Raw genomic sequence first — 283,087 nt, forward strand, 5'->3', positions numbered from 1 at the left:
CCCAACAAATCCCCTCTGACCACAAGCGCATGGTTCGATCCGGTTTCCCTCTTTTTTAGTTGTTTTATTTCAAATATAGATTAAGGCTCCCTTTCTTTTGACGTAAAATGGGAGTAAAACAAATTCTACACCCATTTGTAAGTGTAAAATTGGGTGTAAAATTTGTTTTACCCATTTTAAGCATAAAGAAACGGAGCATAAAAGAAAAATAAGAAGCTAATTTTTAGGAGAAAGTCTTTCTCCTTCTGTATTCACAACATTGTTGTGTTCTAAACAAGCTCATTTTATTCTCTCTTTTTTGGTGATTATTAATCGATCACTATTAGAATAAGCAATTATAAAGATGGTGTTTGCTATTGGAACCATGTCACTAATCTCCAATTTGTAATATTAAATCACTAATTTTGGAAAAAAAAACTCATCGTCGGAATTCGATGGCCAATAGAATGGTGAGATGGGAAATGGGAGAGGGCAAACATATATTAGATCACCTAAGAAAAGAAGAATAAGTGCATGATAGAAAAATCTTCAATGAGCTACTAACTCTGCTCCTAATAATAATGGTGATAACGATCATGATAGTGATGATTATCATTATAAAAATGGGAAAACGATATGGTAGCGAAGAATATGACTGATGGGAGAAACCAACGATAAGAATGCACCATATGTATAGATAATTACCTTTTTGGCGAGTTTCCGAAACCAAAGGAAGACTTGTTAACATGTGATGTGGTCTGTTTCCTACTTGCTTGTAAAACAGGTCTCCCTAGCATTCTCAACTCAACTCAACTAAGCCTTTGTCCCAAACTAGTTGGGGTCGGCTAGCATTACTCTCATAAATGTTTACAAAAGTTCACCAAATTTGGTAGAGAAAACTTAATCAAATTATTCTAGTTTCTTGACCCATCAAGCCTTAATTAGGGTTCCGCAAAAAAAAGAAGAAAAAAGAAGCTAATGTTTTGATATTTGTAGTCCTTTTATCTTATGCATTGGATCCTCGCCTTGACCAAGACCATGTGTGTTGCCTTATGATGTTCAACAAGATCAATGGTCTCGCTTGCACATACATGTCTAGGGTGCGGCCAAAGAAATGATCACTACCATCGATTTTTTTTTCTTAAACTCGGGCCGCTTGAATGACTTTTTTCCTCTAACTATAGGTCAGAGGCAAAACCATGTTCTCCCGATATTCAAAGTCAACCAAACAAGTTTCTTAAGACATGGATTTAAAAATAAAACTTAACTTTGAACCATACACGTATGGAATGGAATCTCTCTACAAATCTATGAATAAAATATAAATAGACAAACAAACATACACCAGAAGAATCACCATATCTAATAGAAAAAGGAGAAGAAAACATAAGTTTGAGTCCTCTCGATTCACCATAAATTTAATGTAAGCTCGTTGTTAGTGGTTGTATCTAACCTACACTGATCGATACTCGACATATATCGACATAGATTGATTAAAGAGAGGAGAGACAAAAGCTTGAAATCTTTTTATGCTCCCAAATCTAATAAAACCGAGTCAGTAACAGTGTAACATCCTCATTATCCTTACACTGATCTATACTCGATACGATCCTTACACCATCAGAATCAAGACTTTTTACGTGGCAGTCCGGGAATGAAGAAAGATCTTCTTAGAAGATCCATGCCATTTGATAAATTAAGGTATATATATGGCTTTGAATGTATGGATATTGTAGAGGGCAAGGTGGCTCTAGACAGACCCATGCAATATAATATGTGGTACGTTTTCCGCGAAGGTGCATGTTTTTTAAATTTGGATTAGCTCTATTCTACTCACACTAATGTATGGATATTGTAGAGGGGGAGATAATACAATGAAATGTCCTCATCACTAGCTGGCTTCATCAATGTACTTTCTTTACACAAACAAACATCTCTCTACATATAGGAAAAATGATATCCTCACTTGTTTAATTAATGAACCCCTCCCTTGACTACTTCTAATTATGTCTAAAAGGTTAATCAATATCTAATAGGAAAAATCAGAGCCATTATCGAAACAAAGGATCAGTGCTATATATGGATTTTCATCATGAAGCTAAATCAGTGTCTATACCAGGAGAATAGTGTCATGATCCTGGGTGAATAAGTACAAAATACGGCGAGGCCGTAGGATCTCGCCACGTGTCACTCTATCATACTCAATATCTTAACCATAATCGCCCGTCATAATGAGGAGTATAAGATAAGGCATAAGACGCCAGATCACGCCACATGGCACCCTCCAGCCACCCAAAGCATGAGCCATGATCATTCATCATTACGATTATGGAAATGATTAAACTCAAGATTAGCAAGCCATGCATACCGCCGATTCCCTACCACGACCAGAGTACCACTCAATCGAAGGAAGGAAAGCCTTTTTTACTTCATGATTGAAAAGAACCACGTGGCACACGACAGAGAGGAATTGCATGCAAAGAAAAAGGATAAATACGTGATCAAGCCTCCTAAAGGGGGATCCAATCTCTTCTGGCCTGGGAGAAAAGAAAAACCTAACCAAACAAGAGGGCATCATTAAAGGCTAGCTTTAATTGCCCATTAAAATGACCATATCCAAAAGGAGGTGTGAGAAAAGGGTGCTGGACACCTGCCCCCTCCACTCCCCAGATCACTTAGCCAACTCGACCACCCCAATAACGAAAATAGCCTATGTTTAATTCTGGTAACCTAGTCACCCCCTCCATTAATCTTGTTGTTCATTTATACGATTGAGCTGGAATTTGACTTGGGTGTCGAAGTGGTCGTTCGGGACCCACCCCGGACCTCCGGACCCCTTTGTTTGTGATTGTAGATACTGGATGGAGGCTTTCTACCCACCGCACGATCACAGACCCGGATTTCGGCACCACTGGGGACCTCTGATATTTTTTTTAAAAGATTATGCTTCCTTTTATTTTCTTTTATTTTTTTTTCTTTTTTTGAATTATCTTGTCTAATCTTTATATCCATGATAAATATACCAATTCTCTTTACAACGCGTTAGAAGAGAAATTCACCAAATTTCAATTGTTTACATGCTATTAGACTTACGACTAGGTTTTCCAACTCCTTTTATCCCTACCCTCTGTCACGCCCCAAACCGGGATCCTGCCCAAGCACGTAACAACGCCACATATTCACAATCAAGGCCATGAACATGTAAGGCATTCCGCCAAAGCATGCAATAACAGAGCATAACTAAACTAACTAATTTCATAATTATAATTGGCTAACTGTCAGAGTATAAAGTAAATTGTGGAAGCAACTAAAATGTCCAATGGACTACATAAATAATAAATGAAATACTAAATGTCAGCTACTATCTGAATAACTAATCAACTGAAATAATAAGAATAAATCCTAGATCCTCGACTTCCTCATTCCCCGGTCCTGGGAGACGAAATCTCCTCCTTCTTAGCATCTGTAATGTAAATTATAAACAGTGAGCTAAAGTCCAATGAATAGACAAGTTCTATAAATAGTAACATGAATATCAAGCATGATAATCTTTGATAATTAAAGCAATACTGCTAACTAGCAAATCCACGCAATAACTCTACAACTGAAATATCATGTCTGACACGAAACTAATGCCAAACTGGCATAATAAACATTCCAGCATCATGAAACTGGCTCAATGGTCTACATAGTTAAGGCACGCCTCCACAAAATCTGCGGTAAGCCAAGTCCTCACTAAACCCGTGGGAGACCCAATCCCCACCAAACCTGTGGGTGATCATGCCCTCACAATACTTGTGACAAACTTGATTCTCACTAAACCCGTGAGCGTTCTCATCCCCACATTACCTACAAAAGATAATTGTCTACAAACCTGTGATGAGCCTGTTCTCGCAATACATGCGCTAGACAACTGCCTGCTAGCGCGCGAGTCATCTCGTCCTCGCAATACCTGCGAGAGACCTATAACTGAGGCTTGTGCCAAGACACGACATAGACCAAAGGAAAATCCTGATGCAACTGTGATTATCCATCCAGATCAATGATTGGCACAAAGGTCATATTGTTTTCTGTTTAACATGGACATACCCATGTTCTTTGCCTCAGCCACATCCTCATCTTCAAAACCCACGAAGATTTTGAAACCCACTTTGATTTCCCTTTCAATTCTCAAATCAGCCACCATCTACCACATTCACCACCTTTTTAAATTCCCATCACCTCCATTTTTTCCGTCAAAGACCCATTTTCTCTGATTACCTCCACCTATAGCCACCACTTCTATACCCTTTGCCTCCATTATAGCTACCCACTCCACCGATCGGATCCCCATTTCCTTTCATCCCAGATCTGAAATTGGGTGGGATTAACATAAGAAGAAGAAGGGGGTTTGTAGTATATAGCCCATTCATCATTACCAATCTCAGCCGATTGCACCACGGATTGCCGACGGTCATTCAGGAATCACTCAATACAGGTTACTCTCGGAGAGATACTATAAGTAGGAGCCGTGAGGGCTATACCCGCCTTCTAGTGCCACCGCACCATTAGTATCTCAACACCTGGACACCTTGTGTGTAAAACGAACATAGTTCGTATGCTGGGCGATAGTCACAGCATACAAGTAACTATGCACCCGGCCAGGTGGACCTCACGACATTAAATCTGGTCGCCATCTACAAAAGGATTCTCGTACAAGGATAATTTTGCAGGGAGAGGGATCTTCTTCTCATCTGTATCCTCTACCTCTTCTTCTTCAGCTCCTTCAGATTCGGTGTCTTCCTCCATCTCGGTCTCCGCGTGGGTTTCCGATCCAGAATCCGGTGGATTCTCACGGCTCGGTGGTCGGCACATTTTGCAGAGTGGAGGAGGATTCCGTGACAATTATGATCTCAGTCGGGGTGAGAGGTGTTGGGGGATCGCCCTAGATGGGCCAGTGGGGCGAACTTGATCCCTCTTGGGGTCCGGCGGATCAACCCCGAAGCAGGCCTTTTGGGCGATTCTGTAGGAGGTTGGAAGAAGTTTGGCTCTGAGCCGGCAGTTGGGCAGAGAAATTGGCCTCACCGATCTGAAGATGAGGAGTGGCTACCCATCCGAAGCAAGAAGGGAAGACGAATGGAGAGTGCCTTCCACAAAAGAAAGAATAGAGAACTGGGAGATTGGAGATGTTGCAGATGTGCTTTCAGGAATTTTCGAAGGAGGGTTAGATGTTGGAAGTGTCATAAAGTCTGGTCCAATTCGGACTTCAATTTTCCAGGGCACCAAGAACAGTCAGCGGATCCGGTGGCGAGGAGGCGGCTTGTTCCTAAACCAACAGCGCCTCAAGCAGAGAATGTTAGAATGGAGTCGTTGCTTCCTGCAACTTCGGAAGGTGTAGCTTTCAACCTTGAAGTAGTCCCCCTTAAGTCTATTAGTAATGCAGACTTAGGCTTATGGGGGAAGATGAAGGAAGGGTGGGATGGTGATCTGGATGCGCTGGAAGACTGGCTCTCTCGCAATAGCAGTCAAGAGACTGAAGCTGTGGTGTATAAAATTGCTCCTTTAGAAATCCAAATTTCCATCCCAGCGGGCGCTAATCGATCTCACTTAATCAGAGATTGGTGCTCTCCATCCCATTCTCCTCTGGAAGATCTACAGAAGTGGGATACAAAATTTCCTAAGGCGGGGAAGCCTTCCTGGTGGAAAATAGAAGGACTTCCGCCTGAAGCATGGTGCGCCGATAATTTTCAGCGTATAGGGAGGAAAATAGGCCAAGTGGTGGAGGTAGATTTGTCGTGTTATGCGGGTTTCGGATATGAAGTGGGTAGGATGCTGATCAGGTCTGAAGGACGCCCCGGAAGTGAACTATCTATCCAAAGCTCTATCGATGGCACAATTCGTTGGATTCTAGCCTCCCGGGAAAGAGTTGACGACGACCCGAACTCTGCAAAAATCTCCTCTCCTTCTCCGGCTGGGCAGATGGTTTCCGAAGAAGAGTTGGGTATTCCTTTAAATACTCCTACTGAAGGGGTAAGTGAAGCTGAAGTAGTTCACCATCCCATAACTGCAATCCATGATGTCATCAATGCCATCAATGAAGCCTCAGCATTGCTGTCTGTGCCGGAGATAAATGCTGGGGTCGTCGGGTTGGTGGAGTCGGAGATTCCTTCACATTCAGCCTATTGTGCGCAGAAAGCGGCACCGGTTAGCAGCATCTCACCTGGCAAAAATGTTGAATTTCAAAAAGGGGGTCCCCCACATGCATACAGGTGGTCCAGTGTAGCTGGTCCTATTCAAGACTCATCAGCAACAGCTACTCCTTACTCTAAGGTCAACAGCTTTGAAGATATTATCTCAGCCTTATCCCCTCCGCACCACAGAGACTCTCCTCGAGTAGATGTAATCTACGTGCCCGATTCGGGTCCAATGGAATTTTCTGAAAGAGAAGTTGCTTCAGAGGACCTTTGGGCTTCTCCACTGGTGAGCCCTGGGAACCAGGAGGAGAGCCTCCTCCACGACTCAAGCACAATGGGCGCTACTCGCACGTATTCTGAGACTGAGGAGGAGCTCGGTGACAACCGAGTGTGGGGGTATAGTCTGCAACGTCACAAGAGTAGGTGTATCCTTATCTCTCGTGATGACCGTTTCTTCATTCAGTGCCGGGTGGGGCAAAGGAAGGTGATCATTGATTATAGTGGTTTGGGAGGTATGAAGCATTTATTCTCTGGTGAAGTTAGGGAGTGGTCCTTTCGCTCGCTCGTCAGGGTATCGCTTGGAAGTTTCTCCCATCTTTGTCCACTGAGATGGTGTAGCAAGGCGGATTTTCAGCTCCTGCCTTGTGCCTCAGAACTCTCTTATGTCCCTCCACGGAATGACTCGGGCTTGGTTTCTTCCCAACAGGTGCTTGAATTGATGGTGGATCATACCATGCACATTAGTTCTCATCTGGGTCTAATATTTTCGGGTCCCGTTGAGGAATATAGGTCTAGCATAAAGGCGGCAGAACTACGGGAGGTCGCTAGAGTGTCATCCCCAGTCTCCATATCCGAAGTAAACCTGAAACGCACGGAGCGCGAATTGGTGAGACTTCAATCGGATATCAATTATGATTCTGGATCGCATAGCAAAGGTCTCACATCCCAGAAAAAAGGAAGAAAGTCTGGTATCAGGGCGGGGAGGAATTCATCGGAATACAGTTGTTAATGAAGATTTTATCCTGGAATATAAACGGCTTGGGCTCTCGGGAGAAAAGAATTCAAATCAAAGCATTAGTTAAACATCAGCGCCCTGAGGTTGTTTGTCTTCAGGAAACAAAGATGGAGCAAATCCGTAACATAGATATGAGAAGCATGGGGTTCAATAATGACTGGAATTTTGCTTTCTTAGCATCCAGAGGAGCTTCAGGGGGCATCTTGGTGGCTTGGGATTCAGTCTTGTGGGACAGCACGGATGTTTGGCGTGGAGTTTTCTCTCTCTCCGTTGCTTTCCGAAAATGCAATGATAATTCAGTCTGGTTCTTCTCAGGCGTCTATGGTCCTTTGTCATCCTCTGAGAAGTGTCTTTTTTGGGAAGAATTAAATCAGACGCGACGCCTATGTTCCGCTCCTTGGTGTATCGGGGGGGATTTCAATGAAGTTCTAGGATCAAGAGATCGACTTGGGGGTCAGCGAGTCACTGCGGGCATGAGATCTTTCGCTGATTTCATCGCAATCAATGAGCTCGCAGATTTACCTTTGGGTGGCTCCTCTTTCACCTGGGCCAGAGGTTCGAACCGGAGTCGGCTTGACCGATTTCTTCTCTCGGGTGACTGGTTGGCAATTCTTTCTGAAGTCTATCAGCAGGCTTTACCCCATTCAGTTTCCGACCATTGCCCTCTCCTTTTGTCTCCTAAAATGGAGTTCTGGGGCCCGCCCCCCTTCAGATTTGAATTAGCTTGGCTGGAAAATCCCCAAATGGAGGCTCTCTTAGTCCGATGGTGGTCTGAAAGCGTCTTTGAAGGTCCAGGGGACGTAGTTATAGGCAAAAAATTACGCTTCATTAAGGGGAAATTAAAAGAGTGGGATAAGGAGCAGAAAGAAGTGGACCAAGGCAGGAAGAGGATTCTTGAGGAGAGATTGATGGAGATAAATACATTGGCAGAGAGTGGTTTGGCCTCGGCGGAGGATTATGAGCAACAAGGAAGATTAATTCAAGAGCATAAAGAGTTGTTGATGCTTAAAGAAATCTCTTGGCGCCAAAGATCTCGAGTCAAGTGGTTGTTGGAGGGAGATAAAAACACAGCCTTCTTCCATGCCATGGCTAGTGCTCGCAGAAGAAGGAACAGAATTGAATCCTTAGAAGTGGAGGGGGAGATTGTATCTGACAAGGAGCGAATTATTGAAGAAATTATTGAATTCTACAGATCTTTATACTCAGCTGATGGGATGTTACGCCCAATTCCTCAAGACATTTGTTTTGCTAGCTTAAGCCTGGAAGACTCAGCCGGATTGGAAATCCCTTTCTCTGAGGTGGAAATCCGATCAGCACTATTTTCTCTGGCAAAAGATAAAGCCCCTGGACCCGATGGTTTTTGTTTGGCTTTCTTTCAAACTTGCTGGGAAACAGTAAAATCGGACATTCTTCGATTCTTCATAGAATTTTTTGAGGGAGCCATCCTTGACAAAGGGACAGGTGCAACTTTTCTCGTCCTCATTCCAAAAATTGAAGGAGCAACAAAAAGCTCGGATTTTCGCCCGATTAGCTTGGTGGGCAGCCTTTACAAAGTCCTCGCAAAGGTTCTGGCGGATCGTATCAAAGTGGTTCTTCCTTCAATTATATCGGTCTGTCAAAGTGCCTTTATAAGCAACCGGCAAATTCTTGATTGTTCTTTAACAGCCAATGAAGCCATTGACTATTATCGGAGGAAGGGGGAAGGTGGCATTCTATGCAAGCTTGACATGGAGAAGGCATATGACAGAGTGGATTGGGCAGCATTAGATTTTCTCATGGGTCGTATGGGCTTTGGGGGTCGGTGGAGAGGGTGGATCCGGAACTGCTTATCGTCCGCCTGGTTTTCTGTCCTCATCAACGGATCAGCAAAAGGATTCTTCAAATCTTCTAGAGGATTGCGGCAGGGCGATCCTCTCTCTCCTTTTCTTTTCCTGATTGTGGGCGAATCACTGTGCAGACTGCTGAAAAAAGGAAGTGAGTTGGGGCTATATCAAGGGTTCCTTATTGGCGAGAGTAAGGTGGAAGTATCGCTTCTTCAGTTTGCGGATGACACTCTTCTGTTCTGTTCTCCGGTCATATCCCAGATTCTTAACCTTAAAGCTATGCTTCGTTGTTATGAGATGGTTTCGGGTCAAAGATCTAATTTCGCAAAATCTCGGTTGTTCGCAATCAACGTTTCTGAGAGCGATGCATCATTTTTTGCCGGAATTATGGGGTGTGGTTTAGATGTCTTTCCAGCAACTTATCTGGGTCTTCCTCTTGGTGTGGGTCGACCGAAACACAACCTATGGGCTCCTATTATTCAAAGGATTGAGCGACGTTTGGCCACCTGGAAGCGCCGGTTGGTTTCCAAAGGAGGTAGATTAGTGCTTATAAAGGCCGTTCTATCCAATATGCCGATATATTTTCTATCTCTTTTTCAATGTCCTGCCTCGGTTGCTAAACGCATCGAACAAATTCAGAGACGCTTCCTGTGGGGCGGATCAGGGTCTTCCAAGGGGGTCTCCCTGATTAAATGGAGTATGGTCTGCTTGCCTACTAAAAATGGAGGTTTGGGTATCAGGAGGGTTCAGAGTTTTAACCAGGCCCTTATGGGCAAGTGGCTGTGGAGATTTGGCGAAGAACAATCCTCTTTGTGGGTCCGGGTCATTGGAAGTAAGTATGGTTCAGATCATGGGCATTGGGACTCTGTTGATAATTTTAAACTCAAAGGTCTCACGGTTTGGAGGGACATCTTGAAGTTGAAGTCGTTATTTGCTCCTGGCGTCCGATTCAAAGTATATAGGGGGACCGGATTCGGTTCTGGCAGGATCCTTGGTGTTCGGACGTTCCTCTTCAAGTGATGTTTCCTGACTTATTCATCGTTTCATCTCAGAAAGAGGCCTGGGTATCGGAATGTTTTGCAAGGGAACATGGGAAGGTGGCTTGGTATCCTAAGTTTCGCAGAGACTTCTTTGTTAGGGAGTTAAACTCTTACAGCGCCCTCCTCTCCTTATTGGATTCTTGCTTCATCAAGTCTTCGGGCGTAGATCGTCGGATTTGGATTTGGAATCCATCGGGGATATTTTCAGTCAAATCTTTTTATAACCATCTGATCCCTTCTTTAGTGGAGCATGTGTCCTCCTCGGTTTGGAGACAATCTTGCCCTCCGAGAGTTGCTTTCTTTGGGTGGTCGGTTAGCTGGGGCCGCATTCAAACTATGGATTTTTTGAGGAAACGAGGAATGTGGTTGGTAGATCACTGTCCTCTATGTTTATCCGCTGGGGAATCCATTGACTACATTTTCATACATTGTAAGGTCGCTCGCCATATTTGGGGTCTTATTTTTTCTCGTTTTGGAATCAGTTGGGTCCCCTCCAACTCTATGGCTGAATTCATTCAGAGTTGGGCCTGGACTCCTTGGAAAAGGAAAGGCAGAACGCTGTGGAAGATGTGTCTCCTGGCCTCATGGTGGTTCTTGTGGAAAGAAAGGAATGCTCGTATCTTTGAAGGGAAGGCTAGATCTCCCTATTGGATTTATATTCAGTTGATAGCTGCGGTCATATCCTGGGCTCGAAGCCTTCCCCTGTTTCGTTTTGTTTCAGCTTTCGACCTCTGGGAAGGATGGTCAATCATATGCTTGGAATCGGCTACCAAAGTAAAAATCCTTCCCTCCTGGATTCCTCCTCCTCCGGGGTCCCTGAAACTTAACTTTGACGGATCGTCTATCGGCAATCCAGGAATGGCAGGAGTAGGGGGGTTATGTAGAAACCACAAAGGGGAAGTCCTCTGGGCCTACTCGGGGCCTATCGAAGAGGCAGACTCAAACGAGGCAGAGGTCCGAGCCGTTCATAGCGGGCTTCTCTCGATGCCTCGTCTAGAGTGCGACAAAATTATCGTCGAAGGGGATTCCTTAAATGTTATTTGCTGGCTTTCTGGTAACGCTTCTCCCCCTTGGCGATTTTTGCCTCTCTTAGAGGAAATAGAGGACAGAGCTAAGGGCTCCTCAATAGTTTTTCGCCATGTCAGGAGATCAGCCAATGCGGAAGCAGACACCCTTGCCAAGAAAGGAGTCTTTCGGGCCGCGTTTGAGTGCTTTGACTATCTACCTCCTTGAATTATTGTACTGCTATCTTTGTATTATCTTTGTTCCTTCAGGACCACCTCGGTTCTGTTTTTACATATATATATATATATATATATATGTATATATTCTGTTGCCCTTTTCAAAAAAAAACACTGGCATAAATATGCAAATATGATAATTCTACTCTTAGAGTTATTTTAACAAGTACTGGTAGACAACACAACGAGTCCTGCAAAATAGTTCAATCATCAACACACCATCAAGAAGATCATATAACATGTAAAATTTGCACAAACAACAAGAAATATAATATGTCTACTCACAGTAACGTCGATTGAGAATTCCGTCACGCACAAGACCTCAACTAGAGTTTTCGAATCCACTATGAAAGTCACATAAAACCCATATTGTATTGAATTAGGATCCAAGTAATGATTATAGGGTGTTAAGGAGGTTTAAATAGACCTCAAAAGGATCTTAGAGGACCGAAAAACCAAGCTGGAGGAGACGAACTGGGCAAACCTCCAGGGGTCCAGTCGGTTGACCAACCCCTAATCGGTCAAGTCTCTCGGTCGACCGGGGTCAATCGACCAGTACCCTGCTCAGTCGTCCGTGTACGGTTCGACGGGCCTAGGGGGTACAAGTTGATTCTCTTTTTGCACGATTTCCCTCCGAAAAAACGTGTTTTAAACCCCAAAACACTTGAAATATTTTGATTAAATAACCCCTTGATCTTTACTTCAATTAGGGTCCTTTAAATATGAAAAGAACATGAAATCTTTGTGAATCCCAAGAGGCATGGGTTTTATAAAAATTTTGGAAAAACTAAAGCCCTTGTTAACAATTAGTAGATATAAAATGAAAAGAGTAAAGGGAGAGATGTTACCAAGCACCAAGATAGAGAGAGAGAGAAGGTACACACGATTTTTATAGTGGTTCGGGAAAACCCTACATCCACTCTTCTTATGTATCTCTCCTTGAGGAATCCACTAAGTTCGATCCTCCTTGATGGCCGGATCCAAGCCGATTACAACTGAGTTTCAAAGCTCCAAGGGGTTTGACTTGGGTGTCCTTTCCACCACTTACAATTGTTGAAGAGGAAGGAAGAATATTACAAGCTTGCTTGCCTCTTTTAGGCTAATTGAATAATGAAGAACAAATGCAAACTCTCTCAAAGATTACAAAGCTTTACTGTAAAACAAACTCCCAAAATACTTCTCAAGTTCAAGGCATACTAAGGGTTTGGAAAGAGAGATTTTTAATGCTTGGGAATTTTCTCGGGGTTCTCTTGTATTTACAGTCTTGGTTGAGAGACAAGGAAAGGGTTGCGGGTTTGTGGGTTTGGGTTTAATTCATTGTAATCCTTGTATATTGTTTTTCTCATAGTGGAAGATCGTTTTTCTTGCCCGTGGATGTAGGCCTGGCCGAACCACATAAAGCTTGGTATTCATCTTGTGGCTTGGTATCTTGTTTTACCTTTCCGTTAATTTGCATGTGAATGATCGAATCGGAGTTGCCCAGCAGATTTTCTCAACAAGTGGTATCAGAGCTGTGGTTGGAGCAATCATCGAGGCCAGGTGGAGTGAACGTGGGTGTTGTTGTTGGATCAAGGCTAGAGCGATTTTTGAGAGTATAAAGATTGTCCAAGAAAGATTCTCGTTCGAGGTAGAGCGCTACACCGAGAAGTGCGAAGTAATCTACATATAAATGATGAGTTCTCAACAGAGATAAGACAGTCTGTAAGTGTTGTAAATGATCTTCCCATGATTTACTAAATACCAAGATATCATCAAAGAATACAAGCACAATCTTTCTCAAATATGGCCTAAACATGTCGTTCGTCAAAGATTGAAAGGTGGTGGGTAAATTGGTTAGCCCAAATGGCGCAAATGGCGTTCTCTCATGAGGGGCTGCTACATACTCTTAAGGGATTGAATTCAGTTGAACCATAAGTAGTCAGTGATTGTGATGTGCAAAGAGAACTAAGAAAAGCAAAATCAAGTTCTACTTAATTCAACATCGGCAAGTTTGACGGAAATGGCAATTTCACCCTATGGTAGATGAGGGTGAAGGACATCCTAGTTCAATAGGGATTGGATAAGGCATTAAAGGGGAACGATGGGAAGGCGGAGAAGATGATGAATGCTTAGTGGGAAGACATTGAGTCAAAGGCAGTCAGCGCACAATTCGACTATGTTTGGCATATAACTTTATGTTTAATGTTATGGAAGAAGAAGATGATCCTAAGTTATGTGAAAAGTTGGAAAAGCTTTACATGTCAAAAATCTTGGCCAACCAATTATATCCAAAGCAACAATTGTACGAGCTGAAGATGTAAGAAGGCAGAAATCTTCTGGAACACATTACGGTATTCATCGGGCTTATGCATCAACTCCACAAAGTTGATGAAAAGTTGAAGGAAGAGGGCAAGGGCCTTTTGCTTCTTACTTTACTTCCTAATTCGTATGACAACCTGGTTACAACGATATTGTATGGTAAGGATACAGTAAAATTAGAGGAAGTCACAGCGTTGCTCTCATCGAATGAGATGCGGAAGAAACATGTTGTTGGTGGAAGTGAAGAGCATGGGTTGGTTGTTCATGGTGGTAATCAAAGAGAAAGGTTGTCTGACAAGGGATCAAAAAAGGCAGGTCAAGATCCAGGGTTACTGGAAAGGGTCTGCAATGTTATCGTTGCAAGGTAGGGCCACAAGAAGAGGGATTGTCCGAAGCGAGCCGACCGGGCAGACAATGGTGTCAAGATCTAGGGTTATTGGAAAGGATGTGCAATGTTATCGTTGCAAGGTATGGCCACATGAAGAGGGATTGTCCCAAGCGAGCTGACCGGGCAGACAATGGTGCTACGAATACAGTGGTAGCGGTAATGAATGAGCAGAGCGAAGAGTTTGGAGACGTTTTCACAATCTCCACATGTAATCACACTTCTCCTCATAATGTGTGGATTCTAGATTCAGGGTGCTCTGTTCATGTATGCTCCAGGAGGGAATATTTTGATATGTTCCAAGAGACAAGGGCAGCTGTAGTGTCCTTGGTGACTGGTTTACTTGCGACTTCACGGGAGTTAGGACGGTGAAGATCAAGATGTTTAATGGAGTGGTTCGGACTTTGGGTCGTGTGGCGTATGTCCCAAAGATATGAAAGAATCTAGTGTCTCTTGGCCGGTTGGACTCCAAGGGTTGTAGGTTTTCAGCTGCAGGAGAATCCATAAAAATCACACCCGGCCATACGATTCCGATGAAAGGAGAGAAGTGTGGTGGATTATATCGTCTGATCAGGGATGATGAGTGTTCCTAAGATCTCAATGGCTAGTTGGAAACATATATGGTAATGGTGTGCGCACACATAGGGTCTCTTTCGTAGTGTGTTGGGGAGGATGGATCAAGATCCCTCTCCAAGGTTGACTAGGTGAGTCAACGGGTTGGCAGTTACATATGTACATTGGCCGTGTCGATCAAATCAGGAGGAGTCCGAACCAGGATGATTCGAGGGTGTGTAGCTGGTACTTCGGAAGGTAAATGGCTGTTTGCGGTGACTGTGGATCAGTGGAGACATTAACAAAAGATCTTCAGGTGGCTGGGAAACAAGCCAAAGTGGAGATTGCTGGGAAAGTTTCCTTGTTTCCCATAGTCGGTGGGAAGCAAAGTTAAAAACTTTGTTTTAAGGTTTTAGAGAAAACCTAAGTATAAATCCCTCTTCCTCATATGATAAGACTGTGAGGTAAGTGTGCGGCTACACAAGAGGCTTGGGGTGTGTCGGCTACCCTAAGGAGAGAGAGAGAGAGAGAGAGAGAGAGAGAGAGAGAGAGAGAGGGTTTCTTCCACGGGTTTTCTTCTCGGGTTCCTCCTCAGGTATCTTCTTGGGTTTTCTCTTGGAAATTTTCTCGGGATTCTCTTGTGTGTACCGTCTTGGTTGAGAGGACAAGAAAAGGGTTGCAGGTTTGTAGGTGTGGGATTAATTCATTATAATCCTTGTATATTGTTTTTCTCAAAGTGGAAGATTGTGTTTCTCGGCCGTGGATGTAGGCTTGGCCGAACCACATAAATTGTTTTGTTAATCTTGTGGCTTGGTATCTTGTTTTACTTTTCCGTTAATTTGCCTGTTCACGAACGAATCGGATTTGCCCGATGGATTTTCTCAACACAATTGACTATGAGAAACATGTCATCTATAGGTAGAATTGTAATCCATGAAGCCTTGATGTCTTTGATGGTGAGCTGTATATAGACATATAAGGTAGGCCATTTTTTCAAACAATTTGGCAGCTAGGGTGTTCAATTTCTTTCGGGGAGTGATAAATCGACTCCCAAATATCTTAAATCGACCCCCATGTGTCTTTCTCTGGGTCGATTTAAGATACATGGGGTTCGATTTATCACTGCTCCTTTCTTTCTTTCTTTTCAAAGTGATCTTCCTTGTACGAGCAGGTGACTTTCGTGAGCTACCAATCTGGAATCCACAAGCTTTCTTTCGTACCTTGCTTTGCAGTGAGTCATCATCTTTTACTATCATCATAAAAGCTTAAACATGGTGAAATAGTATATTGGTAAGAGATTTTTTTTTTTGCTACCCCATTTTCTGTTTCTGTTGGAGTGTTGGTGTAAAAGTTAAGATAAAGCGCAAATACTTCTGCTTGGGTTACAACTAAAATGCAACCAATGTAGAGTAATTTCAAATACTAAAATAATTATATTTGAGTCAATGACTTGAAAGCCAGCAATGCTATGTTGTGTGTGGTTGTAGAAAATCTCTCTCTCTCTCTCTCAAAAAAAAATAAAAAAAATAATTATATATATATATATATATATATATATATATATATATATATATATATATATGTGGGGACTGATATCCGCGCAACCATGTTTTGATAATGGGGCCATGTCATCTTGTTTTACATTGGTTAACGAGCTGTGCGCGCGCGGGCGCGTGCGTTCGTGTGTGTATGTGGGGGTAGAGGGGATGATGATATTTTTATATAAAAGTATTACAATTGTATTACAATATTAGAGTTATACTCTAATAAGTAAGTAGTATTTGTTATGAATGAAGCCATACTTAAAATACTTACCAATTGGGTCAATGACTTGAAGCCAGCAATGCTCTCATCCATGTGTGGTAGTAGCTCTCTCTCTCTCTCTCTCTCTCTCTCTCTCTCTATATATATATATATATATATATATATATAGAGAGAGAGAGAGAGAGAGAGGAAAAGGAGTGTGCGGTCGACCGCACTAAGCTAAGGTGCGGTCGAGGGCCCCAAACTCATGTGGGTCCACTTTGTTAGGATGATCCAAAGCATTCACTTGAAAGGCCCTTACATAGATGGGGTATGTACAAAAAATCAGCTCCATAGGATCATCCTAACCCATCCAAAAGTGGATGGCAAAATGGACAAACACCGTTTGCCCACAAATCTGCCCATTTTTGCCCTCCACTTTTAGAGGGATTAGGATGATCCAATGGACCTGTTTTTTTGTACACACCCTATCTATGATGGGGCCTTGCAAAAGAATGGTTTTGATCAGTACAAAAAATGTGGGACCCATGTGTTTGGGCCCTCAACCGCACCTAAGCTTAGGTGCATATATATATATATATATATATATATATATATATATATATATATATATTGGCATTACATGATTTTTATTACTGGGGAGATCCCTCGAAGATCACGTGGGTGTTATTCAAATCTCTTCATGCTTCACAACCAATGATATAGTGTTTTTAGTTGGTCTTTTTAGAGACACTTAAAAAGGAACCCACGTAGGGAAGAACTATGCAATTGTCAATGGGCCCATCTTACTATTCAAAAGAATAAAATCTTCCTGTCTGGTGGAGAACCGGGTTTTGATATTTGTCACTCTTTGTATAGGACGAGAATCCTCAAGGATAACTTATTCCTTGTTCTTTCTCCTTTTTTCTATGATGCAACCTCTTAATGGCGCTTCTTCTCTACTCACATGGGCTTTTATGTTGCATCCTTTTTTTTCTCTTTTAATTTTTCCTCTTCTTCCTTTTCTTTTACTATTTTTTATTCTCAAGATCAGTTTGGTGAAACCTCCACCACAAACCCAATCCTTTGTAGAAACCATTAAATCTTATGCACATGTACTACATAAATAAAATATATATCTGTGGAGATAGATACAAAATATATTCATATTTTCATTAGCTTTGTGCTTGCCACACCCTGAACCTACTATGTAAATATTGTCTGATTCTGAGCTTTCCCACCCTCCTCGGCTTTGTTTTACAACAGCACTAACCATGCCCGACCCACTCCGTTAGACTCGTGGAGATGCTAAAAATGCGTCTACACAGAGAGAATGAGAGTTTACATATATAGCCCAGGAACTCTCTCTCTCTCCGATCTTACAATCTCCCTAGGGCCCAGCATCCTTGTTGGCAAATCATACTGCGGAAGGTACAGCTCTAATACCATTTTGCCATGCCCCAGCCCCACTGTGCAAATATTGTCCAGTTCTGGGTTTTCCTACCCTCACCGGTTTTGTTTTCCAGCAACACTAACATGCCCGACTCACTCTGCGGGGCCCGCCCTTTGGAGATGCTGAAAATGCGTCTACACAGGGAGGAGAGTTCACATATATAGCCCAGGAACTTTCTCTCCCTTTCTGATGTGGGATCTTACACTGCTTATGAATTTCTTTTATAGAAAACCCTCTTTCTGATTTGGTACTTGTGGTAAAACCCTAAGAACCCATGTGGGTATGTTCTTAAAGCCTTAAAAGTGTTGAAAAACTTGCTTCTTGGACTAACTACAAGTGTGGACCAGCATATCTCCACCCAAGCTTCTCTTTTGTGTCAACATTTGTTGGCCAATCAAAACCATGTTATTGTGTAAGATGGTAAGTTTTGACTTTTCAAACAGCACTTGATGTCATTTCACTCGGCTGAATATATTCTCCCATACATTTCTATCGGTAGGGATTTAGGTTTCCAGCAGCATTTCAGTGTTGATTAATGATGGGTTTGATAAGTCATAGGTTGAGAAGTGGGGCCCTTTGTTAAAAGATAGCAGAGCAAATGGACAAGTGAAAGTAAGTAAATGTAAGATGAAAGCCTATTAACAAACAATGGTCTTGCAGAAAATAGAAAAACTAACAAATCAAGATCTTAACACCCATCTGATCAACCACCGTATTTGATTCAGATTTCATGGAGATTGGAATAAAGAAAGGCATCAATGAATGACAAGTGATCACAGCTGTATCAACAGATAAAGTCTCTTTTTTGTAAAGGAAAGCTTTGCATTGCTTACACCATGCAAACCAATCATTGGTTTCTTTTTGAGGGAAAATTTTATCAAGTCCCAGCAAAATAATGAGACCTTTGAGAGTGAGCCTTCTTATATATATGTGGGTTCTTTGACATGGTATTCTTCATCAGTTCTCTTCACCTTTTCTAATTCTTCATTCTTTTAGGCTTCCCCCTCTATAACAAATTTTTCAGAAGTTTCTATAAAAGAACTGACTATGGCTGTTGAGGTTGAGATACCTAGCGTTGGGCTGTCATCTATTACAGTTTCTGAAAAACATGGGGAAAACTCCCCTTACTTTGCAGGATGGAAAGCATATGATGAAGACCCCTATGACGCTGTGAAGAACCCTTCTGGAGTCATTCAGATGGGATTAGCAGAAAACCAAGTAAGTACCATCAGACTTCAGAAAAACTAATGAAAAAGGAGGAAGATTCTGGTTAAGATTTTTAGTGACAGTTCATAACAGTTAAGATTCTGCTCCTTAATTAGATTTTAGTCTTATGTATTTATCTTTGGACAGGTTTCATTTGATTTGCTAGAGGAGTATTTAGACCAGCACCCAGAAGCATCAGGTTGGGGAAGTGGGCTCTCTAGCTTTAGAGAGAATGCCTTGTTCCAAGACTACCATGGACTCAAAGTTTTCAGAAAGGTATTAATTTCCTTTGATCCTTTGAAATTATTTCTACCAAGAGGCTAACATCTCCTGTAATTGGCCTTTCTAGTTTTAATTGATACAAACTTCTGTAGGTTGAAAAGATAAATCAAAACCCACCTTGCATTAGAAAGCTTGCTAACTTTCGCAATGAAATACAAGGAAAAGTGAATACAATCCTAACCTTATTCTGAAACATTTGTATATTTTCAGGCAATGGCAAGTTTCATGGAGCAAATAAGAGGTGGAAGAGCGAAATTCGATCCTGATAGGATCGTTCTTACCGCTGGCGCAACAGCGGCAAATGAGCTATTAACATTTGTATTAGCAGACCCAGGAGAAGCCTTGCTGGTTCCAACTCCATATTATCCAGGGTGAGAATTATCTCCATATAGGCTCTAATAGTTTGAGCTTTGGAGTTTTTATTTTCAATGAATACTACATTCACTCCTTAAGTTAAATCGATTTTCTATTTGGGTGTTTGCATATATCTATCTGTCAATTAATGTTCTAAATAAAAATCTTCCACAGATTCGACAGAGATCTACGATGGAGAACTGGAGTTAAGATCATACCAGTCCACTGCAATAGCTCAAACAATTTCCAAATTACTCTGGAAGCTCTACAAAAGGCATACAATGAAGCAAATGCCATGAACATCAAAGTGAGGGGACTACTTATAACAAACCCGTCAAACCCACTAGGCATGGCGATCCAACGATCAGTTCTCGAAGAAATTCTCGACTTTGTCACGCGGAAAAACATCCATCTTATATCAGATGAGATCTATTCAGGCTCCGTCTTCTTCCCGTCCGACTTCACAAGCATCGCGGAAATACTCGAGGCCCGAAATTACGAAAATTCGGAAAGAGTTCACATTGTTTATAGTTTATCTAAAGATCTTGGGCTCCCTGGCTTTAGAGTTGGGACAATATATTCATACAATGATAAGGTGGTGACTACTGCAAGAAGGATGTCAAGTTTCACCTTAGTCTCATCTCAAACTCAACATCTCTTGGCTTCCATGCTTTCAGATGTTGAGTTCACAAAGAAATACATAGAGACAAATAGAGAGAGATTAAGGAAGAGACATGCAACAATAATTGAAGGTTTGAAGATTGCTGGGATTGAATGTTTGAAAGGCAATGCTGGGCTATTTTGCTGGATGAATTTGAGCCCATTGCTTGAAAACCCAACAAGAGAAGGAGAAGTAACTCTATGGAATTCCATATTACATGAAGTGAAGTTAAATATATCACCAGGTTCTTCATGCCATTGTTCTGAAGCTGGTTGGTTTAGGGTTTGTTTTGCCAACATGAGCGAACAGACACTAGATGTTGCACTTAAGAGAATTCAAAATTTCATGGAACAAAGAAAGATAAAGAGAAGTCACAGCTATCTGTAATCTTCTTATTTTGTTTTGATTTTTCTGTTAGGGCCCATTTGGATGCCGAGAAGATTTTGATTTGGAATTCTCACATTTGCAGCCCATTTTGCATTGACATTTGGATCCCGATCAAATCCTTGAATTTCCAATTCAGCGACTGATAGTGAAAAAAATCAGATTTCCAAATAAGCTGTGGAAGTAAGAAATTGGAAATTCACAGTTCTGGCAGTTTCCTACATCCTCTTGGCTCTCAACCTCTCCCCTGCAGCAGGAATTACCCCCTTCCCTCTCTGTCTCCCTCAACATGAGCTGGCAGATCTATTCATTTTGTACTGAAAACTCAATTCCAAATCCAAATACAAAATCTGAGGTATCCAAACTTGCCCTTATTGTCTAGACTAGAACACCCATTTAATGATGGGATATTCTCAAAATACTGTAAATCAATGTAATTTTAGATATTTTGAACCATCAATAGTTATATTTCTTTTTATTCATCAAGCTTCATGGAAACTCCTTTTGTATGAATAGCTTTATGTCAAAAGAGGAAGTTGGACCACCACCATTATACAAATTCTAAAAGAAAAAAGTACACACCAGAAAATTGGGCTCCCAGCTAGAGCACATGACCAGATTTTGGAAGGTAGGTGTTATGGAAACACCCCTAGGCAACATTTAATTACAGAAAACCCCTACATTTGACATTTGCAAGGGAAATGATATTCTCACTCCCTTGTTACTTTACACTTCTTAAATTAGTTGTTGCGAACATTTTGGAAATTGTAACAACCTTTAACAGCTAATTAGAAAAGTGTAAAGGTTGTGTTGCTATTATTGAATAAGAGTGTGGGAATATCGTTTCCATTTCTTGAAAACAATACGAAGACACAGTTATAGGTTTGTCCCCACCAGCTATCTGGGTGAGTCTTGGATTAGAATTGAATAAAAACCCCACCGAGCATTCAATGCTTTGGAGATTGTGTATATATAGATATTTATTACTACAATCAGATGTACATATGCCTTAGGATTAGGCAAGGAGCCCACTTAGGAAAGAGTCATAATAAAGGGAAATACAAAGACATGAATGAGGATACCCTCGATGTTGCGATCCTCAGCCAGGTACAGCCACCCAGCCCCGTCACTCCCTCAAGTGTGGGGATGGCACTCGGCGGGCCAGCCGAGTGTCTAACCCCAGCCAAGGAAGGAAACCATCGCCATCATCCAATGGATCATTTGTCAGACCACTAGCACGACGTCACCTTAGAACTCGCCTGATCTCCATCAACCACCAGTACCCTGTTGTACGGTATCCCCCAGAACCATACAGAACCTCTCATTGCCTGCCGACTCACTAGCGCCCACCGCTTCCTAGGGGACATGTCGCATCCGTCACCTGCCCAAGGAAATGACATTACCAGGACCTTCTAATCGCCCCCATTCCTTCTGCCGGTCACTGCCATTGCCCGTAGCACATTCCAAAAGTCTCCAATCCCCTCCATCCCCTAGCGGTTGTACAATGCCAAGTGTTGGCACCATTTTGCCAACGATTGATACGGCGCCACGTAGCCATCACATCGTACCCAGGAATATAAAACCTCTGTCTATAAAAGGGAACTCTCCACTCCATGCCTGAGGAAATGCACAAACTTCGGTGCTAAATTCTCATTCTGTTTGTGACGCAAGGAGCGTGAGAGGCAACTCCAAGATAGAGATCCACACAAGAAACAGCTAAAATAATCTCGTGGGAGTTTGAAAACCCATGGCACGGTTTGGAGGAAAAATCCAATATAACGCGTGAAAGGAGCCAAGCTGCTTCACCCGCGTGAAAGAGCCAATGCTCTCTTCACAAGAGATGTCACAAAAATAAACTTTATTCAATTCTCCCTTTCTTTCATCATGCCAATACATAATATAGAGACCCAAAACCCATGAATTGCAACCCTAAATACTTGCGTAACAATTATTCTCCATTTTCTATCTAAAGCAATAGAAATTAAAGCAAGAAATATTATTAGATAATCCTAAAATAGTAATCCCCTAATAGACACTTACCATATCCTAAAATTGCCTATAACTTAGCCAAATCAAGTCCAAATCGTGTAATCTTGGGCTCTTTAGATAGGTAATCGAAAAACCTTTCTAAAAATACCAAAATCATGTTAAATAGACAAGTTTAACGCCCCAAAAAAATACTACAAATAAAATGACGAAAATAGGAAATAAAAAATAAAAGATTTGATCAATGCCATGCGTTCTGCATCAGTTTGCCTCCTGTGACTTGAGTTTCGAAGGGTTCCCCAGAGTTCCAAACTCCGAGTGTCCGTAACCATTGTCTATAAGCGTAGGTCATAAACCATTGTAACCTTGTTGCTGTCGAGATTAGATAGAGGGCGGGACCCAAGGTATCTTAGCCCTTCTTGTGCTTTGCCGGATTTGAGTAGCAACAGATTGGCGCCCACCGTGGGGCCTACAAGGCTTTCCTGGTAAAAGAGAGCTTAGCGCCATGCCTACAAACACTAATTCAAGCACCCAACGCAATCAACCAATCCAGAACTCTCGCTAGGCACCGGACGCGCAGGTGAGAGAGGATTCCCCTCCCCTTCCTCAACCAACCGCTGGTTGAAACTCAGACGTCGGTCAGTCGAGCTTAGTGAGTTTGGCCGATATCATCGTTGAATGCACCATCCTTGACGAGCCGACTAGGAGACAAGACACGGCACCCAGACTTCATGACAATGTCTGGTCCCTCTATGTCGACGGCTCGTCCAACCCCAATCCAAGAGGGGTTGGCCTTGTCCTTCTTGGACCCGACAAATTCACTCAAGAATATGCATTGTGGTTCAACTTTCGAGCCTCCAATAACGAAACCCTCCTCGTCGAAATGCGCATAGCGCTAGCTGCTATAGCGCGCCGCTTAAAGGTGTACATCGACTCCCACTTAGTGGTCGGCCAAGTTACTGGTGAATGCTAAGCTAGGGAGCTCAAAATGATCAAATATCTAGAAATCATGAGGGAAACTGCAGCCAAATTTGCCAAGTTTGAGAAAACTCAAATCCTGAGGACTGAAAACCCGCATGCCAATGCACTTTCCTAGGTGGCCTCCTCGAGTTGTTTGGAGCTCGGTCCAGTATACATCGAGGCAATACCATGGTCTAGCATTAAAGCTACAGACCCCTTCATGCAAATCGAAATTGAGCCCAGCTGGATAGACCTCATACTGAACTATCTGCGTGATGTTACCCTCCCGAAGGACCACTGGGAAGCCTAGAAACTTGTCACCCAATCCATGTGGTAGACAATTATTGACAAGAAGCTATATCGAAAATCCTTCACTTGGACTTACCTCAAGTGTCTTCGCCCATAAGAGGCATATTATGCCCTCAGGAGGTACACGAAGGCATTTGCGGTGAACACTTGGGGGGCAGGGGATTCTTTTGGCCGACTATCCAAGTTGATGTGCAGCACCTTGCCAAGAGATGCGAGCACTACCAGAAGTTCTCCTCAGTTCCTCGCCGGCCTGTGACTCTGCTTACACTAATACACTGCCCTATCCCGTTCGTGATGTGGGGCATGAATATCTTGGGGTCATTGAAACTAGCTCTCCATCAAAAGAAGTTCCTACTCGTAGACATCGAGTATTTCACCAAGTAGATCGAAGCCGAACCCCTAATCAAGATACGAAGGAATGGGTGAAAACCTTCTTTAAAAGGGCAATCGTCTACCGTTGTGGTGTCCCCAGATAAAAGGACAATCGTCTACGGATAATGGGACGCAGTTTGCTGGAAAAGCCCTCAAGGATTTCTGAAAAAATCTCTCCAGACAATAGAGGTTTAACTCAGTCGTCCATCCACAGACAAACGGCCAAATCGAGGTCACTAATTGCAAGTTGCTCCAAGCCCTAAAGAAGCAACTGGATGACTCCAAGGGAAAGTGGGTCGAAGAGCTACTAGGCGCCCTATGGGCCTATCGAACGTCCCGTTAGGCTTCCATAGAAACACTATTCAACCTCGTGTATGACACTGAGGTCGTAATTCCTGTTGAAATCAGCCTCCCTCTTATCGCATGGAGCACTATGACAAAAAGGAAAATGATGAAGGACTGCAGGAGAACCTCGACTTGTTGGAAGAAACATGGGAGCTCATGCAAATTTTTATGTCATTCTAACATCATAGGGTCGTGAGTGTTAGGCCTAAAATCGGTAACAGATATGACAGTGACGTAAGAGCTGAGCTGGGGGACTCGAGGAGCCGAAGTGAAGGGAATGAGTCTTGTGGAACTGAGTTAGGCCGCGTTCTGCACATAAGCAAACGAGGTCAGAATGACCAACCGGAGTGTTACTCCGGACAGGCCCTTCGACACTCAAGTCAGTTTGAGCAAGAGTGCAAAGCTAGTTTTTTTAGTGGTGGGTGAAGAAGTTATTACCCTGTTTATGAGCTTTAGGAGCCCTTTTATAGAGGAAAAATGGGGTAGTTGGGGGAGTTAATGCTCCAAGACAGGTGCCGACCAACTATAGGTTCAAGCTCACCTACTCTGCTGTAATTACCAAACTACCCCGGCTGACGCGGGGTCTGCGGTGGGCCCCTTCGAGACACGTGTCGACAGCTAATAGGCTGGTCTGTGGTGTCTGTGGCGGGCCCTCCCCGAGACATGTGTCGGCAGCTGATAGGCTGGTCTTTTTACACCCCATCAGTTGCCCCCAGTTCTCCAAGTTATTATGATGACTTGGGGAAATGTGGTGAGTACATCTCTGATTGGTGGTGGTCCGGAAACTATCAGTCCGGAGGCTGGAGCAGTCCGGAAATTGCCAGTCCGGAGATCGGAGCAGTCCGGAAATCATCAGTCCGGAGATTGGAGCAGTCCGGAGATTGGAGCAGTCCGAAGGCTGGAGCAGTCCGGAAATTGGAGCAGTCCGGAGATCGGAGCAGCCCGGAGATTGGAGCAGTCCGAAAATTATCAGTCCGAAATTATCAGTCCGGAAATTGGAGCAGTCCGGAAATTACCAGTCCGGAAATCGGAGCAGTCCGGAAATTGGAGCAGTCCGAAAATTACCAGTCCGGAAATTGGAGCAGTCCGGAAATTATCAGTCCGGAAATTGGAGCAGTCCGGAAATTACCAATCCGGAAATTGTCAGTCCGGCTTGGGCCAGACTGCTTTTTGTCGCGTAGCAAGACGCGTCATATCCAGTCCAGCTTGGGCCGGACTGTTTTTTGTCGTTTAGCGAGACGCGTCATATCCAGTCCGGCTTGGGCCGGACTGCTTTTTGTCATTTAGCGAGACGAGTCATATACAGTCCGGCCTGCTTTTTGTCGCGTAGCGAGACGCGTCATATCCAGTCCGGCTTGGGCCGGACTGCTTTTTGTCGTGTAGCGAGACGTGTCATATCCGGTCCGGCTTGGGCCGGACTGCTTTTTGTCGTTTAGCGAGGCGCGTCATATCCAGTCCGGCTTGGGCCGGACTGCTTTTTGTCGGTTAGCAAGACGCATCATATCCAGTCCGGCTTGGGCCGGACTGCTTTTTGTCGCGTAGCGAGACGCGTCATATCCAGTCCGGCTTGGGCCGGACTGCTTTTTGTCGGTTAGCAAGACGCGTCATATCCAGTCCGGCTTGAGCCGGACTGCTTTTTGTCGCGTAGCGAGACGCGTCATATCCAGTCCGGTTTGGGTCAGACTGCTTTTTGTCGCGTAGCGAGAGGCGTCATATCCAGTCCGGCTTGGGCCGGACTACTTTTTATCGCGTAGCGAGACGCGTCATATCCAGTCCGGCTTGGGCCAGACTGCTTTTTGTCGCGTAGCGAGACGCGTCATATACAGTCCGGCTTGGGCCGAACTGCTTTTTGTCACGTAGCGAGACGTGTCATATCCAGTCCGGCTTGGGCCGGATTGCTTTTTGTTGTTTAGCGAGGCGCATCATATCCAGTCCGGCTTGGGCCGGACTGCTTTTTGTCGTTTAGCGAGGTGCGTCATATCCAGTCCGGCTTGGACCAGACTGCTTTTTGTCGGTTAGCAAGACGCGTCATATCCAGTCCGGCTTGGGCCGGACTACTTTTTGTCGCATAGCGAGACGCGTCATATCCGTCCGGCTTGGGCCGGATTGCTTTTTGTCGCGTAGCGAGACGCGTCATATCCAGTCCGGCTTGGGCCATACTGCTTTTTGTCGCGTAGCGAGACGCGTCATATCCAGTCCGGCTTGGGCTGGACTGCTTTTTGTCGGTTAGCAAGACGCGTCATATCCAGTCCGGCTTGGGCCAGACTGCTTTTTGTCGCGTAGCGAGACGCGTCATATCTAGCAGACGCGTCATATCCAGTCCGGCTTGGGCCGGACTGCTTTTTGTCGCCGGACTCAAATCTGTTTTGAGAGTTATCCTCCACAGTGAAAGACATGTGGCACCGTCATCAGTGAAAGACACGTGGCATCGTTAAACGCCCTCGAAATGCGTGCCCTTCATTTTATGCACACCGCCTTAGATAAACCTATAAGAAGGAGGTTTTCACCCTTCACTTTTTTTACTTTTTACTTCTCCTCCTCCTCCTTTTCTCTGTCTTTAGCTCTGCTAGTTCGGCTAAGGCCAGTTCAGCTCGTATAGTTTGTGGTTGTGAACGCCGGTGGATTCGGGAGTCTTCAGTTCAGTACCGTGGGATTTCAGTTCTGACCGGTAATTTTCTTGAGCGCGTCTCATTCGTTTATTTTCCTGCTTTCATGTCAAGTAGTAGCTCTAGTTCCGAATCCAGTTCGGGGGAGTCGTCTTCTAGTAGTCCAGGGTCTAGATCGTCGATTAGGACCCAGGATAGGCCGACCTGGTCACCCGCCCCGAAAATGGCAAGTCCAGATGTCAGTGTGGATATCATAGGTAGCGATGAGGAAGTGGTGGAGGACGAAGTGATATTGGACTTGAACACCATTCCGCTTCCGACGGATAGTTGTGTCCCAGTGGAGGGGAGTGTTGGTAGTGACGCCGGCGAGGCGTCCACAACGTTTCTCCGTGGCTAGGCCGTTGAGGTCGTGGCGAGGGCCCGGATGGACGCCAATCCTAAATACAACATACAGGCTCTCAACGAGGAGAATTACCTGGGTGAGTCCACGATGGCGGTGATTAGGGATAAATACTGCATTCCATCCAGGTTTGGGCTGAGGGAGGCGACGGAGGGAGATAGGGCTTGTAATGAAAGCTCTGATGTTTGCATATACGATGAGTCGTTGAGGGCCGGACTCAGGTTTCCTCTGCACCCGTTCTTCGCCTCGGTGCTTCGACACTACGGGCTGGCCCCAGCTCAAGTTGCCCCGAACTCGTGGAGGTTACTGACTGGATTTGTGTACCTCGTCCAGGGCCAGCTTCAGAGGAACTTGTCAGTGCCGTTATTCCGCGCGTGTGCGCAGCTGAAGAGGCACAAGGGCGGGGGTTGGATTTACATTAGCCAACGCCCGGAGGTGAAAATGATCACTGGCATTCCTTCCTCGATACACTTGTGGAGAAACAGGTTCTTTTATGTCGAGGACAGGGAGTCTAGCGAGCCCTGGCCGGTTCCTTTGGAATGGGGTACCCCGGATACGGTCGCGATGGGTCGCAAGCCGTTTCTTGAGGGTGAAGATGCGAGGACGCTTGCTTTACTTCGGGAGGTGCTGGACCGTGAGGGACCTATTGATTGTTCGGACTTCCAAGGGGAAGAGGTTCTGGTTGGGTTGCGCCTTAGTACTGCAACCCGGGCACGTACGTTGCTAGTGTTGTGCAAAACTTATTTTTCCTCCTGTCCTTGTTTCTGACTGGTTTTGTTTGTCTATCATCTTTCAGAGATGCAGCAGCAGTCCTTGGTGGATAAAATGAGGAAGGGGGCCTTTGGGAAAGTCCAGCAGGGCCAAAAAAGAAAGGCCCCCGAGACAGCCAGCCCGGCCCCAACCCAGGACATGCCGCCGCCTCCCAAAGCAAAAGGTACAGTGAAAGTGGTAGGCGCCTATGGCCGGGGCTCGGTGTCCTCGAAGTCGGCGGGGACATCAGCTGGGACCATGCCTCCCCCGGCGAGGTCCGGAGACAGCGTCTTTCGACCCAATTGGGCCGTTCAAAAGAATGACACCGGCCTTGGTGAGAGCCGGGTAGCTAAAGAGCTTCTCAGCAAAGTCCTCCTTAGCAATGACAAACTCCAGGTCCTTAACGAACTGCCAGCTGCGGCCGATGAGGCCATCTTTTCGTCCGCTTACCAGGTGAGATGGACCTCGAGTTTTTGTTTATTCTTCAGCTCTTGCCTCGCTTTCCTGTGTTAACGTTGTTCGGTCTGCAGATTTTGCTGTACTATAACGACATCCGGGAAAAGAGCCGGAAATTTTCTGATGCTATAACAAAGTCCGAGGAGGCGAACGGGAGATTGACACTGGAGGTGAAAGAGCTCAAGAAGTCCGCTGAGAAGACAGCCGCAGAAAACAAGCGGTTCAAGGAGGATTTTGCCGCTCAGTTGGCCGCTCAGAAGGAGAAGGTAGCAAAGGCCCTCAACGCTCAGAGAGAGAGAGAGCCCGAGAGAGGCAGGACGCGGCCGTTCAGGCAAAGGAGGACAAACTCCTTACGCTGTCCAGTGAGGCCTACAAGATCGGGTTCTTTGACTGCCTTGGGCAGGTTAAGGAATCCAATCCGGCGGTGGTTTTGACCGGAATGGTTCTCCCTGATCCACCGACGATTGGGGGTGACAAGCTGGCCACCACGGAAGCACCCGTGGTCCCGGAGATTGATTTAGCGCCGGAGGGTAGCAAGGAGGCGCCTTGATCTCCCCTTCTTCCTTCTATTTTGAGCGATTTCTTTTTGTAATGGCCCCTTGGAGGCCCAACTTTTTGTAACAGCCTTTTGAGGCATTAATCTTGTAATGGTCCTTCGAGGCCTTAACTCATGAATGGAAAGTAAACTTTTATTGTCTACCTCCTCTTCGCTTGTCTGTCTCTGTTTTATACTGTTTGGCCGTATACTGTGTTGATATTGCTCCAGACAGGCGCCATGGCTTTAGGTTGATCCAAGGAGCTTTGGTTTTTGCATCCGGGCTGGTTCCGGACCAGGAGTGGGCTCCCGGTCTTTGCGGAGACGAGCCGTGGCGAACCAAGCGTCAAGTACCCTAGTTTTAGTGAACTGGGTTTCCAATGAGCTTTGGTTTTTGCATCCGGGCTGGTTCCGGACCAGGAGTGGGCTCCCGGTCTTTGCGGAGACGAGCCGTGGCGAACCAAGTGTCAAGTACCCTAGTTTTAGTGAACTGGGTTTCCAATGAGCTTTGGTTTTTGCATCCGGGCTGGTTCCGGACCAAGAGTGGGCTCCCGGTCTTTGCGGAGACGAGCCGTGGCGAACCAGGCGTCAAGTACCCTAGTTTTAGTGAACTGGGTTTCCAATTTGATGAGTACGAAGAGATTTGCAAAAGAGCTTCTTTCATTCACATTCAGTATATATTTAAAAAGTCATTTTTGCGCCGAGTAGCTCGCTACTGGTGGTATTTGCGAAGGTTCTTTGAATTCCATGCGTGGGGTAGTAGCTGTTCCCCGAGTGTTTCCAGTTTATAACTCCCCGGACGAACCACCTCTTTTACTCGGTAGGGCCCCTCCCAGGTTGGGGAGAGTTTTCCGACCTTCTTGGGTTGGGAGATAGCAGCTTTCCTTAAGACCAAATCCCCTACTCGGAATTCTCTGGGGCATACTCTGGAGTCATGATAGCGGGACACTTTCTGCTTGTAGGCGGCGACTCTTATTCGGGATTCTTCTTTGGCTTCCTCCAATAAGTCGAGATTTGCGCGGAGCCCGTCACCATTGAGCTGTTCATTGAAGTTGGTGACTCTGGGGGACGGGGTGCCTACATCGACCGGTATTACTGCCTCTGTTCCAAAGGACAAGTTGAATGGTGATTCACCCATTGGTACGCGCGGGGTGATGTGATACGCCCATAGGACGTGATAAAGCTCATCTGCCCATCGGCCGGCTTTCTCGTCCAGCCTTTTCTTTATCCCTTGCAGCAAGATTCGGTTCGTCACTTCCGTCTGTCCATTGGTCTGTGGGTGTGCCACTGAGGTGAACCTCTGCTCAATTTTCAAGTCGGAGCAAAACTTTCGAAAGTTCCGGCAGTCGAACTGTTTACCATTATCTGTTATCAAGACACGAGGGATCCCGAATCTGCAGACCACTGACTTCCAAAAGAAGTTCTGCACGTTCTGCTCGGTGATCTGGGCTAGAGGTTCAGCCTCCACCCACTTGGTAAAATAATCGATGGCCACTACTACGAAGGTGCGCCTTCCGGAGGCCGGTGGGAAGGGGCCCAAGATGTCCATCCCCCAAATCGCGAAGGGTAGTGGGCTGATGATTGGAGCCATAGATACAGCGGGCTGATGAATGATGGGGGAAATTTTTTGGCATCTCTCACACTTCTTGACCAGGGTCAATGCGTCTTGTCTCAATGTCGGCCAGTACAGACCTCTCAGCAAAACTTTGAACGCCAGGGCCTTGCCCCCCAGATGTTCCCCACAAATACCTTCATGAGTCTCTTGCAGGGCGTACGCGGCATCGCTGGGCCGGAGACACTTCAAGTATGGGAGGGTCTAGGACCTTTTGTACAGGTTCTCACCGTCGAGTGAAAACCGGGCTGCTCTTTGCGTCACTTTGCGGGCTTCTTTCTTGGCCTCGGGCAGTTTTCCACTATGCAGGTAGTCGATGATCTCGTCCATCCAGCAGGACTCGTGCTCCACCTGCATGACTTCAGCGGCCTTTCTTTCGATACTGGATTTCTGTAGAAACTCCATACATATGTTTCCGAGAGTCGTGTACCCGGATGCGGCTAGCTTAGACAGCACATCTGCTTTCGTGTTTCCAGTTCTGGGGATTCTGACGCCTCAAAACTTTTGAACTTGGTGGATAACTGCCGGAAGTGGGAGAGGTATTTGATCATACCCTCGTCGTGGGCTTCGTATATTCCTTGAATCTGGTTTGCAACCAACTAGGAATCACAGTAGGCTTTCAATCTTTGGGCGCCAGTTTGGACTGCAAGATTCATTCCGGCGAGGAGGGCTTCATATTCAGCCTCATTGTTAGATGCGTGGAATCCGAACCTCAAGGCGTAGTCTAGAGTGAAGCTGTCCGACCCGGTTAGAATCAGACCGGCTCCTCAGCCAACTTTGTTGGAAGATCCGTCCACGTGCACTTCCCAGAGCGGTTCGGCGGTTGAAGGACCCTGCTCCGCTGGTGGTATGGGGATGATTTCTGTTCCAGCTCCATCTTCTGCTAGCTCCTCAGCTGCAATTGCCTTTTTTGCCGCCAGGGCTTGGGCGCCTTCAGGCTCGGTGATTTGCTGGGGGATGGTGCATTCAGCCACGAAATCTGCTAGTACCTGAGCCTTGATTGCGGGCCTTGGCATGTATCGGATGTCGAACTCACTCAGTTCCACGGCCCATTTCACGAGTCGTCCTGAGGTGTCCGGCTTATGGAGAACTTGCCTGAGAGGCTGGTCAGTCAGGACCTTTATCGTGTGAGCTTGAAAATACGGTCTCAACTTCCTTGCTGCCATAATCAGGGCGTAGGCCAACTTCTCGACCCGCTGGTACCTGACTTCCGTATCGTGCAGGACTTTTCTAACATAGTAGACTGGTTTTTGCCGGCTGTGCTCTTCGCGACCTAAGACTGCTGCCAGAGCCAGGGGGCTTACGGACAGATACAAGAGTAGCTCTTCACCAGGCTCCGGCTTCGTCAGTAGCGGTGGAGAGGATAAGTATTGTTTTAACTCTTCGAAGGCGGCCTGGCATTCCTGTGTCCAGGGCGCGGTCTTGAGACCTTTGACTGCGTTGAAGAAGGGGAGGCACCTCTCTGCAGATTTTGAGATGAAGCGCCCCAGCGCTGCTACCATCCCCGTCAGTCGCTGCACTTCTCTGATGGTTTTTGGAGGAGTGAGCTCCACTACGGCCTTGACTTTTTCTGGGTTGGCCTCTATCCCTCTTTGGCTAATCATAAACCCTAGGAACTTTCCCGAGCTGACGCCGAAAGTGCACTTGGTGGGATTGAGCTTCATCTTATGGTCTCTCAGGACTTGAAATGTTTCTTTCAAGTCGGAGACGTGATCTCACGCGCTTCGGCTTTTGACCAGCATGTCGTTGACATAGACTTCCATGTTGCGGCCAATCTGATTCCGGAAGAGCTTGTTTACAAGCCTCTGATATGTGGCTCCGGCGTTTTTCAGGCCGAAGGGCATGACACGGTAGCAGTAGGTCCCCTGGTCTATTACAAAGGAAGTCTTCGGTATATCTGACTCACACATTCTGATATGATTATATCCGGAGAAGGCGTCCATGAAGCTCAACAACTCGTGACCTGCAGTTGCGTCGATGAGCTGATCAATCTTTGGGAGCGGGTAGCTGTCCTTGGGACAGGCTTTATTCAGATCAGTGAAGTCAACACAGGTTCTCCATTTCCCACTTGCCTTTTTCACCAAGACCACGTTTGCCAACCAGTCCGGGTATTGGATTTCTCGAATGAAGTCAGCCCTCAGGAGCCTCTCCACTTCTTCTTTGATCGCCTGCCGCCTCTCGGGGGTGAAGTGTCTTCTTTTCTGCTTCACCGGCCTGCAGGTTGGGTCAACACCGAGTTTGTGCGTACTGACCTCCGGGTCTATACCGGCCATGTCCGCGGGGGCCCATGCAAAGACATTTGCGTTGTCCTGAAGGAATTGGGTGAGGCTGTGCCGAGTGTCGTCGCCCAGAGAGGAGCCGATCTGAACTACTTTTTCATCATCATTTTTGCACAAGGGGATGGAGATGAGGTCCTCGGCTGGCCGAGTTCCCTGGGCTTCATCCCTAAGGTCGAGTAACTCAATTGGCAACGACTCCACCGCATTTTTGCCCTTTAGAGCCATCGCATAACACTCCCTAGATTGCGGCTGGTCCCCTCTCACTTCCCCAACGCCGTTTGGCGTAATAAACTTCATCTTCTGGTGATAAGCTGACGCGACGGCGCAGATCAGGTTCTGGCCAGGCCGTCCTAAAATTGCATTATAGACCGAAGTGGCCCTTACTACTAGGAAGTTGATCATGGTGAAAGCTTAGCAGGGTGGCTCTCCGACGAGGACAGGAAGTTCGATTTGTCCCTCTACCTTGACGACCTCTCCGGAGAAGCCGAAAAGATCTGAATTCGCCGGCCTTAAGCGGCCGTCACCTATCATCATCCTTTCGAATGCGTGATAGTACAAAATGTTGGCTGAGCTCCCATTGTCTACCAGGATTTTCTTCAGCTCCCAGTTTGCGACGAGCATGATGAGAACCAAGGCGTCGTCATATGGTAATATCAGGTTGTCAAGGTCCGCGTCCGAGAAGGAGATCTCATTCTCCGTCTTCGCCTTCTTGCTGCATGTGTGCACGGCATTGACTCGGCGTGCGTATGCTTTTCGAGCAGCGGACGAGGTGCCCCCAGCGCCGGGCCACCCATAATTGTGCCAATGACTCCCCTTGGTTGGGAGCAGTGTGCCTCTAGTTGTGGACTGGGTGGCAGAGGAGATTGACCCCGGGCGGGGGGCGGTTGTGACCGCCGAGGGCTCCAGCCCTAGGGACCTTTCTCCTTGTGCTCACTTCGGCGGGCGTCGCTTCGGATGTATTTTTTCAAATAACCCCTGCCAATCAACTGTTCTATTTCCTCCTTCAGCTGCCAGCATTCATCCGTGTCGTGGCCGTGGTCCCTGTGGAAACGACAGTACTTCGACTTGTCCCTCCTGTTTCCTTTGGAGATCATCGGGGTTGGCCACTTTATGAACTCTTCCCCGCTGATAGCTGCCAGGATATTTCTTCGGGAAGTGTTGAGAGGGGTGAAGTTCTCCTCCCTCCTCTGGGGGGATTTTTCTCTTCTGACGGCCTTGTCATCCCTACCCTGTTTAGCAGGGTTCTTATCTTCAGAGATTCTCCTCCGATTCGAGTCCAGGACAGCCAGGGTCTCCTCTACTGATATATACTCCTCCGCCCCGGCCATTAGATCCGCTAGGGAGTGAGGATTCCGGCGAACCACTGCTCGGCGGAAATCATTAGATCTAGCACCTGCGAGAAGTGCATTTGTAGCGGCTGAGGGGTCTAGATTTGGCACTTGGAGTGCCTCCCTGTTGAAGCGGCTGACGAAGGCTTTGAGAGGTTCATTATCCTCCTGCCGCAAGGCCATCATGGATGCTGTTGTTTTCCTTGGCCTGCGGCTGCTCATGAAGTGGCGGACTAGATCTTCCCCGAAGTCGTCGAAGTTGCTGATAGAGTTCGGCCTGATCCTTGAGTACCAGTCCCTTGCTGCACCGGTCAGGGTCGTTGGGAATGCTCGGCAGAGGAAGTCGTCCGATGCACCGTGGAGGAGCATCATCGTCCTGAACGTCTCCAGGTGGTCCACTGGGTCAGTGGTCCCATCATACTGCGGGACAGTTGGCATTTTAAATCCTCTGGGAGCTGGGGCACCCATGACGTCATCGGTTAATGGCGTTCTGCTTGAGAACGCCCTAGAAACGGGCCAGCTTTGGTCCTTAGTCAGTTCTTCTATCCTGTGATCCATCTCCTCTATTCTCTGCAGCATCGGGTCAGCTCTACGGTCTGGTGACCTGTTTCTTTCCACCGATCGGCTGGTCGCGGAGCCGGAGTGGATTTCCGGACTCCAATGACAAGACCGGGATTTGGCTTGTGGTGCGCGCTCTTTGTGAGCTTGGTGCCTTTGGGCAGAGCGAGACCGCGACCTCCGACGGCGGTGAGGCTCTGTCTGTGCATGCCTGGCTGGGGGGGTGACGGACTCATCTGGTGGAGTGATGAGTCCGGTCCTCACCGTGGCGCGATGACTCTCCCCTGTGGATATCTGGCCTTTCTTGGACAGGTCGTGGAGCTTCCGGAGGAGGTTGGGGAGGCGCCTGGAGTAGCTACTGGTACTGACCAACGAGAGTTGTCGTTTGCTGAAAGAGAGCTTGGACTTGCTCCGGAGTGGGCACGGGGTTGAGGTGTTCGGAACGAGGTTGGCTCTGTTCGGCCGTAGCAGAAGCTGCCACCACCAGCGAGGTGATTCGCTCACTCTGAGTCCTGCGGGGCAGCACGGCTCGGGTAGTCCGCGCGGTTGGCACCTACGCACTCCTGCGCCCTGTCATTTTTGTAAAGTGATTGGAACAGCCTTTAGTTCGGGGTCCCACGGATGGCGCCAATCTGTTAGGCCTAAAATCGGTAACAGATATGACAGTGGCGTAAGAGCTGAGCTGGGGGACTCGAGGAGCCGAAGTGAAGGGAATGAGTCTTGTGGAACTGAGTTCGGCCGCGTTCTGCACAGAAGCAAACGAGGTCAGAATGACCAACCGGAGTGTTACTCCGAACAGGCCCTTCGACACTCAAGTCAGTTTGAGCAAGAGTGCAAAGCTAGTTTTTTTAGTGGTGGGTGAAGAAGTTATTACCCTGTTTATGAGCTTTAGGAGCCCTTTTATAGAGGAAAAATGGGGTAGTTGGAGGAGTTAATGCTCCAAGACAGGTGCCGACCAGCTATAGGTTCAAGCTCACCTACTCTGCTGTAATTACCAAACTACCCCGGCTGACGCGGGGTCTGCGGTGGGCCCCTTCGAGACACGTGTCGACAGCTAATAGGCTGGTCTGTGGTGTCTGTGGCGGGCCCTCCCCGAGACACGTGTCAGCAGCTGATAGGCTGGTCTTTTTACACCCCATCAGTGAGATATCACAGCTCCCACGCAAAGGAGAGAAGCTTCTAAATTGGCAATTTCGTCCTCCATTGGACCCAAGTCTCAGACCCAAGGAATGCGAAGAAACTCGAACCAACATGGGAAGGTCCTTTTCGAGTAAAGGAGGTCGTTCGCTTGGGAACATATAAGCCGGAGACCGTCGAAGGAAAACAGATCCCCCGAACATGGAACACCAACAACTTGAAGAAGTATTATGTGGGATAACGCCTAGACCACTCACACAAAATAGTGCCCATGCGCGCTTAATGTAAGCAGTGCCTCACACACTAGTTTACAAAGCCTACCGGTGGTAAAATATCTAACCTTCCTACCATAAAAAGACCTAAGGATAAAATTTCAGGCAAGCAGTGCGTGACTCCTGAGTTACAACCTCGACGCGAGCCCATGGCCCTTGTAAGTGTTTTCAGAGTAACAACCTCTCAAGAGCCCATGGCTCGGGTGAGTGTTTTCGAAGTTTCAGGGTTGCAACCTACCCGCAAGCTTGTGGCCCGCTTTAGCGTTTTCAGAGTTTCAGAGTTTCGGAGTTACAACCTACCCGCAAGCTTGTGGCATGGGTGAGTGTTTTCGGAGTTACAACCTCCCCACGAGTCAATAGCCCGAGTGAGTGTTTTCGGAGTTACAACCTCCCTGAGAGCCCATGTCTTGGGAGAGTGTTTACGAAGTTACAATCTCCTTGCGAGATCATGGCCCGAGTGAGTGTTTTCAGAGTTACAACCTCCCCGTGAGCCCATGGCTCGGGTGAGTGGTTTCGGAGTCACAACCACCCCGTGAGCCCCTGGCCCATGTGAGTGTTATTGGAATCACTTCCTCCCTACAAGGTGCAATATTACTCGTGCGTAAAAGATATGCATAGAAAAAAAGAGATACATATGTCATTTTCCCGCGGAAGGTCTCGCTTTCGAAGGGCAAATCTGTAATTGACTGATGTCGAAGTTCGAATCAAGAGCCTTCACTTGTGCCGTAACAAACCTGAAGCATGAGGCCTAGCAGCATACGGCCTCACAATCCACGAATCTCTTGAATTCTTCGGACTGCCTGAACCCTTCGATGGTCTTCGTCCTAACCTCAACAAGTGAGCGCTTGGTGACAGTCTCAACCTTCTTCAACATTGCCTCAGCCTCCTCCCTCTGCTCCCTCGACTTCCACTCCAGCTCCTCGATATGGGTTGTCATGCGAGTGACCTCCCTCCTTTGTCGCGGCAAGGTTTTTGGCAGCTTTGGCCCTCTCTTCAGCCTTGAGAACCTTTTTATCAGAGTCTGTCCCCTTGGCCACAGCTTCCTTTAGCTTTTTCTATGCAACAGCCAATTTACCCTTCACCTGCTCGACCTTGTTTCATGCATGTTCAGCCTCCAAGACGGCTTCTTGGGATTCCCGATAGACATCTCGAGCCTTATCCTCCGCCGCCTGAATTTGCTCCATGACCTAATCTAGCTCTACACATTGCTCCTCGAGGGAAGCAGACATGGTAAGAAGGCAGGAGATGCACCCGACACTAACAAGAAACGCCTGAGAAGGAAAAAGCGGTCAGCAAGAGCCAACACTTAAGGATTATGCGAAACTAAAATGCCTCAGAAGAAACCGTATCTTCGCGCCAAACCATCATCCGCGAGCTATGTGATCTTCTCCCTATCCCTCGGAAGAGATCCACGCACTAGCATCTCTCCAAAAAGGCCAGGATCCACCAGTACAGAATCACTAATGGCGAGTCTCTAAACTGGAATAAACTGCTCCCTGGAAGGACTAATGTCCTCCGAGCGCTCCCCATCCCATTAATTTTGTTGTCGCAGGGGAGATGGTTGTCCACACGACGAACCGTCCACGTCTGGAATCACGTCCGCATCGCTAAGTACCTCGGATGCTACCTATGGGCGAACATCAGGGTTGAAGAAGCATCAACGACAGGAGGACCTCCTTCCATCCTCGCCACCTTCGGTATCCTCTCATCCGGATCAGTTGAATCCTCTGTTCCATTCTCTCGAGCCTCTGCCACCTCTATGGTCACGCCTTTCTCTACTACCTTTGCAACTGGCTCTCCACCTGCCGACTCTGCAACAAACTCCCTCTCGACCTCCCGTGAGACTTCTACATCTATAGCCACCTCCGCGACCTTCCCCCATGCTTCTTTCTCCTTGTCCATCACCTCCTCGAAGAGGGCACCAAATCGTCCATCGCCTGCAAAATGACACCCGGTCAGTGCACGGCTGTGGACGACAGATAAACAACGATAGGAATAGGCTAAAGTAAAGGCATTACCTAGTGAACCTTCATTCGAATTGATGGTTCCCACGTCGGCAATGGCATTTGATGGGGTGTAAAAACTCAAGCCTATCACAGGCCGACACCTGTCCTGGAGTAGGTAAACTCAAGCCTATCACAGGCCGACACCTGTCCTGGCGTAGGTCATCCCACGTCATCGAGTTTCCCTCTATAAAAGGGGGTTCAAAGCTCAAACCAAAAGGTAATGGACAACCTCTCCAAAACTCTTAAACTAGCTCTGCACTCCTGCTCATATACTGACTTGAGTGTCGAAGGGCCTGTCCGGAGTAACACCCGGGTTGGTCTTCTGACCTCGTTTGCTTCTCTGCAGAACACAGTTCCTTCATTTCAGTCTAGCTGAACTTAGCTCCCTCACTTCGATTTCTCGGGACTCAGCTCCTCGGGTCATTCAGCTCAGCTCTTACGTCACTGTCGTACCTGTTACCAATTTTCGGTCTAACAGATTGGCGCCATCCGTGGGACCCCAGAACTAAAAGTTGTTCAGATCTCTTATAAAAATGGCAGGGCGCAAGAGTGCGTGGCTACCAACTACACGGACTGATCGAGCCGTGCTGCCTCGCAGGACTCGAAGTGAGCGAATCGCCTCGCTGATGGTGGCAGCCTCTGCTACAGCTGAACAGAGCCCTGCTCGCTCAGAGCACCTCAATCCTGCACCTACTCCGGATCAAGTTCAAGCCCTTTTTCAGCAGATGACGGCCCTCGTCGGTCAGTACCAGCAACTGCTTCAGGCGCCTCCCCAACCTCCTCCAGAAGCTCCACGACCTATACGGGAAAGGTCGAATTTCCACGAGGGAGAGTCGGCACGCCAAGGAGAAGACCGAACTCACCACTCGAGGCATGTCCATCCCCCCAGAGCCAGGCATGCTCATACAGAGCCACACCGGTGCCAGAGGCTGCGGTCCCGCTCTGCACAAAGGCACCGAGCTCACGAAGGGCGCACACCACAAGAGAAGTTCCGGCCTCGTCGAAGGAGTCCAGACAGTCAGTCCGGCTCTGCGACGAGCCTGTCAGTGGAGAGAAACAGGCCGCTGGACCAACCGGACCGCTCCAATGCTTCGAAGGAAGGAAGAAATGGATCACCGCATAGAAGAACTGGCAAGAGATCAAAGCCGGCCTACTGTGCGGGCGTTCTCAAGCAGAACTCCATTTACCGACGACGTCATGGGGGCCCCAGCACCCAGAGGGTTTAAAATGCCTACCATCTCGCAATATGATGGAACCACTGATCCAGTGGACCACTTAGAGACATTCAGAGCGATGATGCTCCTCCACGGCGCATCCGATGGCTTCCTCTGCACGGCGTTCCCGATCACACTGACCGGTGCGGCCCGGGACTGGTACTCCAGAATCAAACCAAACTCCGTCAGCAACTTAGAAGACTTCGGCGACGACCTGGTCCGTCACTTCATGAGCAGCCGCAGGCTAAGAAAAACAACAGCATCCTTGATGGCCTTGCGACGGGAGGATAATGAACCTCTCAAGGTGTTCGTCCGCCGCTTCAACAGGGAGGCACTCCAAGTACCGAATTTGGACCCCTCAGCGGCAATGAGCGCGCTCCTCGCGGGCACCAGATCTAATGACTTCCGCCGCTCAGTGGCTCGCCAAAATCCGCACTCACTGGTGGATCTAATGGCCGGAGCTGAGGAGTATATATCAGTGGAAGAAACGCTGGTAGCCCTAGACTTGACTCGAAGGAGAACCTCTGAGGACAAGAACCCTACCAAGCAGTGTAGGGAGGATAGAGCCGCCAGAAGAGAGAAGTCCCCCCAGAGGAGAGAAGAGAAGAGAACTTCACGCCTCTCAACACCTCCCGGAAGCACATATTGGCCGCTATCAGCGGAGAAGAATTCGTGAGGTGGCCAGCTAGAATGATCTCCAAGGGAAATAAGAGAGACCAATCAAAATACTGTCGGTTCCACAGGGACCACGGCCACAACACGGACGAATGCTGGCAGCTCAAGGAAGAAATCGAGCAGTTGATTGGCCGGGGCTATTTGAAAAAATACGTCCAGAGTGACGGCCGCAGGCTAGACAGAAGAGAGAAGAGTCCTCCGGGCCGCAGCCCTCGACTGTCGCAGCCGCCTGTAGACACCTCCATTTTGCTCCGCTTTAATCAACAAAGAAGTTAGTGTTTCGCTGTCAGTTTTTCAGTGTTTTCCATTCTCATGTCCGCCTCGTATGTTTTATTGATCTTTTTCGGTCATTTCTGTCGTGTTTCACATGTTTTCGCTGAGTGTTGAGAAGGGTTATTCAGAAGAATCCAAACCATAGGAGAATTTGGACCCATTCGGTGGGCCCGCATTGAACATTTGTTTAAGGTTTGGATCAAACAGGGGGTCCACATATTGTTTTAATTAAAAATGAGTTTGAACCTACTTCGATCCAGTGCATAAAGATGCCCATTAAGGGAATAGTCAAGATTTCAGGGAGGTTATTTTAATAACCAGTTTTGTTGCGATCATCAAGTTAAATTATTCGGATAATTCTCGGAATTAATCTTGGGGCATAACTTTATGAATTGGTGGTGTGGATCATCCCTTGGGGATGATATTTGGAAGATACAAGTTGTCCATGCCATGGCCTGTCAAAGTGAACGGATCAAATCAGCCTATGGAGATGTTCTGGCAGATGCAGCCAATTCAAGTCATGGCCCACAAAGTGAACTCTTTGGATCGCCACATAATGCGAATTCTTATTTTTTGGGTATATAGTGGGGCCCATCATTGGTAGTCCACTAACTCCACCCGAGTCAATGTGTATACACTATAAGGGTAGTTTTGTCCTTTGTTAAAAATCCATAGTGGGTATTGTTGCAAAATTCACTCAGCTGTTTGATCTCTCTCATCCATCAACTTGTATCAACATGGAATGATCCAGACCACCCATTTGATATACCTTTCCTATCGATTTTTTTTTCTTCTTGCATGCGGTTGTGGGAAGGTCTCATTGAAGTGATTTTATTCAAAGTAGGGGGAAGCCAAATTTTTGATTTCCCTCTTTAAAAAAGAGGTGGTCTTTGAGCAGACGTGAAAAAAAAAGGGATTTTTCGCAAGGCATTCTACTTTCAGGTCGCGATTTCCTTATTGGAGATTGAGGCAAACCAATCATGATAAAAGAAAAAAAGAAATAAACGAGGAAGAGAGAATCTGTTTTATGGAAGAAAGGCATAGTTCATGGAAAGAAAAAAAAATTTCGGCAACTCTCCCACAGCAGATTCTAAAAAGAAAAAAAAGAAGGAAAAGCTATAGATAGCAGCTCTCTCTCTCCCGAGAGAACGAGATAAAAAAGAAAAAAAGACCGCGAGCGGCTGGGGGGTTTTTTTCCTGTGTTTTCCCTCTCCCCTTGGTTTCTCGGTGCTTTCCCTCTCCTCTTGAGTTTTCTGTGTTTTCCCTCTCCCCTTGAGTCATCTGCGTTTCCCCCTTCCCTCTCTCTCTCTCTCTCTCTCTCTCTCTCTCTCTCTCTCTCTCTCTCTCTCTCTCTATATATATATATATATATATATATATATATATATATATATATATATATCCTTCTCTGTATCCCTCTCTGTCTCACTCCATCCCTCTCTCACTCTCTCCCTCTCTGTGCCTCACCTCCCATCCTCTCAACAGCAGACTGTTGTAGACACCCCATTTTGACCGTACCCTAAGCTTCCCAGGTTTGAGCAAAACCCTATCAAACCAATGCTTTAGGATCCCAAATTTCACCCCAAGTTAGGTTAGGATCCCAGCTAGGTCCCCATAAAATTTTGTCGAAATCGGAGTGCGTTTGCCTAGCAAACGAGCCGCGAAAAGACCATAGTATAAGTTCAGAAAAGGGGGGTGAATGTATCCTGAGAGGGGGGCGAAATTATCTTGGAGGAGGCCGATCAGAGAAATCGATAGAAAAGACAGAGTAAAATAGCAGATCTGAGAGAGAGAGAGAGAGAGAGAGAGAGAGAGAGATTTTGGAGTTCCGATGGAGTTTCTTCCTTTGTCCGATCATCGTCTCCATCATGTTAGTCGGAGCTCTGGTTAATTTCCGACGAAATCCCCTTCTCAGATGTTATGTTTCATAGTCTTCATTCCTTTCTTTTTTCTTTTTTTTCTCTTTTGATTTCAAGTTGAAAACCCAAACATTTTGTTTCTTCTCCGATCGGGATCTGAGAGATTTCCGATCAATCAGGTCAATTTTTCCGACTGGATTTGCACTCCGATTATGTTTCTCCTTGCTGTTACCTCCATTTCTATCATCTTTTCCCCCATTTTTCTTCTCAAACCCTAACTCCCCGGCTGGTCATCCTTTCCGATCTTCTCGGGGTAGGTCTACCGGAGCTCCGATCGATCTCCGGTCGAGCTTTTCTTCCTTCATTCACTAGCCTTTGATGCCGTTACTCCTTTCTTCCATAATTTTAGACTCAAGCTCCCTTTAAAACCCTACATTTTTCATCATTTAAACCTTAACTCCCGTCTTCAATCGATTCCTACTCATTTTCCAGCTAAATTTCAGCTGAGTTCTGGAAAAAACCTAGACACTTAGGGTGTTTTAGAGTTAGGAGTCTGTCCTGATTTGTTGATATGGTGTGTCCTGTCGTGTGAATGTCCTTAGAGTTAGGAGGCCTCAAGTCGATCGGTTAGACATTCAGTCGAACCGATGGCTAGACTAGGAAGCATATAGTCAGCCCATGGTTTTCCTTAGGTTGCACAGCCTAGTTACACATAGGATATAGGGCCCACCTGCATTAGTTTAAGGCTAATCAACTTGCATTAGTTAGGGCATATAGAGAGTCCTAAAAATTATAATTCACATGAACTTAAGCAATTGTACAAAAAATCTTTAAAAATCGGTCGAGTCTAGTAGATCGAGTCTAGGATAGCGGTTCTAGATGGTTAGGCATAGTAGTTTAGAATAGGGCATCGAACTACGTTGACTCCGATTCTTCCCGAGGCCGGGATACGTAGAGCAGCTGGGATGGACGGCCATCTTGGTCCGAGTCAGGTCGCATTAGAGTTAGGACTCATTTTGTCCAGTCATGTATAGAATTGAATTGTGTTGTGTGTTTTGCTGTGTTTTCTTACTTTCATGTACAGATCTTATACCTTTAGCTGTAGCATGCATGTGTTTGCACACCAGAACTCAGACACCAATTAGGTATGACACTCATAACCTAGTTATTCTTAGGTGACACTTCTTTCATTTCTTTTTATGTATGCTTATTTTTCATCTCCGAGACATGCATGATTAGATAGACGTCTTCTCGGAGATATTCGTTCCTATTTCATATGACTTTCGCCCAAAACTCTTCAAAATCAATAATAAATGGCATAAGAGACCAGGTGCTTGCACTTGGGCGGATGAGGTGCTCTTTAGACCTTCTAAATTCGTAACCAGGCACTGTAGACACCCCATTTTTACTAAGCCCTAAACCTTCCCGGCTCGTGCCAAATCCGTCCAAATCTCAGCATTAGGGTCCCAAACTTCGCCCTAGGCTGGATTAGGGTCTCTTCTAACCCCTTGCAGAATTTCATCGAGATCGGGACTCGTTTGCCCAGCAATCGGGCTGAGAGGGTGTGTGTAGTGTAAATAGGGGGTGGCCCACTAGGTTTTTCATTTTACCCTAAAAACCTTGTATTTTAGGAAAAATTCAAGTTATCCAAAGACCCCAAATACCCATGAATACATTTTCAGAAGCCTTAGGATCTCAGAATTGTCTCGGCAAAATTTCAGAAAAATCCACCAAGAAAATTCGAAAAAGACAAGCGGAGTTAGTGCAGTTATCAAGCAGTAGGTGGTGAATCATCCGGTCAGGGTCGCACATTTGTGCGCTTATCAATGGTAGTGCAAATATCAATCACCAAATGCCTATAAATAGCACCTTAACCCTCATTTTAAAAAAAAAGAAGAGGAAAATCACTGTTCATTCTCGTTAAAAACCGAGAAAGAGAGAGAGAAAGAGAGAGAGAGCTTGGGTTTTTCCATCGCCGGCCATCTCCTCCGACCGATCGGCAACCTTCTCCGGCAGCCTTCCTCCACCATTCGATCCTTCTCCGATCGGAAAATCCGATCGGATCTTTACCTTCTTCGGCGACTTTCTCCTCCACCATCGCTCAGCCGCATCCGATCCACCTCCTCTCCGGTCATCTCTGCAAGTTCGGCCGACTCCACTCCTTCATCTCCGGCAATCACAATCTCCGGCAACGATCTTTCTCCGGCCAATCGATCCTCCTCCGGTCTATCTCCGTCACGGCTCTGATCCTCCTTTTTCTTCTCCGCCACTGCTCCGATCATTTCTTCATCTTCTCCGGCATCTTCTTCGGCCGATCCTCATTTTCCTTTGCCGGTCATCTTCTCTGGCAGTTTCCTTTTTCTCCGATCCCTCCGGTAATTTTTCCGGTCATTCCTTCACATCTTCAATCTTTTCTCCAATCTCCATTTTCCGGCGGATTTGAGCTCCGGGCTTCTTATTCTTCTCCGATCTCTATTTTCCGGCGGATCTGAGCTCCGGCGAGCTCATCTTCTCCGATCTGAGGAGTTTTTCTACCGAAACCCTAGCTCTTATTCCTTTTCTTCTCCAGTTTGCTCCGGTCAAGTTCCGAGCGCTTAGATCTGTTGCAAAGTCCTTAAGTTTTTTTTCTTAGATATAAGATATTAAAAGAGCTTCAAGATTTTGTGAAATAGAGCAAGAAGAAAATCACTAGAAGAAGAAGAAGAAGAGCATTTTATAATTTTCTCTGCTTGCTGGAATCCGGCAGAACCGTCGAAATTGTGACCTTCTTTGACGTCAATTCCGACATTTTTTTCATCTCTCGAAAACCTTTCTCAATTCAGGTAATTCAAAAACTCATTCTGTTTTGATAAAAATACAAGATCTGTAGGTTTTGTTTTGTTTTGATCCACATGATTTGATTTTGAATATTAAAAAAATCACATGTTTTTGTTTTTGTTTTACGTTTGGTGTTGATAATGGATCAGATTTACATGATTTGTTTTGTTAAGATTTGCATTTTTTGGTTTGAATTGTAGTGCAAAATTCACACGCATGATCTCTGTTTTGATCAAACATGAATAGTTTTTTTGGAAAAGTTATAAAATCTACATGTCTTATTTTAATGAGTTCACATTGTTTAGCTTCAATAAAGATATGAAATTTTACATATTTTATTTTGTTGGAATCTATATCATTCAGGCTTTGATAATGACACAATATTCACCTGTTGCTATTGGTATGTTTGGCTGCTATTCACTGATTGAGAGTTGTTTTAAATCAAATGTGGTCAATTATGTTTGTATAGTGGATTTTTCTATAACATTAGTCTTTTGTTCGTGAAGCTACTTCCTTTTTTGTATATTTGTTTGGAAGTTTCTGAAAAGAAAGCACAAGTTAAGAAAACTTGTGTGTTAATTTAAGGTTAGGCATTTGGCTGTATCATGAATATTTTATTCCTGGATAATCTCTATTATTATTTAGACTGTACTCTGTAGTATTTCCAGATTTATATTCCAAATATTGAGAATTTATTACTTTTCTTTTATCTTAAGTTTTGAGTTAGATTCTGAAAATAAATGGATTGTTCAGGTGAGATTATCTCAAAGCTTATGATACTCATTCCTTTTTATTTAAATAAATTGTTTAATAGGAAGAAGGAGATCAGATGACTACTCTATTCGATATTATCGACATGAGTACTGTCTGATCTCAAGGCGGGCTTAGAAATATTATCATGTGTATTTGATATCAGATGATTACTTTAGCATCATCTGATTTCATCCACATATTGGGGTGGTGTTTGTGGTTGGGCATAGAAGTGTTTGATATTGTTTTCTTTTACTTTATTAGGCTATCCAGCGGCTGGTCTGGACTAATTAATGTTGTCTATCATTTTATGATTACTATAGATTGTATATTTTTTTATTGAAAATTCTTCTTTGCTTAGCACTTGATTTATTTTTATAAGAATAGAATGGAATTTGCGATTATCTGGTAGCCTTTTCTTCTATCTTTGATGGACTAACACAGTCTTATAGATTTCTGTTAAATTTCTTTAGATACTAGAATCCCCTCTCATTGCAAGGGCGATGAAGGCAATAGCCCAAGCCCATCTTAAAGGGGAGAATTACTAAGTCTCAGTAATACCCTCTCCCTTCTCTTTCTTTCTATAGAGACTTCTTAGCCCTTTTCTTGTAGGGCGATGAAGGTGATAGCCCAAGCCCATCCTAGGAGACTTGCCCAGTCTTGCTAGCATTTTTCTCTATCTCATTCTCTTACTAAACCTCCTCTTTGTGCGTCGTTTGGTTTTGGGAAAACACCCTACTCGGCTTGGCATCATACCCCTACCCTTATGGGTATTGGGTTGCACATTTGTTGCATCCTAGGGCTAGGTAGCTGTCCGGCCCAGCTGGGTGTTTTACCTTTGCCAAATATGCACAAGGTCTCTTTTTCCTTATTACTTGTGAGCTTTATCTTAGTTTGATAGTCCACTAGCATAGGAATCCGGCCTTAGTCTAGAGAGTCAGTCCTCTTGTTCAGGAATCAAATTCTATCATCATAGGGGTTAGGATTTTATCCAACCTTTCATCAGATCATGTTCTTCTATCCGCTCTTGCAAGGTATAGGATGCTGTCCAACCCTTGCAGAGTCGTGTTTCTGTCTTTTTCCCCCGCAAAGCATAGGATGCTGTCCAACCTTTGCGGGATTTCAGGAGTCTGTCCTCCCCTTATGATGATAGGATTCAGTCCTCTCGTGTCAAAAACATCAAAAACATCTAAAAAACCAAAAATCTCAAAAATCTTGAGTCATTAGGAGAGTAGTTAGGAAAATCATTTCCGAACTACGTTGGCTTGATCCCTTTCCATAGGGTACGTAGTGCAGCTTGGGATTCACATCCCAAGTCCAGCCAAACCTTTAAAAATGAGCATTTCAAACCTTTCAAAATTATAAAAATATTCAAACCCTTTTCAAAAAGATCTTCCCCTAGAGTTAGGAGTTTGTCCTAGCTATTTAGGGTGTTTTAGAGTTAAGAGTCTGTCCTGATTTGTATTGATATGGTGTGTCCTGTCGTGTGAGTGTCCCTAGAGTTATGAGACCTCGAGTCGATCGTGTTGTGTGCTTTGCTTGTGTTTTCTTACTTTCATGTACAGATCCTATACCTTTAGCTGTAGCATGCATGTGTTTGTACACCAGAACTCAGACACCAATTAGGTATGACACTCATAACCTAGTTATTCTTAGGCGACACTTCTTTCATTTCTTTTATGTGTGCTTATTATTCATCTCCGAGACATGCATGATTAGATAGACGTCTTCTTGGAGATATTCGTTGCCATTTCATATGACTTTCGCCCAAAACTCTTCAAAATTATTAAATAAATGGCATAAGAGACCAGGTGTTTACACTTGGGCGGATGAGGTGCTCTTTAGACCTTCCAAATTCGTAACCAGGCACGAATCGAATGGCGACTCTTCTTTGTTTAAGGTACGCCTCGAATCTGGGCTAGTCCCCGAATCGAGAGGTATCTCACCTTTTATATCGCCACTCATGCTGTGAGAGGCACTTCTTTCGAGAGTTCCTTAGTAGAGCTCTCCATTCACGTGGATGATCCTGAGACTGTTAGCGCGTGGGGCACGTCCCCCGCCGCTCTCTCTCGGATCGGGGTCCACAGGCACGAACCCTCTTTTTATAATCTCTGGTTATCCGTTGCAAAAGAGCATAGTATGGGATCCTTGCCCCACTTCCTTGGATGGCGACTCTTCTTTGTTTAAGGTACGCCTCGAATCTGGGCTAGTCCCCGAATCGAGAGGTATCTCACCTTATATCGCCACTCATGATGTGAGAGGCATTCTTCTTTCGAGAGTTCCTTGATAGAGCTCTCCATTCACGTGGATGATCCTGAGACTGTTAGCGTGTGGGGGTCAGTTACCTCTCCGCGGCTCTCTTGGATCGGGAACTGAAAAAAGAAAAAAAAACAACAAAAAAGAGAAAAAAGCAGAAAAACAGAGTCTCGGTTTTTTCTTGAAAAACCGAGACATTTTTTTTTCTCTCCCTCTGTCTCTCCCACACTTTCTATATCCCTCTTACTATCACTCTCTCTGTCTCTCCCACTCTCCTACACTCTCTCTGTCACTCCCATGATCTCTGTCTTTTTTCACTCTCATACACTCTCTCTGTCACTCCCACACTCTCTCTGTCATTCCCACAATCTCTCTGTCCCTTTCACTCTCCCACAATCTCTCTGTCTCTCTTTCTCTATCTCTCTCGAATACTCTCCCTCCCTATCTCTCTCTCCCCATCGATTGTGAGAAAATTTAAAAAAAAAAAAAAAAGAGAAAGAAAGGAGGTCGGATCAAGCGTGGGCGGGATTTTCGAATTTTTCGGCTCTTGGGTTCGGCGAGGAACTCTATCACAGGTCGGTACCCTATTCTCGGATTTTTCCCGAATCATCTGGTATTTTTTATGTATTTTGCATGGTTTTTAGCATTTAAATGATTTTAATTGAATATTAAATATGTATGCTCAAAATCATGATCTGCATGGGTATTTCAATTCCGTTTCGTCCCAAAATTTAATACAACGGTCTATCTAAATAGAGTAAAATAACTGTCGGATTGGATCGGACATTGGATCAAAGGTTTTTTAGAATTTGAGTGAAGAATAAAATTTTATTTAAAATAATGGCTGAGTAATTGCGAAATTCGAAAAAATAGCCATCTCGGGATGATCTATTTTTAGGAATTTTAAATTTTTCTTGTGTTCATCACGTCAGAGCAAGTTTAAAGGACGTTTTCCGGAGTCGTAATTTTCTCGAAAATTGTGTTTTAAAAATAGAAAACTCTTCAAAAATATCTTTTCGACGAAGAAAAATAAAATATATAAAATTAATGAACTTTCGTGGGAAAATAATATGATACTGATACATTCTACCATGAATTTTTGAGAATTTTTGGAATCAATTTGGTATATTATTTTATGCTTTCTTTGAAAATTATCAGATTTTGGGAGAATTTTTATTGACATCAGATCGCAGATAAAATTCTCAAAATTGTTACAGTAGTCTTATATTCCATATTTCTTGTTGCTGTAAAATTTTCAAGTACTTTGAATCTTGTTTCATATGGGATGTAATGTTAATTCATAATCTAGGCTGAAAATTGAAAAATCCGAAATTGATAGTAAATAGTTTCTAAAATTCATGAAAATCTCATAGCATGCTATTTTTACTTATATCTTACTACTGTAGAAATTTCATCGAATTTAGATTTCTATTTCTAGTAGTTTCTGTGTTATTTTTGCAATCTGGTCCTATTATTGTTAATTCGAAATTAAATATGACCTTAATGTAAAAATCTCCAAAACTCTTCCAGTAAGCTACATTTCATCATATCTTGCTGCTGTAGAAGTTTCAACTCATTTCGAATTTGTTTCCAATGGTTTCATTTGTAAAATCACTCTTATGGTATAAAACTGATAAAATTCATTGAAAATCCGAAATTAATTGAAAATCATCTGAAAATCTCTAAAGAATCTTAAATCTCTGTCACACATTAACTCCTTAATCCATTAAAATGGAAATTTTAGGATCTTTAGACTTCCCTGGAAAAATGGCCAGTGCATCCATAATCGTATCCCAGTTGCAACCGATCTTTGACAATTTGAATACTTAAGCTATAGCATGTTGTTGGCTCTGAGGTTACTGTCCACGGAAATCCTGAGATATGCCAGGCAATAAGATGCTATAACCTAAGTATTAAATTGCACAAGGAAAGAGCGCACGATTCCCTTCCTTGGATGTCATTCTGGGCCGAAATTGGTGAACCCTAGAACCATTGGTATTCCTTAAATGTCTAGAAACCGAAAATCCTTGAAATCTAAAATTAATTAACTTCAAGAACTGAAATCGATTCATCTCGTGTCTCTCGGAACCGTTGGATTACGGTTTCCGTCATAAAAACCATTAGAGCCCAATTTAGGAACACTTACGTCAGGTCGTGTCCTAGGTTTTAGGGAGTCTTAGGTTTTAGGGAGTCCTAGAGTTAGGAGTCCAGCCTCATCACGGACGTTTGCTATGGATAGCAACCGTGCCATAGGTCTAGTTACACTAATCACCCAATTTTTTCCTAGGACAAGCCTAGTAAACTAGGATGTAGGCTAACCTGCATTAGTCTAAGGAACAATTTGCATTTAGATAGGATCATATAGCATCCTAGATGAAATCCTAAGATAATCAAATCCTCAACTTGAATTAAATAACTCCTCTTAAAACTGTTGAAACAGTCAAATCCCGTCTAGGTCGGTGTCTTAGTTGAGTTGGGCATAAGTAGCTTAGCTTAGGTGCACCGAACTACGTCGACTCTGATCCCAGTGAGGCTTGGGTACGTAGGCAGCTTGGATATCTGATGGCATACCAACCGCGAGTCGGCACCACAACAAATTGTGGTGTTTTGTATATTAATTTTCTTGTAAATGCTTAATGAAATCACTTAGGATTTTTCATAAAATTAGAATTTTAGGAGAACTGTCACTTAGATTGAATCCAGACAAATTAAGAAATCAAGATACACATTTAGGATTCACATTGAAATTAGATCATAGGATGCATGTCACATAGATAGCACATTAACTAAGAGTTGAATGAGCCATTTAAAATAAATTTAAAAGAGTTAGCTTTTGGAATTGAAGACCGATTATCGGGCAGGAATGGTGCATGTGGTGGATAACTCCCCATACCTTCCATTCTTGTAACCAGGTAGCGAGTCTAGATTAAAGGTTAATTATGGGTCCTAGATCCCACATCTAGGTAGCGACTCTGTCAGTCTCTTTTGTGTGGAATTCGGATTGCCTTAGTGATCCCAAGTTCACATAAAAGATGAATTAAAATCAATCATAAAATGCACACGCCAATCGCGTGGGTACGAGAGACCAAGAGAGTGCGTGGCGGCTCGCGCCCCACCCCCTCTCGCGGGATCGGGTCCCACACCGCCCCCTGTCCAGAACCAATCTCCTCTGCCACCTAGCTCACAACCAGAGGCGCCGTAATCCCAGCCAAGGGGGGTCATCGGTACAATTATGGGCGGACCGGCCGCTGGAGGCACATCCTCCGCTGCTCGCAAAGCATACGCCCGCCGGGTAAACGTTATGCACACATGCAGCAAGAAGACGAAGACGGAGAATGAAATCTCCTTTTCAGACGCAGACCTGGACAACCTGATACTGCCTCACGACGACGCCCTGGTTTTAACCATGCTCATCGCAAACTGGGAGGTAAAGAAAATTCTTGTCGACAATAGGAGTTCGGCGAATATCCTGTACTATCATGCCTTCCAGAAAATGATGATAGGCGACGACCGTTTGAAGCAGGCGAACTCGGATCCCTTCGGCTTCTCAGGAGAGGTCGTGAAAGTGGAGGGGCAGATTGAACTCCCAGTCCTCGTCGGAGAACCGCCCTGACAAGCGTTCACCATGGTCAATTTCCTGGTAGTGAGGGCCACTTCGGTATACAACGCTATCTTAGGATGACCTGGCCAGAACCTGATTCGTGTGGTGGCTTCGGCATATCACCAGAAGATGAAATTCATAACGCCAAACGGCGTGGATGAAGTTCGGGGAGACCAACCCCAATCCAGGGAGTGCTATGCAATGGCACTCAAAGGCAAAAATGCAGTGGAATCGCTACCGATTGAGCTACTTGATCTGAGGGACGAAATTCGAGGGACTCAGTCCGCTGAAGACCTCATTTCCGTCCCCCTGAGCCCAGACGATAATGATAAAGTCGTTCAGATCGGCTCCTCTCTAAGCAGCAGTATCCAGCACCATCTCACCGAGTTTCTTCAAGACAATGTGGATGTCTTTGCATGGGCTCCAGTTGACATGTCCGGCATTGACCCCGAGATCAGCACACACAGACTCGGTGTTGACTCAACTTGTAGGCCGGTGAAACAGAAAAGAAGGCATTTCGCTTTCGAAAGACGGCAGGCGATAAAAGAAGAAGTGGAGAGGCTTTTAAAGGCCGACTTCATTCGAGAAATCCAGTACCCGGACTGGTTGGCAAACGTAGTCTTGGTGAAGAAAACAAATGGGAAGTGGAGGACCTGCGTGGATTTCACTGATCTGAACAAGGCCTGTCCCAAGGACAGTTATCCGCTCCCAAAAATCGACCAGCTCATTGACGCCATCGCAGGTCACAAACTGCTGAGCTTCATGGATGCCTTCTCCGGGTCTAACCAGATCAGAATGTATGAGTCAGACATACCAAAGACTTCGTTTGTGACAGATCAGGGGACGTACTGCTACCGTGTCATGCCCTTCGGCCTCAAAAATGCCGGAGCCACTTATCAAAGGCTCATGAACAAACTCTTCCAGAAGCAGATTGGCCGTAACATGAAAGTCTATGTCGACGATATGCTGGTCAAGAGTCGAAGTGCACAGGATCATGTGTCCGATCTGAGAGAAACATTTCAGGTCCTGAAAAAGCACAGCATGAAGCTCAACCCCACCAAGTGCACTTTCGGCGTCAGCTCCGGAAAGTTCTTAGGATTTATGGTAAGCCAGAGAGGAATAGAGGCCAATCCAGAAAAGATCAGGGCCGTGGTGGAGCTCACTCCACCAAAAACTATCAGAGAAGTGCAACGGCTCACAGGAATGGTGGCCGCGTTGGGGCGCTTTATCTCAAAATCTGCAGAAAGGTGCCTACCCTTCTTCAACGCAGTCAAGGGACTCAGGACTGCGCCCTAGACAGAGGAATGCCAAACTGCATTCGAAGAATTAAAGCAGTACTTATCCTCTCCACCCCTGTTGACAAAGCCGGAGCCAGGTGAGGAGCTACTCCTGTACCTGTCCGTAAGCCCCACGGCTCTCCAACAAAAGCCTGTCTATTATGTCAGCAAAGTTCTCCATGACGCCGAAATTAGGTACCAGCGGGTCGAGAAATTGGCTTACGCACTGGTGATGGCAGCCAGGAAGTTGAGGCCGTATTTTCAAGCCCACACTATAAAAGTCCTGACCGATCAGCCGCTCAGGCAAGTTCTCCAATGACCAGACATCTCGGGACGGCTCGTGAAATGGGCCGTAGAGCTGAGCGAGTTTGATATCCAGTACATACCAAGACCAGCGATCAAGGCTCAAGTACTGGCAGATTTCGTGGCTGAGTGCACCATCCCCCAGCAGATCACCGAATCTGAAGTTGTTCAAACCTCAGTTGTGGAAAAGTCAATCACGACTGAGGAATGCACACCAGGGGGAACTGAAGTAGAAATCATCCCCTCACCAACAGAGCAGGGTCTATCAAGCACCGAACCACTCTGGGAAGTGTACGTGGACGGGTCTTCAAACAAGGGTGGCTGTGGAGCCGGTCTCATTCTCACCGGACCTGATAACTTCACTGCAGATTATGCCTTGAGGTTCAGATTCCGCGCGTCCAACAATGAGGCAGAGTATGAAGCCCTCCTCGCCGGAATGAATCTCGCAGTCCAGACCAGAGCCCAGAGGCTTAAAGCGTACTGCGACTCCCAGTTGGTTGCAAACCAGATTCAAGGAGTCTATGAGGCCCGCGACGAGCGTATGATCAAATACCTCTCCAAGGTCCGCCAGCTAGCAAGCAAGTTCAAAAGTTTCGAGGTCATCAGAATCCCCAGAACAGAGAATGCAAAAGCAGATGTGCTGTCCAAACTTGCCGCCTCCGGATACACTACTCTTGGGAGTATATGCATGGAGTTCTTACAGAAATCCAGTATCGAAAGTGAGGCCGGTGAAGTAATGCAGGTGGAGAATGAGTCGTGCTGGATGGACGAAATCATTGAATACCTGCACAGTGGTAAACCTCCTGAAGCCAAGAAAGAAGCCCGCAAAGTGATACAGAGAGCCGCCCGATTTTCCCTTAGTGGCAAGAGTCTGTACAAAAGATCGTACACCCTCCCGTACCTAAAGTGCCTCCGGCCCGGCGACGCCGCTTACGCCCTGCAAGAGACGCACGAAGGGATCTGTGGAGAACATCTGGGGGGCAAGGCCCTAGCAATCAAAGTGCTGCTCAGAGGGCTGTACTGGCCTACCTTAAGACAAGATGCACTGAGTCTGGTTAGAAGGTGCGAGAGATGCCAGAAATTCTCTCCCACCATCCACCAGCCTGCCGTGTCCATGGCCCCGATCATTAGCCCACTCCCCTTCGCAGTATGGGGGATGGACATCTTGGGCCCGTTTCCACCGGCCTCCGGAAGACGCACATTCGTTGTAGTGGCAATTGACTATTTTACCAAGTGGGTGGAGGCTGAACCTCTAGCCCAGATCACAGAGCAAAACGTGCAGAACTTCTTCTGGAAATCAGTAGTTTGCAGATTTGGAATTCCCCGTGTTTTGATAACGGACAACGGAAGACAGTTCGACTGCAAGAACTTCCGAAAATTCTGCTCTGACTTGAAGATCGAGCAGAGATTTACTTCAGTAGCGCACCCTCAGACAAATGGGCAAACAGAAGTGACGAATCGAATCCTTCTTCAGGGGATTAAAAAGAGGCTGGATGATAAGGCTGGCCGATGGGCAGATGAGCTTTATCATGTCCTGTGGGCGTATCGCACCACCCCGCACACATCAACGGGAGAGTCACCATTCAACTTGTCCTTTGGGACGAAGTCGGTAATACCCGTCGATGTGGGCACCCCGTCTCCTAGAGTCACCAACTTCAGTGAGCAGCTCAATGATGACGGGCTCCGTGCGAACCTCGACTTGCTGGAAGAAGCCCGGGAAGAATCTCGAATCAGGGTCGCCGCCTACAAGCAGAAAGTGTCCAACTATCATAATTCGAGGATACGTCCCCGAGAATTCCGAGTGGGAGATCTAGTCCTCAGGAAAGTAGCTATCTCCCAACCAAAGAAGGTCGGAAAACTCTCCCGACCTGGGAAGGGCCATATCGAGTAAAAGAGGTGATACGCCCGGGAAGTTATAAACTGGAAACACTGGAGGAGCACCTATTACCCCACGCTTGGAACTCCAAGAATCTCAGGAAATACTATCAGTAGCCAAACATCGAGCGTGAAAGGTATTATTGTAAATATAAATACATGTTAAATATGAATGATATGGAAACTCCTTTGCAGATCTCCACGCCTTCTGGAAACCCAGTTTGCTAAAACTCGGGTACTTATATCTGGAAACCCAGTTCATTAAAACTAGGGTACTCGCTGCTTGGTTCGCCACGGCTAGCCTCCGTAAAGACTGGGAGCTCACTCCTGGTCCGGAACCAGCCTGGACAGCAGTATATCTGGAAACCCAGTTCGCTAAAACTCGGGTACTTATATCTGGAAACCCAGTTCATTAAAACTAGGATACTCGCTGCTTGGTTTGCCACGGCTCGCCTCCGCAAAGACCGAGAGCTCACTCCTTGTCCGGAACCAGCCCGGACAGCAGTATATCTGGAAACCCAGTTCGCTAAAACTCAGGTACTTATATCTGGAAACCCAGTTCGCTAAAACTCGGGTACTTATATCTGGAAACCCAATTCATTAAAACTAGGGTACTCGCTGCTTGGTTCGCCACGGCTCGCCTCCGCAAAGACCGGGAGCTCACTCCTGGTCCGGAACCAGCCCGGACAGCAGTATATCTGGAAACCCAATTCGCTAAAACTCGGGTACTTATATCTGGAAACCCAGTTCGCTAAAACTCGGGTACTTATATCTGGAAACCCAGTTCGCTAAAACTCGGGTACTTATATCTGAAAACCCAGTTCATTAAAACTAGGGTACTCGCTGCTTGGTTCGCCACGGCTCGCCTCCGCAAAGACCGGGAGCTCACTCCTGATCCGGAACCAGCCCGGACAGCAGTATATCTGGAAACCCAGTTCGCTAAAACTCGGGTACTTATATCTGGAAACCCAGTTCGATAAAACTCGGGTACTTATATATGGAAACCCAGTTCATTAAAACTAGGGTACTCGCTGCTTGGTTCGCCACGCCTCGCCTCCGCAAAGACCGGGAGCTCACTCCTGGTCCGGAACCAGCCCGGACAGCAGTATATCCGGAAACCCAGTTCGCTAAAACTCGGGTACTTATATCTGGAAACCCAGTTCATTAAAACTAGGGTACTCGTTGCTTGGTTCGCCACGGCTCACCTCTGCAAAGACCGGGAGCTCACTCCTGGTCCGAAACCAGCCCGGACAGCGGTATATCTGGAAACCCAGTTCGCTAAAACTCGGGTACTTATATCTGGAAACCCAGTTCATTAGAGCTTAGACACTCGTCACTAGGAAACCTAATCGCTAAGGCAAGGGCACTCGGTGGCTAAAATACCACGGTTTGCCCCCACCAAGATCAGGTCCAACCTGAGCTCAAAACGCTTGTTTGGAGTGTTATTAACACCGCATAAAACCAGATAGTATTAACCAGAAACAAACAAGTGTAAAGGGGGCGGACAATAAAAATTACTTTACATTCATGAAGTAGGGCCTCGAAGGACCATTACAAAAATAATGCCTCAAAAGGCTGTTACAAAAGTTGGGCCTCCAAGGGACCATTACAAAAGAGATAGTCGAAAGAGACGGAAGAAGGGGAGCTCAAGGCACCCCCTGGCTACTATCCCGTACTGGATTTGTCTCCGGGGCCGCCGGTGCAACAGTAGTGGCCGGCTCGTCACCACCAATCGTCGGTGGGTCAGGGAGAACCATTCCCGTCAAAACCACGGCCGGATTGGATTCCTTAACCTGCTCAAGGCAGTCAAAGAACCCAATCTTGTACGCCTCACTAGACAGGGTAACGAGTTCGTCCTCCTTTTTCTGAACGGCCGCTACTTGCCTCTCTCGGGCTCTCTCCCTCTGGGTGTTGAGGGCTTCCACCGCCTTCTCCTTCTGTGCGGTCAACTGAGCGGCAAAATCTTCTTTGAGCCGCCTGTTTTCCTCAGCCGATTTTTTGATAGTTCTATGTAGCTCCTTTGCCTCCTGGATCAATTTCCCGTTCTCCTCCTCGGACTTTGTTATCGCCTCCGAAAACTTCTGGCTCTTCTCGCGGAGGTCATTATAATACAACAAAATCTACAGACCAGCCAGTGTTAGCACAGGAAAGCGAGGAATGAAGCGAAAATAAAACAAGCACTCGAGGGCCATCTCACCTGGTAAGCTGACGAAAATATGGCCTCTTCAGCTGCAGCTGGAGGTTCGTTGAGAACCTTGAGCTTGTCATTGTTGAGGAGAACTTTACTAAGGAGCTCCTTAGCCACCCGGGTCTCACCCAGGCCGCTGTCATTTTTCTGGACGGCCCAGTTGAGCCAAAAAACATTATCTCCAGTCCTCGCCGGGGGAGGACGGGCTCCAGCTGATGTCCCTCTCGACTTGGAAGGCTCCACGCCCCGGCCATGGGTGCCCACCAACCTCACTGTAGTCTTGGCTTTGGGAGGCGGTGGCGTGGCCTGGGATGGCGCCGGACTCACCATCTCTACGGCCTTTCTTTTCTGGCCCTGCTAGGCCTTCCCGAATGCCCCCTTTCTAATTTTGTCTACCAGGGACTGCTGTTTGTAGACACCCCATTTTGACCGTGCCCTAAACCCTTCCAATTTTATGCAAAACCCCATCAAACCAATGCTTTAGGACTCCAAATTTCTCCCCAAGGTAAGTTAGGGTCCCAGCTAGGTCCCCGCAAAATTTCGTCAAAATCCGAGTACGTTTGCCTAGCGAACGAGCAGAGAAAGGACCGTAGTGTAAACCAGAAAAGGGGGGTGAATTATCCTGGAACGGTGCAGAGCAGATTTTGAATAAGACACGATTGGATGGTGCGCCCATCAATTTTTCCGCCAATAGTGCGCCCATCAATATTGGTAGTGCCAATATCACCACCCTGTTTTTATAAAATAAAAAAATAATAATAAAAAAATAAAAATCGATTTTACAGAGAGAGAGGAGAATCGTCGGTTTCTTTTACATATATAAATATATATATATAATATAAAATAAAAACCCATCATGATTGTCCCCCCTTTTTTTCTTTTCTTGAGCCCACACCTCCCATTTGACGAAAAAAAATAAAAATAAAAAACCATCATCACTGTCCCCCCTCCCTTTCCTTTTTTTCTTCATTTCCCCCTCATTTTCTTCACCTACCACCCCTCTTTCGTCAAACCAGAATAATATAAAAAAAAAAAAAAAACCATTGGAGGAGTTCTTCTGGTCTCGAACCCTCTGCAGACAAAAAGAAAAATATACCACCTCCACCTTCTCTCGAACCATCGGCAGACCCATAAAAAAAAAAGGAAAAAAACCAGAGGGGAGAGGGAGAGAGAGAGAGATCTGCAGAGGGGAGAGAGAGAGAGAGGGAGGAGAGATCTGTAGAGAGAGAGAGGGAGAGAGAGAGAGAGAGAGAGAGAGTCTTCTCCTCCGGCAATCCAGCCGGAATCCGGCGAGGCCAAACCCATCTCCGACCGGCCATCCACCGATCACCTCCAGCGGGCCCCACCTCCAGCGGATCCCACATCAGCGGGTCCAACATCAGCGGGTCCCACATCAGCGGGTCCCACATCAGCGGGTCCCACAACAGCGGGTCCCACAACAGTGGGTCCCACATCAACGGGTCCCACATCAACGGGTCCCACATCAACGGGTCCCACAGCGGGTCCCAAAGCGGGTCCCACAGAGGGTCCCACATCCGTGGGTCACACAGCGGGTCCCACATCAGCGGGTCCCACAACGGGTCCCAAAGCGGGTCCCACAGAGGGTCCCACATCCGTGGGTCCCACATCAGCGGGTCCCACATCAGCGGGTCCCACAATGGGTCCCACAACGGGTCCCGCAGCGGGTCCCACAACAGCGGGTCTCACAACAGCGGGTCCCACATCAACGAGTCCTACTATGAATAGTAGTTTTGAATAGTACTTATAAATAGTAATTATGAATAGTAGTTTTGAATAGTACTTATAAATAGTAATTATGAATAGTAGTTTTGAATAGTACCTATAAATAGTAATTATGAATAGTATTTTTGAATAGTAATCTTGTATAGTAATTATAAATAGTAATTATAACAGTCTTCAGCACATGAGTCAGTCCTTCAGTCAGTCCAGGAGTTTTTCCTATCATCATAGGGGTTAGGATTCTGTCCATCCTCTCATCAAGTCGTGATCTTTACCCGCTCCTGCAAGGTATAGGATGCTGTCCAACCCTTGCCGAGTTATTTTCCTGTTCGTTCCCCCGCAAAGCATAGGATGCTATCCAACCTTTGCGGGATTCCAGAAGTCTCCCTACCCGTATGATGATAGGATTTTATTCTCTGGTGTCAAAAAAATAATAAAAACATTTCAAAAATACTTGAAAACAACAAAAACATTCCAAAAAACACTTGAAAATTCAAAACATCTCAAAAACAATTCAAAATCCAAAAACATTTTAAAAATCAAAATTTTAAAAAAAATCTTGAGTCATGTGCAGAGTAGTTAGGAATTCTGGTCCGAACTACGGATGGCTTGATCCCTAGCTGAGGGGTACGTAGGCAGCTCAGGCGTGCTGCTGGCACCCTGAGTTCAGTCACCATTTTTACACCCTTTCACCATTTTCAGTCACCATTTTTGTAAATATTTCTCACAACTTTCACAATTTTTCATAACTTCAAAACCTCCCAAAAATACAAAAAACTTCAAAACCTTTTCAAAAAGATCTTCCCCTAGAGTTAGGAGTCTGTCCTAGATATTTAGGGTGTTTTAGAGTTAGGAGTCGGTCTTGATTTGTATTGATGTGGTGTGTCCTGTCGTGTGAGTGTCCCTAGAGTTAGGAGGCCTCGAGTCGATCGGTCAGACACTTAGTCGAACCGATGGCTAGACTAGGAAGCATATAGTCAGCCCATGGTTTTCTTTATGTTGCACAGCCTAGATACACATAGGATGTAGGGCCCACCTGCATTAGCTTAAGGCTAAACAACCTGCATTAGTTAGGACATATAGAGAGTCGTAAAAATCACAATCCACTTGAATTTAAGCAATCGCACAAAAAGCTTTAAAAACTAGTCGAGTCTAGTTGATCGAGTCTAGGATAGCGGTCCTAGAGGTTTAGGCATTGTAGTTTAGCATAGGACACCGAACTACGTTGGCTCTGATTCTTCCCGAGGCCGGGATACGTAGTGCAGCTAGGATGGATGGCCATCCTGGTCCGAGTCAAGTCCTGCATTAGAATTTTAGGATTTGTCTTGTTGAGTCGTGTGTTGCGTATTTTGCTGTGTTTTCTTATTTTCATGTACAGATCCTATACCTTTAGCTGTAGCATGCATGTGCTTGTCCACCAGAACTTAGACACCAATTAGGCATGGCACTCATAACCTAGCTATTCTTAGGCGACATATCTTTCATTTCTTTTGCGTGTGCTTCTTATTCATCTCTGAGACATGCATGATTAGCTAGACGTTATCTCGGGGATATCCGTTCCCATTTCGCATGATTTTCTCCCAAAACTCTTCAAAATTAATAATAAATGGCATGAGAGACCAGGTGCTAGCACTTGGGCGAATTGGGGGCGCCTAATCCCTTCCCCATTCGTCATCAGGCACGAACCCTATTTTATATCTCTGGTTATCCGTTGCAACAGAGCACAGCATGGGATCCAGGGCCCACTTCCTTGGATGGCGACTCTTCTTTGCTCGAGATACGCCTCGAATCTGGGCTAGTCCCCGAATCGAGAGGTATCTCACTTTACATCGCCGCTCATGCTGTGAGGGGCACTCTTTCGAGAGTTCCTTGGTGGGGCTCTCCTTCACGTGGACGATCTAGAGAGACTCGTGCGGGGGCACGTCCCCTCACGCCCGTCCCGGATCTGGTTCCACAGACTGGCGACTCTGCTGGGGAATTCTTGGAACATTGCCTAACTCTGTAAAAATGCCATTTTTATTAATTTTGAAGAAATTTGGGTCAAAACCAAGTTAAATGGGAACTTTATCGTTAGAAATCCAGGGGCACCAAGTAGGCGCGTAAATAAAACAAGGGATTCACACATCGCACATCATACATTGTCATATTCTTTATTTCTTTCATCATTTTCATTATTGGCCTCAGGGAATAGATATGACGCGTACCAGATGGGAACCGTTGTATCTATTTCCGAGCTATGCGCCGGAGCTGCAGCCGTAGACACTGGGTGTGCTGGTGTTCTACAGCAGCCGATGAGCAATGAACATACTTTGTATAATGCTGGGTGTGCTGGCGTTATACATCAAGGGTATGGTCATAAGCATAGTACCCTGCAGAAATGCCCGGGCCCTACTTTTATTTCATTATATTATGTATATATATTAGTTTCTCCCTTTAGAACCAAAATTAGGGAACCCTTGCTAGGACACTATATATATGTACTCATATAGGACGAACATGTGCGACCAGCATATGTAAGCCTAGGATAGAAGTCAGCCTACCCATGTAGTGTAGAAGGGTAAGTCACACCGTGGTTACCCGCCGCGTTATCTAGTACACTCACAGACACTTCTGGGTCAAGATTTTCTTGGCTGCGCTAGATTAGACTAGGGTTGGTGCCCCTGGTTAGGATGTATATATATGTATATATTTATTATTAGATTAGGGCTTGCTTCTTAGTTAGGTTTCCTTCTAATCTAATCAATTTTTCCCCATCTATCCATTCTGTGGATTATCATCAGATTCTTGGCTCTTTTAGTCATGATCTGTTTTCCGTAAGCCTGATCATTTGATCGATCCTGATCAGATCACTCCACATGTCGATTGTGAGTCTATCTTGCCATTATCATTATCGGAGTGTGTGTTCTTGCTGAGAGCCCTGCTTTATCTTGATCATGACGGCATACTCTTCATGTTTAGTTGCTGAGACCCTCCTAGTATAGCCGTCATGCTGCTGATTCTTTTCAGAACCCTTGAACGTAATCATTATCCTTTTGGGTTCATTGACAAACTATGTGCTTACCTTACCACATCTCCTACTATAGCCGTTATGCTGTCGAATTTTCTCCAAATACCTTGAGTGTGATCATCATCCTTTTGGCTTGTTGACAAACCATGTACTTGCCGTACCACATCTTTATGTACAGTTGTTATGCTGTCGGATTTTACCCAACGGAAGGATGTATTGGTGCTACCTTTTGTCTCAACTTGCGCATTGCATTGCCATGTGATTAATTCTCATTGAGCTTAGTGTTTGTGGTGTCCATGAAAGGAGTCTTAGTCACTCGTCTGCCATCAACCCCAAAAGAGCTTTCATTTCTAAACTCGCTTGGTCTAGCCAGTCTGCTGTACCTTTTTCCTCTCACATTGCCCAGATGGCCGAGTACACTGAAAATCTCATCTTGACAGAAATGAGAGAGACGATGATGACATTCAAGACCTGATAGACAGGGATCCCCTCATTCTTCTTGAACTCAAGTGCTTCCAAGAACCCTACACCTAACCGTGTTGCACCTCCTACACCCACCATGGGAACCATTTCACCCATTCAACCCTTCATATATCTTACCACCTTTACCTGTACCACCTCTGGGCTGGAAAATGATTGGGAAGAGAAAAGAAAAATATCATACCAGAGAAAGCCTTGCCATTGTCAGGTGCCAAAGAACAATTTGAGCTGGGTCAACAGAAACCGAAGAGACCCTCCCTTCTGAGATTCTAACTCTAGGATTACTCTTTCCGATCATTATCGCCATTAATGAAGGCACGTTGTCCTTGAACTTTCAGCGCCAATCCGTTGCCTCCGATAAAGTGTCTCATCTTTGAAATTTGTTTTGAAGTGTGTATACCAACCCTCCTGTCAAAGTTGGTAAGTCTAACCATGTCAGTATCAATTCTAAGTATGTTGTGTTTACCGGTCTCTCTCATTGTGAGCCAATGTCCAATCTTTTGCTGAATTTGATGGAGAGCCTATCGTGGCGCATCAAAAATCATTGTATGTACTTCAAACATTCAATGAAAAGAACATTTGATTCCAGTGTCGTCAATATTCTTGTATATGTTCACTCTTGGATCTAATGTTAATAAACAAATTAAGACACCCTCCTCGAATGAGGATGCCGATGAAATTCTCCTCGAGATTTGAAAGATAATCAAACGAGAGGAAGAGCGTCGAGCAAAGCCACTTGAAGATGAAATTGATACCGTGGATAGTGGTATCGAAATCCGAAACTCGGGAAATAAGGATTGGCAAAATCTCCCGAAGAGTGCAAAGAATCGATAAACCTATTTAGAGGGTTCAAGGAAGTGTTGCTTGGTCCTATGAGGATAAATCAGAAGCGTGCCTTGGCACTGTTCAACGTGAGTCACCCTCAGCTTCAGACATCAGGTCGAAAGAAAAAAAAATTCAAATGAAGAATACCAGACATCAAATGCAATGAATGAAAAATTGAGAGAAGACTTTCAGACAACAAAGTCATGAGCATAGAGCATGAACCCCAAAAAGAATACTTGGGCTATACATTGCGATGGAATTTCAAGTTAAAACATTCCAGGTGTAGGGGCATTCCCCACATCCAAGCAAAAAAATTAAAATCAGAATGAACAAAGAAAAATAAGATAGAATCCAGAGAAGAAAGGAGAAGGGAGCATGCCCCACGTCAACTCCTCAAGAACGTCAGAATCGCAGGAAGCAGAGTCGATAAATGGATTGAAAATTTCAAAATCATCTTCAGCATTCATAGAAGACCCAGAGCCGTAGAATCCCGAATATCAGTGCGAGATCCCAAAGAAAAAGTGGGAATTCAATCAGTCTAGCTTGCACAGTGCAGATGAAGTCTTGCAAGGAAATGCCGCCAGACTCCTCAAAAAAAAAGAGAAAGAAAAAAAAGTTCAAAGCCATTGAACCTTAGCCATTCAAGAAGCTTGTATGCCAAAACATCAGAAGGCCATCCTTGGACGCCTGAGCCTTAAACGCCAAAAATCCCAAGTTCAAAAAAAATCCTTTTGCGAACACCTTCGAGCCTCAACAAAATCAAACATTCTTTTCAAACACCCGCAAACCAGGGGCATTTCGGCCCGAACTACGTCTGACCTGATCCCCAACTCTTCGGGGGTACGTAGGCAACCTGATCAATTCAGGTTCGGTCAACCTTTGGGATAAAAATCAAATTATTCCCTTTCAACCTTTGGGATAAAAGTCAAATTATTCCCTTTCAACCTTTGGGATAAAAATCAAATTATTCCCTTTCAACCTTTGGGATAAAAGTCAAATTATTCCCTTTCAACCTTTGGGATAAAAGTCAAATTATTCCCTTTCAACCTTTGGGATAAAAGTCAAATTATTCCCTTTCAACCTTTGAGCTTAAAAGCCAAATCATTCTGTTCCAAACCTCAGCGAACCACTCGAACCTGATCCTCCATTGTTGGGGTACTTAGGCAACCTGGCCAATCCAAGTCTAGTCGAAACTTTGAAATCCAAAAGAAATATCCAACCGTTTTGAACCCCAGCCCACCTAGAAAGTCCTTCTGGTGAACAAGCAGAGGTTCAAAGTCAAAAAAAAAAACGATGGAGTCTGAAGACCCGTTAGGCTGAAAACCCGAGAGGGCGGTCTAGGCAAAATTTAGGGTCATTCACCCGCTAAGTTGACAACTGAAAAGTCAGCTTAGGCAAAAGTTAGGGTATCGAGCCCGCTGGATTGAAAACCCGAAAGGGCGAACCAGGCAAAAGTTAGGGCAAGCGGTCCGTCAGATTGAAAACCTGAAAAGGCAATCTGGTCAATGGCAATGACTTCCAGCAAAAAGTGAATCATTGAGGTGGAGAAACAGTCTTCAACCAGGGTAAAATCTCGGAGTCCAAGTAGTGCCAGCAAGCTTACTTTAACATTCCTCTAAACTGAGGGCATCGAAACCGAGCAATCCAAAAGGGATAATAACCATGACATAAACACCGAAAAAGGAGAGTTGTGCATCTTGACACGGTCTTCGAAATACTCTAAGAGTGGCTAAGCCATACACTTAAAAAATGACACATCAGATCCAAGAGTGAGTCAAAAGCGAGTCGAGTCCTTGGAACAATGAGAATCTTCTTTGATTGAGTCCTTGGAAATCTGTTCCTCCTTCATATTTGTGTTCCCTCTCCTTGCGAAGTCCAAACTGTCAGATGCTGGAAGAATGGGAGCGTGTCATCCAAAATGCGAAGAAAATTCAGAGTAAATCCTGGTTTAGGTATCAGAAGGGGCGGGAGACATCTTGTTCAAACCTACCAGAGACCTTAAGCCTCCAAAAGTGAGCAATGCGAAAGAAGGGATTTTCAGACTCAGCCATCATGGTTATTGTCCTATTCTCTCCATACAAAAGAACTTTGCATCCTTGAGCCTTCATGAAATGAAGCATCTTTTCTTCAACCATCATTGTCCTGCCTCCTTAAAACTCCTGTCATGGAAACACAATATACTAGGGGCATCTTTTATGACTTGCGTCATAAAAGATATCAAGCACAAAAGGCAATCAGTGCCAATGTCTTCAGTAAGTTGAGATAAGAGATGTACGAGTATATCTCGAGCCAAACTTCAAACTTCTCAGACAAGTGCACTCTCTGAAAGGTCAACTTCCCCAGAAAATCAATTTCCTCAGTGGAGTCTAGAATTTGCTCGCGCAGCCTTCAATCCCCGGCAAAATTCAGTTCTCTCAGAAAAAATGGTCAATACTCAAAACCTCAGCAAGTTACCTGTGTCTGGTTCTCAACAGAGATCGCACACTCCTAACGTTCTCGGCAAGAGACGATCAATCTTGTAATGGACTCGATCACAATCTCGATTTCTTGAATCAAAATTGTTCCTTCTTGAGTTTCGTGTTCTTGGTTCCTAGAGTGGTTTGATCATGATGATTGTCTAATTATACCGCTTTGTTGATCTGCCTAGATGCTGTCTTCTCAGATCCCAATTTAGGTTTGATCATGATAACTGTCTAATCATTCCGCCGTGTTGATCTGTCAAGATGCTATCTTCCCAGATCCCAATTTAGGTTTGATCATGATAACTGTCTAATCATTCCGCCGTGGTGATCTGTCAAGATGCTATCTTCCCAGATCCCAATTTAGGTTTGATCATGATAACTGTCTAATCATTCCGCCGTGTTGATCTGTCAAGATGCTATCTTCCCAGATCCCAATTTAGGTTTGATCATGATAGCTGTCTAATCATTCCGCCGTGTTGATCTGTCAAGATGCTATCTTCCCAGATCCCAATTTAGGTTTGATCATGATAGCTGTCTAATCATTCCGCCGTGTTGATCTGTCAAGATGCTATCTTCCCAGATCCCAATTTAGGTTTGATCATGATAACTGTCTAATCATTCCGCCATGTTGATCTGTCAAGATGCTATCTTCCCAGATCCCAATTTCGGTTTGATCATGATAACTGTCTAATCATTCCGTCATGTTGATCTGTCAAGATGCTATCTTCCCAGATCCCAATTTAGGTTTGATCATGATAACTGTCTAATCATTCCCCCGTGTTGATCTGTCAAGATGCTATCTTCCCAGATCCCAATTTAGGTTTGATCATGATAACTGTCTAATCATTCCGCCCTGTTGATCTGTCAAGATGCTATCTTCCCAGATCCCAATTTAGGTTTGATCATGATAACTGTCTAATCATTCCGCCCTGATCATCTGCCAAGATGCTATCTTCTCAGATCCCAATTCAGGTTTGCATATCTTCGACCTTTCGGTTCATTCGCACCCAGGTCAATCCTTTGAGTTTTGACTCATTCGCAGTCTCGCTCATATCCTCGGCCTTTCGGTTCATTCGCAACCAGGTCATAGGTTTGATCATGATAACTGTCTAATCATTCCGCCCTGATCATCTGCCAAGATGCTATCTTCTCAGATCCAAATTCAGGTTTGCATATCTTCGACCTTTCGGTTCATTCGCAACCAGGTCAATCCTTTGAGTTTTGACTCATTCGCAGTCTCGCTCATATCCTCGACCTTTCGGTTCATTCGCAACCAGGTCATAGGTTTGATCATGATAACTGTCTAATCATTCCGCCCTGTTCATCTGCCAAGATGCTATCTTCTCAGATCCCAATTCAGGTTTGCTTATCTTCGACCTTTCGGTTCATTCGCAGCCAGGTCAATCCTTTGAGTCTTGACTCATTCGCAGTCTCGCTCATATCCTCGACCTTTCGGTTCATTCGCAACCAGGTCATAGGTTTGATCATGATAATTGTCTAATCATTCCGCCCTGTTCATCTGCCAAGATGCTATCTTCTCAGATCCCAATTCAGGTTTGCATATCTTCGACCTTTCGGTTCATTCGCAACCAGGTCAATCCTTTGAGTTTTGACTCATTCGCAGTCTAGCTCGTATTTTCGACCTTTTGGTTCATTCGCAACCAAGTCAAAATCTTAGGCTTCCAACTCATTCGCAGTCAGGTCTATTTTCTAAACTCTTGACTCATTCGCAGTCAAATTAATCTCTTTGACTTCAGTTCGTTCGCAACCAAGTCATCATTCCGGCCTTTTTGGTTCATTCGCAATCGGGTCCAAATCTTAGACTCTTCGGCATGTTCGCTGCCAAAGTTCTCGCTGATTTCTTGATTCATTCGCAATCAAGATAATCTCCCGGACTTCGACTCCTTCGCAGTCGAGTCAATCTTTCAATTCTTAACTCATTCACAGCTAAAACCAAATTCCAGCCTTTTGGTTCATTCGCAACCAAGCTAAAATCTTAGACTCTTCGGCTCATTCGCTGCCAAGTTTCTTGCTGATTTCTTGATTCATTCGCAATCAAGCTAATCTCCCTGACTCTGACTCATTCGCAGTCGAGTCAATCCCTCACTTTATAGTTCATTCGCAACTAGGCCAGTATCCCTGATTTTGGCTCCTTTGCAGTCAAGTCAACCCTTCGCTTTTCGGTTCGCTCGCAACCAAGCAAATTTTGACCTTCCGACTCATTCGCAGTCAAGTCAATTCTCGGCTTCTGGTTCAATCGCTACCAAACCAATATCTTTCCCGGCTCTCTCGCAGCCAAATCAATCCTTTAAAGTTTTGCAAGAGAGGCTATCTCATCCATATATCCACTATTGAGTTACGAGTTCAAGAGAGGCTATCTCACCAGCGTTTGTGGAGTCAGAGTCCGGTGAAAGGCTATTTCACCATGTTATCTTTGTGAGTATCATTTTCAAAAATCCAAAAAAAAAAAAACAAAAAACAAAAAATCCAAAATTAAAAAAAAAAAAAAAAAAACCCTCTGATTTTGGGCCAGTCAAAATGTGTTGTCTGTTCAGCTTTGACATTCGCGCGACAAGCACGCTCTGCCAAAGAGGGGCATCTGTAGACACCCCATTTTGACCGTGCCCTAAACCCTTCCAATTTTATGCAAAACCCCATCAAACCAATGCTTTAGGACTCCAAATTTCTCCCCAAGGTAAGTTAGGGTCCCAGCTAGGTCCCCGCAAAATTTCGTCAAAATCCGAGTACGTTTGCCTAGCGAACGAGCAGAGAAAGGACCGTAGTGTAAACCAGAAAAGGGGGGTGAATTATCCTGGAACGGTGCAGAGCAGATTTTGAATAAGACACGATTGGATGGTGCGCCCATCAATTTTTCCGCCAATAGTGCGCCCATCAATATTGGTAGTGCCAATATCACCACCCTGTTTTTATAAAATAAAAAAATAATAATAAAAAAATAAAAATCGATTTTACAGAGAGAGAGGAGAATCGTCGGTTTCTTTTACATATATAAATATATATATATAATATAAAATAAAAACCCATCATGATTGTCCCCCCTTTTTTTCTTTTCTTGAGCCCACACCTCCCATTTGACGAAAAAAAATAAAAATAAAAAACCATCATCACTGTCCCCCCTCCCTTTCCTTTTTTTCTTCATTTCCCCCTCATTTTCTTCACCTACCACCCCTCTTTCGTCAAACCAGAATAATATAAAAAAAAAAAAAAAACCATTGGAGGAGTTCTTCTGGTCTCGAACCCTCTGCAGACAAAAAGAAAAATATACCACCTCCACCTTCTCTCGAACCATCGGCAGACCCATAAAAAAAAAAGGAAAAAAACCAGAGGGGAGAGGGAGAGAGAGAGAGATCTGCAGAGGGGAGAGAGAGAGAGAGGGAGGAGAGATCTGTAGAGAGAGAGAGGGAGAGAGAGAGAGAGAGAGAGAGAGTCTTCTCCTCCGGCAATCCAGCCGGAATCCGGCGAGGCCAAACCCATCTCCGACCGGCCATCCACCGATCACCTCCAGCGGGCCCCACCTCCAGCGGATCCCACATCAGCGGGTCCAACATCAGCGGGTCCCACATCAGCGGGTCCCACATCAGCGGGTCCCACAACAGCGGGTCCCACAGCAGTGGGTCCCACATCAACGGGTCCCACATCAACGGGTCCCACATCAACGGGTCCCACAGCGGGTCCCAAAGCGGGTCCCACAGAGGGTCCCACATCCGTGGGTCACACAGCGGGTCCCACATCAGCGGGTCCCACAACGGGTCCCAAAGCGGGTCCCACAGAGGGTCCCACATCCGTGGGTCCCACATCAGCGGGTCCCACATCAGCGGGTCCCACAATGGGTCCCACAACGGGTCCCGCAGCGGGTCCCACAACAGCGGGTCTCACAACAGCGGGTCCCACATCAACGAGTCCTACTATGAATAGTAGTTTTGAATAGTACTTATAAATAGTAATTATGAATAGTAGTTTTGAATAGTACTTATAAATAGTAATTATGAATAGTAGTTTTGAATAGTACCTATAAATAGTAATTATGAATAGTATTTTTGAATAGTAATCTTGTATAGTAATTATAAATAGTAATTATAACAGTCTTCAGCACATGAGTCAGTCCTTCAGTCAGTCCAGGAGTTTTTCCTATCATCATAGGGGTTAGGATTCTGTCCATCCTCTCATCAAGTCGTGATCTTTACCCGCTCCTGCAAGGTATAGGATGCTGTCCAACCCTTGCCGAGTTATTTTCCTGTTCGTTCCCCCGCAAAGCATAGGATGCTATCCAACCTTTGCGGGATTCCAGAAGTCTCCCTACCCGTATGATGATAGGATTTTATTCTCTGGTGTCAAAAAAATAATAAAAACATTTCAAAAATACTTGAAAACAACAAAAACATTCCAAAAAACACTTGAAAATTCAAAACATCTCAAAAACAATTCAAAATCCAAAAACATTTTAAAAATCAAAATTTTAAAAAAAATCTTGAGTCATGTGCAGAGTAGTTAGGAATTCTGGTCCGAACTACGGATGGCTTGATCCCTAGCTGAGGGGTACGTAGGCAGCTCAGGCGTGCTGCTGGCACCCTGAGTTCAGTCACCATTTTTACACCCTTTCACCATTTTCAGTCACCATTTTTGTAAATATTTCTCACAACTTTCACAATTTTTCATAACTTCAAAACCTCCCAAAAATACAAAAAACTTCAAAACCTTTTCAAAAAGATCTTCCCCTAGAGTTAGGAGTCTGTCCTAGATATTTAGGGTGTTTTAGAGTTAGGAGTCGGTCTTGATTTGTATTGATGTGGTGTGTCCTGTCGTGTGAGTGTCCCTAGAGTTAGGAGGCCTCGAGTCGATCGGTCAGACACTTAGTCGAACCGATGGCTAGACTAGGAAGCATATAGTCAGCCCATGGTTTTCTTTATGTTGCACAGCCTAGATACACATAGGATGTAGGGCCCACCTGCATTAGCTTAAGGCTAAACAACCTGCATTAGTTAGGACATATAGAGAGTCGTAAAAATCACAATCCACTTGAATTTAAGCAATCGCACAAAAAGCTTTAAAAACTAGTCGAGTCTAGTTGATCGAGTCTAGGATAGCGGTCCTAGAGGTTTAGGCATTGTAGTTTAGCATAGGACACCGAACTACGTTGGCTCTGATTCTTCCCGAGGCCGGGATACGTAGTGCAGCTAGGATGGATGGCCATCCTGGTCCGAGTCAAGTCCTGCATTAGAATTTTAGGATTTGTCTTGTTGAGTCGTGTGTTGCGTATTTTGCTGTGTTTTCTTATTTTCATGTACAGATCCTATACCTTTAGCTGTAGCATGCATGTGCTTGTCCACCAGAACTTAGACACCAATTAGGCATGGCACTCATAACCTAGCTATTCTTAGGCGACATATCTTTCATTTCTTTTGCGTGTGCTTCTTATTCATCTCTGAGACATGCATGATTAGCTAGACGTTATCTCGGGGATATCCGTTCCCATTTCGCATGATTTTCTCCCAAAACTCTTCAAAATTAATAATAAATGGCATGAGAGACCAGGTGCTAGCACTTGGGCGAATTGGGGGCGCCTAATCCCTTCCCCATTCGTCATCAGGCACGAACCCTATTTTATATCTCTGGTTATCCGTTGCAACAGAGCACAGCATGGGATCCAGGGCCCACTTCCTTGGATGGCGACTCTTCTTTGCTCGAGATACGCCTCGAATCTGGGCTAGTCCCCGAATCGAGAGGTATCTCACTTTACATCGCCGCTCATGCTGTGAGGGGCACTCTTTCGAGAGTTCCTTGGTGGGGCTCTCCTTCACGTGGACGATCTAGAGAGACTCGTGCGGGGGCACGTCCCCTCACGCCCGTCCCGGATCTGGTTCCACACTGTTGCATCTCTGAAAATCAATATAGGCGAACAAAACCATTCAGTCAAAAAAAAAAGGAGGGTATTTTACAAGACTAGCCACCTACATGCCGGGGTCGCGCTACTAAGCCCAAGCCCAACCAGAATCTCTTCCCCATGGAAATCTGAACAATGAATGGGTCCCTCACGATCCAACTCCTCCCGGATTAGGGTAAACGTCCTCACATCCTCACCCTCAAGAAATGGCTTGCGACTCATGGAGACTGTATCCGGAGTGAACCATTTCAGAGGAATCGGCCAGGGCTCATTGGACTCCCTGTCCTCGACATAAAAGAACATGTTCCTCCATAAATGTATTGAAGAAGGGATGCCAGTAATCATTTTCACCTCCGGGCGCTGGCTAATGTAAATCCAACCCCCGTCCTTGTGCCTCTTCAATTGCGCACACGCTCGGAACAACGGCACAGACAAGTCCCTCTGAAGCCGGCCCTGGACGAGGTATACGAACCCCGTCAGCAGCCTCCATGAGTTTGGCGCAACCTGAGTTGGGGCCAACCCGTAGTGTCGAAGCACCGCGGCCAAGAATGGATGCAGGGGGGGACCTGAGTCCAGCTCTCAACGACTCATCGTACATACAAACATCGGAACTTTCGTTACAGGCTCTATCTCCCTCCGTCGCCTCCCTCAGCCCGAACCTGGAGGGGACACAGTACCTATCCCTAATGTCCACCATCATGAACTCATCAAGGTAGCTCTCCCCCTGAAGAGCCTGCACGTTGTATTTAGGATTGGCGTCCATCCGGACCCTCGCTACGACCTCAACGGCCCGGCCAGGGATAAACGTTGTGGACGCCTCGGCGGCGTCACTACCAACACTCCCCTCTGCTCTAATATAGCTATCCGTGGGGAGCGGAGTGGCGTTAAGATCCAAAATCGCTTCATCCCCAACCACCTCGTCATCACTATCTACGATATCAACACTCACATCGGGACTTGCCATCTGAGGGGCTGGTGTCCAGACCGGCCTATCCTAGGTCCTAATCGACGACCTAGACCCTGAACTACTAGAAGACGACCCCCCTGAACCGGACTCAGAACTAGAGCTAGAGCTACTACTTGACATAAAAGCAGGAAAAGAAACGAATGAAAGGCTCGCTCAAGAAGATTACCGGACAGAACTGAAATCCCCGGGTTCCGAACTTGTAGCTCCCGAATCCGTAGCCGTTCACAACCACGCACTACGCAGGCCGGACTGGCAGAAAGGATAAGAGAAGGCGAGAAGAAGAAAGTAAGAAGTGAAAAATGAAAAGTAAAAAACCTCCTTTTATAAACCTTGCTAAGGCGGTTCGCATTTAATGCAAGGCTCGCACTTTGAAGAAGCCCCTCTATAAAGGCCGCGTGTTTTTTCATTAAATGACGAGCACGCACTTCGAGGTGAAGGCGTAAACGAATACGCGCGTATATCCAAGAAGCTATGGGCATCAATCCGGCATCAGTCCGGCCCAAGCCGGACCAGGTATGACGCGTTCCGCAAAACGACAAAAATCAGTCCGGCCCAAGCCGGACTGGATATGACACGTTCCGCAAAACGACAAAAATCAGTCCGGCCCAAGCCGGACTGGATATGACGCATTTCGCAAAACGACAAAAATCAGTCCGGCCCAAGCCGAACTGGATAAGACGCGTTCTACAAAACGACAAAAATCAGTCCGGCCCAAGCCGGACTGGATATGACGCGTTCCGCAAAACGACAAAAATCAGTCCGGCCCATGCCGGACTGATGTCTCAGAGCCGGACTGCCAAATTTCCGGACTCATTTTCAGGCCGAACTGCCAAATTTCCGGACTCATTTCCAGGCCGGACTGCCAAATTTCCGGACTCATTTTCAGGCCGGACTGCCAAATTTCCGGACTCATTTCCAGGCCGGACTGCCAAATTTTCGGACTCATTTCCAGGCCGGACTGACAAATTTTCGGACTCATTACCAGGCCGGACTGACAAATTTCCGGACTCATTTCCAAGCCGGACTGCCAAATTTCCGGACTCATTTCCAGGCCGGACTGCCAAATTTTCGGAATTATTTTCAGGCCGGACTGACAAATTTCCGGACTCATTTCCAGCAAATTTCCGGACGGACGTCGCCCATCCAGGGATGCAATTCACCACACTTCCCCAAGTCACCACAACGACTTGGAGAACTGGGGGGCAACTGATGGGGTGTAAAAACTCAAGCCTATCACAGGCCGACACCTGTCCTGGAGTAGGTAAACTCAAGCCTATCATAGGCAGACACTTGTCCTGGAGTAGGTAAACTCAAGCCTATCACAGGCCGACACCTGTCCTGGCGTAGGTCATCCCATGTCATCGAGTTTCCCTCTATAAAAGGGGGTTCAAAGCTCAAACCAAAAGGTAAGGGACAACCTCTCCAAAACTCTTAAACTAGCTCTGCACTCCTGCTCATATACTGACTTGAGTGTCGAAGGGCCTGTCCGGGGTAACACCCGGGTTGGTCTTCTGACCTCGTTTGCTTCTGTGTAGAACACAGTTCCTTCATTTCAATCTAGCTGAACTTAGCTCTCTCACTTCGATTTCTCGGGACTCAGCTCCTCGGGTCATTCAACTCAGCTCTTACGTCACTGTCGTACCTGTTACCGATTTTCGGTCTAACAGCATTCTTGCCCCATGGAGGGAATAGGTAAACCTTCTCAGCATCAAGAACCTCGACATCAACGTTGAGGGGCCCTGTATCAGCAATTGTGGTTCTTGAGGGTTAGAATTCCTTCCCACCTGCCTTTCACTACTTTAGCTTTGGCCTGTGCTTCTTTAGACTCAACTATGGCCCCTCCACTTTCTGCTTCACTCCTTCCTATTTAAACTCTAACCCCTTGCGTAACCCGAACCTCTTCTAACTCAGACCGGCCGAAGCCAGATTCCTCTTGGCCTGAAACTCATCTCTTTCAACAGGACCATTCTCTATAAGATAGTCCATTATCCTCCAAAGTGTCGCCATAGTTTCTGGAATGCGGAACGAGAGACCATTCATCCTCTTTAGCTCCTCCGGGGACAACTTCTTCCACTTACCGTTGAAGTCCTACTTGGCATCCTCATCTAGGAGGTTGGAAAATGCAAACTTATCATTCCACTCATGGATAGAACTCGGCTCCTTCCCCATAATCCGCATCCCCGTGGACCACTTAGCAAAGGCAAACCATCCAGGCTACGAGCTTACCCTCATCTTGAAACACTCCTGAAAGACATCGATGGAAGTCTATCTCTTTAGCTTCCCAATGAGATAAACAAAATAAACCAGCGCCAGCCAATTGTTTGGTGCGATCTGCACCGGATTGACCTTATAAATGCTCAAGATCTCCAGAAAGAACTGATGAAGGTGAATCCAAAGTCCAGGTTTGAGCACATCCTCGTACATGGCCAGACCATAGCGTTCCACTCATGCTTTGAGCACATCCTCGTACACGGCTAGATCATAGGGTTCACGTTCGAGCAAACATTTGAGAGACTTTTATTATTAGCGATAGGGCATGACATATGATTAATAAGGTACGTAGCATTTTCCAAGGCATCTGCCTATAGGAAAGGGGAACGTGGGAATGTGCAAGCAATCTAGACCTGTTTCAACCATGTGTTGGTGCTTGTATTCTACCCAACCATTTTACTAGTGTAGACACCCAATTTTGTCAAGGTGAAACTAAAGATAGGTTGTCGCGAGGAAGAGTCTCATGACGATTCCTGGAGCCCATGTTCTCTTTCTCTCAATCTCTCTCTTTAGGTTATTGAAACGGGAAAGATTTCTCAAAAATGAATTTATCCCAGAGTTACAACAAAGCCAGTCTTTACACGGCACCTGCCTTTTACGGCACAGCCAAAAAGCCTGTTTTCACACAGCGTTTCAACCAAGAAGTTAACTTTGAGTCAAAAACATACGTTTTTACCCAAAAAACACTTCTCATCCCAAAAGCTTGCGATATTAGACTCGTTGGAATCTCCTTGGAACAAGGAATCCAACGAATCTGACCATGTATTATTCAGAGTCCAAACGAAGGAGTTACCCCCCCCCCCCGGAAACTTCCAAAAAACCCCGAAAAACAAGTTTTTGGGCCAGAATATCCCCTAGCCAAAAAAGGCAATTTTGCAATTTGCGAAATTCCTTGCCTGACATCTTATATCTGTCAGACCTGACATATGTCAGGTCAATTTCGTAAATTGCGAAATTAATTCGCAAATTACTAATTAATTCACAATTTGAGAAATTTCCCCCCAAAACTCTATAAATAGAGGGGGTAGAAGTAAAATCAAAATTCAACTTTACTGAATTCAAAGAGAATTTCACTAGAGAAGTTTTGGTTTTAGGTTTTTCTGGTTTAGAATTAGGTTTTTCAGTTATAGAAATTCTAGTTCTTTGCTTTTCAAATCCCTTTTGAAAGAAGGTTCTGTAAAAAAAAACCTTAGTTTCTTTACTTGAGAGAGAAAAGGTAAAGAAATTCTTAGGTAGCTCACACTCGGCGTCGGCATTCTGCCGAATTTTCGAAGACTCGGAGCGACATCCTTCAACTAGCTGTAGACACCCCATTTTGCTCTGCTGTAATCAACAAAGAAGTTAGTGTTCGTGTTATCAGTCTTTTTCAGTGTTTCCCCATTCCCGTGTCCGTCCCTTATGATTTCTCAATCTTTCCGATCATTTCCGCAATGTTCCGTATTTTTCTTTTCGCTAAGTGGTGAGAATGGTTATGCAGAAGAATCCAAGCGAGGGGAGAATTTGGAACCATTCGGTGGGCCCGCATTGAACATTTATTGAAATTAGGAACCATTTGGTGGGCCCACATTGAGCATTGGTTTAAATTTGGATCAACAGGAGGCCCGCATATTGTTTTAATGAAAAATGAGTATTGAGCCTACTTCGATCTAATGCCTAAAGATGACCATCAAGGGAACGGTCAAGATCTCAGAGAAGTCATTTTAACAACCAATTTTGCTGCGACCATCAAATTAAGCCATCCAGATAACCCCTGAGAACTATGCAAGGAGCACAGCGAATTTATATTAAGGTTCATTAAATGAGTGGCTCGGATTATCCCATGAAAATGGTTTGTAGGCCCAACCCATTTGCATTGCGGCCCACTAATTGGGCGGATTGGCTCATCCAATGGCTGATTTGTGGGGTAGGACCATCCATGTTGTGACCCATCAATTAGGTAGTTCGGATCGCCATATGGAGATAATTTCAAGGGTGCAACCCATTTATGTTGCGGCCAAATCAAATGGACGGTTTGGGTCATCTAATGAAGAAGACCTAGAGGGCGTGGTTAATCAATTGGATGGCTTGGATCAGCCCAGAGGATTGATTAGGGGAGTACAATTAATTCGCATTTGATGCTCGCAATTTGGATGATGCGGATCAGCCCAATGAATTGAATGGTTTAGATCATTTTCCATGTGTTGCTCGGTCCCACATATGGACCTTACATGTTGAAATTTCTTAAAAAAGAATTGGCTGAAGGAATGTCACGTGAGTATAGTGCAGTTACTAATTTAACAAATTATTTTTCTCACCTAAAGAGAGCTTAATCATATATTCTTCTAAAAACAGCAAGCTTCTGATATTTTTCTAAAAATCCGTGGCTCATTATCCGGGTAAAGAAAGCAAGCCCTTGATATTCTTTCCAATAAAAATCCGTGGGAGGATACTCGAAAAGAAAGTAAGGCATTCTTGCTATTAAAAAAAAAATTAATAAGATCTTCATTCTGCTAAAAAAAGGGAGGGCGGCTGAATTAGAAAGAAAAAAATGAAAAAACCGAGCAAGGGAGGAGGGCGGTTTGAAAGAAAAAGGGAAATATAGCTCTGTGAAAAAAAAAAAAAAAAAAGAAGAGGAGGAGAAGAAAAAGGATGGGCGGTTTTCGATCTGGGGCTCTCCCTCGGTGTCTTCAATCTCCCTCTCTCCTTCAATTTTTCGATTTTTTCTCTCTATCCCTCTGTTTTTCTACCTTCCCTCCCTCCCTCTCAAACTCTCTCACTCTCTAACTCCCTCTCTGTCTCTGTCTCTCTCACTCTCTAACTCCCTCACTCTCTGTCCATCTCACACTCTCCCTCTCTATCTCTCTTCCCATTCAATACCTTTTTTATAAAAAAATAAAATAAAATAAAAAACGTGAAAAAATAGAGCATTGCATGCTCTGTTTTTTCCACGTTCTATCACTCTTTTCTCAACTTCCACTCTCTCTCTCTTTCTCTCTCTATACCTCTCTCTCTCCATCTAACTCTCTCTCTCTCTCTCTATACCTCTCTTTCTACATCTCACTCCCTCTCTGTCTGTCGCTCTCACTTCCTCTCTATCTCTCTCACAAATGTTTTTTTACTCTTATTCTCTATCTCTCTATTGCTTTCGGTTTCACTCTCTCTCTATATTCTTCTGCATTTAATCTCACAAACTCTCTTTTCACACTCATTCTCTCACTCCCCTCTAGACCTCTCATAGGTCTCACACTCAACAGAGGAGCGACACTCTCACAGCAGTAAGAAAAACAAAGAGAAAAAAAAGAGAAGAAGGAAGCGGGTCGGATCGCAGCGTCGGCGGACTTTCTCGGACTTTTCGGCTCTCGGATTCGGCGGGGATCTCCACCAGAGGTAGGTACACTGTTCTCGAATTTTTCCCGAATTATTTGGTATTTTTTTAGATTTTTGCATGATTTTTAAGCATTCAATATTAAATGTGTGGGCTCAAAATTATGATCTGCATGAGTGTTTCAATTCCGTTTCGTCTCAAAATTTAATACAATTATCTATCTAAATAGAGTAAAATAACTATCAGATCGGATCGGACATTGGATCAACGGTTTTTTAGAATTTGAGTGGAAGAGTAGAATTTTATTTAAAATAATGGCTGAGAAATTACGAAATTCGAAAAAATAGCCATCTCAGGATGATCTATTTTTTGGAATTTTAAATTTTTCTTGTGTTCATCACATCAGACCAAGGTTGGAGGACTTTTTCCGGAGTCATAATTTTCTCGAAAATTATGTTTTAAAAATAGAAAACTCTTCAAAAATATCTTTTTGACGAAGAAACATAAATTATATGCTAAATGGATACCAAAATTAATGAAATTTCGTGGAAAAATAATATGATACTGGTAAATTCTACCATGAATTTTTGAGAATTTTTAGATTTGGTTTGTTATATTATTTTATGCCTTCTTTGAAAATTATCAGATTTTGGGAGAATTTTTACAGACATCAGATCACAGATAAAATTTTCAAAATTTTTACAGTAGTCTTATATGCCATATTTCTAGTTGTTGTAAAATATTCAAGTAATTTAGATCTTGTTTCATATGGGATGTAGTGTTAATTCATAATCTGGTCTGAAAATTGGAAAATCCGAAATTGGTAGTAAATAGTCTCTAAAATTCATTAAATTTTCAGAACTTGCTATTTTTACTCATATATTATTTCTGTAGAAATTTCAATGAATTTCGATTTCTATTTCTAGTAGTTTTTGTGTTATTTTTGCAATATGGTCACTTAATTGTTAAATCAAAATTAAATATGAGCTTAATGTAAAAATCTGCAAAACTCATCCAGTAAGCTACATATATTCTCATCTTGCTTCTGTATAAATTTCAACTCATTTTGAATTCATTTGCAACAATTTCACTTCTAAAATCACTCTTATGGTATAAAACTGATAAAATTCATTGAAAATCCGAAATTAATTAAAAATCATCACAAAGCTTCTAAAGAACCTTAAAATTCTGTCACATATTAATTCCTTAATCCATCGAAACAGAAATTTTAGGATTTTTAGATTTCCTTGGAAAAATGGCCAGCGCATCCATAATCGTATCCCAATTGCAACCGATCTTTGACAATTTGAATATTTAAGCTATAGCACGTTGTTGGCTCCGAGGTTACTGTCCACGAAAATCCTGAGATATGCCAGGCAATAAGGTGCTATAACCTAAGTATTAAATTGCACAAGGAAAGAGCGCACGATTCCCTTCCTTGGATGCTATTCTGGGCCGAAATTGGTGAACCCTAGAACCATTGATAATCCTTGAATGTCCAGAAACTGAAAATCCTTGAAATCTGAAATTCATTAACCTTCAAGAACTGAAATCGATTCATCTCGTGTCTCTCGGAATCATTGGATTATGGTTTCCGTCGTAAGAACCATTATAGCCCAATTTAGGAACACTGGTGTCAGGTCGTGTCCTAGGTTTAGGGAGTCTTAGGTTTTAGGGAGTCCTAGAGTTAGGAGTCCAGCCTCATCACATACGTTTGCTATGGATAGCAACCGTGCCCTAGGTCTAGTTACACTAGTCACCCAATCTTTTTCTAGGACAAGCCTAGTAAACTAGGATGTAGGCTAACCTGCATTAGTCTAAGGAACAACTTGCATTTAGATAAGAATCATATAGAATCTTAGATGAAATCTTAGGATAATAAAATCCTCAACTTGAATTAAATAACTCCTCTTAAAACTGTTGAAACAGTCAAATCCGTCTAGGTCGGTGTCTTAGTTGAGTTAGGCATATGTAGCTTAGCTTAGGTGCACCGAACTACGTCGACTCTGATCCCAGTGAGGCTTGGGTACGTAGGCAGCTTGGATGTCTGATGGCATACCAACCGCGAGTCGGCTCCACAACAAATTGTGGGGTTTTGTATATTAATTTTCTTGTAAATGCTTAATTAAATCACTTAGGATTTTCCATGAAATTAGAATTTTATGAGAACTTTCACTTAGATTGAATTCAAACCAATTAAGAAATCAAGATACACATCTAGGATTCACATTGAAATTAGATCATAGGATGCATGTCCCGTAGTTAGCACATTAACAGAGAGTTGAATGAGCCATTTAAAATAAATTTAAAAGAGTTAGCTTTTGGAATTGAAGACCGATTATCGGGCAGGAATGGTGCATATGGTGGATAAATCCCCATACCTTCCATTCTTGCAACCAGGTAGCGAGTCTAGATTTCTGATTAATTACGAGTCCTAGATCTCACATCTAGGTGGCGACTCTGTCAGTCTCTTTTGTGTGGAATTCGGATTGCCTCAGTGATCCCAAGTTCACATAAAAGATGAATTAAAATTAATAATTAAAATGCACACGCCAATCGTGTGGGTACGAGAGACCAAGAGAGAGCGTGGCGGCTCGCGCCCCACCCCTCTCGCAGGATCGGGTCCCACACTAGCGTCGTTGTTCTGCCGAATTTTCAGAGAACCCGAAGCCCCTTCATCCGAAAAGCGCAAGCCCCTTCGTCCAAATAGCGTCGTTGTTCTACCGGATTTTCGAAAACCTGAAGCCCCTCCGTCCAAATAGCGCCGTTGTGTTGTCGAATTTTTCGAGAACTCGAAGCCCCTTCGTCCGAATAACGCCATTGCTTGGCCGAATTTTCGGAGAACCCGAAGTCTCTTCGTCCGACTAGTGCAGTTGCGCTGCCAAATTTCAGAAAGCATACCCACTCCTCTGGTAAAATTACATTTATTTCCCGGGTTTCAGCACTTCTATTATAAAACCCGGTGCAAGGTAGTTACGGGATCTAGGGCTCCTTTTGCCCTGGATCCTGTAACGTAAACCCCTTACCCCTCTTTGTAAATAAGGTTGTGTTCCCTCTTCTTATCCCACCACTCTGTCTCCGGTCCCACCATAGACAAAATAGACAGAGATGAGAGCCCTGGTGTTCCACGGCATTGGACAAACGGAGGGAATTATAAACCCAGTGTTTCATTTCCCTTTTGTCTCATCATTTTCTGTTTATTTTAGTTATCCTGATTGAGGTCAACTTAGAGATCCTCCTGGGACTCAAAACATGCACTACACGACTTCAATTCTGATAACGCCAAAACTATTTTTTTCTTCTTTTCTTTGCAATTCCACTTTATTTTATGCACAAGAATTAAACATAACCGTAATAAAGGATAAAAAGTAAAGATTTTTTATAAATTTCTTCAAAACTGCCAAATCAAGTTAAGAGACAAGGTATACCCTGGGCATGAGGGGTGCCTAACACCTTCCCCGAATGTAACCATAACCCTTACTCAGATTGCTATAAGGACCAAGCCTTAACAAACAGAGCAAAATTATGGGTTATAGGCACCCGACCTAAAGTACAACTTCGGTTATTGTTCTTTCAATGAAACTCAGATTTCCATCCACGTTTCATTAAAAGAGTAGACATGGGTCCTAGGCCCTAACCTACGTGGGGACTCTAAAGCTCTCTTTCTTGTGAAATCCGAACCTCGATTTCGAGTTCACAAGAAACGCAGACAAACAAACACTCGCACTCTTTCAAAAAGAGCACCCGACGTGGTGATCCCACACCTCCCAGATGAGCGAGCAGCAGCGGGAAAAAACTGGCTCCCACAACTAGTGACTGTAAAGAAAAGAATTACGATAATCAATTCTGATGAATGCAGAAAATGTTCGAATTCCTTGTGCCCAACTAAAAAAAGAAACAGGAAGAGACTAACATCTGTGGGACCCGATCCCGCGAGAGGGGAATGGCCCGCGAGCCGCCTCCCTCTCTCTTGGTCTCTCGTACCCATGCGAATGGCGTGTGCTTTTTATTGTTGATCTTAATTACCCAACCAAGCAGCCAGCAACTAGGCCATAGGGTGCAAACAAACGTGCAACCCAGTACCCATAAGTGCAGGGGTAAGACGCCGAGCCTAGCAAGGTGTGATTTAATTCATCATTTTCGTGAACTTGGGATCACTAAGGCAATCTGAATTCCACGCAAAAGAGAATGACAGAGTCGCCACCTAGATGAGGGATCTATGAGCCATAATTGGCCAGAAATCTAGACTCGTTACCTGGTTACGAGAATTGAAGGTGTGGGGAGTTACCACCACATGCATCATTCTTGCCCGATAATCGGTCTTTAATTCCAAAAGTTAACTCTTTTGAATTTCTTTTAAATGGCTCACTTAACTCTACTTAATGTGCGAACTACGTGACATGCATCATAAAATCTAATTTCAATGTAATTCCTAAATGTGCATCTTGATTTCTCAATTTATTTGAATTCAATCTAAGTGAATGTTCTCCTAAAATCTAGTTTCATGGAAAATCCTAGGTATTTTAATTAATTTAGTTAAGAATTCATAAAAAAGGTAATATACAAAATCCCACCATTTGTGTGTGGGGCCGACTCGGGCTTGGTATGCCACTCAAGTATCCAAGTTGCCTACGTATTCCAGTCTCACTGGAATCAAAGTCGATCGTAGTTCGGTGCACCTAAACTAAGCTACTTATGCCTAACTCATCTAGGACACCGATCTAGACTGGATTGACTGTTTCAGCAGTTTTAAGAGAAATTATTTAGTTTAAGTTAAAGATTTTATTATCCTATGACTTCATCTAAGATGTTATATGGTCCTAGCTAAGTGCAAGACGTCCCTTAGACTAATGCAGGTTAACCTACATCCTAGGTAACTAGGCCTGTCTTATGGGAAAATTGGATTACTGGTGTAACTAGATCTATGGCGCGGTTGCTATCCATAGCAAACGGCCGTGATGAGGCTGGACTCCTGACTCTATGACTCCCTAAAACCTAGGACACAACATGACGTAAGTGTTCCTAAGGGCCCTAAAAGATACCTACGTAATCCAACAACTCCTAAGACTTTTATTAAGTTAATTCAATTTGTTGATATTGGTGATTTTTAGATTGACTGATTTTTTATTTTTAAGGATTTTCAATTCCTAAATATCTAAGGGATACCAAAGGTTCTATGGTTTGCCGGTTTCGGCCTCGAATCGCAACCATGGATGGGAATCGTGCCCTCAACCCTTGTATAATTTAGCACGTAAGTTATAGTATCTTACTGCCTGACATGTTTCTCAGGATTTTCGTGCACAATGGACCTCGGAGCCAATATCATACTATAATTTACGCACTCTAATTATGCAGGATTAATCGCAATTAGTATACGATTGTGGTTACGATCTCGGCAGTTAAACTATCGCGATATAGCGAATTTACATGGGAGATCTCTGAACCTTAAGGTTTCTGTTTCAAACAAGTTAGGGATTGAATTCACGATGAAAAGTTAAACTTTTTTGGAGATTTTTACTGACTTTTGTGTTGATTTGTCATTAAATTGTGCTTTATTGACATTAACACCAGATTGCTATGATTAAACAGTAACCCTAAGCAATCAAACTCCAAATTCATTAAAACATTTCCAATAACTAGATATGAATGAGTTTAGACTACTAGAAGCGTTTCATGAATTTAGAACAAGTTTTGCTATCAATTTCTGAATTTCTAAAAGTTAGGTTAGATTACAAATTAACAAAACAACTCATAGCATACAAATCTTAAATCAAGTAAAACTTTTACAGTATAGATAGAATCATGGTATTAGACTACTGTAAAACTTTTAAAGGTATTTATCAAGATTAGATGCCAATTACAATTCACATAAAATTCGGATAAAATCAATGAATCAATTAAAAAGTAGATTAAATGGTGCCCTAAAATCATGTCAAAATTCCAGTAGATATAAAATAGGTTATATGATATACTTTCAAAATTTCAAGACCTAAAAATTAATTATCCTCCATACAATCGATTTTTGAATAAAAAGAAGAATTCGTTTCCTAGAAATTAAAACCCGTTTTTTAAAAGAAAATTGTAAAATCATATTAAACCTTTGTAAAATATTTTGAAAATTTTTCACTAACTTTCTAATGTCCTAAACTACTGGTTTGTAGGAAAAAGATTTTAAATTTCATTAATTTAATATAAAAAAGAATTACGACACGTAAAACGAAGAAGCGATTAGAAAATGGATAAAAAAACATTTTTCTCCAAACTTGTTTCCATGAGAAATTCAATTTATTATTGAACATTAATTCTGAAGAGTTTCATCAATTTTTAAAACCTTTTGATATTTATTAAAAATGGCGGAAATCTAAAATAATTGAAAATCCGACTAAAAAGATTCAAAAAATTTCGAAAATTTTTGGGTCAACTTGAAATTCAAAAATCAGTTTGGGGTCAAAATTTCACTAACTTTGGACTTTATTTGACCCGTTTTCCATTTTATTCTTCAAAAAATAACCCTTTACTAGGTTACCATTCGAGAAATCGAGACGGTCAAACCATGGTCCAAGATCACGATTTTCAGTAGTTTTGGAATTTTTAAAACCCTAAAAATATTGGTTTTTGAAAATGATCATATTTTCAAACACTTGCTTTGTAAATCTCGTTTAAAACCATACCGAAAAGAAAAGAAAGAAAATCGATCTTTGAATGGAGGAAAACTAATTTTTGGGCGAAATTTTTTATTTTAAAAACTTATATTCTATGTTATATCATAGTGGAATTTTAAAAGAAAATTCATAGATTTGATGATCCAAAAAAATAAAACCCTAGCATATTTTTCTAATTCGCAAAGAAGAGAATTCTTACCGTTGATCGCGATTATTGTCTCTAGGGTTGGTGATCCTAGATATACGCTTTGTCCAACCCTTTTATACGCTCAAAAAGATCCAAAGAACACTCCAATAATCATTGATTGTGCGATGCCTTGGAGAAGAAGAAGAAATTTAAGAATCCCTTTTGTGAAGAACACTTGAAAGAGAGACGAACACTAAAGCAACAAAAGAGATGAATGAATTCCAAGGAAGAAGAGAGAATGAGATGAATTTTCTAGAGAGAAGCCAAAGGTTGTGCTTGCTTTTTTTTTATAGAAAAAGTTATGGTTAGATTGGATTTAGAAGTTTCCAATGTGAGAACTCCTACCTTTAGTTAGTTTCCAGTTCTCACCTATGGCTTGCTTTTCCCTTACCTTCTAAATTGAATTTACTTCTAATATTGATTTCTTGCAAGCCAAGCAATGTTAAATTACACAATAGAGATCCTTCAAGATCAATCTAGAAGCTTCTCACATAGGAAACTAGCTTTTGTGAATGATTTTCGTCCAAAAAGGGTTGTCCAATGTTTGACCTCATTTTTGACCTATTTAGAGGCTGATTCGGGAAAAGTCATACACTAAAAAGTTGTAGATCTTTTCAAAACGTTCGAAACAACTATAATTACAAATTTTTTGGAATAGAATATAAAAAGTTATGGTCATTTTACTAACTTGACCTTACAAGTCATTTCTAATTATAACTCTTCCTTTCTTTATTATTTTTTCAAAACAAATATGATGTCACCAACCACCATATCCCATGTTGGACGTTTTTGCATGTTGCCTCCACATGTAGGGCACCCACTTATGTAGCCGACCCACATGGGCGGGTCCACATGGACCCCGACCTTGTGGATTTTACCCCAATGGGCCTTCTCACATGGGTTTTAGGTTTTTTTCATAAAAATTTAATAAAACTCTTTTAAATTCAATATTTATGGATGGACCTAACCCATGTGACGTTTATAGTGCTTCCCTAACATATGGTTGAACCATCCCCTTTAAATAAACAAATTTTTTAGACCAAAACACCCATATTTGACCATTACCCACCAAAATGCGACCAAAATACTCTCAAATTGGTTCATTTTTAAAGGGGAAAGTTAAAAGTGGAAAGTTTTTGTAGTCAAACCTTATAAATAGAAAGTTTTTAAGTTTGTTTCTTTTGGTGGGTAATATCAAACAGGATCATTTGGCATTCCCTGAAAATGCCCAAAATGCCTTCAACACTCAAAATTTTCAAATCGAGCGAAACCCCTAAGATGTCTAAATTTAGCAGGCTTTTCAAAATTCATGAAATCACTCAAGATTTTTCAAACACAACTCGGGGGTCAAATGAAACACATTGAAAATTACTAAATTACTCCTGTGGTGCAAAAATTGATGAAATTAGGGAAAACCCTGAGAAATTTCAAAAATAGCAGGTTTTCTTACTTGATTGGAAACTTGAATTCTAATCTTCCGGAGACTAATGAAATTCCCTAGAGACTTTCGGGGTCGCGAATCAACTTCAAAACTCCTATAATGAGACGAAACTTATCCTAAAAATGCAAAAATGCAGAAGACCGACTCAAGACTCGATGACACTATCGAATCTTTTGCTTTTTAAAGTGTAGCAAAATGGGGGTGTGTACAGCATCACAGACATGTACAAACTAAAATGAGAAATAAGAAGAGAGTATGACCACAAACATTTGAAAGCATTAAAGAAAGAGGTTGAACTAACCATGAAGGAGTAGACATGAGTGGATGCCGATGGATTTTCTTAAGCTAACACGAGGGGCAAAAGCCGATAGACGAGACAATAGAGCCCGAAGTTGAGGATTATAAAGGAGGCTAAGGATGACACAAGAGGACAGGTGGCCTAGGCATAGATGCTATAAATCCATAGCGACATGTTCATCGAGAAAGGATTAGTTGCTAGATGAATGCGAATGAATGTGAAGTGTGAACTGGCAGAATTCAGCAGAGACCTCCTCTAGTTTTGCCTTGGAGAAGGACGGCTTCCGTTGCTTGGTCCAAGATACGACATAAATTAGGATGGAATTCAAAGAAGAAGTCATTATCATAACATAATTGGTGAACCAAAAGTAGATTTTTAGAGATATGGAGAACGCGGGGAAGATGTGATAAATGAAGATTATTAGGATAAATTAAAAAGATAGAAGAACCAACATGAGAGACAGATAACTCTGGCCATTTCTAACCTAGATCTGATTGGCATCGTAATAGTCAAAGGGAGAATAAAAATTAGATAGATCAAATGTCATATGTTGATGGATTTCGTATCCGTGTTCCAACAGGGATCAAAATATGGTGCTTGGCCTGTGTACAGTATTGCAAAGGGTGCGACTGATCAGGTGAAGGTCGAGAAGCAGCATTGGTGTAGCGAGAGCAGTTCAAGGCCACACATCCGGGCAGCCACACAATTGATAGATCACTCAATTAGGAGAGTGAGCAGGGCATGGAGAAGATCCATTGTGGAGGATGGTTTGCAGGCGTAGCAATGACTGTTGAACTCATGTTACTTATTGGTGCATGTGGGTTGCGAGGCAGAAGACGAGGATTCCTTGGATGCAACAGATGTGCTTCTTGTGGCGCAACATCGGAAAGGGATAGAGATTCTATCTCAAATCATACCTCATGACCATGAAGTAGGCCATGAAGACAATCAATGGAGATGGGATCTGGACAACTAAGCGCACTACAAGAAAATTGGGTTTTACCGGCGACCTAACCTATATTGGCGGTCATGACTGCTTGTAAAAGACATTTCTTAAAAGAATAACTAATTTTCTAGTTTAAATCGTAGTAGGTTCAGATGCAGATGCACAAAAGTATTAAAAGTTAGATGAAGAATACGAGGGAAAAACAAAAAAAAAAATGAAAGGAGGGAAACGAAGTAGATTAAAAAACAAAAAGTAAAAGGATTTGAAAACAAAAGGTAAACGGGTTTGAGAATAGTGTTAACAAGAAATTAGTAATCAGAGCCAAAGTTTGACAAGAAAACACATCAACATGTAGGATTTGAGAATAGGATGGCCAGAGGAGGCGGCTAGTTAATCGACAATCACTTCAAATATTGAAGGTAGTCCATCATGGACTTCAATCCTTTCCATGGTTCATCAGTTAAAGATGACCTCTAGACGGAGAAGCATGCGTCTTCTACAAAGCAAGGCACATCGCGCAAGAGGTGTCGAGACCATCAACACACGCAAGGGGTGCAATGAAGAGTGAGGAGACAAGCTCTCTCAAGATGAGTGGCAATGCCATACCTAGTTTCTAGCGTAGAGAGCATGGTAGGCCGGGCATGCATTACACCTGAGACAGAGTGCAAAAAGGTCGTGACCACAGTGAAAAGAACCAGGATCTCCAAAGTAGGTAGTTGGGTCCACCAAGCTTGATGGAGATGACATGGTTTAACGTTGCCAAATGACATAGTGGCGATGGAAGGAGGAAACAAGGCATGGAAATGGGAATGAGAGCTCCTTGGGTGAAGAAAACTAAAAGAAATGAAGGAGAAGCTTCACTCGACAGTATAGGCTTGGGAGATATTGATTGTGCATATATAGATACTGCCACAATAAGATGTAGACGTGCCTTAAGGAAACCATTTAGAGGAAAGAGTCCTAACTATAGGGACAAACAAACAAACAAGTAGCCAAGTAGGAAATAGCAATGTTAGGATTGGTTGCCGATTATTGGAGATATCTTCGAATTTTCCACGTTTTCATCACCTTGATATTGCCATATGTGCCAATGTAGGTTAGATTTGTCTTCTTATACTCAAAGTATGTTTGATAAAGTTGTCTTTGACACTTGGTGCAAAAGTTATGGCTGTTAGGGACCTTGCTCAAACCGGAGTGTCCTAAAATACATTCTTGAAAGTTGCAACCACTTGTTGCTCAACCCTTGACTGAGTTGACTCACTCAATCTAACTTGGCCCAATGGGCCATCTTGGTTTCTCCCAATTACTGACCCGGAATTTTAACAGGTTAGATTCACGTTTGAGTAGAAAAAAAACCTTTGAAATGCGACTCAGTTGTGCATTGCCATGAACATGGTTTTAAATTTCGTACGAAATCCGAAATTTCGGATTTCGGTGAAGACCGAAACCGAAATGAAACCAAAATTGGCGAAACGTACCAAATTTCGTCGAAATTTTCAAATTTTCATCAATTTCGGTGAAGTTTGAAAAAAAAAAATATTAATTTTTTAATTCCTTTTCCAAATTTCAGCCGAAATTACCGAAATTTTGGTAATTTCAGCCGACGGCCCAAAAAATCGACATTTCGTGCTTCTTTACCAAATTCGGCCAAAATTTTGGGATTTTGGCTGAAATTTCGGTTTCGGCTAGGTCCGAAATTTCAAACCATGGCCATGAACAGGTTTAGTCAGCCAAATTATGACGCTAAAAAAATACCATATTTCTTTTGTGGGGATTTGCTAGGCAATTTTGCAAAAAGCCATTTTGCGACTGACTTTTGCATGAGAGAACACCCACCTCGGATGAATTATCTAATAAGACAAAATTTAATAAAAAGTGAGGCTGTGTGGAAATTGCCTAGCAAATCAGTTCTTTGTGTGATTTCTCAATAGCACAGCGATAGATACACTTGTTGGGAGTACAATAATTGGATACGGCACTAATGTCAGTTTGTCTTATGTATAAAAAAAAGTGATATCAAATCAAATAGGATAATTTGATATAAAAGGAAATGCCTAAGTTTATTGCGGTCAAGTGGCTGCTGATTTCCTTTGTGTGCTATATACAGAAAAAATTACAATTCATAAACTTGAAAACATATTATGAATAGCAATATAGAATGCGGGTTATAATTGTGCTCCTTTTTTAACCATGGACACCCTTTTGAAATGTTTTTGTGACATCTTTGAAACCACTAGGAGGGGTGGCCTTAGTAAATAAAATGCGGAATTTATTTCCCATATAGAATTGTACAAAGGGAAGTGATATATTTGCCCCTTTATCTACATGGGACAGCCCCTCTAGTGTATTTATGAAGGGAGATGATTTTTTCGCCCCACTTTTAACCTGAATTGACTTAAAAAAGCCTTGAAGTCTGCCCACAATTCATGTTAAAAGCCGGGGGTGAAAAAATCATCTCTAAGGGCCTGTTTGGATACCTCACATTTTGTATTTGGATTTGGAATTGAGTTTTGAATACAAATTCAATAGATCCGCCAGCTCATGTTGAAGGAGGTAGAGAGGGAAGTGGGTACTTCCTAGTGGAGTGGAGAGGTTGAGGAGCGAAGAGGGTGAAGGAAACTACTAAAAGATACTTACTTTTGTAAGATCAAAATGGCTGCAAATGTGAGAAATCAAAATCAAAATCTTCTCAGCAAATGCTAAAAGATAGTTACTTTTGTATGATAAATATTTTCGAAAATACTAAAAGGAAGGTCACTTATGTTCTGCTTCTTAAAAGACACTTATTGTGCCCCACTTATGCCTCATTTACTTTATCAAATCCTTTGATGCGAAAGAACATAATTCCCAAGAAAGGTTTCAAATTTCGGTTTCGGAGTGCATTTCGTTTCTCTCTGAAATTTCAGCCGAGATTTCAAAATTTCGGATGACTCTGTAAGTAGTCATTCTCGAATAAATTTTACAAATAAACTAGCCTACTGATGTTGGCACTACCATGTTTTGATAATTGCACTAACTGAGCTTGGCTTTTTCTTTTTAAATGACTTCTAAGAACTTCTTCGGAACCGTAATAACCATTGACAGATGTTTGAATAATAAAAAAACAAGATGAGGTTGAGTGCCAATATCAGCTGCCATAAATTATCTTCTATGTTGACTCGGATAACTCGGGCTATTGACTCAATTCAAGGGTAGTATTGTAAAAAAATGATAATCTTCAGGTATTTTGACAACATCCCCATGCCTACCATGTTGTGGGGCCCCTAGTTTCCCGATAAGCATTTAGAAGTCAACTCGTCAGGCTTCACAGTTCACACAGTACAATTTCAAATACGAAAAAGGCAAACAACTCCCACAAATCTCGACCGTTCAATCTTTCAACGTGGCATACAGAGGTGATTGCATACAGAAGCATGTCACCTACTACCTAGATTCTACCTTGTGTTCGTTTGCTTTCTCCTTCTTTATCTCTTATATTTGAACCCCTTGTTTTTTATATGACCACCCTCATTCATTACTAGTTTCGGACCCATCTGTGTTTGAACGGTTGAACCATTTAAATTTTCACCGAAAAGGAAACATTAGAACCGAATGAGTACCAAAAACTAAAACCATATACATGGTAGGGACCCATATAATCGTAGAAGGCATTTTGCGGGCCGGATGTTGCATGAGAGTGCAGCCCCCCACCTCATATGTGTTAAATGAATAGGACAAAAATCTGTTAAACAGTGAGCCTATGTGGCTGCTCTCTCATGCAACGACTCGTGAAATGTAGTATGTAATAAATTATTGGTGACGTGCAACCAATGGGAATTGTGAAATGCCTTCTGCGATGGATGGTCCCTAGCAAATCCCTAATATATATGTATAATGTATGCATGACATTTCACATACGAGTATAATATACCGCTGAAAAAATGTAGTATGTAAATGGGAGATGATATTTTCACCCCCTCTGCAGTACGCATTCACCCCCCTTATAATGTGAACAGCGGGCAACTTTAACAATTTTTGATGTCAAATCACATTAAAGGAGGGCGAATGCGTACTGCAGAGAGTACAAGGAGAGTGAAAATATCATCGTCTTAAATTATTAGCTAGACATGCCTTTTTCACTAGGTATTCCATACGTTAAATTATTGTTGGCGATTTTGTGCTTATGAGAAGGTTTTTTTTAAGTGTGTACTTGTGCTTATTCTAGCACTTCATAAAGTTTAATCTTAAATGCTAATCATTCGCAAATGTTTCCATACATTTTCGTGATTTTACAAGATTTTAACATATTCTTATTTTCGTTCCAAAATCAGAGCGCATACGGAAACTGAAATCTATATAACCTTATCAGAGCGCATACGGAAACTGAAATCTATATAACCTTGTAATCTCTTATTTTTCTCTAAATATAGTTATCTTCCCTCAAACAAAACATAGCAAGCATGCAATACATGGGCGGGTCGTACACCATCTCGACTGCATTTGGTAGGGCGTACGGACAAAACGCCATGTAAACTTGACATGCGTAGATAAATGGACGGCTGAGATCCTTGAACCATCATCAGTCTAGAGGCCAGACAATGAACGACTAAGATCATTGAAAAGGAACGAGGGTAGACCCCACAAATATAATGAGAAGAAAGTCACAAGAAACAGAGAAGTTTGGCAGTAGACATTGACATGGGTAGGTTTTCAGTTGCTGACATATCAGAAGGAGCAGACGAGCAACAATGATGAGAGATGAGAAAGACACTTGTTCAGATGAGCAATGAAAGTGATCAAAGGGTTGAGATTGATAATGACAGACCCTCCCCCAGCTGGAATTGTTGATTATTGTGGCCAAGTAGTGGGGGTCACTTGCATTGTGAGCCAACATGTGGAAAGAGGAGTGTCAGAGAGGGGAAATTTTACTGGTCAGTAAGGATTAATCATATGACATGATGATATATGATTGGAGATGAAAACAACAAAGGCTATGGTGTGCACATTATACATATGTGTTAAGTTTGTGTCAATGAGAAAGAGGCCAGAAAAAAGTATGTCAGGAATCAGATGGAACATGGCAGAAAATTGTGGTACTGGGTTAGCATTGGAATTCAATATAAAGCCTTGGATGTAGACTTTTAAGGCCTTGGTTGTTTTGAATTTTAGAGAATTTATTTCGAGTCCAAAACTGATTATTGGACTCAGACTTAAAGGCAAGTTCGAGTCCAATAATGAGTCTTGGATTCGAAATTTAAAACATACAGGGCCAAAGTGTAAAGTATTTTGAGTCGAAGCTTTTAGATCACGGGCAAAACACTTAAATCTCATGTGGTCTCTGCAAGGGAAGTGATGTATTCGCCTCCTGGGCACCACCTCTAGTGCATTTATGATTCCTCTTTTCACAATGCCATTTTGCGGCTTATCTTTTCCAAGAGAGGAGCCATGTCATCATAGCTGAATCTGTCATATTTAGACTTCCATTATTATTAGATGAATTCTAGACTAAGGGAGCCCTTGCAAAAAAGAGGTGAAAGGGCTCTCCTATTGGCTACACATCACCCTCATGAGGGGTGATGTGTAGCCAATAGGGCTCTGAGGGGTGATGTGTAGCCAATAGGAGAGCCCTTTCACCTCTTTTTTGCAAGGGCTCCCTTCAGTTTAGACCACCTCGTGCAGCCTAATAGCATAGTGGGCCCACATGAATGAATGAACGAACTAAAAGATTCATTTTTTGGTCCCCACCTAGATAGGTTGTGACCTAAAATGGGACTCATATGATGATCCTAACCCTAGCTCAAATCGAAGAGTAGAATTATATAGTCTCATCCTCAATGGGCAGTATGAAATCTGATTTGTACTAGTTTGTTCCATTCTATTTCGTTTCGTTTAGTCTGAATTAAGATACCATTTTTGTTTCAATGGATTCTTTATTCATAGGCAGTGTCGCTACCATGTTGCCTAACAACCCTTATGTCAATATCATATATGAAAGCGTTATAAAACACATCATCTGCACGCATCCCTCGAATCACAAACTTCCTAATCAAGATCGAAGTTATTCTTCCTATCAAACTTTTCCAACTCAAACCTCGAAACTAATATATGAACATTTCCCCACAAATGTGAACCCTGGCCTCAATCTGATACTGATTTCTTGTGAAAATAACTGATCTAGGTTTTGATAAAATGCAAAAACACACACAAGAATGTGGACTGCTGCTATTTTCTTACGATCAATCGTGATCATCTCACAAGAGCCATAATTTCATGTGCTTCTCCTATAAGATTTATCGCAGCATCATTCCCCTGGACTTTAGCACGCAAACCCGCTTGCATTTTGGATGCAATTTTGTGAGTAAACAATGTTGTAAAAGATATGATGTGAGTTTGCACACACAAATTGGCCATAAGGATTATACTATCTAACATGAAAAATTATTTCATGGAATAGTTGTTGGGCCAGTTCTAAAAGATGAGCAGGTGAGGAACAGAATTGATAGTGTAGGGTGGGTGTGAAGGGATCATGAAAATCCTCAACGAGAAATGTTTTTCCTGCAGTCAAAACAGGGACTAAGAGTAGAGTTTCTAGAGTGGTGAAGCTATGGTTTAGAAGAGTACAGCTATAAAGCCATTTCAAAGCTAAAACCTTGTTCACAAAGTAGCAGCAATATCTAATAAAATGAAAAGGGGTTGCGTTTATCAAATCGGGAGCAAAAGAAAAAGAAAAGCCCGCAGATTATTGAGGCTAAAGATACTTTGTCCAGCTGAACTTAGCAGCATCAATTTTTTTTTAGCGGGAAACAAAATTTTGCATGTAGAATGAGGTCAGTGACTCAAAATCACCCCATCAAAAGCCACAACCACGCTCATACATAGTAGCCTGTAAATGTGAAACCTCTTCCCACAATCTCACCCGCACAGAACCACGCATAGCATTCCAGCCCGAACAGTGCGGCTATGCCAGCATTCTCCACCTTCAGTTCCTGCCTGTTCCTCCACAAATGCTTAACATAATCCACTTCTTTCCAGAACGACTCGCAACGTCCAGGAATGCTGCAAAAAGTAGGTAAATCAGCTCAATATGCACAAAAATCTGCTGTTTCAAAACTAAATTTGCCCCATCTCAGTCAAGATGAAAGAAGGCTTGAAATTTCATGTGGAACCTCAGTTTATTGTTGGGGGATGGATATAGCAATTTTAGGTGTAAGTTGCATGAAGCGATGATCTTAAAACAATTTAATTAACAGAGCACACATGGAGATCCACTAGAAGGGAGATAAAAACGGTAGAGATGGAATATAACCGCCAATTCCTGGAGAGGCAATGGAAACTATTCAAAGAGGCATCACCAACGCCTTCCCCCAATCTCTCTATCCCTTCACTCCCAGTTACTAATAATAGCTGTGACCGATTCAATCACTAATCAACTTTCTTTTCACTCTACAGAATAGTGGTATCGAGTTCATCGGATTCAGTATGTCTCGATCACTTGGTTCCTTCCCTTGCCTTCACTTCCCTTGGACGAGACAGCATTCCAGATATTAGTGATCCAGCTATTAGCCCAGATTGGGAATAATAGTAAGCCGAGATAAGTCATTAGGGACTTCCTGAAGAGGCAATGGAAACTATTCAAAGAGGCAACCATTAGGAGGCTGGAAGTCTTCTTTAGCATAAGAGGGTCGCACAATGTTAAAGAAGCCCATTCGCCTGTGCATAAGCACCCCTTTTTTAACAAGTACTTGGCGGACGAAAAGAATCTGAGGCTTCTACGATGGGAAGCAGATAAGGCCACTGGGATTCAGATGCTGGAGGTTATGATAAAACGGAAAAGGGCATGCACGGAAAAGGATCCAAATGATGAGGAGCTCTTGGCTATCGTATCAGATGAGGAGGTCTTTGCATCCGAGCGACTCTTGCTAGAATTACAAAAATGCTCATCCTAAAGGGGAGTTCATTCAAGATCCTCATTGGAAGATTGTACAGTATTTCGATATATCAGCGTGTCGCAAGGTTTTTCAGGGCTCTTGGAAAAGGGGTGTTTTGATTTTTGGGTGGTGGTAGTTTTAGAAGGTTCTAATTCGAAGGATGGGATGATTACGAAAGGACTAAAGGAAATTTTGGTTGTTCTTCTCTTATGCCCAAGTGGTGATCCCCTGGGTTCCATACGTTGTAAAGCATAGAGGGACTCCTGGTCCCTACCTTATGTAGTTTCTGCATGATTCATATATATTATGTCATTTTTCAAAAATAAAATAAAATAACCAGAGGCCAATTCAGGAAAACCATTACTAACATTCCAATTTCCATGACTTCTTGCATATTCCAACATGATAAAAAGAGCATCTTGATTCCTGCCCATCCGTATATTAGAAAATAGTCAAAATACTTTCAACCAAAGAGTGATTTAAAGAATATGGGGTCTTTTATGTCGGAAAAGAATAGCGAGGAAAAGAACAAAAAAAAGCCAAAAAAAATATAATAAGATTTCAAGGGAAGACGAAGCTAGTACGAAAGGTAGTACCAAATTGGAGAAGCGCGGCTTAATGACGACTGTTACAACCAAAGGCTTCTATTGAAAGAAGCACTCCGTTTCACTTGAACTGAACCAAAAACAGAAGGGAAAAAAATTACTTCTAAAAAAAGGAAGACGAGCCTTTAAAAGGAGGAAAATTCTTTACAAAGAAATCCCTCAAAACTCCGTTTCTTTTGACGTAAAAAGGCCTTAAAACAAATTTTACGCTTGTCGGGATCCGACACGGATTCAAGGTCTTGGATTCGGCAAGTCCCTAAAAGTAGGATTCGAATTCGGTAATTTTTAAATAAAATAAAATTTTCAAAATTAAAAATTTACATATATATATATATATGAGAAAACGGTTCCTACACATATGTGTAGAGAGTTATCTACACACTAGCTTAAAATACAGTGGGGGCCCACATTGTTTGGGTGATCCAAGCCATCCATTTTAAAGGCCCTCACATAGATAGGATGTCTACAAAAAATTAGATCCATAGGATCATCCCAACCCTACGATTTGTGGAGGTAAAATGGATGTCTTTAAACCTTCACAAATTAGTCCATTTTTTGCCTCCACAGTTCGAATGGTTAGGATGATCCTATGGATCTGATTCTTTGTGGACACCCTATCTATGTGAGGACCTTAAAAATGAATGGTTTGGATCACCCAAATAATGTGGCCCCCACTGTATTTTAAGCTAGTGTGTAGATAACTTATCTACACATGTGTAGGAACCGTTCTCTCTCTCTCTCTCTCTCTCTCTCTCTCTCTCTCTCTCTCTCTCTCTCTCTCTATATATATATATATATATATATATATATATATATATATATATATATAAAGAATTCAAGGGTAGAGGGTTGTTGCGAGTTTTGTATTAAGAGAGTCGAAGGAGGAAGGGGTCGATGTTCGAGGGTCGAGGCACTTGGGTTTTTATTAAAAGAGTATTTGATGTGCTTTCATATAAAAAAAAGTTAAGAAAACACATTTAAAGGTAAAATATACAAGATTCGCATTTTAGAAGAGAATGATGAATCGGATTTGCCCAAAAAAATAGGATTCGTGCGGAAAAGAGACAATGATGAATCGGATTCGCCCGAAAAAAACAGGATTCGTGCGGGAACAGCTACGCACATGAATCCATGTCCGATTCGCATGTGGAGACGTGTCGACACGGATTCGGCATAGGGGGGCAAAGAATCCATGCAACATAGACTACATGAAATAACAACATGTGCATCAACAAGCTTCTACCATATAGTTTCTTAATTTACTAATCAAAAGTTGGCAGTGTGCACTAACACGTGAGATTTGAAATGACCCATGCATGTGATGCCATCACATCTTAATGTTCAATTTCCCACAAGCATGATCATAAAACAAGGAAAAAAAAAATTGAAATTGTTTCTACCTTTTTGACGTTGGCCCATGAAATTATTTCTACCTTGATGTTCGTCGTTAGTCACCCAGATGACTTACACTTTTCTTCGAAGATCCGTCTATTTCGTTCTTTCCAGATATTCCATTCTAGACAATGGCCAAGGGGAAAGTGGACCAAAGTACCCGACCGGTATCACCGAAGGGGCCTCTCTGCCAGTTAGTCAGTAGTGAGCTAATTGAGCCAGGACAAACCCAGCACATACCAAACGCACCAAATGCTCTCGACCATAGTCGGTAAGAGTAAGGGAAGTGCAGCATCAGATGATCAAACGTTTCCTCTTCTTGTTGACAGAGAAAGCATATACTTGCTAAGCTAATATGTATTGTTTTCAGACAATCACAAGTATTGATCGTTATGTGCACCAGCGTCCAGCCAAAGGCAACCACCCTTGGAGGCACAAGTGATTTCCAAATGCGACGTTTAGCAGTAGTCTGTCCGTCATTTAAAATCTTAAAGAAGGATTTTGCCATAAACTCACCATTAGATTCAGGAGTCCATATTCTTTTGTCTGTATTGAAAACCGAACAGTATTTGGAATTCAACTGCGTTAGGAGTCTTTGAAAGTCCTGTATTTCTGGCTCTTTAAGGTCCCTCCGCATTCGAATGTCCCAAAAACCTTTCCCGGACGACCCTTGTCTGTGTAGGTAGTCCTCCACCGTTGCTTCTGGTTTTACTGCAATTTTTAAGTTTCGAGAATTCCACACTCGGCAATGTTTTGCCGCTCCTAAGATCTAGCCAGAATCACACATTTGTTCCTTTACCTGCTCCGTAGCAGCACTCTGTCAAATTCTTCTTTAGTCGAGCATGTCTATCTCCAACTGCCTGATCCCTTTCCAGATGTCAGAGTTTTTACATTCCAATCTCCCCACTCTGAGCCATATTTGGATCCCACCACTCGTTGCCAGAGTGCTCTCTTTTCATTCCCATACCTCCACAGCCATTTGCCTAATAAAGATTTGTTCCGTAGTCTCAGTTTTCCTATTCCCAATACCCCAGCTTCCTTTGCCTTTGTTAATGTCTTACCTTCTAGAAATTTCACCATAAGCATGGTGGGAAACATCTGACGTGGTTATTATTATTTGCAAAGAATTCACGTGCCATAGTTTATTCTGCTTATAATATACACATGTAATTTATACTTTACGATTATAAAAAAGGGCTGATCTCCACACTCCCTCCTTACCCACCATTCACTTATTTCTCTCCTTTCAAGCCTTAAAACTCTGTAAAAGGGTTTTATATGATATCCATATTCTGCCAACAGCGTCCGACAATGGGAAATGAGAAAGAGGACTGCCGCTATTACCTTAGCCTGCCTGGGTCCATGGTCCGAAATTTCGGATTTCGGTGGGGTCCGAAATCGGTACCGAAGCCGAAATTTAAAACCTTGCCTGGGTTCACAATCAAGATACCGACCATCATATGATTGTGGATTGACAGTGACGAAAAGAGATACCCAGTTCTTTAATGACCACATATATTTGGTGGGATCAGAATATCCTTCCTAGATCAAAGACCTGATTTCTAACTGCTTTTCAACATCAGCAACTTTTCTTTCTGTTTGCTCTTGTTTCCAAGCATGGTTTCATAGAAGATAAATTACTTGGGGAGAAGTCCATCTCATTGTGTAACTTAGGGTTGTTAGTTACCTTATCACCCTAGAGATGAAAATGTTGAAGGTCTCTCTCTCCCCACCGACCTTTAGTTGTTTACAACACCGAACACAAAAGGAACTGCTCTTTTTAGATAAGGTGTCTTCCCCTGTAGTAGGGCATGTCTGTATCACCAAGAAATTTATCACTAGCACTTGATTTAGGACCACCTGCAATTGCACCATTTTAGCACATCCATTGAGAGTAATCAGATGCATGTTTGTCATAACTTTCTTTTTAGAGTTTCTTTTAATGGATCAATAAGATCTCACTGGGACAGACTATACCCATCAAAAGAATGGTTTAACAAGTTCTCTTGTGATCAATCTCTTCTCACCACATCAGCTGTATTATATTCTTTTCATACCTCTTACCAAACAAATCTAGCGCACTGGCCATCTTTGATGATTCGAGTTGTCCATTAACTCTTCATTTTTCATGTCAACCTGTGACTTGCTCTGGTTATTCATTTCTGTACAGAAACTACTCTGGTTGATGCTTCATGCCTTATTATCAACCAATCTGCCTTATTATCAACCAATCTGGGTGGTCTAAGTCGTTGAACTGTCTGAAAGGGATTGAATCACATGATTTGGGCGATGTATCCAGGGCAAGTCCCGACAATTATGACTTCTATTTTGATATTAAATTGCATGATTGGCTCTTGCGGAAGATGGGGGTGACTTAGATTGGCACTTTTCAATATCTGAGCCTTCATAAGTCATATAAGTAATCTGATTTTGACAGAATCAAGAGAGTATTCAGTTTATGATTGTTCCAGCCATCGATACTTGCAATAGTTTCCGTACCTAAACCAACATCAGGCAACGAAAATATCAACTTGATTATAAGTGTCTTGCCCTTCCATCTTCAAAAATCTATCTTAATGAAACTATATAAGGCTTTTCGATTTGACAAACTGGAATATTTTGAGCAGCATACGAAGCATGTTTAATTTATCATATCAGTTGATCCCTTTTTTTTCTTTTTCTGTGCCGGGCGAATAGATCATTTCCCTTCATCTTTTGGAGAAGTTGTGGCCACAACAATTTTGTCGGAGATCTTTTTTTCACAAAACAAGCAGATTTGCCTTAAGTCACTTATTTGGTACCTCCCAAGGAGCGGGAACTGCCATTCTAACCCTTCTCGGGGGATTCCATCCACAAACGTAAAGTTGATGGCTTACCGATATAGTTCATCGTCATTTAGCTATTGCACTTTTTTCTCGTTGCTGGTCATATGTATAGAACTCACAGTATGAAAGATCTTTTAGAGGCAATACTCCTCCCAGTGGTCGATTGGGACGCGGACATGAGGGTCTTTATGACACAATCAAAAAAATTCGATCCATTTTCAATTAGGTCTTGCTCTAGCCTATTTAGGGGTTAGTGATGGTGAGAAGCCAAGGCACGAAGACAAGCAGAAGAAAGCAGCGAAGCCAAGGGTCCGAAGGAGGTGAACTAGAAAGAGATCACAGGCATGTGGTGAAGCATACCGAGAGAGAGAGCAATGAAATAAACCATATCGAGCACAGGTCTCACTCTACAAGTTCAGTTTGATGAGCTCCTAGCGGACCTGTGCCTACTATCTACTTAGTGTAAACACCAGCCAGCCAACCGCGAGTAATGACTTAAGCTAGTACTCTCATTATAAACGGGTATCCTTGCTCCTAGCGCGAGCAAGGGGAAAACAAAGGAAGCTAAGGAGAAGCAACGAGGAGTGCGAAACGCTCCTCTCCAACAGAACACTGGCTTGAAAGCCAAGCCCAAGAATCGGTTCAAATCCAAACAAATAGTCGTATAGTACAAGAACAATCATGAGAAGGAACGCGTACCACAAAAGCAGAAGTCATACGCAACTTGCCAACTTCCCTTACTAATAATATACTAATAGGGCGTGATAATATAGGGTGGGTGGGGGGGGGGGGGGGGCGCTTGCTTCAAAACCTTTACTAATAGGGCATCCCCCCCTAATAGCCCTTATTAGTATAGATTGTCAGGTGCGCAACGGCTTTTCAGCAGCCATCAAATTTGCAGGTGATCTTTAATTACAGATGATGGACAGACTTTGTGAGGCCTTTCCACGAGTGCCATACCACACCGGCAGGGGAGCCCTCAGGGGCAAGCTACGCTGATTTTTCGGTAGGGGAGTCCTCGGGGACGAGTTGCTCTAATTTTTTCTTTCGATGGGTGCCACACCGCATTGGCAAGGGAGCCCTCTGGGACGAGCTGTGCTGATTTTTCGGCAAAGAAGTCCTCTAGGGCGTGCTGCGCCGATTTTAGGCAGGGGAGTCCTCCAAGGCGAACTAAGCCACTATTAGTAGGGGAGTCCTCCAGGGCGAGCTGAGCCATTTTTCGGCAAGGGGAGCTAAAGAGCTAAAGGCATTTCTTGGGGCGAGCTATGCCCCTTTTCGGCAGGGAATTCCTCTGGAGTGAGCTGCGCCGATTTTTCAGTAGGGGAGTCCTCTGTCGCGAGCTGAGCTATTTTTCAGCAAGGGGAGCTTTTTCTTGGGGCGAACTGTGCCGCTTTTCGGTAGGGGATCCCATTCTTGGGGTTGAATTGTGCCTTTCTTTGGTAGGGGATCCCTTTCTCGGGGTTAACTGTGCCACACCTTTGGCTGGTGAAACCCTTCCAATGAGATTTGCAAATTTTATCATAACTTTGAGTCAAGCTTAAATCCTAGTTGATTTACTGTTTTTTCTTGATGATGCATAAACAATCCATGTTTGACACCCATTTTGTTTGTTTGTTTGTTTTTTTAAAGCATTGGTGGAGCTGAGCACAGGCATGTCAGATTGAATGGGCACACTCTTGAAGCATTTTTGTCTTAATGAATCCCGGGGACACCCTAACTACCAGATTTGACTTCAATTGTGCTTTTTGTCAACTAGAAAGAACGACGTCTTTAGAAAATCCCATTGGATGAATTAGTGATTCATGCCAATGTTTTGATTGGCCTTTGTTCCATAGTTGTTCTCTCTGCAAATTTTTCCTAAGTCGCCCTTTCAGGTTTTCAACTAAGCGGACAATAGCCCTAATTTTGCCTAGGCTACCCTTTCTGGTCTTCAGCCTAGCAGGCTTTTTTTTTAAGTTTTGACAAGTGCCTACTCTTATTTCGCTCAGTAGAGGAGATCTTTCTAGAGCTGGGTGTTGTGACATATAGTGTTTCATCCTTCACATGCCTTGTCGATCGAACAACCTTTGTTCTTCTGTCCAACACGAATCAAACTTGTCTTTGAAATTTCATATTTTCTATCTCCACCAAAAATGCACGACCTGTACTAGGTGCTAATTTGGTATCAAGAGCAACGAGAAAGTTACAGTTTTGTTCCCTTTTTCTCTCGTGCTGAAAATAGGCTCCTACATTCAACCAAACTGGAGTTCTGAAATTGTGTCAAACGCAGAGCTGACTTGAAGATTAGGAGTGATTGTTGAATTTAGAGATGATCACCGTTGAACTCATGTGGTGGCCTCCCGCTCGGGCCTTTATAAAGGAAAACGCATGGTAGCAAGAAGAATTCCCATCAGAAGTTCCATTTTCAATTGGTTGAAAACTTGTACCGATTGTGGAATTTTCACGTTGAAGAAAGCAGTAATAAGATGGAAGTGGTTCATGCGGCTAATTTGGCTAATTCATCGACTCGAGCGTTTGGCCCCAGGGTATTGTATTATGAAGGGATTACTTTATGTTTCCTTATGCACATTCAAAAGTTGGTTTATGATCAACTTTGGATCTTTCAAACACATGTAGAGATGCGCGTTTTATGTCCCTTACCAATAATGGTGAAGCAGTATGGGAATGCACCACTTTTTGGCATGCCACCGCTTACAGGACTCATTTTGTTCTCTTTTTGCAATATGCAATTTCTGCGGGCACAATAAATTTGTGAGAACACCTTTGATCTCACCAGACTAGAAATTTAAGGAATTATGGCGGATTTGGAAAATTGTCCTCCATGATGAAATATTTCCTGATCTCCGTATAATAGATTTTCTCTCACCGGATTTTGTGAAACGGAAGATCTAACATTCTAAACCTTCTCAACAAAATCCTCTTTCAGTGAGTCATTTAGAAGAGCCTTCTTAGCCATGTTACAAGTGAGTGAGCCCATGTATTGGCTATTCCTTGAAATTTCTATCTCTATTTCTTTGTTGGATTTGTTCTTTTTCTAGCACTTTGCATTCTTTTTTTTTTACAGCTTTGGTGTCTTGGAAGAAGTCATGTTGAAATATGATCTATCTCTATTGTGACAGTACTTGAGATATTCCAATCAAACTACTTCAAATGTTATCTTGTTCTCTCTTTTTTTCTTTTCGGATTGCGCAGGATGAGAATTCCTTGCAAAATAAGTAGATGAAATCTCCACATATTTTGGGCACATCAATTTTTCAAGAGTTGACAGCCCCACCATATTCGGCATTGTGCAAGTTTGCTCCACCATACGCGACACAACGAAGTTTGCCTCTCCATCTTAGGCCTTGTGAAGTTTTTTTTTACAATATGCGGCGTTGTGAAGTTTTCCCCACCATATGTCGCGTTGCGAAGTTATTCCCACATTACACGGAGTCGTAATGTTTTCTCCACAATATGCAATATTGTGAAGCTTTCTCCGCCATTATTCAATATTGTGAAGCTTTCTCCACCATTTGTGGCGTTGTGAAGTTTGCTCCATCCTTCGCGGCGTCGTGAAGTTTGCTCAACCCTTCGTGGAGTATTGAAGTTTGCCCCCACCATATGCAATATTGTGAAGTTTTTTTTTCCCGCCATATCTAGCATTCTGAAATTATTTTTATGCGGGTTGCATAGTTTGCGTTGATGATTCAAGGGATGTGATATAACCAGTTTTATGGATGTATAAAGAACTTTTAATTCGGGAACCTCTTTGACTTCAAGATGAGAGAAGTGTGTCCCACCGAGCATGCCAAAAATTTGTTCGCAAAAAATTTCACATGCATGAAAAAGAGAATCACACAGAAAAGATATTGGGATCAAATTTCCCTCTTGCAAGAAGAGGTTTTATTAATTTTGGTAGAGATCGCACACTTCCGGCTTTATTAGCCGTTAATTACATTTCTCAAAAAGATCTGATTTTTGTTTACAAATCTTTTCGGATGAAATTTCTTTATCTTTGGGGCTTCATCTTCCCAAACTTTCTTCAAATTTTTGGGGAGTCATCTTTTCTCCTAGAGGAAAAAGGTCATCTCCCTTTAGGGAGCCTCTGGGAAGAGATCCTAAAGAGACCTTTATAGAGTCTTTAAAAATAGATTCTAAAGGGATTTTCTTCTTTCTCCCGAAGGAGAAATGTCTTCTTTCATTTTGGAAACCGCCGTCTGTATCTTTTGGGAGGAAACCGCCGTCTGTATCTTTTGGGAGGAAACCGCCGTCTTTATCATCTTTCTCCCGGAAAAGAACGGTCTTCTCCCTTTAGGGAGTCTTTGGGAAGAGATCATAAAGGGACCTATAGAAAGTCCCTCGAATAGAGACTCTAAAGGGCTTTTCTTCATCCTTCTCATGAAAGATAAAGGTCTTCTTTCTTTTGGGGAAACCGTCGTCTTTATCTTTTACAGGGAAACTGCCATCTTTATCATATTTCTCTCGGAAGAGAAAGGTATTCTCCCTTTAGGGAGTCTCTAGGAATAGATCCTAAAGGGACCTTTAGAAAGTCATTGGAAGAGGCTCTAAAGGGATTTTCTTCATCCTTCTCATGAGAGAAATGTCTTCTTTCTTTTGGGGAAACCTCCATCTTTATCTTTTGGAGGGAAACCGCCGCCTTTATCATCTTTCTACCGGAAGAGATCCAAAATGGACCTTTAGAAAGTCCCTAGAAGAGGCTCTAAAGGGATTTTCTTCATCCTTCTCATGAAAGAGAAAGGTCTTCTTCCCCGAAGAAAATCTGCAAAAGAAAGAAGAAAAAACAGAAACTGTTAGCCAAATCTTTTCTCACATTTCTCCTTCTCTTTCTTCTGATTCTCCTTTCGCGTAGCTTTTTCTCCCCAGATGATCCGATCCATGTGCGTCGCTTTTTTCTCGCCAGGATTGGATCAGGATCCCTTCTCAAAAAGACCTTTCTTCTATTTATAGAGATCTCTTAGAGTAGTTGATTACTGACAACTCATCCCTTATATTTAATTTAACGATCTCCACTTTCTCTTTTTTGGAGCCGTTGCGAAAGCCACCTCACTCATATCTTTTGGTTCCATGATTTTAACTTACCTTTTTTATGAGAAGTTACATACCCTCTCTTTTTTTAACGTGGGTGATTCTCGCGAAAGTTTCAACTTTAGTGAATTTAGGAATTTTCTATTTTTTACTAAAAGTATATATTTTGTGAATATCCCTCTATTTTACGAACATAACATAACGTGTAGTCACTCTCTTCTCTTCTTTTTTTTTGTAAAATTTCGAGTTCAACAATAACACATGTCTATGGTTTGATACACCCTACATTGTGTTATAACAACATACTTCATCGTATAAAGTGGAACAGGTATGATAACGAGTGGCTATGGTTTGATGACAATGGCCAAACCCAGTCTTCCAAGGTCCCATGTTATAACATAACCGTTTGATTGTAACTGCCAACATCAACGTCATGTTACCAACATCTATTTGAGAGCAATGCACAACACGTGATTACGGTTTGATGCACTTAACGCCACGTTATTACAAAGACCATCGTGGTATAAAGTGGAAGAAGATAGGGTGTTACAAGACATGGATATGGTTTGATACACCCTACGTTGTGTTATAACAACATACTTCATTCGTATAAAGTGGAAGGGGTATTATAACACATGGCTATGGTTTGATAACACTTTATCGTATGAAGTGGAAGGGGCGCCTTACAAAAAAATATAAAGTGGTCATCGGGAGAAGGAATGATGTCGTCCTCTGACAACTTAACTTAAACTACTTGCTTTTGAGTAAGTGATCGAAGATATGCTCGGTCTTGCCAGTAGGGTAATCATTTGGCTTCTGTGGTCTACCCAAGTCCTCGCAAGTGTAAGGCATAGTATCAACTGGTTCAGCCACCATGATGTCAGTTTGAAACGGTCTGCCAGGACTTTAGCTAGCACCTTGTATAGGCATCCAACCAGGCTAATAGGGGTGAAGTCGGCTACGTTTGAGGCTGCTTTTCACTTCAGGGATCAAAGTTATAAAGGCTGCACCTGTTCCTTTATTTAACTCCAAACCTTCATAGAACTCTCTAAAGAATTTTAATATGACCTCCCTGACAAACTCCCAACAGCTTCGCAAGAATGCAAGCCAAAACCCATCGGGCCCGGGACCTTATCCCTTTCCAGAGAATGGTTTCTCTAAACTTCTGCTATCCTCCTCTCCCAGGCAACTAAACTCCACCTCCTCACGGATAGGACGAATGATCTGTTATGATGAATATAGCCTTCTATAAAACTCCACTATTTCTTTCGTTATTTCATCCTTATTATCCATGGTCGACCCATTCAACTGCAACATTCTAATCTGATTTCCTCGCCTCCTCGCACTTGTGAGACCGTGAAAGTACTCCGTATTTTTTTCACCCTCTTTTAACCATCTTACTCTTGATTTTTGCCTCATGAATCATGATAATTCCTTTTTTTTAATGGCCTCCGTGATATTTCTTCCCACAGCACCGACCGGTTAAACTCTTGTTTAGGCTCTACATCCCTTCCACTTCCTCCATACTAACCCTTCTTCCTCTGCCATAGCTATTTCCTTAATTCTTGATATCAACCGCATTTTCCTTTCTGTTTCCACCCTTTATCTTTCAAAATTCCATTCCTTTAACTTCTTAACAAACCGGAGCTTCGACCATATCACCACATCCACGGATCTAGACACCTTCAATTCTGACCACCACTCTCCCAATCTTTCCTCCATCTTGGGAGATTCCCCATGCAATCTTGAACCGGAACAACATGGGACCCCAGGACTCTAATCTACGATCAAGGAGGAGAAGACAATGATATGATAAAGTGTGAGGGAGAGCTTTCTGGCAAACCTCTGGAAGCACAGATAACCATTGAGGACATATAATGAACCAGTGGATCCTGCTTCGGCTAGAGTTCCTCACCCATGTGAATTTCACTCCCAGCAATGGCAAATCGATCAGCTCATGTCTACCAATGAAATCGACAAAGGCTATCATGTTTAGATTGGATCTTCTGCACCTTACCCTCTCCTCTATTGACATGATTTCAATGAAATCGCCCCCGATGCACCACGGGTTAGAACATGTACCTCTTACTTCCTCTAATTCCTCCCATAAGTGGCATCTTTCCTCACTGACTAATGGACCATATACAACTAAAAAAGTCCACTTTAAGTAACCGGCCAAATTTTTTATTGCTATCGACACCGAGAATCTTCCGATGAAAGTTTCAGACATCTCCAGCTTACCCCCCATGTTGTGTACCCTCTGTGTCCAATGTAACGAAATCCCATTTAGATCGAATGCCGAGTCCTTGAATATCGGCCCTATTCATATCTGTCATCTTTGTTTATTGGAGATATAGAATTTCCGGTTTGTGTTTCTTAACCAGCTCTTTGTTGTTGGCCTTTTTCTCCAGGGAGCTCAACCCATTTACGTTCCAAGATAGAATCTTCATGGAGACCGGCATTGACAAGAACCTCTCACCCTAGATCTGCTTCTTCTACCTAGTTCTTTTCCGTTCAATATGAGGTTTATTTGCATCGCCCCGCCATAATTGATCCCTGATTACAGCCTAACCAATTATCTTAACATCTTTCTAGTTGCCTCCAAGCTAGCTAAATTTGATTGCTCCTTCACGTGGCATTCCCTGAATTATGCCTGTCTCAACAGACCCCTGAGGCTCTCCTCTATATGCCCGTGTAGGCTAATGCCAAGATCATGTTGTTTACATCATGCGATTTACAAAAATTTCAATCAGATCTTTCGGGCCTTGTGACATGGGGCCATTTCGTCCAGTGCTGTTCGCATGGCCTATGGCCCATGACTTGGTCTATCAATGTAATAAGTAGGACTGTCAATCGGGATGGGCAAGCTCGAAGCCCGCCCGTTCGGCCCGCTTAATGCCCGCCCATAATTAAAACGAGAACAAGCCAAACCAAGCTTGGTCAAAAGTTGAAGCCCGAACTCTAATTTGGGCTGAGCTTGATCAATGGTCGTCCAGCCCATTATGGGCCCGGGCCCGATAATATATTTACTATATAATTTTTCAGGATTTTTTATGCCCTTAAAAATAACAGTAGATATTAATTAAATAGGTCCTTTCCTTAAACATTAACAGAATAGAGGTAGCCCAAGGATCACCCTTTAAGATGATCTTTAAATGAGTCCCAACGAATCATTTACAGTTGTTCATCTTCCAAAGCAGTTGCCTCTCTCTGGCTCTCTAGTTTAGTCATTCCCAAGCGACAAGCATGCAAGGCACAAATACACGGTTAATGCTATCAGTTCCAAGCGGCAAGCATGCTGGTACCTGGTCTCCTTACTCTGTGCATGCCTTATAGTCTTTTCTCGTGCAGAAAATAAGAGGTGATGGGCAAGCCCGAACTCGGCTCGAAGCCCGTTGTGGAGTTTGGGCTGAGTTTGGGCAAGCAAATTTTCTAATTTAGTCAAGCCCGAACTCGGCTCGTAGCCCGTTGTATAGACATGGGCTGAGCTTGAGCACCTCAGGCCCACCCAAGCTCGGCTCGATTGACAGTCCTAGTAATAAGTAGTAGTAGTGTCAATGTATATGTTGTATTAGGGACGCAGTTGGTATTTTGGGCCATCAATGTCATGTAAATTCTTCAAGGGTAGTAGGTAAGAGCACCTTTAGTGGGCACTCCTGGCTAAGTGAGTAGGTTGCTAAAGCTTTTTACCCTGAAAGCTTGGTTGGCCATCTAGTGGTGCATTGCTAGTGCATATCCTATCACAGATTCCATTCTAGTCAACGGATGATCGGGGCCCCTTAGGAGGTGTAGTCCTTTTGGCATAGTCCTATTGTTTGACCCTCACAACATTGCTAGGCTTACTTGCTTGTCGTGAGACAACGCAAGTGCCGCACGGACCTCGCCCCCAAACCAAAGGTCCGTGACAGTTGGTTTCAGAGTGTTAGTTTCTGTTCGCAATAGAAGCAAGCCACCCATGTGATGGGCAAAACTGGGGGACGCAGTACCTAGCCACTTCCTGCAGAATCAAGTCGGGTTCATGCAGAACTTAACTCTGTCAAAGAACCTACACCAGTACCCTCCACTAGGGAGCGGCTTACAAGAATCGAAGAAAGGTTAACAGAGGTAGAGCAACAACAGTTCATCGACACCGAGATGGCTGAAAGCCTTGGTGATGAGACCAGAGGCACGATAGAGTCTACAGGCGCAGGTTGAGACTCTCATTGTCCAAGTGAATCTACTCATGAAAGCCCTCGGTAACGGCACAGGGGGCCACAATGATAGAAACGGAAGCAATTTGCGAGTACCTGAACCCAAATGTTTCACAGGTGCCCATGATGCAAAGGAACTACAAACTTCTTATTCGACATGAAGCAATTCTTCAGAGCAACACGCACGCCTTGTTGAGGATGCCAAAGTCATTACTGCCGGTATGAACCTCAGCGACAAAGCCAATTGTGGTGGCGAACCCACTACAAAGATATTGAAGCAGGACGATGCACTATCAATAGTTGGGAAGACCTAAAGTGAGAACTTAAAGCCCAGTTTATGTACGCAAATGTAGAGCTTCTTGCTCGAAAGAAACTAAGACACCTCCAACAAACAGGGATAATTAGAGATTCAATAAAGCAATTTTCAGCTCTTATGCTCGATATAAAGAGCATGTCGGAGGAGGATAAGCTCTTTCAATTCCTACAAGGACTAAAACCCTGGGCTCAAACAGAGCTTCAGAGAAGGGGAGTTCAGAATTTTGTTGAAGCAATGACTGCAACAGAAAAACTACTAGATTGTGTGGAGGATGATGCCGCCAATAAGAGAAAGGAGACGATTGACAAGCCTCCCAACTACACGAACAAACCCTCTAACAGCTTTAAGAGGAAGAACCGATGGAGCGATAGGAGGCCTTATCCCATAGAAGGACCAAGAAGGTACAATGAGGCATCTAGCCCTACTGGCCCACCACCATACCCATGTTTCATATGCAAAGGGAACCATTGGGTAAGAGATTGCCCAAAGAAACAAGCTCTCAATGCTCTTTTAACCACGACGCCTTCACTACAAGTTCAAAGTGAAGGAGAGGAGACCAAGGAAGAAGAGGGTGAGGTAGAATCCCAGATGACTGTCCTAAGCCTGTGCAGTGCTATCAAGGGACAAAACACCGAGAACATTCCCTCCAAGGGATTGATGTACGTGGAGGCATGTGTCACTGGAAAGACGACTCGAGCTATGATCGACACAGGTACCACACACAACTTTGTCTCTGAGAGGGAGGCAAGGCGCTTAGAGTAAAAGCTTGAGAAAGATGGCAGCAAGTTGAAGAAGGTAAACTCCGCAGCACGTCTTGTCACTAGTGTGGCGAGGGACGCACCAATTAAATTGGGGCATTGGTCCGGAACGACCAATCTCATAGCAGCACCCTTGGACATCTTTCATGTTATATTGGGGATAGAATTCCTGAATCAGGCCACGGCACCAATGCCCTACCTCAATTCTTTGTGCATGTCTGGAGAGAAGGCCCTTGCATGGTTTCTACAGTTAGACAGGAGAAGCAAGGCGTCGAGCACTTACCAGCCCTTTAGTTGAAGAGGGGCCTTAAGAGAGGGCAAGTCACTTTCTTGGTAACCTTGAATATGGGAGACACACTGGCGGGGAGAGTCCCATTCCTAGCAGCACTCGACAAGTGCTGGGCGAATATGCAGATGTCATGCCAGAGAAACTGCCCAAAACATTGCCCCCGAGGAGGGCAGCTGACCACAAGATTGAGTTGGAACCTGGTATCATACCACCAGCTCGTGCCACTTATAGAATGGCTCCACCGGAGTTAACAAAACTCAAGAGCCAACTAGACCTCTTGAAGTGGGATTTCTCCGACCGTCAAAAGCACCCTATGGTGCCCCTGTGCTATTTCAGAAGAAGCACGACGGTAGTCTCAGGCAGTGCAAGCCCTCAACAAGCTAACTATTAAGGATAAATATCCCATCCCCCTTATTGCAGATATGTTCGACCAATTAGGAGGAGCAAGGTGGTTTTCTAAGCTAGACCTACGACCCGCCTATTACCAAGTGAGGATCACCGAGGGAGACGAGCCCAGAACAACTTGTGTGACAAGCATGGTTTGAAATTTCGGTTTCAGCATAAATTTCGGGCCTAGCCGAAACCAAAATTTCAGTCGAAATCAAGAAATTTTGGCCGAAATTCAGTAAAGACACTCGAAATGTCGATTTTTTGGGCCGAAATTTCGGTAATTTCGGCTGAAATTTGGAAAGGGAATAAAAAATTAATATATTTTTCCAAATTTCGCCGAAATTGACGAAATTTCCTTAGACAAGTTTGTGGTAGTATATCTTGATGACATCGTGGTGTACAATAACACCTTTGAAGAGCATGTTGGGCACTTGAAGAAAGTTTTTGATGTACTCCGAAGCAACCAGCTCTATGCGAAACTGGAGAAGTGTTCCTTTGCTCAAGAACGAATCATGTTTCTCGGTCATGATATTGGTGGGGGAGAAATTCGCATGGGCAGCATGAAAGTCCGTGCAATTGAAGACTGGCAAGTCCCAACCAAGGTGGGAGAACTTAGATCTTTTCTTGTGCTTGTCAACTATAATCGCGGGTTCATATCCGGGTATTATAGTCGAGCCTCGCCCTTGACAGATCTACTGAAGAAGGACCGCCCTTGGTCATGGTCCAAAAGGTGCGACAAAGCCTTTAAAGACTTGTAGAGTGTTGTAATGGAGGAACCAGTGTTTCAGTTGCCAAACCATGCCTTACCCTTTGAGGTCCATACTGATGCCCCCGATTATGCTATTGGGAGTGTTATCATGCAGGACAGGCACCCCATTGCTTATGAAAGCCGCAAACTCAATGATACAGAACGAAGGTACACTGTGCAAGAAAAGGAGATGACAGTTATAGTGCACTGCTTGCAGGTCTAGAGGCACTACCTTCTTGGCTCCAAGTTTGTGGTGAAGACAGACAATGTGGCCACAAGCTATTTCCATACCCAAAGAAAGCTATCACCAAGACAGCCCCGTTGGCAAAATTTCTTGGCAGAATTCGAAATGGTAGTGAGTACAAGCCATGCTGATCTAATCAAGTTGCAGACACCCTAAGACGAAAGGCAGAGTTGGCCACGATGAAACTAGAAGAACAAGCCTTTGTGTGCCAATTAAAAAGCAACCTACATGACTGCATTCGCGAAGGGCTTGAGAAAGACCCCTTTGCCCAAGCCTTAATGCCACTTGTGAAGGAAGGAAAAACGAGACGCTTCTCGGTCCAAGAGGGGCTCCTAATCACAAAGCGAAGTCGATTATACATCTCGCGCACGTGAGACCTAAGGAAGGAGCTTCTCGGGGAATGCCATGATACGATGTGGGCTGGGCATCCCGGAATTCACCGCACCCTTGCCTTGTTGGAACGCAACTATTACTGGCCCAGAATGAGTGATGATGTGGAATAATACGTCCGAACATGCCTCATATGCCAACAAGATAAGGTGGAAAGAGATAAGCCAATGGAACTCTTTAGTCGTGTCGTGAAACATTGTCAATGATAAAGCCTCAAGGTTTACATGCCGCTTGTGAGCCGAAGTTCTTAAGTTGTTGAGGACAAAATTGAACTTCTCTACCAGTCTACACCCTCAAGCAAATGGACAGACAGAAAGAATCAATGCCCTCCTTGAAGAGTATCTAAGGCAATTTGTTAGTGCTAATCAAAGGAATTGGGTCCACTTGCTTGATGTGGCCCAGTTTTGCTACAATTTGCAAAGAAGTTCTGCATCTCACCAGAGCCCATTCGAGCTAGCTACCGATCGACAACCTTTTACGCCTCATTCCATCACGGTTGGCTATACAGGGAGCAGCCCCCCTGCCTGCCATATGACCAAAGAGTGGCACACAAATGCAGACATTGCCAGAGCTTACTTGGAGAAAGCATCTAGAAGGATGAAGAAGTGGGCTGATCAAAATAGAAGGCCAGAGAACTTCAAAGTTGGCAACTTAGTGCTAGTCAAGCTCAACCCAAGCCAACTCAAATTCACCCACAAAGTACAAAGGGGCTTGGTTCACAAATATGAGGGCCCCCTTCCCAACCTTGGACGAGTTGGAAAATACTCCTTCCGGGTCCAACTCCCTTCCTGGCTAAGGATCCATCATGTACAGCACCAGAAACACATCAGTTCGTGAGGAACCGCATGCAACTTCCTTCACACGTGAAGTTGAGGGCATCATGGTTGAACGCATCATGCCACGGGGAAGTTCTCGAAGGCCAACAATGAAGTACCCGTCAAGTGGAAAGGCCTACCATAATCAGAAGCCAGCTGGGAACCCAAGGAAAAGCTCCACCTCACGGAAGATGAAGCACATGCCTACATGGACGCAATGTCTATAAGGGCATGGACGTAATTGGGTGAGGGAGTGTCACGGGGGCATTTCGTCCAGCGATGTTCACTTGGCATCATGGCCTATGGCCTGTGACTTGGTCTATCAATGTAATAAGCAGTAGTGTCAGTCTATCTGTTGTAGTAGTGACGCAGTTGGTATTTTAGGCCATCAATGTCATGTAAATTCTTCAGGAATAGTAGCTAAGAGCACCTTTGGTGGGCACTCCGGGCTAAGTGAGTAGGTTGCTAAAGCTCTTTACCCTGAAAGCTTGATTGGCCATTGAGCGGTGCATTGCTAGTACATATCCTAGCAGGGATTCCATTATAGTCAACGGGTGATCAAGGCCCCTTTGGAGTTGTAGTCCTTTTGGCATAGTGTTATTGTTTGCCCCTCGTAACGTTGTTAGGCATACTTGCTTGTCGTGAGACAACGCAAGTCCGGAACTCGCTCCCAAACCAAAGGTCCGTGACACTTGTCATGCCAACCGGGGCGGATTTCTTCCTCATCAGGCCCACCTCCATACTGCTATTAATGTCCCTTTTCTCCCCCTCCAAATCCTTACTCCCCTCCACCTCGATTCGAATTCTTAGTTCTGAATGCATGATCTCAAGCATAAAAGGGTTTGGATCCTTAATTTCTTTCTCTAAGAAATTGGATCTCTTCAATATTCAGGGTTTTGTCGCGACATGTACCCTGCATGTCACAAGAGAAAGAAGACAATCATTCAGAAAACCCAAAAGTAAATGCTGCATACCTAAGATATTCTCTGATCCCCGGATAACCAAGATGTTACATTTCTGCATTAGGATCTTGATTTCGACCCGGACATAGACTCTGACATATGTTCTCCTTTGAAAGTGGAATCGAGATGGAAGCCAAGTCTCCCACTGTCACCGATACTGTCGGTCCCCCTCAGCCATGTCCGGGATATTAAGAGCAATGGCCAGGCTCGTTACAGATAGATTCAATATGCGTGATCCTGATCTAGACACCAACCACACTCGTAGCTTTGGGGGGAACCTGGAGCCTGGCGATGTCTCTTTAAGTTGTTGTCTTCAAATAGATACCGCCACGTGTCTGTTGAGTGAAATCGGCACCTGCCCCACTCAAACCTGCAGCAAATGGCTCTTCATGTAGCAAGTGCTCTGCATGAAGGCCACCTATCATTATTGAGGACAGGTGCTAGAGGCGCATGATATCATTTCAGTTTGAATTTCAAAAGCATCACTGTCATGCGCCTCTCCGCTACTTTGCACTGTCATCATCTCCGGGCAGCTCCTTCTGCAATCCTCCCTGTTCCGAAATAGTCGCAGGGCCACCTCCTCGACCTCCCTTACTTCTGTTCGTGGTGGGATGGAGCACTCTTTCTGAACCAAGAACCAGTGCATTGTGTCATTAATGGAAACCGGAACTCGTCTCTACTGGCGCTTCCAAGGATGTCATGAGAAGGATTCTCCCTTCCGAGTACCCTCTCCCCGACTAGCAGGCGCCATCCGTAGAGCCAAAACCCTACCTATCTTACTTCCAATGACAAGAAAATTCTCCACAAACCATGCATGTGGCGGCAATCCTCTCAGAGACCACCACGAGGCAGACAAGGTTTTAAATTTCAGATTCGGTTTCAGTCAGCACGAAAACGGAAACATTTCGGTTTTGGTGGAAATCTTGTAAAATCACGGAAACATATGGAAACATAAAATCCTAGAATAAGAATAAGCACAAATACATATTTAGAAACCAACACATAAGCAAGTCATTTATAATGGCTTAATCACATCGAACGTCTGGTGACATGTGTTGGTCCTGTGCCGATATGACATCTCAAGCATATGATACAGTTACTTTGTTATGCAGTTCAATGATGTTGCCTACCAGATACATTATCTGCGTTAATGAAATGCAAATCATAACATTTTTGCATTTTTTTTGTCGTTCCGACCATTTCGGTTGTGAATTTCGGGAATTTGATGGAAATAATGACATGGAAGGAATTCATGTACATTTCGTTTCGATGGGGATGGAAATGGAAATATTCCGTTCATTTTGGGGAAATTTAAAACCATGGATGCGGATAACAGACCCATGAACTTCAAATACCGAATCTCCATCTCTATGAAGGGGGAACCTTCCATGTTAATCCTAACATTCTTGACATCCTCAACATTTGATTGTCTCGGAGGGATGATCAGGACTTCAAACCAATCAATATGGTGGACCAACACCCTTCCTTGACTCCCGGTCGATCTCCTTAGCCAAGATTCCAGCATGGATTGATTTCAAGTAAAGCCTCCTGCTAATGTCCCTCATGTGCCTCTATTAAAATCAGAGATGGACTTCAATACCGCAGATTTAAGCTACTGCTCCTCTGAGGGTGTATCTTGAGGATTTTTTATTCCTTCCTCTTGGGAATCGACCTCTTCTAGTTCCGGCACGGCTAGATCGATGTTTGGACTCCCCTTTCTCCTAACTTCCGGAACTGCCTGTGTACCTTTGTTCTGGTTTCAGTAACAGCTCCAGCAGAGTGAGAAATTACAATTTGTTTCTTGACATATACATGTCGAGGATGGGGTCTGACAGGAGAATGAACCCTCAAAGAGTGCAGCACAAGCTTACTATGAGATAAACATAAGATGTATTAGTACATAGCTACGGACTTGGACAATTTCTAAATTAAGTTGCAGTTCCCAGCAAGAAATTGGATAACTTATACTTCGTCGGATTAGACAAGAAACTGGCAGAGGATGATATATATCTTGAATGGCTAAATTAGGTTCTGAAGGGAATTGTAAATGACTACAGAATTAATTCACCAGTTTGTAGACCACATTAGAAGCACTCAGGTGCCAAGAATAAAAATTAAATGACCAAGGAGCAATTGCCAGGCTCTGTCACAAAAGTAGGGTATAATATACAGATAAAAAAAATTAGGGTATAATATACATATACGGAAGAAGCTTCTTTCAACAATACCTTGAAAACCAGATGCACACTCCACATCCATGCATTAAGGTACACAACAACTAATATTCTAGCTACCAACCTGAACCCTATCGACAGAACACTCACATTAACTAGAAATAAATGTTGCAACTATAGAAAATTCCAGGAGAAGTTAATCTGCAAACAACGAGTAGAAATAGATAAAAGAAATCATGGAACAATAGTAAAACCCTAACTTCCAAAATTTCAGTTGACAGCCATGAACGGCAAGTGGCATGACCAAAGAGGAAGATACGGACGTATCTCAGATCACGTGTTTGGCATTTCAGTTGACAGCCATGAACGGCAAGTGGCATGACCAAAGAGGAAGATACGGACGTAACTCAGATCACGTGTTTGGCGACCAATTAAATTTTATAGGGAATTGAGAAGATAAGAGTACCAAATATTCCTGAAACTGTAAATGGAGGAAAGAGGGAACTACAAAACATATCAGGCTATACTAAACCTACACTCGACACATCAAAATTGCAGTATGAAAACATAACTACCACAGAGAATGCAAACAGAAAGATACAAGATGTTCGGTTATGGGTGATGAGTCTAGTACAATCAGCCGTGAAAGCAAACCACTGCTTTGAAGGAAATACAAACCTGGCAAGACGAGTGTAAAATAGTTGCTTGGCCAATAGGTTGCATTTCTCAACAGTAGGTGGTTCCTGGATGTACTGCTTGTTCTGCTCTAACAACTGCTTATAGTAACCTGTTCCATGCTTAGCCACAAACTGCTTGGCTTGACCAGCCTTGGACTGCAGTTGTAGCAATCTTGATGCCATATGCCTACCTAAATTAAGTCCTACAATACAAAACCAAAAAAAAACTTATCGTCAGAAAAATCAACTTCTTCCTTTCTGGTGTAGGAAACGATGAGAGAGCTGCAACCTCAGTGAGAGGATGGTGGGCAATTTTCTATTTATATTAGCTTCCTATTGCTGTTACAATAATCTTGATGCCATCAACACACCAAAGTAAGTGTAGAACAATGTGAGTTGTGCCATTATCAAAATATGGTAGTGAATCATATTTAAGGATTCTTAGAGAATCTGGGTCTTGGATTTTATCGGTTGGACGGATGAGATTAAATGTATGTGATACATTGAGGACTTACACCATACTACGGTGTGTGCACTTGGGAGCATATACCATAGTAGTGGCATTTGGAATACATTTCTAGTCTAATCATAAAATACAGGTTTCTCCCGCTTCAGATCACAGATCACAGATCACCCACAAAAATTGCCAAAAATCGAATCCTACCATCCCAAAAACCTCAAATAAACCCAAAAATGACAGAAACCGGAATCGAGAGCACCAAAATCCAACACAAGGAAGACAAACCCTAACTCAATTATCCAAATTTACATGTGCCAAATAACCAAACGACACTGAGAAGGATAATCAAGATAAATCAAACGCAGAAAATCCATGAAAAATGGAAATAAGACAATAAGGCAAAAAAATTATTTGCCTGGAAACCTCAATATAAACCCTAAATCGTGCAAAAACAAAGCAGAATCTGCATAAACGAAGCAGATCATGGAATGGAGATTAAAAACCCTAATATCGATGAAATGATCTAAAACCCTAGAAATGAGAAATTTAAAAATCAAGGAAAAAAGTACGGCATTAAGAAATTGGAGATAGCGAAAATGAAAAATACCTTCGTTTGCTTTTGAGGGGGCGAAAAATGAAAAACCGCAGCGGAGAAGCTGAGACGAAGAAGAAGAGATTTGCGTCTGTCACCGCCCCCCTTCTTTCTTTGGGTTTTTGGAAGAGAAATTTCTTTCAGACTCCGTTGCCTATTATGTCTTTGCTATTTGATACTAGAGAAAGTCCTAGGAGTGTCATTTAGTTTAGCGGCAACAATAAATTCGCACCCACTGTAGGATAATCCGCACCACTTTGGCTTTGTTTTGGTTGCAAGTCAAAAAAAATTCCATTGAATTTTTGTGAAAGAAATTGAGGAGAAAAGAGAATGCACAAGCATTTATTAGACAAGGGTGTCATAATGAGTGGAGAGAGGGAAAAGAAAGAAAGAGAACACCATTCTCTCGAAAATTACATGGGAGACTTCCAAGGTAATGCTGATATCCACTTCCCTTTTTTCACAAAAATATTGGATTTTTGTTTTTTACTAGAAACCAAATGAAGCATAAGTGTGAATCAATTGACGTTAAAAAGCATTAAAGTCTAGGGGTGCAACTTGGGTTGGGTCAACCCGAACCCGACGGGTTCAACCCGATTTTTGGGGTGGGTTGGGTTGAACTTTTCCGGGTTGGGTTGGGTTTGGGTTCGGGTTCGGGTTTGGAATTGTCAACCCGACCGAAAATCGGGTGGGGTTGGGTTGGGTTGGGTTGGGTAGGGGTATGGGCAACCCGACCCGACCCAACCCGTAACCCAACTAATATAGTAATATATATTGATATTGTATGTTTTTTATGAGTTTTGCCGTTTTGGGGGTTTCTCAAATGTTGCCGAGTTGGAAACCACAATCTATAGTTGATTCATTAATTCATTTTGTATTGCATATTCATATTTGATAAATGTATTGTGTAAAAAAAAAGAGACAAAATAAATATAAACTTTGAAAATGAATGATGTATGGTCCCAGTAGAGTGGAACAATGATATGTTGTTTTGCTTTTCTAGGTAAGCATCTGTTCAGCGGGTCAACCCGACCCAACCCAACCTAACTTAGGAAATCGGGTCAGGTTCGGGTTGGGGAAAAACAAATCCGGGTTGGATCGGGTTAACCAGACCGGGTTAAGAGTCGGGTTGGCCTCAACCCGACCCGAGTTGCACCCTTATTAAAGTCTGGTCCGTACCCTCCGTTTAAGTGGTGCAAATTATCCTACAAGGGGTGCGAATTATCATCACCCTTTAGTTAATTGCAGAAATATCACATTTAGTTAACGAAAACACTTTCAAAACAGGATTCCGTTTGGAAAATAAAAAAGGGGAGTGACATCACCGTTGATTTGACCTTTTTAAGGGGTATTTATTGCTTTTATGAAAATTCCTTTTGTGAGAAAATTTTGTTGTTCACTTGGCCGAAAAAGGAAAAGAAAGTATGCAGGCAAAGTGGTTTTATCAGGAAAGTGATTTTCTCACCCTTTTGGTGAGAAAATTTAGAGGAAAAGTGCAAGAAAGTTCATTTTCCACGTCATTATTTATATTTTCTACCTGTGTAATTATGCTTTCCGATAAAACAAGTGAACGGCTGAAAATGCCAAATCATGTCTAATCACGGGAAAATTTGGCTTACTCTCTTCTCCTTTCCTTTCTCAAGAAGGCAAGTGAACAGAGCCTAATGGTTGACGCCCCTTTTTTTAACAAGATGGAATCCCATTTTCCTAGCAAATCTCGTCAGTTGAATCCTAGGGATGGTTTTTCTTGTCAACAATCACCGGCTTCATTTTATCCTGCGACTTGATATTCGCACTCGATTATTCCCGAAAAAGTTATGAAAAGTGTTCAAAGAACCCACTCAAAAGTTTTTAATAAATAGAAGAAGAGTGCCGTTATCGAATGGGAGTGCAATTATCTAACCTGTGAATGATTAGATTGGACCATTTTGCTTTCTCATGTGTTTTTTTGGAGATAATTTAGGGCTGTCAACGGCCCGGATCCACGCGCTAATCGGATCCATTGTGTCTGAGTTTTACGCCACAAGTATACTTAAGTCCGGCCCGCTAATACTTATTGGGATCTACTTCGAAGAAAGGCATAGCTTGCTTCCACGTACCCAACAATGAAAAAAGAAAAGCTTACTGCACATCTATTTATCTGCCATGTCGTCAGATCTTTTGATCCAGTTAGACACCATTAATCCAAACAATTGGTTTTAGTCCCACCGATTAGACGACTTTTGCCCTTTTTATTGGAAGTCATTCCATGGAAAATGAAACCTTCAGCATTTGGTACATATATTTTTCCATGGATTTCTTTTCCAAAATAAAATGGGCGATGATATTTTCACCCCCTTCGGTACGCATTCTCCCCCCTCCCTTTTAATGTGATTTAACGTCAAAAAGCGTTACAGTTGCCCACTGTTCACTTTAGAAGGGGGCGAATGCGTAGTGCATGGCTGAAAATATCATCTCCCAATATAATAACCTTTTTCTAATTTTTAAGGAAAATTCAACCCTACAAGACTCTTGAATTTTTTTACTCGAATATAATTTTCTATGAATTGTCTTTCATAATTTTTCTTCAGATCCAAACATTGCTATTGTGCTAAATCTATCGATAATTCTTTTTTTCTCTTCTTTAATATGTGTTTGTTCATTTTTTGGCATAAAATCCTAATAAATGTTTGATCTTCACTGTTCCAACTCTCGTAGCATTATAGGTGGACCCGTCATATGAGGACATAGCACCTGCCCTTGTATACCAAAAAGTATCAAAATATTTTCATTTGGAGCATACACGAACACATCATCCTGAATCTAGAATCCACTCATAATGAGAAGCGTGATTACCTGAAGAGACTGTAATAACATCTCCAGCCTCTTCACTCTGCTAATTCGTCACGACCAATGTCATATTTGTAGCATCATTCTCTGAATGGTCGGCTCACTTCGGACAATCCCACTTGATGCGGCATTATTCCTTGCAATGATGACATTGCATGCCCTTTCCGTTGATCCCGGATCTTAAGCTGTCTTTTCCCGGTCCCATCCATACGACCTTCATCTTTGATTCTCCCCACGAATAATCAACCCATGCTCTTGACCAGTATTTCAGTTATGCATCCTCCTAGTCTCATTTGATAATAGCGCTGTCATGACTTTTTCCATCGTCATGGTATCCTTACCGAATAATAACGTGGTCACCGGATTATCGTACGAGTCGGGAAATGGAGTTATAAGTAATAGGGCCTTGTCTTCTTCCTTTATCTTTCTCCAACTTGTGGAACTGATCCATAAGCCCACCGAACACAGTCATATATTCCCACCTTCCTGCAGCTTTAGCTCGTACAAGTGCTGCTTCAAATACAATCAGTTGGCCAAGCTTTTCGACGTATAAAGCTTTTCCAACTTCTCCCATATTTCAGGCATGGATTCTTCTTTCATAACGTTGAGCACATCCTTATCTACCAGACGTAGTCGAATCATGCCGACCGCCTTCAATTTAATGTCTTCCCACTTAGCATTTGTCATTTTGTCTACCTTCCATTCATTTTCCTTCAATGCTTTAGCTAGGCCCTGTTGAACCAGGATGTCCTTCAACCTTATCCGCCATAGGGTGAGACTGTCTTTTCCATCAAATTTGTCGATGTTAAACTGGGGAGAAATCGATTTTACAGCCATATTAAACTACTCCGCACTTCTCAGTATAGCGCTCCACCTCGAACGAGAATCTATCCGACAATCTTTCTACCATTTGACTATCACTGTAACCACAATCTAATCACAATACCCATGATCACCCCTCCCGACCTTGACGATCACTCCAACACGTGCTCTGATACCACATGTTGAGAAAAACCGACGAGCAAATCCAATCCAATCACGCACATATTAACGAAAAAGTAAAACAAGAAAACAAGCCAAAAAATAAACACAAATATTTTACGTGGTTCGGCCAAGCCTGCATCCTTGGGCGAGAAACACGATCTTCATTATAAGAAAATAATATACAAGGTTTACAATGGATTAAGCCCAAACCCACAAACCTACAAAACTTTTCTTTGCTTCTCTCACCCAGGGACCGTACACCGAGAGCAACCCCAGAGAAAACCCTGAGAAAATTCCCAAGAGAAAACCCGTGAAGAAACCATACGAGGAACCTAAGAAGAAACCCTATTTTTCATTCTCTCCCCCCCCCGCTTTCTTATCTCTCTCCCTCTCTTATCTTGACGCCACCCACTAAGTGAGAAAACTTTCTTTCATATCCTAGTAAATCATAAAACCTAAACAGCTATGTTTCTAATGTTGCCTCCAACCGGCATCCCACACCGCAGTGGGAAACAAGGTAACTTTCTCAAGAGTTGTGATGAAAAAGAAGAAGTGTGGCGGATCATATCGTCTAGTCAGGAATACGGTGATTAGTGCTCAGAAAACTTAAATAGCTATATGTCTAATTTTGCCTCCAACCGGCATCCCATACCGCTGTGGGAAACAAGGTAACTTTCTCAAGAGTTGTGATGAAAAAGAAGATGTGTGGCGGATCATATAGTCTAGTCAGGAGCACGGTGTCTAGTGTTCCTACGATCTTGATGACTAGTTGGAAAGATTGTGGTGGTCTATGCACACATAAAGTCTCTCTCAAAGTTGGTGCATAGGCGTGTTTCCAGGTTGCTAATGGACAGCGAAAAGGTAAGCAGGTAACAAGCATACTTATGATGGGGAGGATGGATTGAGATCCTTATCCAGGGTTGATTGGGCAATTCAACAGGTTAACAGCTATGCATGTGCATTGGCCGTGTTGATCGAAACAGGTGGAGGCGAATTGGTTTACGACGACATCAAAGGATAATCTTTTGGAGGCCATGCATATTAAGACTAGAGACTGGGTATTCCCTTTTCATTTTGGAAAAAGTAAATAGCATGCATGACCAGTTTTTTGTTTTTCCGTGTATTTCAGAAAAAAAGTTTAGACCCAAGAATAAAAAATCCCAAATGGGCGTAAAACAAATTTTATAAAGAAACAAAGTCAGGAAAAGTTTTTCTCTAGAAAATAAAATTTATACATTCCGATATTATAGTATTAAAATCGGACTTGGACGATTTTTACAGGAGTTTTGAGTATCAGACTCTGTTTTTCTTAATACGTTCTCATCTCTGTCTGTCTCTCTCCCCTTTTTTGTCCTTTTTTTCTTCTTTGTCTCTCCCTGTGCAACGTAGAGAAGAAAACCCTCATCATCCAAACCCTCTCTAACTCATGGAGGAATCAAAGACCTACATTTTCACATATTTCTCCATAGATTTGACCTCATGATCTTCCAATAATCCATAAAATCCCTCAATCTTTGATGCCACGCCTCATTTCCTCTTGATTTCGTCATTGATTTGGCCAGAGAATGAACGGAAGGGGAATAGAAGATCCTACACCTTCATCAAGCCCTCTGGAGTGGAAATTCTCTCAGGTTTTCGGAGAACGAACGGCTGGAGAGGAAGTTCAGGAAGGTATGACTTTTTTTCTTCTTTGCTCGATCCATATACTATTCAGTGTTTTTTTTACTCTTTTCGATTCTGATTAGGATCTGATGATGCTTTCTCCTTTTCATCTATTGATCTGTGTTCGGATCGTCTGTTGATTAGATTACGATTTTGTTATGCGGTATTTTTGGAAAAATGTGATTTTTTGTTTTGGAATTGGGAGGGAATTATTGATCTGGAGTTTTGTCTTTTACTTAGAGGTGAACAAATTGAAAGAATGGATAGTAGAAACGTTTATATAAAAAATATCGTTAGATTGAGGTGTCTTTATGTGGTTTTTTTGGCTGATTTTTGAAAAATATGATATTTTGTGTTGGAATCGGGAGGGAATTATTAATCTGGACTTTTATCTTGGACTTAAAGCTGAAGAAATTGAAAGAATGCATAGTAGAAACGTTTTTTTTTTCCTTTTTTGAAATGAATAGATTGTAGAAGCTTTAATATAAAAAAAACCCTCAATACCTTGTGATATGAACTTTTATTAACATATGTGAGCAGAGAATGTTGTCTCATTCGAAGTAAAGATAGACTCTAGCGCGAGTAGTTATAGCTAGAAATTGAAGATGGATTTAACGTGGTTTGATTTAGGGAAATGATATCAACACTCCACCGTTTAGTATTTAAAGGCTTACATTTCTCAAAAGCTCTTTCAAGCTCTTTAAATACTAAACAACAACATACTTCGCTCATGTTATTATAACAGTGGAATGCTGAGATCTTTTTCCTTGATTTAGGGTGTGTAAGTTTATTTGTATATACTTGAGAACATCAACAGGGTACATCTGCAACAGAGACACAAAATTGTAGACTGGGTTTCTAGTCATTTCTTTGAATGGTGGTTTACAGTCATTTTTGTTCTTATTATTTTTTTGAATGATGGTTTTTAGTCGTCATCATCATCATTATTATTATTATTATTATTATTATTTTTGATGAAAGAGGTTTCTAATCATTTATTGCTGTCACAGTTCGACTGTAACTTCCCAGGTAAATTGATTAGAAGAATGCTTACTGATTGGTAGCTGTTCCTCTAACATACATACTGAACTCCCTATAATCACTCATCACATGAAGATGAAATTGCGGGGATTTTTTTTCCATTGGCTCGGGACTCACTACTGCCACCAGGCCTCTGAAGTAGCTTTTGGCTTGCCAGTCTTTTCTTCCCAAACTTTGGGAAATGATATCCCCCCCTTCCCCCTCTGACGGATAAAATCCCCCCCTTTAATGTTATTTTGTTAAGTTTTAAAGGCAAAGAAAAATGTTAAGGGGGTGAATTTATCCTCAAGCAGTGAGCCATTCTCACAGAATCCGTTAAAGGGGGGATTTTATTCGTTTAGAGGGGGGGGAGGGGGGGGGGGGGGAATCATTTCCCCAAACTTTTTATATAGGTCTAGGGCATATGTACCTTTGCTGTGTCAGAAGTCAGAACTGGTTTATTACGCCCACATATGAACTAAATGCCACTAAGCATGTGGATGTTTGGGAGACTAGCAAGATACATACAATGTAACTAGGAAGGCTTGAGGATGGACATGGGGCTACATGTGTAAAGGATTGATATTGAATATAATTTCTGATTTGTCATTTCTTTGTCATATCTCTTGAAGTGCTTTGAGTACCATTAAAAAACGTGCTTTGAATCGGCTGTGATGTAACTCCATCAATCATGTAATCAAGCATATGCAATTACACGAGTCTCCTGGATATGGGAGAACCAGTAAAGCTAACTAGAGAAGGCTACGAATGTCATGCGGTGGGAGAAGATTCTTTTAGCAAATGATACGATGTGCCAGAGAGGCAGCCATGAACTGACCAAATGACATGGCCTGAATTTGATATTTTTAGATGAGTAATCATTGATTAGAGGATAATATAAATATTTGGAGCAGTATACGGCTGTACCATATAAAATCCCGTACATCTTTGAAATTTTCAGTGTTGGATTTCAGCAATATCATAAAGGGTATAATAAATGTTATTATCTGTAAGTATTTATAATAATATTATGTACAGTATCTGGCTATCTGCAACAATAATAATAATAATGAATAGAGAGGTGAAATAACATAGAAAATATTGCTAACAAGTCAAGTTAGGATTGAGCCCCTAGTTCAGTGGATGGTGGTGCTTTGTGTCCTAAACCTTGAGGTCATGGCTTTGATCCGAGCTTATCTAAAAAAACTTTGCCGAACTAAATTATATTGAATCAGCTGGCTTAATTACTCAGATCCTGATGGGCCTTGCATAGCCTGCACTAGTCATTGAATCACTGAACAACTTTTACTCAGAGCCTGGTGAGCCTCATATAGACCCCACTAGTCGTTGAATTACTAAACCACTTTTATGGCAAGTAAAAGTGTGGACTCATTAAGCTCCAGGGGTGACTTCCTGAAATCAGTAAAAAGTAAAAAATACCCATTGTATGGAATAAAAATCAAAATCTGTTCCTAACTGTCAATACTCAATAGGCATGTAATAATATGAGATTGCTGTAATCTTTCTTGCTTGGAGTTTGTCAATTTCATTTGTTTTGGTATTGATTTCAGTTATCAGTTTGACCACTGGATCTCTCTCTCTCTCTCTCTCTCCACACACACACACACACACACACACACACACACTGTATCTCGCTCTCTATTTTCTTTTGATAAAATTTTCCACTAGGTTGATGAGCTATTTTTCGTGCATTTTGATGTTGTGTTTGCTCTTCCACATTGTTGAAAACCGAGAGATCTCTAATCTTTCTAATCTTCCGCATTGTTGAAAAACGATGTGCAGCAAGCGTGAATGTAAGATGCAACAGTCATAAAAACAAGAAACACCAAATTTACGGGGGTCGGCAGTGGGCTTACGTCCATGGGAGACAAGTTTTCACTACTCAGTGTTACTAAACACCCTGTTTTCTTTCAGCCAAGAATGTGCCCCCAAAAGTCATCACTCGTAACCCTAATACGTGGCTTATATATTAATGCCATTACAATTATCAAAAAACCCATATAAAGTAAATTGAAGAATATATTTTCCTACCGGGGGGCTGCTTGTGTGTCATGCACATTAGTTCGTTAGGGTGCTGGATCACTGCCAGAATACAAGCCATCTACACAACACGCATGATCTTATTCAGTCATGGTTCTTTGGAACTTATCTTTGTTCTCATGGTACTGCATCTACTTGTTTTTGTTTCGATTAATTTCTTAAGCTTTTAGTGAAGTCTACATCTGTTGAGTTTAATCTGTATTGCAGATGCTGTATGCCAGAAGGATGTCAGCAATATCTTAAAGGGTATAATAAATGTTATTATCTGTTAAGTATTTATAATAATATTATGTATAGTGTCTGCAACCATAATAATAATGAATATAGAGGTGAAATAATATAGAAAATATTGCTAACATGTCAAGTTGGGATTGAGCCCCTAGTTCAGTGGATGGTGGTGCTCTCTCTCTCTCTCTCTCTCTCTCTCTCTCTCTCTCTCTCTCTCTCTCTCTCACACACACACACACACACACACACACACACACACACACACACACACAGTATCTCGCTCTCCATCTGCACAACACGCATGATCTTATTCAGTCGTGGTTCTTTGGAAGTTATCTTTGTTCTCATGGTACTGTATCTACTTGTTTTTTGTTTCGATTAATTTCTTAAGCTTTTAATGAAGTCTACATCTGTGGAGTTTAATCTGTATTGCAGACGCTGTATGCCAGAAGGATGCTAGCAGTGTGTCGGTTTTTTTTTTTCAGTATCTAGGCACGCAAGACCATCATGCGACTTGCTAATTTGCTTGTGGTCATTTTTGCAGTTGATATCATCTCAGCAATTGAGTTTGATAAAACTGGCGACCATCTTGCTACTGGAGACCGAGGAGGGCGTGTGGTTCTATTTGAAAGGACTGACACGAGGGATGTATGTTCATTAACTATGTGCTTTTTCTTCTGTTCTTGTTATATTTGATTTGATGTGCTGGCTTGATTTTTATTTTTCCACCATTTTCGCGTATTTTGAACACAATGAATGTGCAGCATGGCTATCAAAGGGATCCGGATTATCCAATTAGCAGGCATCCTGAATTTCGTTACAGAACAGAGTTTCAAAGCCACGAACCTGAGGTACCCATTGTTTTGGTTATTTCTGTTTGGAGCAAGTATCAGTCATCTTCTTGGTTGTGGGGATTGGGCCATGGAGTGTTTACTTTCTGTATAATGTGGCTAAATCTGTTCCAAAATTTCAGTTTGACTATCTCAAGAGCTTGGAAATAGAGGAGAAGATCAACAAGATCAGATGGTGTCAGACAGCAAATGGTGCTCTTTTTCTTCTCTCAACTAATGATAAAACAATTAAATTTTGGAAGGTAACAACACCACTTTCACCCTTTAGTTTCATTCTTTAAAACAGAATCTGTGATTATCATTTATTTTGATGTAACTGTAATATGATGACTTCGGTATTACCACCACTTTTTTTTTTTTTTTTTTTGAATGGTTAATTATCACTTTAAACCTTTTAGTTTCTGCTTTCTGCTCGGAACATGCAATTTTGTGCGTAGTTGTTTCATTTATTGTTGTAACTTTCTCATACCTGGGTAATTTAGTTTGTGGAGAAATATTGTGACTACTTTCCATCGTGAAAATCAATCATGGGTGATCATTGTTGAGGGTTTAGGGGAGAAGGGCTGTGCTTTCTTTTGTTGCCGAGTTGCTTGGTCATCCCACGAAACCAGTACCACCGGCAAGGGGTGTTGATTCCAATCGAGGTTAGTGAGATCGATATCTGCCCCCGCCTCAACCGTATTCGATTCTGAGCCTATTCTGAGGCACCAAACCAGACATGGAATATGAAACCTAAACCTGAGGGATGGTCGATTGAATCATTTATGGGGTGCGCATTCGTCAATCTCTAAGATATACAATAGGTCGGACTAAGAGACCTTGTCGATTGACGTATTGAACCGAGCCTTCCTTCAAATAAGGACTTGGCCCTGCCTGCCTGCCTGCCTGAGACTTGGACTTGGTAGTGAGCCATCTAATGCCGGTGAAGAGAGATCGCTGCTATGAGAAACCCCCGCAAATTCTGTTATGTCCAAGCCCGTCCCTCCCCAATCCTCGGTTTATAGAGATGCCTACTCAATTCTGATAGTAATAGGGGCAGATGCCGGAACATGCTTAGCTTACTTGTCGGTATGACTACTTCCCATGGGAGTGATTACCTGCAGAAATATTACTTGATCCTTCTTCCTAGCAACACAAAAGGATCTCATCCAAAGAAACCATATAAATCATGGACAATTTCTGCAAAAGAAAAAAAACCCACATATATCATGGAATAAAGTGAAAAACACACTTTCAGTTTTCTCCATGTAGTATAGGCTGCTATCCATCTTCATCCTCAACTCTCGGATGAAGGTAACTCTGGATCTGACCCTAGGGTTCTGATTTTGATTTGGATTTGGATCAAAACCGGCTCTAATACCATGTTATAAATCTAGAGCATAAACATGAAGTAGTGTAACACTAAATCCTAAGTAGGAAAGAGGAGAAAAACGGAAGAAGAAGAAAAAGAAGAGGGAAAACATAAGAGGGGAAGAACAGCTGTTTGTGTGGGTGAAAACCTAACCACACAAATTCACTTAAATCACTTTACAAAGAATTACAATAGTTGCCATTAGTGAGTGGGCCTTGAATAATAATTCACTTGTAGTTACTTGACCTTGAAACATGAAACATGAAACCCAGCTTAAACCCCTTTCCCATTCTTGTTATGGTATTCACTTATAATTCCCTTTTACCTTTTATTACTAAATGTTATGCTATTCTTGATTTATTTAGTTTTTGTCTTTCTTTTGTTCATCTTGTTTGATGTGTTGTATCCATGTCAAACACTGACAAGGATGACCTTTCCCTAGTTATGCAACCTGTTAACTGTTAAAGAGTTTAGATCCAATTCTTCCCTCAAAAGATTTAAAAAAAGCAAGATTAATAGTTTCTTTTTTATCCTTTTCTCTTTATTCGGGCCACGCAATTTCCCTTTTGACGAGTTGGTAACTTTGTGCCATCATTTCCGAATTTCTATCATTTGTGCACGAATGAGGTTGAGTATGTTGGTCATCACAAGATAGACTGGTCTTCTTTCTATAGATGTATACTCATTTTCTTGTCATTGGTTCATTCAACAGTCATCATCTACGTCTTTTGTAGTGCTTTTATTTTGTCTGTTATTTACTATTTTATTATTTCATTTTTTTCATTGAAATGCAACATTAACAGGTTCCCAATCCATGCAGGAATTCTGAAACTAATGCAAAAGGCTGTTTAATCAAAAGTTAACCAGTGCACTGACTTTTTGATTAATATCACAGCCTTTCTCAGTTAGTTTTATTCTTCACTATATAATTTATGATTTATTATACAAAGTGGTACGCCGTTTCTTCTTTAGGTAGATATCTTTTTGTGTCCATTTTTTTTTTTCTAGCAAGTGTTAAATCATATGCAATGTGCGTTCCTGATAACTTATATTGCTTGAATTTTTAAGTTATTTCAGTTCCTTTGCTATTTAAGGTCAGGGCCCCAAATCTCAAAAATGTCAAGTATTTGTTTAAAATTTCATGACTTTATTTTACTAGTGGCGTTGACTGTGATTTTATTCTTTGGCTTTATGAAGTAATTAATTTTGCTTTGTTGCTGATTTGCCTGGCATCTCCTTTGAATTTGTTCTTCATTTTTCTAGTTAATGAGGCATCATCTGCATTTTTGCTTTGTAATCTTCTTCATCCCACATATATGCATCCTGTAAATTTTTCTTGTTTGGACAATAACGAGCTTGGACTTCTGTATGAGTTGGGGCATGTTCTTATCTCTTTGTAAGTAACCATCATTTTTTTAATGTTTCGAGGCTTCAATTTCAAGAAAATGTTTTATTTTGCGGCCATTGGCAGCGTTATGATTCATTCTCTCATTTGCTAGTCTTTCCTATTTTAGTAACTCCATTATTTACATGGTTAATTTTCTAAGCGTTATATTATTTGTTCTTTATCTGTTTGAATACTCGCAGGTTCAAGAAAAGAAGGTGAAGAAAATCTGTGACTTGAATGTGGACCCCTCACAAGTTGTAGGAAATGGTAGCATTGCGGGCTCAAGTATATCAACTAGTGCCAAAGGGTACCTCCCAAATGGTGGATGTTCAGAAAGGCCATACAGTTGTCTGGGCAATGATGTTCTATTCCCCCTCGGGGGAATCCCATCTCTACATTTACCCGTGGTAGTTGTACTCAGCCTGACCAACTGATTTTGTATATGCATATAGCAATCGTAGTTTTATCTAAAGAAGTTATAGTGTACCAGTGTCAGCACCCATACAATATACCGCTTGCAATATATTCAAATTCACCTGGTGGAAATTGAATGATTTTGGTATTTCTATTTTTATCATCATGCCCTGATGGGTTCTTTCAAGCCTGCATGAAGAATTGGTGGTGTTCTTGATCATCATGATACGGAGTTTGTGTTTGGTTTTCTGCAATAATTCAATAGCTGTTTGTAACTATGTTTGATCAGTCGCATTGTTTCTTACTGCATGTGTGGTTTTTATGTTTAGGTGGTCAGCCAAGAGACAAACCTTGTTTCTAGATGTCGAAGAGTATATGCTCATGCTCATGACTATCACATCAATTCTATTTCAAATAACAGGTGCATTCAAATATTTTTTCTGCATTTAGTGTATTTTTCTTAATGTTCAATGTGTGTGTTGAATTTGATTCATGTTTTTTTATCAAACAGCTCTTCGTTAGATGTTAGTTTTATATGTTAAGTTCTGGTACAATCTTTTGGTTATATATGTGGAAGAAATTGATTAGAGACAGTGTTTCCTTTCTTTCCTAATATTAGCTTGAAGCTTTATATTATGTATTTCTCAGTTACTTCTTTGTGTTGGATTCAAAACTAGTTGCTCAGCTGATTATCACAGCATGTGACATGAAAGAGCAAATGCAGTCTTTTATTTATCAATATGTTCATTTTTCTTGACTTGACATGAAAAATATTTATGAAAATTGCAATGTCCTTTCATTTTGTATGGAAAACCATGCTATGTATCTAAAATTCTTAGTTTTGTTCATAGTAGCCGGAAACTCCTTGGGCAGTTGGGAAACTCGTTTCCGAAATGCATGAGAAACATATAAGAAAGTAAGAAACTTATATGAAACACGTGAGAAACGTATGGAAAACATGTAGAAAACGTATGTAAAACTTGTGGGAAATATGTGTGAAACTTACGAAAATCATTTAAAAAAAACACAAAAAAATTGTGGAATAGATATTAAAAAGGAAAACAACAATGTATACCATAATAAAACTAAAAGTAAGAAATATCCATATAGAAATTTGAACTTATCAAAATTTAAATAAACCATATATTTCATGTTTTCCTTGTGTTTCACATGTGTTTTCATTAACGTTTCTCTGTAGATTGTGAAACGTTTCTAATGTGTTTCCTAAGACGTTTCTCATATGATTTTTTATTGTTTTTCCGTTTCTCGTTTCCCCTCTATTTTTTTCTTGCGTTTCCCATTTCCGTTTCCCATTTCGCTTCCCGAATCCGTTTCCCACGATGGTTGTTAGCTTGATTGATTCTTAAGGATCTAAAGTTATCCACTATTACATTCCTTATTAGTAATTACTGGGTTATTGACAGTGCTTGGAGTTACTGATGAGAAATGGTTTTTTCTGAAAGGAAAAAAGTGTCGGTGTAATGTATGAAAAAATGGCATTATGCTAAATATCCCGAGTAGAACTAGGTGTTGAGGTTAGGGGGTCTGTGGGGCGTCTGGTCAGATTTCATTTTTTGTACCAATACCCTTTTGTGGGGACTTTAAGTCTTCAAATGGAGGTTCGAGGTAGGGACCCTCTCATTTTGCTTGAACAAGTGGGTTTGAAGTGGCTTCTCAACCCCTCCTCTGAAAAATAGGATTTTGGCTCCTAAAATAAGTGATTAGGTTGGGGAAACAATAATGCGGGGTTTAGGATAGGTTTGGGGTGGTGTAGACATATGCCGGGAAGCTTTCGAAGGATGTCTTGAAGCTTTCGAAGGACTTGCCGTTGGTCTCTTTTGGAAGATGCTTCTTTGCAGCTTTTGCATATTCATTCTACCCCTTTGAGCTTGAATCCATTAATACTGTATTGGTCTGAATTAAGATCCCAACATCCTGAGATGATTTATAGCAGATGTTCCTCTTCAGAAAGCAAGATTTCAATATGGAATCTGTCAATATCCTTGGGAAGATTTGACTATGCTAAAATCTTGCTTCTTGGAGGCACAATCCTCTATTTCATCTCGTAATGACAGGGAAATATCATCTCTTAATATTATTAATGCTTAAGTTTGGGCTGCTAAACTATATATAGCCGTCATAAAGGGTAGCAACAGTGAGAACTCTATTCTTCTAGTCGCTAATAATTCTATTTTGAAATCTAGAAACTCGAAACATTCTAGGGAGTTAGCTACTAGGGGTGGACATGGTTCGGTTCGGTTCGGTTCTGAGGGAAACCCAGAACCGAACCACTCTCAGTCGGTTCTCAAAAAATAGAACCAGAACCGAACCGAACCGAACCTGGAACCGAACCGAACCAGAACCGAATTTAACTGGTTCGGTTCGGTTCGGTTCTGGGTTTACAACAAGTGAAAAAAATGATTGGTTTTATGTGAGCTTAAGGGGGATTTTGTGTGAGCAAAAAATCACCATTACATGATTTACAATTTTACACCCACAAGTCCACAACTGTTATATATCAAATGACTTGTACTAAACACTAACAGAGTAACAGGCTAGGGGCAACAGGCTGTTAGTACTTAGTAACAAGTAACAACAGTTTTATATGCAAAACAACAAAATGCCTCATACTAAACAGTACACTAACAGGCTGTTAGTAACAACATTTTTATATGAAAAATGCCTTGTACTAAACACTAACAGGCCTCATAAGTGTTAGTATAATAGTAACAACAGCTTTATATGCAAAAATCACAAATACATTCTCATGCTGAATAGCTTTTATGCTCTTTGGCTCCTACTTCAGTACCTGGAAAATATTCAAGAGACCAAAGAGAAATGAACTCTATCTTTTAATTTCTTTTTACTGACAAGCTCACAAATAAGATAATCAAAATAATGCTGAGGAAAAGGAAGCAATCAACAGACATTCAAGATGAATAGGATTTTAAACATCCTTTTACAAACCATCCCAAGCCATCAAAGTGTTGTATCCTAAAAGAACATAGCATCTAAAGTCTAAACATACCAAGCCATCAAAGTTCAAAGTTTAAAGTTGAAACCATAGAAGGATATAGCATCTAAACATCCCAAGCCTCCAAAGTTCAAACATCCTCCAAAGTCCCAAGCCTCCAAAAACATGCACATGATCCAAAAAGAAAAGAGGAAAAAATAAAAAGAAATGCCATCCAATCCTCCAATGTCCAATCTCACAATTCTTTGCATCATTTCCTCCTCAAATCCATAGATATTCTGAAAAATAACATAAATTTAGTATATTAGTATCTGAATAATAAATCAAATATTGCAACTTTGCAAGATAAACTTTTTTAAGCAATAAAATTATTTAGATTTAGATGGTTATGTTGAAGTCATTTACCATAAAAAACATGAGTGAAGTGGCATTTCGACTTTCAAGGTCAATCCAAAGAAAATTCCGTACAATCAACTGAAAAGGTACAATATAAATCAAATTTCGATAAGAATGAAACATTGTGTGAGCTTCCAACAATTAATTATAACATAATAATTGAGTTAACATTAAATAAATAAATAAAATGTTACCTGATTCAAATTCTTCAAGTTCATCTAGCTTTTCTTCTATTTCAATAGGAAGTGGCGAAGCCCGTAACCAATCTTGCCCACAAATCAAGCACTCCACTAACTTAGGGGTTAGAGAACTGCGAAACTGATCAAGAATACGACCTCCGGTGCTGAAAGCCGACTCCGAGGCAACAGTAGATACGGGAATAGCTAGAACATCTCTTGCTATTTGGGAAAGAATTTTGTATCTAGAACTATTCACTTGCCACCAATTCAATATTTCAAATTTTGGGTCTTGACTTTCACAACCTTCCTCCAAGTACCTATCCACCTCAGACTTTACATCCTCACTCTCCTCTTCTTTTAAGAATGCAACAAACTCCGAGTCAACAAACTCCGATTCAACAACCTCCATCTCATTTACATTCTGAACTGTACTAGTACTGGGCGGTGAGGAAATTGATTGGTAATGCATAAAGAGACGATGAAATGCTCCACTTACTCTATTAGTGAGTGCACTAACTTTATCCGAAGTATAAAGTTTAGAGTAACAAAATTTAACATACTTCAATTTAAATCGAGGATCTAATACCACGGCAAGCAATAGCATCATGTTTACTTTATCAATATTCCCCCAATATTTGTCAAATTTTTCTTTCACTTTGAAGGCCATAGTGCTCAAACAAACATCTCCACTTTTTGACAAATCACACAAAAGGCGCTCAATTTTGAAAACTTCATGGAAGTAAGAGTTAGATGTAACATACAAAGACCCAGATAATCGTAGAGTAGCCTCATAGAAAGTTTTCAAAAATTGAGTCAACACTCGGGCATTATCCCAATCTTCAAAAGTAGGAGACCCATCTTTCAACTCTGTCACAAAAAGTACATCTTCATCTTCAAGCCTTTCAAAAGCTTTTCTAAACTTCAATGCAGTTTCCAACATAAGATAAGTAGAGTTCCATCTAGTTGGGACATCTAGGCAAAGAGAGCTCTTATATGTGATTCTCTCTTTCTCCACACAAGACTTAAATCTTCCCAATCTCGATGGAGAACTCCTAATATACCTTACTGCCCCACGAATTCGAGAAATAGATTCGATGACCTCATTTATCCCATCTTTGACAATCAAATTTAATATGTGTGCACAACATCTCATGTGGAAAAACTCACCATTTAAAATGAAACCATTTCTATTGGAAATTTTTTTCTTCAAGTATCCAACAGCTGTATCGTTTGAACTTGCATTATCTACTGTAATTGTGCACACCTTTTCTATACCCCATTGTATCATGCATGACTCGACAGCTTGTCCTATTGCCTCACCCTTATGACTAGAAATCACACAAAAGTTTATTATTCTCTTATGTAATTTCCAATCATGATCAATGAAATGGGCTGTAAGACACATATAGGAAAGATTTTGTAAAGAAGTCCATGCATCTGTCGTTAGGGAAACTCTTTGGTTTGTTTTATGCAACAAGTCCTTCATTTTGTTTTTCTCACTGGCATACAATGCCAAACAATCTCTAGCCACTGTACGACGGCCAACTAACTTAAACTTCGGTTGCATGACACTACAAAAATATCGGAAACCCTCTCGTTCCACGAACCTAAAAGGCAATTCATCAGTTATAATCATCTTAGTAAGTGTCTCTTTGCATAACTCTTGGTTGAATTTCCATGCCACAAGACTACTATCTCCTCCATCTTGTGACACCGATTGATATGAGGAAAGGAGCTTTTGCCTCTTGTCATGAAAATTGGGATTCTTAGGACAATTTCTAATATGCTTCCATAATGTACTAGTTCCATAACTACTACTATAAGTATAAACACTTTTACAATAATTACAAATTGCCTTTTCAGATTCCCCCCCTTCCTTATTCAAGACTTTAGTAAAGTGCTCCCACACCTCAGATACAAGAGCCTTTTTTTTAGTAGGGCATACCTTTGCAGATTGAGAGCTGACTTCCTCAATAGGATTTGAACCTCCACCATCTCCCATACTTGACATCTAATAAGAAATAAAAACAAGAAAAAAAATCATATCCTTTCATTTATCACACATTTTCAATCAAATAACAAACATTGTAAAGATTATAGATGCTGAAATAATAATGTTCCAATCCACCCAATGCTAAGAACAACATGTAGTATGTACTGTGTACAATTGTACACCAATGGATGGCTGTAAGCCCTAATTTTCGTGACCAAATCATTTACAAAGTGATGGTTGTAAACCCTGATAACTACCCTCAAAGTGACCAAATCTTATTTGATTCTGTTGGCAATCTCTTATCAAATCTATAAGAGCCTCATTTGGATATACCAACGAAAATTATTTTCATATCGTTTTGAAGTTAAATACAATTATCTGCAAACAATGGCTATTAACAGTGCTTAGTAAATTGCTTTCAAGGTAATCAAAATTCATCCTAATCAATGTACGTTCCATGTGTCCGTGTTCCGCCACAGGATTGAGCATTTGGGCCCTTGTTCTTCTTCTATCTCAATTCCTTTTGGTTTTCTTAGTATTGAGCTGCATATTTGATTTGCATATGAATGCCCAGATGAAGTTTGATTAGAGCAGTCAATTGATAAAACACTAGGTATTTTGATAGTTTTCACCAGTCATAAAAAGTTATCTGATCGTTTTCAGTACACGTCAACTTTCCGAACTTATCCAACTTTTGTTGAATAATCAGATTAACAAATTTAAGGGTAAAATCATCAAGGCAAGAGAAATGACGACGAACAACGGAAATCCTTAGAGCAGACCTAAATTTCGGGAGTATTCTGCAAGGCAAACATCCAAAAACCCCTAGAAGTTCAAGAAAAGATTGAGAAAATTCATTTTTTTTCTATTTAAAATTTTAAATCACACAGAATTGTATGGGGGAGTATTTCATTTAAAATAATAACACAAGTGAATCACAGGATGAGCTGGTCTAGTGCATTAGCTGAGTATTATTGATAGTGAATTAGTGAGTTCAATTCCCACAAGGATAGGTCTTGACAAAAAAAAATATTCAAAAAAAAAATCCTAAGGAGACTAAATAATTTCTCACAAATATATTACCTTTCAAAAAAAAATTCTCACAATATATCAAAAATGTATGCCATGAAAATTTAGCTGGATTAAATGCTAAGATTCAATTATTCTCCAAATTTTGTAACACAAGATGCATTCGCCATAGCCAAACAAATTGCTCAGATCGTGCAATCTTGACCATCCATTTGGAGACAAGAGATTGATGGCTGTGGTCATTTACCCGTAGTAATTTACTAATTTTTGGGCCATGGCTAACCAAAATAGTGGGGCCCACGGACTGAATGGCCCGGATCATGGTACCATTGTGTCGCTATGCCCAAATATCCCCATCAGAGGGAATGAGGGATGTTGGTGAAAGCTCTGAAAATTGATGCCCATCAAAGGGTGTCTTCAACAGACTTTGTGCCTTAGTTTTTTCAACGTAAACAACCCACAAATCCGAAAAAAATACATAGAAGGGGAGAGATATATTTAGAGACAGAGAGAGTGAGAGAGATTACCTTTGTAAGGATGCTTTGGATCCTTTGTGGAAGAGAAAGTGGAGGCGCAGAGAGGGAAATCGAGGCCGGATTGGCCGGACAAAGTGGCGAAGAGTGGAGGCGCAGAGAGGGAAAGGGTTTGCAGCCAAAGTAGATCTAGGGTTTTTCTTCTTTCTTTTGTAAAGAATTAAGACTTAAGAGCTTAAAGAATGATATCAGCACCCCTTTTTTGATGGCCTCAATAATGTCAAACATTAACAACACAAGTAAATAATGTTATCAACACCCCCTCTTTTTTAAGCATTTCACTGATTTTATATAACATAAGTAAATACGTATTACGATAATACGATTTCACTATTTCGATTTTCGTATGGTATTTTCCGGTTCGGTTCGGTTCTCGGTTCCATGTCCCCAAACCCAGAACCGAACCGATCGCCACCGGTTCCCAGATTTGGGAACCAGAACCGAACCGGGTCCACTCAGAACCGAACCGAACCGAACCGAAGCACCCGGTTCGGTTCGGTTCTTCGGTTTTACCCGGAACCATGTCCAGCCCTATTAGCTACACTGTCGTCAACGGTCAATTTATCATGATCCTTGGGGTTAAGTCTAGCCTCTCACACAGTCAGCTCAAGCCCTCATCTTCTTCCAAATTATCATGAAGATTTTATTCCTGGAATGTGAGGGCTGAATAGCCCTGTTCTTAAGAGGGCTATTAAAAATCTTATTTGTTTAGTTCTGACATTGTTATATTGATGGAAAATAAAATTGTGGCAGTTACCTTAGAGTCCATTATGTCTGTATGGGAAGGTGCAAAAAGTGACTATCCTCCCCTGTAGAGGTTTGCATGGGGTATTTTTGCTTTATGGCATCTTTACTTCGCCGGTGGCTGGTAAATCTCGCTTGACACCTTCATTTTGTTTCCCATGCTTGGCCTTTTCTTCTTCTTTTGCTTGTTTAATGCTTGTTGTAAACTTCCGAACCAACCTATTACTAAGTACTAAGGCTTATTGGAAATGGTGCAACTGCTCAGTTGGAAACAAAATGATGAAGTGTTTGTAGAATATTCTCTTCCCTTCCACTTTTTCGCTTATTTGGAAAGAGGAGAGTTAAATAACTTTGTAAGGTAAAGGTGGAAATATTGAAAAGTGATCTCTGAAGCTATTGTTGAGGTCTCTAAGCAGGCCTCAAAGACAAAGGTTGTAAGCAGTACTTGTCTTATATTTTCGGATTGGGCAAGTGCATGTATCACCTCTTATTAGGCAGCCTGCTAAAATTGTGGAAAGATGCACCTTCTAACAACCGTCTAAAATTAAAAATGAATTAAAATGCCATATGTTTACATGTTTTTGTTTACTCGGGCCCGTTTACTTTCTTTCTGTTCTTGAACTCAAAAGGTGCTTATAATTAATTTTTTTATTTTTTATTTTCCAGTGATGGCGAGACTTTTATATCGGCAGATGACCTTCGAATCAATCTTTGGAATTTGGAAATAAGCAACCAGAGTTTCAATATTGTTGATGTAAAGCCTACAAACATGGAGGATCTAACTGGTATGGATTCACAATGTTCCGAATGACAGAACTTGCATGCATATGGAAATTCTATTCACAGTGAGGTTTCAAGTTTGACAGGCCTGCAGTTTCTCTTGGCCCCAAAACCAGTTATGAAGTTATAATGTTGGTTCTGTTAATGGGCCATTGCGTAATAGACCCTTGCATCTTGCTTTTGTGAAAGTTCTTTCTCTGGTTATACAATTATTATTCCTATTTATGTTGGTTCTGTTAATGGGACATTGCATAATACTCCATTGCATCTGGACCCATTGATTTTTAGCGTTTGATATGACATGAACAATGTATGTGGGCTCCTATATTTTTCGACCATTATGCCCTCTATATGGGCTTCATTATTTTTTATCCATCGTGCCCTCTATGTGGGCTCCACTATTTTTTTGACCAGTATGCCCTCTATTTGGCCCCCCCCCCCCCCCCCCCCCCCCAGTAGATAGTTGCTTAGTATAATGTGGGCTCCTTTATTTTTTGACCATTATGCCCTCTATGTGACCCCACTAGTATATACTATATAACTAATTGTAATACATGTGGGTCTCATAAGTTTTTGGGCAACGAGGCCTACATCTTAGGCTTTCTAGTAGATCATTGATTAGCATACACGTGGGGTCCATTGTCTTTTTGGATGGGCCTTTTTGTAGGCCTCACTGGCACACTACTCATTACTTTATATGTGGGTCCCATTGGTTTTGGACATTGCCTCTCCAACTTTTCCCCACTAACATATCCTTGATTAGTATACATGTAGGTTTCATTAGTTTTCCCTCTATGCCGGTAGGCCCTCTATGTAGGCCCCACTATTATGTTAACCATTAGCATATATGTGGGCCTATTAATCATAGTTTGTCACTGAATATAAATGAAATATTCATTTTCATTTTTCACATAACAATGATCGAAGCAGGAGAAATATTTTTTCAGGAAAAAGTTCTTTTCATATATATATTTTTTGAATGGTAGTTCTTTTCATATTTATTGTACCAAACAATCAAAATTGTTTTCAAGGAAAGTAATGGAAAGGATAAAGCTTTCCGAGGAAAGCCCTTTCTATGTGGAAATACCTTTCCTTCCAATCAAGTACCAAACAGGCCCTCAGGGAGTGTAGTTTGTTGTTGCCAAAGCTGAATTCAATAAGTTGATCGTGGAAGATGATTCCCTTAATGTTATTCGTCAGATGTCTTTAGCTGGGAGGGGGGATCTTGTGATCCGCATGTTTTAGTTTGATGCAGATCTCTTGAATCTTAAGTGATCTTCCAGGTCATCTGTACCTTATTTTTGCTTCATCTTTACCATTAAAAAAAAATCTCGTTCAACTCTTGGAGCTAACTTACTTGCCTCCTTATGTTCCTCTCGTTAATCGCCTGTAACTTTTTTTTTTTTGAATGATAATGATCGCTTGTAACTTATATTTTGTTTTTTTTCTATTTGTGAGGTTTCGTATTTTTACGATGGGTTCTGATTTGTTGGATGTGTAGAGACTTGGCTTATTTGTTCTTCATACTTGGTTTTGCATGAGACCTGACCTGCACCACCTTGTGAAATTTCTATTTCATGGTCTATTAGCTGTTAGTGAGTTAAGAGTTGGGCGTTTTTACCTAACCCTTATCATTAAAAAAAAAGAATGAGTTATGTTAGAAGTGTGTGTGGGTGTGTATTGTAGCCATAAGGGCATAGTAGTCTTTTGTATGTTCTCTTTCCTATAAATACATGAGGGGGAGGATCCCTAACCAACTCTTTCTCTTCTTCCTCTTTCTTTCTCTCTATTTGGTGGCTTCTAACATGGTATCAGAGCCCTAGGGTTTGAGGCCCTAGGGACCACCTTTCGAGCCCCCTTTCTCCTCCCATCTCCTCCCATCTCCTCCCATCTCCTCTCCTCCACTAACCCGCTACAGTACCGCTACAGTTCCACCACTACCACCACCACCACCACCCTCCACGTCCTCCACCATCACCACCACCACCACCACCTTCTCCTTTCTTTTTGTCCCTTTCCTTCATGGCCTAAACATTTTAGTCCCCATAACTCTTTCCGCGGCTCCGATTCCTTTGTATATATATGTGTTTCTCTCTTCGAGGCCTTATCATGCCTCCCGCCTCTCTCGGTTGTAGTGGTTGTCATCGGAGCTGCGGTATTCTCTCTTGGCTCATCTAGTGGCCCCTCTTCCTTTCGGGCTCTGCAGCCGTAGTTTAGGAAGCACGGTTACCTAGGAAGCACGGGTACTCTCCTGGGGCTCTTGTTGTAAAAAAAAAAATGCGTGTCGGGTGCGCACCTCGCGTACCCGACACGTCCTGCTGCTTCTCTTTCGTCTCCTGCACTCGGTATTTACATGTAAACCATTTAAGTATACTTAAGATTTACATGTAAATAACGGAATACCCCCCTTTTGGATTTATTAAAAATAGTTTCAACACCCAAATCTAAAAGGAAAAAAAGTCAACTCTCCAGTTCTAGTACAAAATTCAAACAAAAAGAGTCGGGTCAAAATTTTAACTTTCTTAACTTCCAAACGGTGGGGTATTTTTCAAATTTTAAAAATTCATAAAATCTATTTTGTCCAAACATTATTAAATCCCAAAAGTCCGGTAAAAAAAATCTCATAATTTGGTCTCTACAAATTATTCATCTTGTCAGGCACTGGTCAACAGACTGGTGACAGACTTTTTTTTCTAATGAATGATGTATTGATGCCTCATGTTATGAAATATGGAACTTAATCACTTATGAAATGAAGAGTAATATTAGAATTTTCCATTTTGGTGATGTTATTGTTATTTGATTGCTCTACAATTTTTTATTTTTATTTTTATAAATATATAATAAAATATTAAAATATATTATTATATTCGGCGTACTCGAACGTACCCGCACCCGGTTTTTTTGGCAAATCACGTACCCGTGTCGTGTCGTACCCGTACCCCGTACCCGTGCTTCATAGACGGTTACTCTCTCGAGGCTCCTGTACCCGTACTCGACATGTATTGGGTGCGGGTACGTCCTGGGTACGTACCTCAATTTTTTGTTTAAAAAAACCCCAATTTTGGTTGCTGGGTGCGTGTCGGGTACACACCCGACACCTCCTGCTTCTCCTGTCTGGTGTAAATCCTTCCTGTGCTTATTCTCTCTCCTCTCCTGTACTCGGTATTTACATTTAAATCATTTAAGTAAATGTCTTTACTATTTTATTGTCCTTAAGATTTACATGTAAATAACAGAATACCTCCCATTTGGATTTATTAAAAATAGTTTCAAGACCCAAATCTAAAAGGAAAAAAGTCAACTCTCCTGTTCTAGTACAAAATCCGAAGAAAAAGGGTTGGGTCAAAATTTTAACTTTCTTAACTTCCAAATGGTTGGGTATTTTTCAAATTTTAAAAATTTATAAAATATATCACGTCCAAACATTATTAAATCTTAAAAGTCCGGTATAAAAAATCTCATAATTTGGTCTCTAAAAATTATTCATTTTGTCAGGCACTGGACTGGCGACAGACTTTTTATCTAATGAATGATGTATTGATGCCTCATGTTATGAAATATGGAACTTAATCACTTATGAAATTAAGAGTAATATTAGAATTTTCCATTTTGGTGATGTTACTGTTATTTGATTGCCCTCCAATTATTATTTTTTAATTTTTATAAATATATAATAAAATAATAAAATATATTATTATATTCAGGGTACCCGAACGTACCTGCACCCGTTTTTTTTTGCAAAATCACGTACCCACGTACCCGTGTCGTGTTGTGTCGTACCCGCACCCCGTACCCGTGCTTCATAGGCCGTAGTGCTTGAGCTCCTTCTTCTGTCTTTCTCTTCATGGATCCTCCATTTATTGCGGATCCCTCTCTTAGCCTGACCCTTAGAAGCAGAAATCTTCTCTCAGGGTGCCGCTCCCACCTCAGAACCTCGATTCGACGCTCCTTATGAAGGAGCTTCCAGGGAGCGTGACCCCAAAGAGATGGGAACCTCTCTCATGATGCTCCAAGCCTGCTCTCGCTCCCAGCCTGCCTCTATTACTCCATAAGTCCTACCATCATTAACTTTCTTGCATCAAACTCCTTCAACTCTTTAAAGTACTTTATTGGAGTAAGCACAAAGGCTTGTGGATCTTCAAAAGGTACGAGGAACGAGTGAACGAAAGTGAAGATGGTTAGAAATTACTGCTTTTAAATGTACTTAAATTTTGAAAGATACATATGGAAATGGTTAGAAACTATTATTTTTTGATGTACTTGAATTTTGAAAGATATATAAAGAAAATACTATATACACGCTCCCACGGCGCTCCCAAACTTAGACTCTTCTAGAGCCTCATGCTTCCCCGCCCCCGCCCCCGCCTCCGCCCTCGACCCCGCACCCGCTTCGTGCTTCTAAGGCCTGACCTTTTCGGTTCATCCTTCTACATTATCTTCAGCTTCCTCTTTACCTAGCTCTTTTTCATTGGTGGATGGTTCATTCCCACCTCATTATGTGCCTTCTCTCATGGAGGACTATTCGAACCCTGAGCGGTGCCTCGTTAGCGCCTCTACTCATTCTGATTCCTTTGATGGCTCTACTATTGCTGCCAATAACACTAGTGATCGTGCTACCCATGGTGGTGGTACCTTTGGCCATGGTCGTCGCCGTATTGTACGTGTTGGTGGCCGGGATCTTACTAGCGACCGTGATACTGGTGGTCGTCCCTGTCCATATTGCTCTCATTGTCGGCAAGAGGGACCTTATCTTGACACTTGTTATGATCTTCATCCCGAGCTCCGTTCGCCTCGCATCGTTCACTCTGTACACCATTTGGCTTCTGCTCCTTCAGCTATATTGGCTTCCTCTTCACAGCACAGTGCAACTGCCCCTTCTGAGGGCTTCTTTGTCTCTCGCACTGACTATGATGAATTCCAGCGCCTTCGATTATCCCGTCGCCAGCAGAGTGCCCGTCTTTGCCCAGCCAGGTAGTTTCCCTGCCTCTTTTCTTTCTAGCTCCAACTCCTGGATCATTGATTCCGGGGCATCGAACCATATGACAGGTACTTCTTCACCTCTTAGTTCCTTTCGGCTCCTATCCTCGCATTCTAATACTCTTGCTGATGGGAGTACTACTCCTATCTCTGGTATTGACAGCATTTCTCCACGCCCTGGCCTTACCTTATCCTCTGTCTTATGTGTTCCTAAGTAGTCAGCTTACCAAACATCTTCATTGCTCTGTCTCATTTTATCCATCTTATTGTTGGTTTCAGGATCTCTCGATTGGAAAAATGATTGGTTTGGGATGTGTGGTGGATGGGCTTTATCATCTCGACTGTGGCTCTTCCAATACTGTTTTGCACAGCTCCATCGATGCCTATCAGTGACACGGTCGCCTTGGTCATCCTTGCCTCGAGCGTCTACAACGGACCTCCATTGTTCCTACCCCCATTCAACCGTTTCAGTGCGAGGCCTGTGAGCTTGGCAAACACCGTCGTGTGTCGTTTCCTCCTAGACTTGTTAGTAGAGTCTCGCACCCTTTCGAGTTAGTACACTCTGATGCATGGGGTCCTGCGCGGACTACCTCTCTTTTTGGATACCGATATTTCATTGTCTTTATTGATAACTTGTCTCGCATGACTTGGCTTTCTCTGCTTTAAGACCGCTCGGCGGTTTTCTCTGCCCTTCGCAGCTTTCATGCCGAGGTTACAAATCAGTTTGGTCGTTCAATCAAGCACTGATAACGCTCGAGAGCACTTTTCACAATCTAATGGCTTCCAAGAATTCCTCTCTACTCGTGGCATCATAGACCAATCTTCATGTGCTTACACCTCCCAACAAAATGGTGTGGCAGAAAGTAGGTTGAGATCTTTACTGGATGGGACCCGCACTCTTCTCATTCAAATGCGGGTCCCTAAGACCTATTGGTGTGATGCTCTCCTTACAGCCTTCTTCCTTGCTAATAGGCTTCCTTCCTCTGTCTTTGGTGGTTCATCCCCATTTGCCTTGTTACATCCCCAGCATGACCCTTTTTCTCTCACCCCTCTGGTCTTTGGTTGTGTGCTTTGTCCACAACCTCGGCCCTGGATTAGATAAATTGGATCCTCGCGCTGAGCGATGATCTTTCTTGGGTATTCTCGAACCCAGAAAGGTTATCGGTGTTACAGTCCTTGCTCACGTAGGTCATTTGTCTCCGCCGATGTCACATTTTTTGAGTCCGAGTCTTACTTTATCACTCCTCATGAGGAACATCCAGCAGTTCTTGATTCGGACATCCCGCATCCTAGTCTAGCTCTTCCAGACCCCCATACCTTCTCCTTCTTCGTCTCCTCCTTTGCGGATCCCTGAGTCTAGCATACCTTCTCCTTCCTCGGCTCCTCCTTTGCTAGTTCCTCCGTCTAGCACTGTTTATGAGCCCTCCTCTTCATTACAGGCTCCAGAGGCTCCTCCTCCAGCTCCTACGAAGATATATCAACGCAAGTCGAAGTCTACAGCCCATTAGCCTCCTCCTGTGCCATCTCAGCCGGAGATCACGACTACCTCTTCTCAGGTACCTGCAGATTCTCCCATTGCCTCGCGTACTCGTTCTCATAGTACTGCCCATCCTATTTCCTCAGTTGTTTCCTATGACTCTCTGACCCCTATGTTTCGGAGTTTTGTATCTTCTTTGCCTTCTGTTTCTGTGCCACAATCCTTGCCAGTAGCTCTTGATCATCCTGGTTGGCGTGCGGCTATGGACCTTGAGATGGAGGCCCTTTAGGCTAATCATTCATGGGATTTTGTTCCCCTTCCACCTGAAGCTCGGCCCGTCAGTTATCGTCGGGTTTATGCCGTCAAACACTTACCTGACGAGACGGTTGAGCACCTTAAGGCGCGCCTAGTTCCCAAAGGTTATACTCAAACTTTTGGAGTTGATTACCATGAGATATTTTCCCCGGTTACCAAAATACCATGGTTCTCCTCTCACTTGCAGTTAACAACGGCTGGCCCCTACATTAGTTAGATGTGAAGAATGCCTTACATGTAGAGCTTATTGAGGAGGTGTGTATGGAGCAACCTCCTGGATTTGTTGCTCAGGGGGAGATGTCCTCCTCAGTGTGTTGGTTGCGGTGATCTATATATGGCCTGAAACAGTCACCTAGAGCTTGGTTTGGTCGGCTTAGCGATGCTATCATCCGCTTTGGCATGAAGCAATGTGCTGTTGATCACTCTGTCTTCAGTTATCAGTCGGGCGCTGATTGTGTTCTATTGATAGTGTATGTTGATAACATTATCATTACAGGGAGTGATTCAGCGGGGATACACAAACTGAAGACATTCTTGCAGAAAGAGTTCTCAACCAAAGATCTGGGACGTCTTAGATACTTTCTTAGCATTGAGGTTGCCCATTCTACTAGAGGTCTCTCGCTCTCTCTCTCTCTCTCTCTCTCTCTCTCTCTCGCAGCGGAAATGTGTTGGATCTTCTTGAGGAGACAAGTTACCTTGGAGTGAAACCTGCCTCAGTTCCAATGGACCCAAATGTGAAACTTCTTCCAGAAGAAGGGGATTTGTTAGATGATCCTGGCAGATACAGGAGGCTAGTGGGTAAGCTCATATATCTTACAGTCACTCGTCCAGATATATCATATGCTATTGGTGTTGTTAGCCAACATTTGAGCTCGCCCCGTACTTCCCACCTGACAGCAATGATTCAGATTATTCGCTACTTGAAAGGGGCACCAGGGAAAGGCCTCCTATTCAAGAAGCATGGGCATATCAGGTTGGAAGGATTTTCTGATGCAGACTTGGCAGGATCTCTTGCAGATAGGAGATCCATCACCGGATATTGTACTTTGGTTGGCGACAATTTAGTGTCATGGAAGAGTAAGAAACAGGACATTGTTTCCAAGTCTAGTGCCAAGGCAGAGTACCGTGCTATGTCCCATACTAGTGGAGAACTCCTTTGGTTACGTTCACTCCTATCTGATATTGGTTTCTCCCCATCTTCTCTAGCTCAGCGTTATTGCGACAATAAGGCCGCGATTCATATATTTACCAATCCTGTCTTCCATGAGAGAACCAAGCACATAGAGGTTGATTGTCACTTCATTCGCCAACGAATTCATAGAGGCGAGATTCATGTTTCCTTCACTCGGTCTGTGGACCAACTAGCGGATGTTTTCATTAAATCCCTTAGTAATGCAAAATTAAAAGACATCTGTAACAAGCTGGGAATGTATAATATATACATTCCAGCTTGAGGGGGAGTGTTAGAAGTGTGGGTGTGTATTGTAGCCATAAGGGCATAGTAGTCTTTTGTATGTTCTCTTTCCTATAAATACATAAGTGAGGGGGAGGGTCCCTAACTCACTTTTTCTCTCCTTCCTCTTTCTTTCTCCCTCTTTGGTGGCTTCTAACAAGTTATATGTTTTTAAAAGTGGGTCCTCATTTGTTGGATTGGAAGTGATTTGTCGTCTTTGTTTTTGATACTTGGTTTTGTATGACCTGATCTTTACCATCTCATGGAGTTTTTCTATTTACTCTGTCGTTTCTGTAATCTGTGATGTTATCAAGAGCAACCACAAGTATGTACTTAATAAAAATGTCCTACAGTATGTATTTTTTTTTTGAATGGTAAAGTATGTAATTAACCTTGAATCTTGTAGTTTATGCCTGACAATTGATGAATTTAATTACTCAATTTTATAAATTTTATTTCTAACTTGCAGAGGTGATAACATCTGCCGAGTTTCACCCTACCCATTGTAATATGTTAGCATATAGTAGCTCGAAGGGCTCAATTCGGCTAATTGACTTGAGGCAATCAGCATTATGCGACACTCATACCAAATTGTAAGTAGTCTGTTATATTTCGTTTATTCTAGGCATTTCACGCATTCATATGGCAAAGCTGAAATGATATATCATCCAAGGAATTGCATGGATTAATAACATGTTATTTAGTCACTGGTTCATAAAATTGTTTATATGATATCTTAATTTCCTTTTTCGTAGGCAGATATCTTACTTTCACATGCCTGTTGAAGCGCTATCTAATTATGTTTTGCCTCATACAGGTTCGAGGAGCATGAAACACCTGGTTCTAGGTCCTTTTTTACAGAGATTATTGCCTCAATATCCGATATTAAGTTTGGAAGGGATGGGAGATATATTCTTAGTCGTGATTATATGACTCTTAAGGTCCATTTATCTTAAATGAACGTGTTTGTTATGTCTAGTTAATTCTCTGAGATGTTTGGAATTTCTTGAGTAATCATTTTTAAAGATGTGCTTAGTCGAAATTCATCATGAAAACCGCATAATATTCAGGCTGAAGCATACCGAACACTTTTCATGGAATATTTTCATAGATGTCCACTTCTATTGGTTTATATGTTACAATTTAGGTAAGCATTTGGTCCACAAATTGTTTTATATGTTACAATTTCATTAAGGATTTGGTCCTATGAATGTTCCTGAACGTGGACATTGAATATTAAAATAATCGTTTTAGAGTTTTAAATGTGTTACCTTTGTTTATTGTTGAGTAGTCTGTCAGCGTAGTTTAGTTATTACTTGTAACATTAGGGGTGTTGTAGTCATTGTACATTGGATGCCCTACGTGGGCCTATATGTACATCATTTAAATGAGGAGCTCCCTAGTGGAGTCTCACCATCTTCTCCACTCCTCTTCTCCTTATCTTCCTCTAACCCTAACTCTATTCTAACATGATATCAGAGCAAAGATCCTAGGGAAGGTGGAAAGAAGAAGAAGAGTTCCTCTACCATTCACGCCATCTCATTCTCACGCGTCTATTCCTCTCCCTCATTTTTTAAAGTTTGGGTTTCTTAGCAAACCCTCCTCGTCTTTTGCCAAAATCCTAAAATCTCTCTCAGACTTCTTTTGTCCCTCGTCCCCATTTTTTGTTTTTCTCCCTCTATATTTGTTGTGTTTCATGTTTTTTGTCTTCCTCTCCAAGGTGCCCACCAAGTGTTCAGTTAAATGCCCTAAAGAGATTTGGTGCCTTGAACGTCTTCTTTTCTTTTCAAGTTGAAGGCCTTCTTCGGCTTCAACTTGAGGGAGAGTGTTGTCTAGTGTTTTCATCTCTTTCTTCCATTGTTTTCTATGTCCTTTGTGTTGATGTCATCTCTTTCTTTACACTGTTAAGTGTTGCCTTCTATGCCGTTTGTGTTAATGTCAAAGGCGAGTACCAAGTGTTTGATAAAATGTGTAAGAGAGGTGTGGTGCTTTGTTTGTCCTCGTTCCTTTGTCTTCTTCTCCACGGCGCACACCAAGTGTTTGATTAAATGTATGAAAGAGGTGTAGTGTCTTGTTTGTCTTCTTTTCGTTGCAAGTTGAAGGCTTTTGACCTTCAACTTGAGGGGGAGTGTTATCATGTTGTTCTTTGTCGTCTTTTCTTGAGGGAGTGTTGTCATTTTTGTTGTCTTAGTATTGTCTTCTTGAGGGAGTGTTGTCTTGTTTTCATGACTGTTCGTGTTGTCCGGCTTTATGCCTTATCTCTTTGTGTGGTCTTGATATTGTCCTCCTTGTCATCTTCGGGCTCATGTAGTCTCGCCCGAGGGGGAGTGCTATTGTGTTCTCCTTATGTTTCCTTTCCGTGTTATTGGCGTAGTTTTACGCAGTCTTGTCGGCTTTATGCCTTATCCTTCTTTTCTGGGTGATAGTGTACCCATCGTTGGCCGGCTCTTTTACAGGCGACGGCTTCGTTTTCCCGTCGACCTCTCTTTTCCGGACAATGATTTTCCCATCGTTAGTCAGCTCTCTTACATGCGACGGCTTTGTTTTCCCGTCGACTACTCTTTTTCGGGCGATGGTTTCCCCACCGTTGGTCGGCTCTTTTACAGGCGACGACTTCATTTTTCCATCGGCCTCTCCTTTTCCGGGCAATGGTTTCCCCATCGTTGGTCGGCTCTCTTACAGGCGACGGCTTCGTTTTCTCATTGACCTTCTTTTCTTGGCGATGGTGTCCCCATCGTTGGTCGGCTTTTTTCAATCGACGATGCTCATGCCATTGACCTTGTCTCTAGACGATGGTGTCCCCATCGTTGATTGGTTATCCCCTTCCTATCTTCTTCTTATCTTCAGGCGACGATGTTCATGCCGTCGGGCTTGTCACTAGACGATGGTTTCACCATCATTGGTTGGTTATCTTTCTCCTTCTCTCCAGGCGATGGTTTCCCCATCGACCTTGTCTCTGATGGTTTCCCCATCGGTGGTTATCTTGTATTGGCGTGGTGTTGCTTAGTTGGTGTTCATGCTTGTGGTGCTTTGCCATTTCTCATGTGTGCGCCTTTGGTGTGCCCATTTTTTGCTCGATGGATCGTTGCTATTTCCCTGCCGAGGTGTCTCCGTTCAATCCTTCGTGGTTTGCAGATCTATTCGTGAGGCTCTCATTTAGGGGGAGGCCTATTCTGATCACTCTTGCCTAGTGCTGCTTCAGGTGAGCTGTTCCTTTTTTTTTGGCCACTGATCTCGACGATTGTACTCTCATGGTGGCCGTTATATTTTATTATGCTTTCATTATGTACTCACCACACCAGCTTGAGCATGAGTGTTATACCAAGCTGGATGTGTATGAGCTTATTGTACGTTTTGTTGTAAGGCTTTTTGTTGTATTTTTAGTTGTTTGTTGTAGTTTTCTTTGCACCAAGCTAGAGTTCCATAGCATATACACTCTAGCTGGAGGGGGAGTGTTGAGTAGTGTGTTAGGGTAGTTTAGTCATTACTTGTAACATTAGGGGTGTTGTAGTCATAGTACATTGGATGCCTTTTTGGGCCTATATATACATCATTTACATGACGAGCTCCCTAGTGGAGTCTCACCATCTTCTCCACTCCTCTTCTCCTTCTCTTCCTCTACCCCTAACTCTATTCTAACATTTATTAAGACCAGTAATCGGATGATGTCATTGTGGGGAATTTAGCGTGGTGTTGAGACCGGTCTCCCCCGATTCCCATGAATTCATTTATTGTGAGGCTGGTGTGGAGTCATTGCAACCTGTAGACAAATGAATTTGGCCAATGTCATCTACTCTGATTTCTGGTAGACACCAGCTACTAGTTAGTTGGTAGGGACAACCTCACCCGTGTGTGAGGTAAGAGGTGTTTCTGAGATTTAAGTCCCCTATGAAGCCTCTGATTCAGTAGTTTCGGGATACAGTGTTTCTGAGACAAAGAATGGAATCAGTAGTGATTCTGCTGTCAAATATTAGGGATTCTAACAGTCAATTCATGGAACATGTGCTACGGGTGGGACCAGAGATAATTTAGTTGAGAACGAACTAAAAGGATTTATCGCCAGCAGAAGCTATGATGGGAAGATCATTGTGTTGCAAGTTGCAGTGGCGGGGGAAGGCGTTGGGCGGGGGGTAACGATCTGGTAGTGATTGGATTTCTCATCTGTGACTAGATTGGATGAGCAAAATTTTGTGGTGTGGAGTATCGAGAGGTTATCAAGATAGGACCCTGTTTAGGGATTTTTTCTGCTTCGGAGAAATTATCCTCGTAAGATGGTTTTGAATGGGTGCTGTTCGGGGTTTTTTGTCCACAACCCGAGATGCAGTTAGAATCACGACCAGCATGATGAAATTCTGATTTTCTGTGTTCACAAGCTGCCCAATTTGCCAATGGGACTCTATATTTTGACTAATAACCAAGATTGTCCAATTCTTTGCTGTTTGGATAGATTCCTTGTTTCCAAAGATTAGGAGGAGCACTTCTGGGGTTTCAATGTGAAGGCCGTGTAGGCCTTTACCTGATTGCTATCCTATCCTCTTTTTAGATATGGAGTTGTAGCTGTTTTGTCCTGAACTTTCAGATTTGGCCTTGCATGGATTAAGGTTCCTTGTTTCATGAAAAGATGTAGAGAGGTGGTGGAATGGATGTAAAGTTAGAGGGATGGAAAGGTTATTAATTCGTGGTCAATCTGAAATTTCCGAAAGTGAAAATCAAGGAGTGGAATAAGTTTACTTTCAATGGTGAAATATGAGAGGAAATCCTGAATGTCAGACATATCATCGTTCGATGTTGCTAATGGGAAAGAACTCTTTCACCAGAAGAGAAGAGAGCTTTGGGTAAGCAAGACTATGAGGTATATTGAGTTGGGAGGGAATCAATTGGAGGTCAAAGTCCGGAGTTACTTGGTAGAAAGAGAGGGACTAAAATACTGCTTTCTTTCACTGAATGACCAATGCTTGCAACACAATTAATTGGATCCATTGAGCTTAGATGGTGTGGCTTTTGACTCTCTCCACCCAGACATCAATGCTCAATTGAAAAAGAAGTTTGAGAGTGATGAAATAAGAAAGGATGCTTTTAGTGTGGAGAGGAACAATGCTCTTTCAAGATTTTGGGAGCTAACCATTGAGGACATAGTTGATGTATTCAAGAATTTTCACTTACAAGGATGATTAAAGAAGGGTGTGAATGCCACATATATTACCCTTATTCCTAGGAAGGAATAAGGATTAGTTGAATAGAGAATTTTGCATTATATTAGCTTGGTGAAAATTTTATATAAGGTGGTGGCCGGGGTCCTCTCTGTCAGGGTTAGGTGGTTCTTTCATCTAATTTTTTCTCTTTTCCAAGGCATTTTCATCTAAGGTAGTCAAATTCTTGATGGATTCTCGTTACTCACGATTTTATCAACTCCTTATCTCGAAGAAAGGATTCAAGAATTATTTGCAAAGTCAATATCGAGAGTGGAAGCTCGTGTGGAATGTAAGTTTTGGACTATTTGACGACCAGAGTGGGGTTTGGCGGGCTTATGGAGAAAATAGATTTTTACTGTATTTCCTCTGCCTGCTTCTCGATCCTTATCAATGGAAACCTAGTTGGCCTATTCAGTAGTAATAGGGATTAGACAACGTGACCCCCTTCCCTTCTTGCCTATTATTGTGGTTAAAACTCTAAGTTGGTTTCTTAATAGGGAAAAGGGGTGTGGCTTATTGAATGGTTCTTGATAGTCCGATCCATTGATTTCTCACATACTATATGCAGATGATGTGATTAATGATGTGATTATGCTTACCAGAGATAGAGAGGACGATTTTTGAAATTTGCATGAAGTGCATCGATGATTTGATGCTTCTATAGGTCTAAAATTCAACCTTTGTCAGAGCTCTTCGGGGGTGTTAGGAATGAAGCTCAAAGTTGCTTGGCTACTTCAAGAGTAATAGAGGGAATAGACAAGGTGGCCTCCTTCCCCTTTCTTGCTTATTATTGTGGTTGAAGCTCTAAGTTGGTTTCATAATGAGGGCCTATGGGTGTGGCTTATTAGAAGGTGCGGTGGCTTTGTTTTTTGTTTTTGAATGTCAAAAAATGTGTGGTTGTTGATAGTTAGATCCATTGATTTCTCACATATTGTTTGCAGATGTTGTGATTCTGTTTACAGGAGATATCGGGGATGATTTTTGAAATTTGCATGAAGTGCAGAGATGATTTCAAGTTTCTTTGGGTCTGAGAATTAACCTTTGTTGGCACTCTTTAGCGGTGCTTACTATGGAGGAAAAAAGATGTGAGGTTTTGGCTGCAAGCGGTATTTTAAAAATCAGAATATAATCGTAAATCGTACTAGGGGTCAAATCATAATCGTAAATCGTAAGATTCATTCCGATTTATGGCTATTTATTATATATATCTATATATAATATTAAAAAATTCATAAACAAATTAGAGACTATATTTAAATCATTAATTGTTTATTTTTTCATCCAAATCTATTAATTTAAATAGAAACTACGCTGATTAGTTATTCAAAATAATAATACGAATTGTTTGCTAACAATCTTTTTTTTATGGGTATTGTTTGCTAACAATCTTGCCCCATACTAATCATTAATTTCCCATCCAAATCCTTGTATATTGGATAATAATCTTCAAAATATTAAAAGGTCTCAAACTTCAATTGACAAATATCAATTGTCAAAAATTGTTCCTCGATGTAAGGCGGTTAATGCCGTCAAGCACATACATTGTCCATGACTGGTTCATACTAGTTTTGTTCGTTCAAACTCCTCGTGAGAGATTTTTTGAGGGCTTCTTCTAACATCAGAGAGAATTGGCTTTACTTTGAAAGCCCTATTTTCTTATATACAAAATTTAATTGGGATAAATCACATGAATAGTATGAATTGTACGATTCAATAAATAATTGCAAGTTTCACACAAATTTAGACTTAAATCAAATCGAAATCAATAAGATTTGGCTTGAATCGTAAATGGTAAGATTTTTGAACCAATGACTGCAAGTGTGATTGTCTTCCTCTCTTGGTGGGTGCTCTACTGAAGAGACATGACGCCGCTATGATTGAGAGAGTGAAGAAGATAGTAATAAACTCCTTTATAGTAGAAATTGTACATTCTGGAAAACGGGCATTGGGGTCTTCTCTTACCCTAATTCTCGTGAGCATGCACCCTCACACAGTCGATGAAATCCGTGAAATTACCCTCATGTGCCACCTACACATGCAAGAGAGATTGCCCTGATGCGCATTTATGGGGATTGGACATGCACATGTGTACTTGAATTTCCCGTGAGGGAAACTATGATTTTTATGCTTGATACTCTTCCGTGGTTCATCCGTTTATTTTTGAAGATTTGGCACGTCGATATGAACGTTTTTATAGGTACTTTTATTAGTTCTACCTTTTTCCTCATTTCCGTCTGTTTCACATGTTCTTTATCAGCTATGGGATGTAAACATGGATGCTGGTCCTGTTGCAACTTTCCAGGTTCATGAATATTTAAGGCCTAAGGTGTGTTTTCTTTCTCTTAGAAATTAATTGTTTAGTCAAAGCGTTGGTGCATGGTATCAATGCAACTGCCCAGTTCCATTGGGAAGTATGATATTTAATGTGAACTTGTACAGCTCCCCGATTTATATGAAAACGACTCCATCTTTGATAAGTTTGAGTGTTGTCTGAGTGGAGATGGACTTCAGGTAGCAACCGGTTCCTACAGGTCTGCGATTTCTCTTCTAATATCGTTCTTAATTTATTTTTGTTCTAGATTGTGAGCCCCAACCTCAGTGTGGTTTCGCTAAGACTGTTTTTATGATCCCAGCAATTTGTTCCGCGTTTTTGGTTGCAATGCTGGCAGCAATGAGGCTACAACTTTGGAAGCCAGCAAAAATCCCATGAGGTAACCTGTAATGATAATGACGATAGTCAATTGTTGAGGATCATGATGATTATTAGTAGCCAATAATACGGATGATTGCGTGCATCCATAGGGATTAGTCCCGCCCGAAAATGGGGTCGGGATACCCTATATCATCCCCCCCGCCCACCCAAAAAAATAAAAAATAAAAAAATAGTAGCCAATAATGGTCACAATAACAATGTTAATATGAACATGATGATTGTACTGTTCATTTGGAAATCCTTTGTAACCATTTTGTCTGTCTGAATTTATGTCTTGGGCTTAATTTTGTCTAGGAGACAAGTTCAGACACCGTCAAGGCCTTCAAGAACTTTGAGCAGTCTAACACGTGCTGTAAGACGAGGTCAGTGTTGAATTATTTATGCTTTAGTATGGCAGTTTTAATTTATACGAAGCTAATAGATTGGAAACTTTTTTATATGCCATTTTTTTATTATATCTGTAACATGCCAACTGGGTTTTTGAATCTACAACAGGGGCTGAAAGCCAAGGTCTCGACTCAAACGGAAATGCTTATGATTTCACGACAAAGTTGCTCCACCTAGCCTGGCACCCAACTGAGAATTCACTTGCCTGTGCTGCTGCAAATAGCCTGTACATGTATCATGCGTAAGATCTTGGAAGAAATTTGTTGTTTGGTAAGTTCTTTTGGGTTGCTCTCAGCGAAGGCGGTCACTTTTCCATGCAACCAACGAAGCATAAATTGCATTCATCAGAGCCCCAACATCCTTAAGCTGTAGCATGCTCTCAGATCGGGTGAAGGAATCCACGAGGAAGTTATTCCTTTTGTTCCCATGCAGTCAGCTTAATTCTGATTCTTTTTAGAAAAGATTCACTGCTTATATTGTTGGGTTTAGATCCACAATTGTGATTGTATCTCCCCTACAATCAGAACAAAGGCTATTCAATTCTGCCGCTAGTTTATGGTCCATCCATGGGGTCTATGGCTCAAATGAAGGAAGGGCTCTTATGTACACCAATCTCATTATTGTATGGGGCGCGTGGGGCTTTGTATTGCTGCAGCTGTTTACCTGTTTTTTAAACGCCTGTGAAAGCTTATATTGATTATTTTCAACTTATGTGCTAACCTGTCTTTCTTCTTTTAACAGAGTTGCCAGCCTCTGTTATTTTCGAAACCGATAGCCACACGGTCTGGGCTGAGGTGAACCTGGTATGTTAATCTTACATTCGTCGTACATTTTGGGATTGGGGGGGTTTATTTCTTTGACAATTACAATTTGTAAATTTGGGAGGTGGGTGTGAAATGACTTAGTCTTGAATAAGCCTCTGGGTGTGGTCTTATATGTCTTTGGTTTACTACTTTATTCTTGTGTTATCACCATCAAATAAATCAGGATTGTCCCCAACTCATCTTGCTTGAGTGGGAATGATCTACATCTTGCCGCTGAGCGATGAAGGAAAAGTACAGAGATGAGAGGATGATTTGGTGCTGCCGTAGCACTGAGATCTAGGGATCCAACTCGGGTCGATTTTTTTGGAATTTGGGTTGAGATTTTACCATAAAATTGGGTCAGGTTCGGGTTGATTCCAATTCATTTTTAAGCAAAAGCTTAACCAGACCCCAACAAGTTGCATGAGATCTGAGCACACAATTCCTATGTTTTGGGGTTCAGCTGTGTGTTTGGGTCTTTGAATAAGTTTTAGGCTTCTTTTCTAGCTTTTCTAGGTTCGTGACTGGGATTGTTCTACTTCTTTCACCACTGTGTATGCCAAGAATCCGCCCCTACCATTTTGTGAAGGGCTGAGATGAAAAAAACATTTTTCTTTTGCAGAGATTCATTTCAGCCCTCCACAAAAAGTTGAGAGGCTGATTCTTGGGCGAAGATGTTGCGGAGGTGAAACAACCTCTCTGAGACTTGCTGATAGGTTTTGATAGTTGAGATTCAAGAGTGGCTTTGCAATTCTTTAGAGAGAGAAAAGTCATGACACTTTTCTTGGTGTAGAAAGCTAGAAGCGTTGGTGTTTTATTAGTGTAGATGGTTGCATGATTTAATTCCAATATCCTTAGTTTTCCATGATTAGGGTGAGTATCAATGCTTTTCTTTCTCTTTTAAATTGGCCAAAGCCCCAGAAAGTTAAGAGATATTTCTCAATTTGTTTTCTTCCTGTATTGGGTCCAATGTAACGCATTGATCCTATATCTGATCACTCACTCGCATAGTTGGACTTATATAAATACCATTACCATAATCCTGCTAATTGGAATGGTCAGAGAAGGTTGCCTTCAACCCTTCCAATTTTCAGTTTTCTAGAGCGGGCGAAATGGAACACTCCGCTTTGCTTCAAAAAATCCGGGTAAGTCTATTCCAAATGACTCTCGAGACTCACCATGAACCTTTTTAAAGCATGGAAGAGAAGACTAGTTTTGGTATGCTTATAGGCTTGTGCTTACATTTTTTAGAAGAAGTAAATGCATTCTTCCCAAATTAGAATCTCAAAGCTCCCCGACCCCCCCCAAAAATATACGTCAATCCTTCTCCTCTACCCCTTAAAAATTTGTAATTAGTTTTGCTCTCAAAATCCCCATATCCTCTCTATAAAGAAAATCACCTTGCTTAATTAATCTATTAGTTTTGAATCACAATTTAGAGGCTTGCTCCAATGCTGCTGCTTAATGATAATTAGTCTCTCCAAACGAGCAAGAGGTTTTGGAAACACTTTGGAATTCAAATTTAACAAAGGGAGACTCAATCTGATCTCCGATAGGACTTGCACTGCCAACAGATGGGTGGAATTGGGTTTCTTTGTGAATGCCCTAAGAAATTATAAGTTATAAGTTTGCAAGCTCTCGATCAGAAAGAAGCCCTGACTTGGAACTTTAACTAGGAAAATAATTTATTTCCATGAGAGAGAGATCATTTAGCTAGTACCATAACACAGAAATTGATGTATTTTGAGGGATAATTGAGTTGACAATAACTCATTAAATCTGACTTAGGAGAACAATCTAAAATGAAACCTCATAACTAGATATTTGATGTTAGAGGGATTCACAATAAATCTAAGCAGCTTGATCAAGACAAAACCAAGCAATGAGAACACTAGATTGAAGAGATTCCATCAAAGACAAACACCGTTACTTGCGAGGGATATTGTTTCTGAGCAATTAGGTTGAGGACAACACCGTAAGCCGTGAAAGCTATTGCTTCTAATCAAAATATTCTCAATCTCTTTTGAACAATTACATGAAAGTTAATACTATAACCAATGAAAATTATTGTATCTAATTATACTACTACTACTACTACTCTGCCTCTCTCTCTCTCTCTAAATGATTCAACCCTTAGTCATATTAGGCCCACAACTTGTCAAGCTTTGGCTTTGTGCCCTAGTTTTGTGACTCACACTAGGCTCGACCTTGATTTGGGTAGACTCAGTGAAAGTTGGTAGTGACTCGGTGAAAGTTGGGCCCGTGTTGGAAAATATCGAGTTGTGTTAGGAAAATGTTGACTCATTTATCATCTTTTATTTTTAGAAAAAATACGTTTCTGACACATTCAACTTAACCGGTAATGTTTAAAAAGTTACAAGTAGACCCCATGTGGTTTCAATTTGTGTGTGGTAGACCCCCTCAGTTGACGGTTCGTCTACAGATTGAAGGATTAGGATGATCCTATGGAGCTGATTTTTTGGACACACCCTATCTATAGGGGTTGTAACTGGGGTCGGGCGGGTCGGATTTCCGGAACCCTACCCTACCTGAGTAACTATCTCGGGCCGGGCAGGGTGTCTTTTGGAAAAACCCGAGATTCATAAACCCGACCCTACCCGAGATAGTTTGTCGGGCCGAGTCGGGCCGGGTCGGGTTTTCCTCATTCTTGCATCCAAAGCTGCAAATAAAACTTGAAATTAGAATTGAAGCTGGAGATAAAATTGATGCAGTCCCACAAATTCATTTACCCTCACTAGCTTTTCTAGGAAGTTGAAAGTCCATCTGATCTTGTTAAAAAAGATTGGTAGAAGATAAACAGAAAAGGAAATCCATTCAACATATGAAAATATCACATGCAATTCTAAAATATCTAGAACCCATTTCATTTTCTCACTGTGCCCAACAATACCATGTGCTTCTATCATACATCCCTTCCCTTGCATACACAAACCCCTTTCCACCCTTTCACAATACCATCCCTCCCCATTTGCCCATCAAAACTAGGTAGCTCTTGTAAAAGAAGAACATGGATCAAAAATCAAACGAAGGGGATTTTGGTTTTGTGAAAGCTTCAAGGCATGCATTGCTTGTACCTTCCGAGCTTTGAGCATTTAAAGCAACTGGTAGAGAACAAAAAAAACAAAGCTGTCAAAGCACCTACCTCAGTACCTCTCTCTCTCTCTCTCTCTACCTGGGAAGAAGGGTTTTGCTTTTGGTTTTTGGTTTTTACTTCACAAACAACCTGTCATACATACCAGATTATAATATAATAAAGGATTTTAGCTTTTTAGTCTTTACTCGACACGCAACCTTTTATGCCGGAATATAATATAATAGAACACTTACTTTTAAATGGAATTGCGTTCAGTGGCCGTATTCCAGTATCGCTTTATTCTTTTCATTCTTATAATTTTATATAATAAAAAAATTGGAAAGAATGCGGGTTTTCGGGGTTAGGTCGGGTTTTTCACCTTTAAAACCGGCCCGACCTACGAATCACTCGGGTTTTGGAAACTTAAACCCGGCCCAACTCTTTACCCGACCACTTTAAACCCGACACATGCCTTTTTTGGGTCGGACTTATGCGGGCCGGGTAAAACCCAACCCAAGTTGTAACCCTACCTATCTATGTCAGGGCCCATCAAATGAATGCTTTAGATCATCCAAACAATGTGGGTCCACTGTGTTTTTGGTAGTGGCCCAAACCCCATACCCGAATCCTTTATTTTTTTGGGCTTTTAAAACTCGGGTAGAGTCCGGTTGAAGTCGGGTTCGGGTTGGGAAAATGGGTCGGGTCGGGTCGGCATCAACCCGACCCTACCCGAGTTGCACCTGAAATCCAATAGAAAGCTGCGTCTCGATGGCAAAAGTCCTATAAATACCACTTGTCGCGCTTCATTTCCTTAATTTGGTGGCATCAATGTCATCAGAAGCCATTTCCATGGCTTCTTCTTCACCCTCTTCTTTTTCTCCCCCAAATATACCAATGGAGCTCCACGCCCTAAATCGACAAAAGCTTGTTAGATCCCTCCGCCAACACCTCCAGTCCTTATCTCGGCCTCTTCATGGGTTTGTCTTCCTCCAAGTAATCTCTTAAACTCTCTCTCGCTCCCATCTCTCTGTTTTTTTTTTTTCCCTTTATCACTTACTCTGTTTCTGTACTAAACTCGATTTCGACTTTGAATTTCATTAAAAATTTTCATTTTCTGTCTTTGTTTTTCTCTGATCGTTAGGGAGGCGAGGAACAAATGCGCTACTGCACTGACCATGCCATACTCTTCAGGTATTTGATTTCTAGTGTTTCTAATATTTTATTTCTAAATATTTGATTTTTAGGGTTTCTATCTTTATCTATATTTCTCATGGCCGTATGGGTTACTGAATCCGGTTGCATTCTATTTTATGCTCTGAATGATTTTTTTATTTTTGATCCCAAACAGTAATAATATGTGGAGAAATTGCAAGATTACTAATTTCTATTTTAACTTTTCGATGTTTATGGACGTGACTGATTTTTTTTTTAATCCCTAACAATAGTAATATGTGGAGAAATTGTAAAATTTCGTGGATATTGGAATCAATTTACTAATTTCTCATCTGTTATGTTCTGTTCAACAGAGACGCCTGAAAACCATTTATTGAACGGATGTATGTATTCAAATATATGTATATATGTACATAAATATGCTTTGCCGAAAGGGCAATCCTGTAAGCACTTAAGGGTTTCATCTTCTTTGCAATTTCTTCTTTCCCCTGCGTTGTGCAACCCACTTTTCATGGTATGGGAGCTCTCTCCTATTGACTGCAATATCTTCAGCATTCTCGTCTGACTCTCCGAATGGTGATTCTCCTCTCTTGGTGCGGTGCTCCTTGGCTTTGGGTTCTTCATGATATCCTCACTGTCCATGCTTATTGTACTTGACTTGGTATTCTTCGCGTCTATCGTGCTCCCTGGCTTCATATTCTTCTTGATCATGATTACATGTAGATCAAATCTCGCCCCATATTTTCTTCCCTACTGTCTTTACTTTGTCTCCTTTCCTTTTTTTCTTTTCTTCCTCGTGATTCCTTGATGTTTCGAATGTTCTTTGGAAGAATCTACTTGTTTTGATCTTCAAGTGCTAAGATCTCTTTGGCCATGTCAATGGGTCATTTCGTCCACCCTCACAATTTCATTTCGTCAAAGAGGATGAATCTCCTACTCTTAACCTGATAAATTCATTGGGTTTGCAATGATCAACTCCTTTTCAGTTGATTCAATAACAATCTCACTGAAGGAGTAGTCGCCCATGCTTTCAGACTCTCCACATCAAGAGATGTGTGGGAGTTTGTAGCTAGATCCTTCGAATCCCAGTTCCAAGCTCGGATTTCACAACTCTGTTATCAACGCCAAACAATAAAAAAGGCTCCCTCTTTATCTCCGGCCATATGCAACAAATCAAGTCCCTCTCTGATTCACTGGCATGCTTCTATCAAACTATTTCAGATAATGATCTTATTTTCTTTGCTCTTGTTGGCCTTGTCTTTGGATACTAATTGTCTGTTACCTTACCTCTGTCAAAGCCCAAATGTCCCCTTCCTCGTTTAATTAACTCCATTCTCTCATACTCAACCAAGAAAATTGCTTGGAGCATTTTCTCATGCTAAATTAGGAGAATACCAAATCCACTTTAATCTCTGCACAAGGACCATTGACGTGCAAAAAAAAAGTTGTCGAAATAGGAGATGTGGTGTTTGTGGCTGTGGTGGAGGGTTTAATGGCCGTGGTGCACCTATTGGAGGTTTGTGTGTGTCTCGGGTATTCACCTACTATAGATACCTCCAAAACAAAGATCGTGTAGTGTCAGATTTCTAATCAGCCCTGACACCTTGCTACTTAGCTACAACAGATTCAACAATAACTATTAAGTTAATGATCTCTCTCAACCATTCCCAGCCATGACATTGCGTCATTGCCTAGCCGTTTTATTTCGAATTGGTGCTCTGACTCTGGAGCTACCAACATCTGAAACCAGACGTCTCCAACCTTCAGCAAGAGATATAGTATCATGGTAACGAGCTGATAGTGGTTGGGAATGACACTGGCTTGACGATTGCTAATATTAGCAACAGTCTCTTAACCACTATTGAGTATTGATTCTACTTTCCATCTTAAAAATATTTTACATGTGTCACTAATACAGAAGAATTTTATTTCTGTGGCGCATTGAGGTTCTTAATAATCATCCATTTGAAGAAATCGGCAGAGCCCTTGATCTTCGAAAGCTCTAAAACAACTTTACATTGACCTTAGGTCCGTGGCATGTGCTCTAGTTAAGACAATTGGGACTTTGCATAACCCCAGACATACGGTGTACTCCATGTTGTTTTTATCAATTATAATGTACTTTGCCTTTTTGAAATTATATAAGCATGTATGTCTTTGGGGAAATCCATTTAGTATTTGTAGATTCATTACTAGAGCTTTTTAAATTGTTCAAATCCATGTCTATATCTTTGCATAAGGCTCTGTTTGGATTGCAAGAAAAACATTACTTGTGGAAAATTTTTTCCTAGGAAATTTTTTTGCCTCCATGATTTCGAGGGAAATGATAAAGTATGGCTTATTTAGATGGATATCATTATAAATTAAAGGCCCCTCTCAATGAAACTTTAACTGCCGTGGTTCAAGTTGCCCTTTTATATGTAATCAAACAATGGGAAGTTGGGAAAAGTTTTTCTTTTCCAAAGTTTTCCTGAAATTTTTTGCAATCCAAACAGGAGATGAATCTCATGGCACACTTGTATTAGTGATAGTCAAGTTCTTTGTTCTTGGAATGTCTCATGAAACGAATGAACTCATTTATTTTACTGTTGATACTCCAATATTGTTTAGAATAGCTAATTTGTTGTTAAAGCACTTATTTCTTTACATAATTCCACTTGGCCTTCATTAGATCATCTGCTATATTAACTTCAGCTTCTTTCTACTTCCAACTAGGAAGGATGATTGCTAATTTGGTACTTGCTGGGTTACTCTATTTACAGGCAGGAGAGTTATTTTGCTTACTTGTTTGGAGTGAGTGAGCCTGGTTTCTTTGGAGCAATTGTAAGTCTGTCCAGTATGGAACATGATGTGCTTTTTTTTGTTATATATGGAGGAAATTTTATTCTTTGTGCTATACTAAATTGTTCTTTCTTGTTTGTAAGTACAGTCACATTTATAAATATTCCCTGAATGATTGAGAAATTGTTGAAAAAATCCAGAATTTGATGTCACGTTTTAAGCTTAAATTTTTTTTGAATAGTTCATTTTTTTGTAATTTTCAAACAAAATCTAAATTTTTTGAATTTAAAGTGAATTTTAAAATTAAATACGGTTTTCATGAATAATTCATCAATTTCTCATATAGTATTTGTAATTCTCGTGAGTAATTCAAAATGATCTCAATATACTTTGTAGTAAAAGTTGCACTCACATCCTAATCTAGGAAACTCTTGCTCTTAGTCATCCTTCTATAATTTTTGTTGTTTTATTTAGAATATATATGAGGGGAGGTGTTGCAAAAAGAAAAGCACGTGGTCTTTTTTTCCTGAATATTGCTGAACTCTTCCCAAATGTTTCAAACATTTGCCTTCTTGGATCAAAATTTGTAACCAAGGCTATAAAATGAGTTTCTTTATTTTTTTCCTTCCCTTGGTTATTTTCTACATCAAATTTGGATCTAACAAGCTCTTAGCTAGGTTAAATTATTATTCAGTTGTATTGTTTCATCTTGAAGGAAGACAACATAGCAATGCATATTCTTTAAAAATTTAAACCATAGTGATCTAGTACATGTGAATATGACTGGATGGTTTGGCTAATGAGTCACACTATGAAGCTTTGAGAGAGGGTAATTGAGCATAGACTGAGAAAAGAGACTAAGGTGTCAGATAATCAGTTTGGCTTCATGCCCGGACGATCGACTATGGAAGCTATCTTCTTGATTTGGCGGTTAATGGAGAGATTTAGAGAAAATAAAAAAGGACCTTCATATGGTTTTCATTGATTTAGAGAAAGCGTATGATAGGGTTCCCATGAGTGTTATGTGGTGGGTCCTTGAAAGGAGAAAAATGCCTACTAAATATGTTGATATGATTAAAGATATGTACGATGGAGAGCAGTAACTAGTGTCAGAACTACGGATGGCACGTTTAGTGAGTTTCCAATTATAATCGGACTGCACCAAGGATCAGCTCTAAGCCCTTATCTTTTTCCTCTAGTTATGGATGAACTTACGAAGGGCATCCAGGACGAGGTGCCTTGGTGTATGTTATTTGCAGACGACATAGTATTAATTGACGAAACCAAAGCAGGAGTTAATACTAAGTTATGAGTTATGGATAACTACTTTGGAATCCAAGGTTTTAGACTTAGCAGGACTAAGACAGAGTATATGGAGTGCGACTTTAGTAATGTAAGGAGGCAGGGCGAGGATGTAGTAAATATGACTGGACATGAGGTACTTAAGAGGGATATCTTTCGCTATCTTGGTTCAATCCTACATAAAGAAGGAGAAATTGAAGATGATGTTAACCACAGAATAAGAGCAGGTGGGTTGAAGTGGAAGTGTGCTTTAGGAGTTTTGTGCAATCGTAAAATACCTACCAAGTTGAAGGGAAAGTTTTATAAGACAGCTGTGAGGCCAGCCATGCTGTACAGCTCAGAATGTTGGGCCACCAAGAAGCAGCATGTGCATAAGATGAGTGTAGCGGAGATGCGAATGCTTAGATGAATGTGCGGCCACACAAGGTTAGATCGAATTAAAAGTGAAGACATTCGTAAAAAGGTGGGGGTGGCACCAATTGAGGAGAAGATGAGAGAGCACCCCTTAAGATGGTTTGGGCATATCCAACGTAGGCCTTTGGATGCTCTAGTGAGAAGAAGTGACTCGTGCCAAGTTGATGGAGTGAAAAGAGTTAGGGGTAGACTGAAAACAACTTTGATAAAAACAATGAGGAAAGACTTGAGGTCTAGGAACATAACAGAGAACATGACCTTGGATAGGATACAATGGAAGAAACTGATCCATGTAGATGAACCCAACTAGTGTCAGGATTAGACTTAGTCAATTTGAGTCATTAGAGGGTATTTTAGTCCAAAAGTGTTAGGTTTTTGTTTAGGATTTAAAAACTTTTTTCTCTTTCTTTTTCTTATATGTGTGTGTATATCTATATATCTATATCTATATGTGTATCCTCAATACACTTTTCTTTCATACTATGCAATAGTGAAATGAATAAAGATTTGAAGTTTTTCTCTCTCTCTCTCTCTCTCTTGTGTGGATGTGATGAATTTTCTAAAGTGTGATGTTTCATACAAGGTTAGTTTCTACTTTTAAACCGGTCTCTCTTTCTTTCTTTCTTTTATCTCCTCCTCTCCTCCCCCCCTCATCCCCGCTCGGTTGGGATTGTAAACCGACACCACCTTATGCTTCTCACTTCTTACATCATTTTCTCAATCTCCCCTATTTCTTCTCATATCTCTTTCTTTCGATTCTCATTTCTATTTCCCCTTCTTTTTTCTATTTCCTTTTTCCCTTGCCGGTTGGGTTCACAAATTGCTCCCACTTTCTACTCCTATCACCACTCTTTCTTGTTCTTGATCTTTTTTATCTTAATCTTTCTTTTTCTTGATCTTGATTATTTATTCTTTCTCTCTCCTCTTGGCCATCATGAATTCACATAAAGACACATTATGCTATAAACCCTACTTCGTGCGCTTAAAAGTATTTGTGTAAAGCTTTATCCACTCTCAAATTCTCAAGTCCCTCACCATAACTCACAGTGGCCACCTATTAATCCAATTGTCATGAGTTACTTACAAGAGGATACATAAAAAGCAGGACGAGGGATCAAGACCTCTCTTTTAGATAAAAATGATTGGTGGATCTATTTGCCCCAAAGGGATGTATGTATCAGTTTTATAAGGAATTTCCCATTTTAAAAAGGAAACTAAGTTCCTCTTTCACCCACATAAGTGCAAATTTAATGAGTGGTTCGAAAAGGCTCTTGCTGAAAGAAAAACGTTTGCAAAAGCTTCACAAGCAAATCCCATATCTTCCTTTTCATGCTTCAGGAGTGGTTCCAAAGGCTCCTTGTCAAACAAATCCCCAGCTAATGCTTTAGGGAGTAGTACCGATGTTTTTGAATTTTGGGTATGACCGAATGGTTGCATTATCTTTTCTTTTGTTTTCAAATTCAATCCATTGGGCGTTGGCAGCATGTGCTTTTTTTTCCTTTTCTAAGTCTATTTTTCTTTTTAAATTTTATTCAATATTAAATGTTCCATTTCTTTTTTGTTTGTTGCTTATTGCAAGGGGATGTTGTTAGATTCTTCATTTTCTGCCCCTTCTATTGTTGCGAAAGAAACATTTAGGCAGGAGGGGCGTGGGGGCTGGTCCTGTCCAAGGAAGCAGGATTCTTCCCTGGGAGCCTTCGATTCCCGTTTCGATTCCTGTTTCGATTCCCGCTTTCGATTTCCGCTCTGGCAACCTTGAGCAGGATTCTTCCCTTGGAGTCTTCGATTCCCGCTTCCGATTTCCGTTTCGATTCCCGCTCTGGGAACCTTGGTCCTGTCAGTATCAAGTCCCATACTCTGCATAATAAATTTTGGATCATGCAATTAAATGCACATTGTTGGCAAAGTTGCCTTATTTCCCTACCATGTACGGTGGAGGAAAAATAGAAATAAAGATGCCTTTAGGTTTTTGAAAACATAAGTATAAAAGACAGAGAACGTGACTTCTTTAGTGGGTTGCGGCAAACGTGAGATGCTCTTGGGTGTGCCGGCTGCCCAAGAGAAGCTAGAGAGAGAGACAGAGGAAGAGAGAGAGAGAGAAAGATTGAAGAGAGAGAAAGAGAGAGAGAAGAGGGAAGGAGAAAGTGGGTTTCTTCTTGGGATCCTCTTGGGTTTCTTCTTGGGGGTTTTCTCTCGGGTTACTCGGTGTACGGTCTTGGGTTTGAGAAGCAAGGAAAGGGTTGCAGATTTTTGGGTTTGGGTTAAATCCATTGTAATCCTTGTATATTGTTTTTGTCATAGTGGAATATCGTGTTTCTTGCCTGTGGAGTAGGCTTGGCTGAACCATGTAAAATCTTGGTGTTCATCTTGTGGCTTGTTTATTTTACTTTTCCGTTTAATTTGTGCACGATCAGATTGTTTTGCCCAGCAGATTTTCTCAACTAGTGGTTGGAGCTATCGTCGAGGCCGGGTGGAGTGATCGTGGGTGTTGTGGTTGGATCGTGGCTAAAGCGATCTTTGAGAGTAGAAAGATTGTCCAAGAAAGATTCTCGTTCGAGGTGGAGCGCTACACCGTGAAGTGCGGAGCAATCTGAGATGGCGGTAAAATCAAGTTCTACTTAGTTCAACATCGACAGATTTGACGGAAAGGGTATATGAGCCTCTTCAAACGGGGCTTATTGCTATTGATTCGATGATCCCTATAGGACGCGGTCAGCGAGAATTAATTATTGGGGACAGACAGACCGGGAAATATCATCCTATGGCAGATGAGGGTGAAGGACATCCTAGTTCAACAAGGCTTGGCTAAGGCGTTGAAGGGAAAGAATGGGAAGACGGAGAATATGACGAGTGCCGAGTGGGAAGACATAGAGTCGAAGGCGGTCAGCACGATTCGACTATGTCTCACAGATAACGTTATGGAATAAGAAGATTCGCCTAAATTATGGGAGAAGTTGGAAATGCTTTACATGTCAAAAAGCTTGGCCAACTGGTTGTATCTGAAGCCGCAATTGTGTGGGCTGAAGATGCAGGAAGGCGGGCATCTTCTGGAACACATTACGGTGTTCAACGGGCTCGTGGACCAGCTCCACATGGTTGGCGAAAAGTTGAAGGAAGAAGACAAGGTCCATTTGCTTCTTTTACTTCGCTTCATGATTCATATGATAACTTGGTGATGACGTTAGTGTATGGTAAGGATACGATAAAGTTGGAGGAAGTCACGTCATCGCTCTTATCGAATGAGATGCGAAAGAAACCAATTCTTGGTGGAAGTGAAGAGCATGGGTTGGTTGTTCATGGTGGGAATCAAAGAGGAAGGTCGTCTGATAGGGGATCAGGAAAAGCAGGTCAAGATCCAGGGTTGGCGGAAAGGGCGTTCAATGTTACCGTTGCAAGGAATATGGCCATATCAAGCGAGACTGTTCAAAGCGAGCTGACCAGACGGACAATGGTGCTACGAATACGGCGGTGGCGGTAACGGATGAGCAGGGTGAAGAGTTTGGAGACGTTCTCACAGTCTTCAGAGGTAATTACACTTCTCCTCATGATGAGTGGATTTTAGATTCATGGTGCTTTGTTCATGTATGCTCTAAGAGGGAATATTTTGATACGTTCCAGGAGACAAGGGTGAGAGCAGTGTCCTTGGGTGACAGGTCTACTTGTGACGTCACGGGAGTTGGAACGATGAAAATCAAGATGTTCGATGGAGTGTTTCACACTTTGGGTGGTGTGACGTATGTCCCCCAAAGATGCGGAAGAATCTAGTATCACTTAGTCGGTTGGACTCCAAAGGTTGCAGGCATTCAGCTGCAGGTGGAGCCATGAAAATCACACGCGGTTGTATGGTTCTGTTGAAAGGCGAGAAGTGTGTCCGATTATATCGTCTGGTCGGGGACACAGTGACTAGTTTTCCCAAGATCTCGATGGTTGGTAGGAAACAGAGTGGTAGCGCGTGCACGCGTAGGGTTTCTTTCGCAGTTGGTGCAAAGACAGGTTTCCAGGTTGCAGACGATGGTGAGAGGATGCCAGTACGTGCGTTGGGGAGGATGGATTGAGATCCTTCTCCAGGGTTGACTAGGTGAGTGATGAAAATATTAGGCCTAAATAAGTGGCATATTTGCCAATTAGTATTTTATTAGGGGTATTTTAGTCATTTGGTTATTTAGAGTTCTTATTTTAGTAGGCTTCTTTAAGAGTTCATGTTTTAGTAGGTTACTATTTCCTAGGTTGTTTATTTGCCTATCTATAGGCCTCCTTACAGCTTATTTTGTAACTTTGATGATTAATACAATTGATTGAGAGCTTCTTCCCCAGATTTCTATTCTTCCCTCTCTTCTTGTACTTCTCTTCTCCTATTCGTCTTCTATTTCTCCCTAATTTCGTCTCTTCTTCAGGTTATTTGCTGCATCAGTGAGTCAACGGGTTGGCAGCTACACATGTGCATTGGCCATGTTGATCGAATCGAGAGGAGTCAGAACCAAGGTGATTCGAGGGTGTGTAGTTGGTACTTCGGAAGGCCAATTGTGGTTTGCGGTAATAGCGGACTGGTGACGACTTCAACAGAAAATTTTCAGGTGGCTGGGAAATAAGCCAAGGTGGAGATTGTTGGGAAAGTTGCCTTATTTCCCTACCATGTACGGTGGAGGAAAAATAGAAATAAAGATGCCTTTAGGTTTTTGAAAACCTAAGTATAAAAGACAAAACGTGACTTCTTTAGTTGGTTGCGGCAAACATGAGAGGCTCTTGGGTGTGCCGGCTGCGCAAGAGCGGCTAGAGAGAGAGAGAGAGAGAGGAAAAGAGAAAAAGAAAGATTGAAGAGAGAGAAAGAGGGAAGGAGACAGTGGGTTTCTTCTTGGGATCCTCTTGGTTTTCTTCTTGGGGATATTCTCTTGGGTTTTCTCTCGGGTTTTCTCTCTGGTTACTTTCGGTGTACGGTCTTAGGTTTGAGAAGCAAGGAAAGGGTTGCGGGTTTTTGGGTTTGGGTTAAATCCATTGTAATCCTTGTATATTGTTTTTCTCATAGTGGAAGATCGTGTTTCTTGCCCGTGGAGTAGGCTTGGCTGAACCACATAAAATCTTGGTGTTCATCTTGTGGCTTGTTGATTTTACTTTTCCGTTTAATTTGTGCACGATCGGATTGTTTTGCCCGGCGGATTTTCTCAACAGACATGCTCTATGTACAATTCAGATTTAAAATCTGAAAGTCAATGGCATTTTATGGTATTCCTTATCATATAGTAACTGAACCTTCTTTCTTTACTACCTGTAATGCCATTATCTGGTATGACTTTTGTTCCGATGTATTGCATCTCACTGCTAAGTTTAAGTTTTTGAATTGATATCAGTTCTGTTTTGTCACTAAAGGACATTGCCTCGGGGAAATCAATTTTGTTTGCTCCAAGATTGTCTGCTGATTATGCTGTTTGGCTTGGGGAAATAAAGCCATTATCCTACTTCAAGGTGATTATGTATTCATGACTAGGTTTTTTTTTGAATGGCTATGACTAGTTATTGTTATTTCAAGTTAACTATCCTTATTCTGCAGGAAAGGTACATGGTGAGCGTTGTTTGCTATACTGATGAGATTGTGCGAGTGCTTCACGATCACTATAAAGGAGCTGGAAAACCTTCACTGTTTCTATTGCACGGTCTTAACACAGACAGCAATAACTTCTGCAAGCCGGCTGAGCTTGAGGTGCCTTCATCTCATATTTCTGTTACATCAGGAAATGTTTTTGGAGGCCTGTCTATATGAGAAGAATATTCAGTTATTTATGCAGTTTATTTTATATATTTTGGTTTCTTTGGTGAATAGTTAGCTTCAGAATGATCTGGGTGAAGCACTCAATATTATTATGCTTACAGTACTTGTAGTTCAGTGCACTTGGTTATATTTTCAGTGAATGAATATTTCAGACTGGGAATATATGTATCAGAAAAAAAAATTCCAGACAGGGAATAATTGATTTGCAAGTTTCATTCATCAGTAAAGACTTTCTAGGAGGAGAAACTTCGTCTTCAATTTCCAAAAAATGTTGTTAATTATAACCTACTAGTTTTATAATTCTTTTCATAGTAAAACACACAACATGCATGGCTTGTTTAGACGATTTTCTGATCTCCTCTTATTGGGAGGGTCATTTTCTGCTGATGACTCAGCAAGTTCTTTTATGACATGTATCAGACCATTCCCTTATCTGTCTGGTTCTAATTTCGTGAGGGTCCCCCCTTTCCTTTTAGATTTGACAATGTGTGGTTGAAGGTGCCTGGTTTGGATGATCTCATTAAGAACCGGTGGAGGGAGGCAAAGGTGGAAGGGTGAGGACTCAAGTTTTCTAAACATCTCCTGTTTGTTAAAAGGTAAGCTTAAAAGTTGGAAGAAGTCCTCTTACAAGATCTATCAATCTAAAGTAAGAAGAGCTTGGCAATCTAAAGACAAGCCCTTTGTCTGGAGCATGAACAATTCTTCTTTGGGAGGAAATTATTTGGAGGCAGAAATCTAAAGCTCTTCAGTTATAAGGGAACTGTAATACTTATTTTGCAAATGGCTTTGGCTAGGAGACCTAAGAATGTGATTAATTGCTTATCTGTCGACGGCCATCTTGTGGATGATGAGGAAGTGATTGAGGAGGCCATCGTCTGCTTCTTTACAAATCTTTACAGCAGTGAGGGGTTTGGAGACTTCATTTTTCGGCTGTCTCCTTCAATCAAATTCCGAGGAAGGCAAAGGCTTAGAACTCAGTTGGAATAGAGTTTTGAAGAAGGAAGTAGGAGAGGTTTTTTCCATGCATATAGACAAGACTGCTGGTCCTGATTGTTTCACTATGGCTTTCTACCAGGATAATTGGGAACACACAAGAGCTGAAATTGGCAGTTGAGGAATTTTATGACAGGGGTAATCGCGACAATAGTATATAGGATAATTTTCTGATTCTTATTCCCAAGGATTAGCGAAGGAGATAAAGGACTTCAGACTCGCTTTCTTGTTTATTAGTGTACATAATCATTTCTAAGGGTTTGGTAGACCAGTTGGGGGAAGTCACGAGATTTGTTCTCTCCCTTTCAGGGCACTTTCACGGGGGTATTACAAATTTTGGATGGTGTGCTTATTTCCAATGAGTGTTTGGAGTCCTGGAAACAGTATGGATTTCCAGGGGTGGTGTTTAAGGTAGATAAGGATAAAGCTTATGACCACGTGGAGTGGGGTTCGTGGACATTTTTCTTGGGAGGATGGAGTGCATTTCAGGCCCCTTCGCTACTGTGCTTAACAACCAGGCCTAAAGGCTATATATCTTTTCTGTTCACTATATATTTGGGAGGACTTAAGTAAAATCTTGGGGCAATGCAAGCTGTGGGGCTTGTTGGGGGGTGAGATTTAGAGACATCGGTTTAGTACTCCAGTTTGCAGACGAAAAGTTCATTTTTTGTAGCGCATCATTGGATCAGATTGAAAATCTTCACTATTTTTAGTGGTTTGATTCTGGTCTGAAAGTGAATATGAGGAAAGCACTATTGCTGGTTGTTACATGGACATGTCTTTGCTATCTCAACTGGTCAGGGTTTTTGGATGGAGAAGAAACATGCAAGGTGGAAAAAATTTCTTCCTTGTTTTAGTGGATGTATCACCCTTATCAAGGTCCCTCTCTCCACTCTCCCTATCTACTTCATGTCTCTTTTCAATGTTTTTGTTGGGTGTGACGAAAAGGATATATAAACTTCAAAGAAACTTCTTGTGGAAGAGAAAGGCTGAGGCAAACGGAATCATTTGGTGTAGTGGGACTTGGTGTGTAAGCTCGAAATTGATGGACGCTTGGGTATTGGGAATTTGTTGACAAGGAATCATGCTCTCCCTGGTAAGTGTTTGTTGTGATTTAGAGGGGATAGGAGAGCTCTTTAGAGGAAAATGATTGAGGAAAAATATGCGGAGAGTAGGGATGGGTGGGATATTCTCAAGTTAGGTAGAGGTCGTGGCTTGGGTGCTTTGAATTCTATTTTGTTCCATTATGGAGAGTTTTCACCATGGGGATTATATTTAGACTAGGAGATGGTATGGTTTTGACATAAGGTTTGGTTAGGTAGCTGTCTGTTGTCCCAAGCCTGGGCCTATATAAGAGCGTGAGATAGCACATATAAGATAGTGACATATAAAAATGCATGGATTTTCAACCATTATGAAAGGGTGGGAATGAGAGTAGTTTGGGGTGTGTATTTTTTTAGAAACCTCAAAAGATCTAGCGTTCGATTGCTCGATTAATCTTCTTTGTTCCCTTGGGGTGCAGGGCAGCGCGCTCCTGCTGGGGTTTCTGGGGCAACGCTCTGGAAGGAAAATTTAATTTTCGGATTTCTACTAAGGGTATTTTGGTAAATTTCTTCATGTAGTGGCATTGATAGACAAGCTACATGTTAGGGTTACGGGTGTGAGTTTTTACTGTGTTTTCTTGGTGAAGAGGAAGAGTTTGTAATCCTTTTTTTTTTTTTTTTGAATTGTAGAAAGATTATATTAAAAGAAAAGGAGAGCGACAGAGAGTGTCAACCCCAAAGATACAGCAAAGACGAGAAACAAGAAACAGAAAAAGAAAAATACAAGAGGACTCCCAAGTCAACGGGGCAGAAATTCAAAACACTCCAACAAGAGTCTATCTACTTTGTCTATCTTCTAACATGGTTAAAAGTGATCGAAGACCCATCAATTTTATCCAGCATCTCATCAATGAACTGAGCAAACCTCCAGGGGGGAACCGAAGAACTCCTAAGCCACCGAATGGTATTAAGAGAATCCCCTTCTGCTTTTACTTTGTCTAATAACTCCTTATCTAGCTAGCGGATGCCTCGGAGCACATCTCTAACCTCGGCTTCACCAGCATCAGCTGATCTAATGGGCCCTGAAAATGCCCAAATGGCGTCACCCCTATGATCCCTTAGAACCCTTCCTATGCCAGCCGGTCTGGGATTACCAATATTGGAACCTTCAAAATTCAGTTTCAACATCCCACCGACAGGAGGTTGCCAAGCTTGAACAATAGGGGACCGATGCTCAACATCGAAACAAATCTCCTCCCAACCGTCCCATAGATCGAACACCAAAACAAACTGGAATAAAGGGGTACTCCTCACCCAAGCTATGGTCAAGGCTATAGCTTTAATGAAAAGGAAATGCGGCGACTTAGCAACTCCATCAAAGACTCTAGCATTCCTCTCTTTCCAAATGACCCACAAAGTAGCATTCCTCTCCTTGGAAGAGTTCGTAATCCTAGAACCGAAATAGTGAAATACTCTTCTCCCGTGGACGTAGGCACACTGCCGAACCATTTACATCTTGTGCGATTGTGTTTCTTTTCGTCCGTTTTGACGTACACTGCAAATTGTGTTTGATCCTTATTCGAGAAGGTATTTCTCTGTTTTTCTTCAACAACTGACATCTATGTAGTAGTGGATATATGTCATTAATAGGCAATATTTCACGTTCACTCAAAATCTGCTCACGAAATGTTTCAAACTTTGGACCCAAGTTAGACAACTACTTCTAACGTGAGAAGACTGATAACACTTGTATGGGGTTATTAAGGGGCTTGAACGGGGGTGACATGTTATCAAGTTTTAGGCAGCCATGAATTTGAAAAGAATAGTAACGAGAGAGCAATAAATCTGGACAACATGCAACTCCTATGATTTTGCTATGAAAATATGATTAAACAACAAAGATTTTCAGACTCCATGTGTAAATTTAGTTATAGAATCAATCTACTCATAAGTACGCAAGTGACAATACCATTAAAAAAACAAGAATATCAAGAAGTTAGAATTCTCACAATCAGGATATTTCAGCAACCCCACAAAGAATGTATTTCAATCCCGTGTCCAAAATCTCACAAGGTCTCAAAACAATAGCAATATGACTATGAGGAGGGTGCAGAAGTATGCCAGGAAGGTGTAGACGTTTGCCATGAAGGTGTAAAATTAGTTTTGTGATAAAACAAAAATGGGCACAATGTATGGATAGATTTGAATGACGTTTCTATGGTAGGAAAATTTTTATAATGTGTTTTGGGGGTTTTGTGTAGAAGATAGATGGGCGTGAGGTGTTGGTGGTGGTTAAGACTAGGCAGAAATGGTCCTTTGATGCATAGAGTATGTAGAAGTGAGTGCAGGGCTTAGAAAGGCAAGGGATGGGTAGGAAAATGTAGGCACGCCATTATTTCTTTGGCATCTCACCAAAGAATAAGAAGAAGAAGAATAATAAGAAGAAGATCAAGAAGCCTTTTCTCCAAGAAGTTCTCAATATCAAATAGCAAATCAGTGTGTGGTATATATAATGTCTTCCAAATCCTATTTCAAACAAATAAAACCGTAATGGACTAAAATACCCTCTAATGACTTAAGGGCTCTCTCCACACTAAAAATTTTCGTGATACATATGTGGGGCCTATTTTAACACTCTCTTGATGGAGAGGCCTGCAGAAAGTTAACAGTCAAAGTTTCTTTTCGAAAACACCTAAAAAGCCTCTCTCTTTTAATTTGAGGGGTTAGGATTGTCTGTTTGGTGTGGGACCTGACACTCTGTATGGTTACATTGTGGTTGACCAGATGAACGGTCCTTATTGATCAAGATTCCAGCAATGGTTTTGGAATGTTACCCGATTGAATTGCAGTAATTGTATTTGTTATGTTCTGCACTATTAAGTGTTTATTTGGTTGGCAGGTTCTATGGGTGTCCAAGTTGGGGATGTCCTATTGCCCATGCTACTCTTCGTACTTTTTTGCTGAAATGCGTCATATGAGCTGTGCCTTTGTAATTTGATCCAGAAGTAAGGAGCAAGAGAAATATGTTACTTCAATCTTATGGAAATCGGTCTCAGCTACCAAGAAGTGCAATCACATTGCTTATCTGTAGTACAACAGTTCTGTGCAGATCTCTGTTTTTTTTTAATGGGCAGAAGATTTCATTCATAAAAGATGACCAAGGGGGTCATTCTCAACAGCACATGAAAGAAACAAAACAATAAAAGAAAACAAACAGAAAGATACAAAAGAGCCTAAAATCAAGGGGGCAAAAATCAAACAAAACCAGTCCTTGCTTGTCGACACCTTCCCTAGCTAGATGATCTGCCACAAAATTAGCTGATCTTCTAACATGCAAGAAAATAATTGACGAGCCATCGATTTTATCCCGGATCTCATCAAAGAGATGAGCAATCTCCACGGAGGGACAAGAGATCCTCTAAGCCACCGAATAGTATTAAGAGAATCTCCCTCTACAATTACCCTGTATAAGTCATCCCTCTCCAAGCTTCTTATCCCCTGATGTACAGCTCGCACCTCTGTCTCGCTTGCATCTGCTACCCCAATGTGCCCTGAAAACGCCCATAGAACTCCTCCCCCTGAATCGCTGAGAACTCCTATATCAGCTGGTTCGGGTTACCCAGACTAGAACCATCAAAGTTGAGTTTTAACAAGCCTTGGGCCGGGGGTTCCCAAGCTTGAACAGTCAAAACCCGCCTCTCAACACTAAGGCAGATCTCCTTTCAACCCTCCCATAAATCAAGAGACGTCACAAACCAAAAAGTGGAAAAGCATCTTACCAAAGCAATAGCCAAGGCAATAACTTTAATGAAGAGAAAAGAAGAAGATCTTGATACTCCATCAAAAACTCTGGCGTTCCTTTCTTTCCATAGAACCCACAAGGTAGCTAGAAGACACATCCCAAAGGATCTTCCCTTTCCGCCCACAAGAAAGAAGATCTCAGCATTTTTTTTGTTTAATTTATTTTATTCTAGCAGTTAGAAATTGCGTAGATATTGGAATAAGGATTTCTGGTTTTCTTGTTTAATAGGGTTTTCAAGTTCTTCATGTTTTTCTGTGGAAGCATTAGATCATGTAATACATCTCAACTGTGCTTTTTTAGGCATTCACTTGCAATACTGTTACAGGAAATGGCTCATATGTTGATTGATTTATGTTCTTTGAAAGGTTAATGGTTTCCTGTAATTTAAATTTTTCCATTTGGATAGGTCCCACTCCTAGTCTACTATTTCGAGTTAATACTTCTGCATGCATGCGGTACTTATTTTTATGGCATACTTTTGATGTATTAGGTCACAAGTGTTGAAAATTGTCTTTTCCGGTTGTTAGTTTTCCAAATCATCCGTGTTATTGGATGTTATAAATGCATCTTTTTCAAAAATTAGTCCTTTTATGTTTGATTGTTCTTCCATTAGTTATATGTGTTCCAAGACATGCCTTGAGATTCCTGACCTCCAATATGGTATGTATATGGCACCATAATTCTGTTGCTTCCTAAATATTAAATCAGTCTTGTGCTCTCAGTAGTTGTTGTTGCCAGCCTAGGCTACTTGTAAACTGGTGCATGCTTACAAAATTGTCTGGGTATTTTAGATGCAGGAATTTGTACTCTCTCGGCTGTCACCTAGTAGAACTTATGAAATTCATTTATTTTCACTTTGTGGCCGGAGATGGGGAAGTTTGACACTGATCCAAGTACATTGTGCCTTGTAGAACTTATGAATTTGATTTGTTTTCACTATGTTGCAGGAGATGGAGAAATTTGACTCTGATCTAAGTATATTGCACCCTATTTTAACTGAATGCCGCATTTTTAAGACCGAGATGGAGCTTTCTCTCATCCAATATGCAAATGACATAAGCTCAGAAGCTCATGTTGAGGTAAAATTTTCTTAGGAAGTTTATATTTTTAACGTATCATTTTGGTCAAGTTATAACACACTACATTTTTCTTGCCATAGTCCTTGTCAAGCTTGTGTACAACTATTTCCTTATGTAAAACAAAAATTGGGTTATCTTTTGGTTCTATTGTAGCATACCGTTCTAGCATATGCATTAAAATTGATGTGCTAGGTGGAAATACAATCAACAGTAACTGTATCTGTGCCGAATCCATTCTTCAGTTTGTATTTGTCTAAGCTATGCCATTTGTCTATTTGGGTGTCAAATATGAAGATTTGAAAATCGATTTGAAGGGTTAACAACTGATGGGGACCATTGTAGGGTCATATTTTAATTTTTAAGTGTCTTTTAGGTCTCTTTTAAGTCCTTTAAGTTATAATAGGGTATTAGAGTCTTTTCCCATCAAAATAACTTAAGTTATGTGAGCTATGGTTGTTTTAAATTGGCCCCACTCATGTATTACAGGATTTTAAGTGGGAGCGTGTCTTTAAGTCATTAGAAAATGGTAGTTTGGTCCTTAGGATTTTTTATTGGTTTGATATAAATACTTTATGTTTGGTTTGTAAAAGAAAACACTACTTTCATTTTGCTATGAGATATGGAGAGCTTCTTGGAGAAAAAGGGTTTCATCTTCTTGGGTGAGATGCCAAGGATTCTTTGGTGAGATGCCAAAGAAACTCATGGTGTGAAGCCTTGATATAAGTAGCATACTTTTATTACTTCTCATCTATTGATTTACTATTTTGTCTCTTCTCTTTTAGTTTTTCTCCCATAACCCACCTTCCAAAAAACTCTAAACCTATCTTGCATTTTCTTTTTTTCGCCAACCTTCTACCCAAAACACTAGAATACCCATTAAGAAAATCATCAAACCTTAAAAACACCATCTAAACCTATCATAAACCTTGCAAGAATTTTTCTTAGCCTAATCACTTATTTTAGAACCCAAGCCCTAATTTTTTACTCATCTTTTTCACCCATATTCCCTACTCCCATAGTCTACACCATCCCAGCACCCTTAGACAACTACCCGGTTTGTGTCTGAACAACTCGAAATCTACCCAAAGCCCCTTTTAGGACCAAAACCTTCCACATAGGCATATTGCTATTGTGTGAGACCTTTTGAAATTTCGTACGTGGGATTGGAATACATTTTGTGAGATTAACGAAATTTCTTGTTTATGAGAATTGTGACTTCTTGGAATTCTTGCTACTTACATGCATATGTAGATTGATTACATAATTAAATTTACTCATGGATAATCTTAAAATTTCAATCGTTTAATCACATTTCCATGGTTGAATCATAAACTTGTTCTCGTCCTACGTCAGATTTGGTATCAGAGCTCAGGGTGGAAACATGTTGTCTAGATGCACTGAAGATCGAATAGTTGATATATTGGAAAAATTAAATGCCAAACTTGATGGGTTTATTTCTCACTTGGATCGTACTCACCAAGATTCTTGTTCACCTCTTCTAGCCGAGATTCCACATATTGTGCAGAGTCAGGAATTTGTGCCGAAACAATAATTGTCGATACCTCCTATGGAGAGCACATAATTGAAGCAACGGACCAGAGCCACTATCGTCATACAAAGCTGGTTTCGACAGACGTTAGCCCGTGAACACTACTTAAGAAACAAAAGGGCTGCAATTATTATCCAACACACCTGGAAGAGGCGAATCATTCGGCGTACTCAGCATGAAGAGCATACAGGACAACTACAACAAGAAAGGCAGATCCAAGATGATGCTTCTTTTGACATACGTTTATCAAAGTTGCCAATTTTAGTATTTGGATCAATATTAAATTAGAAGTCAGGAGCTGTTGAGTCGCTTCACCTCATTCATAATCAGGTGCAGCGAATAATATCCTGCAAAATTACAATAATAATACCATTTTAAAAAAAAGAAGCATTTGCATCAATAGTAAAGTTTTACCGTTTAATTGTGAATGGGCGAGCGAACGTCTACAGATCTAATGAAGCAGATGACTCGAGTTTCTTTCATCGTAAGCCGATACGTCATCAAGAATACATCGAAAGCGCACATGGTGATCACATTACTTCAAATCAACGAAATGATTGCCCAAAGCTACTTGTACGTTGGAAGTACCTAGTTCGTTGGAAATGACAGCCATATGAGACATGTGCAAAGATTGCAGTTGAAGAACTCTCACGCGTCATTCCTATCAATATATTCGATGGGGTCGAATCTTTTCAAGCGGGGGAGAATGATAGGGTCATATTTAATTTTTAAGTGTGTTTTAGGTGTCTTTTAAGTCCATTAAGTTATAATAGGGGTATTAGAGTCTTTTCCCATCAAAATAACATAAGTTATGTGAGTTATGGTTGTTTTAAATTGCTCCCCCCCCCCCCCTCTCATATATTACGGGATTTTAAGTGGGAGCGTGTCTTTAAGTCATTATAAAGAGGGCAGTTTGGTCCCTAGGGTTTTTATTGGTTTGATATAAATATTTTATGTTCGGTTTGTAAAAGAAAACACTACTTTCATTTTGCTATGAGATATGGAGAGCTTTTTTGAGAAAAAAGGTTGAGATGCCAAAGAAACTTATGGTGTGAAGCCTTGAGATAAGTAGAATACTTTTATTACTTCTCATCTATTGATTTACCATTTTCTCTCCTCTTTTAGTTTTTCTCCCATAACCCCAAAACACCAGCATACTTTTTCTCCCACCTTCCAAAAACCCCAAAACCTATCTCGCACTTTCTTTTTTTCACCTACCTTCTACCCAAAACGCTAGAATACCCCTTAAAAAAATCCTCAAACCTTAAAAACACCATCCAAACCTATTATAAACCTTGTAGGAATTTTTCCCTAGTAATCACTTATTTTCGAACCCAAGTCCTAAATTTTTAGTCATCTTTTTCACCCATATTCCCTACCTTCATAGTCTACAGTCTACACCATCCCGGCATCCTTCGACAACTACCCGGTTTGTGTCTGAACAACTCGAAATCTTCCCAAAGCCCCTTTTGAGGACCAAAACCTTCCACATAGGCATATTGCTATTGTGTGAGACCTTGTGAAATTTTGTACGTGGGATTGAAATACATTTTGTGGGGTTAACGAAATTTCTTGTTTGTGAGAATTGTGACTTCTTGGAATTCTTGCTATTTGCATGCATGTGTAGATTGATTACATAATTATATTTACTCATGGATAATCTTAAAATCTCAATCGTTTAATCACATTTCCATGGTTGAATAAGAGAAGTTGTTCTTGTCCTACGTCAACAACTTTGCAAGAGGAGCTCTTATTTTAGAATGAACAACATTTGAACAGTTTTAAGATATGCTGTTCACTTGTTCTCGTTGAATGGCACCTTCTGTAGTTGGAAAGAAATCTTATCTTTTTCCGTTGTTTAATTGATCCAAATATTACGACGAATGTGTTGACCATGTTGTCCCTAAATACAAATATAAAACGAAAAAATGCCCCACTTTAGAATATAAAGACGAAATTACCCTTAAATTTACAATAACAAACAAATGAATGCGAAGAATGAAAAACATGCAACACTCGCTCACAAGCTGAATATGCAAAGAGTGAAATAGAAGATTGAAAGTTGAGATAATGGCTATCACGAAACAATAAATTAATGGAAGTATTATCAACCCGAGCATCAATTGTACATATATTTGAGAAACTTCACTAGCAAGGATTTCTAATGAACAAAATGATAATCCTTCTCAATGTGTTTCTTGTGGAAACAAAAGCTGGATTCATTGACCTAACCATGGTATTTCTATTGTTATAATAACAGTGAATGAATAAGTTGTAGAGATACTAGAATCTCATAGAAAGCTTATCCAAGCAAACTAATCAGTTTTTCTAGCCATAGCGCGATACTTCACCTCGGCACTCAAGCGAGCTGCAGTCCATTGTTTGTTATTCCTCCAAGAAATGATACATGCTTCAATTTAGATATAATATCTTGTTGTAAATTATGACTTCAAAGAACCAACCCAATTGGCTACCAATTAGGCATAAACAAGAGTAGTAATGACGCGTCTCTTTCCCTATCCTTGCTGAGGGAGAATCTAGAATTATGATAGATTGTGATCAATGACCAAGTGGATGTTTTTTTTTTTTTTTTTTTGCATCAGAAATCTAGGGCCATGTCTGGAAACTAGGGACAACAACTCTCTTAATTCTTCCACAAGAAGGAGGCTTACTATGAAAGGAAGATGGATAGAGGAAGCCACCGTTTGGCATTTTTTTATGATATTCACAGATAAGTGGAACGACAATCGTTAAATCTATGGCGGTTTCTCTTTCTTCCCCCTTAAAGAATAAGTATAATTTTGAACTTTCTTTCTTCATGAACGACGTTTGAACATACTAGACATAATTTTAAAGCAATAAAGGCACTTGTACCTACATGAAAATTAACTACTTGAATAGACATCTGCTTTTATTTCATGCTATATTTGTAATCTCAAGGGCATTTCAGGGTTTATACTTTTCTTTGTAACTTCTTATGGTATCTTAGTACTATAATATTTAAATATGCTTGGTAAAGAGTAGAAGCGGTTTATATGTATTGCAAATGTGGTAATCATCTTAGTTTCTGCTTGATTTATGGTTCCCTGTCAGTTTGTGGGGCGTACTTTCCTGTTTATTTCATTATTATTTTCTTGTAAAAAAGATTCCATTTGCATATATATAAATATTATAGTACTAAGATACTATAAATATAAATATTTTTGGGTATATAAACCTACTATAGTCCTGATGGTGAAAGTGAAACTAGAAGTGTGCTTGTTTATACTCAACGAGCCATTATTCCGTGGCCCTTATGTTTGTGTGTCAATCAGTAATAACTATCGAGTTCAATTTTGTCATTCCCTATTATAGTCGGGTGCTCTTTGTCTTCCTAGTTCTTTTGCCTTTTCATGAATATGTTAACCTTACTAGCTTTTTACATTTGGATAGTTTAGTTTTATAACTAATGAAGTGGCCACTCTTCATTTTTGGACTATTACTACAATTGCTCTTCTTGCTGAAAGTTGATATTCTGCTACATATTTTAGGTTCTTGGTCTGAAGTCTGAACCAGGGAAAGTATTATTGTTTTTCAATTAATGTCAAATGTTCTGATCCCAGTATTACATCCTAATTAGGTTATGCGGAAAACAAGAGCAGGCATGAAAGAGTATCAGTTGGAAAGCATGTTTCTTCACCACGTCTACATGTATGGTGGTTGTAGGCATTGTTCATACACATGTATATGTGCTACTGGCGAAAATAGGTTGGTGTTTTCCTTGTACGGTTTAGGCACAATGTACATTGAAAGTCTAACCCTAGTCTCAGCCTATTATAATTTTTTTTTTTTTTTTGTGAATTTCTATTTCACCCCTAGAAATATATTTGCATGTGGCTTCTCAAGCGTACAATTGCACTTGTCGGTAAGTCAACTCGTTAGGAAATGTGTAGAATTTTTTCCTTTTCATCTCTCTCGGGCTCTGTATCGCTCTCCACCTGAACATAGTTTCCAATGATGTTATTTTTGGAATATTTTAGATGATATTTTGAGGTCTTTACCAACAATTACCGAAATGGTCTATTGTGGTCTGTCGCAGTGTCGCATAGCAACCCATATTGATAGAAAATGTATAATTCCCTTATTTCTTGAAGTGTTGTTAATATTACTTTATTTTGTAACCTTACTTTGAATTTTATTGCATTCATCTGTTCTCCTTTTAAGTGTTGATATTTGAGTAGTGTTGCTGTGATATTTACAACATAAAAAGAAACAGTGTACATCTAAATACAAATTATATTTTGCTTGTTTTTTTCTCTTACTAAGGACGCTACAGTAATTTTAAAGGAAATAGCATATTTTGATTTTGATTTTTTGAATCACTTTTATTTCTATTCAAATCAATCTTTTTTATAGTTTTCTTTTTCTTTTAAGGACTACACACACGCGCACAAATTTAGTTTCTCCCTTGCTGTACTTTCTTTGGTCATTGATATGCATCATGGTCTTAATCTAACGGATTATGCACCTTTCCATTGTAAATCATAAAGCGTCACACTTTTTAGTTGATTTGTTTTACCTTATCCAAACTTGCTTGACTAATATCTAATGGATTCTAGCCATTAAAAAAGATAAAATAAAAATAAAAGATCTAATGGTTTCTAACATCTAAACGGCATCTTGCTTTGCAGTTCTGTTCTTCATTATGGGCATGCTGCTGCTCCAAATGACCGGGTATGTTATTTCTTGGTTTCCTTAAAGCTTGAATATACTTGATTTTTACTATTCTTTACTATGTTTCTGCATTTATTATATTATGACTCGGTGACTCCCGGTGGATCCTTGAGCATGAGGTATGCATTCTAGTATTTCGGAATTATAGAAATGAAATTTTGTGTCATGAACGATATCCAAATTTGCTACTTAATATGCTTTGATATTTAATTTAGTAACATTCAATTTGACATGCATACATAGTGGTAGCTTATATCTGCGCCCCTATTTTTTAAAACGATAAGAATGCCCTTTCTACTCGCTTTTCTGGATTAATTATTGGTTTGGGGCAGTCAACCAGTATCCCTCTTTTTTTTTCACAAGACAGATAATATTTTTCTCAATCCCATACTTCTGCAAAAATTATTGTATGCAAATCTTTGAGAACAAACCTCATTTCTATACAGATCCATTTAGTCATACATGGCTATAAGCATAAGTCACAGAAGTGGATGTTAGGAACACACAGTGAGAAGTCTTGATAATGAACCAGTTATCTTGACGGGCCTGATGTAAACAACAACGGTCTGGAAGGACCATGGGACTTGCTCCTTCTTGATGTGAATGAAGAAAGAAAAAAAGCGACTCCCTCCACCCCCCCCCCCCCCCCCCCCCCCCCCCCCTCCCTCTCTCTCTCTCTCTCTCTCTCTCTCTCTCCATTGTTTAGAGACATCTAGATGATTTGCTGCTCATCATCTTTAAAAATTGTTTCTGATTGACATATTGGAGAAAATGAAGCTTAACACCTTCTTGATGAGCTTGGGTGGGTTGGCTGTTTCTTGGGTAGCTTACATCTTGATATTTCTTCTTTTGCCTTCATGTTATCACTTATTTCCTGTTCCTTTGGAGTATATTTTGTGTTCCTCTTGAGTTTCTTGTTGGATTTATTAATTCGTTTGAGGTCTACTGGAAGGATTGTGTGACGAGCTCCTTCTTGATGAAAATGAAGAAAGAAAGAAAAAAGTACAAATGGATGGATCAGAGGTAAATTTATCCTTCAATTTATTATCAACTGGGGCGGCTTTCATGAAAATTTTCCAAACAAAACAACATATATTAGTCGGAAAGTCCCCCAAATGAAGCTCGGCACCTTTTTCTGGCTCCTTATTCCTCACCAAATTCCATGCAGACTTCGTAGAAAAATTACCTGAGTTATCAAGTGACGAAATTAGTTTATCTTCTCGATAAGAAAGCTTCACCGTGGAAGTATTAATGGCATCTATGACTCCTTGCGGAAATAGTTGTCCACAAGAGAAAGATTCCATTCACCTGTGCTATTTATCACTTCCTTTACTTGGAGCATCAACTTTGTTCTTTCATGCTTTGTGCATGAGCCAGATATTCAATCTGCGATTAGAGATGACCTTTTTGTGTGCAGATACAAAGGAAAAATCCTGTTTGCATGGCCTGTGCCTCGGTCTTGAATCCTTTGCTTTATCTTTTTCATCCAAGGTTTAAAATTTCGGTTTAGTTGACTTTAGAAGCTGGCTGCAAAAAAAAAAAAAAAACTCCTCCCAAAGCAACTATCGGATAATCAAAAGGCAATCGTAAGAGGTCGAGTATGGCTGTCAGGAAATCAAATCAAGGTGATTGTTGTCATATCTTGCGTTTGCTACGCATAGATATTTAAGTGAGAAAGCAGAAGATACAGGTTGAAACCAAAATTTTGGCGTGGAAAAAATATTTTGTTAAAATCCGAAAAAAAATCTTGGCAAAAAATGAAATTTTGAAAAAATTAGAAAATATAAAATGCCGAAATTTCTGCCAAAATTACCGAAATTCCGAAATTACTTGGGCCGACAATGAAATGTTATTCCAGTATCTCTTGCACGGTGCCAGAAATATGGTGTCTTTTGGTTTTGGGTGTATTGTTTCGTGCTGCTGGCAGAGTGATGTGTTTGATGATCTCATGCCGTGTGGTATGATTTTCATCTTTCTAGGCGATGAGGGTGGTTTGTGCTTTTTATGAACTGAAAAGCTGATCAAACATGTTTTTTTAATCTCAAAGATGCTAATTCAGCAGGCTCTTTGGTAATCATGAGAGAGTAGTTCCTTGACAATTTCATGCCACTTGGATAGCGAACTTTACTGCCTGGTGGACTGTAGCTAGTTTTTGCTTTTCTGACTCTTTTAAAATTGCCAGACTTCAGATCTTCAACCATTGTAGACAACTCCTATGAAATGCGGGTAATATTCTAGCTAAATTTATATCTTTAATTTGTCCTTCCTTCTTTTATGCAGACCCTAGATAATGGAGACATGGCATTGCTAGATATGGGAGCTGAATACCATTTTTATGGTTCTGACATAACTTGCTCTTTCCCTGTGAGTGTTTCTGTATGGTTTATCTGATTCTTTTTTTTTTTGACCGAAACCATTATTCTATATTCTATGCTTTAATTCACGCTAAAGGTTCCATTAGGCATAGATGCTTACAATAGCGCATGCCAGTGTGCTGAGTTTTTTATTTTTACTTCTACTACGAGGCATTATTCATTTACATGTGAATGAAAGACAAATTCTTCTCCTTGAATCAGGTTTCATAACTTCTAACTTTGGGTTATTCCAATATCCAACTTTAATCAGGCATGTATTGCACTTTCCTATGAAGTAGTAAGTTAGTAACTAAAAGTGGCCTAGTTAGCATAATTTAGTCACGGGCACTCTTGGGCATATTCTGGGTATATCGGCTTGTTGTTGATAGTGACCTTAACAAACCATATACGTTGAAGTGTATTGGTGCACAAATCAAGCAAATATTTAATTTATCTATCTAGTCGATGAACTTCCTTAACTATGCAGGTTAAATATTTTCATTTCATCATGACTTTTAAGCTGCAAACCAGTGTAAAACCTCATCAATGAACAATCTTTGTGTGCGCCATGAAGTGCTGTATTCTCTAAGTCTGTTATTGCGTATTGGTGGAAGGTATAATTAGATTTGATTCTATGGCTCTGTATAGGCCATAGATGGACATAACTGGAACTGAGTCGGATCATCTCAGATTGGATGGTATGTGAGACGATTGTGCATATTAGCATGATGAATCTGATCGTCACAGATTGCCACTTCTTTACTTTGAAATGGTAAATGGAATTTTTATTTGTTCACAGAGTTCTACTGGTGGTGGCTACTCTGTTGAATTCTTTACTTTGAAAAGGTAAATAGAAATTTTTGGTATAATCCAGGATAAAAGATTGTGAATGAGAAGTTTACCATTTATGACCTTGGAGGGGTATCTTTCTCTACTTGGCATGAAAGGTTTTTCTTACTATCCAAACGATGACAATGGTAAATAATCTATCATTGGATGATTATTGCATGAAACAATCCCCAAAACTAATCAAATAACAGAACTAGGTCAGAAAGAAAGAGATTAAGCAAGATTAAATTCACATGGACAACAAAATATCATAACTAAATTTGCTAATTTTCGTGGTGAACGGGGCTCAATAGGGCACACTATTTTACATTAGCATGATGCTCCATTCGCCTTTGGGTTTTCTTTTTGATCATGGTTGACCCTCTTCTTCTTCTCTCAAATCATCTTTGTTCAGTAATGGGCTTGTTCATTAACTTTGCTTGCATCACAAAGCAGTTGATCTCTTCTGTCAACAATCCCTATTGGTCTACTAGACATAATTTCAAAGCAATAAAAGCACTTGTACCTACATGAAAATTGACTACTTGCATAGACATGTTTTTATATCATGCTATATTTGTAATCTCAATGGCATTTCATGGCTTATAGTTTTCTTTGTATCTTCTTATAGTATCTTAGTACTATAATATTTATATATGCCTAGTAAAAAGTAGAAGCGGTTTATATGTATTGCAAATGTGGAAATCATCTTAGTTTCTTCTGCTTGATTTAGGGTATTCTGTTAGTTTGTGGGGCATAATTTCCTATTTATTTTATTATTATTTTCTTATAAAAATGATTCCATTTGCATATAATGCAGGTTAATGGTAAATTTACAAGCGATCAATGCATTATTTATGATGTAAGTATTTCAATTTTTGAAATAGTTTTTACATATACACATTTCTCTCTCAAATTCAATTCCTGTGAAATTTATGAAGGATTCAACCAAATGCATGGTTTGGTTCACGTTTCCCTATTGTGTATTTCCTTATATTAAGAGCTCCACTTTCTATCCGTAGACTCTTTCCTTTTGTTTTAAATATGATATCACTTCCTCGCAGGCTGTCCTTAAGGCTCACAATGCTGTTATATCTACGATGAGACCTGGAATTAGCTGGATAGACATGCACAAGTAAGGTTGATAGGTTCCATATTCCTCGAAAATCATGCGAATGATGTGAATACTTAACCCAGTGCATTGAAATTCCATCTTTACGCTTTCTGCTCTCAAATTTCTCTTTAAGAAGAAAGTTAACCTATATCTGCCATATTTATGTTCTTCCTATATTAGTTAAGTATCACAGATGCTATCCATCAAGAGTTAATTTTTATTTCTTGTCAATTATGCACAAAATGGAAATAACAATGATCCTCTGTATGCATGTGTAAGTAGAAATATAAAGTACGGACAGAGATATAGTTGCAAATTATAGTTGTTATGTTAGGGTGGTGGATGCCATATGTGGTACAGGCAAACAAGATCCTTGGAGGGAGAGAGAGTTGGTCTCTTCTTATGTAGGGCATCTTATGTAGGGCAGGTTTAAACAATGATTTTCGATTTTTCTGTCCGAACTAAGGGGCTCTTGTGCATCGGTGAGACACCAACAGTTTCCACTGCATCAGTCGGAGATTTGATGAAGTGTTGGAGCTTGACAAGCCTAGTAACTTTGGTTGTAGCTTAATCGAAGGGTGGGAGTTTGTCTCAAAGGGTGGGTGTTCGTCAAAAGCTCTGTCAGCCCGCCGGAACACTTGAGGCTGCATGTGGAGGTCTTGGAGGCAGAATTTTGGGTTGAGGTATTCATGGAAGGGGCACAATAGCAAGAAGAAGAAAGGGATCTGAAACGGGGGTCTGGTGGAGAAGAAGGGAGTAGGAGGGTGGTTAAAGAATACGGTGACATGTCTTGGGTGGGGCTTAGTGGAGAGGGCTAGGTTGGCGGTGATGTAAGTTTTGTGATACCATGTTTTAGAATGGGGCCCACGAGTGCGGAGTCCTCTCAGACTGAATCACATGGCAGGGTGGAGAAGACACAGAAGAGGTGTATATGAATCCCCCTGGCCTTCTGTTTCAGAGGGAGGAAGTGAAGGTGTGTTGCCTTCGTAAGTCTACATATTATCTGAAGCAGTCACCACGAGCATGATGTCACCGTTTTAACAGGGTGATACATTACATGTGCTTTCAGCAATGTCAAATGCTAATCTGATTATTCTGTTTTCATTCACTGGAGCAGCTCTGGCCAAATTATTATTATGGCACATGTTAATGACATTATTCTCAATGGAGATGATACCTCCTTCATGACCTATGTGAAAGGGTAGCTTGGTCGTATCCTTTAGGTTAAAGAATTTGGCGAGTGGCGACTTGAAGTTCTTTCTGGATCTTGTGGTAGCTCGATCTAGAAAAGCGATCTTTTTCTAATAGAAAAATTTGTCCTTGAGCACTTGAATGACATTGAAATCCGAGGGTGCAAATCCTCTCATTTTCCCATGGTATGAATCTCCTCTAGATCTTCAGTAGTACCAATGTCTAGTGAGTCTTCTGATCTACCCGACTATTAACTTGACCAGATAACCTTTACTGTCAGCATGGTTAGATACTTTATGCATGCTCCTCGTTCTCCACATGTAGTTGTTCATCACATCCCTGATACAGATCCTTGTTCTACTTTTGGATATTTTGCCTTCCTAGGCAGGGGGATCTAGTTTCATGGAGGAGCAAGAAGTAGTCTCTTGTTTCTGGCTCCGGTGTGGAATTGAACTCTAGGGTTGTGTCTCTTGGAACATGTGAGCTTCTGTGGTTTTCTTCTCTGATATTTGAGTTAGGATTTTCCACTGGTTGCCCTATACCCGTTCCTTGTGACAATAAAGCTGATATCTTCATTTCCTCTAACACTGTCCTTCATGAGCGAACCAAACATATTGAAGTTGATGTTCACTTGTTAGGGAGAAGCTCAGTGTTGGGTCTCTAATGATTCTTTATGGTCCCTCGTCAAATCAGTTTCTTACATTTTTACTAAGGTCGTAGGGCCTACTCTTCTTCAAGATACTTTTGTCAAGTTGGGCATGTTTGATCTATATGCTCCAGCTTGAGGGGGGCATTGTTAGGTGTATATAGAGAGTAGTGATGTAGGTTAGTGTTTTTTATGTCCTTTATTTGGCTCACCCTCATTAAGGCATTTCTGTCATTGTAATATGTTGTCTATGTTAATATAAGGCAAAGGAGGTCTCTTGTCTCCTCGAGCATTTCACATATATTTCTCTACTCTTTTTCTTCATCTCTTCAACTTCTCTTCCTTTTCTTCCCATCATCATCATCATCGTCATCATCATCATCATTGATCTATCCAGGGAACTTTTGTTGGTGTTGTTAATTTTTTTTTTAAAGAAAAAGTGGTTTGATTAAAAACTAGTGGAGATCAGAGGCCATGAGAGGAGAATTTGGGAGAGAGAGACTTAAGTTAGTTGGGATCAGAATTTGGGATCAGAAGCCAAGTAACTTTTGTTGGCGTTGTTAATTGAGGTCTCTTTTTCTTGTCAGGTTACCTTGGGTGATGGGGCATATTGTGTCCTCCAGTAAGGCTTTTGCAGATTTGTGTCCCTCCCATTGTCTTTGCTTTTTTCTGGACTGCCAACCTTGATAAGATCCTTTTTGTAGATCATTTTATCCATCGTCAACATATTGTAGTCAACCACTACTCAATGTGTTTGGTAGATGCAGTGTATGTGGAACTGTGGATCATCTCTTAATCAACTATGTTGTGGCCTCACAGGTCTGGGCCTTTGTTCTTGGCCTCTTTGGGATGTTATGGGTGTTCCCATGATTGATTGATGGTGTTATTGGGTTCTGGACCATTTCATAAGATCCCAAAGGGTGTTCCAAGGTAGGGTTCGATCGGCTAAGGGGATTTGCGCCTTTAATTTTCAGCTCGGTAATTGCCTGGGTTGTTACATCGTAGAGATTTGTGGGTATTTTGATCGTGATCTTAGAGTTTGGGATTGCATTTTTTTTTAATGAAAGGAGATCTTGGGATTGCTATTGAGATGACTCTGTTTCGGTTGATAGGTCGGCTCGTAGATAGTGGAATCTGCTGGCTGTGTTCACTGTGGGCACTTGCAATCTTCAAATCAGCTTGGGTGATGGGGCTTTGTGGCATTCATTTAGGCTTTCGCAGATTCTTGCTTCCTTCCTTGTCCATGCCTTATGTTGAGCTCTCGGCCTGTATAAGTTCCTTATTGGGGACCACCTGATCCGTCGTCATTGGATTTATAGTCAATCATTGCTCAATGTCTGGGAGGGAGGGAGGGAGGGAGGCTGTGGTATCTTTATCCAGTGGCCAACCTCTAGGTCTTATGGAAGGAAAGAAATAGAAAGTGTACTAAGGTAGGGTTTGATCGTCCAAGGCGAGCGTGGTTATTGCCTGGGTTGTTGTGTCGAAGAGTTTTGTGGGTGTCCCGATGGCTGGTCTTAGAAGACCTTCCGATTGCTATGGATATAGCTTAGTTTCCATCGATAGAATTGCATGCTCGAGGCCGGCTAGGACTATGAACTCCAACTTGACCAAGATTTTGGCACTCCGCGACTAGGTTACACGGTGGGCCGATTTGACATTTGAGTTGTTCATTGATGGTGATTCCAAAAATCTGATCCAGTGGGCATGCCACCCTACTAGAGCCCCTTGGATATTTTTGGAACTGATTGAGAAGGTTGATGATTGCCTCGCTGGTTGAGAGATCGTTTTCCACCGTCTGGCAGTCGATAAATGAGCGGGCAGATGCTCTCACGAGAGAGGGTGCCCGACACCCGTCCATGGTCATTTTGTAGGATCCCTCCTAGGGCTTTTTTCCCGAGGGAGGGACCTCCTTGGTTTGTCCTCGACCTTTTGTAGGACCTCCTTGGTCCGAGCTCTAGGTGTCTCGGATGTGCTCATGGGAGAGAGTGTCTGACACCCATCCTTTAGTCATTTTAGAGGATCCACTCTAGGCATTGGGGCTTTTTTTTCATCGGTCCGAGGTTTTGGTGTCTTGTTTTTTAATTTTTTCTTTCCGTCATTCAACACAATGCGATATACCATATCTCCATTACTAGATCGAGTTACTTTCTTAGAACACAGGAAAACTTTGGCCCAACATAGAGTATAAATTATAGAGATGATTGATCTGATAACACATAATTTGAAAATTTCCATCCAAAGGGACATTCCCAAAAGTTGGGGCTGAGACGATCAAATTATGTGTCAGATCGAAAAAAATAAGTGACCTCAAAAATTGAATAACTTTCACCTTGCTATAAACAGGTTTGAAGGAACCTCTGAAATTGAAAAAAATCTACCTTAAGCTAATACCTTTAGAACCAAGTGAGAGGATCACATTGTATAACCCTCTAATGAGGAAGTTCAAGAGTCAAATCTCGTTGTATAATATAACATATTTCAGCCCTCCTGAATCAACTTTACCTACTAAACAAAAAAGACAGGCATTGCAACCTTTGAAAGCTTATATTGATTTTGTTCTTCACATGCCTTAAAAAAACTAGCTGCTGTATTGGTTTACAGATCATGTGATCCGTGATATCTTTTTTTACGGCACTGTTGTGCATGTTGACTCCGAAGTTTTTTTTATTCTTAAGATTCATGGTTTCAGACTAGCTGAGGAAATCATGCTTGAGTCACTGAAGACAGGGGGGCTTATTAGCGGGTATGTACTTTTGAAATCTAATTTCATTTCATCACACAGTTATGTACTTTGGAATCTAATATCAATTCATTACAAAGTATTAGAAGGCAATAATTAGTTAGAATTGTTTGTTGTGGATTTTGGATATAGCAATGTTGACGATATGATGGCTGAAAGATTGGGTGCTATTTTCATGCCCCATGGTCTTGGGCACTTCCTTGGGATCGATACCCATGATCCAGGAGGCTATGCTAAGGTTCGTAATTAATGCTTTTATACCTTTTTCTTGTCTTTTTATATCAGAGCAGTGTATCCTTTTGTTTTGAATGGTGAGAGCAATGTATCTTCTTTCACTTGTTATTTGTATTTTCTCCTAGTGACAACTAAATATTACTTAACTTACAGGGAATGGAGAGGCCAAAAGAACCGGGTTTAAGGTCTTTGCGGACCATTAGAGAACTTCAAGAGGGCATGGTTAGTATCGGTTTTATACCCAACAGTATTGTAATTCTAAACCAAATTTACAGCACATTTCAGTAAGGGAGAATATCTTGTTTGACGAGATAATTATTATGTGGATTGTTATGAGAATGAGGATTCCATCTTGGACAATAAAGCCATGCTACGCCATATATTATCCCTTAATACCAACGGCATTGCTCATCATTTTTAAGTTCTTTCCAAAGCAGAACAGGTCCTCTTGGTTTGTAACTCAAATCAAACCACTAAGAGAAGTTAAACAAATCTATAATTTAACTTAGGATTGCAAATTTTGCAACTATACTTTAGCATGCACATGGAATACAGCCAACACGTGAGCTGCATCAGTTTAGTGGTGATATGACGTCCATTGTTTCAGGAGTCAATAGTTGAGTTAATCACATCAGATTCAATTGAACAACACTCTTGCACAATCACATTATTCAACTTAAGCTGCCTTGTCAATCTGTTTTAATGTACTTTTAAGATCTAAAAGCTTATAAAGTGTACATAGTTTTCTCAAAAAGCTATATTAAGTGTAACTAATCTAATCTTATACAAGTTTGTAGTTTTCTCATACAGCTATATTAAAGCAACAAACCTAATTAATCTTATATGAGTTTTACACTTATACACCAAAAACCCTTTTAAACATTATGTTCCATATTATAATTTTTTATAATATAAAAATATATTTTAACATCCCATCCAGCTTGCACGTGTTTATTAGGATATAGATATTTGAATGGAACATCTGTAGCATATTCATTTTCTATATGTTGCTACATTTTAAATATGTGAAATATGGTACTAAAACGGGTTTTTAACATCTGTAGCATATTCATTTTCTATATGTTGCTACATTTTAAATATGTGAAATATGGTACTAAAGCGGATTTTTAGCATAGAGATTGGATCCCTCAACCTACGGACGAACACCTAGAAGTCATGGAGGCCATGGAGGCCCGTCACTCCGAATTGTGGATCAACATCTACTTTAGGTATTCGTCTCACGCCTTATCCTAGAGGTGGTTCTTATGGACCTTTTATGTCTAAATTCAGGACTGCTCATTCCTCACTGCTTTGTCCCTCCAACTTCTATTGGTGAGGTGTCTAATTTGTGAACACAAGACTTATTTTGCAATGATCTGTTAGTGTCAGATTGTCATCAGATTAGTGTAGAACGCTTTATCCTTTAGATTAGTGATCAGATGAGTAATCTTCTATTATCTCTTGCATGGGTGATATACTGATGTGCATTTGACGGAGCATTTCATTAAAGAGTCAGGTATCCATCGTTTCTTTCTCCAGACATTGGGTCTCATATTATCGTGGCAGATGGTACTTTGCTTTTCATCTCTCACTTATGATCAGCATCATGTTTTCACATTTTGGTTATCTTTCTCTTCTCAGTGTTTTTGCTGTTCCCAGCAAACAAACGAACCTGTTTCTCAGTTCAGTGATCAATTTCATTGTTTCTTTGTCTTTACTCCTTCCATTGTCGTTTTTAAGGATTTGTGTTCGGAAAGAACACTCACTGAAGTTACTTGAAATGGTAACATATGCCAGTTCTTCAGGCCACTCGTTCAAGTGCTCTACAACAGTTAGCCACATCAGTGCCAATGCCTTGGTTTGTTCTGGCATTTGGTGCTAGCCACACATTTTCTTTGTTGGTGATAGTTCTCTAATCTGGTTAATGTGGCGTGTGTATGTGATCTAGACTGTTCCATCAAGTGAGCGGCATCATGGATGGACCACAGTCCAAACATCACACCAATCGTGTGATCCTAACCATCCGATCACAAGACTTTTGAGTGGCGCAAATGCTCAGTTGAGTACGTTTTTTTGTTGTTCCAAATGGTAAATGGTCCACATTAAATGGATAGAAGACCTCTAGTAGCAGGGTTAAGGCAACATTTTTTTGTTCCAAATGGGGTTCACAAGATTAACAGTTTAGATCATCAAAAAGAAAAATAATAAGCAAAGATAAGCTACAACAGTGTGAATAAATGATGATTGTAATCCTTTAGACCTTATCTTACTGCTATTTTTTAGTCAGAAAAACGATATGAAGTTGTAATTTTTTTCCTAATGCTATTATCTTGTTGCTTATCTTCCAACTCAGAAAGTGTGCTTGAAATGCACTTCTGTATTACAGGTAATAACAGTGGAGCCCGGGTGCTACTTCATCGATGCTCTGCTGGAGCCAGCCATGAAAAATTCAACTACTTCAAAGTTCTTTAATCATAAAGAGATCTGCAGATTTAAAAACTTTGGCGGAGTCCGAATTGAAAGTGATGTGGTATGAACCTTACTGAACTTCTGTTCAACATCAACATGTAGCAGAGATGAAATTAACATTCTTTAATAGCTGAAGCTGCAAAATAATTCTGTCTAATTTACCAAAACGACTTCCACAATGCTTCACAATATCTTTGATCTATTGTGCATATTATTTGATGGTTCTACACGCACAGTCACAAATATCTCCTATATTTTTAAATATCATGTTATTTAGCAATTTTTTGATAAAATTAAAAATCCATCGTGATATCTTCGTACTTTATATTTTTTATCACAAAAATATTGCAATAAATTCATGAGCTTATTTCGTCTTGATTTTGTTCTTAAATTTATATTTTAATTTTTAATTTTTCAGTTTATTCGTGATACAAACCCGAAAAGAACAAAAGAAAACTTAAACTATCCTAAGTTACACCCTTCCTGATATATATAGGGAAAAGTGAGTATGGTTGGCCGACCATATAAGCTTATATGTCCGGTCGGCCAAAAAACAATGGGGTCCACATTGTTGGGGTGATCCAAAGATAGGGTGTCCACAAAAAATCAGCTCCATTGGATCATCCTAACCCTTCCATTTATGGAGGCGAAAAATGGGTAGATTTGTGGAAAATTATACCCGTCCATTTTAACCATACCAAATCCAAGGGTTAGGATGATCCTATACCCGTCCATTTTAACCAACCCAAATCCAAGGACCTTTTCATGTTCTTCAAGGTATTGTTTGCTGCTGCAAACTGTACATATTCTTCATCTTTAGGAGATATTTTTTGGGGCACGGGGAGCCTTTCTTGCAAGTTTGAATCTCTGCCCAAAGGTGTAAATAGGGGCCTTGAATTATTGTGCTAGGAGTCTACAATTGCTTTCTATAAAGCACAATCATTTGCATGCCACGCCTCATAGGGTGGATTCTCCCAATCTTGGGTTTGTATTTCTTCAAGAATGTTCTCTCACCTGTTCCCTTCACAGATTCATTAGGTCATAAAACCATTCATTCAAGAAGATCTACAATGCCCTACGCTTAGGCAATGTGAAGGATTAACCTTTCCAAAGGAGGTAGTTATCATTATTGAGTTTGGTAGTGGCAGGGTGAGATGGAGTAGGGAAAAGGAGGGAATGGGTTCCATTTGAATGGAATGGGAAAGACAGGAATCTTTTGAAAGAATTACAATAATGGATAAACAGGGTATAGAAAGGAAGAGGAGAATAAGGGCCCTTTCGCAGTGGAGTTGGAGTTTGAAAGAGGGCCTTTTCGCAGTGGAGTTGGAGTTTGAAAGATCAACAGATGGAAGAAGATGGAGTTTTGGGTTTTGCTATGTTACGAAGGGTGTGCATGGTTTGGTGATGAATTTTGTAGGGATGGTGCTAACTTGCACCTTTCTTTTAAGCTGGATGCTAAAATGCACGTAACTTAAGTAAAAGATGAGACCTATCTTTATGTTTAAACACGTTGCACTTAAATACTAATGTGAGCCTCCAGTGAGGTGCACATTAGCAAAGAGAAGATAAAAGCAAGAGGGCAGAAAGAAAATGCTCTGTCGAAGGTTAGGAGATGGGAAGATTAAGATAGGAAAATGGAAAGATGTAGGGTTCTAAGAGGGAGAAGTGAAGATGTAGGGTTTTAAGAGGGAGAAGTGGTAGATCTAGGGTTTCGAATGTAAAGGGAAGGAGGAGGGTTCAAACTTCACAGAAAGAGAAGTGAAGGATATAAGAAAGAATCCATGATAGGATTGAAGTAGATTAAATGCCTCTTTGAAAGATGGGATCCTTGCCCATAGTGTGAGATCTTGATGCTCATCAGCTCTGATACCATATAAAGTAGGGGTGCAATTCGGGTCGGGTTGAGGCCAACCCGAACCCAACCCGAGCAACCATTTATTCAACCCGACCCGACCCGGGTTCCAACCTGACAAGGTTCGACCCGCCCGACCCGAGGAACCCTTTTTTTCCAACCCGACCTGACCTGAGTTCAGCCCGACCCAACCTGAGATTTAAGCTTAGAAAATAAAATAAAAAACTATTAAAAATGTTGGGTTTCACTCGGGTCAGGTTGCCTAAGCCCTCAACCCGAACTCAACCCAACCCAACTTTTTTTCGGGTTGAACCCGACCCGAGTTGCACCCCTAATATAAAGTTAAACATATGAGATAAAAAGAAAGGAGAAAGATAGAGGAAGAGAGAGAGAGAGAGAGAGAGAGAGAGAGAGAGAGAGAGAGAGAGAGAGAGAGAGAGAGAGAGAGAGGTTAATATGATGGTTTATATGACTTTTATAGTCCCATGTACAATTTCCATATATATCCTTGATGAGGCTATTTTAACCTTTCTAACAATAACTTGAAGAGTGATCTGTGATAGTGTTGAACCAAGGACAAGGTATCAGTTTCAAGACCTCTGGAAACCCAATACATTTGATTTGTTCATGCAGTTATATTATTGGCTTATTTTATTACATGTCTATATTATTACACGCGAGCTTTGGACTTTTATAAAATACAAATATGTTTTTAGATTCATAAGAATTGTCATTATTACACAAATACTGATAGAAACCTAAGTGGGCAAAGCATAATCCTTCACCCAGTGGTGAATAACATCAGCTTTCCTCATTTTTGCCCTATGCGTAATACAAGCAACTAGACTTAATAACTGAATAAAAAGGGAAAGCAGAAAAGCAAAACGAATTATTATAATCTTTCGATATGAAGCATTCATGGTGTTCATGGTAGAACTAGCCAAGAACAAGTGTCATAGTTAAATAAGATGCTATCTTTGTTACTCATGATCTCTGACTGTATTTGTTTCACAATTTCAGCATATTACTTGCAATGGTTGCAAGAACCTCAGTAACTGTCCGCGAGAGAGGTGGGAAATTGAAGCTGTAATGGCAGGTGCACCATGGCCTCTGGACAAGAGTTTCAGCAGAGGTAATATTGGAGAGGGGTGATCTCTGTTAGTTTGCAATCTTCCTGACAGCAATTGTTTATGTATCAGTCGAACTACATCATGATAAAAGATCGATATGACTTACTAGACGTTAAACCAGTGTTTCTCTTGTATCCTTTCTTTATGTTTTTCCTAAGACCGTGTTTATCTGCCATGAAAATTTTTTCTGTGGAATTTTAGTTTGTCAAGTGGTGAGAGAGGGCTAGGGCAGGCGCGTGGGTGCGAGGAGGAGAGACTGCAGGGGGCATGGGTGAAGAGAGTGTGAGAAAAGGCCGGAAAAACAAGGAAAAGGACACTAATCAAAATGGACATAAAATTTTACGCCCATTTTACATCCATTGACATAGACAGTGTAAAGAAAAAAGAAAAGGTGCATCAAACGAGGAAAAGTTGCAAGAACATAGTACAGAGTAAATAGCTTTTGAAGAAGCACAGTTATGTGAAGTTATATGGTGTGTGCACGTATATGCATGATGCATGTAATGTAAGAGAGGGTCATGATCAACACTCTAACATTCAGATCGGAGGGTTAGGATCAACCTATGGAAATGATTTATAGAGGGTTAGGATCAACCCTCCGATCTACAGAGGGTTAGGATCAAGACTCTTAACATTTAGGGAGGGTTAGGATCAACCTATGGAAATGATTTTTGGGGCACAACCTATTTAGGCTATTTAGGCTCTGGCCCATATAATGGGCCATTTGGATCATCCTATGGTATGAAAAAACATGTTAGGGGTCTGAATTAGAACAAACCGTGTTCATTCGTTCAAGAAAATGATACCAAAACATGGGCTATGAAAAAACATGCTAGGCGTCTGAATTAGAGCAAACCATGTTAGGGAAGTGATAAATCATAATGTAACCATATAGACTTGGGGTGCGTATAGCAGTAAGTTATCCCTCCTTTTAATCTCAAAATCTGGTTTTGAAGAGCCTTATAACCAGCTGCCTAATTCTATACACTGATCATCAAGCACGCATAGGACTGTTCTAATTAGTTTTAAATGTCATTCAATTTTCTTTCATATTTTCTCTTTGAGCCTTTTTAGTAATCATCATACATGTTAGAATGGTGGTAGATTTAAATTGTTTTCATTTAAAACTCGAAATTCCAGAATTCATGTCAAATCTGAACTAATTGTCCAGAATCCATATATATGGCGGATTAGATTCTGCACGAGCCGTTTAAATGAATATCCAAAAAACCTTACAAGTCAACTCGGGTCGGGTTCAACCAGAAAAAAAAAAAAAAGGTTGGGTCGGGTTGAGTTCAGGTTCGGGTTGAGGCTTTGGCAACCCGACCCGAGTGAAACCCAACATTTTTTTATAATTTTTTATTTTTTTAAGCTTAAAAACTGGTGTTGGGTTGGGTTGAAGTCGGGTCGGGTTGGAAAAATGGGTTCCTCAAGTCAGGTCAGGTTGAACCTCATCGGGTTGGAATTCGGGTCGGGTCTGGTTCGGGTTGGAAAAATGGGTTCCTCGGGTCAGGTCAGGTTGGCCTTAAGCCGACCCAACCTGACTTGCACCCCTAAAAAATTTCCTGTTATGAGGGGTTTAGAGTTTTGTTCATTTTCATATTTTATCCTATCTGGTGATAAAAGCATATTAGGATACTATTGCGTCCAAAATGTATTAAGAAGCAAGATTAAACGTTCTTTTATGCTAATAATGAGAAAAAGCATTAGTCGGACGGAGTTGGTGCCTAACACTTTCCAATCTCGTAGCTAGAGAACAAACCCGCTTAACCGGCATTTTTTTGGAACCATTAAAAAAAAAAAGGCAATTTTTTGGCCCATATATACCAGGTGAATGTGATCTGGTCACTTGGATTCTGTACCCCGTTATGTTATGGATGGGATGTTCACCAAGAGTTTCGAAGATTTCGGGCTGGTCTTGTCTACTAAATCAGATGAAACCAATCAAATTACATATCAAGCATCAAATTTTATGGGCCTTTGGTTCAAGTCTCAGATGGTGACGCACGAATTCTAGGACATGAATGCCGAATTCTCAAATAGTTTACAAAGGTCTCCAAAAATAAACAAAATTTCAGTAGACTAACAACTGATTTCAAGCTCTATTTCATCTCAATACTGACATTTCTGATAAATAATTGCAAATTTCAAACCGAAAGAAACATGCGAAAACTCCTTAGAACGAGGTCCTCAAAGCTCGGTCTTGGTAGCTTTCGAACTCGTCTTTTTTCCCCTCCACCACTTTTGTACCTGTTGAGACGCCTTGCTTAAACGCCACTGTATTCTTATCCATGTGTCTCTGATTCCTTCCACAATCCTCAGCTTCCAATCTGCTTTGGCAAATTTTTTCTCTCTCAACACTTTACCCTGCAACCCAACAAAGGAGACATGTTTTTGCATATCAGATGCCTTGGAACTGAAACTTCAATAGTAGAACCAAAGGCATCAATCTTCCATAACTCATTAGCAAGCACATGTCTTGAACATTGATTGCAGAAAATAATATATATACCAATTTCGAAGGGAATTCATCATTGTCGTCGTCATCTTCATCGGCATCTTCGTCACCAAAATTTTGATTCAACAAATCTTCTTTTGAGTACATTTTCATGCCTGGAGCTCCTGGCATACCCTGAGAAAGCAAATAGCAGCTTAGAACATCCAACTTACTATAGCAAATTTTAGTGCGGCCAGTGTCAAGTTGCTGAAGTTACCTGCATGGATTTCAAAATCTTCTCCATTTCAGCCTCTTTAGATGATTTGGGAATAAAGGGTTCTCCTGGAATCCTATCCTGCAAGACACCATAGGAAACTCATAATATGTCCATAAATCTTAGAATTTTATCAATGATAAACAACTTACTACTTGAAAAATTTGTATGATAATTAACATTAGAAATATCCCCATGAATTATTTTCATGGATGTTGACAAGGATTGAGCTTACACCATGAAAAGCCCTAGACCTAGATCTGAATTAACAAGCAACACCATTCAAATCCACGAGGCAAAAAAGAATTCTTATGAATTTCTTAATCAACAAACTATGACAAAAAAAAGGTTGATGATATTTTCACCCCCCTGCAGTACGCATTCGCCCCCTTTTAGGGTGTTTTGACGTCAAAAAGCATTAAAGTTGCGTACTGTTCACATTATAAGGGAGCGAATGCGTACTGCACGGGGGTGGAAATATCATCTCCCAAAAAAAAGGATGGAGGAGAAATACCCTTTTTTAGTTGGACTGAGATAAGGACAATGGCAGTTTATGTGGCTAAAAGCTTCAAGCATAGAAATGTTCAACACCATGCTTAACATTTCAATCCATGAGAGCCCTTAGCGGGGCAAGGTTAAGCTAAAAGTTTAGCTTTACTACGTGTTGATTGCCTGTGAAATTTTGAGGCCCTTTGACGGAGAACATGGTTTAAGAACAGTCATACCAATTTAGCTAGAATAGATAAGGTCACAATCATGTTCCCATAACTGCTACCATCAATTGTTTTTAAAGGCATTTCGGAAGCAAATTAGCATCCACTTGTGAAATTGTTTTGCATTTTCAGAAGCATTTTTACTTTTTCAAGTAAATTCAGGAGATTTATGTGGGTCATAATCTATTTTTCCTCTGCCCAGTCACTAAATGTAGTGAAATTCCTCCATGTATCATAGCATATTGGCTACAACCTGTCATTAAGCATAATTCAGCATTGTAGTCTGATGATTCTCAAGGCCTTCAAATCTGAAGTTTCCTGGATACTAGAAAATTCCTGTGCTATATGCTTGTCAAATGTTGCCAATGCTTAGCTAATTTAGGAAATACGTAACATGCACCTTGTTTCCCAAAGTACTACAATGTATGATATATCCACAAGGACCATGGTGAACTTAACTAAACAAAAACAAGAGTACCATGAAGTAAAAGATGACGACTTGCTTGTTTTAACAAGGAACAAAAAAGAGTTCTTGGGATGTTCCCCTATGAATGTAGATATCATGAACAGAAAATAGGAGCATTTAGTTGCCTTCGCTTTCAAATGACTCTCAAACTGCAATTACCTTTGGAATTGGAGGTGGCTTGGCAGAGCATGCTTTACTAAGGTCATCACAGAGAAAATTCACCAATGAATCAATTTGAGGCTTGCCTTTAAACAGAAATTCAGCTACATCAGTATCAGAATACCCCATGACCTGCAAAGAGTTCAGGAAGATGTTTAATGATAACAAAGAAATTTTATTTATATTGGCTTAGCATATTAAATACTAAAATGTACGGAGACATTGTAATTACAAAAAAGAGAGGAATGTGTCAAGCTAATTGCAAATCAGTGAATTAACTATCAAGAAAATTGAGAAACGAAGCGTGTCATAGCCATCTGTGAAAACCCCTTCAACAACTAAAATGTTATTCAGTTTTACGCAACATCCACAAAGAATTTGAAGAAATATGTTACCAGATGATATAAAAGCTTCTTATACACGCGTCTTTGTGTTATCTGAGTACATTATGTCCACAAGTGTGTATGTATGAGCATCAAGTCAAGTGTTAGATGTGCAAGATCAACACAGTCAAAACTTTTTGTTTGAAAACACAAGCAACATTCTGCAAAGGAACCATTCAAGAAAAAAAAAAACTTTCTGCAAAGGAATCAAAGAAATATGTTATCTGGGATGATAAGGTACAGTTGACAGATAGAACTGTGTCAGAATGAAGAAAAATTAACTGATTGATACATAAAGGCTTCATTTACTCTTTATATAGATTCAATCTCCTAACATGCAATGTATGAAGATGCATATGTTCACCCACTGATATAACACAATATATGCATGTGTCTGTCGTATATATATGTATGAAGACACAAATGGACAGATACTGTTTGTCCACTAAACTGCCCATTTTTTCACCCCACAAATGGACACCCTAAGATGATCCAATGGAGCTGATTTTTGGTGGACACCCTATCCATGAAAGGGCCTTCCAAATGAATGCTTTGGATCCCCCCCAACAATGTGGGCCCACACCTGTTTTTGCACTCGAGCGCAGAAACCCTTTACTCTCTCTCTCTCTCTCTCTCTCTCTCTCAATAAAAAGTGTAGACCCATCTGTAAGGAATGACATGGCAATCAAATCTCCAAGTATGGGAGTGCATGTGGAGAATTGGACTGTGTGCATGCACACTCACGTGGTTAATCACATATGCAGCTAAATGAGAATAAATTCGAATTCAGTATTAGCAGCAGGACCAAAATGCCATGTTTCATTATCTTTGGGAATTTGATAACATATTTCATGCATGTCATATTTGATGTTACATACATTCATATTTCTATTAGTGCTCAAAACTCGTGTTGAAGTATAAAAGATTAAAAATACCTTTCTCCAACAGCTTAAGCTTCTGCAGTAACTGGTAGTTTCACATGGTATCAGAGCCAAAGGTCCTGAGTTCAAACCTCCCGGATAGAAAAATCCACATGCAATGGCCAAACCCAAAAGAGGGGCCACATATGCCATGTGTAGGACAACCCTAGAAAGAGGGGCCACACGCGAGGGGGAGTGTTAAAGTATAAAAGATTAAAAATACCTTTCTGCAACAGCTTAAGCTTTTGGAGTAACGGTAGTTTCACAACTTGTTTCCAATTTGGTCTCACCTAGAGGCTGCGAGAGTAGACCCATCCGTCTTTTTCAACTTGGGTGAGCCAAATGAGTCGATAAATTGGTTAAATTTTTCTTTAAAAAAAATGAAAAAAAGCATCAATGTAAACATGAAAAAAAAGTATCAATGTGCATGCATGGTAATGTTATAATCTAATATCACAAATACGGTCAATACTATAGAAACATAATCCTGTATAGCTATACATGGTCACACACACACACACACACGTGTATGTATGTAATTGAATGGGAGGATTAGAAATTCATTCACCCCCACCACCAAGAAGGCCTTAGCCTGTACTCTTTTTCCCCTTGGGTGACGACAAATGTGCCCCATATTTTACTAGGGGTGAGCATTATTCGGTTAAAACCGAATAACCGAACCGAACCGAACCGAATTGGCTGATTCGGTTCGGTTTTTTTCTTTTCGGTTCGGTTTCGGTTTTTTTTTTCGGAAATTCGGTTATTCGGTTTCGGTTTCGGTTTTATAAAAAATAAATTCGGTTAACCGAATTAACCGAAATAATGGATGAAAACCATTTTTTCCCCAAAAAAAGTGCTATATGTGTACTCCGTAGGATGATCAAAACCGTCAATTTGATTGATCACAACTTAATTAGGTTATGCTCAAAAAATCATTTCGATCGGATGATCCTAGCCCTCCGATCCAAACCGAGATTTTGATTTTTTTCCCTCTTTTCTCCCACAATTCGGTTATAACCGAATAACCGAATAAAATTTCGGTTCGGTTTCGGTTCGGTTTTTGGCAAATTTCGGTTCGGTTTCGGTTACCGAAATTTGGAACCGAAATTATTTCGGTTTCCAAATTTCGGTCTATTCGGTTCGGTTTTAACCGAATAACCACCCCTATATTTTACCACAACGTCACCTTTTAGCAAGGAAGCAGGATTCGTTCCCTGGACTGGGGAATCCCGATTCCCCGGAACGCGGATCGGATTCGGGAATTGAATCGAATCCCTGAAAATTGGGAATCGCGGTTCGGATTTGTCGGAACCCCAATTCCCAATTTTGGGAACCCCGATTCCCAATTTTGTGAACCGTGATTCCCAGGCGAATCCCCGACGAATCCCTGGCGATTCCCAACTCCCTAGCGACTTCTGGCGAATCCCCAGCAAATCCCCGACGAATCCCCAGAAACTCTCTGGCGACTCTTCGGCAAACCCACGATTTCCGCTCCCAACCATCCTCGGAGCCTTCGATTCCCGCCCTGGCAACCTTGCCTTTTAGTGCTTTCCGACGTTTTAGAGAAAACACAAAAAGAAAAGAAACAAAAAACATTAGTCATAAAACTAATAAAAGGGATTTTAATCGCAAAACAAGACTACATTTATCATCTCCCTTCCCTTTTCATCTCTCCTTCACAATTTTATTTGATACTCTTCTTGTCTTTCTTATATTCTTTACCCACCACTTCCTTTCTCAAATGTGATAGGTCATTATACTTGTCTACTTTGTTTTACTTGTATTCCTATGCTATGCAATTTATATCAAATTTGTTTCATCATATTCTGATTGATCGGCTCAACTTGACCAACTAGTGTACCCTTTCAAGTCTACTCACCGAAAGACCGGGGCAGGCATAGTTGACTCCTAGGTTTTTGCCATTGTTTTATAGTTTCCACAAATATTAGGGTAGACAAAAATGTAAATATTTGAATGTAATATATGCCAATCCATAAGAAATAAAATATATGTTCCACAGACCCTAAATGCATTTTTTTTTCATGTTTGATATATACAATATATCCAGAGCCTTATCTGTTTTTAAAGCTAACTGTAAAAATGTATCAATAGTACAGAAAAACAGTACACTACAATGGGAGACGAGATGGCCCCGGCCAAACCAAACAGTGAAAAGAAACAAGAGAAAGTTAAAACAGACACGTAGCAGAATAAATTGACCTACAGGTAATATGTCCCTTCTGCTGGAGTGGGTGGGATTATTAGGGATCACATTATAATGGTTATGGTTACTTTTGAAGCCAAGGTTTGGGTGTTGCAGTGTAGAGTGAAGCTCCCACATCTTTTTTCAGAGCCTGCAATAGTGGAAGGTGACTACTAACCGTTAACAGGTGGATCCATTCGAAGTATTATCCTCGGCACCTCGCATATACAAATATCTTTTCGATGATGCATGCATTTTTTTTTTGTTTCTTGGCCTCCTCAAATAATGTCCTATTTTAAAATCCATTAAAGCCATAACCCATGGATTTAAGTGTGTTTGGTATGTAGTTCCCAGAGCAAGAAATGAGTGTGAGAAAGGATGCAGAATGCAAATGACAACCAAGGGCTCATGAAAAGATAAAATATAAAATATGGGAGATGGGACCCTCAAGGAACCATGGGGAAAGAAAAGACCGAGTGTGGGAAGCATCATGGATAATGATCATGAAGCATGTAAGAAAAATCACTAAAAAGCAAACAAAAACATATAGGAAGAATTAGGGTTACGGTAGGTTTTTTTTGGGGGGGGGGGGGGGGGGGGTAAATAAAGGGTTAAAGATAAATTAAGAAGCAATTTATGGCTTATTAGGGTTACAACTATAGGGATTTATAGTTTTACAAGTTTGACTTTTTATTCATTTAATCAATGCAGTATTAAAAGATTAGCTTAAGAGTTAAGGTAAGTTTTTAAAGAAAATTTTTAGTTGAAACTTCAAATGGTATTTCTATGATCTTAAATAGGCTTATAGTAATTAAAAGGAATTGCAAGTTTTAAATAGACTTTTTTGGCACTACCAAAAGGGAAACATCGCTCCTTTAGGGGGGAAAGTACCTAAAAATGAAGTGTAATCAATTAAGAGGAAGCATGCCTCAGCTAAATTTCAGAAGCGAGAAGAATTTAGCTTTCAAAGAAAGCTTCCAACCCTACTAGTGAGCTTCAGATAACTATGATGTTGGTACCAATATGTATGACCCAATACATTTTGTGTTTTCAGTCAGAGGATATATACAAAAAAGATGCTTGCATCATCGAAAACACAGATGTTTTGTACAAAAGATGGACCCTATTTCAAAAGATGAAGTCAGATTTTGGAGTGTCTGAGACTCTGATGCATATTGTGTTTCTGAACCTTAAATACTTGATACAAGAAAATCAATTGTAGATAACTATCATGATGTCACTATCATATCCAGTATTATGTACCCCTTCTAGTTAAGCATACCATATAATTCTAATCAGTCTTCAATACATTTTCACTTGTACTAAGAAAGAAAGAATTATGTATGCAAACAAACTAATTTCGTAAATAACCCTGGTAAGAAAAACAAGCATAGCTACATCACCTCTTGACAAGCCCTCTCAATAGTTTTACATTCAGAATTACACTGTCCTTCAGTGTCTTGGTCAACAAGCTGGAGAAAGGATGAAACTAATATGAGAAAAAAGGTTAAGAAGCCATACCAACAAAAATGTTTCCACCTTAAACATGTTTGAAAGTTCTAGGATTGCAAAACAACAAAAATCGAAAACCTTCTATTCACTTTTAAGTTTGCTAATATATATTTGAGAAATTCTTGTTTGACCTTGCCGTAGATATTCATCCTACATGCAATATCTCAATGCACAAACATGAAAACAACAGCACAATAACAATAGTTGGCATTCAAGAGTTTAAAAATTGATTGTGATAAGAAATTACATGTCAGCAGGATCAGTTTGACTTCTTTTTACAGATCAAACATTCATTGATGAAGAAAAACGAACATCAGAAAGAAGAACAAATACTAGTGGTCAATGAAATGAGAAATAAATGAGGGAAAGGATAAAAGAACAGTTGGCTAATATGTCGGGTCAAATTCGCCCTGCAGGAGAATATCATCCATAGGCTTTGTGAAAAGAAACAAAATAATGAAAAAAAATAAATGAAGTGTCTTTCACAATCCAAATACAATCAAAATTGCTTGGAAGCACTATGAGTTCAATTAACCAAGGAAGTCTAGACTTCATCATTCCTTCTTTAGGTATGGCATCTGCAGTTCAGGCAGTGATTAACAACTAAAGGTTTTCATATTTTAGAATGGTAATTTTTCTAGTCACTAACTTCGGGTTTGCATAAGAAGCAACAAATCATTCGTATATTGTACTTGCAGTCATATTCACATATCTATTGCTAGAAGCTGCAACATATAACAAAATGAAAAACAACGGAGTTAATCAAACAGACAAGACTTCCCAACCTATTTGACTGTTACAGATAGCACCATATACCTTTTAAAAAAAAAATACAGATAGCACCACATACTCCTTTGATGTGATAAATCAGGATAATTCAATTGGTGACCATATTTGAATTACTGAACGATGTTTTGTCTAGCTCAGCCATGTATCAGTGCATTACTCATTCTAATAACATTTTGCAACTTATGTTGAGAATGAAGTGAAATCAAATTACCCAATCAAGAGTCTACTCAGCTTCATGTAATAAACAAATCCCGGTCACTTATTCAGATACATCAAAGTATCACACGCTACAAATTTCAACAAGTTATGCCAACTTTACATTTTGATTTCTTCTAAAAGCAAGGTCCAGAAAATGACAGTGCTATTGAGTTAGATAGACATTAAGTGAAGGATAATATGTTTGGCTATTACATTGTGTTATTGAATGAGATAGACATTAGACAGTGCCATGATTTGAAAAAACATAATCTAAAGATAGTGTCTAGCTAGTACATTGTGTTAGTGTTTGCATAGCATAAGATAATTAGAATATTATTCAGCAAAAACATGATATCAATCTGCATTCATTAAATATAAAAACAGGGGAGAAAACAGAGAATTCTAACGGGTTTTTTAATCTAAATCAAGTTAATTTACAAAACAACTCTCAGGTTACCAATTCTGTTCTTTTTCTGTGTCGAATCATGAACTCACCCAATTTTCCCAATAATTGAAATATTCCATCTAAAACACTCTTACTCATATTAGTTTTGGAAATACAAACCCAGATAGGGAAAAACAGAAATCCTTTAACAACAATAAAAAATCAGGGAAAAAAAAGAAGATAAGTCATTGTTACCTCCAAAGCATTACCCTTCTCGACGATATCAATCTGAAGAATCCAATCCCCTTCTTCCTTCTTCAAATTACAAATATTTTCCGCAAGTTCAATGATCTCGAACTCCGAAACCTAATCCAAAACAAAACGAATAATAAGTAGCTAATTAGCAATCTAGTAAGAAAGAAACAAAAAACCCATTTACATGACTACCAAAGCAAATAAATTTAGATAGAAAAATTGAATCTTTATGAAGAATACCTTCTTATCTAGTAAGAAAGGAAAAAAAAGACCCATTTACATGACTACCAAAGCAATTAAAAATACATAGAAAAATTGAATCTTTATGAAGAATACCTTCTTATCTAGTAAGAAAGGGAAAAAAACCCATTTACATGACTACCAAAGCAATTAAATTTAGATAGAAAAATTGAATCTTTATGAAGAATACCTTCTTATCTAGTAAGAAAGGAAAAAAAAGACCCATTTACATGACTACCAAAGCAAATAAATATAGATAGAAAAATTGAATCTTTATGAAGAATACCTTCTTATCTAGTAAGAAAGGAAAAAAAAGACCCATTTACATGACTACCAAAGCAATTAAAAATAGATAGACAAATTGAATCTTTATGAAGAATACCTTCTTATCTAGTAAGAAAGGGAAAAAAACCCATTTACATGACTACCAAAGCAATTAAATTTAGATAGAAAGATCGAATCTTTATGAAGAATACCTTCTTATCTAGTAAGAAAGGGAAAAAAAACCCATTTACATGACTACCAAAGCAATTAAATTTAGATAGAAAAATCGAATCTTTATGAAGAATACCTTCTTATCTAGTAAGAAAGGAAAAAAAGACCCATTTACATGACTACAAAAGCAAATGAATATAGATTGAAAAATTGAATCTTTATGAAGAATACCTTCTTGGGGGAGATTTGGGTCTCTTTTTTCTTGACTTGGTGGTAGAGTTGGGCGGAGAGTTTCTGACAGACCTGGCATTTGATGAAGGGAATATCTTCTTTTCTAGCGATTGGAACTGGTTTTTTGGAGGAATGGGAGATGGGTATCGATGAAAGCAACAAAGCATAGAGTAGAACGATGGATTCCACTTTCGCCATGACTCACTGCGATTTACACGGGGATGACTTTCGAACGCCAGAGGGTGCGAGTCTGCTTTTTATGCATGACTCTTTAATACTTAGTTACCAATTATTTAGTGGTGCACAACTTGGGTCGGGTTCACCCGAAAAAAAAACGGGTCGGGTTGAGTTTTCCCAACCCGGGTTGAGAGTTTGGGCAATCCGAGCTGAGTCAAATCCGACATTTTTTATTTTTTAAGCTTAAAAACTCGGGTTGAACCCGGGTCGGGTCAGGTTCGGGTTGGAAAAAATGGGTTCTCAGGTTGGACCCAACCCGACCCAAGTTGCAACCCTACTGTATACAATACTATGATATATAGTTGGGGTTGGGGCTCTAATAATTAATGCTCTTGCGTTTATAACCTCTTTTATCTTAGCGCCTATTAGGGGTGTAAATGGACATTCGAAAATTTGATTACCATCCGCATCCGAATCTGTTTAAAGCGAACATTATTCTAATCCGTTTCAAGCAGATATTATTCGAATCCGTTTATGAGATATCCGGCTCTTAGCGGATACGAATCTGGTAAATGGTACATCCGATCCGTTTAAAATCCGAATCTATATCTGCATCCGTATCTGAATATCCTGAATATCCTGAATATCATTATCCGTATATCCGAATCCATATTCGTATCCGAATCCGTATCCGGAATCATTTTATTTTTATTAATATTTATTATTAATAATACCATCAAATAAGATTTACATTTTTGCCGGAGGAACACCTCAAATATAATTAGATTTATATTTTTGCCATCGAAATATATTTACATTTTAATATTTATTTAATATAACTCCCTAGTTTGTAAAATAATTGGTAAATAGTTCTTAAGAATCACGTAATATCCAATGAGTCCAGTTTTTTTTTTTTTAAATAGTTGCTAAGAAGTCCCTTTAACAAATAACAAATGTTACAAAAGTTTTTCCTTTCCAAACTCTTCTACAAAATTACAAGTTTATGACAATCCAAACAGGAAGTTAACTTTAGATAGAAGCAATTTTCATGGAAGTAATTCTGATAGAAAATTTTTTCTTAGAAATAAATCCAAAATAACTACAATAGAAACAATTTTCGTGAAAATTATTTTCTCTTCACATTCTAGAGGGAAATTAAATGAATATGGTTACTTGGAGCCTTAGAGGGCTAATTATTTAATTTATTTCTATCTAAAGTTAACTAGCTTTGGCCCGGTTTGGATTGTTGTAAATTTGTAACTTTGTGGAAAAGTGTATAAAGAAAATATAAAATGAGATTTTATATGGTGTAAGCCCGTCTTTTTCAAAAAGTATTGTTCGAACCACATCATAGGATGATCCAAACCTTACATGTGATGGAACACAACATAAATAGGTTGTTCCCCAAAAATTTCTTCCATAGGATGATGCTAGCCCTTCGATCTATGGAGGTTTCCATAATAGAGTGAGCCCATATAGTCCCGTAAAATAGTGGAAGATCATTTTTCTTCGGCTAGTGTTATATGGTGTAAGCCTTTATAGTCCCATATTTTCCTATAAGTACTGTACGGACCACAACATAGGATGATGATCCAAACTGTCCGTGTGATGGGACACAACGTAAATAGGTTGTTCCCCAAAAATCATTTCCATAGGATGATGCTATAGATCGGAGGGCTAGGATCATCCTATGGAAATATTTTTGTATACATAATACATGTAACACAATGTAGTTATGCTTACATGTATAAAAATCAAAATTTTGTTTTGAGGTCCCTAAACTGAGAGGCGTACCCGTACAAAATCTTGTTTCAATATTTTCACTAACCCACCTTGCCTGTTTTTTTTTTTTTTTTTTTTCTTAATGAAGGGTGTCCCCACCCCCTTCGGGGGTAGGACTATTTCCCTATGGATGCACGCAATCACCTGGAAACCACGCGCATCGGGTAAGCATGGGGGGATTCGAACGCTCGTCACTGGGACGCAAACCCATGACTTTACGCCAAAGAGCCACACCCTTCCGGGTTGACCCACCTTGCCTACTGGTTTGCTTTAGGAGTCATTAAAAGGTTATTTTGTTCTCAAAGTACCCTTTCAAGCTTAAGAGAAGAAAAGACGGACGAGATGGTGCACTTATCAAAACATGGTTGTGCCGATAGCATTTCAAGAAGAAAAAGATCATTTGTCCCACCCCTAGCCTTACCTGAATCACCCCTTTTGAATTAAAAGTGGCTATAAGTACACCAAGAGGGGGCTGTCCAAGGGAAGAAAATGGGAGCTATATTTAGTCTTTTTGTTAGGGCCCTTTTCCATCTCAAGCCACCCCTGTGGTATAAAAAGAGTAATAAAAAGTACACTTGGAAGTGCTGTCTAGGGAAAGAAAAGGGGATCGGATGTATCAGTTCCCTGGATGGATAAAATGGGAAGGAATTAGAGCTTCAGGGGGGTACCAAATATCAATTTGGTGAAAAATCAAGGGGGGGAGCCGGTCTCCATTTCACAACAGAACAGAGAGAGCGAGAGGTAGAGAGAAAGAGAGGGTGCAGCAGAGAGGGAGCTAGAGCTCCGCCCTTACCCCATTATTAGCCACCTCAATCTCCTTCTATTTCTACTGACTTCCACCCCATTATCCCCATCCGACTTCCCATTTCTCTGTTCTTCATTATCTCCGCAAGCCATCTCCTTGTTTCCTTCTCTACCTCTCTAACACCTAGATCCAATCGCTGCTAGCGATTCCAAGGGGTAAAGACTGTCTACTCAAATGAAGAAGAGAGACCTCTAAATTTGGGGTTTGTTCGGAGGACAATCAAAAGGCCATAGCATATTTAAGGGTAGTCTTTCTCATTACCCTGTTAAGTCTCTTTCTTCTTGATTGAGTTATTTGATTTTCCAAAATCAATGTTGTTATGTCATTGTGTGTGGATCTCGGATACGAATTCGGACATTCGGATATGATTTATTCGAATTCGGATATGAATTCAGACATTCGGATATGAATTCGGACACTGAACTCGAATTCAGATTTAAATTCGGACATCCGTTTATGAATTCGAATAATATCCGTCAGATGCGAATTCGGTAACAAATAATAATTACCCATCGAATTCGGATACGGATACAAATATTGAATATTGTAAACAAATTCGAATTCGGATATAGCACTATCCGATTCGAATTTGATCATTTTACACCCGTAGTGCCTATGCCATCGAACGAACATGATTCCACTGCTGATAATCTACTCTCTTATTTGTAACTTAATACGAAAATTCAATGATATAACTCATAAGAGAGTACGCTCTTAGAAAACCTTGTTCAAAGTGCATACATATAAATAATAATCCTTTTCAAAATACATATTGTAATCAGTAGTAGGCACGTAGAAAACTTTCTACAGTCTCTTCAGTGAAATTCGTTGTGATGATTGCAACAATAATGGACTCGGAGTGGCAATGGCAATGAAATCAATGGCAAATGCAAGCAAGGCAACAACACCTTATCGCAGGGGTAGAGCCAGGAATTTACAGTTTGGGGGGGGGGGGGGGGGGGGGGCGGGGTGCTCACTATTACTGGCAATGCCTTTTCTTTTAGCGCCATTCTTGAACGCGGGTAAAACTCCTTCTGTGTTGTGTGGAACCCGATCCGAGAGAGGCGGGGGGACGTGCCCCCACGCGAGTCTCTCAGGATCATCCACGTAAATGAGAGCTCCACCAAGGAACTCTCGAAAGAGTGCCCCTCACAGCATGACCGGCGATGTCAAGTGAGATACCTCTCGATTCGGGGACCAGCCCGGATTCCAGACGCACCTTAAACAAAGAAAGAGTCGCCATCCAAGGAAGTAGGCCCTGGATCCCATACTGTGCTATGTCGCAACAGATAACCAGAGATATAAAAGGTTCGTGCCTGATGACGAATGGGGAAGGGGTTAGGCGCCCCCAATTCGCCCAAGTGCGAGCACCTGGTCTCTTATGCCATTTATTATTAACTTTGAAGAGTTTTGGGAGAAAATCATGCGAAATGGGAACGAATATCCCCGAGATAACATCTAGCTAATCATGCATGACCCGGAGATGGGCAAAGAAAGTGAACATCCAAATCCTAACTCATCGCATCTAATCCTAACTCATCACATCTAAGAAAGCAATAAACAATCGCATGCATAGCTACAGCTAAGCAGATAATGACAGATATAATGAGATAAGGAAAGCAAATATCTAAGTCTAGATAGATAATCAAGCTAATACGAATGGATAAACGCTATAGCTAAGCAATCAAAGCAATAAAGTAAACACACTAGCATGCGAGCCTATGCAAGAGATAAGACCAAGAAAATGGCAATTGCCCGCATGCTAGAAGAACAAACAAACTAGAATGCATGAGAAATCTAAAATAAGCACACATCAAGCTAAAAGGTGTAAGAAAAGAAAGAAATCGGAAAATCAACGGCGTACAAGAACCAAAAAAATGCCAGGGGAAAGAAGATGGAACACACGATAGGCTCAGAGGGCGATTCAAAAGGAATCAAGCCCAGCGATCCTAATCTGCTGAAGATCGAACAAGTCTCGCGATCGTCATGACCTATCGTTGGGCTCAGCGAGGACAATCCCTGTAAAGGGGCCACGCTACGTCATCGCCCGTCCCAAAACCCGATAAAACGTCTGAAAACCGATGAAAACCGGAAAATCAAGATGAAAACCGAAAATGGAATGAAAAGAGGGCTCTGAGTGACCTGGCAATCACCATCCTTGCCCATTTTTGCCTTTTGTTTTGAAGCGCTTGAAAATATTTATTAAAAAGGTTTGACTGAACTTGGGTGGACGAAAAGGTGAGAAATATTTTTAAAATGGTGATTTAAAAAAATGGTGACTGGACTCAGGATGCCAGCAGCACGCCTGAGCTGCCTACGTACCCCTTAGCTAGGGATCAAGCCATCCGTAGTTCGGACCAGATTTTCCTAACTACACTCTAATGACTCTTGATTTTTGAGATTTTTGGTATTTCAGATGTTTTTGATGTTTTTTTTTTTGAATTTTTGACACAAGAGGACTGAATCCTATCATCATAAGGGGAGAATAGACTCCTGAATATCCCACAAAGGTTGGACAACATCCTATGCTTTGCGGGGGAAAAAGACAGAAACACGACTCTGCAAGGGTTGGACAGCATCCTATACCTTGCAAGAGCGGATAGAAGAACATGATCTGATGATAGGTTGGATAAAATCCTAACCCCTATGATGATAGGACTGACTCCTAGACTCTATAAAGGATGGACAGACTCCTAAACTCTCTATGACAGACCCTAAAAGGAAGGAATCCCTTAACCTGCGAAAACTCTAAGGCAGGAAGGGAAGGGTTGGCTCAAGAAGCATTCCGTCATAGCCTAAACCCGAGGAAAGATTTTCGAAAAATGATGACAATGTCAAACGCTGGTGCCGATCCCAAGCACTAGCGAAAGTTCGACAGACATGGAGAAGCTCTAGACATCTTAAAATGCGGGTATTGATACAAAATTCGAGCGGTGCGAGGAGAAAAGGAGGAAGGAAAGGGAGGGGCTCCGGGTAGCCTCATCATATCATGTGATTACAAAGCAAGGAAAACACATGTATGATACCTAACCTAAATAAACTAGGCTTATTCATCGCTTCTTCCCCGATATAAGCCCAAGAGCAAACATGCCTATGATTACCGATCCTACAAAAAAAAAGAGAGGGTGACCAACATCTAAGCTGATCCAACTGCAAGCCACCATAACATGAGCCGAATTAATCCAGTGGTTAGAACACCATTCCGAGCTGATGTGGCTAAGAATAAATTGACACAAGGAGAATATAAATGGGAGTTCTGAGTTTGCTTCCTCAAGGGATTTAAGATAGGTGTTAGTATAGGGAACAGTTCTACAACCAAGATGCCTCTTACATGAATGAGAGTGGAAACTATAATATCAAAAGGAAAAGCTAATCTCATATACCCCTATATGACATGACCATGGTAGATAGAGGAATGCAGACAGACAATTAAACCAGAAAATGAAAGCATGATCTGAAAGAGTTGTTAGGAGAAAACTTCGCCACAAATGGGAGTACAGGTCCGACACTATGCCAACACAAAATGAACACGAGAATTAAGAAAAATGCGTCAGACATTTCAATATATTGGATTCATAATGCCTGATGATCAACACAGAGTGGTGACACATTATTTGGTGATTCGAGCCCTTCATTTATTATGCCTTGCCACAAGCCCAAAAGGTCCTTCTTATAAGGTGATTTCAATTGTCCAACTTATGATCATTTCAACATAATCTTAATCATAGGATCCATAGGTGCTCCATATATTGCTTGGTTCAAACCTAAGAAGTCATATGGTCAGGATTTCCATGAGGAGAGAATTAGCTAGGCATATTCTATCTAATCCGGAGGCCAAGCAATGAATGGCTCGGATTACACAAATAATGCGGGTCTAGCTGCATTTTGGGTGGCATATGCACAACAACACTCTACACAAGTATTCTGTATATATATATATATATATATATATATATATATATATATATATATATATATAAAACTCAACAAATGAAAACAAGCTCAGTGAAGGGTGAAATTATCAAACAAGCATAATCAAGCCAATGCCAATCTCTACTTCCTTTCAAAATTAAAAGATATAAGAACCCAAGATTTAAGAAAGATGAATCGAAGAATCTACCCCATCTGGAGCTCTTTCCAAGTATAGATCTTTATATATGAGTCAGGAAGGAAAAGCCTATTAGCAGCAAATAAGAAAACAACCCATACCCAAGGATTGAGAAACAAAAGGATCAAAGCTTAACAAGGAAAGCGAATGCAAACCACATATGGCATCATTTGAATAGATAAGATGGATCGAAAATTACCTTCTCCTTGGTTTTCTTGCCTGGCAAAATCTTTGGTCAACAGCATGCAAAATTGTCTCTTCTTTCTATGCTCTTCCCTCCAATTTGACGGTGCGAGAGATGGTAACCAAGACCAAACGAAAATGAAGAAGCGAACGAAGCAAATTGATTTTCGTGTGGCAGAATGTGGTGCCGAAAATGGTGGGGCCCGGGTAGGATTGCCGGATTCCTTAAAAATATAGAGGTTGATTGGGCTATTGCACACGGTAATGGCAGAAGAATCCACGGATTCCAGTGAGGATCACCGGATCTGATGATGATGTGTTTGTGGGTTTTGAAGATTGTGAGGATGGAGAGGATGGTGGCTTCGAAATGGAGGTGGGTCGAATTTGTGGAAGTGGCTGGAAGAAGAGATGGGGGTCGGAGATGGTGAGATGGGTTTGTAGAGATGGCTGGAGATGGTGGGTTTGGGTCGGACCGGAGAAGGTGGTGGTGGTGCAACTGGATGGAGGTGGAAATGGCACAATGGAAATGGGTTTGATGGCAGAGGAGGTGGGGATGAAAGAGGGTTTGGGGAGGAAAACAGAGGTTGAGGGAGTGAGATGGGTTTTGATGGGGGTATGGCTGGATGCAGAAAATGGACGGATTCCGGGCCGGAATCTATGGATGTTGTTGGTGAAAAGGAGTTGGGGTGGAAGGAGATGGAGGTGCGGTGGTGGTGGCTGATGGTGGTGGTTCGGTTTTGCAGGTGGAATGGGTTTGGCCGGAAGTTGCAGAGGTGGCTGCTAGTGGAGGTGGAGGGTTTGGATAATGGGTTTGAAGGAGAAGGATGGAAATGATGGCTCGCCGGCGGGGAGGGGGAGTGGGATTCGCCGGAGAAGATGGAGATGATGGATGACGGCTGGACAGAGATGTGGTTTGCCGGATGTAAAAAGAGGTGGGTTTTTGCAGTAGAGGTTGATGGTGGTAGGAAGGAATGGAGGAGGAAGATGGAGGGGTTGTAGGCTTGCCGGAGAAGAAGGTGGTGGCTGTGGGTTGGGTAGAATCGGTTTTGGGGAAGAGGCTAGGTGGTGGCTGTGGGTTCTTCTCCCTCTCTCCTTTTTTTTTTGGAATGAGGCCTCCCCCTTCATGCAAGAACTCTCTTTGTTTTATACTTAGGGTTAAATCCTTAACTCTAATCCTAACCATCTATGTGGCATCTTCCTTTCCTTGGGTGATCTCCACCCTTGATCTACTTCCTCCACAAACATTCCATTTTAGAAACCCTAAAATCCTAAAGTGTTCTAACTAATCTAGACCCTACACCTCATCTCTCTAATCCAATGGTCTATGTATGTGGCTTGTAGAGAAAGCCATACCCACTTTACAAAAACACCCAAAGGATGAGGTGATTTTACGTCCTCCTACCCTTAGGCTCTACTTGCCTTTTCTTCCTATCAATGGGCACCTTTGTTATGCTAGTTCACCCCTTCTTCTGCAATAAAGGGAGACAGCATTAACACTACCACGCTTTGATAGTTGCACTAACCTGTTCGTCCTTTCATCCATTTCTTGTAAAATTTGTAGGGACACTCTCGGAGAGGTTAGCCACCCTGGGAAAATTTGCATCAATTAGCGAACACCGCGAGCCAATAAAATTTTGGGGTTCCTTCGCATTTGGGTTTGATTCATTGCGGATTTCGGAATTTGAAACTTGGCTTCCGGGAGATTCTGAGGTTGACTTTAAGACTCGAGTTTCGGGATATTTGGGAATCGGATTTTTATTCGATCTCGGGAATTTACCCACTTTACAAAAACACCCAAAGGATGAGGTGATTTTACGTCCTCCTACCCTTAGGCTCTACTTGCCTTTTCTTCCTATCAATGGGCACCTTTGTTATGCTAGTTCACCCCCTCTTCTGCAATAAAGGGAGACAGCATCAACACTACCACGCTTTGATAGTTGCACTAACCTGTTCGTCCTTTCTTCCATTTCTTGTCCAATTCTTGTAAAATTTGTAGGGACACTCTCGGAGAGGTTAGCCACCCTGGGAAAATTTGCATCAATTAGCGAACACCGCGAGCCAATAAAATTTTGGGGTTCCTTCGCATTTGGGTTTGATTCATTGCGGATTTCGGAATTTGAAACTTGGCTTCCGGGAGATTCTGAGGTTGACTTTAAGACTCGAGTTTCGGGATATTTGGGAATCGGATTTTTATTCGATCTCGGGAATTTACCCACTTTACAAAAACACCCAAAGGATGAGGTGATTTTACGTCCTCCTACCCTTAGGCTCTACTTGCCTTTTCTTCCTATCAATGGGCACCTTTGTTATGCTAGTTCACCCCCTCTTCTGCAATAAAGGGAGACAGCATCAACACTACCACGCTTTGATAGTTGCACTAACCTGTTCGTCCTTTCTTCCATTTCTTGTCCAATTCTTGTAAAATTTGTAGGGACACTCTCGGAGAGGTTAGCCACCCTGGGAAAATTTGCATCAATTAGCGAACACCGCGAGCCAATAAAATTTTGGGGTTCCTTCGCATTTGGGTTTGATTCATTGCGGATTTCGGAATTTGAAACTTGGCTTCCGGGAGATTCTGAGGTTGACTTTAAGACTCGAGTTTCGGGATATTTGGGAATCGGATTTTTATTCGATCTCGGGAATTTACTCGACCTCTGGGACAAATTCGAATTTGGGGGAAATTTGGGGTAGGTCAAAATGGGGTGTCTACATGTTGCAATGTATAAACATGATTTTGTGTAAAACTCCTACTATATGGCTCCGCCCCTGCTTGATTGCTTGACAATGCCAGTAGGGAGATCTATCTGACATGTTTTTTACTTGCCATACAAACAAGTGTAGATCCTAGTGTATGAAAAATGTAAGTAGGACAAAGGCAAATATTAGAATTTACCATGTGGCTAGCTATGGGTAAGGGAGGTGGGCAAATACCTACTGGTAGTTAATACTCTTGAATAGCTTGTATAAAATGCGGCCACCAACAATAATAATTATTAGAACCCCAACTGTACATGCATATGCACGATATAACAATGGCTTGGATCACGAAACACATTATCTGTAATTAATACTCTCTATTAGTTTATGTAAAATGTGGCCACCAACAATACTAATTATTAGAGCCACAAGTGTTCACGCATCTTCACGGACAGATCAACGACTTGGATCACCTAAAAATTTCACAATGAAAACAGTAACGATTGATGCTTTATTCCGAAACTGAAGCAGATGAGTAAATTACTACACTATCCTCATGAAGATCAAAATTGGACACCTTATATTCAAATTTAGAGGAATGCTAAACTAGAGGGCGCCCTTGCAAAAATCAGCCCAAGGGGACTTAGAACACAAAACTGTATTTATAATGGCACTTAAATATGTAAACGTAAATAAATAATAAATGGTGCCTTGGACAGGAAAGAGGAGTAAGGTTATATTACGGTTGAACTTAATTTATAGGACCTATTCACAAAAATATGGGAAAATTGATAAGAGATTTGACATAGTGGCTTATCTTACACTGACATCACCTTCAACATCAATGCATCTCAGTTACAGTCATCAACAGATGCTTCTCACTAAATTAATCATCTGAGCTAAGCTTGCTGCTCTCATGCAACATCCAGCCGCGAAATGCCTTTCAGAGAAAGTGCAGCCGCATAGGCTCAGATTTTGTCTTATTCATTTAATTCATCTGAGGTGGTTGCACCATCATACAACAGCCCTTCAGTGAAATGCCTTCTGCGATGGTCCCTAGCAAATTCCTTATACAAAAGGTTCTTTTCTAGGATATTTTGCTTGTTGTTGTTCTTTTCTTTTTTCTGTGAGTAGATGATTTATGCCATGAGGTGGTTGATTGTTGTTAGCTCATATGGAGATGTTCACTCAATGTTTGAATGCTATTTATCTTTTACAAGTTTAAAATTTAGTTAATGAGGTATGTTTCTATTTGGATTCCTCTTGGATTCTCTCTTAAGTGGGGCCCACCCATATGTACCATTTGAACTTTTCATGGTCCCAACTCACAAGCACAATCTAGACCATTTATTAAGTTGTCTCTATTGTGGCTAGGCCACGACCCAAAAATTTTATAGAACTGATGATCCTAGCCCATTGATGTAATTGTAATAAAAATATACGGCTAAGAGAATTTTACACTGTAAAACTAGTGGTAATTGGGACGTGGTATTTGAATTACATCTTATCATATATTACAAAGTGCAATGGATGAACGAAAAAGGAAAACTTTATGAGGAAAAAGTTTACCATGTAAATGTTTTACTTAGGAAATTGAATTCCCACAATTTTAATGCGGAGCCTACAGGAAAAAAGGCATTTTTCATTTATTGGCATTTTGAGTTCCATGTAGAAGGAACCAGGACTCCCATATATGTGGGGGAGATCCTTTTTAAACAAGTTACAACTCCACATGGGAGTAAAGCTTCATACTTTTGAGTTACCTTCTGATGGGGTCCGAACTCAGCACTGATGGGGTCCGAACTCAGCACTGATGGGGTCCGAACTCAGCAACCAATTGGTTGTTGACACGTGGCCCTCACAGGGACCACTGCAAAGCCAACACCTGTCCCTGCTAGGTATGACACCTGGACCAATCAGGGACTTCCACCTGCCCCTCCTAGGTATGAAACCTGGTCCATACAGGGGCCACCACCTGTCCTGGACAGGTGGCTCAGAACCACTATAAATAGCCTTCACTTGTGCTAAGGTGAGGGATCTGAAATAAAAAACCCTAAGCTTTCTGCTCTGACATTGCTCTGCACTCCTGCTCATACTGACTTGAGTGTCGAAGCGCCCGTCCGGAGCAACACTCCGGGTTGGTCTTCTGACCCTTTGTCTTCTTGTCTGTGCCCTTGTGCAGCGCAGGACTCCACTAGCCCTTCAGCTGTGGCTTGTCAGATCAGCCCTTCCGGCCCTACCATAACCTGTTACCAATTTTAGACCTAACAGATTTGGCGCCATCCGTGGGACCCCGCAACAAAAAGCTGTTCGGAACCTCACTTAAGCAATGGTAGGGAAAAACGGAAAGCATGTGCCAACCTCCCGGACGACCCGGGCTACAGCCCCCCGCGAAGGAAGAAGCGAGCGACTGGCCTCGCAGATAGAGGTCGGGGCGGCAGGGGAGCGAAGTCCGACTCGCTCGGACCGTTCAGACCCTACCCCGACCCGAGGGAGATGCGGGCCCTTTTCCAAGAAATGACTGCTGTGATTGCGCAGTTCAGGAATCCGGCCCCCGCACTCCAGCAGCACCCAGCCGAGGCCTCTCAGCCCACTCAGAGGAGGGGAAGCTCCCGCAGAGAGCACACGCCCCCGCCTCGAGAGCAGACTCGTCACTCTACAAGACGAGATCATCTCTCCCGGGACAAGCATGTGCGCCCCGAGCCTCGCCTACATCACCGGTCACGATCTCCCTCGGTACAAAGGCATGGCAGCAAGAGAGACGCCACGCACGGAGAGGGATCGCGGCACCGGCGAAGGAGTCCGGATCGGCTATGAGCCCGCCAGCAAGAAGAGAGAGGCCCGTCCACCGGGCTGAGGAAAGAGACGACCCGATGTTACGAAGGATCCAGCAGATCGACCACCGGATTGAAGAGCTCGCTAGAGAGCAGGGCCGGCCTACCTCCCGGATCTTCACAAGCGCTCAACCATTTTCGGACAGAGTGCTCAGCGCGGAGGCCCCCGCGGGCTGGAAGATGCCGCAGATTTCGCAGTATGACGGGACCACCGACCTCGTGGACCACTTGGAGACTTTCAGGACCACAATGCTCCTCCACGGGGCGTCGGATGGATTCCTTTGCCGGGCATTCCCCACCACGTTGACTGGAGCAGCGAGGGACTGGTACTCGCGGCTCAAACCCAGGTCCGTGGACAATTTTGATGATTTTGGGGACGACCTGGCCCGTTATTTAATGAGCAGCAGAAGACCCAGGAAGACGACGGCTTCGCTGATGGCCCTCAGGCAGGGAGATGATGAGGCCTTGAAAGTGTTCGTTGGTCGCTTTAATAGGGAAGCCCTTCAAGTTCCCAACCTGGATCCCTCCGCGGCCACGAATGCCCTTCTGGCCGGCGCCCGATCGACTGACTTCAGGCGAGCAGTGGCCCGGCGCAATCCGCAGTCCCTCGCGGACCTGATGGCCGGGGCGGAGGAGTACATCTCGGTGGAGGAAACTCTCGCCGCCCTGGACTCTGCTAGCAAGAGAAGGCCTGAGGAGAAGAACCCTACCAAGCAGCGTAGGGATGATAAGTCTCAGAAGAAGGAGAGAAGCCCTTCCCACAGGGAGAGAAGCCCTTCTCGAAAGGGGAGAAGCCCCCACCCGAGAGAGCATTACACGCGGCTGACCGCGTCCAGAGCACAGATCCTGGCAGCCATTCGGGAAGAGGACTTCATCCGGTGGCCGGAGAGGCAGACCTCGTCGGCAAAAAGAAACATGTCCCAGTACTGCAGGTTCCACAAGGACCACGGCCACGACACCAACGCGTGCCTTCATTTGAAGGAGGAGATTGAGCAGCTGATCAGCAGAGGGTACCTCGGAAGGTACTTGAAAAATGATGACAACAAAAGAGAGCGCAAGGACAAGCCGAGGTCCAGAGGCAGAAGCCCCCGGGGCGCTCAACCTCTAGGCGACCGCATTCAAGCTCCGGCCCCGGCCAGCCCCCCTCCTCAGGTACCTCAACCTCAACCTCATGGTGTTATTGGTACCATTTCAGGAGGGCCGACCGCAGGAGGAACCTCTTCATCAGCCCGCAGGACTTATGCCCGGCAGGTCAACGCCGTCCATACCTGCAGCAAGAAGGCCAGGCTAGAGAACGAGATATCCTTTTCAGATGCAGATCTCGACGGCCTGATCCTCCCGCATGATGATGCCCTGGTCATCACCATGCTGGTGGCGAACTGGGAAATGAAGAAGATCTTGGTCGACAACGGGAGCTCCGCAGACATCCTCTATTATCACGCCTTCGAGCGGATGCTGATCGGAACCGACCGTCTGAAGCCGGCCAACTCTGATCTGTTCGGGTTCTCTGGAGAAGTTGTCAAAGTTGAAGGACAGATCGAGCTTCCAGTTCTTATCGGGGAGCTGCCCTGCCAGTCTGTCGCCATGGTGAACTTCATGGTGGTAAGGGCCAAGTCGGCCTACAATGCTATCCTGGGTCGACCCGGCCAGAATCTCCTCCGAGCTGTTCCCTCTGCCTATCATCAGAAGATGAAGTTCAGTACACCAGGGGGCGTAGGGGAAGTCAGAGGGGATCAACCCCAGTCGAGGCAGTGCTATGCAGCGGCACTAAAAGGGAAGAATGCGTCCGAGTCTCTGCCAATCGAGCTGTTTGATCTAAGGGATGAAGCCCAGATCATAGTAAACGAGCCGGCCGAGGACCTTATATCTATCCCCCTGTACAGCGATAACGACCAGAGGGTTGTCCAGATCGGCTCTGCCCTGTCAGAGGCCGCGCAGCAGGATCTTGCTCAGTTCCTCAGAGCCAATGCAGATGTCTTCGCCTGGGCTCCTTCAGACATGCCCGGCATCGACCCTGCAATCAGCACCCATGAGCTCGGGGTTGATCAGACCTGCAAGCCCGTGAAACAGAAGAGGAGGCACTTTGCACCGGAGAGGCGAAGGGCCATTAGAGAAGAGGTGGAAAGGCTTCTGAAGGCCGACTTCATCCGCGAGATCCAGTACCCGGACTGGCTCGCGAATGTTGTGATGGTGAAGAAGTCTAATGGGAAGTGGAGGACCTGCATAGATTTTACAGACCTGAATAAGGCCTGCCCGAAGGACAGCTATCCGCTCCCAAAGATCGATCAGCTCATCGACGCTACTGCAGGTCACGAGCTGCTAAGCTTCATGGACGCCTTCTCAGGATACAATCAGATCAGAATGCATGAGTCCGACATTCCGAAGACATCCTTTGTAACCGATTAGGGGACTTATTGCTATCGAGTTATGCCTTTTGGACTGAAGAACGCAGGGGCCACCTACCAGCGGCTCGTCAACATGCTGTTCAAAGAGCAGATCGGCCGCAATATGGAAGTATATGTGGACGATATGCTGGTCAAGAGCAGAGCTGCCAGTAATCATGTTGCCGACCTCAAAGAAGCGTTTCAAGTCTTGAGGGAGCACAACATGAAGCTCAATCCGACCAAGTGTACGTTCGGCGTCGGAGCAGGCAAGTTTCTGGGCTTCATGGTAAGCCAGAGAGGGATAGAGGCAAATCCTGAGAAAATCAAGGCGGTGATGGAGCTGACTCCGCCCAGAACTATCAGAGAAGTACAACGCCTGACCGGGTTAGTAGCTGCCATGGGGCGGTTCATCTCTAAGTCCGCGGAAAGATGCCTTCCGTTCTTCAACGCAGTCAAAGGTATAAAAACCGCGCCCTGGACTTCGGAGTGTCAAGCGGCATTTGAAGAGCTGAAGCAGTACTTGTCCTCTCCGCCGTTGCTGTCCAAGCCAGAGCCAGGAGAAGAGCTGATTCTGTATCTCTCAGCGGGACCTTTGGCAGTTGCAGCAGTACTGATCAGAGAGGAGTACCACCAGCAAAAGCCGATCTACTATGTCAGTAAGGTCCTCCATGATGCAGAGACAAGATATCAGCGAGTCGAGAAGCTCGTATACGCCCTCGTTATGGCGGCCAGAAAATTAAGGCTGTATTTCCAGGCGCATACGATCAAGGTCTTGACGGGACAGCCTCTCAGGCAGATCCTCCACCGTCCAGACACTTCAGGCCGACTTGTGAAGTGGGCCGTGGAGCTCAGCGAGTTTGACATCAAATATCTGCCCAGGCCAGCAATCAAAGCTCAGGTTCTTGCAGACTTCATAGCTGAATGTACAATGCCAGATTCAGACCCCGGGTCAGAAGCAGCGCTTCCTTCAGAAGCAGAACCGGTTATATCCGAGCAGCAGACCGAAGCCGAAGCGGTTCCGCTTCCCGGGCTTGAGAGTGCAGCTCCACCGACTAGCCCGCCTCCGTGTTCTGGAGAGCCGCTCTGGGAGGTATATGTCGACGGGTCTTCAAACAAAAGTGGCAGCGGTGCCGGACTAGTTCTCACAGGACCAGAGGACTTTGTCCTGAATTATGCCCTGAGGTTTGGTTTCCGTGCGTCAAACAATGAGGCAGAGTACGAAGCGCTCATCGCCGGAATGAACCTCGCCATTCAGGCCCGCCCTCAGAGATTGAAGGCGTACTGCGATTCACAGTTAGTTGTATGCCAGATCCAAGGAGTATATGAGGCCCGTGAAGAGCGGATGATCAAGTATCTGCAAAGGGTGCGTAGCCTGGCCAGTAAGTTCGGAAGTTTTGAGGTCATCAGAGTCCCCCGGACTGAAAATACAAAGGCTGATGTGCTTTCAAAACTAGCGGCATCGGGCTACACCGCCCTCAGAGAAATTCGTATGGAGTTCCTAAAGACCTCCAGTATTGATGACCAGCCCGTCGTAGTAATGCAGATCGACGATGAGCCGTGCTGGATGGACGAGATCATCAGATATCTGCGCAGCGGAGAGCTCCCTGGAGAGAAAAAAGAGGCCCGTAAAGTCGTACAGCGGGCAGCAAGGTTTTCACTTGACGGCGAGACTCTGTACAAGAGATCTTACACCCTCCTGTACTTGAAGTGTCTCCGGCCAATTGATGCCCTGTATGCCTTGCGAGAGACCCATGAAGGGATTTGTGGAGAGCATCTCGGGGGCAAGGCCCTCGCCATCAAAGTCCTTCTAAGAGGCCTGTACTGGCCTACACTGAGACAAGATGCTCTGAGCCTTGTGAAGAAGTGTGAGAAGTGTCAGAAATTCTCCCCGGCCGTTCACCAGCCTGCCGTGCCAATGGCTCCGATCATCAGCCCTCTCCCCTTTGCTATCTGGAGAATGGACATCTTAGGTCCTTTTCCGCCGGCCTCCGGAGGCCGCGAGTTCGTCGTTGTCGCCATCGACTACTTTACTAAGTGGGTAGAAGCCGAACCTCTAGCCAAGATCACCGAGCAGAACGTCCAGAACTTTTTCTAGAAATCAGTGGTGTGCAGGTTCGGGATACCTCGGGTCCTCATAACAGATAATGGCAAACAGTTCGATTCAACAAACTTCAGAAAGTTTTGTGCAGATCTGAAGATTGAGCAGAGGTTCACTTCCGTGGCACACCCTCAGACGAATGGACAGACCGAAGTGACGAACAGGACTCTGCTGCAGGGGATAAAGAAGAGACTGGATGATAAGGCCGGACGCTGGGCTGACGAGCTGTACCATGTGCTCTGGGCATATCGGACTACCCCACGCACTGCAACGGGTGAGTCGCCTTTCAATCTCTCCTTCGGAACAGAGGCTGTGATTCCGGTTGACATCGATATTCCTTCCCCAAGAATTGTTAACTTCAATGAACAGCTTAATGGGGACGGGCTCCGTGTCAACCTCGACTTGCTTGAGGAAGTCCGTGAGGAGTCACAGATCAGAGCCGCAGCGTATAAGCAAAAGGTGTCTAGATACCATGACACGAAGATCCGACCAATGGAGTTCCGCACAAGCGACCTAGTTTTGAGGAAAGCGGCCGTCTCCCAGCCAAGAAGGGTGGGGAAACTCTCCCCGACTTGGGAAGGGCCGTACCGAGTCAAAGTGGTCATCCGTCCAGGAAGCTACCGCCTAGAGACACTTGACGAGCAGCTGCTGCCGCATGCCTGGAATTCTAGAAATCTTCGAATATACTATCAATAGTCTTTTCTTTTGCCTTTGAAGGCCTGTAAAGAATCTCTGTAATTAAATTTCAAAGAGAAATAAAGTGGAGTTGTCTCTAAACTGTGTCCCTCACTTTCGAGTCACTAGTATATGCCGGCTCCCTCATCAAAAGACTCTAAGTATTTGCAGACTTAGCTCTCAGCCTAAGTGTTTGCAGACTTAGAGAACGGCAGTGGTGCACTCCAGCGCGTCCAATTTGGTGTGAAGATCAGTTCCAACCACATGGACCCGCCCTAGTGGAAAACCACCTCAAAGACCTGCCCGGCCTGGCCGTCCAGCGCCTAAGCCGGACAGGATATGGCGCAATCGCTAGACGCCAAAAGACTCTAAGTGTTTGCAGACTTAGAGAACGACAGTGGTGCACTCCGGCGCATCCAATTTGGTGTGGAGATCAATTCCAACCACATAGACCCGTCCTAGTGGAAAACCACCTCAAATACTGTAAGTGTTTGCAAACTTGGAGACAGAGGTGGTTCACTCCGGCCAATGACATCCGGACAACCACTCTGGCTCGGCAGAAAGATAAGGAAGAAGCACAGACGTCATAAATACAAAAAGCAAGGCAGCCGTACAGACAGTTAGACAAAATTGAATTTGTATTCATATTACAAAAGTGCTCTTTTCGCCGAGCTGGCTTACAAAGAATGAGCCTCGTGGGCCATTACAAAAATTCACAATCAAAATGAAAGATAGGAGCAAGAGGGCTGCCATTCAGGCCTCCTTGTCAATCACCTCGTCGGTGACTGCCTCTGTAGTAGGGGCTGCAACCTGGCCGGCCTCGGCGGTTGGAGGGGTGACCTCGGAAGCCAGAACGACTTCCTGTTCCACCTCGACGGGTTGGGAGGAGTCCAGTTCGCCTTCTTCCTCCTCGTCCTCTTCCTCCTCTGGAGGTGCATACGGGACAGTCAGTCCGTCCAGAGAAATGTCGGGGTGAGCCTTCTTCACCTGCTCGGAGCAGAGAAGGAACCCTGCCTTATAGGCTTGGAGGCCCAGGTTGAAGAACTGTGTGTCCTTCCTCTCTTCGGTTTTCTTCACGGCCTCCCGCACTGCCGCTTTCACGGCCGCCTCGATAGCCGCCTTTTCCCTCTGGCCGGCTCTCTCCCTCGCAGTTAGGAGATCCTGCACGGCCTGGTTTTTGACCCTCTGCAGCTCGTCCTTCAAGCTGTTGCATTCGGCCTCTTTGATCTGGACGGCTTCGCTAAGCCTGTCCTTGTCCTTTTGGAGCTGGCCCTTCTCGGACTCTATCTGTGTGAGTGTCTCAGAGAAGAGATAACTCTTCTTCGCCATATCCCTAAAGTACACCTGGAGTTGATAGAGGGCGGAGGCGATCGCCTTTGCACAGGTCTCTGGAGCCTCTTTCTCGATGTCCCGTCGGTCGCGTGGGAGGACGCCCTGGTACATCAATTCTGTAGCCACCCGGCTATCCCCTAGGCCGGTGTCCATTTTCTGCACCGCCCAGTTCGGGCGGAAGACGTTGTCGCCTCCCGCCGCCGTGGCGGCAGGGATGCCCAGGACCGGCCCGCTGTGTTGGGGCTCTGTCACCCGTGCAGACCCGGAGCTCTGCCCGACGAGATTTGGCCGGGTCGACTTGACGGACAGCTTATGCGTCGCCCGGCTGCTTTTAAGTGGCTCGGCCAGTGCGGCCATTGCCGGAGTTGACTTCGGCACCTTTCTTTTCTTGCCCTTGGGTTGGGGCTGCTCCTGCGTTGGGGACGCTTGGGAGGTCTGCCTGATTTTGTCCAGCATGGACATCTGCTTCACCATTTCTGAACGTGAAAACAGAACAATGATAGAACTAAAAAAAAAAGAAGAAGAGAAAGGAACAGTTCAAAAAATAAAAGCTGCCCTAAAAGAGTCTACGTACGTGCCGGCGTCGCACGGCTGATTCCGAGCTCTACCAGGACGGCCTCTTCGGAGAACTCCGAGCAGTTTATTTGACCGCGCTTCAGCTCTTCTTTGATCAAAGTGAAGGTCATGTAGTCATAGCCCTTAAGGGCTGGCTTCTGACTAAGGTTCTGGGTGTCCGGAGTTCTCCATTCCAACGAGAACGGCCAGTGGGAGCCCTGCTCGGTGTCCCTAGCGTAGAAAAACCTGTTCTTCCATGTGTGAATGGAAGTAGGTATGCCAGTGATCATTTTTACTTCGGGCCGTTGGCTGATGTAGATCCAGCCGCCGTCCTTGTGCCTCTTCAGGTGCGCACACATCCTGAAGACGGGCAGGGTGGGGTTCCTACGGAGCCGAACTCCCAAAAGGTGCAGGAATCCGACCAGCGTCCTCCAAGAGTTCGGCACGACCTGTGTAACCGCCAGCCCGTAATAATTCAGCACATCGACAAAAAATGGATGCAAGGGAAGCCTGAGCCCGGCCAGTAAGGCTTCTTCGTATAGGCAGAGATCTGCACTATCGTTGCTGGCCCGGTCCCCTTCAACGGCCGCCCTCAAAATGTACCGATCAGGAATACAGTATTTGTCCCTGACGGCCTGAAGTTTGCCCGGCCCCAGATGATTCACCTCGTACAGGGCCCCGATGTTGTACTGTGGGTTGGCCTGCATCCGTGCCTCCGCTATCACCTCGACAGGCGCGCGCGGCAAGCGAGGAACTACGGCTTCAACGTCTTCTTCGTCGTCACTGGTTTCTACCCGGTGCGGTCCGTCCCCACGGACCGGGATTGTGTCTAAGTCCACAATCACTTCCTCTCCGCTCTCCTCGTCTACTACGATTATTATCTCCTCGTCCTCAACACCGGCCTCTGTAGGCGAGGCCGGCCTCGTCCTCTCCGACGCCCCGGACCCCGTACTACTAGTAGAACCGGACTCCTTTGAGCCAGAGTCCGACTCGGAACTAGTGCTAGACATTAAAAGGGAAGAAAAGAAAAGCTAAAAAGAAATTACCGAACTGAGGTGTTGACCGAAGATCTCCGGGCTCACTGATCCGAGGCGGGCAGAAATTTGACTAGCCGAGCAGCAGAGAAGGAGAGAAGAATGTGAAAAGTGAAAAATGAGGAGTAAAAACTCCGGTATATATAGGCTTGGAAGAGCGGGAAAAATCCCGCCCTTTTCCCACCAGCCGGAGTGCGCCACGTCACCTACCGCATTAAATGCGCCGCTCGCATTAAATGCACCGTCCGCATTAAATGCGAGGTACAAGTTCCAAAGTGATAACGCCAAAAGACCTGCCCGGCCTGGCCGCCCACATGGCTTAGCCGGACAGGATATGACGCGTTCGCTAGAAGACAAAATTCTGCCCGGCATGGCCGTCCACAGCCTAAGCCGGACAGGATATGGCGCAATCGCTACGCGACAAAAGACCTGCCCGGCCTAGCCGCCCAGAAGGCTTAGCCGGATAGGATATGACGCGTTCGCTAGAAGACAAAATTCTGCCCGGCAGAGCCGCCCAGAAGGCATAGCCGGACAGGATATGGCGCAATCGCTACGCGACAAAAGACCTGCCCGGCCTAGCCGCCCAGAAGGCTTAGCCGGACAGGATATGACGCGTTCGCTAGAAGACAAAGACCTGCCCGGCCTAGCCGCCCAGAAGGCTTAGCCGGACAGGATATGACGCGTTCGCTAGAAGACAAAATTCTGCCCGGCCTAGCCGCCCAGAAGGCTTAGCCGGACAGGATATGACGCGTTCGCTAAAAGACAAAATTCTGGCCGGCAGAGCCTCCCAGAAGGCTTAGCCGGACAGGATATGGCGGTCTCGCTACGCGACAAAAGACCTGTCCGGCCTAGCCGCCCAGAAGGCTTAGCCGGACAGGATGTGACGCGTTCGCTAGAAGACAAAGTTCTGCCCGGCCTGGCCGTCCAGCGGCTTAGCCGGACAGGATATGGCGCAATCACTTGGCTCCCAGAAACAGATCTGCTCGGCCTGCTGCGACGCCCAGAAGATCTGCCTGGCCAGGACGCCCAGGAGATTTGGCCGGACTGGGTCGCCCACAGACTCCTGTCCGGCCGTGCTCCTTCAGGCCATGCTCCAAGGCCCGACCAGGCCACCCGGAGGCCCCTGTCCGGCCGCGGTTTCTTCTGGCCCAGTTTGAGGCCGGCCTCAGCTGCCCATAGGCCTTAAGGCCGGCCAGATGCTGTTTTAACCCTCTTTTTGCTTCCCCTAGCCGCTATCACGACTCGGAGAACCAGGGGGCAACTGATGGGGTCCGAACTCAGCACTGATGGGGTCCGAACTCAGCAACCAATTGGCTGTTGACACGTGGCCCTCACAGGGACCACTGCAAAGCCAACATCTGTCCCTGCTAGGTATGACACCTGGACCAATCAGGGACTTCCACCTGCCCCTCCTAGGTATGAAACCTGGTCCATACAGGGGCCACCACCTGTCCTGGACAGGTGGCTCAGAACCACTATAAATAGCCTTCACTTGTGCTAAGGTGAGGGATCTGAAATAAAAAACCCTAAGCTTTCTGCTCTGACATTGCTCTGCACTCCTGCTCATACTGACTTGAGTGTCGAAGCGCCCGTCCGGAGCAACACTCCGGGTTGGTCTTCTGACCCTTTGTCTTCTTGTCTGTGCCCTTGTGCAGCGCAGGACTCCACTAGCCCTTCAGCTGTGGCTTGTCAGATCAGCCCTTCCGGCCCTACCATAACCTGTTACCAATTTTAGACCTAACACCTTCCTTCTAGGCTTCCAAGTTCAAGACGTGAGAGTAGTCATTGTGGCAACCCAAAAAATAGAAGATTTTGAAGGAGGCATCCCTATGATTTAGACTCAAAGTTGGAGAGTCAAATTTAACTCAAAGAAGAGATGTATTTCGCGGAGAGAGTGGGACCAAATAAACTTAGATGTTTCTATTTTCGTTTGTTTTTCTTTTATAAATAGGACAGCTTGTAAGGAGAGAACTCAAGCCCATTTTGGTTGAGTTTTTTTGAAAATGATAGTTGTAATATTGATTAAAGACCGAGATGATAAAGATACAGAATATCTAAAGAGAAAAGGAATACAAAAGCAAAGACATGGAAATTAAGGAAGCCCGTTTTGGTTGAGTTCTCTCCTGTTTTATCGATTTTCCATATTTGTAGAAGGAAGCAGACTGGCTTGTGGCTGAACGTTTTTTCGTTTTGTTTTGGTATAGAAGAACTACTTTGGAAGTGGGTGTTCTCGCTCCATCTCAATCAATCCTATTAAGTTTCTTTGATCAAGGATCAGAGAGAGCGAGATTTTCTCATTTATCAATGGTGATAAGTAGAACATATGCGCAAAATAAAGAGCTCACTCCACCAATGAAGCATCAGGGGCAGATTTCCGTGTCTCCGAGTGCTCGCCATGAAAATGAAGGGTGACAGGAGGTAAGTAGAAAGAACCACCAGAACTTGCGGAAGAGCCAAAGAGCTAGGAAGCTCAGTCAGAGGATGATCGACGCTCGTGGTTATTAGGTAAGCTTAGATTGTGGTGCCTTTTATTACCGGAACCTTGCGAGCTTGCATATGGGTTTTGTTGTTTGTTGTTTTTGTTGATGATCTTACTTTTCTTTATTATCTTGTTGCTTTGTCTCCCCTATCCTCCTTGTGATAGGGTTTGATTTCAATCTTGATGTATATCTTTTTATTCTCATTAATGAATTTTGGTCGGGGTCTTTGCTAACCCCAGCATACCCATAAAAAAAAAAAAACCATATGTGCAAAACGAGAAAAACTCGGATTGTCATCTGGATGTCAGCTTGTGATAATATACTTGCAGAACTTTACAGCCAAATTGGATCTCAAATACACATCCAAATATAAATTTTGAATTAAGTGGTATCAGAGCTAGTAGATTATAGAAGCATTCCAAACCCAATTTTGGATCAATCTAATGGGGTGCCCTTGTGGCTGATTTTCAAGGGTGCCCTTAATTAGTTTAGCATTCCCCTAGTCTTATTTGCAAATACACATTAAGGCCACTTTGGAATATATTATGAAAATTCCTATCGCTAACCTTGTAAATAATAATATTGTACTTCAAAACAAATTGGATATAAAATTAAGTGAGTTGCTACAAAAAAAATAAAAAATAAAAAAATACTCCCTATCCTATATGTTAGAGTAATTAGGTCAAGCAAGAGTTTGCTTGAAGCAATACACCCAAGGTATCTGGTTTGGAATACCAAGTTTGTTGCCTCCAGCCCCTATATATATTAGATACACTAGGGTTTTAATAGGTTAGTGGGCTATAGCTCAAATAGGCCCACTACACCGGTCCATTATCTTATTGGGCTTATATTAGAGCATACATGGGTTATATTATATACCCAACAATCTCCTCCTATGTTCTACATATAGTACAATCCAACAGATAGATATGTTCAAAACAAAATATTGAATCATCCACATCACCATATGGTCTATATCATAAAAGATCTGTAATCCAACTGAAAACATGAATCATTTTATGACAAACCAAGAGTTTTAGATATACAACAAGTTAAACTCAACCAAAAAGTAGCTTCACATATAAGTGAACCACACCGATCTTAGATGAATTCATTCATGGGGTATGATTCTCATCGAGATCCAAAATAAAGTTCCACAAAAAAATGAACTTTATGCATACTGAAATGCAAGCATAGTCTTTATGACTTTAGAAGATTTACTCATCAAGTAAGTCATCTTCATCAAAGTCCAAATCAAGACAAGCTCCTCCTTTTTCGCCAATCCCTGTGAATTACCAAATATGAATTTCATGAAAATGAATCCAATCATCTGTGTAAAACACTAAAGTATCTAGTTCTACCTGAAGAAGAGCTTGGTACAATTTCATAATTCACGAAAGTATCTAGTTCTACCCGAAGAAGAACTTAGTACAATTCAAAATGGCTGAAAAAGTATCAGTATCACTCTCACCATAAGCATCATTGTCAAGTTTCAATAAAGAACAAGACCTAAACAGCTTCTTTTGCAAATAACCATTCCTAATTGTCAAGTTTCATTAAAGAACAAGACCAAATAGTTTCTTTTGCAAAGAATCATTTCATGTTTCTTTTTGGAATGTTACAGTCATCTTATCCATATTTGAGTTAAGCTGTATCATCAAGTTTGGAATGTACAGCCTTTCCCAAAAAGGACATGTCATCAAATGTGGAATGACACACAACAACTGTAAACATCATCGAAACATATCAAGTGCCTATCTTGGCCAAAAGGGAGATTCGAAGATTCAAAATAACCTGGATGTAGGTTAAGTCCTGTCTATACAGACTTTAACCCCATCTCCCCACAATTTTGAATATTCGATCTTTGGTCAATCCCTTTTGTGAGAGTTTCGACCTATTATCTTTCGATTTCGTATCAATCAAAGTGATAATCCCCTGTTCTTGAGATAATCCAGCATGTCATTTTTCAGCCTAAGATATCTCCTCTTACCATTAAAGAGTGAGTTCTTCACAACCATAGTTGTTGCTTGATTATCATAGAACACACTGAAGGAACTAATCCTCAACCGGGTCAGTGGAATATCCATAACCATAATTAGATTCTTTATCTCTTTTACGTCATTTGCAACTGAAGTTAGAGCATAAAGTTCAAATTTGACTTCCACACAACATCAGTAGATTTGCTGTCCCATAATTCTGATCCCCATGATTCATCAGAATATCCTTATAGGATAGGATGGCCACCATAACAAAGAGCATAATCTTGAGTACCCTTAAGGTATCTCATCAGCCTCGTAAGGGCATCCCAGTGCTAATGGCCAGGATTACTAGTGAAACGACTCAGCATGCCAACTGTAAAGGCTATGTCTGGCCTAGTGCAACACAAAACATACATGAGACTACCAATCAGTTTAGAATAATCTAACTGACTCACACTGTCTCTTCTTTAGAGATCAGCTTCTTAGTATAATCAAAATGGTGTCTCAATCGGTTGGCACTCAATGCATCCTCAAAAGGAAAGTAGTTTTTCATATAATGGGCTTGGCTAAGGGAAATCCCTTGCCTGTCAAAACTTACTTTCATACCAAGAATGGTGTCAACAACACCCAACTCTTTCATGTTGAAGTCTTTACCCATAGTTAGTTTCACATTACTCACCACAGAGAGAGATTGGAAACAATAATAAACATCTATATACAAGCAAATAATCATGACCTTATTCGACACAAAACAATAGTAAAGGCATTTATCCGAGTAATTGATTAGAAAACCCTCAAGTTGGTTCATGTAGATTTCCTCTGACAGTTCTCCATTGAGAAAAGATGTATTTACATCCATTTGATGCACAATAAAATGCTCAATAGATGCCAAAGCAAGAAGAATTCTTATCGTGACCAAATGACAGATCGGTGAGAAGACATCAAAGTAGTCAATCCCACTCACTTGAGTATAGCCCTTAGCTACTAAACGTGCTTTATATCGAGCTATGGATCCGTCTGGATTAAGTTTCTTCTTCAATATCCACCTACAGCCCACAGTCTTAGCCCTTTTTGGCAAATCGACTAGCTGCGAAGTTAGATTTTTCAACAGAGAGCTCATTTCATCATCAATGGCTTCTGCCCACAACAAAGAGTCCCTAGAGCTCATCGCTTCCTTAAAGGATGATGGATCATTATCTAAATGGTAGGTCACAAAGTCCTCACCAAAATTATTGGGTACTTTATCTCTTGTAGAAACTCTTACATTAACTGAATTAAAAATCAGATTGGGACAAGTGTCAGAAGTAACTAGCTCAGACTCAACCGGCAATTCTGTAACCATCTCTGTATCGCCTGGTATGGTCAAATCCTGATCTCTGAGAAATTTATTCTCAAAGAAAACTACGTCTCGAGATTCTATAACCATATTGGTTGATAGATCCAAAAACCGAGCAACAGCACTATCTTCTGCACCTCCTAAATAAACACAAGTGTTTGTTCTAGTTCCCACTTTAGGTCTCCTAGGGCTGGTATCCTTACATAAGCAATACAACCCCAAATCTTAAGAGTGTCATATCTACAAGGATGCTTATGCCATAACTCATACGGAGTGGAGGAGCATTTGGAGTTTGGCACTCTATTCATTATGTGATTTGTAGTCTCCTCCTCTATCACTCCTAAAGCTCTTAATTTTCAAGTTCAGTTGCAATTCAACTCGATTCTTGAAAACTTTTAAACTTATCAAAAGCTTCATCTTTTGATTTTAACAAAAAAATATGACAATATCTTGACATATCCAATATATATAGGGGCTGGAGGCAACAAACTTGGTATTCCAAACTAGATACCTTGGGTGTATTGCTTCAAGCAAACTCTTGCTTGACCTAATTACTCTAATAATCTTGAAGCAATACACCCAAGGTATCTAGTTTGGAATACCAAGTTTGTTGCCTCCAGCCCCTATATATATTAGATACACTAGGGTTTTAATAGGTTAGTGGGCTCTAGCCCAAATAGTCCCACTACACCGGTTCATTATCTTATTGGGCTTATATTAGAACATACATGGGTTATATTATATACCCAATACTATAAAAGCACTGTAAGATTCTGTGACCTAAATGCCCTATTCCAAGAGTAAATTTTCATGACAATAACCAGTAATTATGCCCTTCTCCTGATGAAGTTATTCAAAATGACGAGATGTGTTGGTTCAATGAGCTGAATGTTATGTCTGTCTGGAGCAAAAGAAAGGATAAGATAAAAAGAAATTAGATGGATTATTGGGATATAATAGTGGGGAAAGAGGAGATTTTATACGGTGTAAGCCCTTATAGTCCCTTTTTTCAAGAAAGTACTCTACGGACCACATCATAGGATGATCCAAACCGTCAATAAGATGGATCACAATGTAAATAGGTTGTTCCCGAAAAATCATTTCCATAGGATTATCCCAACCATCCGATCTATAGAGAACTGCATAATATAGAAACCACTATAGATCGGAGGGCTAGGATCATCCCATGGAATGATTTTTGGGGAACAACCCATTTACGTTGTGTTCCATCTTATGGACGGTTTGGATCATAGGGATGAGGTCCGTACAGTACTCTTTGAAAAATAAGGGATCATCCTAGTTTAAATTTCACAGAGCCTGGAGTAATACTGAAGTGCTTTTCCCCCTCTTGCTCCCCTACTTCTATGTTGACCATCGATGCTTCTTTGGCCCCTCCATTCTTCAGGTACCCATTAATTATATGGACTGTATTTATCTGGCCAGTCGGACCGGATAAGTTATCTGGTCCGTCGGCCAAAAATAAGTTATCTGGTCCGTCGGCCAAAAACACAGTGAGCACCATTGTTTGGGTGATTTAAACTATTTATTTGATGGGCCCTGACATAGATAGGGTGTGCTTAATAAATCAGCTCCAGAGGATCATCGTAACCCTTCAATTTGCGGAGGTTAAAAATGGACAGATCTGTGGAGGTTTATACCGTCCATTTAACCTCCACCTATGGAGCTGATTTTTTGGGCACCCTCTATCTATGTCACGGCCCATCAAATGAATGTTTTGCATCACCCAAATAATATAGGCCCCACTTTATTTCTGGTCGACGGACCAGATAAGTAGGGTAGAAGCAAGAAGCAATCTGAACCACTATCTATGTCACACCCTATCTATGTCAGGACCAATCAGATGAATGTTTTGCATCACCCAAACAATATAGGCCCATTCTATTTCTGGTCGTGGGACCTCTGATTGAAAAGGTCTTGATAGATTAAGGTCCCTCGGATGAAGATGTTACTATTGTGACCAGCATAGATGGGTGAGAAAAGGAAACTACCTCAAGAATTGTGTGAATACGTGGCAATACCAGTGCCAGTCGCTCTTTATCATTTTCACACGTTCTGAACGACCAAAAGAACATAATTCATAGCCTACAGACACAACCCTCGTAAACTTGTTTTTTTTGGCAGGATAGGCTTTTTAAGTCAGCGTTTCCTTGCTTCTGGTATTTTGTCGCTGTCATTGACCGACACGTGTCATTTATGAAGGCTTACCGACAAGAGTGTCGTTATCCACGCGTAGTTGCGAGGCGAAAGCCTGGTTAAGGAACGGTAAAACAAAACGTCACGTAACCTTCAATTCAGAAAACAAAAAAAAGACTAGGCTACTGATATTGGCACTACTATCTCTTAATAATTGCACAAACCCAGCTTGTCTTTTCTTCTTTAATGTTCTTCTAAGAGTTTTTTTGTAATGGTAAATTGGTAATAACCTTTGACTGTTAAATTACAAAAGACAAGAGGAGTTAGTGCAATTATCAAAACATGGTAGCCAAAGACCATTCTAATTTCTCCTTAAGAGTTACCTTTTTTTAGTCCTCTTCAAAGTGATTACTTTTCTTTTATCTGAATGTCTAATATAACCTTTTTTATTTTTTGGAAAATCTTGGAAATGCCCCTATCCTTTTCTTACCCCTGTCGCTAGTCCTACAGTATCAGAACAATTGCCCTGGGTTCAAAACTCCTTGATATTAAAAATCCACATGCACTAGCCAACCCAAAAGACAGGCCACGTGTAGGCCAACCCTAAAAAGAGGAGGCAGACTTGAGGGAGAGTGTTAAAATATAAAAGATTAAATAACGCCATCTCCAATGGCTTAAGCTTTTGGAGTAATTACGGTTTTTTGAATCAATACCATATTAAACTTGATTTTTTCCCATCCCCCACTTTTTTTCTTTTTTTTCTTCGCGAAATCACGTTTTGCTAAGCTTTAACCTAGATAAGTCATTCATTTAGCATCCACTGCTTTTTAGTTGTTAAGACACTATTCTCTAAATACAAAGAGCCTAATTGCATCATTACTGTATGACTAAAATGGGCCACCACTGATTATAGGCCATGTGGGGTCTAGAATTGAAGACGTGGTTAAGTATAAAGTTAGCACCTAATTGGGTAAATGGGTAATTGGTGCACCTAATTGAATTGGACGTGGATGGGTGCAGGCCAACCACATTAGGTTAAGGTGGTTGTCAAGAGTAAGCTAAACCTATTATGATAAGGATTAGCGAGCTTAGAGTTCTAGGATGGGGAGAACTCTAGAAGGACGTATCTATTTATGTAACAGTGATCCCCACTACCGGTCATCGATTGAGGCAGAGATAATGGAAGATCTAAGCCCTTGATTTAACATCAAAGCATACAATGCCAGAAAGATTTGTATTGGATCATTTGACATTACTTAGATCTATATTAAAATTTCGATATTATAGAGTGATATAGATCTGAGACTAGAATACTAGATCATAAATTAGTTTAGATTAAGATATCTAATCAATATTAGATATTGATTACAATTTTGAGTTTAGATATTAAATCCCCACAATGGGCCCCAGTTAAATGAATGAACCGTCTATATCATGTTGACATCAAGTCAGTGGGCCCAATCACTCCATGTCATGCGACCTAGGGGTGGCAATGGTTCGGTTTCGGTTCGGTTCGACCCCCAAACCGAACCGAACCGAAATTTGAATTGGTTTGGCTTTACCAAACCAAAACCGAACCAAAACTGAATTTTCGGTTCGGTTTCGGTTTGGTTCCGCCAATTTTGCCACCCCTTACTCATAATAATTGGAAATATTCGGTTTCGGTTCGGGTTGATCCCCAAACCGAACCAAACCGAAATTTGAATCGGTTTGGTTTAACCAAACCGAAACTGAATTTTTGGTTCGGTTTAGGCTCGGTTCCGGTTCGGTTCGGCCAATTTTGCCACCCCTAATGCGACCTCTTGGGACATCATTTGCCAAAAAAGAAAAGAAAAAGAATAGTAGTAAGAAAAATATTTGGAGAATTCTAATGATAAGAACATTAATTGTTTATTAAGGGCTGTACGGATGCATGGGATCTTTTTATTGAAATTTCTTTTTCCATGGAAATGAATTTCCCATTGGTCGGTAAACTTATTTTCCATGGATATTATTTTTTTCAAAAATTGAAAATTTCCTGTTTTCAAGGAAAATTACAGGCCTGCTAGATTTTATTTTCCATGAAATATTAGTTTCCATGGATTTTTTTCCATCAAGTTTCCGTACATCCAAACACCACCTTTGTCCCGTCCCTAGGAGACAGCCCACGCATAAGATAAAACACCACAAAAATTAACAGCTGAGCTCTGTATTGCCAAAAATGATGTTTGATGGATCAATGGATTAGAATCTTAGAATCATTCAATCGTGGTTTCTAATTTTTGTAGAAAAGAGTGGAACTTTCAATTTCAACGTACAACGGAAACAACCATTTATGTTGGACTAGACCTGGCAAAAAGTGACCCGGACCCGCGGGTCCACCCGGCCCGCCCCTTAAATTACGGGTCCAGGTCACCGATTGGTGACCCGTTTGAAATTGACCCGCGGGTTCACCCGGCCCGTCAAAAGTGGGCCGGGTCGGGTGGACCCGCGGGTGCCCGTCGAAAAGTGAAAAGGCGGTTTTTTTCTTGGTAATTGTCATATTTTATTAGATCATTTTGGTATTTTTTAGGTAATTTTTCTACTTGTGTCCTTTTTGCGGTAATTTTTCATTTCAAACTTAGTTAGAAACTTGCAAAAATCCGTAATGATTACTTCTCTTATTGCTAGCAACCTTTGCCCAGACTGTACTTCACCCAATCTTTCAGCAAAGGAGAGGCTACAAGCCGAAAAATAGCCCAGGAGAAGGTGGCTAGCAAATCCCTAAATAAATAAATAAACTCTTAAAAAATACGTCAAAAATCCGGGTGACCCGCGGGTCGACCCGGCCCGTACGGGCCGGGTGCGGGTCCAATGTCAATGACCCGTAATATTTTCCGGGTCACTTTGACCCGGCCCGTTTGACCCGGACCCGTACGGGCCGGGTCAAATCCGGCCCGACCCGCTCGTTTGCCGGGTCTATGTTGGACGTTCCATGCAAAAGCAAGATTGAGTGGATGTGGATGGGTTATAAGGGAATGGGCGCCCTTCTTCTAACAGCTAGCTTTTACGGGTGAGTTCTACCCGGTTAAAATCTGTAATAAATGGTATCAGAGCTGGGCACAGTAACCCCAGCTTGCCTCCGAGGGCGGAAACGTTCCTAGGGGAAGATTTCGGAAACACTGTGGTAGTTATCTCGTGGTTCTCGGGGAAGATCTTGGAAACCCTAATGTAGTTATCTCGTGGTTCCCACGTTGCCACCGCGTGGAACGGCGAGATTGTCCACATTGCTTCTACGTCGAGGGGGAGATTGTTGGGTGTTCCACACAAAAGCAAGATCCCACATTGGAAATTAAGAATGAGTTGTCCACATTGCTTCTACCTGGAGGGGGAGATTGTTGGGTGTTCCACACAAAAGCAAGATCCCACATCGAAAATTAAGAATGAGTGGATGTGGATGGGTTATAAGGGAATGGTCACCCTCCCTCTAACGGCTAGCTTTTAAGGGTGAGTTCTACTCGGGTGCTGACAATTTCTATGGAAAATGATAAAATCCTAGGGCTGGCTACTATGAATTTTTTTTTTCATGATAAATCAATGTCTCCAAGTGGAGATGATGGTGAAGTAACTAAAAACAAGGAAACAAAAATCAAGAAACTAGTGTCTCCAAGTGATGAGAAGTGGCTAAAAAATAGTAAACAAGAAAACTCTTCTCCAAATAGGATTGAATTTTTCCTGATATTTAGCCACTTCTCAGTCTCATACCAACCCTAGGTTTTAGCTTCTTCTTCCATCTTCTTTCTTGCCCTTGCAAAGACTTCAAAATCCAATGAATTAGGATTTTGCCCTAAGCAAAACCCTAGATGACAAGAGAAAAAAGCCTTTCCTTTTCCCTTCTCTTCTTCTCTCTCCTCCTCCTTTTTCTTTTATGCTTTCACTTGTCAAAACCCACTTCAGGGCTCTCTCTCTCTCTCTCTCTCTCTCTCTCTCATTTAAGAGACTTTGGTGAGTGGGATGGGGCCCACATACATCATGGGGATGGACCCCATAACATCTTTCTCCCATTTCCTACCCTTCTCTATGGTCTTAAATTTCGACCTAAATCCGAAATTTTGGTCGGGACCGAAACGACATGGCACATAAACCGAAATTTCAGAAATGTACCAAATTTCGGTTGAAATTTCGTCGAAATAATTGATAAAATAATATTATTTTAATCATTTACCAAATTTCAACCGAAATTACCGAAATTTCGGCTTAAAAAACGACATTTTGAGAGCATTTACCAAATTTTAGCCAAATTTCGGTTTCGCTAAGGACCGAAATTTCGCCCGAAATCGAAATTTAAAACCTTGCCCCTCTCTCACCACTTGGGAACACCAATTTATCATGAAAAAAAATTCTTGGTTGAGCGATAGACATGGCCCTAGATAAAATGAGAAAAGTGTTCCTACACAGCTGCTCAGATAGGTTATCTGAAGCTATCTGAGCAGCTGCTTCAAAAACTCATGTGGCCCCACATTTTTAGGATGATTCATTTGGAAGGCCCTTCCATGAATAGGGTGTGTACAAAAAATGAGCCCTTTAGGATCATCTTAACCCTGCCATTTGTGGAGGGAAAAAATGGTCAGAAACCACTGTCCATTTCCCCCTCCCCCTTTGATTGTGGTAGGATGATCCTATAGGGCTGATTTTTGGTACACACCCTATCTATGGAAGGGCCTTTCAATTGAATGCTTTGGAGCACCCAAAAAATATGGGCCACATGAGTTTTTGAACCAGCTGCTCCGATAAGCTATCTGAGCAGCTGCGCAGGAACACTATTCTCAGATAAAATATATCAATGTAAGAAAATTTCCCTAATTACGAACCACCCAAGCTCGAGAGATACGGAAGCATGTGTGTGTCGTGATCAAGTTCATCAATCCCATGTCGCTAGTCCTACAGCATTCTTTGGTACCATCCAGTACACAATATTTAATTTATATACTATTTTTAGCTGTTTAGTCTACACACCATTGGTTGGGTTGACAGATACGTGACACTACAAATAGGGCTGCAACTCGGGTCGGGCGGGTCGGGTTTTGAAGAACCCGACCCGAGAAATATCTTGGGTCAGGTCGGGTCGGGTTTTGAAGAACCCAACCCGAGAAATATCTTGGGTCAGGTCGGGTTTTGAAGAACCCAACCCGAGAAATATCTTGGGTCAGGTCGGGTCGGAAACCCACGATTCCCAAACCCGGCCCTACCCATGATAAATCTCGGGTCGGGTCCGGTCGGGTTGGGCTTTTTTTTTACTTTGACGCAATTTTTTAAGGAAAACTCTTGTTTGGCAAGGCAACTCAACTCATAGAAGTAGAAAAAACTTGAGCATGGCAAACTCTTTAGTGCATTAACTAATAACTAGTCCAAAGAGAATAAATTGATGCATTACCAAATGAAAATTATTATACATATATGAGATAAACAACAAACTATTTAGTGCATTAACTATTTAGTTGAAACTTGAAACCCTAGAGCTAAAGGGGGGAAACAAACAGAAGATGGAAAGAGTCCCTATGATTGCGTGTGTTCATGAGTTTTACTTTTAAGTCTTCACTTTCAAAGTAACAAAGTTTTAGAAAAAAAATAAATACTATAACTTATGTAACTCGGGTCGGGTCGGGTCGGGTCGGGTCGGGCCCCTTCAAACCCGGCTCGACCCGAGATTGATGCGGGTTTTTGGATTGTAAACCCGGCTCAACCCAAAACCCGAGAAACATGAACCCAACCCAAGCTATTTTTGGGTCAGGTCGACGCGGGTCGGGTTTGTTGCAGCCCTAACTACAAATTGTGCATGACATGACAAAGGTGGTATTTATTTATTTTCTTGTGAAAGGCCAACCGCCCTATGTGGCCACATTATCTGCCATATGTTAGAGGGTATCGCATCTTATGACGTTGATTGATATTTTAATTAATTTCTTTTCATTTTATTAGAATAAAAGAGAATATTTAATGAAATTTCTATGCATGTTTGGTTGGTACATAAAGACAATTCTAGTCAAAACATTCTACATTCCAAATTCAAAAGTGTAATAGCTTGTAGTATCTTCAATATTTAATAAGCTTGTTTTTATTCATTGAAGTTCCCATAAACCTTCTGTGTAATAACAATATCTTACAGCTTCACACCTTCACATTATAAGTTTATAACTGAGCCCCTGCTTTTCACCCTTACCACACACAGAGAGAGAGAGAGAGAGAGAGAGAGAGAGAGATGGTCTATTAGAGAGACTTAAATGGTCTATGTGTGTGTGAGAGAGAGAGAGAGAGTTAAATGGTCTATTAGAGAGACTTAAATGGTCTATGTGTGTGTGTGTGAGAGAGAGAGAGAGAGTTAAATGGTCTATTAGAGAGACTTAAATGGTCTATGTGAGAGAGAGAGAGAAGAGAGAGAGAGAGAGAGTTAAATGGTCTATTAGAGAGACTTAAATGGTCTATGTGTGTGTGAGAGAGAGAGAGAGAGAGAGAGAGAGACTTAAATGGTCTATTAGAGAGACTTAAATGGTCTATTAAATTGTTTAGGTTGCCAAACGACACCAACACCAAGGGTTTTATGGTCATTTCACAAAATTTATTTGTATGGCATCCTTAACACTTGCAATGTAATTTTGGGGAAAATGTGGTGACTTTAATTTTTCAAGTGCAAATATGAGGACAACTACTAAAGAGAAGGGCATTCTCGGTGTTTTGTAAAAGAGGGAGTTTTATATGCGGTTACATTTTTTCAGCCGAAATGTTAGGAAATTCAGCCCAAAATCTTGATTTTTTTAATTAAATTTTATTTTCCTGAAATTTTGAATTAAATAAAATATTACTTTTTATGGTTCCCTCAAATTTCGGCCGAAAATTTGAAATTTTGGTTTTTGTGAGGGCCGAAACACATACCAAAACCGAATTTTAAAACCATGTGCATAAGTCCATTGATTTTCGAAAGGAACAGTGCGAGCCAAACCGTTCATTTGTGGGGCCAAGACAGAAGCATGCCATACCCTACAGATCATCTCCATGGGATGAGCCTAACCCTTCGATCTATAGATGTTTCTATAATGTGCGCAGTCCCTCCTCAGATTGGACAGTTAGGATCATCATATGGAAATGATCTACTGCATACAGCCTATTTACGTTGTGGCCCAACAAATGAACGGTTTGGATCATCCAATGAAGTGGCTCCACTGTACTTTTTTGAAAAATACTGAACTTCAGGGGCACACGAAATATAAAATCTCATAAAATGGAGGGCTATGGATGTAATTTTTAGGGAGGAATGCTAAGTGCATGAACGTGACTCTGCAAACGCACCCCCAAAACTAGTAGATGTCCCTACCTACTCTGAATTTTTTGATTTGAATACTTCCAAAACAGCTAACTGTTTCCACTTAAAAGGATGTTGTTACAACTTACAACAGATCCGATTCGGAGGAACTGTTTTTTAAATATTGTAATATTTATTTTAAGTAGGTAGCATGTCTCTTAAGAGGATGATGTTGCAACTTAAAACCTATAAGTCTCATATATAGGACTTATAAAAATTTCATACTTTTTTAAGTAGGCAATCTAAAATGCAATGTTGCCCATGACATCATATTATTATAAATAAAACCATCCACTTGGTGGGCTCCATACAGAGAGAGGACACCTTTTTTTTTTTTTTGGGTAACGAAGGGTGTCCCCACCCCCTATTTCCCTACGGATGCGCGCAATCACCCGGAAACCATGCGCATCGGGTAAGCAAGGGGGGATTCGAACGCTCATCACTGGGGAGCAAACCCATGACTTTACGCCAAAGAGCTGTTAGAGTAATTAGGTCAAGCAAGAGGTCGCTTGAAGCATTACACCCAAGGTATCTAATTTGGAATACCAAGTTTGTTGCCTCCAGCCCTATATATATTAGATATACTAAGGTTTTAATAGGTTAGTGGGCTCTAGCCCAAATAGGCCCACTACACCGGTCCATTATCTTATTGGGCTTATATTAGAACATACATGGTTTATATTATATACCCAATAAGAGCCACACCCTTCCGGGTTAGAGAGAGAGAGAGAGAGGACTTGAGAGGACTTTTTGCAAATGAAAGGGTTAAGCGCTTATTTTAATGATAAGTATGGATTGAAATATCTGAATCTGTGATCCGTACATCGATTATAGATCAAAATGATCTATATTGGACATATCAGGGTACGTATACATAGTGTATAGATCATATCCGTGCGTGAATCATGTGCTATTAATTAATTCTCAAAGTTCATATCTAGAGCGATATGTAATGTTTCAACTATACATTTTATTTAATTTCTTTTTATATATAATTTACTTCAATTAAAGTAATGATTTGATATTTTTAAGGAGGTTTATTGGATTTTGAATTGTGCCGAAGAGCAAATTGATTTGCTGCTTGTTTGTTTGTCTGTCGGGTTTTTTTTTAGCCGCTAGCAGAAGTATATAAACAATTATTTTAAGTAATGAAATGATCAAATAAATAATAACAATGTGCCTCAATAATAAGTTAATTAATTAACAGATTTTTAGAATAAGTGTGCTTAGTATAATTGGCTAATTAAGTGGGTATTGTGTACTAGGTAATATAATTCTTAGGATAATTGAGTAACATACATGAATGAATAACAAAAGTTTTAGGTTGTGTTGCTACTATAAATATTTGTTATTAATTTATTTAATGTTGTTTTTTAAAAAATTGTCTTATTATCTACCAAAATAAATTATCGTATTTATTTTAATCACAATATTTCTTATAAATAATTAGTTTTATAAATATTTATTTTTACTATTTAATATTTGGGCAGTTGATAAATCGACCCCCATATAGGGCAGTGCTGAGAGAGAGAGAGAGAGAGAGAGAGAGAGAGAGAGAGAGAGAGAGAGAGAGAGAGAGAGAGAGAGAGAGAGAGAGAGAGAGAGAGAGAGAGAGAGAGAGAGAGAGAGAGATATGGGGTCGATTTAAGATATTAGGCGGTCGATTTATCACTGCCCTTACTATTTTTATAAATATTTAGAGCTTTATTTTGATTTTAGCCACTATATTTTATTTGAACAACAATAATAAATGGCTAATAATTAAGTTGAATAACATAATTTTAGGGTAAGGTTAAATGGGTAATGTAAATATTTATGTGACCTTTATTTTATATTTTTATGATTTATTTTGATCATTCAATGCACATTTATAAATATTTTATAGAGGAATGATAGAACGAAGGGAGTAGCCGAAATATCAGCCCTCCGCCTCTCTACGAAGTGATGAGATTAAAAACATGTTTTTTTAGTGAGATTTATCTCAACCATTCGTAAAGAAGCAGAAGGCTGGTACTGAGATGCACTCAGTCGTGACTGAGGTGGAACATCCTCAATGTTTACCTTTTATCATGACTATAGTCTCTTTAAAAATAGTTGTTATAAAATAATAAAAAATTATTATAAATTAAAGAAATTAAATTCACACTTAATTCCAATTCAAATTACTTCCAATTTAAAAAAAAAAATTATAATTTTTTGCCTACAGAAAATTCGCTCAATTTTATTCGGCGATTTTTCATGTTTTGATGTATTATAGTTATGAAGATTGGATTTGCGAAATTATTAGGTGAGACGAATGCTTCTAGAACATATTTATGAAGTTGTTTGAAGAGTATGAAGAAAATTGCACGTATTTCTCCATTTAACACATATATTCTTAGTAGTTAGTACAATGTACTTATTTTTCTTAATAAATTGTAACTAAATAGTGGGCCCCGCTACATACATGGGTTTCGGTGGAGATGGTGAGAGGAGATTGTGGGCCGCACACCATGAAAACATGGTATGAAATGATGGGCCTCATCCAAGCTATGCATAAGTTGGAAAAATATTCTACAATAGGAAAAATTCCAAAACTGAGGCCAATAATCTGTTAAGAGTCAAATCAAATTTCAAAATTTGTTGGGTATCCATTTAGCGTGGTACCAAGACCATGTGGGCGATTGGAGGATATTTTTACAAGATCAATGGTCTTGATTTCATATACATATTTTTCCTCTTTAAACCCCATATTTCTTTTTTCTTCTACCTGATCATAAAAATTAAAAAGTGGACTTTGGAGGGCAATTTTATCAATTGCAAGAAAGTTAGAGGAAATTTGTCTTTATTTTACCTTAAAACTTATATTATTTAACATTATTTATGAACATATAGTCACGGGCGGAGCCACATGTATCATAAGGAAATTTGTCTTTATCCTCCTAACTCTACCACACAAACCCTTCCCCCTTATGACACATGTGGCTCCGCCCCTGACTATAGTGTTCATAAATAATGTTAATTAATATAAGTTTTTAGGTAAAATAATATATAATAACGGCATATAAGTTTTAGAACTAATAGAATTTAATTTTTGATAATCTAAGAGCCTAAATAATTTTGATCATTTAATGATTTTTTAAATAAATATTTAGCTTTTATAGGAAAGATATACATTTAAAATACTTTCAATAACTTACGCTCAGAGATAATGAAAATCAAATGAAAAAGCAGGAAATTTTGGAAAATTAATTTCTTTTTCAAACTTTTCGAGAAAATTCCTGCAATCCAAACAGGCCCAAGGGAAGTTGGATTGGTAATCTAAGTTTCCCCACATATACTATACAAAATTTTATACCCTTTTACAATATTTTATAGGGAAGTGATATTTACGCCCCTTTTGATCACCGGGGACAACCAGCGCCAGTGAATCAATGACTAAAGGGGGGCTGATGTAATTGACGTCAGAAGAATCCAGCGGGTTTGATTGCGCCATACACTGACGCTGGGTGTCCTTGGTGATCAAAAGGGGCGTAAATATCACTTCCCTATTTTAAATCCTCCTAAGACCAGCTTAGGAGGTATCAATTTCCCCATTTTTGAGGTTGGGCATATAATCACCATAACAAACTATGAGCTAGATAGAATATGTCGTTTTACCAACATCAGGATGGTGAGAAAAAATGGATAGCGACGACATGAGAATAGACTGATGAACTAAAATAATTTCTGGAAGGACACTGTGAGGGTGAAAATCGATTATTGAGATGTTCTTAAATTGTAGTTTATGTTAACATTTGCAAGGGCTGCGATACTACATACACAGTAAAATTAAAAAAAGTCTTGTAGAACTATGAAAAACTTGATGTGACAGTAGCTTTGTATTCTCATGTATGATCTTATATGGATGCTCATGGCACGAAGGAGATATTATTGTGATTTTTCCTAGAACCAAATACATCTGTAAATATACATATAACCCGATCATACATGGCCCCCACGAATGATCGGTTTCAATGTTATTTGTTAGACGTGATACTTGTCCAATCACGATCGTTTTAAAAAATGGTCGGTTTCAAATGATCGGTCGTCTTAGCGAGTACCCCCAGAAGATGGGAACCCAGACCTCTCGAAAATGACCAAACCAGTGGCTAACAAACCTCAGCTTTGAACAATTAGACGGTTAGCGTAGTGTTTCAAGTCAAAATTGACTCGTTGAACCGCAACCGATTCTAACATACACTCACATGTATACTGTCGGCTAATGTGCTTGGGGGACGCATCTGCAGAAGCAAACACATGTTCTAAAGTTAAAATCTCAACCATAGGATCGGTCAGATGAGTTTTGCTAGCTAATGCGGACCATTAATCTTGTAAACAGCCAATGTGTAGCTCCATTGTTGGTCATATTACTTTTTTATTATTATTGAGAAATAGATGAAGCCATATGTTAGGCCTAAAATCGGTTAACAGATATGACAGTGACGTAAGAGCCGAGCGGGAGGACCCAAGGAGCCGTGGTGAGGGAGTTGAGTAGCTGAGCCCTGCTTAAAGAGCAAACGAGGTCAGAATGACCAACCCGGAGTGTTACTCCGGACAGGCCCTTCGACACTCAAGTCAGTATGAGCAGGAGTGCAGAGCTAGTTTTAGAGTGGTGGGTGAGAAGTTATTACCCTGTTTATGAGCTTTGGGAGCCCTTTTATAGAGGTAAAATGGGGTAGTTGGGGAGTTAATGCTCCAAGACAGGTGCCGACCAGCTATAGGTTCAAGCTCACCTACTCTGCTGTAATTACCAAACTACCCCTGCTGACGCGGGGTCTGCGGTGGGCCCCCTCGAGACACGTGTCGACTGCTAATAGGCTGGTCTGTGGTGTTTGCGGCGGGCCCTCCCCGGGACACCTGTCGGCAGTTGATAGGCTGGTCTTTTTACACCCCATCAGTTGCCCCCCAGTTCTTCAAGTTATTATGATGACTTGGGGAAATGTGGTGAGTACATCTCTGATTGGGGGTGGTCCGGAAACTACCAGTCCGGAGATTAGAGCAATCCGGGAACTACCAGTCCGGAGATTGGAGCAGTCCGGAAACTATTAGTCAGGAGATTGGAGTAGTCCGGAAACTACCAGTCCGGATATTAGAGCAGTCCGGAAACTACCAGTCCGGAGATTGGAGCAGTTCGGAAATTGGAGCAGTCCGGAGCCCGTAAACTACCAGTACGGAGATTGGAGCAGTCCGGAAATTGGAGCAGTCCGGAGATCATCAGTCCGGAGATCGGAGCAGTCCGGAAATCATCAGTCCTGAGATCGGAGCAGTCTGGAAATTACTAGTCCGGAAGTTGGAGCAGTACGGAAACTACCAGTCCGGAGATTGGGGCAGCCCGTAAACTACCAGTCCGGAGATCATCAGTCCGGAGATCGGAGCAGTCCGGAAATTACCAGTCCGGAAGCTGTCAGTCCGGCTTGGGCCGGACTGCTTTTTGTCGCGTAGCGAGACGCGTCATATCCAGTCCGGCTTGGGCCGGACTGCTTTTTGTCGCGTAGCGAGACGCGTCATATCTAGTCCAGCTTGGGCCGGACTGCTTTTTGTCGTTTAGCAAGACGCGTCATATCCAGTCCGGCTTGGGCCGGACTGCTTTTTGTCGCATAGCGAGACGCGTCATATCCAGTCCGGCTTGGGCTGGACTACTTTTTGTCCTTTAGCAAGACGCGTCATATCAAGTCCGGCTTAGGCCGGACTGCTTTTTGTCGCGTAGCGAGACGCGTCATATCCAGTCCGGCTTGGGCCGGAGTGCTTTTTGTCGCATAGCGAGACGCGTCATATCCAGTCCGGCTTGGGCCGGACTGCTTTTTGTCGCCGGACTCAAATTTGTTTTGAGAGTTATCCTCCACAGTGAAAGACACATGGCATCGTCAAATGCCCTCGAAATGCGTGCCCTTCATTTAATGCACACCGCCTTAGATAAACCTATAAAAAGGGGGTTTTCACCCTTCACTTTTTCTTACTTTTTACTACTCCTCCTCCTCCTTCTTTTCTCTGTCTTTAGCTCTGCTAGTTCGGCTGAGGCCAGTTCGGCTCGTATAGTTTGTGGTTGTGAACGGCGGTGGATTCGGGAGCCTTCAGTTCGGTACCGTGGGATTTCAGTTCTGACCGGTAATTTCCTTGAGCGCGTCTCATTCGTTTCTTTTCCTGCTTTCATGTCAAGTAGTAGCTCTAGTTCCGAGTCCAATTCGGGAGAGTCGTCTTCTAGTAGTCCAGGGTCTAGATCGTCGATTAGGACCCAGGATAGGCCGACCTGGTCACCCGCCCCGAAAATGGCAAGTCCAGATGTCAGTGTGGATATCATAGGTAGCGATGAGGAAGTGGTGGAGGACGAAGTGATATTGGACTTGAACACCATTCCGCTTCTGACGGATAGTTGTGTCCCAGTGGAGGGAAGTGTTGGTAGTGACGCCGGCGAGGCGTCCACAACGTTTCTCCCTGGCCGGGCCGTTGAGGTCGTTGCGAGGGCCCGGATGGATGCCAATCCTAAATACAACATACAGGCTCTCAACGAGGGGAATTACCTGGATGAGTCCGCGATGGCGGTGATTAGGGATAAAAACTGCATTCCATCCAGGTTTGGGCTGAGGGAGGCGATGGAGGGAGATAGGGCTTGTAACGAAAGCTCTGATGTTTGCATATACGATGAGTCGTTGAGGGCCGGACTCAGGTTTCCTCTGCACCCGTTCTTCGCCTCAGTGCTTCAATACTACGAGCTGGCTCCAGCTCAGGTGCGCCAAACTCATGGAGGCTGCTGACAGGGTTCGTATACCTCGTTCAGGGCCAGCTTCGGAGGAACTTGTCAGTGCTGTTGTTCCGCGTGTGTGCGCAATTGAAGAGGCACAAGGGCGGGGGTTGGATTTACATTAGCCAGCGCCCGGAGGTGAAAATGATCACTGGCATTCCTTCCTCGATACACTTGTGGAGAAACATGTTCTTTTATGTCGAGGACAGGGAGTCCAGCGAGCCCTGGCCGGTTCCTTTGAAATGGGGCACCCCGGATACAGTCGCGATGAGTTGCAAGCCATTTCTTGAGGGTGAGGATGCGAGGATGCTTGCTTTACTTCTGGAGGTGCTGGACCGTGAGGGACCTACTGATTGTTCGGACTTCCAAGGGGAAGAGGTTCTGGTTGGGTTGGGCCTTAGTATTGCGACCCGGGCACGTACGTGGCTAATCTTGTTTAAGACTTATCTTTCCTCTTTTCCTTGCTTTTGACTTGTTTTGCTTGTGTGTGTCGATTCTCAGAGATGCAGCAACAGTCTTTGATAGACAAAATGAGGAAGGGGGCGTTCGGGAAGGCCCAACAGGGCCAGAAAAGAAAGAACGTAGAAATGGCGAGTCCGGCGCCATCCCAGGCCACGGCACCGCCTGCTAAAGGCAAGACAATAGTTAAGTTGGTGGGCACCCATAGCCGTGGCGTGGAGTCTTCCAAGTCGGGAGGGGCATCACCTGGAGCCCGTCCTCCCGCGGTGAGGACCGGAGACAATGTTTTTCGGCCCAACTGGGCCGTCCAGAAGAACGACACCAGCCTGGGTGAGACCCGGGTGGCTAAGGAGCTCCTTAGTAAAGTCCTTCTTAGTAGTGACAAGCTCCAGGTTCTCAACGAACCTCCTGCCGCGGCTGAAGAGGCCATTTTTTCGTCAGCTTACCAGGTGAGATGGCTTTCAAGTGTTTATTTATTTTTGCTCTATTCCTCGCTTTTCTATGCTAACACTGGCCGATTTGCCTGCAGATTTTGTTATACTATAATGACCTCAATCAGAAGAGTTAGAAATTTGCGGAGGCGATAACGAAGTCCGAGGAGGAGAACGACAAGCTGATCCGAGAGGCAGAAGGGCTTCAGAGGACCATTGAAAAATCGGCTGAGGAAAACAAGCGGCTTAAAGAAGATTTTGCAGCTCAGCTGACTGCGCAGAAGGAGAAAGCGGTGGAAGCCCTCAACGTCCAGAGGGAGAGAGCCCGAGAGAGGCAAGAAGCGGCCGTTGAAAGAAAGGAGGACGAACTCGTCACCCTATCTAGTGAGGCGTACAAAATTGGGTTCTTTGACTGCCTTGAGCAGGTTAAGGAATCAAATCCGGGCGTTGTCCTGACGGGAATGGTCCTCCCCGACCCACCGACGATTGGTGGTGATGCGCCGGCCACCATGGCTGCGCCCTTGGCTCCAGGGACAGATTTAGCGATGGAGGGTAGCAAGGAGGCGCCTTGATCTCCCCTTCTCTCTTTTTGGCGATTTCTCGATTTCTTTTTGTAATGGCCCCTTGGAGGCCCAACTTTTGTAGCAGCCTTTTGATGCATTATCCTTGTAATGGTCCTTAGAGGCCTGAACTCATGAATGGAAAGTAAACTTTTATTGTCCACCTCTTCTTCGCTTGTCTGTCTCTGGTTTATACTGTTCGGTCGTATACTGTGTTGATATTGCTCCAGACAGGCGTCACGGGCTTAGGTTGACCCCAGTGGACTGGGTTTCTTAGGAGCTTTGGTTTCACAATCCGGACTGGTTCCAGACTAGGAGTGGGCTCCCGGTCTTTGCGAAGACGAGCCGTGGCGAACCAAGCGTCAAGTACCCTAGTTTTAGTGAACCGGGTTTCCAAGGAGCTTTGGTTTTTGCATCCGGGCTGGTTCCGGACCAGGAGTGGGCTCCCGGTCTCTGTAGAGACGAGCCGTGGCGAACTAAGCTTCAAGTACCCTAGTTTTAGTGAACCGGGTTTCCAAGGAGCTTTGGTTTTTGCATCCGGGCTGGTTCCGGACCAGGAGTGGGCTCCCGGTCTTTGCGGAGACGAGCCGTGGTGAACCAAGCGTCAAGTACCCTAGTTTTAGTGAACCAGGTTTCCAATGAGCTTTGGTTTTTGCATCCGGGGTGGTTCCGGACCAGGAGTGGGCTCCCAGTCTTTACAGAGACGAGCCGTGACGAACCAAGCGTCAAGTACCCTAGTTTTAGCGAACTGAGTTTTCAATTTGATGAGTACGAAGAGATTTGCAAAAGAGTTTCTTTCATTCACATTCAATATATATTTACAAAGTCATTTTTGCGCCAGGTAGCTCGCTACTGATGGTATTTGCGAAGGTTCTTTGAGTTCCAGGCATGGGGTAGTAGCTGTTCCTCGAGTGTTTCCAGTTTATAACTTCCCGGACGAACCACCTCTTTTACTCGGTAAGGCCCCTCCCAGGTTGGGGAGAGTTTTCTGACCTTCTTGGGTTGGGAGATAGCAGCTTTTCTTAAGACCAGATCCCCTACTCAGAATTCCCTGGGGCGTACTTTGGAGTCATGAGAGCGGGACACTTTCTGCTTGTAGGCGGCAACTCTTATTCGGGATTCTTCTCTGACTTCCTCCAATAAGTCGAGATTTGCGCGGAGCCCGTCACCATTGAGCTGTTCATTGAAGTTGGTGACTCTGGGGGACGGGGTGCCTACATCGACTGGTATTACTGCCTCTGTTCCAAAGGACAAGTTGAATGGTGATTCACCCGTTGGTGCACGCGGGGTGGTGCGATACGCCCATAGGACGTGATAAAGCTCATCTGCCCATCGGCCCGCTTTCTCGTCCAGCCTTTTCTTTATCCCTTGCAGCAAGATTCGGTTCGTCACTTCCGTCTGTCCATTGGTCTGTGGGTGCGCTACTGAGGTGAATCTCTGCTCAATTTTCAAGTCGGAGCAAAACTTCCGAAAGTTCCGACAGTCGAACTGTTTACCGTTATCTGTTATCAAGACACGAGGGATCCCGAATCTGCAGACCACTGACTTCCAAAAGAAGTTATGCACGTTTTGCTCGGTGATATGGGCTAGAGATTCAGCCTCCACCCACTTGGTAAAATAATCGATGGCCACTATTACGAAGGTGCGCCTTCTGGAGGCCGGCAGGAAGGGGCCCAAGATGTCTATCCCCCAAATCGCGAAGGGTAGTGGGCTGATGATTGGAGCCATAGATACAGCGGGCTGATGAATGGTGGGGGAAAATTTCTGGCATCTCTCACACTTCTTGACCAGGGTCAGTGCGTCTTGTCTCAATGTCGGCCAGTACAGACCTCTCAGCAAAACTTTGATCGCCAGGGCTTTGCCCCCCAGATGCTCCCCACAAATTCCCTCATGAGTCTCTTGCAGGGCGTACGCGGCATCGCTGGGCCGGAGACACTTCAAGTATGGGAGGGTGTAGGACCTTTTATACAGGTTCTCACCGTCGAGTGAAAACCGGGCTGCTCTTTGCGTCACTTTGCGGGCTTCTTTCTTGGCCTCGGGCAGTTTCCCACTATGCAGGTAGTCGATGATCTCGTCCATCCAGCAGGACTCATGCTCCACCTGCATGACTTCAGCGGCCTTTCTTTCGATACTGGATTTCTGTAGAAACTCCATACGTATGTTTCCGAGAGTCGTATACCCGGATGCGGCTAGCTTAGACAGCACGTCTGCTTTCGTGTTTCCAGTTCTGGGGATTCTGACGACCTCAAAACTTTTGAACTTGGTGGATAACTGCCGGACGTGGGAGAGGTATTTGATCATACGCTCGTCGCGGGCTTCGTATATTCCTTGAATCTGGTTTGCAACCAACTGGGAATCACAGTAGGCTTTCAATCTTTGGGCGCCAGTTTGGACTGCAAGATTCATTCCGGCGAGGAGGGCTTCATATTCAGCCTCATTGTTAGATGCGCGGAATCCGAACCTCAAGGCGTAGTCTAGAGTGAAGCTGTTCGGCCCGGTTAGAATCAGACCGGCTCCGCAGCCAACTTTGTTCGAAGATCCGTCCACGTGCAGTTCCCAGAGCGGTTCGGCGGTTGAAGGACCCAGCTCGGCTGGTGGTACGGGGATGATTTTTGTTCCAGCCCCATCTTCTGCTAGCTCCTCAGCTGCAATTGCCTTTTTCGCCGCCGGGGCTTGGGCGCATTTAGGCTCGGTGATTTGCTGGGGGATGGTGCATTCAGCCACGAAATCTGTCAGTACCTGAGCCTTGATTGCGGGCCTCGGCATGTATCGGATGTCGAACTCACTCAGTTCCACGGCCCATTTCACTAGTCGTCCTGAGGTGTCCGGCTTATGGAGAACTTGCCTGAGAGGCTGGTCAGTCAGTACCTTTATCGTGTGAGCTTGAAAATACGGTCTCAACTTCCTGGCTGCCATAACCAGGGCGTAGGCCAACTTCTTGACCCGCTGGTACCTGACTTTCGCATCGTGCAAGACTTTGCTAACATAGTAGACGGGTTTTTGCCGGCTGTGCTCTTCGCGAACTAAGACCGCTGCCAGAGCCAGGGGGCTTACGGACAGATACAAGAGTAGCTCTTCACCAGGCTCCAGCTTCGTCAGTAGCGGTGGAGAGGATAAGTATTGTTTTAACTCCTCGAAGGCCGCCTGGCATTCCTCTGTCCAGGGCGCGGTCTTGAGACCTTTGACTGCGTTGAAGAAGGGGAGGCACCTCTCTGCAGATTTTGAGATGAAGCGCCCCAGCGCTGCTACCATCCCCGTCAGTCGCTGCACTTCTCTGATGGTTTTTGGCGGAGTGAGCTCCACTACGGCCTTGATTTTTTCTGGATTGGCCTCTATCCCTCTTTGGCTAACCATAAACCCTAGGAACTTTCCCGAGTTGACGCCGAAGGTGCACTTGGTGGGATTGAGCTTCATCTTATGGTCTCTCAGGACTTGAAATGTTTCTTTCAAGTCGGAGACATGATCTCGCGCGCTTCGCCTTTTGACCAGTATGTCGTCGACATAGACTTCCATGTTGCGGCTGATCTGATTCCGGAAGAGCTTGTTTACAAGCCTCTGATATGTGGCCCCGGCGTTTTTCAGGCCGAAGGGCATGACACGGTAGCAGTAGGTCCCCTGGTCTTTTACAAAGGAAGTCTTCGGTATATCTGACTCATATATTCTGATCTGATTATATCCTGAGAAGGCGTCCATGAAGCTCAACAACTCGTGACCTGCAGTTGCGTCGATGAGCTGATCGATCTTTGGGAGCGGGTAGCTGTCCTTGGGACAGGCTTTATTCAGATCAGTGAAGTCAACACAAGTTCTCCATTTCCCACTTGCCTTTTTTACCAGGACTACGTTTGCCAACCAGTCTGGGGATTGGATTTCTCGAATGAAGTCAGCCCTCAGGAGCCTCTCCACTTCTTCTTTGATCGCCTGCCGCCTCTCGGGGGCGAAGTATCTTCTTTTCTGCTTCACCGGCCTGCAAGTTGGGTCAACACAGAGTCTGTGCGTACTGACCTCCGGGTTTATACCAGGCATGTCCGCGGGGGCCCATGCAAAGACATCTGCGTTGTCTTGAAGGAATTGGGTGAGGCTGTGCCGAGTGTCGTCGCCCAGAGAGGAGCCGATCTGAACTGTTTTTTCATCATCATTTTTGCACAAGGGGATGGAGATGAGGTCCTCGGCTGGCTGAGTTCCCTGGGCTTCATCCCTAAGGTCGAGTAACTCAATTGGCAACGACTCCACCGCATTTTTGCCTTTTAGTGCCATCGCATAACACTCCCTAGATTGCGACTGGTCCCCCCTCACTTCTCCAACGCCGTTTGGCGTAATAAACTTCATCTTCTGGTGATAAGCTGACGCGACGGCGCGGAGCAGGTTCTGGCCAGGCCGTCATAAAATGGCATTATAGACCGAAGTGGCCCTCACTACTAAAAAGTTGACCATGGCGAAAGCTTGGCAGGGTGGCTCTCCGACTAGGACAGGAAGTTGGATTTGTCCCTCTACCTTAACGACCTCTCCAGAGAAGCCGAAAAGATCTGAATTCGCCGGCCTTAAGCGGTCGTCACCTATCATCATCCTTTCGAAGGCGTGATAGTACAAAATGTCGGCTGAGCTCCCATTGTCTACCAGGATTTTCTTCAGCTCCCAGTTTGCGACGAGCATGGTGAGAACCAGGGCGTCGTCTAGTGGTAATATCAGGTTCTCCAGGTCCGCATCCGAGAAGGAGATCTCATTCTCCGTCTTTGCCTTCTTGCTGTGTGTGTGCACAGCATTGACTCGGCGTGCGTAAGCTTTTCGAGCAGCGGACGAGGTGCCCCCAGCTGTCGGGCCACCCATGATTGTGCCAATGACTCCCCTTGGTTGGGAGCGGTGTGCCTCTAGCTGTGGACTGGGTGGAGGAGATTGACCCCGGGCGGGGGGCGGTTGTGACCGCCGAGGGCTCCGGCCCAGGGGACCTTTCTCCTTGTGCTAACTTCGGCGGGCGTCGCTTCGGACGTATTTTTTCAAATAGCCCCTGCCAATCAACTGTTCTATTTCCTCCTTCAGCTGCCAGCATTCATCCGTGTCGTGGCCGTGGTCCCTGTGGAAACGACAGTACTTCGACTTGTCTCTCCTGTTTCCTTTGGAGATCATCGGGGTTGGCCACTTTACGAACTCTTCTCCGCTGATAGCGGCCAGGATATTTCTTCGGGAAGTGTTGAGAGGGGTGAAGTTCTCCTCCCTCCTCTGGGGGGATTTTTCTCTTCTGACGGCCTTGTCATCCCTACGCTGTTTAGCAGGGTTCTTGTCTTCAGAGGTTCTCCTCCGATTCGAGTCCAGGGCAGCCAGGGTCTCTTCTACTGATATATACTCCTCCGCCCCGGCCATTAGATCTGCTAGGGAGTGAGGATTCCGGCGGGCCACTGCTCGGCGGAAATCATTAGATCTCGCACCTGCGAGAAGTGCGTTTGTAGCGGCTGAGGGGTCTAGATTTGGCACTTGGAGTGCCTCCCTGTTGAAGCGGCTGACGAAGGCTTTGAGAGGTTCATTATCCTCCTGCCGCAAGGCCATCAGGGATGGTGTGGTTTTCCTTGGCCTGCGGCTGCTCATGAAGTGGCGGACTAGATCTTCCCCGAAGTTGTCGAAGTTGCTGATGGAGTTCGGCCTGATCCTTGAGTACCAGTCCCTTGCCGCACCGGTCAGTGTCGTTGGGAATGCTCGGCAGAGGAAGCCGTCCGACACACCGTGGAGGAGCATCATCGTCCTGAACGTCTCCAGGTGGTCCACTGGGTCGGTGGTCCCATCATACTGCGGGACAGTTGGCATTTTAAATCCTCTGGGTGCTGGGGCACCCATGACGTCATCGGTGAATGGCGTTCTGCTTGAGAACGCCCTAGAAAAGGGCCGGCTTTGGTCCTTAGCCAGTTCTTCTATCCTGTGATCCATCTCCTCTATTCTCTGCAGCATCGGGTCAGCTCTACGGTCTGGTGACCTGTTTCTTTCCACCGATCGGCTGGTCGCGGAGCCGGAGTGGCTTTCCGGACTCCAATGACGAGCCCGGGATTTGGCTTGTGGTGCGCGCTCTTTGTGAGCTTGGCGCCTTTGGGCAGAGCGAGACCGCGACCTCCGACGGCGGTGAGGCTCTGTCTGTGCATGCCTGGCTGTGGGGTGACGGACTTGTCTGGTGGAGTGATGAGTCCGGTCCTCACCGTGGCGCGATGACTCTCCCCTGTGGATATCTGGCCTTTCTTGGACAGGTCGTGGAGCTTCCGGAGGAGGTTGGGGAGGCGCCTGGAGTAGCTGCTGGTACTGACCAACGAGCGTTGTCATTTGCTGAAAGAGAGCATGGACTTGCTCCGGGGTGGGCATGGGGTTGAGGTGTTCCGAACGAGGTTGGCTCTGTTCGGCCGTAGCAGAAGCTGCCACCACCAGCGAGGCGATTCGCTCACTCCGGGTCCTGCGGGGCAGCACGGCTCGGGTAGTCCGCGCGGTTGGCACCCGCGCGCTCCTGCGCCCTGTCATTTTTGTAAAGTGATTGGAACAGCCTTTAGTTCGGGGTCTCACGGATGGCGCCAATCTGTTAGGCCTAAAATCGGTTAACAGATATGACAGTGACGTAAGAGCCGAGCGGGAGGACCCAAGGAGCCGTGGTGAGGGAGTTGAGTAGCTGAGCCTTGCTTAAAGAGCAAACGAGATCAGAATGACCAACCCGGAGTGTTACTCCGGACAGGCCCTTCGACACTCAAGTTAGTATGAGCAGGAGTGCAGAGCTAGTTTTAGAGTGGTGGGTGAGAAGTTATTACCCTGTTTATGAGCTTTGGGAGCCCTTTTATAGAGGAAAAATTGGGTAGTTGGGGAGTTAATGCTCCAAGACAGGTGCCGACCAGCTATAGGTTCAAGCTCACCTACTCTGCTGTAATTACCAAACTACCCCTGCTGACGCGGGGTCTGCGGTGGGCCCCCTCGAGACACGTGTCGACTGCTAATAGGCTGGTCTGTGGTGTCTGTGGCGACCTCCCCGGGACACGTGTCGGCAGTTGATAGGCTGGTCTTTTTACGCCCCATCACCATACATGGATTTTGCTCATGTACCTAAGCTAAGTAAGTAACTAATTATGTGATACCTTGAGAATTCTGGTCTCTACATTGGACCCGCATCTTAACTACACGGGAATCAGAACTGAAGAAAGAAGTCCCATCTTAATTAATTACACGTGAATCAGGATGAGGAAAGAAGTCTTCGTTAGAATCAACTAATCATAGGACAAATTCGGGACATTTGGCAAAAGCCTATTTAAAAGTGAATCAGAATTGATACCGACAGCCCACGAGCAATTCGTACCCTTTTAGTCCTTAAGCAAGATTAATTTAATCTTGCTAAGCTCCATTTGTAATGTTCTATTGGCTCACAAATAAGCCTCATGTATACTAATGTAACTTACAAGTAGGTCGTCCCACTAATACTGTAATGTGACCCACGTTAGTAAGTTCCACATGTAGTTTTACGTAAGTCTCACTAGTTGAGCCCACTTGTGCTTTATTGGCTGCCTATATGTAGGTTCCACTTATAATAATCTTATGTACGCCTACAAGTAGGGTTCACTTATACTTTATGTGGGCCCAACAAGTTGGCTCCACTTACACTTTCATGTAGACCTGGCAAACGCGACCCGTGCCCGCTGGTCGACCCGACCCACCCGCAAATTTCCAGGCACGGGTCTGAGTTTTATTGACCCGTCAAAACTAACCCGCGGGTGACCCAACCCGCAAAAACACGGGTCGGGTCGGGTCAACCCGCGGGTCACTTGGCTTTTTTAAGGGTGGTGATTTTGTTATGCTAATCTAGTTAGATGGCTTTTTTTCCTAATGCAAAGGATGGTGATTTTGTCATGCTAATCTATTTTTTCAGGGTTTGATGCCTGAATAGGTTATGGCTAGCACCATAGGTTGATCCCAACCCTCCGATTTGAATGTTAGAGGGTTGATCACTTGATTCCAACCCTCTATAGATCGGAGGGTTAGGATCAACCTATTGAAATGATTTTTGGGGCAACACCTATTTAGCCTGTGGGCCATCTAATGGACGGTTTGGATCATCCCACGGTGCCGGCCATACCGCCCTCATCAAAATCCAGTGATAACATTTCCCAAAATAAACAACTGTTTGAATTTGCGGGTGACCTGCGGGCCGCGCGGGTCACCTAAATTCTGACCCGCAAAAATGCAGGTCATTTCCTGACCCGACTCGTGTGACCCGCACCCGCATCACCTGCGGGTTGACCCGGCCCGACCCACCCGTTTGCCAGGTCTACTTTCATGTGACAAATGGGTAATGATATATTCGCCCCATTTTCTTCCCTGGGTCACCCTCTTGCAGTGTAAAATGAGTAGCCAGTAACACAGTAGAGGGGGATGACCCTGGAAAGAAAAGAGGGCGAATAATATCACTTTCCCACCTCATTTGATGGTCTACACGTACTTTCATGTGGGTCCATCAGTTATTGCGGGTCCATACTAAGGGTCCACCCACAATATGACTTTCACAACTATTTAAAAGTTTCAATTTTTAACCCTGAAGGACCTTCAATTTATGATAATATCCGTCTAAACTAGTCATAATCTTATCATTTCCCACTATATCGTGGGAAGAGAAAAAAATCCAGTCAGCATAGTTTTTCCCTGAACCTTCAAGACTCGTTTCAGGTTTTGCTAAGAAAAGGTACACCGGTTTTTAGTAGTCATATCATTCTACACACATTCCTTCTACTCTGTTAATTAAGAAAAATGTTATCAGCACTACTGTATTGTATTTTGATGAGGTCACTCCTCACTTTATTAAAAGTACAGTATGGCCCGCACCATAGGTTGATCCTAACCCTCCGATCGGAAAGCATAATGCAAAAAAAAAACAAAAATGTGGTACAAGTCGCTGTTCTCTCCAGCAAAAGTGAGCCACCCAACTGGGTTTTTGCTAAATTGGGGAGAACAAAAATAAAAATAAAGATGTAGAGGGATGCTAAACAGAAGGGCGCCCTTTCACCCCATTTTTGCAAGGGAACCGTAAGGCTCGAGCCATAGGATGATCCAGACCGTCCATTTGATGGACCACAACTTAAATAGATCCTGGCCTAAAAATCATTTCCATAGGATGATCCTAGCCCTCCAATCTACAGAGGAACTGCATATTAAGAAAACTTCTATATAACAGGAGAGTTGTGATTATGGAAATAAGATATGGGACCTTTTGTTTTCAGCGTTGTGGCCCCCGGGAATACCAAAACAAGAGGTGCCAATATCAACTCCTACTTTTAAATTATAGTTGTGATTGACCAAAATACCCCGAAAATGACCAATGATCTCCCCCCTATCTACATGAAAAAGGTAGTCATTTTCAAGACTGTCTGACTGTCTCAATCGTCGGCAGCAAATTTTAGAGGCGTGGGGTTTCGTTAATTTCAGAAACTTTCCTTCTTTATATACTAACGAGTAAAACAGAAAAGGGAGGAGATGAATTCCCCACCCCCCTTGGTAGATAACAAGCTCTCCTTGTAAACTGAAATGTGGGCGCATTATCCTAAAGCGGGGGCGAAAAAAGTATTGCCCGACCAAAAAAAGAAACCCCACTTTAAAACAAACCATGATCATTTTCGTCATTTAAAAAACTAAACAGGGGCAATTTCGTAACTTCCGCTCTAAATGTGTCGGTCTCTAACCGTGGTTAAACCCTATACGGTTAGCTCACATAAATGCTTATTATCTAGCTGGTACAGAAAAGCGTCGGTGGGGGTTAACCCTGGTTAAGTTACAGTTAGGCCTTGCGAGAATCGCTTGGTATTTAAGCTAGAAGAGGAAAGGAGAGAGAGAGAGAGAGAAGAGAAAGAAAAGGAAAGAGAGGGAGGGAAAAGAAAGGGGTTTTCCGTTTTACGTACAAGTGGCCACGGCCATGGGAGAGTCTAGTGGTTCCGTTTCTGTTGATATGGAAACGATTTTCCTCGGAGGAAAGGTTGGATTTTTCGTTTACAGATATCTTTTCGATTTTTTTTCGAATTTTTTTAGATGGATTTTGTAGATTTGGTTCTAAAACGAGATCTGCTTTGATTTGGAAACGTAGATCTTGTTTTATTTTGATTTTTGGCGATTTTTGGCAATTTTTGGCAATTTTTGGTGAATTTCTCTTCGAATTGGAGTTTGTGTACGTTTTTTTATGAACTATATGATGAATTTTGGGTGTTTTGTTGGATTTTGGAGGTTTTGGATGTCTGGATTATAGTTTTAGTGTTCATGTGATGGATATTGTATTTGCATTGTGTGTTTTGAGGCGGAGAGACGTTTTTTACTCATATTGTTTGTGAATGTTCCATGACCGATTCCTATTTTGGCTTTCTTTAAAAGCTTAGCCCTCTTGGGTTACATCTACCATACCTTTTGGGTGTGGTTTCAATTGTAAATTTTTAATCTTCCCTTCCCTTCTCTGCCTCTGTTAATTTTAATCTTCTTGTAATTTTTTTTCCCTCAGGAACATCTAATACAGACTGGCCATGGTTCTGTGTCCGTTGCTGTTTTTGGTGATTATGACAAACCAGCACTTGTTACTTATCCTGATTTGGCTCTAAATCGTGAGTGCAACTTCTTTTTTGTCTGAGCATTCTTGTTCAAAATCTTGCCCCTATCTATAATTAATCTATGTCATGTCAGAAATATGATTATGGAATTGTGTTGTTGTTGTTTTTTTTTTTTTTTGTAATGTTTCCCTTAATGAAGTTTAATACTATAAAATGTATGAAATGAACTAGTTAGTTCTTTCAATTATCCAATTGAGGTACTGTAAAATGGATGAAATGCTTTATTGGTTTGAGGATCTAGCATTTGGTTTCCTTGTTTCTTTTCACCCTTTTGTGTTGGATGCGTTAAGGATCATAAATAAACCCAGCCTTGAAAACTTGTATTGTTTTGTGTCTATTTACTGGATTCTTACCCATCTATGAATTTTATCAGATATGTCCTGTTTCCAAGGATTATTCTTTTGCCCAGAAGCCGCTTCTTTGCTGCTTCACAATTTCTGCATTTATCACATAAGTCCACCTGGACACGAGGTCGGTAATTTGGTAGACTTGATTATAGTTTTTAGTCTTGTTGATCTTTCCATGATCCTTTTTTGGTTGGCTTGTGTTTGTGCACGGACCATTTCTATCCAACACTATACTCACGTTATTTTGTTTGGCACTTTCCTCAAGAGTTCTTGCAGTTAGGAGCTGCTGCAATTTCTTCAGATATCCCCGTGCCTTCTGTCGATGACTTAGCAGATCAGGTGGCAGATGTTCTTGACTACTTTGGGTAATATGTGATAAATGTTTTTTTTTTTTCAATTTATACAAAATTTCCACCGAAATTTAACCTAGAGTTGATAATATCAAAAAGTTTTTTGGATATCTTTTACCTATAATTTTTCCACACTTTGCATTATCTATCCCTTGTTCTATTTATAATGGCTATGGTTTTTCCCTTTTCAGACTTGGTGCAGTGATGTGCTTTGGGGTGACAGCGGGTGCTTACATCCTAACACTTTTTGCTGTATGTGTTCCTTGCGAATCTGCTGTGTTTTGAGATTTCGAATCTTGGTGATTTTACTGATTTTGTTCTTGTGCTTCTTGGTGATAGATGAAATATAGGAAGCGTGTTCTTGGTTTGATACTTGTCTCCCCTTTATGCCAAGCACCCTCTTGGACAGAGTGGTTGTATAATAAGGTTCCTTTTCTTGATCCCTTTTAATTATTTATTTGATTCCATTCTCTCACTTGTAGGAAACCTAATCTTATAAAATGAGACACTGATTCATGTTCAGGTGATGTCAAATTTGCTATATTTTTATGGGATGTGTGGCGTGTTGAAGGAATGCTTGCTTCAGCGGTACTTCAGTAAGGTGTGTCTATTGGATTCTTTCTCCTTCATCATGCATTCCAATTGAATTGGGTCACAGATTTTAGGATTATTGAGTCGTGGATTTTAACTACTTGGCAGGAAGTACGGGGTAGTGCTCAAGTTCCCGAATCGGATATTGTGCAGGCGTGCAGACGTGTTAGTGCTCTGGTTCTTTTTTCCTCAGTAAATTTGCATGTTTTGGCATTTTTAAACTATGAAAGGTAAGATGAGTCCTTTCTGATCACCATAATCTGTTCATTTGCCTCTGCAGTTGCTGGATGAGAGGCAGAGTACGAATGTTTTGCGGTTTCTTGAAGCGATAAATGGGTATGCCCTCACATTCTCAGTTGCCTTCTCTCACTGATGACAACTTCATTAGTCTGCCTGACTTCCCTAAGACCTGCTTGGATTGCAGGAAAAACATTTCCTGTGGAATTTTTTTCATGTTTCTTTCAACGTAAAATGGGTGAAAAAACAAATTTTACACCCATTTTACACATGAGCAAAAAATTTATTTTACTCGAAAGAAACAGTCAGAGAGAAAAGTTTCCTTTTCACAATTTAGAGGGATATCCTCATAAATTTAATGTCAGTCTAGATAAAACTTGAACTGCTCTGGTTCAAGTTACTTCTTTTCATGTGTAATCAAACAAATGGAACACTCAGAAATTCTGTAAAAGGTTTTCTTTTCCAAACATTTCCAGAAAATTCCTGTAATCCAAACACAGCCTAATTTATAGCTCGCACAATCCCAATTGGTGCGAGCAATGGTATCTAAACCAATATGAGCACACATTGGCCCATGTCTCGACTCTAGTCTAGGGGATTGGGGACTACTGACTTTTTATGTTTATTAATTTTCTGTTTCTTTTTTTTTTTATATTTCGTTTGGACATTAATATTACATTACATTACATACAGGAGACGTGACATTACCCAAGGATTGAAGAAGCTACAGTGTCGGACACTAATCTTTGTTGGTGAGAACTCACCCTTCCATTCCGAGGCCATTCACATGACCACAAAGCTGGACAGAAGATATAGTGCGTTAGTTGAGGTATATTAACACCCCCTTCAGTACATATATACAATGAGAGTCCTACTGTGGTGTGACTGACCCAAAGCTGTCCAAAATCCTTTTTCACACGTCTCTCGCATAAACGTGTCACATGCACGGGGCTTAATTAGAGGGTCCCCACCTTGCAAAAACTAGCACTACTCTTAAAAATCCCCATGTTTTTATGGTCAAAGTCATTTATCATCATAAGATACATGTGGGGGACAAGTTAATAAGGAGCATTCGAATGTATGAATTTATATGTGCAGGTACAGGCGTGTGGGTCAATGGTGACAGAGGAGCAGCCCCACGCAATGCTTATACCGATGGAGTACTTTTTAATGGGGTATGGGCTCTACAGGCCATGCCAACTAAGTGGTAGCCCTAGGAGCCCTCTCAGCCCATCTTGTATCTCTCCAGAACTCCTCTCGCCTGAAAGCATGGGGTTGAAGTTAAAGCCTATCAAGACAAGGATTTCCCTCCAAGTATGAAAGAAAGATGTTCAGTTTGTTGTTGTAACAAGTTTGTATGCTGTTGATGTTGTGAGATATGAGATGGAAGTTGTTGGGGGAAGGTGGGGGATGTAGATATAAGCAAAGGAGAGATGGCTGAGGAGGAGATATTTAGTAATAATTGGTATTATATATATATAGTAAGAGATAAAGAGATAGAGATTGTGGTATTCCATTCATTTGTAGCCATAAGTGGAGCTGTCTTTGTATTTCATTATTTATGACGATGATGATGATCAATAAAAAAAATAAGAGAGGAGTTGGGTGGCCTTCTTCAATCTCACGAGGTAGAGGCCTTTTTTTGAATAAGGGAAGAATACTTTATGTGCTAAGCTCTCTCTCTCTCTCTCTCTCTCTCTCTCTCTCTCTCTCTATTTTCTTGGTGTATATGTAAATAAAGATCAATGGGTTGTTATTTCCATCTTATTAAAAGGTCGGATTCGTACCAAAAATAAAAGACAAGCTAAAAGGGTCGGTTGTGATTTAATATGATTGTTGTGGGATAAGCACATATGTACATGTATTCGTTATAAAGTGGAACAAAGTAGTTGGACAAAAAAAGAAGCCAAAGGTGGTTGCTTTAACTCCAACTTATGTGTAAGTTGGATCGTTTATCTTGGGTTACAGATATCACAAACCTTTAAACTTGTGTGGCTTATAAAAAACTTCATAAGTTTCTTTAATTATCGAGCATCTTATACTTGCCTTTTTATAATTATTAGTTATCTTATCAATGTAAATTTCTTAATAATTATTAGATGTTTGGATTGCGGTGGGCGTTTGAGAAAAACTTGAGGTCCCTAATAGTGGAGGGGGATTCAACGAATGCTGATGGATGGGCTTCGGGTAGCTCGCCATGACCGTGGCACCTTCAAAATATAATAGCAAGTGCTTGTTCTTATAAAGGTTTTGCAACCAAGAATTGAGCACCGGAGAAGAACAACTAATGAAGAGTGCTGAAGGAGGAGACCATAGTTACCACAATTTTAGTTGGGAAGTGATATATCCACCCCTTTTGATTACTGGGAACACCCCTATCAATATTTGTGGCAATCAAGGGCATTGAATTCTTCTGACAAAAGTACAACAGCTCCTTTTTAGTCATTTATACACTGACAGGGGGTGTTCTTGGTGATCAAAAGGGGCGGATATATCATTTCCCTTTTAGTTAGTACCTCTTGTTGAGAATTGTACTATGGTCACATATATAATTTCAGTCTATGGTGGTACTCCGATTTATCCGTTTTTTTATATATTGGCGGGGACAACTTGTCCCAACCATTATTCAGTAAAATTGTCAACTTTCAAAAAAAAAATGAAAAAATTATTAGATGCCTTCCATAAAAAGGGATATATGGAAAAAGAATTCTTGCAGTCCCTCTTTTTCAAGAAAGTAAGTTCCACTTCATATGAATTTCTCTTTTAGTTAAATGTGGCTCCTCTATCTTAAAGGAAGGGCAGCTTATGATTTCGTGCGAAATTACTAAGCACTCCCTTATTATTAGAAGTGGTAGGAAGATGTGGGACCCACAGGCATTCATGGGACGACCATTCGCCTTTTGCCACGTATCGTATCGGCTGATGAGTAAACTAAGTGATATGTCACCTAGTTGCCTCTTGTAAATATTAAATTACCATATAATATAATATAATGCAGTTTAAGTATACACTAATATTCTACATAACTACATAAGGCAACAGAATGTCTTAAAAAGAAGAAGACTTTGCTATCTTTGAGCTTTATATGATGAGTAATGATGAGAAGTATGAATCTGAAACCATGCGAGGTTTGGTTGGAAGTTAGGTTTGTAAGTAAAGCTACTTCTTTTTTATAGGCAAACAGAAGAATCATTGTATTATAAGAGTTGTACACAGGAAAAAAATGTAATATAAAAGTGTGATTTCAATGTTGATATCACAAGTAGGTGTGTTGTCATAGCCTCATATACACAGTAGGGAGGGGCACCTTTTTCTTATAAAACCATTGCGTCAGATGAAAATAGAAGCATTGTATTCTCTAGTGATTCTGTGCATTTGAAAGTGTATAGCAAGTTATAAAGCATGCTTGAACTATAATATTAAGCCTTCTACTGTTCATGACTTGGTGAAGACTTGGCTGTACGTTTGGCTGATTGTTTAGTAGAGGGTTCGTGGTCCCAGAAGCCGATGGAGGTAGGTTGACAAAGTCGGTGAGGTCACTACAAGGAAAAACTATTTTTTTTTTTTAAATAATATGTATTAGCGAAGCGAAAACCTTTGGTTTTAGATAATTACCTCGTATAGTAGTGGTGAATTTAAACTTAAGTAGTCAATATGGAGGAGACAAGTCAACTAATCTCCTCCTACTTACCTCGTAGTGTAGTGGTAACTGGTAGTGTTTGGTTGTCAACTTCGTAGAGCAGTGGTAGGGATCTCCTTTTTTTTTTTGAAATGATGGGACTTTATTTAAAAATGAAAATGCACGACTGAGAAGGTAGTGGTAGGGGATGTCATTATCAATATAGGGAGAGAAGCTTCAATCCCAATATTCTACTAGCAAAAAAGCACCATTTTTTTCTTGGATTTTGCGAGTAATTCGCCGGTATGTCATGTGGGCCGACAAGGGGGAGACAAGAAGGATACCTTCCAAGTAGTCTCCCCCGGTACTTTGAAACTCTACATGCAACCAAACATAGCACAGCCAAACTTCTACAAAACTCCAACAAAACTCAGGGTATTGTCACAATCCATTGCCATATCTCTGAATTTTCTTTGCGAAAACAATTAACGATGACTTTCAATGAGACGAAGGCTTTTAGTAGCGACAGATTTTTGTTTTATGGGAACAAAACATATATTTCTTGTAGTGCTTGCTTGGTAATGTCATTATCAATATAGGGAGAGAAGAGAGAGAAAGAGAGAAGCTTCAATCCCAATATTCTACTAGCAAAAAAGCACCATTTTTTTCTTGGATTTTGCGAGTAATTCGCAGGTATGTCATGTGGGCCGACAAGGGGGAGACAAGAAGGATACAATCCAAGTAGTCTCCTGCTACTTTGAAACTCTACATGCAACCAAACATAACAACTTGGCAGCCAAACTTCTACAAAACTCCAACAAAACTCGGGGTATTGTCACAATCCATTGCCATATCTCTGAATTTTCATTGAGAAACAATTAGCGATGACTTTGAATGAGACGAAGGCTTTTCGTAGCGACAGATTTTTGTTTTTATGGCAACAAAACATATATTTCTTGTAGTGTAGCTTGCTTGGTAATGTTACATGCCATGTTTAATTATTGGTTTCGAGTCCATAAGAAGAAAAATTATGAAACTATCAATTTAATATGTGGTAGTCACCTACATTGTAAACATGGAGATATCACCTATTTTGGTGCTATCGGATGATTTTATATATTTTCAGAATAAAGAACTCACAAAATTAATTAGGACAGACCCATAACATCTCGTTCCTAGTCAAGCACCTATTTTCGAAATCAAATGTTGATGTAGTTAAATCTCTAAAATTCTGATTATTCACCCACATCCAAGGGTTTACTTTGCCCTAACACCATCTATTGGCGCTCCCAAATATTTTGATTGGTTACCCAACATACACAATCAAGCAAGATGCTGGCATTTGGCTCAGATAGAAGAAATTAGTGCAATCAAGGACTCCAATTCTCTTGCGATTACTTGAAATTATCAGAATCAAGTATCTGATTCCCTAATCAAGCGCGAAAGAACAAATGATCATTATTAACGATGAATCACAAAGATAAACTCAAATGCCTCTTTATTTAGATCAATTTGGGACAATCTAGTCGTCCCATTAGTTTGAGCTCATTACCAACATTCCATGAAATGTTCTGAAGGTCCAAGATCAAGACCGGGGCATCATGTTAAGTTTGCCAATGACGGACCGACCAGATTCATCGAGAATTACAACTAATTATGCACATGAAAGGGAGTTCTTGATATTTGACATCACATCCAAAGCAATCCAATGGCTCACATCAACTCCAAACGGCGGGAAATTTGAGAATTGCATCCCCATGCCAAAACATGGATTTTCTATAGATCGCGAATTTGAGGGGAATTAATCTCTGAAATTGATGCCAACATACTATGTTTTATTCTAACAAATACCCAAAACTCTCTAAAATGCTTTTCTTTTTTTGGCAAAACACAAAAAAGTATTCATAAAAAGTAACATTTTCCTCAAATTCCCATGTGTTCTTACAAAATTCTAACCATATCCCAAGTAGTGCACTTGGGACATCCTTCCCTAAATCCCTATATACAAAAATCATCTAATGGTATACAGTTTTTTATTAATAGAAAGTAGTTTTATTAAAAAAATTAACTTTATAAAAGTTAAACCTTTTTTTAGAAGGGTTTGTTAAGGGCACTCCTTAAGGTGCATTGGAAATTACTACCATGAAATTTTTCGTAAAGGGTTTTGGCTAAGGGTGTCAATTTTGACTCGGGCTCGGAAGCTCGCTCGAGCTCGGCTCGAATCCTTAACAAGCCGAGCCGAGCCGGCTCGCCAGGCTCGTTAAGCTTAACGAGCCGAGCCCGATTTTGGCCAGGCTCGGCTCGGCTCGGCTCATTAAGGCTCATTAAGAATTTAATATATTTAAATATATATATTATATATTAATATATACACTAAAAGGGTTGTCCAGGGAGTGAAAGGGGAAGGCAAAATATGTCACTTCATTTTTGGAACCCCATTTGTTACGTGGACCACCCCCCATAGTGTAAAAAAGTAGTCAAATTATACTAGATAGGGCTGTTCAGGGAAGAAGAGGGGTGTGAACTTAATATAACCCTAGCTCGGTAAGGCTCGTGAGCCTGGCAGAGCCTGACCGAGCCGAGCCGAGCCGAGCCGAGCCCGAGCATGGTTCGAGCTTTTGAGCTTAACGAGCCGAGCCGAGCCTGGCCAAGCTCGGCTCGGCTCGGCTCGTTTACATCCCTAGTTTTGGCTACCATGAATTTTTTTTTTTTTCCATGGAATAATAGTTTACCAAGTGGTGAGAGAGGAATATGGAGAGTGGGAGAGGGAGATAATTGAGAAGGCAAGAGAAAGGAGATGGTCTAATGCGGCTGAAAAAAAATAATTTTAAACATGTTTTTCTTTGTGAACTTTCCAACTTTAACCCCCACTATATTTTGTTAATGACAAAATTTTAAACGCATTTTTTTGTGTTTTCATTTTTCACTATGTTTTCTCTGAACCAAATACCGTATTAAACTCGAATTTTTCCCATCCCATTTTTTTGCTGAATCACATTTTGCTAACTATTCTCCTACTCATGCCCTTTCAATTCTCTCCCTGTCACACCCTCCTTGCCCCTCTCCTACCACTGAATAATCTAATATTCAATGAGAAAAGTTTTCAGGGATGCCAACCGTGGCCTAAAATAACATCACTCAATGCCTTACTAAGGGCTGTTGGTCCTTAAATCATTATCTCAAGCCTGGTATATTGGGCTTGTGGGATTGGGCAGTGTGAAGGCCTAATGGGCTTTCTCTACCCACTGAGAGCCTTAGAATCACATTATGAATATATTTAGCGAAGTCAGTATAATTATGTAATTATCATATTATATTATCAACTTGAAGAGGGAGCAATATTTAAAAAAACGTAACATTTTAGGGTGATGGCTCTTTGATCTTATAGGCCATGGTTAGTCCAGCCCATTGACTTTTGTCTCACTTGATTGAATTGATCAGCACCATGATGAAAAGAAATGTTAAAATCTTAAAAAATGCCCTATTGATTATGGTGTTGATCAACGCCTATGATTATCTGATCTTGGTCTAACAAAAGATAATAATAGCCTACATATTAGTTATTGCTAGGTGTCTTGAATTCAAACCCGTTTAGGGTCCGAAATATTGTGTGCAACCCGGATTATGCCCGTTTACACTTGGCCCGGCCTGTTTCAGCCCGATAAGACTAACATATGGCCCGCCTTATATAAAGTGGGTTTTAGGGTTATTTTCGCATTCTTCTCTTGCAAGAGGGTTTAAGAGCTAAAAAAAAGGGAAAGGGTATGCTACGGTTTCTTGTGGGTTGTTGGTGAAAGACACTGATCTTCTCTTGTAATCTCTGAATCTTATAGTGGATTTTCTCGTCGCCTCTGCAACGGAGTAGACTTTTGCCGAACCATGTAAATCTTTGTATCTTTGTGAGATTGCTTGTGTCTATTTTTTTATTTTACTTTGCCATTGAAATTGTATATTACTAGTTGGGGATTCTCACAACAGTTGTTGCCCAGAAGATCAAAGAACCCAATCAGTCAATCACTATAAAGTGCGGTGCAGGAAAATAGTTTCCTAATAATAGCATTCGAGGAATCCGCTTCCCCTTTTTGTATAAAAACAAGCTATGATTTCAACCGTGTCTCTTGGATCGTTTGAAGAACGCCGCTTACAAAAAAAGTATACTTCTTAGGGGTAGAATATCTACAGGATACACTTTGTCTGGATAAGGGAAACCTGAAATGATGTTATTTGAACTTCCTTACTAAGAAAATAATGAAGATCATCGAGTTTTTTCATATCAAACAGTGAATGTACCAATCATGTACAACATCAGAATTAGGCATATCCTAATGGGTCCAATAAATAAGGAGAGAAATCATCATGAATGAATTAAAAAACCAATAGTATCCAAGGATAGGAATGCTAAACTCAGGGGTGACTTGCATTTAATGCCTTTGATTTTACATTGTTTTGTTGCTATCATAAATGAACTTTGGTGACTTTCAACCAATGGGGGCGCCCTTTCTTCTCATTTATGCAAGGGTGTCCTTGAGTTTACCATTCCTCATCCAAGCAAGAAATAAACATCTTGAGCTCTGAACATTTTGCTTAAGTCCATAGATGACTTTATGAAGAAAAAATTGATCTATAGGGAGGATTAACAAAACTTGGTGTTTGCTGTATATATACTTCTCCATAAAGAGACCCATGAAGAAAGACATTTTTCATATCTAGTTGATGAAGAAACCAATATGAGATGCAACGACGATAAGAACAGACCTTACGGCAGCAGCCATTAAAAATGGAACAAATGTCTCATACAAATCCAAGCTTAATTTTTATTACAGCCTTTCGCTACACACACTTTCAAACAATCAATGGTGCTATTAGATCTCTTCTTAACTTTACAAACCTAATGATAATCCAGCTAGCTACCAAACTAAAACCAAATGAGAAAGTTACCAAAGACCACACGTTATTCTCTAGAAGAGCATCAAACTCCGCTCTCGTAGTTCATTATGCCAATGAGTCATCGGAGGTAGCTGTAAATTTAGTAGCGGGTTCAATTAGCTCAAGGATTGTTATGTCATGAAGAAGTGCCCATACAAAGCAAGAACAACCCGACGTGTTTCCCCCCTCAAGTGGAAGCATTAAGTATCCAACAAGGAGGGATTTCTTTCAAGAATAAAAAAAAGTTACCACTGAGGCATAACAACATAGGATGATGAAAGCAGTTTTTCAAAACATAGATGCAAAAAAGTGATCAAGCAAATCCTATTCGATTCGACACAATGCAGTCAAGTACTCGGTGGATGCGACTAAATACTCAGTTGTTGATCGATATACGGTCAAAACTCAAAAGCGTCAAAAGAGTTTTGATTGACTTTGTCCATCAACCCCACCTCTTACCCCAAACATATGGTAATTCCTCCGTACAACTCTTTATCCTTAACCAACTTGTGTTTCTGGTGCACTAGGTTTTACACATGTCTAATTGAGAAGAAGAAAACCCAACAACCTCCTATTACCACTGTAAGGCATCCACCTCCATACCTGCATCTTCCATTGGTACCATTGTCATTGTCTTGCCAGTGTACCACAACAGATTCTACTGAAGAGACCGAATTAACGTTTCCTATATACATACGTATAGTATGTACTTTGAACAACATCATTGTTTTCCTACATGTATTATGAGCATCGTTTTCTAAGAACTCTCTTGTATCTTATATTATTGAATTATTGTATTATGAGAAATAAGAGATCGTATAAACTACCGCTGTAGGAATGATGATGGTTCATGGTCTTAGCAATAAGATATAACACATTGTGAATCTATGGAGCATTAATTAATTATTAGAACTCCAACTGTACGTAAAATCCATAATCATGAATTCTTTAACAAGGTGTCTGTCACAGATGGAGATAGAGAATGTAGAAGATGTGTGGGAAGTTGATTTATAATATAAACAGCAATAGTAAATGCCTCAACCCACTAGTTTGTCCAATTAACCTTCTTCACTAATAGGATAAGAAGAGTTCCACAAATTGTTAATAAGCATAGGTGAGGAGAACAAAATTCCCGAAATGGAATTTGTGGAGAATCTCTTGAGAGTGGAGTAGGACTTTTTCCTCGTAAAAAGGCAGATGACAAGAATCCCAGAAATCCTCGTGATCTGCCATTATCACGGGAAGCTACTGATATTATTTGCCATTCTTACATCACATATTTTTCAACTCAACGTTATCGTCTGCAAAAGCTCGTTGTAAAATTGCTGGGTAAGAAAGTGGCTACGTCCTATCCTATAGGGATTTTATTTTGTCTTCATTCACCAGGTGTTACGTGCCTAATCGGCCGTAATGGAAATAAACAAAAAGGAAATAGAAATGAGGAGAAAGAGGTTGATTTGAGGCAACCGGACCTCCTAATGGCTCAAATTGAGAGGAACCATTATTCTCCTACAAAGTTTCCTTTGCGTAGAATTCTTTTCTTATTCTCATCTTTTCATTAAATTGCTACTATATAAATACAAGCAAGAGGGAGTGCGACATCACAAGCACACTTACCCACTAACAAGACACATCACAAGTAACTAACTCCCACTACGCTAAACACATTAGCCACAACTAATGGCTATTACACTAAAACACATACCCACTACTATGCACTAACTAACCCCACATAAAGCAGAAGAAAATACACATAACACCAGGTGGCTGCTCTTACATGCAACAGACCATCCGCGAAATGCCTTATACGATGATGCTAACAAATCCCAAATAATAATACTAATAATGATGATATGAATAATGATATGGAAATCGACTTGGGGACCGAGAATGGAACCAAACATATCGCCTCTTAACACGTTAGCAATCTTTCCCTTGTTTTTTGGCTTTTTCCTTATGAAAATGGCAAAACTACCCCTCCCATGCCATGTGGCATGTGGAGATTTGTTAGGTTCCACTCTCGGTTTCTGTGGAAGCACTCTTTTTGTGTAAAAAAATAAAGTGGTATTATGACCTCTATGGAGTGGTAGATTTTTTTTCCTTGTGATGATTTTTGTCTACTCTGATTTTAAAACATCTCCTCAGTGCAAAACGGTGGGCCCCACCCCATCCCCACATGAGTTAAAAATGGTGGGGCCCTACCCTATGCATGGGTTTCGTCGTATATTGTTTGGGCCATCCCATCAAAACATGTGGTGTAAAATAATGGGCCCCACGATATGGATGTGCCCATCAAAACATAAGGCCACCATTATATCTGGTGTTTTGATGTGGTAGGATGGTGGGACCCTCCCCCATCAGAACATAAGGCCCACTATTCTACCTCATGTTCTGATGGGTGGGTCCCATGCACGATCTCCACACAAAGGCCATGCGTAGGGTGTCGTGCACTATTTTAAACCTCATGTTTTGACTCTCTGGGTCCCTTATTTAACACCCATGCATATAATGGGCCAATAATGCCAGTGTATTTATGAAAAAAACTTGGCTACGCAACATTTGTTCAGGAGGTTCCAGCCAACACTTTAAAATACATTAAAAGCAGGGGGTGTGGCAATATCAAACATGGGGTTTGATAATTGCGGAATTACAAGTTTACAACTACCGACAAAAATAGATGATATGTATTGGTTAAATACAACATGTGATACTTAAATACAAAATTCCAAAAATCATAATTAATACGACGACCCATAGCTACTCACAAAAAAATAAATGACATGTAATGGTTAAACACATGTGATACTTAAATAAAAGATTGGATTTCGCCTTCATTGCGGCTAAGTGCATCACCCCGAATCAGTCCATTAACTTTCCCGTGAACGGCTGAGAATAGTCTAACTGAAAAACCATTTTTTGTATTCAGCCATTCACGGGAAGTGAATGGGTTGATTTCGGGTGATGCACTTATAAGCATGGTTTTCGGTGGAGACCGACACCGAAATCGATAAAAACCAAAACGGTATTTTATTTCGGCCGAAATTCTGAAATTTCGGTCGAAATTTCTGTTTTTCCGAAATTTGACCCAAAAAATCTATTTTTTTTAATATTAATTTAATATTTCACCGAAAATTCAACCGAAATTTAATATTGAATAAAATATTGGTTTCGGATTTCGTACCAGATTTCGACCGAGATTTCGAAATTTCAGGGTCCGAAACTGGTACCCAAACCTAAATTTTAAACCTTGCTTATAAGTAGGGTGAGGTGAAAGAGTCTCTAAATTCAAAAACAAAAAAAAAAAATGTGACTTGTCAAAGGTGTCTGCATGTTTCATGCGAGTCAATCTTTATCTTAGGCCCCCACCATCAAAACATGTAGTATAAGATGGTGGGTCCTGCTCATGGATCCCATGGATGAGCTGTAAAAGAAATTCCATGAAAAATAGTATTCGATGGAAAAAATCCAAGTCATAGAAAATAGCAAAACATTTCTGTTTTGGAAAACAATTTTCATGGAAATGAATTTACAAATTGTTGAAAATTTACTTTCTATGAAAACATTTTTGGAAATAATATTGATGAGAAAAAGAATGATAACGGGCACTTATATATTATAGGAGGAATGCTAAACTCAAGTGCGCCTTTGTAAAAGTCGGATGAAATGGCGCCCCCATTGGTTGCACGTCACCAAAGTGCATTTATATGATGTTCTTTGAAACCAAGGACACCTCTAAGTTTGGAACATATATAAATGCACGCGTGCAACCAATGAGGGCACCCTTTCATCTCTTTTTTGCAAGGGCGCCCCTGAGCTTAGCATTCCTCATATCACAGATATGGTGGTCGGCCATATTTTCCAATGAAACAAACAGTGGAAAAAAGTACATGAGTTAGCCACTTGTTCAATGATGGGTAATGTAATGTCAATCACCAACAATCATATGGAATTTGGGCTTCAATTCATTGTATCTTTCTTCTCCAACAACAAAAGTACTGTCACGAGTTTCTTATTTCTTTTATTTCCCTTTCCTTTTGGATCTGTTTGGATGCACCCAAATGGGAAAAACAAAGTAAAGGGACCATTTTTCATTTCCAAGCTGTGTTTGGTTACCATTTACTATTCACATGCAGACCTTGTCGGGTAATCACCCAACAATCATATTGAATTGGGCTTCAATTCATTGTAACTTTCTTCTCTCTTGATTTTCTTCTTTCTTTTATTTTCCTTAATTTCCTTTTCCTTGTGGCTCTGTTCACTTCTTTTCCCTGGAAAACAGCCTTTTTTTCCCTTGACAAGACAGAATTTCTGTGTTCACTTCTTTTCCAGGGGAAAATATTATCAGATGTGAAATTTCTTATTTAAAAGCTGAAAATGACATGGAAATTGACTTTTTCCCTGTTACTTCGGAAAGAGGCTTTCCAAGGAAAACGAAGCCTTTTCGTTGACAGTTTCCCTAGATTCCTTTTCCTTCGGCCACGTCACCTGGAAAGAAAAGGAACACGAAATCCTATCCTTTCCTTTCCGGGGAAAAGAAGTGAACAGAGCCTTTGGGGTATGTTTGGACTTTGGATGCACAAAGATGGGAAAAAGAAAGTAAAGGGTCACATTTTCCATTCCCTAGCCATTTTTTGTTGCCATTTGCAATTCACATGGCAGACCTTGTCGGGTGCTTCAATGGTTCAAACTTGTTGATCCTCATCAGCATCATCTTACAATCCTCGCCCTTGAACTTATTATAATTTGTAAAATTGATGGTTCAAAAATTAAGAAGCCAATAATGCAAAATCTTCTGCAAATAAGAGGGGCTAGGATTATCCGATGCAAGTGGCCATTCCTTATAGAGCCCAGCAACTGAAAGCTATGGAACATCAAACAATTCGTTATAGTGTGGATAGTCTAGATTAATGATCTCGATCGTCCACCTGTCAAATGTAAGGACTTTAATCTTGATTAATTGCATCATATTATGATGCAGGCAAGAGTTTTAGTGGATTATGGCTTCTGATATCCACACTACCAAGTTTTGGGAATGGTAATGGCCTTTGACAGCTAGTTAGAAAATCCTTATCCTTACTATGCTAAAAGCGAGAATCCTAATGTTTTTCGGCAGTCATTTCTCCAATTCCTTTCGCGTCCCGCTTTGAGTTCCCGTTAAACTTCCACTTATGTCCTTGTTGCTACTTCTTTTTTCGTAATTTCCGCTTCTCATATGCCCTTTCAGATACGTCAAAAAAAGACGCCAGCTGTCTTCCATCATTTTCATATGCTTCTTTAATCGCTATGCAGCTACCATTGCATCCACCGCAATGTTTTAATAGTTGCACTAACTCCCCCTGTCTTTTATTATATAGAGTGCTATTTTCAGCTCCCAAAAGGTTCTAATCTTATGTAGGACTGTCAATCGGGATGGGCAAGCTCGAAGCCCGCCCGTTCGGCCCGCTAAAGCCCGCCCATAATTAAAATGAGAACAAGTCAGACCAAGCTTGGTCAAAAGTTGAAGCCCGAACTCTAATTTGGGCTGAGCTTGATCAAGGGTCGTCCAGCCCGTTATAGGCTCGGGCCCGATAATATATTTACTACATAATTTTTCAAGATTTTTTATGCCCTTAAAAATCAGTAGATATTAATAAATACGTTACTTAAACATTAATATCCTATAGGCTGTACGACATTAAATAGGTTTTTTTTCTTTCTTTATTTTGCCTCTCTTCAGCCCACTCCATATGAACGGTTTGGATCATCATATCCTATAGGCTATAGTTCGACCTCAGATTTATTAAATGAATAAGACAAAATCTGGCAAAAAATCAATCGGTGTGGCTTTTCTCACATGCCAAAGCCAACAAGTTTAATGGCTTTCTATGAAATTGGCTTTTCTGTGCTCGGCTTAGTCTTTTCTCGTGCAGAAAATAAGAGGTGATGGGCAAGCCCGAACTCGGCCCGAAGCCCATTGTGGAGTTTGGGATGAGTTTGAGCAAGCAAATTTTCTAATTTAGTCAGGCCTGAACTCGGCCCGAAGCCCGTTGTATAGACATGGGCTGAGCTTGAGCACCTCAGGCCTGCCCAAGCTCGGCCCGATTGACAGTCCTAATCTTATGCCCCAAAAACATTTCCCTAGGATGATCCCAACCGTTAGGACTATAGAAATTTCCATAATGTTAGTCCCTCTTTAGATCGGATGGTTAGAATCATCCTCTTTAAATGATTTTTAGAGTAAAAACTATTTAAGTTGTGGCACATCAAGTCTGCGGTTTGGATCATCCTATGGTGTGGGCTGTAGTACTTTTCATCATTCGAAAGTATTTATTATTGAGTGGGACCTTGTCCCATTTAATCCTTTCTTTTTGTTTAGAGACCTTCGATTCATCATAATGTCCTTCTAAATGAACCATAGTAATATTATTTCACCCAATAAATATTAAAGCAACAAAATTGACACCATCAGCAGGAGACTATTCTACAGAGCCTTGTGATTTTGTTCCTTCATTATGTTTAGGGAAATGTTATCGGCACTACTGTATTTTGATAACCGCACTCCCCACTTTATTAAAAGTATGATATGGCCAGCACCATAGGATGATCCAAACCAATATATAGTAGAAAGCAGCAGGATTTTGATTTTTTTGGCAAATTCTCTATCTCTATCATCTTATTTTAATTAGTTTACATCTTATTTTATTTAGTTGTAAAATGTAAAATTTCTATAAAATCAGTTTTCTATGCTTATACTAAATTTCATTATAAAATACCTTAGTTCACACAAGTGCATTGCACTCGCGTTTTTACTAGTGTAAGATAAGGTGAATTCGCCCTATTATCAAAACATAGTCGTGCAGATATCAGTCCCT

General features: G+C 41.9%; 6 protein-coding genes across 7 annotated transcripts; 4 read left to right on the top strand and 2 right to left on the bottom strand.

Annotated features, from left to right (window-relative positions):
* The first annotated feature begins 18,691 nt into the window (after positions 1 to 18,691).
* Positions 18,692 to 20,970, top strand: ACS7 (1-amino-cyclopropane-1-carboxylate synthase 7). The gene is made up of 4 exons (XM_077372232.1): positions 18,692 to 18,920; positions 19,056 to 19,184; positions 19,401 to 19,561; positions 19,719 to 20,970. The coding sequence occupies exons 1-4, from the start codon at positions 18,750 to 18,752 to the stop codon at positions 20,590 to 20,592; spliced, it is 1,335 nt and encodes a 444-aa protein (XP_077228347.1). The 5' UTR covers positions 18,692 to 18,749; the 3' UTR covers positions 20,593 to 20,970.
* Positions 20,971 to 94,709: 73,739 nt separating this feature from the next.
* LOC143861300 (uncharacterized) lies at positions 94,710 to 119,014 on the bottom strand. Its single transcript, XM_077372237.1, has 3 exons — positions 118,855 to 119,014; positions 117,789 to 117,990; positions 94,710 to 95,115 (listed from the first exon to the last, which is right to left on the bottom strand). The coding sequence occupies exons 2-3, from the start codon at positions 117,968 to 117,970 to the stop codon at positions 94,929 to 94,931; spliced, it is 369 nt and encodes a 122-aa protein (XP_077228352.1). The 5' UTR covers positions 117,971 to 117,990; positions 118,855 to 119,014; the 3' UTR covers positions 94,710 to 94,928.
* Positions 119,015 to 123,916: 4,902 nt separating this feature from the next.
* LOC143851523 (serine/threonine protein phosphatase 2A 55 kDa regulatory subunit B beta isoform-like) lies at positions 123,917 to 157,490 on the top strand. 2 transcript variants are annotated; one of them, XM_077360985.1, is made up of 14 exons: positions 123,917 to 124,323; positions 128,168 to 128,271; positions 128,388 to 128,474; positions 128,597 to 128,716; positions 131,413 to 131,622; positions 131,956 to 132,047; positions 140,141 to 140,259; positions 148,949 to 149,072; positions 149,297 to 149,420; positions 155,929 to 155,997; positions 156,111 to 156,202; positions 156,305 to 156,382; positions 156,679 to 156,746; positions 156,880 to 157,490. In XM_077360985.1, the coding sequence occupies exons 1-14, from the start codon at positions 124,218 to 124,220 to the stop codon at positions 157,014 to 157,016; spliced, it is 1,530 nt and encodes a 509-aa protein (XP_077217100.1). In that variant the 5' UTR covers positions 123,917 to 124,217; the 3' UTR covers positions 157,017 to 157,490. The 2 variants fall into 2 exon arrangements, with proteins under 2 accessions (XP_077217100.1, XP_077217108.1); XM_077360993.1 differs by having other exon boundaries at positions 131,413 to 131,619.
* Positions 157,491 to 161,470: 3,980 nt separating this feature from the next.
* On the top strand, positions 161,471 to 199,996 carry LOC143851533 (Metallopeptidase M24 family protein). Its single transcript, XM_077361000.1, has 16 exons — positions 161,471 to 161,661; positions 161,810 to 161,859; positions 164,604 to 164,664; positions 171,703 to 171,798; positions 171,884 to 172,033; positions 178,888 to 179,019; positions 184,188 to 184,315; positions 185,239 to 185,281; positions 187,562 to 187,645; positions 189,284 to 189,325; positions 189,528 to 189,598; positions 194,104 to 194,157; positions 194,287 to 194,392; positions 194,542 to 194,610; positions 196,775 to 196,918; positions 199,730 to 199,996. The coding sequence occupies exons 1-16, from the start codon at positions 161,497 to 161,499 to the stop codon at positions 199,859 to 199,861; spliced, it is 1,527 nt and encodes a 508-aa protein (XP_077217115.1). The 5' UTR covers positions 161,471 to 161,496; the 3' UTR covers positions 199,862 to 199,996.
* A 1,748-nt stretch (positions 199,997 to 201,744) lies between these two features.
* LOC143851537 (uncharacterized) lies at positions 201,745 to 211,694 on the bottom strand. The gene is made up of 7 exons (XM_077361006.1): positions 211,440 to 211,694; positions 210,534 to 210,644; positions 208,798 to 208,866; positions 203,889 to 204,020; positions 202,554 to 202,631; positions 202,352 to 202,471; positions 201,745 to 202,206 (listed from the first exon to the last, which is right to left on the bottom strand). The coding sequence occupies exons 1-7, from the start codon at positions 211,635 to 211,637 to the stop codon at positions 202,030 to 202,032; spliced, it is 885 nt and encodes a 294-aa protein (XP_077217121.1). The 5' UTR covers positions 211,638 to 211,694; the 3' UTR covers positions 201,745 to 202,029.
* A 53,695-nt stretch (positions 211,695 to 265,389) lies between these two features.
* LOC143851548 (protein NDL1-like) lies at positions 265,390 to 269,364 on the top strand. The gene is made up of 11 exons (XM_077361015.1): positions 265,390 to 265,547; positions 266,061 to 266,160; positions 266,540 to 266,637; positions 266,790 to 266,878; positions 267,055 to 267,115; positions 267,203 to 267,289; positions 267,387 to 267,464; positions 267,563 to 267,619; positions 267,735 to 267,790; positions 268,385 to 268,520; positions 268,790 to 269,364. The coding sequence occupies exons 1-11, from the start codon at positions 265,488 to 265,490 to the stop codon at positions 269,009 to 269,011; spliced, it is 1,044 nt and encodes a 347-aa protein (XP_077217130.1). The 5' UTR covers positions 265,390 to 265,487; the 3' UTR covers positions 269,012 to 269,364.
* The last annotated feature ends 13,723 nt before the right edge of the window (positions 269,365 to 283,087 follow it).

The sequence above is a fragment of the Tasmannia lanceolata genome, unplaced genomic scaffold, assembly GCF_043159265.1.
Source record: "Tasmannia lanceolata isolate RefF3 unplaced genomic scaffold, GAP_Taslan_0.1 ptg000003l, whole genome shotgun sequence".
NCBI lineage: Eukaryota > Viridiplantae > Streptophyta > Magnoliopsida > Canellales > Winteraceae > Tasmannia > Tasmannia lanceolata.

Excerpts from the sequence above, each read along its gene's own strand:
- ACS7 (XM_077372232.1), top strand. The coding sequence starts at position 18,750 with ATGGCTGTTGAGGTTGAGATACCTAGCGTTGGGCTGTCATCTATTACA. Across the intron at positions 18,921-19,055 it reads TGGGATTAGCAGAAAACCAA|GTTTCATTTGATTTGCTAGA; the intron begins GTAAGTACCATC and ends ATCTTTGGACAG. Across the intron at positions 19,185-19,400 it reads GACTCAAAGTTTTCAGAAAG|GCAATGGCAAGTTTCATGGA; the intron begins GTATTAATTTCC and ends GTATATTTTCAG.
- LOC143861300 (XM_077372237.1), bottom strand. The coding sequence starts at position 117,970 with ATGGCATCAAGATTGCTACAACTGCAGTCCAAGGCTGGTCAAGCCAAG. Across the intron at positions 95,116-117,788 it reads TTTTACACTCGTCTTGCCAG|CATTCCTGGACGTTGCGAGT; the intron begins GTTTGTATTTCC and ends TACTTTTTGCAG.
- LOC143851523 (XM_077360985.1), top strand. The coding sequence starts at position 124,218 with ATGAACGGAAGGGGAATAGAAGATCCTACACCTTCATCAAGCCCTCTG. Across the intron at positions 124,324-128,167 it reads TGGAGAGGAAGTTCAGGAAG|TTGATATCATCTCAGCAATT; the intron begins GTATGACTTTTT and ends TCATTTTTGCAG. Across the intron at positions 149,421-155,928 it reads GTGATTATATGACTCTTAAG|CTATGGGATGTAAACATGGA; the intron begins GTCCATTTATCT and ends GTTCTTTATCAG.
- LOC143851533 (XM_077361000.1), top strand. The coding sequence starts at position 161,497 with ATGTCATCAGAAGCCATTTCCATGGCTTCTTCTTCACCCTCTTCTTTT. Across the intron at positions 161,662-161,809 it reads ATGGGTTTGTCTTCCTCCAA|GGAGGCGAGGAACAAATGCG; the intron begins GTAATCTCTTAA and ends TCTGATCGTTAG. Across the intron at positions 194,158-194,286 it reads ACAGGGGGGCTTATTAGCGG|CAATGTTGACGATATGATGG; the intron begins GTATGTACTTTT and ends TTTTGGATATAG.
- LOC143851537 (XM_077361006.1), bottom strand. The coding sequence starts at position 211,637 with ATGGCGAAAGTGGAATCCATCGTTCTACTCTATGCTTTGTTGCTTTCA. Across the intron at positions 210,645-211,439 it reads CCCAAATCTCCCCCAAGAAG|GTTTCGGAGTTCGAGATCAT; the intron begins GTATTCTTCATA and ends GTTTTGGATTAG. Across the intron at positions 204,021-208,797 it reads TTGAGAGGGCTTGTCAAGAG|GTCATGGGGTATTCTGATAC; the intron begins GTGATGTAGCTA and ends AACTCTTTGCAG.
- LOC143851548 (XM_077361015.1), top strand. The coding sequence starts at position 265,488 with ATGGGAGAGTCTAGTGGTTCCGTTTCTGTTGATATGGAAACGATTTTC. Across the intron at positions 266,161-266,539 it reads TCCTGATTTGGCTCTAAATC|ATATGTCCTGTTTCCAAGGA; the intron begins GTGAGTGCAACT and ends GAATTTTATCAG. Across the intron at positions 267,290-267,386 it reads CAGAGTGGTTGTATAATAAG|GTGATGTCAAATTTGCTATA; the intron begins GTTCCTTTTCTT and ends ATTCATGTTCAG.